This window comes from Chaetodon trifascialis, chromosome 14 (assembly GCF_039877785.1).
Source record: "Chaetodon trifascialis isolate fChaTrf1 chromosome 14, fChaTrf1.hap1, whole genome shotgun sequence".
Classification (NCBI taxonomy): Eukaryota; Metazoa; Chordata; class Actinopteri; order Chaetodontiformes; family Chaetodontidae; genus Chaetodon; species Chaetodon trifascialis.
In genome coordinates, this window is record NC_092069.1 from 5,708,803 (window position 1) to 5,997,160 (window position 288,358).

General features: G+C 41.0%; 4 protein-coding genes and 1 long non-coding RNA gene across 8 annotated transcripts; all 5 read right to left on the reverse strand.

Moving 5' to 3' along the window:
* Positions 1–14,755: 14,755 nt before the first annotated feature.
* Positions 14,756–53,767, reverse strand: dicer1 (dicer 1, ribonuclease type III). Its single transcript, XM_070979650.1, has 30 exons — positions 53,599–53,767; positions 39,484–39,531; positions 39,079–39,189; positions 35,923–36,123; positions 35,591–35,753; positions 35,371–35,501; positions 34,771–34,905; positions 34,521–34,681; positions 34,120–34,288; positions 32,828–33,300; positions 32,459–32,591; positions 32,114–32,356; positions 31,861–32,015; positions 31,610–31,742; positions 31,390–31,465; positions 31,145–31,284; positions 30,720–30,899; positions 30,362–30,575; positions 30,103–30,256; positions 29,760–29,942; positions 29,289–29,394; positions 28,387–28,562; positions 27,496–28,231; positions 27,155–27,307; positions 24,065–24,700; positions 21,777–22,032; positions 20,559–20,827; positions 18,763–18,925; positions 18,540–18,615; positions 14,756–15,379 (listed from the first exon to the last, which is right to left on the reverse strand). Exons 4-30 carry the CDS (start codon positions 36,034–36,036, stop codon positions 15,214–15,216), a joined length of 5,694 nt encoding a protein of 1,897 aa, XP_070835751.1. The 5' UTR covers positions 36,037–36,123; positions 39,079–39,189; positions 39,484–39,531; positions 53,599–53,767; the 3' UTR covers positions 14,756–15,213.
* A 3,664-nt stretch (positions 53,768–57,431) lies between these two features.
* Positions 57,432–57,975, reverse strand: LOC139342518 (uncharacterized). The gene is made up of 2 exons (XR_011603047.1): positions 57,898–57,975; positions 57,432–57,590 (listed from the first exon to the last, which is right to left on the reverse strand). It is a non-coding gene; the product is annotated as an uncharacterized lncRNA (long non-coding RNA).
* A 3,803-nt stretch (positions 57,976–61,778) lies between these two features.
* clmna (calmin a) lies at positions 61,779–107,125 on the reverse strand. 3 transcript variants are annotated; one of them, XM_070979653.1, is made up of 14 exons: positions 106,717–107,125; positions 80,288–80,349; positions 75,851–75,946; positions 75,641–75,724; positions 75,469–75,561; positions 70,943–71,139; positions 70,482–70,675; positions 68,736–68,818; positions 66,760–68,620; positions 66,443–66,669; positions 65,656–65,822; positions 64,522–64,612; positions 64,373–64,425; positions 61,779–63,694 (listed from the first exon to the last, which is right to left on the reverse strand). In XM_070979653.1, the coding sequence occupies exons 1-14, from the start codon at positions 106,799–106,801 to the stop codon at positions 63,571–63,573; spliced, it is 3,417 nt and encodes a 1,138-aa protein (XP_070835754.1). In that variant the 5' UTR covers positions 106,802–107,125; the 3' UTR covers positions 61,779–63,570. The 3 variants fall into 3 exon arrangements, with proteins under 3 accessions (XP_070835754.1, XP_070835753.1, XP_070835752.1); XM_070979652.1 differs by having other exon boundaries at positions 61,809–63,694; positions 65,656–65,832; positions 66,441–66,669; positions 106,717–107,088; XM_070979651.1 differs by having other exon boundaries at positions 61,809–63,694; positions 65,656–65,832; positions 66,441–68,620; positions 106,717–107,088.
* A 15,460-nt stretch (positions 107,126–122,585) lies between these two features.
* Positions 122,586–165,992, reverse strand: syne3 (spectrin repeat containing, nuclear envelope family member 3). Its single transcript, XM_070979654.1, has 18 exons — positions 165,897–165,992; positions 163,877–164,034; positions 162,672–162,844; positions 161,589–161,898; positions 157,620–157,775; positions 156,315–156,674; positions 150,374–150,510; positions 145,973–146,147; positions 144,252–144,434; positions 142,843–142,986; positions 142,124–142,258; positions 141,072–141,233; positions 138,742–138,914; positions 136,198–136,864; positions 135,311–135,454; positions 134,265–134,450; positions 133,109–133,159; positions 122,586–127,371 (listed from the first exon to the last, which is right to left on the reverse strand). The coding sequence occupies exons 2-18, from the start codon at positions 164,018–164,020 to the stop codon at positions 127,189–127,191; spliced, it is 3,483 nt and encodes a 1,160-aa protein (XP_070835755.1). The 5' UTR covers positions 164,021–164,034; positions 165,897–165,992; the 3' UTR covers positions 122,586–127,188.
* Positions 165,993–179,555: 13,563 nt separating this feature from the next.
* gabrr2a (gamma-aminobutyric acid type A receptor subunit rho2a) lies at positions 179,556–227,841 on the reverse strand. Of its 2 annotated transcripts, none has more exons than XM_070979820.1 (9): positions 227,484–227,841; positions 220,263–220,369; positions 206,680–206,747; positions 205,005–205,228; positions 200,169–200,251; positions 196,704–196,844; positions 191,842–191,994; positions 186,451–186,659; positions 179,556–182,423 (listed from the first exon to the last, which is right to left on the reverse strand). In XM_070979820.1, the coding sequence occupies exons 1-9, from the start codon at positions 227,603–227,605 to the stop codon at positions 182,088–182,090; spliced, it is 1,443 nt and encodes a 480-aa protein (XP_070835921.1). In that variant the 5' UTR covers positions 227,606–227,841; the 3' UTR covers positions 179,556–182,087. The 2 variants fall into 2 exon arrangements, with proteins under 2 accessions (XP_070835921.1, XP_070835922.1); XM_070979821.1 differs by lacking the exon at positions 227,484–227,841 and adding an exon at positions 226,125–226,134.
* Between the last annotated feature and the right edge of the window lie 60,517 nt (positions 227,842–288,358).

The window sequence follows — 288,358 nt, forward strand, 5'->3', positions numbered from 1 at the left end:
GGGTTTTACATAATAATAACAATAATAATAAAATAATAATTTGTGGTCTGCAACCAGGCTACCTAAAGATGATAAAGTTGAGAATTCTCATGACTGTCACATTAGACATAGTCATTTAATCCATTGCTACTGTAAAAAGTATTAATTAGCGCAGCTTTAATGTACAACATCTACAAATTTCCATGTAAAATTTGCTGTTACACTGACATAATGAAACAATTTAGAAATATACTGTGCAAAGGAGCATTAAAAGAAAAATGTTCCCACCTTGAATTCTGTTAGAACTTGCATGCCATCTGTCAGAGGCCTCATGCAAATGCACCACTGCAAATCAGCTCAATGCTATAGCTGTATGGGGCCAACACAGAGGTATTTACAGTGGGGGGAAAAAGCCACCCTAATAACACTGTAACATTATACTTATACTTACTCCTTATTTTTCTTTCAAAAAGTGCATGTGTCACATTGGGCTCCCTCCGACAAATAGGAATTGAGGGTATTGCACCGTGGCAGTTCTGTCTGGCTCATGAACAGACGATCCAAATGGAACCCAGGTCCCATCTCTCTGCCCCAAAATGGCACAGTTGTTAAGAAGGAAAATATATGAGATGAGAGGCTTGAAGATCAGATTATCATTAAGTAGCACCAGATCCCCTGGTATTTTGTCAAAGATTTTGGTATTAAATCTCCGCTTCAAAGTGGCTAATTACGCTAAGTCCTGATTTCATGGTCACAGCTGCACTGTATTACCAATCACAACAGCCCGCCGTAGACTGCTGCGGTTTGTCTGCACAAGGAGATGCCGTGGCTTATCTATGGTGGTATCGATGTCACTGAGATGCTCAGCAGAACCATCTGGGCTGATAACTCCATCTCATCTTCATCAGCCTCAGCAGTCACCACAGGCAAGACGCAGATTCCAAGGGTTTACCTTCAGTTTTTACATGTGAGGTAAAAGTTTAGCGAGACTTGTTCATCATTTCCCTCCATGCCTTTGCCTTCATGGTCCATTTCATGACTCACTCACACATAAAGCAACATGTCACACTTGATCAACAAGGCACTGGGAGTCCTGTTCTATCCTGCAGAGCTTAGTGACCGTGGGAGCTCAGCCAACGTGTGGATGGCCAAGAAAAGATGTCCACAGCTTAACTTTTTGCAGTCATCAGCTGTCAACAGGCAGTCGGATTTTCATGCTTCCCCGCGTGATTTAGTTTTATGAACAACAGTTCAGCCCATTGAGTATAAAATGGTAGGCTTTTAGAACCATGCTGTCCCTTTCATACTGCACTTTCATTACATTTCACAGTAGGAAGTTGTTGCACAAAAATATACAATATCACAAAGCTATGGGCTGATGTAAAGTTTGCGTTGAGGGGTAGTGGAGGAGGGGAGGTCATAGAGCAACACACAAGAGTCTCAGCCTGATCAGACATGAGCAGACATCTTCAAATACAATGTCATGGTCTGTGCACGTTTGAAATACATTCACCTATTATAAGATTAAGAGTACCGCTTTAAACAATCGTGTGCCCAGTTCGTGCCTTTGTCACATAAACATTCCCCGATTCCCACATGTACTCTTAGTGTTAACATGTAATCGGCCCTTTGCAAGTCCTGCTTATTTCCTCATAGTCTGACATTGAGCTAACCAAGATTCACTCACTGTTCAAAGGCACACACACACACACACACACAGACACACACACGGAATCAAATCCCTCAAATGTCACTCCCAATCTCTCTCTCTTTTGTTGCTGCATGAGTTCCAGTGTAAACATGATCCTCGGAAGAACCTGACGTGATCAGTGTCTAATTCAAACCGACGCAGCAATTGCTGTGGTCTAACGCTCAAAGCACACAACAATCATTCGACTTAGTTTCTCTTCTAATAATTCATGTCTGCTGCTAGCGTGATATGGCTTCAGAGTACCAGGCACAATCAAGCTAATATTTTCATCTGGAGTGACTATTGGCTAATCATCACAGGCTAACATCATGGAAATATGAAGCTCAGCTGGAATTAGACAGTTAGTGTAACCAAGTGCAGTTTCAGTGAAAAAAGCTCTCATAAATCCACTGTTCACTGGACAGCTGCTGAAGATGATGGAGCATTTAGCAACTAAGGAGTCAGATATTTTTCACAGGAGCTGGTAGAGACCAAACTAGAGCTAAAAGAGAGTGAAAATGACTAACAGTAATACTTATTAATTTCCCTCAATGGAGAGAGGTGTCTCCTTGCTATGTTGGTCCTTTTGAAAACCTTCATCAGTCCCTGCGGAGCCTGTCTGAAACTCCCTGCTTCCCTTTGCGTTCATCCAACCTTCAGTATATCCCAAGTCACTCAAAGCACCTGCTTCACCAACATGCTGCCTACATGGTCCTGCAGCTGATGGATCTACAGTACCTGGCCCGAGGAGTGTAGTTGAATTCTGCACAGCCAGATCTAGGACTCCTCCGTCATCTAGGATTTCCATCACGAGCATCCAAGCTACCCCAGATGTGTGCCAGGAGATGCCTGTAAGCATGGCTTCTGCTCAGTCAGACTGCATTTATAATATATAGTGTATCTGCTCATTGCCTGTGTACCTTCAACTAATCCTGTTTCTTCCCATCTTTCCTTTTGCTCGACACAACCAGCCACCAGCCCAGCCCCCACACTTCCAGCCATGCCTCCTGCCATCCCCGCAATGAATTGTCATCTTTTTGTGTCTCACACTTGGGTTCACTAGTAAGCCTTACCAGAGGCCTGGCAAAACTTTCCAAGCAAAACTGTGATTTATTTCAAATTCTAGGCCTACTTACTATTAAAGGATTGGAGCTTTGAACTCTTGTCAAAAACCAGTGCTCTTTGAAGAAAAAAACTTTTGATATCTTGAAGAAAATCTTTTGATATTATTGATGGATTTCTGGTTAATGGGTTTCTGGGAGGTTTGATATCAGAGAGTCCATAATGTCCTCTCAGATGGACACACTTCTCGTGGGAGGAGATCAAATCTTATTTTTCCTTGTGTTTGAATGAAGTGCACAATTAGCTGAAATGCAATGAGAGTGATACGCAGTGACAGCTTGTGGTCTACAAAAACGTTTTTCATATATTATTATCTGTATAATAAGGTTTTTTTTTCCAGGACAGTTGACTGATGACTGAAGTGATGACACACACACACACACCTCTGATGTTGTGAGTATCCCTTTCCATCAGCCAACCTAATATCATACTTTTACACTGTGATTCACCCCCTCTCGTTCAGCTGGGCTCATATCATATTTAAAGTTGCTATGATTGAGTCCCCCCTGTTGATGGCATATTTCTCATTTAGGTTAAATCAAAGAGACGTGGTGTTGGACCTAACCACCGCTCATTACTATCATCGCAGGAGTACAGGGAGCAATTTACCTGTGGAGACGTGGTAATACTGAAAGGAAATAGGCCAAGCAGGAGCTGAAATGATATTTTTAATTATGTGGCACCTCTCCCACCGTTCCCATGCTGTTACCCGAGCCTCCAATGCCCAAACCTCATTTCAATATTTGCGTCTCATCAGACAGAGGGGTAGGGGAAGAGTATTTGAAGGCTGAAGGAGGATCTGTTTGGGTGGAGGGTGGTGAACATGAACACAGCGATCTCCGCACAAACAAAACAGCGGCGGTCGCAGTGTCGGGAAAAGTTGACATCGCGTTGATTATCTGGCTAAGCAGGCGCCGTCAGCTCATTTTCCTATTCGCTAACACTCTCTAAGGCTTCAATCAGGGGCTTGATTCTCATTTATTTCTGGTTTGTGCTGGTTTTCATTATGGAGTGTGAAGCTGCCGTGAGATCAGGTAACAACAGCAACAGAAGCTGCAAACAAAAACAGTGTTCGGCTGCAGAAAGAGAAGAGAATTAAAAAAAGAAACTTAAACTAATAATCTTTAAAATGAAATACGCAGTATGAGGAAACAATGGGAGCAGGTCACAGTGAGGAGGTCACAGTTTGAATCAGAGCGGGAATGAAAATCAGCCTGGGAGCATCAGCAATAAGTGACATTAATGAGAAACACAGCTGTTGTTTACTGCAGTTCCATTTGAATTATATGATGCATGCATTTGTATTTTTCATGTTCCGCTGTCTGTGTACTAACTGCAGGTATAAGTGTAAGATGAGAATTCATCTGGTCAGTCCAGCAGTAAATAACATACCAAACATCATCTATTTCAGTGTTTTTTTTTCCTTCATTGAATATTTCTGTAATGAGGTTTGAGCAGATCGCACAGACAAAATTCACTGAGCTCTTTGGTATAAACCACGAGTCCAAAACAGGTGAAAAATGGAAATGAGAAAGAATGTGATCATTTGCTCATCCTTTCTGACATATACTCAATGAGTTGGCACAGAAGCAAGTAAAGACTGGGGAAGATGTGGAATGCTCCTAAAACTCCACAGGCTGTGGAATGACCATGTTGAACTGCATGAATCTGTGCCAAACGTCCGTCTGTGCCACAGTTTCTAATGCATGCATGGGTTCACCATGTTGACTGCAGTGGCCTTCAACCACAGGCAACATGACACACTATCCACAGCAGCTTGTCCTAGGTCAGTGCTTCCCTAACCACCTTAAACACCCCTTAAAGTGAACCAGTCTGCTACATCACAGGTTACGTTCCCCGTCTCGTGGGGTATGAGCAGTGATCTTTCCTTCATGAATTTGTCTCGTTTGAAGGATTTTCATAGGCCGAATGAGATGAAAGAGGTGAAAGTATCCTACGGAGCTCTGCCTGTACAGTATGCACAAGTTGTTATCTTGTTCCTTTTAGGGGCCCCGTCCCCAGGTTGGGAGCCACTGTCCTGTGTGTAAGTAGATAGTTTTTAAGGATCGGTCTGTGTGGCATTAACCAAGCAGAGTTTAATGTAGACCACATGACATATAAAGAAAAATCAGGCCAGGAAAAAAACATCTTACATTTCAGGATTTAGAATTATTGATAGTATGAACAAAAAAAATGTTGTACAAACACAACTGTCACACACCTGACGACAAGGTGGAGATGTGAAAGACTGCCGTGTTTACAGCATCCAAGTGTTCACCTCACTGTGCCAATCAAGATGGTCTATGATTGCACAGTTGGTCATGTGAAGGTTGAAAATCCTGTGACAGTGTTTGGGCAGGAATAATAATGTTGAGCTGAATTCAGCTTCTGTGTGCTGATCATTGCTCTTAAAACCAGCTCACAGGTGCAGTCACTGACCTTTCCACTCAGGATGTCTGGGGGAGGGATGGGGTTTCATAGCATTTTATCACATTTGAATCTAAGTCTGAATCTACTCATCAAATCTTAGTAGTTTTGTTTGGTAGGGAATAAAGACGTGACTCTTTTTATCTTTCTCTGTGTCATTTAAACCACAGATTCTGCCGTGCTGAAAGGGTTTTGTCCTGTTCTTACTCTAATGTGATGAGCAGTAGATCAACAGCCAAACAGGAACTGTTTAAATGTTGATCTGTGGAATTTATGCTGCATCAGCTAAACGACACAGACAGAGGAGGAACCTTTGCAGCAGCCTGCAGGTTTGATTTGCAAAACGATGACGATGATGAAATCACACAGATGGATGTGGTTTGGACTGAGGGTGCGCATGTCCATTAGTAACTCTCAGCACTAACAGTCCATCATTAGCCATCTCACCGGACCTTTTAGATTTTGATCTGAGAGGTGGAGGTGGAGGACAAACTGTCGGCTGAGCTGCGTGCGCTGAGTGACAGACACCTTAGCACCGAGCGGGAACATCGGCTCTGCGAGTTACAGTCCAGAACTTTGGATTTCAGGGGGGAACAATGCAGGCAGACCTCCCCCTGCCCCCATCCTTCAACTCCCATATTTATTCAGGGTCCCTTTTGTTTTTCCAGCGCAGAATAAATGGCTCACGTGACACAGCACTAGTCTGCACATTATCAACACAGGCAATAAGTCATCATTAAGCCTGCTCATTCCCACAAAGCAAACCCCTGAACCTCCACTGTTCACAAGCAGCTTCACTTTGTTTGCATTCACTTTACAGCATAACTGCATGAGTCAGATGTTCAATCAGTCCACTGTTCAATCTCTCTTCTAAACATTGACTGAAACACAGCTGAACTGTGTCAAAATTGTTAATCAGTGACGTTAGGAGTGCAGTTATAAATGTGTAGGTACATAGTATGAGTTGGCCTCTCTGACAGCTGCACTTCATAGGTTTTCCATGCAGAGCACCCGACGTGCTGCATGATGACCGCATGATGAACTGAAGTCCATTGTTGGCGTTTACACTGTCAGCGTGTTGGGACATATCATCCTGCTGCAGCAGCACAGTCACACTTCAGTCCTTCATTTTTGGAGGGATGTGTCATTGTCTGACTGCATGAACGTGCTATCTTTCCTTTTCACAGTAATTTGCTTTTTTTTTTGTTAAAGAAATAAATGAAACAGAATAACATCAGCTTTTTATGGAATCATTAGACCAGTTACAGTAATGAAAATATTTATTACAGATTGCATAAATGAGTTATACACAGTCCGCTGGGATCGTACAACAATGTGTGGGGCTGTTTATATGTATTTATAGTATTAATGTGGATTTAAATAAAGTCCTTCTGGCAGGAGTGCCAGTATGCAGTAAAACCCCTGCAAAATGTCCAAAATGTGGCAGCACGTCTGCTGTTCAACCAGCCAAAACAGCTCCTCTCACTCACTTTTCATTACACTCAAGTGACGCTCGATGGTCTACACTGAGGCCTCTTGCACAGCGCTGTTCCACCTCAGATTCACAGCTGTTACAGATCCTCATCAGGACCCACTGACAGAGACAGCAATTGTAAAAGTGAACTTCCTGCAACATGATCCACCTCTGTGCCATTGTTCTGCAGGTTCTTTGTGGTGGAATAACCCTTTAACACACGCTTTTTGACACAGTTATAGTGCCCCTTAATTATTTGAAAAGCATTAATTTTGTACTTCTTGACAGAAAAATGAAACCGTGCTGGTGTAAACAGATGCAGTCCATGTCATCTCAGTCTCTCAGGGGTGGCATCAGAAATATTCTCATCATCCTATACTTTAAATGATACAACTGATAAATAGGCTAAAAAAAACTACTTTTTGTGAGGCTGATGCTTCGAAGGATGTTTAACCCTGTCTTCAGTCAAGATGTGGTGATCATCACATCATCACTGTCATTAAAAGTGACAGTATGGCATAAAAAAGTGGAACATAGAAAAGACCATTATGACATAAAATCAGACTTCATTGCTGTGATTATTTCATTATTTCAGATTAGGAAACAGCTGCTGACCTCTGAATCAGAACTCAGACTCTTTCAATGGTGAAGCAGGAAGGTCAACCACAGGACCTATGACACCGTTTCCCCCCTCAACAACCCAGTTTTCATTTGACATCAAAATATGTCAGCCTTTTTAGAAATGAGCCTATCATGCATTTAAAGTGGGTGACACACTGAGGTGAAATAAGTCCACTTCCACTACATCTCTCTTTGAAATATGATCAATTTGATATTCAAACATGGAAATAATAATACAGAACTGTGGACAAATGCTAAATGAGCATCACTGGGTCGTTGGAGGATACTTTGGTTTGCCAGTTTAGTCCAGACTGAAATCTGATCCTCATGGTGAACCTGCTGTTTGGTCCCCAGGGGCCACTAAAGCCGCTGTCCTGCTCACACTGCTGCGGCGTGTACTCAGCAGGCACCTCAGACAGAGCCAATATAGTGGGGTGCTGCTGACGAAGCTCAGAGCCCGCAGACTGGAGGAGCTGAGCGCATGATGGGCAGGCTGAAGGAGTGAAAACAGGTCTCTCGACTCAGCACTACCACCTATCAGGACACCGATTTGAAGTGTCATGAGAGAGAATACACATAAAAAATTGACATCTCCTGTTCGTGTCCAGCCAGGGATTTATGTTCCATATCTTTTTGTCTCTCTACGTTCAGCCATTGAACTACATAAAAATGTCAAAAGCATTATTCCCAAACTGTATGTTAAACATCCATTACAGTTTACACGTGCATCAACCTTACTTACCATAGTTACGACTTCACAGCTGAAGCCTTGTCCCAGGTCTAAAGCAGGTATAAATGTCACTCTTGTGTAGCCAGAGAGCTGCTCTGTGTCTTTGTGGATGCACGGCACAAACAGCTACAGTACCTGAAGGTATTCATGAAATGCATCATGGTTCTGTTTTCATGACTGCACTCGGACAAAACTTTCGATCTTCGCTGCTAAAACCAAAGTTGTTATTATGTTTCTTCTACCCAGACTAAACAAATGACACTTGTTCCATCAGTAGCTTTATAGGTGTTGCTAGATGGATTTTTGAAGTTTGGACAGAGCCAGGCTACCTGTCCCCTCCTGCTGCCATTCTGCATGCTAAGCTACGCTAACCACCTCCTGACAGCAGGTGACTATTCCCTTCAGATTTTCATCCTTTCAGAGGAGAGGTGAAAATGTCCTCATGGTGGTGCTAGAGGAGAGACCTTGGACTCATTGGCTGAGGAACCTGCATTTCCAGATTTTAGCATATTAGCTGAAGCCATCATATCAGCAAAACACTCCATTAACCCCACAGGACTAAAAGTAAATGACCATAACATTACTTTTATTGTAGATAGACTGGGCTACAATTATAAAAAAAAAAAGAGAGAAGGAGAAATAAAAGAAAAAAAGAACCCAAACAAAAATTAAAGGTATTTGTGATCCAATAAGGTGCAGACCGCAAACCACTGCAGCACGGTATTACAGTATGAGTGAGGAGTTCAATTTCTATTCCAATGTCCCTTAAACATTTGCTGCAGTTGTGATGGCCCATAACTCCCCATACTGATAACAGTTTATCATTCGATCCGTTCAGCTCCACTCTGAGCCCCCCAACAAAGAAAAAAAACGAAGTCTCTGTCAGTGCTCTATGCTGGCTTTATAAGATCAATAGCTTGCTGCGCAGAGTCCTCTCCCCACCCCACGGTCACTGTTTATCAAAGGCATTTGACTTCTGTTGATATTGATCATGTTCCATGGACCTTAAAGGAAAAATCCACTGAAAACTAATACTGTTGGACAACATACTGGATATCAGGGTTCATTTTCTTGTTCGGTGGTACTACTGTGAACACCTCGCCACGCGTAGATGACACAACATCACACCCAGATGCAGTTCGGATAAAGGCACTCCAAGGACTTTAGAATCACTGTAGATGTAATCGGGATCACGTGACTGACAGGAAACATCAAATACAGTCAAACTGATTTAAATGAACAAATTCAAAGACGTCTAAAGCTGAAGTGTGCAGGCAGCCCACTGTTTTGAGAAGATGCCAGCACTGATGCAGAACAGGACTCAGTATCACAGTCCTGCATCACCATCTCCCAGACCTCAGACTCGGTCCCTGATGCGATGAAGCCTCTTTAGCAAAAGTAGGTGAGTGTAAAGGAAGAGAAAACATGAGGTGTCTAATTGAGAAAGGCCTCTTATGAGTCCGTACGAACTGGAAGATATATTAGTTTTGAATTACCACATAGACATCGTCTTTATATAGCTCCTGGCTACCTGCACGGTCTTTGATTTCATATGATTTGTATGAATTAACAGAGAAGATATTTCTTGATCTGCATCAGCCTCACGTTTTCTGCATTTTATAAGTAGCTAAGAGGACTGACTACCATCCAGCAGTGGAGCAAAGTAACCAAGTACAACACAAGTCACATTTTGAGGTACTTGTACTTGAGTATTTCCATTTTATGCTACAGGTGAAATTTTGTACCTTTGACTCCACTACATTTATTGGGCAGTTTTAGTTGCTAGTTACTTTCCAGATTAAGATTTTACATGAAGATGTGACAATCGTGTAATATACACTGCTGAGGTTAAAACCACTGGTTCCCAACATTTTTGGCTTAGGACTCGTGAATATAGATGGAAAGTAGTTAAAACTAGCTCCACCTCAGCCAGCTCCAACTGTCACATGCTGCTTACACATGGATGCATCAGTAATTCACTAATATATCAGTCACAGGGGACATGTTGCTGCTGAACAGTTTTTTTTTTTTTTTTACCTCAAGAGGGCTTCAATCCCCCCACCCTCCACCGCCAAAGTGACTTCACTCAGTGTCGAAGTTGTGGGAGACTGATGCTGGACTGTGATCTGTATTCTGGACCAAAGACTGAAGGCGTGGAAGCAGAACCTGAAGGCTCCTGTCCTCTCAACACTCAGTCAAACGACACGTCCACTGCAGCTGAAGCCCTTTGTACAGCCTTGGTTATCTGTTTTGTATGACCTATTTTTTGCCAAATTCTGGTCTAAAGAAACACAATTTAGGGCTGTCGCTACATAAAAAATCATGGTTAATTTGGTTAATTCATTAGTTATTCAAACTCAACCTAATCTTAAACTACCCTCCCTTGTGCCAACATTACTACAAAAAGCTAAATGTCCTACAGTGTTTTTATCAGTGGTGTCAAATCCAGAATTCTTACGCACATTATCTTTTAGGCCACCAGAAAGGTACCAGTTCTGCCTGCTGGAGGACAAGGCATGCCCTGTGACAGCCCCAGTTCACAGAAATTCACACGCTGGTGTATGAACAGACGAGGCGTGGTGAAGGCCAGCGCGAGCGCTGCTACAACAGGTGACGACGCATCACTGTGATCTACGATTGAGCCAAAAGCACCAGTTTGAGTGGATTTTTCCTTGAAGTTCCCAATAAAGGGCTGCGGGAGGTTTGTCTCATACTCCAAACTAACACACCGCACACACAGAAAGAGGCGGGCAGATCGGCTTGAATGACATGTCCACATCAAAGCAGTCAGTAGAGAATTAACCCGAGAGTGTCAGTTTATCATTCAAGTCATGATTGGGCGTGCTAGTTTGACTTACAATTCATTTCCAAACATCTGTTTAAGGCAGGACATCAGTGTACACGACGTCCAGACATTTTCGGCCCAAATTGCAGAGATTCTTTTTACAGTGTATCTGTCAGATGATGACTCGCAGGCACATTTTGTCTCCCCTCCCAAAGCCCGTTATTCTCTTTTTAAATAGGTTTGTATAATACCAGCAATTGAAACAGCAGCAAAGCCTGAACCACAAGTTAGTCCTCTTAACATTACGGCATCATATATACACTTCTTTTTTTTTTCCTCCATCTTTCACTCCCTTTCACACTCTGACATGAGGTAAAGTATGGCGCCCAAGTGCAATGCTCAATTGTGCTACATGTACAAAAAGAAAAGAAAAAAAAAACACAGAGTACAAGAAAACGTAGTCCGCTCTGAATAACACTGGACTACCTCGACTTCAGCACTCCCACACACACACCTCCCTCCTCAATTCAAAAAAAAAGGAAAAAAAAAAACCATACACGTTTGTTGGATATTGATGCCAGTTGTGGCTGACATGGTTATTTGTGATGCTTATCTTTATCAGTCACAGACAAAAACAGAGTGGGCATGGCACCGTTTGAGTGATTTCACATTCTTTTTTCTTAGATAATTAGTGTGTCGAGCCAGAGGAAAAGTCTAAATGGCTCTGCGTGTGTGTGTGTGTGTGTGTGTGTGTGTGTGTGTGTGTGTGTGTGTGTGTGTGTGTGTGTGTGTGTGTGTGTGTGTGTGTGTGTGTGTGTGTGTGTGTGTGTGTGCGTGCACTACAGACTGAGGTGTTGGAAGGTGTGTGACTGAGATACTACAAATCTTAAGTCTGACAATATCTCTAACGGGGAAATGAAAGAGCACAGCCCAGATTTAAGGGTCCACAGGGGCAGAGTGGAGGGTCAGACACCTGCTGGAGGAATGACAGATTGCACTCTTGTTTAGTGAGAGATTGGATTGAACAAAGATGTACTTTCACGGTGTGATGGCGTTCACATTTCACAAAGTCACACTTCAGTATTCACGTGGTTATCTCTGGGACCCAAACCATGAGAAGTATAACACCCAAAGAGCAGTCTGAGAGGGGTGCAGCTGTTGGTGGAGAATAAAGATCAGTCTGAGAACAGTCTCTAATGTTTTCATCATGTCTGTCGACAGTGTTGCAGTCCCAGTGATTTTCACTACAGGCCTTTAAAATATGTCTTCATGCTATTCATGAGCATCACCACCACTGTAATATCAACACTGCCAACACCGCGGTCAACTGGCCAATGGAAGTTTTCACGTAGCAGATAACCTATTTAGTCAAATGTTCTGGGTCTTGACGAGCTGACACAATGCTCAATGCCTGCTGCAAACAACCTGAAGGCACCAGCTAGGCCAGATCAAGCCTTCCACCTCTACCAGTAAAAATGCAGGTGCTTTGTTAAGGTGCATCAGAAACATTCACTGTAACTACTGTTTAGGACCCCGGGATCTATTCTGGGAGCTCAGTTGCTGTTGGGTCAGTTCTGGGCTCCCAAAGTGGCTGGATGGATTTCATGGGTTACTTGGGTGTATTATCATTTCTATGCTAAACGGTAAGGAAGGCTTTGATTGGAAACACATTTACTCATCAATTAATGTAGCTTCTGACTGCATTTCAATCCAGTCTCTGCTGACACTGACCTCCCAGAGAAGGCACTGACTTTTGTTTGTTTCCATTCAAGGCATGGGAAACATATCTGTGACGTAGACCGTTTAGTTAACACAGTAAAAAGACTACAGTCGCTGTTGTTGTCAGTGAGTTACTGAACAGAATTGGTCTTTTCCAGGTGTGAACGCTGAATGCACCGTCCTTGAGGTAGAAACACCTGTAGCTGGGATAACATGACTGAATTCAACTTCCGATAGCTGTACTCACAGTTTAGAAACCACAAGGGTTTATGTTTCCGCCAAGCCGCATTCATGAAGACAGCTTTGAAGAAATACGTAGTTTCCCTCTTCACATGTTTTAAAGTTAATGTCAGAAATCCAAAGTCTGAGAGTGCAATCTGATTCCCTCAACAAGCATTTACCCCTCTGATCAATCCATGCTCTGTTTTTACCATAGGCTGTAATTAAAGATGGGCGACACATCCCCACTTCCTCCCATTGTACAAATATCTCGGATACAGGCGCTGCCATCTTGCTCTGAGAGATGCCATCTGGAGCTGGACTCTGTGCTGTTGCATTCAGGGGATGGAGCCATGGTATTGGGGTTCCACCAAACATGAGCAGGGCTAAGCTGTCAATCTTAATATCATACCCCCTTTTTTATGTCGAATAACTAATCAAAATTAACACTTGAATGCACATGAGTGTGATGAGAACTACCTAAAACCAGAAAACATCTTTGGGAAAATGTATTTGACATGTTCAATAATTATTCAGTTTGGCCCACACCAAATCCACTAACATGGAGGGGGCAGGTATTTTGACCTATACTGTTGCCAGCCACCAGGGGGCGCTTGAGATGTTTCAACTGAACTGAGCTGTCATGTCGTCCATCTTTATACACAGTCGATGGATTTTACCCAGAATTTAAGAACAGATTCTCAACTGATGAAAATAATAGCTAATGAATGAGGGGAAAAAAACAGTTAGGCTTATGTGCAGAGAATACAACCCCCCCCCCCTCCTCCAAAATATCATCAAGTGTCAACCTCAAGTATGGGAGGGGGGAAAGATGACAACGCAGCTCTCCTCTACAGCTTGATGGCTGACGAACGGGACAACCAAATCAAACAGATTTCCAAAAATAATCAAAAAAAAAAAAAGGTCAAATAAAGAGGTATTATAGTTACAGTGCAAAAAAGATGAGAAATTCAAGCTTAATACAAAAACATAGCACCAAACAAAAAAGAAAAACAAAAAAAAGAAAAGAAAAATGCATGCAATTAACTGAGGTATTCAAGTGAAAAAGGGCTTACTGATGAGAAAAAAAAGAAAGACATTTCGCAAGAAGCAAAATTTGTCAGAACAGAAAGAAAGAAAGAAAAATAGGCTGGTATCCTTATCCCGAGGAATCGACTTCAACCTCATAGTGTCACATCTGTTATAGCTTTGGTAGGTAAGGGATGTGAGGAACACTAGTGTGTTGAAATGAATTGGCCTTTTTCACAAAGACTGTATTTGAAAAGATTCGCTGTGTCTCACACGAGTATCCAATTCGTAGAAAAGTCTGCAGCATACTGAATGTGTGATATGTCTTTCTCCTCTTTTATCAAAATTGGATGATACGCTCCACGGAAAGACATTTAGTGCGCAAGAATGACTCATTAAATTCCATCCATTCTTGGTATCAAAACACGTTAAACCAAATCGTCAAGATAATGCCATAAACATCTAATCTCGCGTTCACACACTCTAAATATATCCATAGATTTAGAACATTTATAGAAGCCATCCAGTTGTCATGGTTTATACATAAGCTACAAGAACATGCGACCTCAAATGCGGTTAAAAACTAGTTTAAATTACAGTAACTGGGAATGTTGAAATTCCTCTCCGTTTCGCAGGATATGAGGGTGAGCCTTAGCATCTAAGGCCAAGAATATCATTCATGTATTTTATCATTTTTATATATATTTATATTTTTTGCTACGTATATGATTTTGGTGTCAATGTGACCACACAATTCTCAAAGTAACAGACCCTAATGGAATAAGTGCAAAAATGATTAAGAATACCATTTCAAGACAGATTTCAGACAGAAGTGCCACCAGGTGTTTGCTCCAGTGGTATCTGTTAGCCATGTCTGCCGTTAGCGTTTTAAAAACCGCTTTAAAACTGACTGGCACTAGTGCACAGGCTGAGGAGTTTAGCGTTTTTTTTTTTTTTCTTCCTACTACATACTTTGATTTACACCTTTGATTGAACTATGTACAGTCTAATACTACACAATAAGCATAAGCCTCATCTCACTGACATGGAGGTTAACAAAAAAAAAATCAAAAACAGTGAGGAATAGACATTGCGACCTGACCTTTTTTTTTTTTTTAAACACTTTGCTAAACGTTAATAAAGCACTCATGTGATTACACAAAGCAGAGAGGGAAAGTAAAGATTGTGTTTGCGCAAAAAAAAAGAAGAAAAACAAAAAAGGTACAAAATCTGTGAAATGTGAAATCTGTTATGAGATCAGTCTGCTTCTTTTGTTGCGTCTCCACACAGTGTTCCCTGGCTGCCTTGGTTGTGCCGTCGCAGGCTGAAGATATAGGGCTAGCATTGCGCTATGTTGGGAAGCCACTGCTGCTGCTTTTTCTCCATTAGCGTCAATAGCTTAGGGGCTAATGCTGAGCTCAGTTGTTTTGGACCTGAGGTTGATTGGCTTTGAGGCTGCGCAGAGCTCGTCGCGCTGCCGCCGACTTGGCGATCCGGTAGCTGCGTCCAACTCCTTTAAACTTGCCCTTACCGACGACCTCCACCGTCACCCGGACCTTCCCGTCATATGTTCTCTCTGCAGGGCTGCACAGAGAGGAAAGGTAACAGGGTTTCAGAACGAACAGAAACCCAAAATTCTGAAACAGTGGCCTCAACTACAGAGAGACCAAGGCCTTTATTCTAACAGGCTGATATTAGAGACAGACGTGTAATTTCCCCATGTGATGAAACTCAACAACTCTTACCTGCTGTCTTGACACATTTCGCACAATTCACATTTCCACACCACTATTTCGAGCAGTACAATGGAATCATGACACAGAATTATTGACAGACCAAATAAATTGCTATTGGAAATTGTTTCCAGTCACTTGCACTTTGCAGGTCTTCAAACACATTTATGTTATTAACTCACTATGTGATTAACTTTAGATATTTTCATATTAAAAATCCTGCAGCGGCTCGAGGGGGAACACAGGTGGACATGTCTGTTTATGTGGTCATTAATTTGGGTTCTCGTGTGGACGGACCTCCAGGACCCAGATGATGACACTTACATCACACTCGGTGATCCACCCAATGTAATATTCACTGCAAAGGGCAAAATCGCTCCCTTTCAAGGAAGGTTTTTATTATGAAAAGTCTGCATGGAACTGCTGAATTTCATTAAGAGGTTAAAAATTATTGGAAAAACTAGCAAGCAACTGGAAAAAACTCAGAGCTCATGTGTAGCATTATAACACAAGCCATTTCACCTCCTTGACATTTGTCTGGGTACTATTTCACTCTAGTGACCTTTTTTATTTTTGAGAATTTACAGTATTCAGGTTTTGTCTAATGTGAGTGACTGATGTTGGACCAATAATGGCACATCTTGTTGTTTGTGCTGCTGTTAAAATTCTTTATAGGGCCATGTAACAAGGCTGACAATGTACATGTAAATACAAATGATCAGGTCATTCACCAGTGTCACATGATGAAACAAACACAAGCAACTTATATTACCAAAAAAAAAACAAAAAAAAAACCCAACACATATATACATATCATACACAGGAATATAGATAATACCATAATAATAAATAAATAAATAAATAAATAATAATAATAATCATCTGGTCCACAGCCATCACATCTTTAGTGCAGCTAAATCTGAAGTGGTGTGCAAAAATTTGTGCAGCTACTCAAAATTTCTGTTGCGAAAAGTGTGTACTGATGGACTGAGATGTAAGACGGACTGATCTCTCAAAGTGACAAAGTTAAAGATGAACCATCCTCTTCAATATTTTGAGTCATCAGAAGAAAACTTTCCGGCATCCTAACCACAATGTTCGGTGTCAGACGTTTGCAAAGGAACATCTAAACAAGCCTGATGCATTTTGGAAACAAGTCCTGTGGACTGATGAAGTTAAAATAGAACTTTTTGGCCGCATTGAGCAAAGTTATGGTTGGAGAAAAAGCATGCAGAATTTCATGAAAACCTCTCCAACTGTCAAGCATGGGGCTGGATCAATCATACTTTGGACTGATGTTGCTGCCTGTGGCACAGAGAACATTTCACTGGTTGAAGGAAGAATGGATTCAATGAAATACCAGTAAATCCTGTAATCAACCTTCACGCTGTCTGTAAAAAAGCTGAAGATGAAAAGAAAAGAAGTTTCTACAAGAGGATAATGATCCTAAACACACCTCAAAATCCACAATGGACTACCTCAAGAGGCACAAGCTGAAGGTTTTGCAGTGACCTTCAGTCCCCTCACCTAAACATCAGCCAAACTCAAAACCTCAACCTCAAAAGAGCAGTGCATGCAAGACAGCCCAAGGATCTCACCGACTGAACTAAAAGAAAGGAAAAAGGCAAAAAAAATCCAGCAAAAAAGAACTGAGAGACTCCTAGCTGCCAACAAAAAGCCTCTGCAAGCTGTGATACTTGCCAAAGGGGGTGTTAATAAGTACTGACCATGCAGGATGCCCAAACTTTTGCTTTTGGCCTTTTTCCTTTTGTGTTATATTCAAACTGAAAAATACTGAAATATAGAAGCAATCTTGCTCAAAATAATATCCTTAAATTCATGCTGTTGGGGAGCAGCACACCAGACTTGACTCATTCAATCAACTGATCTCACTCTTCAGACAGCTGATTGGTCAAACTGTGTGCTCTTGATTGGTTGGAAAGAAAACCTGCAGCCACAGCGGCCCTTTGTGGAACAGTTTGCCCACCCCTGACATAGAGGAATATACAATATCCAAGCCCCGGATATTCACAAAGGAGGGGAACAGCCTCTACATCCAAAACCAAGTACACAAATCATAATGAACGGCAGTCATTTCATGTTTAGAGAAAGACCACCATAACAATCACAGTGAGCTGTCCAGACAACCACACAACGGCCTCAACATCAACCAACCAGTTACAGTACCTGTTGTATTCAGTACTCACCAGCTGAAACAAACATTGAAGAGGTTTTAAAGATACACTGGTACATTTTATACAGAGACCCTTCACTTAAAGGATGTTCCAATAACCCTCCTCATGCTGTGAATAAGAGACGGTCTAATCTTTGCATCACACTGGTCAGAGCAGACCCTAGATTTGGCCATACTGAAGGTGTGACAGCAGTGGACCTCATGTTCTTCTGTATTGTGAGGATCTTATCTATACTCCTGTGTATTATATGTATATGTGTTTCTTAACATGTATTTGTAATGTTTTTATGTTTCACCAGCATCATGTGACCTATGATCTGAGCGATTGTACCATCTGTCCTGTTACAACATGCCATGTGTTTTTCCATTCTGTCGAATTCAAATGTAGATGCTATTCATACAGTTTTGGTTATTATGTTTGGTTATTATGGCTGCAATGACAATCTTGAATGTTTTGATAAATACTGAGACATGATTATTTATGACAATTATTTACACGTCTTTGAGAGCAGAAATGGTTTGTTGAATGTCAGAAATCACCTAAATACTGCGTTTATATTTACATTAAGTTTAACTTCAAAGATACATTCTTTTAATCAACATGCACGTACCAAATGTACACTAACACTTAAGTCCTGAACACCAATGGTAATTAGTCGAGTTGAGTCCAATATGACTACCCTGGCCTTTCTATCTGTGCATGGCTACAATGAATATTGTCCAACTTAGGAAACCAAACATCTGCCAATTCCACATGATAAATGTCATGACAGAGGCAGCCATCAAATATAGCTTTGTGTAAATGCTGATTTCCTACCTGAACTTGGCAGTTTCTGGTTCCATCTCGAGCAGCTCCCTCACAGGAGAGCGTGGCACATTGGCAGAGAACTTCTCTGTAGGTGGTGAGGCGATGGAGAGTTACACAACTGGCAAAAATGCTGAATGTGCAATCATTCATGTTCCCTGCATTCACTGCTCAACAATCATAGCTGGAAAAAACTTATACAGAAATAAACAAATGTGCTTTCCATCTTCCTCACCTATTAGTGGCCTCATCATTGGATAATACACTTGCCACACCGTCTCCAATGACATCCTGCTGTCCATGTAAATTGCTCCGGCTAGCGACTCAAAGATATCTCCCATAGCCTTTGGGACCTCGATGTCCTCCTCCTTCTCCTCGTCTTCTTCAGAGCGTCGCAGCTGGTAACAAAAGCACACAAAGTTGTCAGCTGATGTGATCGTAACACACACTTAGGACTGGGTGATATGGGTGAAACAAAAGGATAAAAAAAGGCTTTGCAAAAGGATTTTTTTAATCAGGACGATCATTTTCTGTAAAATAATCAGGTTCTGGCTAAATACAGTAGCCAAAATCATGAAAGCAAGTTGGCAATAATGAGATTGTGGTAAATTATGGATATCTGGGCATATTGTAATGAATCAATTTTGTCTGAAATCAACCCCATCAAATGCTGATCCTTCTCTCCTACAGAACTCATCTTTCCTTTATTGCTGCATATGCAAGTGAAAATGTGTAGTTCGTGTTGTCTATGTGAAAAATAATTTGGATGCACTGGTGAGTTCTGCCACCTGGAAGCAACGTTTCCACCTGCTTTGTTCGCCATTGTTGTTTAACACAACCACAGCACGCTTGTTAAGCTAATAGCAAATGTTACGAAGAAGCTAAATGAAAGCTGGTTGTACGGACTCTAACGGTATAGTTTAATTTGCCACCAATCTTAAAATCTGCAAACTTAGCTTAGCTTAACTTAGACACTGGCTTAGACAGCAGCGCCTTCTCTCTACAAGCAGCACCTGAAGGCAGTAAAACAGCAGCAACAGAAGGAGGACAGAGGGTAGGAGGAAAGACTGATACTGACTGATGTCTGTGTTTTAACACTGTGATCACTCAAAAAATATTAAGTATTACTTCATCAGTGACTTGGTTTCATTTTTTCTTGCTTATCTCTGATTGTAATGTGAAAAACTACAACCTGTGTGGATTTTTTTTAAATGTTGTAATGATAATAATATCACATTTTCCAAAGCACCCAAGCTCTACAGAAACCGAGGGAAAACCATGGTCTTGGCTCACACAACACAAACGCAAGCCGTTATTGGCTGCCGTAGGTGTTAAAACAAGAGTCATCAATGCAACTATGGTTCTACGAATTCTGAATAAGCACCAGATTTCTATCAAGGCGTTAACACGGCTGAAAGGCATACCATGTAAACAGTCTGGTTTTGAATGATTTTTTTAATATATGAGGGGAGCATTTCAAGTAAAAACAAGTTCTGTAAACCATTTTTTAAAAGTATCAAATGTGAACCTGTAGACGTTCTCAACTGCAAACATCCAAAATGACTGTTAATGTACTGACATGACAAGTAACAGTTAAAGCATGCTACATTAACAGCTTCATCATGTTATTGTTCCTCTTATTTGATGAATAGTGAGCAGTGGAGTGGTACCATATTACTGCGCCACATTTCTTCATTTCTTTCAGCTGTTTCCTCAGTACGCTTGTGTATGTGCCTGCTGTCCCAAGGCATAGAAGAACCTCTCAAGCAGAATGAGAGGAGATCTGGTGCCAAGATAGCCATTTCCAGGCAAATTAAATCCAACTGCATTTTCTCCTCAGTACTGAAATCATTGGAATATGAAACAGATTCATAGAAGCTGACAGCCTTGTTATTCAGGCAGATCTCTCTGAATGCTGACTATTATTTTAGGGGAAAAAAACTACAGCAGCAAAGATTAGGTTTCTAGCAACAGGACCTTTGTTGTTTCAGTTCTGATGCTGCTTGTGTTTTTGGTCGAAACGGGGCTCACCTCGGAGTCCATGCCTTGCATCTCGTTCTTCTCCAACTGAAACTGCACAAAGTCGTCGATGACGTGGAAAAGCTCCGGCGAGATGGCCTTGAAGTACTTGTGGTAGTCGTACTTGACGGCCAGAGAGGCAAAGATGGTGTTGTTGACGAGTGCTGAGCGCAAGTCGGTCAGCACACCGGGAGAGTGCTGCCGGGGGTCTTCATAAAGGTGCTTTGTTATGAGGTAGTCTAGAATTGCATCACCAAGGAACTCCAACCGCTGGTAACAATCTGAAGAGGAGGGGAAAAAAACAACAGTATGAAATATGGGTGGATGAAATAAACCAAGCAGACTGCATCCACTGACAACAGCTCTAAGGACCCTTACAGCTGATATACACGTGACACGGACACGACGCATCACGTTCGTGTGGTGGACTTTTTGACCGCTACACAAACACACTCTGAAGCGTGTGGTTGCGCGCCAGCTTCACTGTGTTCATATCGAGTTTTGCTAAGTGATGATACAGTTGGTTATGCAGGATCTGGAAGTGTCGGTTATATTAACTGGTACTAAATTTAATAACTGGATAGTAATTCCAGGTATCATGGATACACAATGATTTGATGGATTTCAATAATGTGAAATGTAAAAATAACCACTAGTGTCAAGGAGTTGCTATGAAACGTGCCGTGCCGTCTGACCCTGCTGATAATAACCTTCACTGCCATGAATGTAGGTCTGACTTTATCTATCTTTGCATACTGTTCATGGAGAAACGTGTGTTTCAGATTAGCTATTTTCATGCTAATCTCATGAATATTATTGGTTCATTTATTTTAACATCATTAGCATACAAGATACACGGTGTTATTTTGAGGAGTGTACTTGACAACATCCCCATTTAGATTATCATTGAACAACTTTTTGATTAAGTGTCAGATCAGATGTGTCGACCACATCACAAAACTACTTTCTGTGTTGTAACCTATTTTAATCTAATGTGAATCTCCACTTAGCGCGTTGTGTATGTTCTAACCAGGATGCAGGATGCAACCAGCTACAGGTGGCCAGAAACATGACCGTGATTGTTCCTAATGCTGCTCTGTTGAATGTGTAAACTGCTGCACTCTCCCCAAAGTAGGGGGATTCCCATTTCTATGCAGACACCTGTGTACCAGAGCTGAGCAGCTTAAAGGTGGGTCAAAAAGCTGTGATGCTGCTGGGAGGTGGTCTCACCTGTGATGGTGTTGTAATGGTAGGAAGCGTGAGTGAAGGCTTGCAGGAGGTAAGCCTTGTTCTGAAAGGTGTAGTTGATCTTTCTTTCAAAGTTCTCGAAGCCAGAGATGAGGTGGTTGAGAGTCCGCTCTGCGTCCGGATGGTCCAGCATGCAGCGGGGTGGGATCTTCAGCCAGCCGTAACACAGGTCAATAGCTGTGGTCTGACGGCTCTGCGCCGCTGTTCCTGTCAGGATGCCTCTCTCCAACGGTAACACCTGCGGTCATCAAAAACAACTCTTAATATCTTTTAACATTTGTTGTTTTGGAGCACTTTGCATGCTTTGGTTCCTCCAAACGTGTATCTGTAAGACCCAAAATCGTTGGACAGATGTTCTTTTTAGACTACTCCACATTTCAGATCATAAAACTGTCAAGAAAATATTATGTTAGATATTATTAGACAATTAGCGGTTACATTGTGCAATTTCTTTTATTATATTTATTTTGCAATTACCTAACTGTTGCAGCAGCTCAGTGCAACTATTCAATGACTAAGCCATTATTCAACGGTGCAATTACTCTGCTATTCATGCTGTGCATTTCTATTATGATCCATTTCAATAATATTCAATATTATATTCTGTTAAATATTATATTAATATTCAAATAATATTTTTTACATATTCTATGTTAGAATTTCTTTATGCTGTTATTTTTCTGTTCTAGAGTAACTATAATGTGACCCAATTTCCCCTCTACAAATAAAGCATTTTGACTCACTGATTGTGACATTTAAACCGACCATTACACAGTTAGTTGATCCAGTCAAACCCAGCTGTCAAGCTGCCTTTTCTTTCTCTGAGGGTTATGAATATGAACCTTTAGTCCATGTGATTATGTCTGGGAAAGATCTGGTACAACAGAGTTTGTCTAGATGGATAGTTTGATCCATTAATGTACACAGGTCATTTAGATCCGCATTGGATTACATGTAAGCTGCAGGTTTGTTTAACTTCCTATAGATGTCACCATAAACACAGTAAGGCTACTGAGTCAGCCAACAGCCAGCACAGCTGCTGGGGCAAACCAGTCAAAACTGAGCTTATTAATGATGGTGGAAAGGTGAGTAGAATGTCCAACTTGTGTACAAGCACTTTGCTGATATTCTACCAAATTAAAAGAACAAGTGTAAAAAAAAAAAAAACAGAGAACAATTACTCTTGTTTTTGCTGACTCACCATTCACTGTGAGCTGTCAGTTTACAATCATTCAGTTTCTGTTGCCAATGCCATAAAATGTTTACTCTGTAATGCATGCCACTTAAATGTAATGAGGGGCATTAATTTGCATGTAATTTCAAAATAGAACAAGGCTGCAGTAGTGAAACTCATGTCATCACAAAAAGTTTTAAGAAAGTTGAAAAAAAAGGTTGAACAAATCTTCACTCAAAGCACTTTCAAATATAATCCAAATTTGTGTCATCTGTGACATTGAATACTATGAGAATGTCAGTCTGCCACAGTAGAAATAACATAAAGAAAAGCTCTTTCCTCTGTCAGTGTTAACATGTTCATGTAAATCAAGGATTGTTTGACTGTGCAGTTTTTCAATCTTTGTTAATGAGATAATTTGAAGGATTTTAGTGGCATCACACAACTTTAACCTCCAGTCACTTTTGTGTGATGACATTAGTTTCAGTACTACACAAAAACATGGTTTGCTCTATTTCTCCAGTTGGTGGCAGTCACATGCCGCACTTGGCTCCAATCCTCACATAAAATCCAAAGAAGAAAAAGACCAGCCAAATCAGAAGTTAATCTAGCTAACCTCAGCATGCTATATATATATATATATATATATATATATATATATATATATATATATATATATATATATATATATACATATACATATACATATATATATATATATATATATATATATATATATATATATACACACACACACACACACACACACACACACACACACACACACACTGCAGAGCCCTCCCTTTGACAGGACCATGGCTGTTAACATGATGACCTACACTCTTCGTAGTTTTTTTTTTTTTTTAGAGATGGTAACAGATATTTTTATACGTTATACATTGTTTTATAAATGTTATATACCATTTTGCGGCCTGTGCTACAAAACATTAAACTTCTGTAGCACAAATGCTATGTGCAAAAAAAATATAGTGCTGCTACACAGCAGGACCTTTAGCAGCACCCATCACTAGAGCAGCCCAGCTGACTGTTGAATCATGCAACATTCAGACAGAGCAGCGTGGAGCTCCTCGCTCACCTTGAGGCCCAGTGAGCAAAGGAACATCTGAGCGGCTCTCTCTCCACAGCTGGTCAGGTAGCAGCCCAGCAGAGCCTCCACGCAGTCAGCGATGCTCTTGTCGGCGATGCACTGCTCTGTGTGCAGGTCGTAGGAGATGGACTGCTTGCCGAGCTCTGCGCCGCAGTTCTCCTCCGACGGATTCCAAAAACCCACCACAAAGTCGTCCTCCTCTCCGGCCTTGCTGGGATCCAGATAGCACATGGCGTCCCATGAGCTGTAGTCAAACTCCTCGGCGGAGGGCCCGCTGGACGCCGGCTCTGAGGGGTAGTGGGCTGCGGTGGGATGGAGGGGCTTCTTGGGGGCCTTCCACTCATATGGAGACTCCATGGCAGGAGAGGAGCCAGCGGTCGTGGTGAGAGAGGGAGGGAAGCTGCTCAGAGAGATCTTCTTCCCAAACGCACCAGATCCCAACAACATGTTGTCAATGAATTTGATGTGCTCGTTGTAATACTCCAGATCGTCCTCCATGTTGACTTCATCCTTTGGCTCATCCTTCAGCATCAACTCACCGTCCTCGTCCACCTCCTCACCCTCTTCATCATCCTCATCGTAGTCATTTCCAGACTGCCCGTTGGCCAGAAGCTCCTGTTTGGCCTGGATGACGGAAAAAACAGGAGGAAAGCAGAGTTCAAGCAAAAAGGAAGTAGAAAGAAGTACTCACCATTAAAATGAACCTTCCTGGTTTAAGAGTTCCAATGTGAGTTGCTAACATGTAAAAATGAGAAAAACTCAAGCAGATTACATGTTTCAACGGGCCTTCACAGTGTGTGAGGAGACGCTGCCAAACCGAACTCATGACTCAGACAAGTCACTCTCTTTAGTTGTGGTTAGGAATGTCCTTATAGTAATAAAGCTATAATGCAAAAGTTGTGACTTACTCATTTGTAGAAACACTGACATTGCCAATCATTCATAACTTCCAAAAACATTTATCTGTGGTCTGTTCTCTCTGGCATAGTCTGAACCAAGACAAGTGCAACACTCAAAAGTCTTTAAAGAGCGCTTGTGTTTTATTATTCTGTATGTGTCTGTACTTACAGCAGTGTTTCTTGCAGTCTGTTATAGCGCTCGTCAAAATAAATGATTTTTACGCATCAGGGAATACGATTAAAAGCACAAGGGCCTGAATCAGAGTTTTCCACAGTGACTCTAAGTTGCCAAATTAGGCTGAATATTTGAGCCGTTGAGCAGCACAGTGGGGCGGCGGCGTCCAGTTGTGCTGTGGTACCTACAGATAATCTACAGATTCTATTTAAAAATACTAGAACTGCCTCACAATGAACTCCTAAAACAGCCTATATGAATATCATTGCACCTGTAAGATTCACTTTGTTCATAATCTGTGATGTGAAAATAAAAGTTCGTCCCGGTCAAAGTTCAGCTCTACCTGTATATAACATATAATATGTGATGGAATCTAGGAAAATCCGTCGGATGTCACGCTGGCACTTTTCCAGGAAAACATGAAAATAAGTCGCAAGTCAAAATATTGGTGAAATTGGGTTTTCATTAAATTATTATTTTACAACATCTTGTCAATCATTCTTGAAAATATCTCATTATATTTCGCTTGTTTAATACGTTAAAAACATTATTTAAATTAGGCATGCTGTTTGCCGTTATCTCCTACGAATGAAAAACGATCAGCGCATCAAATCCACCCCTAACTTGTTAGTCTACATAGCCTGTGAAGACGGTTTATCTATCATAGTTGGTGTTAGCGACACTGTCAGTAACAATTCGCGACAGAGAAGGAGAGAGTTTGAGGTAGCTGGTCGTGTTCTGATTCAGAATCCTTGTTTTTAAACCTGTTTTTCTCAAAATTCTGCTCCCAAAAATCCTACTGATCAGCTGACTTTGAGTCATCATAACACCAGATATAAAAATATTGAAAACAGATTTGAAAAGAGCTTGAAATAAGCTTCTAGGTGATATTAAAATCTCCCAAAGGTGAAATTTCGACATGTGACTGGTTTTCCCAGATCCCATCACATATGTATATCATTGCAAAGCGTCTCTCTCCTAAATGGCTGCTGACACCAATGTCAGCTGAAGCGTCAGTCACACAGCAGTAGAGGAGGTTGTTCCAGTGTCTGGGGCTGCCCTCCATTTCCATCACTCTAGTTCCATTACATTCAGTTTTACAATTAGTCCTTTAAAGACTAGACTTGGTTTGTAAGAGTTGTACAGTCTGACATGCTATTATTCTGCACTGCATTGTGTACAGTGACCCGGGGAAAATGCACAGATGTAGAAATATCAAAAAGATAGCTGTGATAACATTGACTGCATGACGAAATCAGCTGATAAACTTGTATAATCCCATGGTATTGTATCATCTTATCACCTAGCACTGTAAAAGAGGTTCTTGTAACTGAGCCTTTTTTTGTGTGTGGGGGGGAAGACTTGTGCACTTCTTGAGGGTGACAATTAATGAATGTGTTGGCAGTAATTCATAATATGAAACAACTGTGATGAAACATTTTCAACTTTTACTGTTTTAGGTTGCCTCTTTACTACATTTGTCTTCATCATGCTATTTTTAATGACCCTTGAGCTGCTGTCTTGTCCCATGTGCTACATAAATATACCATTATCATCATCTCAGTGTAATAGAATTTCATTTTTTGGGGGTTTTTTACTCCCATTGTACTGTATGTAGGGGTAGAGTCTGGACTTAAACACTATGGGCAAAGGCAGTGTGCTGCCAGACAAGGTAGAAGCCTGCCCTCTAGTGACCTGATATCATCATAACAGTAACAACATCTCAGACAGCGATAAATGGATGGATGAATTAACCAAAAATACTGTATTGTGAATGACCTATCACTAAGCACAGTAATTCTCTAAATCCAAGAACTAACAAATACTTACTCTCAATTCTTATTTTAATCCCAAACTCTAATCCAGCTCTTAGAAAACATCAGGGCTGAGAAAAATGTTCTCACTTTGCAGTGTTCAATTCCAGTGCACATGCACAGAGCACAGTGAAAACAGTGTAAAAAGCAGTGCAGTGTAAAGTAAGAGCGCAGCAGGAAGTCCACTGACCTCCTCTGAATCCAGTTTGTCTGTGCTGCTCTTGTCCTGGTTGACCACATAGCCAGGAGGCAGCCAGTTAACAGGGGGGTCGAAGATGGACACTACCATCCTGCTGGGGAGCCCCTTCTTCTTCCCCAGGCGGTACAGGTTACAGTTGCTCACCTGGGCATGGGAAAACCACAGAAGAGCCGAGTCATGGCCACGCCTAGCAAAAATTTACTTCAACACAACAGTGAAGCATAATTGTGTTGTGGATACTAAATGAGACTAATAACAGGTGAGAGGGTTGTGCGGTTATTCATCAGAAGAGCTCAAGTGATATCTTGGTTGACAGAGCTGACCGATCTCACCTTCTTGCTGCGCATGTAGCTGAGTCGTCCCTCATGAGCGTCGGGGTAGGTACAGAACAGGTATGTGGTGATGGCATGCTTGAGGAAAGAGTCTCCAAGCATCTCCAGCCGCTCAAGGTTGAAGCCATCACTGGCGTTGGATAGGGTCAAGGCCTGCAGGATGAGGCCTGGGTTGGGCCCCAGGCTTTTGGGGGAGTCTCCTGCCTGGTTTCTGTGCTGGGGGACAGCGGCAAGATCAAGAGAAGGTGCTGTGGGAGCACTGGGACCCATGGCTGCCCTGCTGCAGACTGAGGTAGCTTTATTTGTGTGGTCTGAGGTCCTCCCTGGTGTACATTCATCACTAGGCTCTGGAGGACTGGAGCTGGGCATCTTCAAGCTGTGAGAGGGCTGCACAGGAACTGAGGTAGTGGTTTGTATTGATTCAGGGCTCTGCAGCCCAGAGGAGCTGGGCTGGGAGCGTTGGCAATTGTCATGTTGGTGAAGGTGCTCATCTTGGTGGCCGTGGTCGTCACAGTCGGCGACTAGGGCAGTGCCATTGATTAGGTTCCTCGTGCAGGTGGCTTGCTCAGGCAGGGAAGAGTGGTGACTGCTGGGATGTGTTAGGGAATTGGGGTCAGGGGTTACAGTCTCTTGGTGCTTACAGTGACCTTCACCATCCTCGCTGCAGGACTCAGGACAGGAGATGAACGTTTTGCTGTCGATAGATTTCTTCCAGCCAAAGTCCAGGTTTGGATACCTGTCGCATACACACAGACCATCTATACATTAGAATGAACCGTCTGGGTAAGGTCAAACACAAATGGTCAAAGAGACTATTCAAAATGAAGATCATATTATGATTTCCTCCTAAAATGCTGATCTCAAATGCTGTGAAGTGTGTGTGACGGAGACCTGAAGTCAGGCGGGAGGGTCTGGGTTCCCACTCCAGCTTCACTGGCTGTCTGGGCTCTGAGCTCCTCGGCGGTCAGGAGGCAGTGGAGGCGGTAGAGGATGCTGGGCAGACACACTGCTTTCCTCCAGAGGGAGGCAGGGATGGGGTGGATGGCACACAGCTCTGGAACCAGGATCTGAAAAACACAACACACTGTTGACTGGGACAGCTGCAGTACAGAACGTATATAAGGAGATGGAGCTGAAACTCATTTTTACAGAGAAGATTACACTCACACAGACAACATATCTAAATTTATACCAACAGCAGAGTTTTGTATATTAAAAACAGGACTTCATTGGCTTCTCTTCAAGTATTGAAGAAACTGGAACTTCACAGATGCAAACTGGTCACTGGAGCCTTCTCTGCAACCTTCTAATACACGAGAACAACACCTACATCCATGCAAACTGAACACAACAAAGATGGCAAAGCTGTATCCTCAGAAGGCTTAGAAGACATGGAAATCAAAAATGCACAATGGAAAAAGGACTAAATTGTCTTTGTTGACTAAAACAAACAATAGTCAAACTAATCCAAATTTCCATCCAAAGACTAATATCAAATTACAACCAGGCTCCACCATCAACACAGATCACTTAACACTGTCTAACCAGAGCTTCAGACTGGAAGGTTCAACTAACAAATCCATAGTCTGAAGGTGTATCAGACATCAAAATACTGCACATCTGTTTATTACCCCAGACACAGGATGTTACAACTCTGGACAGTAATCACATATCCATTCTCCACAATTACAAGGTCAATGCAGTGCGTTATTGGATGATGCTACATTGCCAACAAAGTGGTCTCACTGAAACAAATGAGGGGGGCTGTGTTTTTTCAGCACAGAGGCCGTTACCTGTTTGTTCTGCAGACTCTCCCACTTGGCCTTCCTCTTCTCTGCACTGCTGAGTGGCAGGGCTTTGCCCTTCTGGTTCAGGTGCCGAGGGGTTAACAGGTTCAATCTGAGAGGACAAGAAAACAAACCTTATCAAAACCAGGCGCCTTATTTACCCACAATGCAATTTCACTGCTGACAGTTCTGTCGTCTTTTGGGTGTCAGGGCTCCAACTATATTTTTCACCACTATCCCAAACCGTCCCGAAATACACTTATACCACCCTGAAGTATAAACTGGCCGTGCCAGTTAGGAACAGCTTCTTTTCTACAAGAAACTTATGGCATAAATAAAACATCATGAAAATAATTCTTCTTCAAATGAATTCGTAATTGTACATTTTTTACTTATTTATCCTCATCACATTCACTGAATTCATGAATTAACATTTTTTTTTGTATTATAACATACGGAACGTTTGCATTAACTGACCTGGAGGAAGTGTGATCTACATCCAGAAGCGGCTGGTTCAGGTTGGACAAGTCCAGGTTGTACTTGGTTTTGTAGTACTCAGCAAATGTCTCGTACTCTGGTGAGGGAAACTTACTGAGCGGCGTCAGGTCTGTATACACGTCGGCGACGTAGAAGCGATGAGGCTGGTCGAAGTTCCGATACCTGGGAGAGGAGCGGCGTGACAGTCACTATGCAGCTCAAACCAGCGTTCAGCTGTTTGGCACTTTGTTCCTCACACATCAAAAGCTTTTGTACTCAGTAAAAGGAAGACTATCCTTCTCAGTAAAAGTACCTCCAGTATGTTCATATGGAGCAGTGGTACCTTGGAATGATGACAGCATCCTGGTAGTCCTCGAGTTTGAAGGTGAACGGGTTCTGTTTGGTGTACTGAGTGGTAGGAATGCCAGTGCGGGCCTCAGACTTCTCAATGTCCTCCATGAACTTAAAGTCCATATCTAGTGTGTTCGAGTCCCCAACTGAAGGTGACAATGAAGCAGCAGAGTGAGAAAAATAGAAGGGATGAGCATCTGCACACATCTGGAAAAGTCATCCACCAAGCCTGACAGAGTGATCCTACTCACCAACATTCAGAGGTAGAACGCAATAAGCCGAGTCAGCCAGTGTGGGTTTGAACTCCAGGGCAGGTTTCTCCAGGCGGAGGATGTGGGAGAAGATGTACTGGTGGAGGCGGGTGATGAGGTCGAGCTGGGCGGCGGTGAGCGTGAAGCCAGATTTCTGCAGCTCGATGGAGATGGTCACCTCACCCGAGCGGGTGTACACTGGGAAATGGGGGATCTGGACAGAAGGAAAGCATCAGTTATTTAATGATGAGAAGACGATGCCATTTTTTTCAATTAGCAAATAGAAGAACAAAGTTCTTAGAAGTGAAAACATGTCTGTCCAGTCGGAGAATATAGGAAGGCGTTAACCAGGACGTACTCGAGGTATGGGTTTGGCAGTCAGGATGCCGAAGCACCTGCTGGTGTCCTCCGGTGGGTAGAGCTTCCTTCTGCGAAAGTTGAGTTCATCAGGAAGAGGGGTGGTGAGGACCATCCCGATCACATACAGGTAGTAAGTCTGCTCCGGTACAGCGTAGCTGTCCCGCAGACATTCTGGTATCTGGGCAAAGACAGAGAGAGACACAATTTAAAAATGCTTGATGATTCTGACACAATACAGTACATCTGTGGTGACACGCCCATTTCCCATAAACTCACCATCCAAAAGAAAAAGTATTTCAAGATTTGTACCAAGAGACAAAGCACACAAATACAGTCTCTGAATATTGGTTTTGCTTTGAGATGCTAATTCTCAGCATCCAATGAGAGTCATAGAACTCTAGCTGTATTAGGAAAAAACATTACGGCTTTAGGGTAGCACTGCCTCCTCTTGGTAGAACCGGGCCGGCCTGGTACGTTGGTCTCCTCCTCATCGTGAAGGTCCAGCTCCTCCTCATACTTCACTGTCTCCTTCCCTACCGGCATCAGGTGATCATCCAGCTCACCTGGGAGGCAAGATTAACAACGTTAAACAGATTCTGGGAAAAAGTCTACAGACAGTGAATATTTTTCAAAATCACGCATTTGCAAAGTATCAATGCTGGTTTTACCTATTTTGTGGAGTCTCTCACAGCATACAAGTGCAACTGCTTTCTCTGCCAGTCTGGTACAGTTCATTATGGGACCCTGCAAGGACAGTAATACATCAATGAAATGAATGAACCTGAGAGAAGTTGTAATATAATTCATTCTTACTAAATCCCAGATGAGAGTGTGGAAAAAGTCCTTTCTATTAGTGTATGCTCATGAAATGTACATGGTCTTCCTCACCTTAACAGGAACTCGCAGAGGGGAGTTGATGGGTAAGTAGAGTGTGGACTGGAAGCGTCCATCCTGCGTCTCCACAGTTTTACACTTTGGTGCTAAGTGGGTGAAGGGGTCACTGGGCAGCCGAGCACAATACCTGAGCACAAGAGTGAAAACGACACTAAGCAATGCTACTTTGAAGCCCATTAATGTTTGTTTGTGTCATTTTGTTTGGGACGTGAGGATTTAAACACTTTGCAGAAACAACACCTTACCTGTTAATGTGTCCGATGGCTGTGTTGATGGTGACCCGGGGACCTCCATCCTCAGATCGAAGCACATAGGGTGGGAGGATGTTGTCATCGTCCAGCACCTGCTCCACTTCAAATTCACTCACCTCCACGGACTTGGAGCACTTGTTTCTTAAGATCTGCCCAAAGTAACATAAAATCATCATCACTTCTCTTTCCAAATTGTTTAAATGTTCAACTATTAACTAAACCAAACAAGACAAAGGAGGAAGGTTACCTTCTCTATGGCCTTGTAGGTAGTGAGATCTTCCTCGAAGGCTTTGGTCCTCTCACTGTCAGCCAGCATGATGTAATTGGAGACAGGTGCCCGAGCTCTGCCTTTGGACTGGACATAGGACCTGTACTCTGTGGGCAGGTCAAACCGCACCACCAGGTTACACTTTGGAATATCCACACCTTCCTCCACGATGCTGGTGGCGATCAGCAGATTGGTTTCATGAGCCCGGAATTTGCGGAGGACCTGCGAGAGAAATAGGGCGGCCAAACAGATGTCAGGTGCTGTATGTATATTAAAACATTACATCAGCAGTAACAATCTAGGTCACATGATTTCTGTCTGTACCTCCTCTTGTTTCCTGAACTCCACCTCCATCTGCTTGTTCCGAGGCTGGTTCTTGCCGATGCTGTGGCCGGTGATGAAGTTGCTGCTGATGTAAGCCAGCTCTGGGTCCTGCTTCCCTGCCTCTTTGATCAGACTGAGGAAAACAAATAAAAAGACATTTCAAAATGTGAAATAATCATTCACATCTATGTGGCTTTTGTGTTAAAACAGGACAACAGACAAGAGCAATTTGCTGCACTTTAAAGGCCACCACCAACCATGTATGAAGGTCTGATAAATAGAAAATCAGGATTATTTTTAGTTTAAAAACTCTGTCTGAAGTACAGCTCTCACACCACAGAGCAAACAGCCATGACGACAGAGGCCTACCGATTGAGGACCACAGCTGTGTAACGCCTCTCCACAAAGATAATCCCACACAGGATGTTGGTGAACGGTGAGGGAAAGTTGGCTTCAGGCCTTTCTTTGGCCTCCACCTCCTCATCCTCATCTTCATCCTCAGAGTCGCTCCACGACACATAGTTGTCCTGGTTGCGGTTGTTGTACCACTCCACGCTTTCGAACTGCTGCCGCTCAAAGGGCTTGTATTCGTGCAGGATCTCAAGCAGCCGGAGGACCTTCGGGGTGACGAACTTGAGGTCCAGTGAGGCAGGGGAGAAGTGTTCCTCGCAGAGGGCGTGCACTTTGCGCAGGATGGTGTCGGTGAAGAGCAAAAACTTGCGGTTGAGCTCCTCCTGCTCGTGTTTGATGTACTTCTGGAGCTCTCGCACCATGATGCCCGCCGCCTTATCAGCACACCAGGGTCCCAGCACCTGCAGCACAGCCCAGCAGTCACTCAGGACCTGGACAGGAAAGAGACAGAGGGAACAGGAGATTTATTAAAGCTTTTTCACTGAAGACAGCTGCTTGCTGATGAGGGAAGAGATTCCCTTCTGGAAAATCAAAACAATGAGATAACCAGCTGATAAGCTCTGTTGAGCTGATAGAAACTCCGGGTTGGTGTGTCTGGTCTGCTGCCAGGGGTGCTGTCCTCAGGTCCCTTCAGCCCGGCTGGTTGGGGGGGAGGTTCCCTACCTTGCTGTGGAGGTCCGCTGGTCTGTCAGGGTCGGGGGAGCCCGGGTGCCGGCGCCCCCTGTGCTCACAGTCCATGATGACTCCTCTGGATGTGGACGGCCCCAAAGGTGGCATTCTCCTCAATCCTCAGTATCAGGCCATGCCTCGTTACTCTTGCTACTATTTGTGGTGAGAACGTCTGTGTGTACGCGCGCGTGTGTGTGTATGTGTGTGTGTGTGTGTGTGTGTGTGTGTGTGTGTGTGTGTGTGTGTGTGTGTATGCATGTAGTTCAGGGAGTGTGTTAGTACATACGGATGGTGGGAGGGATGGCTCTTCAATGTTGTTCTGTTTTTATGTATATTGTTTTTAACTCTTGTAAAACACTTTAAGCCGTATTTCATTGTGTATGAAAAGTGCTATATAAATAAAGTTTGATTGATTGATTGATTGATAATTCTCAGTGGGTTTGTAACTGCAAGTGACTCCTGACACATTATACATCCTTTCCTTACACACGTACATATACAAAGTTGAGTTTGAAAAAAGTGAAAATCACATAATCAAATAATGAAACAAATAAAATAAACTAGATCTTTCCAGCTCTGACCTGTTTGGAGATGAATGTGGGATCACGGTCTTCCCTGGCAACAGATATGTTGCAGTCATTCAGGAAGTGGAGAGCTTCATCCAGCTCCGCCTGCAGACGGGAGGAGAGGCCACTCTTATCCATGTAGGGGCCACAGTCCAGCACCACTTCTCTTGGCTGAGAGGCGTATCTGAAATATAACGCAGTGCACAGGTCAGTCTTCAGCATGCACAAGGCTTCTTACTGGCTTGTCAATCTAAGGCAGTCATGAGGTTTCTCATTCATCACCTGATTTTACAATGTTTTCTTTCTCTGAATGAACTGTAATCAGCTGTCACTAACAAAATTCTGAACACATTCAGCCATATAAGAGATATATTTGTTCACCTCTGCTATAGGTCATATATAATGGCTTAAAGTACCTGTCCAGGACTACAAGGTCAGTGGCAGTTTCAGCGTTGCTCTTGAGGATTCTCTCCAGATTCTGGATCTTCTGCTCCAGTTCTGATGGGTCACACTTTCCATTGAGAATGGAAGCTGTGAGTCCCAGGATACGAGGACTGGCTGAGCAGCCCTCAAACAGCTGCACAGGGAGGAGAGCCAGGTCATTCACAATTCCCCTGTTTACCAGTCTTGCAGAAACATGATTTTACTTTGCAACCATCATCTCACCTTCATTATCTCACAGTAGGGGTGGTCTGTGATAGCCAGGTGACAATCATCAAAAACCACCAGGTTGATTTTAGACAACTGTAAGATTTTATTCTTCAGAATGTGCAGGAATATGTGGCAAGTCATGACCAGCACCTGTATGAGAGACAGTTGAGAATGACAGGAGGGAAGAGGATATTGTTGACAGCAGTGATCATAGTGTGATTCAGTCTGCTCCACATTTTATTTCTTTACACACTTTATTTTAACACTGAACTAGGGTTAAAACACATACTTTGTATTTTTCTTAGCTAGAGATAAAGATGTAGATCATGAGACATTACTGTAACACGTGAGACTGAGAGGTATTTTAGGAGTTGGATGGTGCACACTTATGGTGCACTTGACTGTGCTGTAACTGGCTTGAGGCCATTAATGATGTATTTTTCTTAGGTGTGCAAGACCTGTATTGCACACCTGTATGAAAAGAACACCTACGCCTATTGTTAAACATGGACAAAACTCTGAAAGACAGACACAACCTGTAAGCATGGAACCAGTATTAAGTAAATATTAACCTATTACAAGTACTGTAAAAGGCAATGAGAATGAACAGCACACCTGATTCTCGATTATCTCTTGACTCCACTGTTGGTCAGTCCATGCTGAGGTCTCCTCCAAATCTGTGTACTCTCCCACCTGGAGGTCAGAGTGCGTCCTGACTGCAGCTGCTTGCTGAACTACAGACAAAGCTGGACAACGTAGACCAGAGACAAGGTCAGCTACATTTTCAAAATCTTTTTTTATAGTTTCCAAAAGTGAGAAAGTAAATCGCAGGTACCTGTGTTCACCAGAAAAACAGTCCTCTTTGCATTTTCTTGGTAATGTCCACGGATTTGGTGGGAGAGCTCTTTTGTTAGAAGTACTGCAATAAAGGTCTTCCCTGAGCCAGTATTCAAGCAGACGATAGTATTATGTTCAAGAGCTGCTTCAAGAAGTTCTACCTGTGGGGGAACATTCAGAGAGTGATAGAGAATGAGATGAAGCAAAGCGTCAACTAAAATAACTACTATAAAACTAAAAGAACAGCAATGAGTAACTCTTAATTTGTTTAATTATATACAATCATCAAGCAGCTCGTAAAAACATCCCAGTAGATGGCAACCTCCTGACCTGATATTTCCTAGGTGTATAGATGTTATCATGGATAGCCTCCTGCTGCCATGGCAGACCAAAGAACGGCCCCATGGGTGAAGTGGCAGGGGTGACGAGCTGCAGTCCTGCCATGCTTCAAAGAGGTGGAGGTGAGGGGGCTGGGCTCCTCCAGTCGTCCACTTTATCTCATTTCATCATCCTCTTCTTCTCAGAAGTTCACTGGTGGAAGAGATGAGGATACCATATTAATGTAGACAGCAGATGCAACAGTGACACTCTCCATTCAGAAAGTTGAAAAACCACATCAGCAAAGCCAGAGGTGAGAAGAGAGACCCAGCCACACACAGCAGCCTGCAGCTCCTCTCATCACAAAACATGTTTTGGATGATGCAGGAGCCTGTTTAGAAAGCTGGGGCAGCTTGTTTAGAGCTTAAGAACAGTTTGATCAGAGCTTGAAGTCAGATTGCTTGGAGCTTGTTTACTGTGTGAGAGCAGCTTGTTTACAGCTCAAGAATAGCCTCTTTAGAGCTTGTTTAGAATATGACAACGGCTTGTTTGAAGCCTCTTTAGAGATTGAGGACAGCTTATTTACAGTTTGATTAGGGCTCAAGAACGTCTTGTTTAGATCTTCCTGAAAAAATGACAGGAACTTATTTAGGGCTTGACAAAAGCTTGTTTAGAGTTTCTTTAAATTCTGACTTGTTTAGAGCTTCTTTAAACTCTGACTTCTTGACAAATCTTTACTGCCACAAGAGGTGTTGAGACTAGGGCTGGGCGATAAAACGATAATGATATGTCTCGTGATAGACATGTAATCAATAACAATAAAAAATGCATTCGATAAAACATTTGATAATTTTTTTTCTTCGTCAGAAGAAACCAGAAGTTGTGAAGCGAGGTTGGTAGCATGAACAAAGGCTCTCAGGTAACCGAGCAACGTAGGGAGTAATTACTGATCAGTGGGAGTGACACGCTAACACGCCAATCATGTAACAGTATCAAGTTCGGTTGCGCCATCTCATTTTCTCGTGTTTGATTCTTCACAAGGAGTGAGATGAGAAATAGAAAGTGAGCGCTGCAGCGAGCGAAGAAATTGTCGATAAAACAGGGAAAGTCAGCTCGCCAGTATGGCAGTTTTTTGGATTTTATAAGTCGGACCGTAATCAGACCAATGTGGTCTGTAAATTATGCAAGACTGTCGTCCCCACCAAGAGCGGTGATACCACAAACTTGTTTAACCACCTTAGCCACGCTCACCCTTTGGAGCGCAGCCGTATTCGCCAACGTCCAACAACATCTGCAACCGCAGCACCACCGCACAAGCAGCTGACTGCCATGCAGAGGTATCTGCTTCAGTGCCTGATGACAAATCATCTAAAAGGCACAAAGACATAATGGAGGCAGCGGCATATCATATAGCTAAAGAAATGCTTCACTGAGCACTGTGGAGAAGCCAGGTTATCATGTGTTTTTTTTTTTTTTTTTGACACACTTGCAATAAAGATATAATTGAATAGTTCATGTATGTTTAGAGTAAGTAGAGTGACTAAAGTTATTCACATGTCTAGGCTGGTTTTATAGTTCAATCAATCTTATTGTATTATCATGTTTGTTTACAGATATCAAGTCTATCTGTTTCTGTCTATCATGTTTGTTTGTTTTTTTATGTTACAGATGTCAAGTCTACCTCAGTTTCTGCTATGTTTACAAAACACCGCGCATATTTGAAAACATTTTATTCACCAGAAGGTGAATCAGCTTGTGAACTTTCTGCACTAAACCTGCTGAAAAAAAGTTCTCAGGTTTCTCTCTGTTTACATTTATTATTTGAGTGTTTTCCACGGTTGTGTTGACATTTCCTTTCCTTTCTGCCTTGATAACTGAGGAGACTATAATCAGAGGAAGGTTGAATTTAAAATGTTTAAATTGAATGTATTTTTCTCCTGGTCCTTATTTTAAATAGGTCATAAAAAATGCCAATAATTATCGATATCGACCGATATAAAACACTTATATTGTGATACAGTTTTCAGCCATATCGCCCAGCCCTAGGTGAGACACATCATGACACATGACCAAGTACCTTCAGAGGGTAAGAGGCTAAGGGGACGCTGCGGCTCAGGAGATAGAGCAGTCGGCCACCAATCAGGAGGTCGGTGGTTCGATTCTTGGCAGTCCACATGCCAAAGTATCCAATGCTGTGCAATCGGTTTGTGAATTCATATGTACGTCACTTTGGATGAAGCGTCTGCCAAATGACTAATTGTAATTGTATAAATCCGAAAAACCTGCAAAGACAGTGGTCCCCTCAGAGGCACATGATGATCTGAACTCTCTTCCTGCTCTATTTGAGGATCAAGTCTAAAGTGTTGTTCAGTCATGTTTCTTCCAGCTCTAGTTAATCTCTAAAAGTAGGTAACTTTTATCAATTGCTGATCTACAAAAAGTTGTATATGTTTTTATCTATTCAGGGCTTGATTACTGCAAAGCACTTTACTCAGGTATCAGCCAGGGCTCCCTTCACCTTCTCCAGTTGGTACAAAACACTGCTGCTCGTATGATTTTAAAATTGTTTTGATCACTTTTAAGGCCCTAAATGGTATTCTTCTGAATACACTTCTGATCTGTTGACCTGGTGTGTGCCTTCCTGACCACTGAGATCTTTGGATGGAGCCCTGCTGGTTCCTCCCAGGTCTCTGTCGATGACTAAGGGAGGTCGGGCTTTTGCTATAAGAATGCACTTGAACTCTGTGCCTACTGAACTCTGTGCCTACTGAACTCTGTGCCTACTGAACTCAGACCCACTAGGTCTCTAGCTTCATCTCCTCTGAAAACTTTTCTTTTCGTGAAAGCTTTTGGACATGTTTGATATGTTTTACTTATCTTCTTTTAAAAATATTTTGAAAATCGCTTGTTCAATGTTCCAAGAAGTTACTATATGTGGCGTGAGTTTTTTGTTTTGTGGAAGCTCACCAAAACAAAGTACTGACGATGTTGAAATGGAAATAAAGTATTGAATCTTGAATCTAGCTTATATAAAGCCTGTTTAGAACATGACCGCAATGTGGGATAGACATTGACAACAGCAGAGACCAAAAGTGCTGAATGGGAGATGACTTGGTGAAAAGGCAGGAACAGTGCTATCAGAATGAAGGTCTTAGGAAATATACTTACAGATAATAACTGAGACTTTCTGGATAAGCAGACAACGCTTAATCTGGGCTTCATGATAAAATATTTCTTAATCAACTCTTGATGTTCCCCCACATTTAGGTGGAAACAGACCTGGGAAACCAGAGAATATTGTGATAATCACACATTTCAGATACAGGACAGAAACAGCAGTCGATATGACATCTATATCACGGGGCAATAAATGACAATGGAGAAGTTATTCTGGCTGTTGAAAGCAGCATTTTGATTTAGGCCTCTGAATGAACAATAAATAAGGACCTACAGCAAAATCTCTTTATTCACTACAAAGAGGTAGAGGAAGCACTGAAGCTAGTTTGGCTTCCTCTGAGACTGCTTCTGTTACTGTTAATTGCCTGTTACTGTTAATTGCCAAAAACTTCTCACCTCTACACAAATGGAAAGTGGCAGGGCTTGTGAATAGGTCCTCCAACTCTGCAAAAACAAAAACAGAGAGTAAAATGAGAATGGCATGGTATTGCTGGGTGCGAGGTGCTGACGAAGATACATTGAGCAGAGGGAAGAAAGGTCCACCACTGGAGTAAACAACACATTTGACATAGCCCAAAGTCACAACAAGACCACACAACTCCACTGTGAAGACTGCTAAGCCCAACAGCTGTCACCAAGTCTAACAGGCAAAACTAAGTCATTATAGTAATGGCATGGCTTATATTTGTTGGTGATTAAAAATAATATATGACAATCAACGCTGGCATGTAGCCATTGGCAACCAGTGTTCATTTTATCAACAAAAATTTTGACTTTTTGTTTTGTTATTTGCTGATGTCTTTACATTTCATGACTAAACTATAACAACAACACAATGAAAAGAAAATCCTGAAAACAAAAATTATGGCAAAATCTCAAATCTCAAAGCATTGGTTGTTTTCTTTTTTTAACCAATCATTTATCTGAAAATGCAAAAAACTCCGTGGACACCTGATGACACCATACTGCAGTGCAAAGGTAAATAATGTTTATGTATGTTGCTTGACTTGATTTTAACATGCATATCAGTTCATTTACTTTCAGGACTAAATGTAGTGACACTTAAAGTTCTATGTGTATTCAGAGCGCTATGGCGATTAGCTTGCCTTGCTCCATTAAAAAATTGTTAAATTTAATGAGCCAAGCTAATTCTTAAAGATACATTTATGATGCTATTTTCTTATGACTCTTAAACAGACACTAACTCCTTGGGTGAAAATGTAACATTATTAGTTATTAATTTTAGCTCCATGTAAAGTGAATAAACATTTTGCTTCCCAGGACAACTTGTCAGTCTTAATGATGTGTGGCACCATGTGAAGATAAACCACTGTCCTATTTCTAAGAGTCAATGATTTCAGAAAAGCAACAAATGTAACGCATTTGCTCCCCTGATATCCACGGGACTTTTAAGAAAAAAATCATCACATCACAGTCACAGTCACAGTCATCACAAAAAAAAAAAAAAGTTCAATAGCACCCAAACCACTAAAAAATGGACAGGATGTTAAATTTCATATCTCAAATTTAATCTCAATAACACAAAAAAATCCAGTTGTGCCAAGGCTGAAAGGGGGCTGATGATTTGCCACTCTTGTTTTAGTGTATACAGATTCTGCATGGTATGTCACTGATTAGGGATGCACATTTTTAATTTTTTTTATGACCGTTAACCGACGCCCTTTAACGATTAATAACCGTTAACCGATAAGATTTAAATGCCCTTACATGCTGCCATTCCGACATTCCGTCATTCCGACATACCACCATTTAGACATATCACCATCCCGAAATACCGCTATTCCGACACACAAACGTCCCACCATTCCGACAAGGCTTTCCATGTAAGGAAAGGTTGGAATCAGAGAGTCACTGACTCGGCGCTGTTCGTTGCGAACTGCAGATTTACAATGACGGAAAATAGTTAGATTACTCATCTAAAATGTAAAAAAAAAAAAAAAAGCTACAAGATTTAGATAATTAACAGTACTGTAGGCTTCAATCGTCTCCTATTGCTTTTTAAATTATGTCGAGAGCGAGCGCGCTGTGATTTCTTTAATTGTGTGTTCTGATACACGCTTCTGAAATCAGATTTTTAAACGGTTCTGATGGAGCACGATGTTTATCTGGATGATGCAGCTTCATTCTGAACCATTTTACTGTAAACCTGGACGACCCGCGGCGTGTCTGGAGATGAAAAAAAATAATATTCAATGTAACGTGTGTTTTGTGCGTAATTGCGCACAATAAGCTGGTGCTTCGGAAGTTGCATTTGGTCCTGTTTGGCCTCCATTGCCTTGCATGCAGGTGTGCTGTGGTTGAAGTGCCTGACAAGCCGCCCCGCTGCAACAATAACACGATGCACAAACACATTAAATCCATCATTTACCGCCAGCTGCAGTGTATGTGCAAAACAGGGGATTGAGTCCCAGCTGACCCGTCCGGGAGAGTTGGCTGCCACGATGTTGCGTGCGTTGTCGTGGACGCATGCGAACACTTTCCCACTAAGTCCCCACGTCTCCACTGCATCAACCAGTTTAGCTGTGAGGTTATCAGCTGTGTGTCTACCTGGCATGCTCTGCGTTAACAGGACGGCAGAATTAACTTTCCAGTACTCATCGATATAGTGACATGTAATTGTCACGTAGCTCTCTGTTGTGAGCGCGGTCCAGCAGTCCATTGTAATAGCCACGAACTTACGAACTCGACACGCCCCCATGAGTTGATTGACTTACGTAGCTAAAAAACAAAATTGACCGTTAGTATTAATCGGTTAACATTCCTGTTATCGGTTAACGGTTAAACAGTTAACTGTGTGCATCCCTATCACTGATATTAATGCCACTGCTATTTTTAAGAAATGTCACTGCTGTTCTATGAGCATATGGCAAATAAAATGGTATGTCACAAGCACAAGCAACTCCAAACCAGCATGACAGTTCTTACTCACTGACTTGTCACTGCTATCTTTTGCTATGCTAATGCTTTGTGCCATATAAAAACATGTTACATATGTTCCAGTGGCAACTCCCTTGTAAATTAGTAGCTTATGCAGCTGTCACATATTTGATGCATGCCGTACTTGTCGGGGATCTAACCAAGTGGAGCCATGGATATATATTAACCCTGTATAGTGAGCATGTGGCAAGCATGGCCTTGGACAAAGTTTGACCTTTAATGCTAGGGGTATATACCATTGGAAAACCAGTAACAATGTATTCATGTGCCACATGCAAACCGATCAGTGACAGAAGCATATCGCTAAGCATTGGGAATTTGACATTTGCAGATGTGGATCTTCTGTGGTTCAATTGTGAAACTTAAAATTCGAATGTGGGGAAAAAAAAAACAAGCAGCGCTTCCATGGCTGCCAGCTGTCTGTCTCCTGAGTCGTCACAGGGGCTGGGCTGCTGCACTGCATGACGGACGGGAGGAGAGTGAGACACACACCATCACTTTCATTGATTAAAAATCTAATGTAGGACAAGCTGAAAGGAACGAACAATTCAACAACAACCACATGGAAATGATGGCAGAGAGCTCACACCCAGCTCTGCTGCAGAGATGGATTTGCACTCCAAGAAATATAAAAAGCCGCATTTGGAAATACTCAGACGACTGCTTTGTAAGCTACAGTTAGCTTTCTGTTCCACCACAAGCACCTTGAGGTCATATGGCCTGATGTCTGGAGGTCTTCCACCTAAACTCGCACATCTTGGGGTGCTCCTATAACTCGGTAGGGTGTGCACCCCATATATTGAGGTTGTCTGTCCTCTGCAGTGGCTGCAGGTTCAACTCCCACCTGCGGCTCATTTACTGTGTGTCCCCCTTTCCTGTTGTATCTTCAGCTAAAAAACACCCAAAAAAACCCCGCATATCTCAACCCATATTTTAGACCAGCTGCCACAAGCTCACTATCGGCAGCACAACAAGAGGCTTGTACAAAGAAACTTAGTTTGTTCATATGCAAGATCGTGAGATCAGAATAGCTGATGAAGAGGGCTTCAGAGACAAAGCTGTGGCCCTTAGTATGGATGGGTGGATATCCAGAGCGACGGCACACTGCATTTTAGATTGGGAAATGGGGATGCAACGATATATCTATATATGTAGAAAATTGTATTGTTTTTGTTAGAACAGCAGAAAGCGCAATCATAGTAGTCAAGAAGACAGACTACCATAATTATTTGCGTGCAAGCAAAGCACTCTTTAAAATAAACCCAACAACAAAATTGTGGATAAACGTGCTGATAATGAAAAAGAGATTGAAGAGCTGATATGTGGCAGCATTTCGGTTCTTATGACGGTCAACTACACTATGGGAAACAAATCAAATCAACTGCCACCCAGAAAAGCTCAAATCACACCAATAACAAAGCCTCAGCGATGCCAAAGGAGTACAAAAGAAGAAGAAAAACTGTTTTCAATGGAGCTAACCAAGAGTGAATGGTCCTTCTTGAAAAAGGTAAACACAGTGTAAATGCCTGCCTGTGGGCACTTAGTGCAGACAATGGGTCAACAGGTAGAATGTTTAAAGTTGTTTACTTAGGCCTACTTTTAATGGACAAATGCAAACCTGTCCTAATACTGACGCATTTCATGCATTTATTTACTACGGGTTATAAGAGGTTCTTAAAACTTTCAAAATGGCAACAGAAGTATTGTCAGCTGACAAATTTCCAACACTGGCGTCAGCTGTACTGCTTATAAAACACGTTCTGTTGTCTCAACTGCACAGGCAAATGTCATATACACCAGAACGACCTGCAATGACACACATGAAAACAAAGATCATCACTGTCTTGTTCATTTAAAAGAGGATCAAAAGCAGGACATGCAGGTGGCTGTACTGGAGGAAATGAAAAATGTGAGTGTGGCAGCTGCAGACGGCACAGGCAGTGATACAGAGCCCTGTGCCAGTACTGGACCATCCCCAGATTAGCAAACCGCTGAGAAAACTGCTTTAATGGCTATTAGAAATCTTTTTCAGAGACACATATTGTATGGACAGGCCAGACCAGAACAACACTCTGCTTGTAAGAACCAGAGTCTCCAATACTTGCTCAACAAAATCTTTTGATGTGTTGGAAAACCTTGTGATCTGGGAGATACCCTAACGTCACCGAGATGGCAAAGAAATGTCATTCCATCCTGGTGACGTTAGGGATCCTCAAAGCGTTCTGAGCACATCTTCTGCAGAAAATGTAATGAATAAAATGAGATTGGCACTGGCCTCTTCACATGTGAACTGCCGTGTGTTTTTGGGAAATAACCTGTAGGCCTTAAGGCCTGACGGTGACGGTGGATTAAAATGCTGAGCCTGTTAAATCAGTTTTGGATACTGCTTTGTTTTTATGCCAGCACATTGAGAGATGAAGCATCAAAAATGTAAGTAGTTTACTTTTCTGTTTTTAATGGCACTTTACACTGAAAATCATCCTTCAGGATAAAACTTCTCTGTTGCCGCATTATTCGAACTTGTGTCCCGTAAAATTCATTTAAACAAAAACGTAAGAGAAGTACAGGCTACTGAACAGATAATGATTCATGCATGCACAGCAGGTCCCACTGGTTTGATTATTATTTCCCACTTCATGTCAAGGTTGTTGTTCCATGCTGATCACAGCACAGCTTGTTCAGACCATTCTATACTGTTAATTTTCAATTAGCTTCGCCTAATAGCCAGGCACACATTTACTGTTTCAATTACTGAACACACCTGGTCTAAAGTGGGACAGAAGCCAGGACATTTAGTTCCCCTCCCTTCCACTCTTGCTCAGCAGAAAGGAAAAATACTATCTAATTGTTCAATTAAACCAGTATGAAAATTACCTAACCTGTATAAAAATCAGGCTATGGGATTGCATATCAATTAGAAATCATTCATTTTGATCATGTCACTGTGAGAGACAACATGTTCTCATCACCAACCACAGCACAGAGAGGTGAAGGGGTGTACGGTCTTTAAATTAAGTTTTATGGTACAGAACAAAGGACATTATTTGTCCATTTTTTAATGTGTGTAGGTATGTAAATCTTTTGAAAGACATTATATGTGTAAATAAATATACCTATATGACTATGAACATAACGCGCAAACACAGATACTGGTTTGAATCCGTGTGTTTTACAAAGATTATACTTTTGTTGGAGTAGCCTGCTGTCTACAAGTATTTATGTTGATGTAACTAACAAATTATTTCCATTTAAGAAATCTGATTCAATAAAAAAGACATTTAATCCAATGAATCACTACACAAATTGAGAAATTTGTTTGAGGATATTCTTCTTAGGGTAAAATAGAATGACATCTGAAACCTTGATAGAAGCTTCAGATGTAAAAATAAAGGCCGAGAAACATGACACATCAGCGGCATACATGCATCACTAAGAATCTGTATATGCCAGTGACATGATATGTGACAATGGAACAAGAAGTGACATACTGTTTATAAGTGGCATAAGATAGAACAGCAGCGACATAACAAGGAGGAACAGTGGCAACCATTCAGAATCAACACTTCAACAAGAGTGGAAAGCCACCAAACCCTTTTTGATCATGACATGACGACCTCTGTTCCATAACTTGGAATTTGCACATTTGTTCCAAACACTGTTTAGTCAAACAGATTGGCATAAAAACAGATCAGTTGGTCGTGAATACAACAAATATAACTCTACATGAATACAACTATAATCACACATCTGACAACGTTTACACAACATGATGGACTGTCTATGTTACGATATTTAGACCTTAACACTATGCATACCGTACCTGCTAATATGACTGTCCTGTATACAGTCTTAAGTCATACAGGAAGAGCTGCAGAAACCAGACTAAAGTGTGGCCTTGTCTTAAGTGGACTGCCAGAGCAACACAACGAAAATGGGACAAATTCAGTAACAAAAACATATGAAGAAGTAGGGGCTGAAGGGAGCTTAAGTAACTTCACTCCCACCGTCGGCTTCAAATTACTGAATCTTTCACACCTCATAATGACATTTACCATTCTTTCACAGTTTTGCACATGGGTTGAGAGGAAAGTGTCTGTCAGCTATGTCAAGCACAACATACATGCGGAACACAAGGTTCAAAACATTCAGCCAGTATGACACTAATTTCTACAATTCTCTGTATGCAGTCCATAGCATTAAAATGGTAATACATTTCCATCTCTCATTTCGACACCATATTAGCTGAATCTCTCAAAATGTAAGCAGGAAATCATTGGTTACTGTTAACCATTATATTACGATTCCTAGCAGAAACCATGCTGAGTAACAGGAAGGAGAGCACATATGAGAAACAATGAGACAAATCTGGAAGATGATCCTGGGAGAAAGGGATAGTTGGAGATTGGAAAACAGGAGAACTAACAAGAATGAAGAAACCCAATGAGTTGAAGAAAGCTGCAACTGAGAGGCCCAGCTACGTTGTGAATAGCTCACAGTGGGGAGATTCTGACATAGCTGATAGTGTGGAGATAAGCCAAGTTAGTGAGAGAATGAGGGAGAAAAAGACCAGTGCAAGGATGATCAGGAGCAGCGGTTGATTGTGTATGGTATTGAAGAGCAGAAATAGCATGTTGGCAGGATGAAAGAAATAGGGTGGTTTAAAGTGGTGAATGCACAATGGATTGAAAGAGGAGGTAAACAGAGTAAGGCGATGATTTGGGGGGTGCCAGTCGGCTTCTCGATGGAGGAAATTAAATCAAACCTAAAAGGGGGAATTCTGAAAGAGCTTGCCGCTTGCAGGTAAAGAGAGAGGGAGTGAGGAAAGACAGCGAGTATGTGCTGCTAGATTTTGAGGATGAGGTGCTCCCAAAGAAAGTGACTCTACGCTCCATGAGTGAGAGAGTAAATACTAGGGCAGGGTGGTATGATGGTATATAGCGTGCAACAGTAGAAATTTGGCAACACCGTTTCCCCTATGGGAGCTAACTCTTCACATCACCATTCACACTGTATGCACTGCTACCCTGTGACATTGCACAGTGTAGCTGTATGACATGTGGCTGCTTCGTATTCTTTTCCGCTTGTCCATAGGTTGCTTTCCACGCTTTCGTTGACATTGCGGACACGTCCTAATACATGTGGTATTGATATTAACACAAAAAACGGCATCATTACGGATGAGTCCTTCTCTTCATCCTGCACACTTTACCCGGGCAACACCCTCACCTGAACCACACAGAGTATTTCCAGTAAATGGGAATGCGTCTGATGAAGACAAATGTGCTACATGTGTGAAAGGGCAACTCTGGACAATGTCTGGACCTGATTCTGAAGACACTGACTGGAGCTCATCTAAGAAAATAGCTTTAGTGTCTCTGCTATATATCTTGGCAAGCAGCGCAATGTAGCAATTAAACTGCCTCTAAAGGTCACGTGATTTGTGCTTCCATCTTGAAAAAAAGTTAGTTTTATTTTATTGAGTCTTTTGATTTTAACTTAAGTGCTGTCTCACGGGAGGCAGTTGGTTTTTGTTTATAGAAGTTCCAAATAAAAGAAGAAAATTAAGAAATGTGATGAAGTATGGTACAGTATGGTTATACTGAAACTAGTACCGTCAATCAATTAAAATATTTAATCGCAATTAATCGCACAAATGTCATAGTTAACTCCCGATTAATCGCAAATTAATCGCACATTTTTATCTATTCTAAATGTCCCATTAATTATCATTTTAATACTGTTGTCAACATGGATAAGTGGACATGCTTGATTTGTGCAAATGTTTCTTATTGAAAACAATGTGTAGTGTTATATTTCACACTAACATTCTCACTGAGCAGTCATTCACATTTGAATGAATCAAATCTCACACATTTTAACACTGTCAATAAACAGATGACAAAAAAACAAATACTTGGTTACAAAAAAGCCCCTTCAACAACCCTTTCTAAGGGATCAAAACAGGGTGATACAAGATAAAGTTACAAAGGTCACATCATTGTAAACTAGGACTCAGGCTATAGTGCAGTTAAACCATGGCTTAAACTTTCCTTTCTTAAGTTTCCTCTGAACATACAAGCAGTCAGACTATGATGCTCTTCTATTTATTCACCAGAGGCTTATCATCCCAGCCTCTTATTTCTCTCCAGAAAGAATGAACATTACTTGGCTATGGCTGCAGTAAGCTTGTTTTTAGTTGCGGTATCCATATGCCTCGTCCAAACTTTGGTCTTGTCAGTCGACTGATCTTTCTATTCTTTCTATTCAGACCAAACTTTCTATTCAGAATCTTGTTTGCATCCATTTCGGCATTTCGCGCTTGACATCCGCCTACACTTTTACAGCTAGCGAGCAGGTGAGACCAAAACATGCGTGGGGCGTGTCTATTGTTTTGTTTCCCGTTTACAATCGGATCCTGTAGTTTTTGTAATGTTACTAGCAGTGGCCACAGCTTATAAAAAACTACAAGTTCATTAGGTCACAAAGAATGTTAATCGCGCAATAAAAAAATGACGCCGTTAAAATTGATTTGCGTTAACGCCTTAATAACGCGATATTTTTGACAGCACTAATTGAAACATTTTAAATTGACTTTATGTAACAATTACTATACCATGGTATGTATCCTTCCTATGACATAAAATTACATTCACTGTGATGGAAGGCTTTGGCCATACTGCCCACCCTTAGTACGTACCAAAGCCAATGTAGTACTACAGCTGTAAAAGGTTTGCTCATACAACCAAGACATGTAAAAGGCAGAAGAAGATGTGCCAGATGTGGAGAAGCTGATGAGTAACTGTGGTGGTAATCACAGTGTGGTTTATGGGGGATGTGAGGTGATGAAAAGGGGCATGGAAATACAGTAGGTAAAAGCTCAGTACAAAATCACATATACAGAGGCTGTAAAGATGGTGAGTCAGAGGGAGTGAACTGATGGAAGAAGCAGAGCAGGAAAGCAACCCACATGAAATAATGAGGGAAATGTAATGGTTGATTTAAAGATACTTGTCACTTTCATAGCAGGGGTGGTAAATGATACAGTGGAGGTAAAATCTAAAATGGAGAGAAAACAAATAACCATAAAGACAGCAGCTCATCGTCAAGATGGCTGACTTGGGAGGGGGTGAGGAATTATCTCTGTATTAAAGCAAGCCAGGAACAATCATGGGCTGGATCGTATGTTGGTTTACTGGCCGATGGACAGGGATTAAAAAAAGTATGTAGATGATGTCATTTGTGTTTCCAAAACTGGGATTTCAGAAGAGTTCTATATGCTTTGGTTAGATGTGATGGGGGATGGGGTAGGATGTGCAACATTTTTTGAGATATTTCATTTAAAGAGGCGAGTATAGGTGAGGTGAGGCAAATGAACAACTGCTTGAAGAAGACAGAAAGAGGTTTAAATGGTGCCTGAGAGACGAGATTAGAGGTGCACACAGGGAACACTTAGTATCTAGAAATTTAGCTGGCATGTGTGTCTTTGATATATCAGACGAAACATCAGTAGGTAATGATTATTTTCCAGTATTGTGTAAGGAACAAAGAAACATAAAAAAAGGAAATTTTGGGGAAGTGGGTATCAAACAGTGCAAAATAGGAAATGTTTACATAAATAAGAAAGATTGAAATGGACTTATATGAGGATATTGTGGATAAAAACTTCAAAACATTACTGGATGCTGCTTATCAATCAATTCCTAAAAGTAAAGTAGGAATGAAGAGAAGAATGGTTCCATTGTGGACAGATGAGCATGGTAAAGCAGTAAAAGAAAGGAGCAGAACTCATTTCAGAGTTAAATGAAATAAACAAGCACAATCAAAGGTTAGAAAAGTTACGAAGAAAAAAGGCAAAGCTGACAGGCATTTTGTAATAATATCAGTAGATCAACAACTGCAGGAGATGTTTTGAGCATGAGAGGAATCAGAAGGCAATGGCAGTATCCAGGACTGAAGATGGGGAGCAGCAGTGTCTGATGTTCTGATAACTTGACTGAGGAGGGTAAGAGAGAAACGATAATGACAACATCAGCTCATCCTGGAATTCTTGAAAGAGGGACAATTACTGTACAATGAATGTTCCATTTACTTTGGAAGACAGCAGCAATAAGAACTAGAGTCTGGGAAGGATGAAATCTGTTATGCAGTATTAAAGCATTTAGGCGTTTTAGCATCTATGAAGTTGCTACAGTTTCATAATACAGTGTGGGAAGTGGGAAAATTGTTAACTGGTGGGAAAGAGGCAGTGATTATTCCTATCAGTCAACGAGGGAAGGAGTCACCCAGTTCAATGAACTATAGGCCAATAGCACTGACATCACACATAGGAAAAATAACGGAAAGAATTATTACGGAAAGCTCTATCACCTCATCAGAGGGGGTGTAGGGATGGCAGAGGAAGCATGGACCCTGTTGTGATGTGATATGGTTTGGAAAGAGGGATTAATGATCATATTAAATATTATAGCAAGAAGAACATATTTCTTTAAAATATTTGAAACAACTGGATTAAGTACTTTTTATGTGATGGATTTCTACCATTTAGAACCGGCATAGCCTTAAAAGAAGGTTGTATGGTAGGTTATGGTACTACTCAGGGCAGTGTGATGAGCACAATTATCTTTTCTCATTTTGAGAAATAATGTTTTTTTTCTCAAGTTCAGTGCGATGGGATGGTCAAAACATTAATGTTCAGGTGTTCATACACAAATAAGGATTTATAGGCCAAGAATAGATCAAGTGAATGTCTTCAGACTTTTGGGTGCAAGTTTGATGCAAAGTTAACAAGGAAGGAATATAATCATCATACAAACTTCAAGCGTAAAAAGGCACTCAATATGATGCAATGTTTAACAGGGTCAGCCTGGGGAGTGTGCAGATCTGCAACAAAAATATTTATGTATCGCTGATTAGATCAGTGCTGGACCATGGGTGCATTGTTAATGGTTCAGCAGCAAAATCCTCCTGTACTCCTGTATCTGTGCTACGGGTTGAGGTGGGTGACGTGCTGCTGCGTATTCGACCGTTAATGACAAACTACTGGTTAAATCTTAAAGGGCATTCTGAAGATCGTGATCCAACAATAAAAGGAACTTCTCCCATTATGGGAGAAGGAAAGAACCAAATGAGAGTGTTTTGCATGGAGCAGTGAGAGAGCAGAGACATGACATTAAGTCAGAAAAGATATATCCTTAGTGTACCATTACCACTAACACCACCCTGGCTGTTTCCCTCGTTGTCAAAAGATTTCTATGTACTGGAAAAAATGCATATGTAGGTTTTACTTCTTCTTAAAAGAAAAACAAAGACCAGATCATTGGGCTATATGTGTGCACTAATCGTTTTACCTCAAAATACTTTGAGGGCCAATACAGAGCAGGATTCACTTCAAAACTGCTTTGCCATTTTTATGTTGCTTTACTGTTTATTCTGCTAGTTACCCTGTTGAATTTGGTGTTATGTTGCGCAGTTAATGTGACTAGAAGCATCAATAATAGACCCACGCGTTGGAGCAATATTGGCATATCTAATGTTTAGATCAAGATAAACTGTGCAAAAATTAAGCCTCATTTGAAGCCAATTAAATAACCACACTAATAGGTTAGGTGTTTTTTATACTTTGCTTTTTATGTTGTCACATCGCCAGAGCAAATGATGTCTCCACACTTCGTACTGCAACACATGCTCAACACAAAGCCCCCTCTGCTGCGTGCTGTGTTGGTATGTGTGTCTGTTGCTGCCATATGTAAATGTATTTGATAGACATGTCATGTGGTACACTGTTGAACTTACATAATGTAGGTTGGTGGTTCAACCGATACTGAACCCTGACTTACACTCAACAGCTGTTCCATCTGTGTTTCAGTGTGTGTGTGACTGGTTATAGGTCTGATGAGCAGGTAGCACTGTGCATGGTAGCCTCTGCCACCAGTGTATGAATGTGTGTGTGTAACAGTGAATGTTGACTTGTGCTGTAAAGTGCTTTGAGCGGTCAGTAAGACTAGAAAAGCACTATTTGTAGTCCATCTACCACAATATATTTTGGGTTTTCTGACAAATAAATGCTTCATCCTACCCATTGTCCAACTCATCACTGATCACACATATTTATACTGATATTATGATGATACATATTTGATCAAATTCAATTTACAAAGCACATCCTTCTCTATATACTATTATACTTATATATACTTATACTGTATATACTTATTTTTTATATATCTGTTTTATATTTTGTTGTATATTTTTATATATATATATATATCTTCTCTCCTTTCTTTTCTTTTCTAATTTTATTCTTATTCTATTCTTGTCAGGAGAACCTGCATACTTATTCTGATTTGATAACTAACCTACATAGTGGAGCAGGTTACTTCTTCCATGTGGATGTGGGCCCATACCTCATTTTCATTTCTACTGGGAACCAATGAACACATCCACTTCTCTAATCCTTTTTTTTTTTTTTTTTTTTTCTTAGCTCATTTTAGTCATTTTTCACTGCCAAATGTACTTTCAAGAGCAAGAAATATTAATGAGGGCAACCAGTAAGCCTGGAGTGTAAGAACTGAGACTAAAAAGTACATCTGAAATTGGGTTAGTCTGTCTATTCCGACATTTGAAAGAAACTGAACTCGACAAAAGAAGTAAGTGCCAAGTGAAACACAGGTTCTTTTCTTTTGTTTGTGTGTTTTTAAGGAGACAAATAACTCCACACTTCAGCAGAGCAGGCGGCGGTGATGCACCTTCACGCTGGTTGCCACCCGCCATAACACGGGGGAAAGAAGAAGACATGCTGAGTAACATTAGCTAGTTAGTTAGCAGCTACACAGCTCCATTTCTGCCAAGCATTTAGACACAACTACCGTTAGCCGAGTTAATACACGTGACTTTTACATTCCAGCAATTTTCTTAAATATGTGGGGATGCCTGTTTGAAACAATACACATATTAAAGTAAGCTCAAGGTCCTTGGCCTCATAATTGGTGGAAAAATGATGAACCGTGACGTTACCCAGCTTACATTAAAACTACTGAGTGCTAACGTTACGGTATGACAAATTAGCGTATTTACGCTACATTAGCTCAGCTGATACTATGTTATAGAAAAGACACAACTCAAATTAAGTCGCTAAACAGCGTCTCACTGAGCATATTTGCCGCTTACATGTCGTAACAGTGCAAAGACTCACATAACTGCAATGGAAACCCTCTTGCAGCGTTCAACAGGGTAACTTCACCTAGCATGGTTAGCAAATGTTAAATCATATGAATCGCGCCTGTCTGGAACCAGTTTTTGACCTCTGCAATTTAATGAGTGAAGGCAAGTATATCTTGGTGTGCTTGCCAGGCCCCGACTGTGTGATTTATAGATCTAAAGTGAAACATGGCTTCACCCAAAATTTACAGCGTGTAACGCAACACAACGTCTGGACAGTAACTGCAGCCACCATGCACCATCACCATGTCAGCCAGCTAGCTAGCTAACAGCTAGCAAGGCCAACACATGCAAAAGAGCAATGTTATTCCAGAAAGATGAATCATATAGTCTTACCTGGTGTATGTTTTTCAATTGATGGCCTCGGCTAAAAAGATTTCAAATCATTCGTTGGATATCCTAACTGCCATTCACTCTTGCTGTCTCGATTTGGTGGCTACTCGTCCACGGTGGGACCACTTCCTTTCACCTGGGCCTCTGCTACGTCAAAACATTCACGTAAACTGCGTAACTACCGCACTCTGGCACGCTATTCTACTAAAGGGAACGAAAACCAGTGCCTGTGCGGGGATCTGCGGTTCCACTGGCCTCATTTGAGGGAAGACGTAAAAAAAACGACTTCACTCGCAGACCTGAATTACTTTAGAGCACAAAAGCAAAATATAGCAGCTTCACTTGCAGATCTTGATCTATTATTATTATTATTATTATTATTATTATTATTATTATTATTATTAACATTGAAGTGCATGAACAGATTTAATAACAACTAGACATCAATAGAATATATCAAAATATAACATAGTAAATAAAATACTAAGATATAATCTCCAAAGGGAAATTCACAATGTCACAGAAATACAAGTGGCACTCAACTCATTTGTGCACAATGATTTGCGATTTGTGCAAAAAAGCAGTGAATAAGGTATGAACAGAGGTAATGAGTGCATCAGTGCAACTCCTGTAGGCCTTATAATCACTTTCTCTTCCTAATCCAGTGCAACTGCTCTGCCATAATGTCTACTTTTGTCATCCCTATACAATTCCAGATTATTTTTTTTATGAGTAGCAGTATTTTTGACTATGTAATAAAGAATGGTCTTGTCATACTTGATGGCATTATATGCAAAGTTATACTTTCTTTGCTGTAAAGCACTTTGAGCTGCATTTCCTGTAGGAAAGCTATACAAAAAGATCTTAATATTCGTATTTCTTTCTATCTCCTACTGCTTCCAGACTGTCCTGTTCAAGCCCGACCACAGATTTGGACTTTCTGATCAGGATAGGATGAGAATACATGACACTGAGAATTCATCTTTTCTAATGACATTCAAGATGTGGTGCCAGCTGTTTCCTGCAGAAATGATGTTATCTTGTAAAATATGCATTGCCAGTACACGGCCTTGTGCATCATACACAGAAAGAATTCCGAGTATTTGACTGAAGTTGTGCTAGTGTCTATGTGGATTCATTTTAAGGGATTTAATCTGAATCAAATCTAAGTAAAAGCTTTATAATCATTAACAAGCTATAAAGAAATTATTATAATTGTATTACAAAATAAAGAGAATCAGAATTAAATGTAATTATTTTTCAGTAAATCTTGCATTTACATTCACAATAAACTTTCCCAATCCAACACTCAGGACGTTGAACCAAAGTGCAGCAGCTGGAACACTTCACTGCCTTTGGGTGATGATTTAGCCCTCCAGAAGATGTTGACTCTCTTACATGATGTCTTTCACATGGAAGCATTACTACACACAGGCACAGCATTTCCCGATGCAGAGTGGCTGTTTCAGTGTATAGCTATTTTGCAACTTTCCCTCTCAAACACTTTGTATTAAACTCACGCATAAACAATCACTCCACCAGGTGTGAAGAAAAGAAAGACAAACTAGACATTTTGTGGTTAGATATACTTACCTAATAGCATTTCTTGGACAGTTTATACACATAGAACAAGAAAAAGAATAGGAAAATAATTATTTGGAGCAATAAGATCAATCTTTGTGTTAAAGAAAATATATGACATAAATATACAACAAAAAAGAAAAAAATGACCCTATTTTATGTTACTGCAATCAAACTGCTGTGACCATCTCAAAGACATACAAACCACGCATTCACCACCATCTAAACTGCCAGCTATGTTTCAATCAGAATCAGAATCCGAATCGGCTTTGCACACATCCACACTGACAGCAGGACAATTCTGATCAGCACAGAGACACACACTCGGGCGAGCTGCAGCCTCTCATGTGAGATCTGATGTCAGCAATGAGCTGCTTCAAAATAAATTCAAGTTTTGTAAGAGCTTAAAGTGACAGTTCATGTTGAGCATTGTTGTGGCTCTGTAATGAAGCACCATGTTATGAGCGGCAAGAAACCTTTGAACAGCCTGAAAGAGGGGACAGATTTACAAAATATCAGATGAGGTGTCCAGCAGACAGCAGCTTCAGAGCAGCACATTACTGACAGGTTATCATGCATTCATTTTCTTCTAATATTTATTGTAAAAACTGCCATATTGATAAAGTTTGTTTAAAACCAAACACCAAATTGTTTGATACATGTCATGTTAGGGAAGTAATTTAAGCTGATATATAAAGTATTAAGTCAACATTTTGTGCCGCATCTGAAGAGCCACTTCCTATTGATCAAAACGCAGATAAACAGGTACAGGAATCAACTTTTATTCTATTCAGCTGTTTATATCTCAAACTTGACATGAACCAGTAAGAAAATACCAGCAACAAAGCAGCTTGCTGAAAGAGTGTTCTACAAGTTTCAGCCACAAGAGGTCAGGAGTGCACAGTGTTCAAGCTCATAACAGGCAGCCTGTGCAGTTTTTGATCAGTGGAGGAACTATGGAGCAATGTTTTCATGAGCGGGTTCATGTTTTATTTGTGTTTTGGGTTCTACTAGTATGAGCATGAGCATGTGAGTGACATGCTACACATTCCTGCCAACACTAGTATCAGTATTCTACTGATTGAAAGGTGGCAGTAACACCAAAAACATTGCAATTACTGTTACTGACCCGTTACGTAAGCTCTGATATAGAAATGCACACTTCAAAATATATTTATATATTTATATTTTAAAAAATCGATTATTAATGAATGAATGAAATCACATGATTGTCACACAACAAAGAATAAAGAGGACCAGCTGAATCTACCGAAAACCTCTCCACAACATCGGAGTTGTCAGTAAATTATCTTGCTGCCAACATGCTGCAGTGTATTTTGCATGAGTTTTGATTAATAACTTTCTTGATGCAAAATAGATTTGTGCCATTAAAGACAACTTTTTACATACTGTTACAGTACTAGTACTTCCAGTGCAATGCCAACAGGTCTTTTGCATTAACTTGTCTTGTTTATAAATGCAGTGGATGATAGACTGGTAATAAGAATATCTCCAGATTGGTGATGTGCAAGTAATCATATTTATATCATCCTAAGACCCTTTTGATCAATTCTAACCCATAGACTGTGAAAAATAAGGTTGGACCCAATTTATCCTGCAGGTCTGGGAGGCCCATTATTGGTCAAAGGTCAATGATTACCCTGTTGAATACGCAGTGGGCACTGCAACTCAACACAGATTCACAGACATTCTGCAGGGCTGAGTGTCTCACTGAGTGTTGCCTGTACTCTGGAGATGGTACCGCTAACCTTCTGGGGAGTAGGTCACATTGGCCCTTGATTAGCTGAAAGTAGGCCTGGAATCAGGCTCCATCTAGCAGATAGCGTGGAGTGACCTTTTTTCACTGGAAATAGCTGCTGTCTGCTGCTGGAAACAAGGGTGAGGAGAGCGGAGGGAGTGAACCAAAACTATACATTTCCTTTAGGGTTGTTAAACCAAAACAAAGAACTAAACAAGGCTAGAAAAAAGTCACTAAAGCTGAGGGAAACTACAGAGTCAGATGATAATGCTCTGTGGGTTTATCATGATGAAACACCTCTCTCATATAAAACATGGTCATTTGACCCCTTGTTCATGAAAGACATTGATTCATGCAAGTAGAAAAAAAAAATTGAATAACATGGTAAAAACACTTTTTTAAGTTTTATGCTTAAAAAAATCTTTAAACTACTTGCAGACATCTAAATGGTCAGCCAAAAGAAGTGAAAACAAAACACACACACAACAAGAGACAATTGGTTTAAACCGTGTCATTTATTGCACTTGACTGGTGTTGTTGAAACAATTAGAAGGATTGAGGTTCCAATACAAAAGCTTATATGCTTTTACTAGGTCAGTCCTTTCAGTGTTGAGCGGTGGTGTTGGGGTGGGGGTGGCTGTTGTGGCCATGGTCACTGGAGACACAGACACAAACACACACGTTGTGTTTTTATCACTTGTGGGGACATTACATAGACTTACATTCATTTCCTGGAGCCTTACCCTAACCATAACCACTATTTGCTTATTCTTAAACCTAAACCTAACCTAACATGACCTAACCCGTACCCCTGTCCTCAGTCTGCACCCTAAAATTTAATGATTTACATTAAGGGGACCTGCATTTTGTGCCCATAAGGCAGGTGAGTCCCCACAATGTGACTGTGTTAACAGATTTTTGTCCCCACAACGTGATAAATACCTGGTCACACACACACACACACACACACACACACACACACACACACACACACACACACACACACACACACACACACACACGTATCCTTGTGAAGACCTCTTAAACTTCCTTCCCTCTTTTCCTAACTCCTATCTCCAACTCTGAAGGACAAGCACAGTATTTTGGGACCAGCTGGCACCCTTACTCAGTGTAGCTAAGGGAAATTGGGACTAAAATCATGTGATTATGATGATGCTTTGCCAAGACCCCAGTGAATCAATGTGTGGAGGACAGGATGTGGGAACGAGACTTTCAAAAAAAAAAAAAAAAAAAAAAAAATAGACATGCAGAATATATGTACACACACTACAGTGACTTCTGGAGTTGTTTTTTTTTTGGAGTATTTTTCTTCCACATCTAAAAAAGACAAGCTGGAAGTGAAGCAACATAAGGGAGAGCGGTAAAATTATGAGTCTGTAGGTGTCCAAGAGGACAGGAACAGGCAAGGATTAATAACAGAGATTGATTTGTGGTGTGAGGAGATTCAGTGGAGAGCTGTACCTCCCGGCGTGTGACTGGCATGCAGTATCTATGGCCATTAGCTAACAATAATTCAATGTTTTGTTCACATCACAACACTGTAAAGTCTGCCATCATGTTTGAGTGATCATGTTCAGGACAGAGAATTATTACTCTGTTGAATTGTCCTATTTTCTCTACAATTTCAGTAAAAGCCTTGTGGACCAAGTCATTATTATATCACCATATTTACATCACAACTACTTACTTCACACTGTTTGACGATGTTAACGATGAGATTATCAGTTTTAACTGGAGATATTGTGTCCCTCTCCATAGGCAGTACTGCTATACAGCTTACAGGCAGGTTGTCCGCTTGGCCAAAGGCATTGTGGGTAGGTGCCACAGACTGTATATAAAGATGGACATGTGTCTCCACTTCCTCCTGCTGTACAAAAATGAAACCAAAATATCCTGGGTCAAATTTATTCCTAGGATGGCAAAGGAATGGCCAGCCCTACACTGTGTCTGATTGGTTAGTGCTTTTTTCCCTCATTGGTTGGGTTGGTTAGGTTTGGGCATGATGATTCTTGTGTTGTGTGTATGAAGAAGGGGGTATTAATGAAGCTCGAATTGCTCAGTTTGGAATAATATTCAGTCTAAAATATGTAATTCAATTGTATGTTACTTATTGGTGTCACAGTGTTGAGTTGTACCAGACTGCATCATAATGTTTCTAATATTTTACCTTCATGTAAATGCTGTGAATTTGTTTCCTAAAGAATATGCACAGCTGGGTATCATAAGAGTAGAGATAATAAGAGTAAAGTTACACTATCTGATGAACTATAGAAAGGTTTGAGGTTACAATGAACTATGGTGGAGCACAGATGGTGGCTGAGGAGCCAGTGGAGAGACTGGCTGTAGATGCATCTGTCATGACTCCAGTATCTCCCACACCAACATTGCACCACATGAAAATACATGGCGAATGTATCAGCTGTGTAAACACAGTCACCAAGCTGTAACTAAACGTCAGGGTTCTGCTGTAAGCTAACATTAGCCATTAAGACTTAAAGATAGCTCCGCTATACTTGTGCAATCTGCACAAACACAACATTTTGCTATGATGTAAAATGGTGATGTAATGCAAAACTACTGGGAAAAGACAGACTCACTAAATTAAAGCCACTCGCACTCACTAGCGCCTACCACTGCACACTGAAGAGAGGCAGAGTCAAGGACATTAACTCGTGATGAAACATGATGCAAGGTTGGAGGAATAGAAAAGCTTTCTTCTGAGCTTTGCTCTAAATGTGCAAATTTCCCTCTGAATTTGTGCCTTAATGTCTTGTAAAACATCTAAAATCCTGCATTCACTTTTCAACTAGCTTGCCAGCTGCACTTTCTGCTATGAAGAGATAACATTTCTGCAATCCAACGGTACATCTAGTGCAAACCAATAGTTTCTCCATCCCTTAAACAACCGTGGAAGTGCATTCATGCTATGAACATGACCTCATTTTAAACTAAATGCCTAGAATTACTGAACAAAAAGAGAGAGCATTGGATGGTGCTGTCTGTTAGAAACACAATGATGAATTCCCTACACTTCTACCAACGATGACCAATGGATCAAACAGAAAAAACTAATTGAACTTGACTGAAATCTATAACAAAGTCTTTAAAAATACAACCTCAACTAAACCCGACATAAATCTAATCCTTATTCTACTCTTAAAGAGTTTCCACTTTAAATTTAAAGTTAGGCCTTGCTCTAACACAGACCTAATTCTAATCTAAATCCTAACTCTATTACTACATTAAAGGTTATTTAATGCTTACCCAATGTATGCCGATTCTAATCACAACTAAACTCTAAATGAGATGGGAAAGAGCATGGAAGCCTTTGTTTTTCTGGTTTGTTTACTGGATAACTGAATAATCGTCTAGTTTTTGTTCACCATCCAAATGATTACTTAATGACTGAGTGAACCCGACAACTACACTTGCCCTTGGCTGAAGTGACGACTGGAAACATTTGTTCTGTACAACTGAGCTCTGTCCCATTTCCATACTAAATCACGATTCTACGGTTTTGAGTGTGTAGTGCATTGAAGTCTATATGTACACTAAATCCACTTGATTTTTTTCCTGTTCTGTTATGTGCACTTACTAATTTGCAAAGCTATTAAATTTTGAAATATGACGCCACCTTATTTCTTTTGTTTTTATTTAATCAGCATAATGGGGAACTATTTCTCATGAAAAGATCTGAAATGCTGAAAAAGTTCTTACTGAAAGTACATTTACTAAAGGACTGCCCTTATGCACAAATCTGAGTAGTTGTACTCTGAGTTTTTCTATTACTTTGCTCTTCCACCCCACAACATTTGGACAAATGTGATGAATTTAAAGAATACAATGCATTAATGCAGTGTGTAGTTGGGCTGCTTGCATATCCACTGAAGACACATTTCCCTAATGTCGTGATTTAAGTCACTTTTTGAGGTCCACAAAGTCAAAATTGTCCAAGACTTCACAAAAAGGAAAGATGAGAAAAAAATGTCAACCAAAAAGGGAGATTTTTAGTAGCAGTCATAGTTAAAACTGCCTGCAACTGGACACATTTAAACAATGAAATGCTACTTGTGTATTGATGCATCAGTCACAAACCAATCATGTCATATATCACTCACAGAGTCCATTTTAGTGCCAAATATAAACTTTTATTTTTGATAAATGCATGCTTGCTGATAATACTTCTGTAGTTAAGTCGGCTTTTAAATGCAGGACTTTTACTTGACCTTTACCTGAGTACTTCTACCACTCACTATATCTGCCTGGGGCAAGTTAAAGCATGATAATGTTTTATGGCTCTGTTCAGCCAACCCAGAGAACACTGTTCAAGGGAACAAATGTGGATGCTTTGGAAGTTCTACTTTCACTGTGTGACAGTTGGCTTGTGGTTGTAATGAACTGGAAATTTGCAAAGAATTGTGGGAAAATTGTTTGGAGGTGCTCAGGAAACAGCTAGAAACTGGATCTGTATGCCTTTGGGAAAAATTATGGAATTGGGACACAGCTCTACTTCTCAAGGATAAAAGTACAAAAACACATCCACACACACACACACACACACACACACACACACACACACACACACACACACACACACACACACACACACACACACACACACACACACACACACACACACACACACACACACACACACACACACACACACACACACCAGATGTGACTGTGATGCACTGTACTATAGGGCTGAGCCAGTTGGTACTGAACTGGAATGAATGGCTTTTTTGCTGCCCCTCACTCAGTGGATGAAGGAGCTGTATTTATATTCAGAGTAAACAGAAACTTCACCCACAGGTCGGCTGGTGTGCAAGAACGATCAAATGACGGATATCCACTTTGTCATAGTGCTTCATTACAGACATTGTTCAAAAATAACATATAGAAAGATATTTCATTGTAAAACATTCTCTTTCCATTGGCAGGCCTGGACAAGCTCAAGCACAGCTCAGTCGCATAAAACATTTCTTTGTCATAAAACTTTTTAAAAATCCATTCATACATCTTATGAGCCATAAAATATTACAAATACATATTCTGCCTCAGCTATTATACATTATAGAGCCGGGGTGATGCTTTAGTACCAGAGTTATACTAGACTTTCTACGTGTTAAAAACAAGATTTCCATTATTGGGCTTGTGGTGAGCTGTGTACTTTCTGTATTAGCACTTTCAGCACTATCTTTGGCAGTTTTGTATTCTTTCTCAAAAGTGCAGCAGACCCAAAGTACCCCTTCATTCAGACTGTTAGTTCGCTTACTAATAGTACAGGTACATAACTCCAAAAAGCCTGGCTTCATCATATATATTCTTGATTTCTTTTTAGCGCCGCTATCTCCAGTTTTTATTATCAGCCTGCAGCGGTTTTAACATCTTCATCTGGGTTGAATGGCTGTTCACATAGGCAACTGTGCATCCATAATATATCCATAGTATATATGTCTATCTACAAATCAGAGTGTGCTGTACAGTCATATAGTCTTACAAGAGTAGCTCTGTTGGCTTTGCACAGCAATAAACCACAAACTTCTATAGTGTCTTTAAAACAGGAGCACATCTGCCACAGAATACCAGGGTCACTGTTCAGAGATTTCAGGAATGACACATGGCAATGTTAAGAGACTGAAATGGTCTTTTTGAGAAAAACTATAATGTTACACAAATAAAATGCACATTTTACTGAGGAAATAGCCAACAATGGGACAATAAAGTCGCAACTTCACAAGAAAAAAAGTCTTAATATTAAGAAATAAAGTTGCACTTTTAAAAGTCATAATGTGACAACAGATTTTGAAGGAAGGAAGTTAAGACTTATGTCATAATGTTGCTTATTATCATTGTTATGATATATTATTTCTCAGAATAACAAATTCATGAACATCACTTTTTTCCCCTCAAAATAGACCTTTCAACTAGTATGACCTTTACCCATAAAAATATAACCTAATTTGCAATATTATGATTTTTTTTCCTTTTAACATGACTTTTTCTGTAACCTTTCTCCCAAAATATTATTTCTCCATGTACAATTACAATTTTAGTCTTAAAATATTACTGTTTTCTTAAAATAATTTATTCTTGAAATATTCTGACTTCAAATCTTGTAAACTTGCAGTTTCATTCCCTTAACATTATGAGTTTTTCTCAACATTTTCACTTCATTTTCATCGGATTATGACCTTTTCTCAAAATATTGCGACGTTCTCAAAATCTCAGACTTCATTTTTCGCCAGCAGTGGTCCTGATACATGGTCATACAGATTACTTCAAGCCACATCAAAAGCTTAAAAGCAAAAACCTAAAAAAAAAAGCTTTAGTAGTTTGAAATACACATCTTTTAAATGCCTTCACTTGATCTGGAGAACAGTCAGTGTAATGGAAAGGAAAGGGGTGGCAGTTGAGCTGTGTGTGTGTCTGCTTGTGTATATGGTGTTTATATTGGTTTTAGTGATGGTGTTTATATAGTTGACAATATTCTCCTTTTCCTTTAATTATGTATATATGTGTGTGTGTGTGTGTGTGTGTGTGTGTGTGTGAGTGTGAGTGAGAGAGAGAGAGAGAGAGAGAGAGAGAGAGAGAGAGAGAGAGAGAGTGTTTCAGTGGTTGAGGTTCAGCAGCAGGCTGGGCAGTGTCTTCAGGTCCATCTGTGGCAGCAGCCAGAAACAGTAGAGCAGCAGCCACAGCAGCAGCAGCAGATACAGCTCGCAGCTCTCACTCCACCTACACACACACACACACACACACACACACACACACACACACACACACACACACACACACACACACACACACAAATAAATAAATAAAGAGATGATTACAAGCAGCATTGGAGCTCAAACAGTATGGATCGATTCTCATGTTTGTTACATTTTCAATCACATCACATTTTGGGTCTTAAGTGACGAATCCCATCAGCAGTCTGCATGTCAGCAGTAACTGTGTCATATCAAGCTGACGCAGTTATTTGATTCTCGAAAGGAGACAGCAACCAGTGCATCCTTTGCAGCCCTCAGTATCCAACAAGCATTGGAAGCTGATCATGTGTTTGATGGTGCATAAGCTGAGAAAGTTCGTAATGTGTGAATTCGACATATTTAACAGATGCTTTGCCTTAGCGTGATCGTCAAACACTGCTAACTGCTCACATACATTCAGTCAGTTTTCGTGTTGTGGTGATCCTCCGTACATAACAGTCCTTCACTGCAGTAAGCAATACATCGTTATTCATGTATCTGTAGATTTGGCAAATGTACAGTATCTTTTCACAAGACCAGTATTTTAACGTGAGAAGATGACTACTGGTCAACAACTACACTGGAAATCCTTGCAACTAGCACGAATGTGTAGTTGTGAAAGCCCTATGTAGTAAACAGATAGCAAGGAGGGAGACGTTCTTACCAAACCTCGGAGTCCGCATTGTCAGGTTTTCTGGTTGCTGCAGTCTGAGTGTCCTGTGAGTGACAAAAAATACTCAGTATATACAGAGACAATATTTATCCAAGGGTAGTAATATGTCCATAGAGAAGGAAATGGAATGTCAAACCAACCGTGAACTCAGTGAAGCGAGGTCCCTTTCTGTGACGGAGAACTGGAGGGATCTGGCTTTCGTCTTGTCTGCTGGAGCTATGAGTGTCGCTCCTGAAAAGACAAAATCCCTTAGTTTAGGTCTCAACAAGAGAGAGCAGGCCCAGGACATGCAGTGGTAGAAGCCAATATGACTACTCTCAGATCTTGCCCTTCTTCACCCCCATTTTAGTCCTTGTCGCCTTTTCTAGAACTTGTAACTTCAGGTTTAATCACTGCAGTTGCATCAATCTGTTTTGGCCACAGATCTGAAAGTCACAAGTGTAACATATTGTGGCCTTATACAGTGCATATAGCTAACGTGTTAGCATCCAATTTTAGCACTCATTTGGAGTACCTGATGAATGTAAATCCAATATTCACAAATTCACTCTCATTTTAGCTCTAGTTTGTTCTCCACCAGCTCCTGAGAAAAATATCTGGCTCTTAAAGATGTTCCACTATTTTCACCAGTTAATCACTAACTCAGTCTGTTCTTTGGTACTGAGCAGGTGGTGCAGTGAGGTCATCAGAGCTTTGTCAAATAAAACAGCTGCTGGAAACAAAGTTAATGAGAGCAGAGTAAAACCGTATGGTTCCAGGTGAGTCATACATTACAAATGCATATACTTACTGGGCATCTCTTTGTTAAGGAGACACTTTTTTTTGCACTGTCAAAATGTTCAACTACTGTATACTCCATATACAAATACAGAATGAAAATACATTGAATAGTAGTTACAAAATAAAATGCGGACCACAAATAGTGTGAAAAATGGGATATAATATACAATGAAGTCTGAAGGATTCAAACTTAAATTCCACTGTTGAACACGAATGGAATCAAGCTCTCTTGTATTAATGAATTCAACCACATAATGTCTGTAACCCCCGCCTCCTCTCCTCATGCCGCAGCCTCTCAACCCTCATAAGGCCTGTCTTAATTCGCATCACCAGCCTACATAGATAACTTTGTTCAGTACATTTAAGGCAATATCTGAGAAAACTGAGAGAGGCCAGGTCAGAGCAGTCCCATCCATTGCCACAACACTGGTATCCTCCAGGGTCCAGTGTGTTTCTCAGTGTACCAGGGAGCTGACTAAGAATAGAAAGCCTACCTCACAAGCTCTGCGTTTTCCATGGCATAGCCTGAGCTCTGTTGCTCAGCCTTGCCGAGATCACTGCTGTCTGCTGGAACATCACCACCCCAGAGTCCTCCTATCTTCTCCCCCGGCAACCAACGGTGTTCCTGGGATTTAGACGCTTTGTCAGTCTCCCGGTTAGTCTTAGTGATGACATAATAAGAGCGAGAAACAAAGAAAGAGAGATCTTTTAGCAGCTTTGCACTGTACAGGGGGGAGAGATGGAGTCAATGTCCAGTGCATCTTTGCATCTTTTTGTCCCTCTTACAGGGTTGTGCAAATATAGTGAGGGTGTGTGGATCATCGGTCGGTCACTTATGTCCAAAGCAAAGGATTTCAATAACTACTGGCCAACTGCCAGACAACAATAATTCATCTCTAAAACACATTGCAAGATGTTGATTAAACTTATTTTTACTTTAGTCATTGTCCCCAGGAGGATCAGTCCATTTTGGTGGACCTTTTCTCTAGCATCACCTTCAGGTTGTGTTTTGACAGCTGAGACTGATGAGAATGTAATTGTAGTTTTTCACACATTTGGTCACAAACCCAACTAGCGGACAAATTGATATTTAAACCTGATGATGGTACTAGATGAAAATTCAAGGGGATATAACATGATAGAAGATTTTGGCCATATTGTTCACACCCACCAAAAACTACACTGAATCTAAACTGAAATATTTCTAAGCATGTAAAGGCACTCATTTGAAAAGGACGTGGTGTGACAGTACTGTGGCACTGCTGAATAATCCACATATACCTTGTCATTCTCTTGTGAATCCACTCCTTCCCTGAAATCTTCACCCAGCAGGCTGAGCGGCTGGTCATCTGGAAGACTTTCTGAAGCTGGTGCTGGCTGGAGAGCAGACACACTCAAAACAGATGGCCAACTCTGCATTTCAGTATCAGGTGGCTCTGTAAACATGGGCTCCTCTTTGTCAGGGTAGAACAGATCCATGGGTTCGACAGGGTCACCGACTAGATCACCTGTGGGAGAATTTCGATCAAAGTTTGTATAAAACGAGCCCACGTCTCTGGATACACTACCTGTTTCACGACATGAACTCCCTATCGTACCATTGTATTTTGAGTTGACTGGATCCGATGCGTTCTGCTGTGTGGAGGCTGTTTCCATGTCAGAAAAGGTGTAACCCAGTTTGTCCTGGTGTTCTTCCAGTTGATCAGTTAAATCTATTTCCTGGTCAGTATTCACAGGTTGAGATTTAGCATCTGTAGAAGAGGTCTGAGCTATCAAGTCCTTCTCAGCGTCACCTGTCTGAGATTCATGCTCACATTCCTGTTTGGCTTCACGTCTTTCCACGTCGTCTGCTGTGTCTGGCCCACGTATAGCTGCATTTGATGATTTGCTCATGTCATGTTCATCTGTATCACCCAAAGGCCCACTTTCTGTGTCTCTTATTTGTACTGTTGTTGCTTTAACATTTTCTGATACCAGGCAGGAAGGAATCTCAACAGGGTTTTTGTCATTGTCACTGGAGTCACAGTACAATTCATCTGGATTTTGAGAGCTCTTGACATCTGTGTCACTTCCCTTGCTTGTAATTGCCTCTGCCTGATGTACTTCACCACACCCTGCATGATCTTGTCTTTCTGAATCACATCTTCCCTCTTCGTCCTGCTCTTCTGGCTCACTGGAAATGGAGATCACAGGGATGTTTATGTCCATGGTTGGGTCTAAACTTGTTTTTGAGGCTCTGTCTTGGTTGCTAACTGAGGTTAAGCTCTCTTGACGATCCAGGTGTTCTCTTAGAACTCCTTCACTTGCTTTGTCTTGTGTTTCTGCAACACCCTCGTCCCTTTCCTTTAAAATGCCTGACTTCTCCCTTGACTCTCCTCTTCTCTCCTCTGGAACAGAATCTGTTTTCTGACATTTAGTTTCCACTTCAAGCTCCTCAGAATCATTTCTTTCATTGTGACTTTCAGTTTGGTCATTTATTTGTCCTTCATGGTCCTGTCCAGTTTTTTCAGTTTCAAGGAGAACTTCAGCACCAGAGTCGACCAGTGCTTCTCCATCACACAGTCCAAAAGAAGATTCTGTCTCTCTTGGTGCTTCACCTTTTTGAATCAGGCTTGTATCCATCTGTTTAGAGCCTTCTTCTTTTGTTATCTCAGCTTCCCTATGATCAGGTACCTGTTCTAGTGCCAAGTCCTGGTTGTGCTTTTCAAGGCTGGCCTCTTTCTCCTTCACTACTTCCGCTTCCTTTTTCACTGAATGTCCTTGGATTCTCTCCTGGGTGCTCTCCAATGAACTCAGTGAGTAAATCCCTTCATCTATATATGACTCAGGAACTGACTGCTCATCAGGAGCTCTACCCTCTATGGATGGGACAAATCCTTCATCAAGAGTAGTGATCTCCACAGGGGTGGCACGGTACACATCCCAAGCTGTCCCACTGTCGCACAAAGAGCTGTCACTTCGGCTCTCACAAAACTTCTCTGGCATGACCCCAAACTCGCTATCCACCCATGAGTCAGGTGAGCTGATTGCTGAGTCGCCAATTACTGACTCAGTGGTAACAGATTCAGGTACTGATGAGCCAGTGGGCGACTGAGTGCAAGACAGTTGTAGGGAGTTAACGGTTGAGTTGACTGAGACCTCACTGGCAGTTTCCTTGGGCTCTTCAGTGACACTGCTGGAGATGTCCTCCATATGGGGGGAATCTGCTAAGAAGTCTTCACTGGACCATGAGCGTGATGCAGCCGGTCTGAAGGGTGGTGACAAAATGCTCCTGTCCTCTGACACGGAAGAAATTAAAATTTTGGGTGGGGGTTGGCCACAGTCCCTCTGAAACATATAGGACCTCTCCCTCACTCTGCCTCTGTGGCCGCAATTCCTTATGTAGTCAGAGTCACTCTCACGGAAGTTGAGTCGGCACATAGAGACGCTCCTTTCAATCACCTGGCAGGGCTCCTCTGGCTGAGAGAGAAACAAAGAAGTTGGTAGAAGTCTGTCAGTGCTCACATTCAGAAATTAGTGTTTTGTCAAAATCTTAGAGACATATCATCCATGAACTGTAAGAAGGGATTCTTACCTCCTCTATGCCAGGGAAGTGCTCCAGGAACTGCGACACATATGTCATGATTGATTGCTCATCTGGTGCATTGATAGTCACATCTAGGGAGATAAAGAGCGCGTTACCACAGTGGCATTTTACACGTACATATGGACTCCCAAGTCAATTAGGTTTCCTCCAGTTAACAGTTATGACTTGCACTTTATCATGTAATAGCACTGCCAGGTTTATATGTAGGTGTCACGTCTGAATAAAACCATGAAAGACAGAGAAAGATATTAAATGCACATCGTGTTTTGCCTCATGTCACATGAACCTACTTGAAAAATGGGTTTCACTTATTTGTTTCACTGCTTTTTGTGTACCACGTGCTAAATATTACATAAGCTATGCAGCTCTATCCATTATGGTCCTGTCATTAGATCAGTGATGAGCCATGTTACAGAGTCTAAAAGCAGCTATATATATCCAGTAAAGTCTCAACATTGCTCACACTTGGTAAGCAAACAGGAGAGAGGAAAGGTCATATTATAGTCATAAAATAGAAGTGAAAAATAGTTACTGGGGGATTTGCAACTTCTTACTGTGAATAGCAATGCTAAAACCACAGCATCTTCTGGCAGTTAGTTAAAAGCTTTCTTTTACATTTCAAACAAACACTGTAGGACGATTCAGGTAGCTACTATGTATGATACTTGTGTAAGTGGCCTAGCACTAGCTAATGATAGCCAATTCCAAATTTCCCTCTGCTTTTGGGTCGCTTATCAGATGATTCCCATGACTTGATCATTATGTCATCCTGATTTTACATGGAGGCACAACATGAGCTTTGAATAGGGACAACTATGAGGCTTTTTCCATGCATGGAGACTACCTGTCTTAGGTTACTTTCTCTGCAATCTAGATTTGTTTAAGCACATGTAAATGTTACAACTAAAGCTAAATGTTCTGGTTAAGATTGTTATCTAACAATGAGAAACCTGTTCAAGAGGTCTGGTTTACGGCTATGTCAAATAAGTAACACCTGGGAACACCTTTCACTTTTGGTTTTAATCCTAAACAAGTACTTCAACATTATGACAACATTTTGATGATCAACTGGTATGACTACTGGGATTGTTCTTGGTTTCCCTTTTTTTAGAAAGACATCCTTTATTCGTCACACTACACAACATGCACATACACGCCATGCTTAGTGAAATTCTTCTTCTGCATTTACTTTTTTTTTATGGAGGATACCCCAGGTGAACACGGGGAGAACATGCAAACTCTACACAGAAAGGCCCCTTTAGGTGGCATGATGGCACTGTGGTAACAATGTCGCCTCACAGCTAGATTCCCACCTGGGGCGCTGTGGGCGCTGGGGGGCGTGTCTTCCACCATGCCTTCGGTGCCTGCTGCTCAGAGAAAGGGGCCTTTCTGTGTGGAGTTTGCATGTTCTCCCCGTGTTCACCTGGGGTATCCTCCATAAAAAACCCCACTGAAAACATGCAAGAAGATCACCACCTGACCAATGGTGACAGGAAGGAACTGGTTCCCATGTCTCTCTCTCTCTCTCTCTCTCTCTCTCTCTCTCTCTTTCCTTGAGATAAGGGGCAGCAGGCAGGTACCGAAGGCATGGTGGAGGACACGCCCTCAGCACCCAGAAAATTTGTTAATTCATTACCACAAGGGAACTATAGTGTGAACTAGGTTAGCTATTGTATTACAGTTTCATGTGGGCAGCAACCAAATTATGCTGATATCTAAAAAATTTCTCATTACCCTCAGGCTCCAGTAGGCGTGGGATACCCAGGCTGTAGTGGGCTATTCTGAATGCATCCTCCAGATTCTCTCTGGCGGTCCTCAGCAGCGCCTTTCTCATGTCCACCAGGCTGGGGTCAATGGACTTAATGACAGCCAGAAAGGCCAGACCACTTGTCCAGCTCTTCCCAAAGTCCTTCACTGCCACACCGAACCTACAGGATGGCAGGGCATACTCGGTGGTGAGGGTCAGTCCAGAAAGACCGCCAGACAGACAGCTGTAAGAGGTGGACTAAAAGTAGACACCAATGGAGCCAGTAAATGACTGCTTGGCCCTTTTCACTGTTTTGGTGAGGCAGAGCATGCAGACTGTTGTTATGTACTGCACAGTCACAAGAAATAGACAACAGAACACTATGACATTGTTACATTTTTTTGACTTCTAAGAACAATCTTTATTGAAAATGGCAGTCCACACTTACTTGCGTGTTCGCTTCTGCACCCACTGCAGCAGCTTCTTGATGGCCTTGCTGTGGTCTCGCATGGCTGTGGACGCAGACTGTCTCTCGTCTGACGGCGTGCTGCAGAAGGATGTGTCTGAGTCGGAGCTGGTGGGGATGGACGACAGGCTGGAGGAGGAGGGGAACTGGCTCCTGATGTTCCCAGTCAGCTCCTTAATCTGCAAGGACAGTTGGATTACATTTCCCTTTAGCAGTCAGTTCTGATGTTGAGTATCAAATGCATCCATGTGTCTGCAGCACATTATCTACTCAGGTGTTTTATGCTGACACTTGAGCATAAAAGTGTGTGTGTGAGACTAACTTCGGACCAAAACTATCCCAGGTATAAAGTAAGATCTGATCTGTCTTAAAATTCTGTGAAAAGACTGTAAACAGATTTAAGGCTAAGTCAGCAACCATGACACATGATGTAAACATTTTAACAAATGATGAAGGCACCATATCCATATAGCATTTCTTTCTGTCAGAAAAGCACTGGCATGACATGAGGAAGCCCCTCTCCCTGGCACAGAGGAGCTGGGCCCCTTCCCCCATATTTTTGTGTCCGTTGAGGCCTTCCCTCTCAGGAGAGACATGCTGAGTCCCCTCACTGGGCAAACAGTGGGAGAGAAGCACGTCTTCAACTTTGGGCTTTCCCAGTTCTACGCTACAAGAATGGTTGAGTGCCCCTTTGGCATTATGATGCCCAGAGGATTGGAGGGTCCTTTGTGTGTCTCCAGAGGTTACAGAGAGAACTGTGAATGCAACCTGTATAGCCCACAACTTCATGAGGTGGGAAGATGGTGGATCTGTGCCAGTGCCAGCAGAGCCACTCCTTGGTGCCCAGGACATCAGAAGGGTTGAAAGCAGAAATGCCACCAGAGAGGTTATTGCTGTCAGGGAAACATTAACGGGCTACTTCACATCAACAGGACAAGTGCAATGGCAGAACAGAATCATCTGTTTGTATTATAGTATTATTGGAGTAAAAATGAATCACAGAGCACAAATTAATATATAAAGGGGTTTTTTTCCATCAGCCTGTAGTGGTTAGTCTGGCGTCGACTTTCCGCAGCAAAACCATACAGCTAAGCAACAGCAGCAGCAAGTATCTCAACACAGCCAGAAACTCAAACAGATGCAAGAGCCATGACGCAGGCTTCACTCAGGCTTCTTCACTCAGTTTTTTACACCTTCACCAACACTGTCAACGCTTCAACTGATGACCTTGTAAATAGTTTCAGTTCCAAAGTTATGACTATTATTGACTCCATCGCCCCAATTAAGACCAAAGTTTTGTCAGGAAGGAAAAAGGCACCTTGGATAAACACCACACTGGTCAAGTGCAGAAAAGAGTCTGCAGACAGGCAGAGCACAGGTGGCGAAAAACCAAACTCCAGGTTCATTATGAGATTTACAAAAACAGTCTCCAAACCTATAACCATGAACTAAAGAAGGCAAGGCAAGCATTCTTCTCAGAGATTATCAACAGAAACTGTAATGATGCCCGCACTTTGTTTTCTGTTGTGGATAGACTGACAAACCCCAAAGCATCAGTCCCTCCTGAACTGCAATCCAACAAGTCATGCAATGATTTTGCAGCCTTTTTTACAGATAAAATTTCAAGGATAAGACAAACAGTGTGCAGCTTCAGCTCAGGCAAAATGATAAGTTCATCTGTGCCTTCTTGTTCTCCCATTAATCTAACCCATTTTAACCTTCTGGATCATACAAGGCTGACAGAAACTGTATCACAGTTAACATCCACAACATGCTGCCTTGACTCTGCCAACAAACTTTTTTAAAAATGTTTTTCATTACATAGCTCCAGATGTGTTGCAGATAATAAATAATTCTCTTCAGTCCGGTCAGTTTCCCCAGGCCTTGAAAACTGCAGTAATAAAACCTCTCCTAAAAAAACTAATCTGGATGCTTCAGTAATTTGTAACTACAGGCCAATATCAAATCTTCCCTTTCTAGGAAGAAACGCATGCTTTCATGATGCAGAACACTCTTTTTAATGCATTTCAGTCTGGATTTCATCCACACCACAGCACTGAGACTGTACTAAGTTTTAAATGACATACATCTGAATAATGATGCTTCCAAAACCTCAGTCTTAGTATTATTAGATCTCAGTGCTGCCTTTGATACGGTTGATCATGACATACTTCTTGACAGACTGGAAAAGTGGGTGGGACTTAGTGGCACGGCACTACACTGGTTCAAATCCTATTTACAAGATAGAGACTACTTTGTGTCAATTGGTGAGCATGTGTCTGAACGAAAAAAGATGATGTGTGGGGTGCCACAAGGGTTCATTCTCGGACCACTTCTTTTCAATATTTACATGTTGCCCCTAGCTCAGATTATGGAGCATCATAATATTTCTTATCATACTTACGCAGATGATACACAACTTTATATTTCTGTGTCATCACATGACTACAGTCCCTTACTTTCACTGAGTGAGTGTATTCATCAAATCAATGAGTGAATGTGCCAGAATTTTCTTCAGCTTAATGCAGATAAGACAGAAGTGATTGTTTTTGGCCCTAAAAATGAAAGGTCAAAGATCAGTGCTCACCTTAACTCCATGTCACTGACAACAACAGTTAAAGCCAGAAATCTTGGTGTAATTATTGATTCTGACCTGAATTTTAACAACCATTTAAAGCTCATTACCAAATCAGCCTACTACCACCTGAAAAATATAACCAGATCAAGGGATGTCTGTCCAAAGAAGACCTGGAAAAACTCGTTCATGTATTCATTTTCAGTAGGTTGGACTATTGCAATGGAGTCTTTACTGGCCTAAACAAAAAAACAATTAGGCAACTACAGCTGATTCAAAATGCTGCTGCACGAGTCCTTACAAACACCAGAAAAATGGACCATATCACACCAGTCCTCAGATCACTACATTGGCTTCCTGTGAGTCAAAGAATAGACTTTAAAATCTTACTGTTGGTCTACAAACCATTAAATGGTCTAGGACCAAAATATTTTCTGGATTTATTAACTCCATATGAAGTATCCAGACCTCTCAAGTCATCAGGGACAGATCTATTGTGTGTTCCCAGAATGAGAACCAAACAAAGTGAAGCAGCTTTCAGTTATTATGCTCCTCACCTGTGGAACATTCTCCCTGCACACCTGAGGTCTGCACCAACTGTCAGCTCATTTAAATCAGGGTTGAAAACATTATTATTTGCTACAGCTTTTAATTATAGTAAATATATTTGCTCAATGATTTTAATCATTCTAAATGCTAAATTATTGTCTTTTACTGGTTTCTGTTTTTAATTTTCCTTTAAATGTATTTTATTTTTATATTCTCTTCTACTTTCTTTCTTTCTTTCTTTGAAATGTATGTTTTTAATGTATTTTTATGCTTATGTAAAGCACTTTGGATTGCCTGGTGTATGAATTGTGTTATACAAATAAATTTGACTTGCCTTGCCATGTGTAAGAGGACACATGACTACATATGACCATAGAGCAGATGGGTCAGTTGAATTTAAGGGTAGATTATTAGTTGTGTTGCACCATTCACTTTTATTTAACCTCCTGTGTTTGCACACTGTTATGAGACAGGAGTCAGCGGTGCATGTTTTGAATAAACTCTATGAACTTTTTGTCCCATTACTAACCAAGCTGTTCCTCGGCTCATTCCTGCGAAATAAATGGGGGGGGGCTGCTGCTTTAGTGAGGGTCAGTTTATTGTTAGATACTGACGGGAAACAGAATATACAAACAAGTGTCACTGAAAAATGTTTAAAATGATGAGAAAAAATGAAAAGCACTGTAAAAGAAAGCTAGAACAGTAGGTGGATAGTGACTACTTTGTAAAACTACTGCTCCCAAGGTACATCATTAGTAACTCTGCATTTTTTTGTGAACATAATCTCAGTATTTGCTATTAATGGACAAAACACACAATCATTTTTGAAGAGTAAATGGCAGAGTTGAAGTGAAATGTGGGGACCTGCTGAATCGCAGGGGTGAAATGATAGAGGCAAAGCTACAGTAGCTATTACTTATGGATTAGTTCTAACTGAGATGATTTCATGTTATCGGGATGCTCTGCTGAATTTTCCATCAGTTCTTCTGAGCAGTTTCAAGACAAAACCTCTGTGAAGGGCCATCAAAGAAGCTTAGTGTATCTCGCTCATTATGCCCATTCATCCCAGCTCATACCTGGCAGTGCACACTGCTTCATACAGTGGAATGCCTCCAGAGTGAGAGGACAGTGTGTGTGAACTGCAGAGATAATTGTTTCCTCATGGTGTCTGTCCAGGGCAATGAACCGCAGCGTGGCTTACATAAACTATCCTTTGTGAATGGAAAGTCCACAAGCTGTGAAGTAGACACTTTATTCTTACACTTGACGTCATTTTGAGTAAAAAGAAGGCACATGAAAGGGGGGAGATGGAAACTCAAAGTACAGATCAGATTGGATGAAGAGCTATTAAATGAGAGGATAGATACAAAGAAAAGCAGATTACCTGAAAGAAGAGAATGATGTTCCAAATGAGTCCCAAGATGATGGAGGAGTTTCCATCGGCAACATCAGCTGCATCGATACTGACCAGCTTCACCTGAGAGCATGTGTTTATGTTAACAGTTCAGCCAATCAACAATCAAATCAACAGTCAGTCTACCTGATGTGGTACTCACATTTCTCTCCTCCAGGAAAGACAGGACCTTGGCGATATTGTTGAGTCTGAAAATACGATGGGAGGACTTTTTGAATCCATGAAGCTGGAAAATCATTCAGAATGAGAGCAGCATTATTAGGTAGCATGTACACAGCCAACCGAAACAACTACTTTTACTACCAGTACTGCTAAAGGAGCTGATAATATGATTATTATGCACAATACTGACCAGCTTGCAGCCGGACAGCTCCTCCAGCAAGGCCATGAGGATGTGTCCATCCTGTATGTCCCGGAAAAGGTCATGAACCTCAATGGGTGGGTCACACTGACAGTGGAGAGAAGGAAAGAGAGAGAAACAGTCAATCAGAAAAAAAATCATCCACAGCTATTTTGATTTGATTTTCATTTAGTCTCTTTTAATCTTAGCAAAAATGTCAAGTATTTGCTCTTTCTAGCTCCTTAAATGGGAGGATTTGACTCATTTCTTTGTCATACATGATGACTAAACTAAATGTCTTTTGAGGTTTATTCAGCAGATTCATCTGTATGGATACCGTGATAGGTAGATTTTCTGCTGTTTAAGCAGACTGGATATCAAAAACACAACCTGAAAACTGTAAATTCAACCAAGAAGCATTCAAGATGTATGCAAATCTGATTGCATTCTACCTAGATTTTAATAAAGTGCATATGCATCCATCCCTGCATGATGCATACATGGCTAGCCGTTATCCCTGCAGGAAAAACATATCCACTTCAACAGCCAAACAGCACGTGCAGCATGTTTTTGTGGTGTACATCTAATCACAGATGAGCGCAACCACTAAATAACCTGTGTGCATGAGACAGCAGTGATCTGTATGGATGAGGGAGTTTTAATGAGAGCCTGTGAGGATGATGAAACATTGGTCTCGCTCATAGTTTATGAAGGCTGTCAGCTATCAAGATAAACTGTTATTGTAACTAAACAAGCTGGGCACATGCTAGCTCTAGTCAGTCACCAAGCCCTTTAGCTTGGTTGCTACAACAATTTAACAGAGTTCATTCAAATGATAAATACAATCGACTGCTTTCTTATATCTACCTGAATAATATACTTCATTTGTGGTACAGTGTATACTTTGAGAGAGGGGAACAGAGATACACAGCTAACAAAGCTGCAATAGTGTTTTCTTTTTTTGGACTTTAAGGTGCTAAGGTCTCTCAAAAGGTTAAAACTGCAAAGACAGCTTGCTACTGTTCAATAGGATGAATTTTGTGTGTCAAACCTCAGCAAAATCAAAAATCAGCGAGCGAACCCAATGATTACAAAATGCTCTAATGAACCATTTGTTCTACATCTGCTGTAGTCAGCAAATTATGGCAGGGGGGACCCAAGGTATGCAAATGATCTGTTACATGTTACAAACTGGGAAAATATGGAGATTACGTAACATTTCCAGTAATCTCTTTCAAAGAGAACATAAGAGGCCCCATCAGCATTAAAAATACACTGTGCCAACATTCCTCTCAAACACACCCTTCAGCTTTAATTCAACACATGAGATGGCACTCAACAGCTCTCCAATTAGCACTTGACTATTTCAAATAACCACCACTGAAAAATCAACACACACTCACTGCTGTACAGTTCAGTAACAATAACCCTGATTCCAAAAAGATGTGGAATGCTCCAAAAACACCTGTTTGGAACATTCCACAGGTAAACAGGTTCGTTGGTAACAGGTGATAGTGTCATTTAGTATCGCTTTGTGGACACACGATTGCACAAAGGATATTGCTACATGGGCTCAGGAACACTTGGCAAAACCGCTGTCAGTAAACATGGTTCCTTTGCAAATGCATTGTGTTTTCATGTCCCAACTTTTTTGGTATTGGGGTTGTACGTAGATTTATCATTAATAATCAGTCAGTAAGCAGCAGCATGCACTACCTGAGCCAACATTTAGCCCTGTCATCACAAGAAGTCATTACTAACTCTAACTCGCCTGAACATGATGAATGTGTGAAGGGGGGGGGGGGGGTAAACTGACGGGAACTTTGCAAGACAGAAAACAAATGACAAGAGACAAATGTAGGGATTGTCAATTAGTGGGTCAGAGATTTGATGCAGGGCCAAACAGTGAGTAAGAGAAGAGAGGCTCATTGTGTGAGAGAAAACAAAAGATTTGATCAGACGCTCAGACTCTCAGCTCACCCTGACTCACCCCTGTTTAGGAACTGAAACCACAAAGGAAAGAGTGAAACTAGAGTGTCTCAGTGTAAACAGTTCTGCTGGTCTCTGTGTTTAAATGCACAGGTATACTGTAAACTTGGCAGGCAGTGAGACCATTACTGTCTCACTGTCACTCAATATGAGGCTGCGATCCAGTTAACTGATACCAGAAATACTCTTCAAGCAGACCTTCAATCGATCGATTAGTCATCATCATTGATTAACTTTTATAGTAGCAAAATTTTCTCTACGTCCACCTGCTCCACTGTGAGAATTTGATCTCTCTTAACTACTTGGATGAACAAAATAGGACATCTGAAGACGTCCTATTGGACCCTACAACGGCAAACAAAAATGAGACAAACTGGCACCATTAAAGTATTAAAATTAGCATTTTTTTTGCTTGTAATGTACCCATAGATGTAGACATCTACCACTGGATGACACTGAAGAAAACTTAGAAATGTGATGATTTTCAAGCAAGTTCTGAAATGTTTTTCTCTGATTTCTAAGTGGATTAATGTCTTAAGTCATGATGATAAAAATACCTGTTATCACAGCACACTGTATCTTGCCCAAATCTGTAAATAAACGGGCAATGACTTAACATCATATTTTTGTGTGTTGTGTTTTTATTCCAACATTTATTTATTCATTTCTATTATACTATTGGATATTTGAGGCAGATATTGATATTTAAGTGTTTAAAAAGTCTGATAAAGACATATTGGGCAATATGCATTATTCTATATAAACACATGACATAAACAGATATTCCAATAATAATTACTTTTTGTGACCAATTGTCAATGCAACTGTGACTGTGAAAGTCAGAACTTTACATACATTCAAGTCACTAAAACTTCATGTTTAGCAAACTAATATCATTTTTATTTCACGTCATGGGAGCTTCATGTTGTAGTGGTATTTTGCTGCAAAAGGGACTGGTTCACTTCACAGAACAGATGGCATCACGAGGAAGGAACATTTCGTGGATTTATTGATGCAATATCTGAAAACATTGGCCATGATTAAAGTTTGGTCACAAGTGGTTCTTGCAAATAGACAATGACCCCAAGCACACTTCGCCAGTTGTGGCAACAAAATCAAGGTAATGGAGTGGCATCACAAAGCCCTGACCTCAATCCAAAAGAAAATTTTTGGCAGAACAGAAACAGTGTGTGAGAGCAAAGAGGCCTACAAATCTGACTCAGTTACAGCAGTTCTGTATTCCAACAACTTATTGTGAGAAACTTGTGGAAGGCTAGCCGAAATGTCTGACCCAGGTTAAACAATTTAAAGGCAATGATACCAAATACTATTTTTTTCTAAACTTCTGACCCACAGGGACCGAGATGAAAGAAGTGGAGATTATCATTATATTATATAATATTGTCAGACATTTCACATTCTTACAATAAAAAAGTGATTCTAACTGACCTAAGATAGGGAATGTTTGCTAGGATTAAATGCCAGGAATTGTGAAAAACTGAATTTAAATGTATGTAATGTAATGTATTTAAGACGTAAACTTCAACTGTATCTGGTTACGCAGACATTTAAAAATAAGTAAAAATCAGTTTGCTCTCTTATGGAAAAACTACATTATGCGACATTGTTTCTACACCTTTGCCATTCCTGTAGTGAAACTTCTTAATTAGGCCATATCTATGCTAATAGTCTACAGTTAACTAATACTGGCTGATACATAGGAGAGACTAACTAACTAACTTTATTTATTTCCCCTTTCTGATGAGGGCAGCTGTCGCAAATTACATCTGTTTATTTTAAAACAGTATATATATATGATGTTAATTTGTTTATTTATCAATCACATGTATTTATTTATGTGTCCACTATGGGCCTCCATACTTGCCTAGTTTCTAGTTCCATTCATTGACTGGATTCTCATTGGTTACCTCAGGCCATTTCTCCTGTGGTTAGCCCAAAGCGCCAAGGAGAAGAGGAGGGGGCCCTCTTCCACCCAGCCATTGTTCACAAACAGCAGCTATTTGGGTGGTGGGGCGAGCCAAACGACCACCTTGGGTTAGCTGCACTGGTAACATCGCCACTGTTCCCTCAGATTAACACTTTACAGCCGAATGAAACTTTAATGTTGCACACAGGCAGTTCCACACAACCACATGTATAATTCAGAGCGCGAGATGCAGAGACTGCAGCTGTTGTTTATGAGCAGCACGTGCCTCATCTGCAATGTAAAAGCCATACAGTGAGCATGGTCAGGTAATCTCAGCTTCATGAGACAGTCTGTGGTGAAGATGGAGCTACCCTGGGTTTTGGGGTGGAGTGGCAATAAAAGAAAGAAATCGTCCTGCTCCACCCAGGTAGTAAATGAGCAGCTCTGTAATAAGTGAGTTCTGAGACCATAATTACAGTTGCTGCTGTTGGTGTATTTTCTGCAGCCACTGTGTCATGAAGACATGAACAAACCTTCTCTAAATGCAGGTTCATCCATCGCGTGAAAGTCCTCTTCTGAACCACTTCTCTTTCAACTGCAAGACAGACAGAAGAGAAAAAAAGATTTCAGTCATCAGGAAACTGAAACCAGGGCTGTAGCATTCATCAGAGAGCCTGAAGAAGGTAGGTAGGTATGAATCACCTCTTGCTAAAGGAACATCACCATGGCAAAGAAACAGCATGGAGCCAGTCCACGCACGCACGCACGCACGCACGCACGCACGCACGCACGCACGCACGCACGCACGCACGCACGCACACACAAACTCTCTCATCATTATCTATCAGTCTTTCACACTCCTACATTAAACATGCTGACAGAAAAATCCATTTAGGACAATTAAAGAGACAAGACATCTCAACGCTGCATCTGGATATTTTTAACAAGGTGCACTGGAATTGTAGGAATCTTCATACTTTAAACCATTTGTGCTGAGCGTTTAATAGGTCTGCACACTCACACAGGTGTCTCCACCTAGCCATAAGAACAATAAACAACCACCACACAAAACTGACAAAGTCAACTGCACAATTTCACCAATCAGCTATTAATATAGGCATTTCAACAATACGTGAATGACAGAACATCACCAAGAACACCGAGGTAACCATCAAAGCTTTTTTTATTTACAACATCATTTCATAAATATACATTCATGAAACAGAGTTAGGCCAAAGCAATGGCAGAGAAGGCCAAACACTTCAAAACTACAAATGGTGACCTGACGAGACAAATCCATCCATCCATCCATCCATCCATCCATCCATCCATCCATCCATCCATTTTCTATACCGCCTATCCCTACCCCCCCCCCCCCCCCCCCCCCCCGGGGTTGCGGGGGAGCTGGAGCCTATCCCAGCTGTCAACGGGCAAGAGGCAGGGTACATACACCCTGAACCGATCGCCAGTCGATCACAGGGCACAAACACACTCACACCTAGGGGCAATTTTAGAGTCACCAGTTAAACCTAATGAGCATGTATTTGGTCTGTGGGAGGAAGCTGGAGTGCCTGGAGAGAACCCACACATGCACAGGAAGAACATGCAAACTTCACCCAGAAAGGCCCCGTCCGGGGATCGAACCAGCAACCTTCTTGCTGTGAGGCACGTGTACTACCTGCTGCATCACCGTACCGCCGAGACAACTTCAGTTATTGATTATTCATTCTTTTTTTTTTTGCACACAATGAATGCTTATGAGAACATTTTAAACCATGTGATGAAATTGTACTTGTCCCTCAAACACACTTTAAACAGACATTCAGCCAGGCGAGTTACCAGTCATCAGTCAGGGAGGTGCCCTGATGACATTTTAACTCGTGCATGATTGTGAAATAAGATGTGCTGTGATTGGTCTGGGTCATATGTCTACTCTTGCCAGTCACCTGACCAAGACACGGCAAGAGTTGTTAGCAGTAATTGTTAGATCTGACGCGGTGGCCATCGTCAAAGACAAAAATATTGTGTAGCATAAGATAACTTACGTAAAGTGCATAACTGAAGTTAACCTACGTAAGTAAGTTAATACAAGTTTACGTCCACAAACGTTTGTCTCCCAGGTGAAAGTCCTGTGTTTGATCCATCCATCCACCACGACGTGCAACAGCAATTCATTGCGATGTGTCTTCCAGTGGAGCAGCCAATCAATGATTTTGTGGTCGAGCAACTACCCCACTGAACGTGAGTAGAGCGAGGGTGGAGAGACTGTGGTATTAGCACTGTTAGTACTGTGCAGTTAACTATGCCTGTGTTGCAGTTCTACTAACGTCAGTCGATGATGGTTCGATATTTCTGCACCTTCAGCAATGAACAACTTATGACCTCTAAGGAGCAAACAGTGCTGCACAAATGTGACAATATGCTTGCATGTGTTGTCTTTTTCCGTGTGTGTGTGTGGGTGGTGGGGGTGGCTCACGGATTTTAATCACTGACCAAAGGTTTCAGTCATTTTAACTTGGGCATGCAGTGGTTTTTGTGAGTCATTATAATTACAGGTCTAAAGAACGGCATCATTTTTTATCTATTGGGAGTGGGAGGGGCACTGCAGCATGTTTACTGTTTGCCTTAGTCTGCTCAGTCCAGAGTGACTCTGCTGCACCAGAGGACAGAAAGCAGACATATCGAGTGAATGGCAACTATGGAGGATGGGAGGGTCTCTGGAGGGGTTACCATGGTAGCATAGTCAGTCGTTGTTCATCTTTATGTCCAGTATGGCTCACTGGAGGCACTGGGGCTAACTCTGCAATTATACACACCAAGGGTAATAAGAGCTTTGGTGGCTGGAATGATATTGATTGTTTCTTCCTCCAGTGGAGTCATGGCTGCCTCACTGAGGACTGATGGGGAAGACAGTCCTGCATCGCAGCAGACAAGAAGATATTGATCCTCATCATGGGGGGAGGTTAAGGTTGTAGTCCATATTGGCCTCTTGTTGTAGAGCAGTGGCATGTAGAGGGGCGAGCTACTGATCTGTTAATGTGCCCTATTAGCGGAGTGGTGGTCTGTCCTGTCGAGTGCTTCCTCACAGACAACGCCTCAAATGCAGAGAATTTCCCCCAGTGTTCTCAGAGAATGCAGGAGTTGGGTTGGTATTCAAGAGGCGTAGCGGAGGCTTCAATGCATGAATCTTTGTCAGGGCAGACACAGGGAGGTGGCAGAGGAGGGAGGGAGGGTGGGAGCTGAGAGGAGAAAGACGATGACAAGAAGAGGAGATGACGGGGTAAGGAGTGAGAGACAGAGCCTGAAGGAAGCTGAGCAAGATGAGAGATTGTGTGAAAAACACTGATGGAACAACCAGTGCTACAAACACACCCTATGAGGGATGGGTTCTGATCCCATTCCATTTTGGATCATATTCCCCATTTGGCAAAATACCTACATTTGCTGAGCTCAAACACTAATCACTAATTGAACCTTTCCCTGCTATTTCCAAAAGATAAAAGAGTAATGTAGAAAACATTTGGTCAGTGCTGGCTGTCACTTACGCCAAATAAATGACAAACTGGTGTCTGCACTTGGCCACAGACTGTCTGTGAAAGAACTGCGATAGATGGTAGAGGTGGGAAAGAGTCCCATATTTACAACTCATAAGCATTAATGTCATCAGACGTGTTAAGACGGTTGATCGCGTGAGGGGTCAAACTACTGTGCATTGACAACTGAACAGCATATCTATTAAATTATGGTTAAATTATCTTGATTAGCACTTTGGCTGGTATGGGGCATCCACGCTTGTTTGGCTTTCAGACAGTTCTGTACTATTCAGCACAAAGTCAGAGATGTTAGAGCTTTCAGAAAAATCTGAGTTTGTAGATAGAACACTATTTACAAGTCAGAAACTGGCAAATACAGTTAGTCCTATATGACAAGAACGTGGCATCCGACAACACCAACAGATGACTGAATTAGGACTCCCGGTTTTTGGATGATTAACTTCATCACTTAGCTCGTTAAGTTAGGGACAGACTTTCATGTTTGGCAGGCTTTGGTGCAGTCCACCCATCCATCCATTTTCTATACCAACTATCCCTTTCGGGGTTGCGGGGGGGCTGGAGCCTATACCAGCTGTCAACAGGTGAAAGGCGGGGTACACTCTGAACCGGTCACCAGTCGACTGCAGGGCGCAGTCCAGCCAATAGAGTAATTTACAGATGAACTCAACTCCCGTTTATTTGAGCAGCTTTGTGAGGAGATGGACAGAGAGCACAAACGCCTTCTCTTATACACAGAAACAAGATGGCTATCGAGAGGGAGGTTGCCACTGCAGAGATGGCTCTCAGAAAAAAAGTCACCACTGGCAGCTCATTTCAGTGACAAGGAGTGGGTCACAAAACTCGCTTACTTGTGCGACATATTCAGTCTGCTAAATGAACTCAATCTGTCACTTCAGGGGAAAATGACAACTGTCTTCATATTGGCAGTTAAAGTAGCTGCACTCAAAGCCAAACTGGAAATGTGGGGATGGAGTGGACAGAGGGACATTTGACATGTTTCAAACATTAGCAGGGATTTTGGAAGAGACTGAGCCTGGGCCTTCAGTTTCCCAGCTGGTAAAGGATCACCTGTCTTTGCTTTCACAGGAGTTCGAGCGTTCCTTGCCAACCAGTAAAGACCTGCGAACTGCAAAGGAATGGATCCGCGACCCATTTCTGAATAAACCGAGTGAATCGAGCCCGTCCGTGCGAGAGGAAGATCAGCTGCTGGAGATAACAAACGACGGTGGACTTAAAAGTATGTTTGACACAACAACAATGCTGGTGTTTTGGATAAAAATCAAGGCGGAATATCCTGAGATCACAACAAAATCACTGAAAACCCAGCTTCCATTTCCAACATCCTATCTTTGTGAAGCGGGATTTTCTGCCATGACAGCAATCAGGACAAAATCACAGAATAAACTGGACATAAGGAACACACTTCAGGTGTCACTGTCTCCCATTACCCCCAGATGGGACCATTTGGTTGCACAGAAACAAGCGCAGGGCTCCCACTGATACAGCGTTAAAGTAAATTGTAGTTTTTGTGCATTTTATAATTGTTTTCATACTATATATATTATTAAATACTAGCTTTCATGCTGGTCCTATAATTTTATTTCGTCATGTTTATCTGCCGCACTGTGAAGACCGGCCCGTGAAAAAGATGTCTTTTATGAAACCAGTCCCTGGCGCAAAAAAGATGGGGACTGCTGATTTAGAGCAATGAAAAGTCAAATTATTTTTTAACTGAACATACTTGTCCAATAATGCTAATTCTGAGTCATAGGGACGACTAACTTGAAGTACTGTATGCTGCATTCTCGGCTGGGAAGTAAACAGAACCATCAGCATGGTGCGTTATAACTGGCTAGGACAGCATGACCTCTGTGAGAGCAGAACAGCCAACCAACAGTGGAGTGACTGCGTAGAATGACTACTCTCTTGGCCACTTAAATAAAATAAATCACTAGAATTTACAATGAGGCACATTCATAAGGATACACTGTTATGTATCCGAGTGAGTCCGGATACTGTGACCTCATCTTTCATAAAAGTGTCACACACTCTGAAGCCACTACTTGCTTAAGACGCCGTGCACTCAGCATTCCTTCCCGAACACAAACCAGAGCTCCACTTTGGATGATATACCTGGAAAATGACATCAGCTGACAACATAACTTTTATTGCACATAATGGGCTTCTTGTAATGTTATGGCGAGTTTTATTTTACACGTCTGACTCTGTGTGCTTCCCCATGGTGACTAATTACATCTCACTCACAAATTAGGTGTCACAAAGTGCTTACTGTGGGTGTGTGATCATCAGTTTTTCAGCTTGACATACAGTAGAAAAGACCGTAAAGGGGTGTTGGCGTTACCTTTTGATCAGTTATTCTGAGGCCCAGTGCTAATGAGACCTTTGATACCAGCCTGATCATTTGGTGCTTTGTACAAATGTATGAGTAAGCATGTATGTAGCACGACTGCATGCTAACTCTGATCTATTATGAATGCTAAGGGAAATTCAAACATTCATCACTTTTCTAGTAATTAAGAACATTCTTACATGAAAGCAAACAGCACCAGTGAACACAGGTAATGACTGTTGACTTATTTAATTTTATTTTCCATATACGGTGGAAGGGAGACAGTAAAAATGGACTTCAATTGTCTAATTAAAGTGTTGCTCCAACATTCTGCAACTGTGTGGAACTGGAGGGATAAACCATGATGGAACGTAACCAAGCCAATCATGACTCAAGTCCTGTACTTTTGTCAGATTTTGATGTACTTTACTTGAGATTTTTTTTTTGTGTGTGTTACATGTTACTTTGTATTTCCACTTCTCAACATAGAGTAGAATATTGTGCTTTTAACTCCACTACATTTATGTGAGTCGTAGTTACAGGTTAGAAAGGTTTTCCCAGCCTATCTAACTCAATGCTGCTTTGTGTCGTGTCACCTCTGTTGAAAATACCAACGGAATTGAGGAATCTGCCATTTGTTAATGGTGTTAGAGCATGTGTGGTATCTTTGTTTGTTTTTGACATTTTATTTTATTTGTTTCCTGATCTTTCTGCTTGGCTTACATTACATTTTTTGGTCTTACTGATAACAGCGCACCGCCCAGGAAGACTAGCAACCACTTTGCGGAAGCTCTTCAGATCCATCAGAGAATAAAGATTGATGTTCTGATCCTGTGGAGGGATAAGCCATTATTTGGGAACCGTTTGAGTCAACTGCTGAATATAAGCGTATGTATAAAACGTAGGTAAATCTAGCTCCACCTCAACCAGCTACAACTGTGAAGTGCTGCTGGCACATTGACTCTGATTCAGAGCATTTTTGTTTCTGAAAATGAGCCATCACTTACAAGAAGAGCCGAACTCACTAGTTTCATTTCACTCCACATTATTCATGATTCATCATTTGTATGATTTTTTTTGATACTGCACAAATATGTGCAAATATGTGTTACTCAGTGTTGAACTTGAGAATATACCTCCCATCTCATTTGGTGAGGCAGGCTGACGCACTTGTAACAAAGTGGAAACAAATGATAATTTCCTCATGATAACGATGAGTTTGACAGTGAGAACTTAAAGTGAGAGCCGGAGGTTGAGTTCAGCGAGGATATGTTACTGAGACGTGAGGGTTGTGTCAAACAGTGATTTAGTGATTAGATTTTGAAACCAACAGGCTCTACAGTCTGGTTTGGCTTTTAGCCATGCAGTGACTCTGGAAACACAACAAGACACAGCACAACACACAAGCCTGTTTCATCCATTCAGCATTCACTTTTCATAGCTGGGAACAAGCCAAGACCTGACACTGTGAGGAGGGGTGGGGCCTGGGAACAGTGCCCATCCTTCTCTTATTACGGATAACAGTTTCGTTTTTCTGGAAACGGGACGTTTATATCGTCAAAAGCAGATCCAGTTTTACTGCATAGTTACTCAATAGTTACTGTTACACATGCTGCACACCACCATGAGACAAAACCAAAAAGATGCTTAAATTCTGACATCCATTGATCAGAATAGATGGCTGGAAGAGAAGCAAACCATATGGTTTGGTCTGAATTGCATTCCTATGCTGGATAAACAGGAGACACCATTTTTTATTAGATTTTTCAGTCAATAGCTTTCGTGCCTTGTAACCCTCCTGTTGGTATTTGTTCACTGGTCACACTGGAAAGGTCTTTTCCTTCATCGTTCTTTTCTTGACTTTTTCTATAAGGCTCTGAGCCCTTTTGCCCTTTCCTGCCCTGTTTCCTTGCCTGCTCTCAAGTTGGTAAGAAAAAAGTGAAATTGTTATTTCCAAATGACAACTGCACATGCCATACACATTCTTGTCTCAAAAATCCAGAAAAAACACTCATATTATTCTGTTATTTCTGCACATTTGCTGCAAATATTTCTAATATACAGTATGAATATGTCTGAGTCAAGTTAGCCTAAGATAAGGCCTCTTAGACTTCGAGACCAGTGATTAATTTATTTGCCATGCAAACAGAGGAGGCTCAGCTGGGTATACTGTGTCCACACGGCTGCAGCAGCCTTTTGACTGCTACATGAATGATGCATTTAACATGACAACTCTTTATTACATTTCTGGGTGCCACAGAGGTGGAGGGGTGGGAACAGAGGGAGCAAGCAAATACAATTAAATAGCTATCAGCTCCTGGGAGGCTATAAATGAACAAACATCTATGAAAAACAGTCTATTGTGGGGTTTTGTGGCTCTTTGCTTTCTGAATCCCACCCAAAGAACACAAGTTAACTGCCCTGTATTCCCTCAGAGGGACGATTAATGGATATGGAGACACACAGCATGCATTTTATCCACTGTGGCTCTTTATTCACACACACAAACTTTCCTAAAAAGCAAGAAGTTGGATCTGGCATATCTTCATATGATAAACTTAATTTGATCAGGTAGTCCAATTGAGATCTCCTTTAAGACAGAAAAGAAGAGAAACATTCATAAAAAATATAACCACCTGCATACAAACACACGCATCAGGCCACACAACCACAATCAGCAAAGAACTTCTAAGAATGAGAGTGAACATCAGATGACAAAGCTTTAAAATCTCCAAAGGGAATGACTGAATCTAGCTTGAGGGCAGTCTGCGGTCCATTCCACTTTAAAGGTTTAGAATACCTCAAACTAGTTATGCCAAGAGTACGAGCATGTAGTGATTCACCTTTATTCACTCTGTTCATTAATATCATTTTAGTCCCTTCACACACACACACACACACACACACACACACACACACACACACACACACACACACACACACACACACACACACACACACACACACACACACACACACACACACACACACAAAGCAGAGCAGAGCAGAGCAGAGGAGCGACAGGGGAGGTGAAGATAATGCTGTCAGTCGTGGTTACAAACAGGCGCAGTGGCGAACGACACGCTAACGTACTGACGGATTCAGTGTCTTTGTATTTTAAGTTAAACAAGGACAAAACTGAAGTTATAAGTCTCAGTGTTATCCTAGATTCAGATCTAAAGTTCAAGTCCCACATCAACAAGGTGATGAAAACTTCATTTTCCCACCTTAAAAACATAGCTCCAGCATGACAAAGAACTGATTCACGTCTTTATTTCAAGCCGACTCCATTACTGTAATGCACTATTTACTGGCCTCCTGCAAAAAACATGAAGAGACTTCAGCTCATTCAGAACTCTGCAGCTCTGGTACTAACCAGACCCAAGAGGAGAGAACAAACCAGGATGCTGATCAATGACTGTCGTTTTGTTTCTGTCAGGGTTTAAACTGACCTAACACTAAGTTTTTGCAAAGTCTTTTTTTATTTTTAGCTGCTTCCCATGCCATTTCATTTCTTCTCAGGTGCCAGTTAGAGCAAAAAGACGACTTCCTGTGATTAAACAGTTAAAAGAAATGTCTGCAGATCTTCTGGAACCACCAACGCAAATCCCAAATTCACTTTGAACACAGACAGGAGATGACGAGGGGGGCGATAGATGCTCCTGACTCTTTGATTTTTGAGGTCCTTTGTGTCACTGCACATCATAATCAGACTGGGAGCATTATTGGAAGTCTGTGTCTGAATGGAGCCAAAGGTACTGTAACAGTTCTGAAGAACACAGGAGAGCTCTGTGTTGAAATATTCATCCAGCAGCTCCGACAGGGACATCCCGCTGCATCGTGCAGAGCTGTTACATAACTGCAGAGTTCACAGAAAGGCTCAGTCTCCTCCTGCCTCTGGGGCTCAATCATCATCTTACCTGTTGTCATCAGTATCTCAGATCTGTCTGAGGATGTAGGAAGATGCAAATTAGCAAATTTTGTTAAAAAAAAATAAACATATTCATGTAATAATTTATGTTTAATGAAGTATCTTCTTATTGCTTGCTCCTTGCTCTACATTTGGTATTCCCCCCTCTGGTCTTTAGCCACAGACATTATGGATTATCCCGAGTGGACCGAGTTGTGACTGTGACTGATGACTTTGCATCACGCTTGGAATGACAATAAATTGCAGTTCCATAGTTTGTCCTCCTACTGTCAAGTTAATCATTACTAAAAGCAGTGATAACTAGCTTGGTATTTATGCTAGCTATTGGAAGTTGATGGAAACAAGAAGAAGAAGAAGAAGAAGAAGAAGAAGAAGAAGAAGAAGAAGAAGAAGAATTCCATTTTATACCATCCATTTATCACAATTTTATACACACAACATGCAGAGTTGAGGGGGAAACTGCACACGCCATGCATTTTGTGAAATTCTTTCCCGCTTTTTTGACCCATCTAGGCAGACCAGGAGCCAAAATCATCTTTTCTTATGCAGGAAGTTTGGATTTGTCATAATAGGAAAGGCACAGGTGGAACTAGGGCTTACGTTTATTGTTGCTGCATGTGTGAAATGAAAATCGGTGTGCAGATTTCACTGTGTTCAGTCTGTCTCTTCCATGTAGCCGGGTAGCTAATGCTAGCCAGCCAGCTTTCTGCAGACATCAGACTGTTGTCTTTACAACACACAAACAGTAGGAGCAGACGGATTAATGCATCAATGGAAGAATTATCGTGGCAATATCATGAGAGCAGCACACAGCTGAATGAAGCAGGGTAAGCCTGTATAAAAATAGTCACATGTAAAGCCACACAGGACTGTTACATCCACCCATATTTGCTCTCTCCCAGTGCTTATCAAAAATGATTGTTTCCTGATAAAAAAAGCCTACTGAATTAAAGCCAGGATCAGTTTCACCAGCAACGCTCTCTTCTCCGATGAATTCTTCAGTTGTTTCCCTATGAAACAAATAACAATCGATGCTAATTAGAGAAAGGAAATTGGTTAATTTCCATCAGAAGAACTCTTTGCAATGAGAAGATTCTGTTCATCAGAATCAATCCAGAAATCATCTGACTGAGATGTTTTACAGTGAGTAGCTTTTCTGCATACACTGAAAATGCTTTTAATATGCCAGTGGCAGTGCATATATTATTGGATTTGAGGTGACTTCGTAGAAAAACCAAACCTGAAACTCAAACTGAGAAGGTATTTCCTTGAATTTCTCGATTTTGGGATGAAAACAAAAATACTAGTAAAAAGTAAAAGTATTTAGAAAGTAGTTTTAAGAAGAATATGAAAAGTCACTGTTCCTAAAAGAACTGTCAGGAGTTACGACCCAGCCCTGCAAAGCATGATTACATAACCTGCCTCCATAAGAGGAAAAGGCTCTGGCTCTAGATGGTTAATCAATCATTTACAGGAGAGTCATCCACTCTGTTTCCTGCCTTTCTCATTCACCAATGTTGATTCACAGCGACAGGAATATCAAGCAAATGAATAAATACCCACATACAGCTCAACTGCGTCACTCACTTGTCAGATCTAACAGTAAGAAAAAAAGATAAGACATCTGTGCAGCTGAGGTGACCATCAAGATGTGTTATGGGACAAGAGCAGAAAACCAAACATGAGGTATGTTTGAAACACAGAATGAGGAGGTTTCACACATCTCAAGAAACATTTGCTTTCTATATACAAAGAGCCTAAATGTGACTTCACCACTTGGATAAACTGTCCAAACTGTCCCAGTGCAGATCAAACTGGGCTTTTGGAATGCGACAGGATTTCTGCTTTTACATTCACTCTCCTGGACTGTGCAACAGCTGGCTCATCGTTTAAGATCAATCAAATGGGTTCAGACAATCTAAAGTGAATCTCACTCAGCTCATTTTTCTTGCCCCATCTGACTTCATCTTTAGCAATCTTGCCACTTTTCCAGATCTCAGCTTTAAATATGGTGAATATGAGCTTTTGCATGTATATGAGGGCCAAAACAACATAAGCAAGGCCAACGTTAAATTCAGCATGAAAACCAGAATTTCCCTTCAAGGCCATGTTCCCTTCAGACTGACATTAGCATTGGCTACATAAAGTCAAATACAGTTTTAATCTCCAACGTGAAGGATGGATTTAGTAGCATTTAAAGGTGAGGTTGCAGATTGCATCAACTGAATACCCCTCGCCTCACCCTGCCCTATGGTGGACAATACAAAAGGCTCTCGAGAGAGTCAGTGTTTGGTTTGTCCATTTTGGGCTCCTGTAGAAACATGGTGGTGCAATATGGCGGCTCCATGGAAAAAGACCAGCTCATTGTAAGGAAACATCAACACAGCAACGATCTTCATTTTCCCATGATTCAACACTAATGAAAACATATATTCCATTTCTCCAAGTACCAGATCTGTCACACACACTGGACCTTTAATCCGGGAAACAGGATACCTGGAAATACCCATCCAAACCATTTCCTGTTACAGAGACATATAACAATGGGCAAACAGGAAAAAAAATATTTAGAACAAACTGAAATATATTTTGAGAATATGTAAGCCTAAAATGTTTTTTTGTACTTTTTCTATTCTCAATAATAAACACATTCAACAGTGCGGTGAAGGGAAAACAAGCACACATTCCTTGTAGATTTCGTCGTCAGGTTAACAGAGTATTTCTACTGTTTACCTCACCGTCGTCACGGCAGAGAACAAAACGATCTGGACAGATTCATATCAGATATGTTGGTTGTCCTACAGCCAAGACAGAAACTGCACTCGTTCTTCCTCTGAATCATCTCTTGATAGTTGAACAACAGAAACATGACATTTCCCTATAATCTAATCGGCATGTTTGTGTAATCACCCGTCAGTGGCAGGATGCAAGTGCTGGTCCTCGTGTCATTGCCCCTGGACCACATGCTGTCTGCTTAGCACAGTCACCACTGGGTGACTAAGCTGCATGTATAAACAGCAGCACTATAAACCCTGTTCACCAGTCCTTGAACAGGAGGGTAAATACCTGCGTTTAAGCGAAACAGACTAAGTGCTTCTTTGCACACAGAAACAGAACCTCTTTATTGTTTGAGAAGGTCAACAGATACAAGAGCTTGGCTGAATGATGAAAGAGTTTTGCACAAATAAGCTAAGGGTTCAACTGAAGGTAAAAGCATCAGCTCCAGCAGACAAATATAGCTATGATGAGAGAATAAGGTAAAGCTTAATTACATCAGTGTGAGTGAAGTGAAACTCCATCAGAATATCTAATGCTTTAGTTTTGCTTTGGAACACAATGAAGGCAACATTCTGCAAGAGCTGGTATTTTTTGCAATTTGGCACCCCAATATTTTCTGAATGAAATGTACTTATACACCAGTCTCAGATCAGTCTCAGGGACTCACAAATGTATTTCAGGACTTAGATATGGCCCTGCCTGACATCCACTGCAACTGCTACTGCTGTTATTACATCCACTGTCACTGTTACTGTGACTGCATGTCTGTCTCTCTGTCTCTGTCTCTCTCTCTCTCTCTCTCTGACTGCATTTCTGTCTGTCTGTCTGTCTGTCTGTCTGTCTGTCTCACTCTCCCTCTCTTGCTCTTCCTCTCTCACCCAACCGGTCAAGGCAGATGGCCGCCCACCCAGAGTCTGGTTCTGCTCGAGGTTTCTGCCTGTTAAAAGGAAGTTTTTCCTCGCCACTGTCGCCAAGTGCTTGCTCATGGGGGAATTGTTGGGTTCTCTGTAGATAAAAGAGCTTGGTCTGTACCAGCTCTATATGGAAAGTGTCCTGAGACAACTTCTGTTGTGATTTGGCGCTATACAAATAAAATTGAATTGAATTGAATTGAATTGAATTGAATTGAATAGATATAAATACCACTTCTGCACATGAACTTTTTTCAATGCACACAAAAAGTTAGCATTGTATGTGTAAAACAAATGCATTTAAACACATGCAGGAAATCTATTCCATTTATTTCGATCAAGACGTATTTGTGTGTGCATCAGAAACATTTGTGAAGCTTCTTTGTCATATGCGGATTTGTCTTCATACATAAATCCAGAAAGACACTTGTGAATTCTTTTGTGTGCATTCATTAATACAGACACATAAAAAACAAACTACTCGACGACTTCGCTAACACAGACAAACATCAAGCAAGCGCAACACAAGAAACACTCATCAAACAATATCAGTGACATAGTTGGTGGTGTGTGACGTAGTGTCGTGAAGCATTACACACTTCTTGTGGAAGATCGTAACCAGCAACCCAAGCTCCATAGTGGAGCAGGCGTTCAGGGCGCAGAGTAGGAATGAATCCCTTTTACCAATCAGTGTTCCACTGACGTGATTCTGATGCTGTTATTTTAAGGTAAAATAGCCACATAATTATGTTTTAAGAACATCTCCATTGTAGCATCTAAGACATGTTTACATATCAGGTAATACTGCATGAGGAAGACCAGAGGCCATCAGTCATTTTCTATTTCCACTCTTCTCTTGTATGTTGACAGTCAGGGTGTATTTACACAGCATATACGTACAAAGGCTGCTGAATGTGTGCATATCTTATTCCAAGGTGTGGCTCATGAGGAGTTAGGATGTAATCGAAAGCGACAATAGGACATGATCGCAAAAAGAGATGATTTATGGGTTAACGCTAATATCAGTTAGACATGAAATGCGGCACCGAGCACTTTCCACAATGGTTTTTACCAAGCAGCAATGGCCAAGGTTGAAAATGAGCCGATTACAAAGTGCCTCAGGCTGCAGTTTTATAGTGGCTTCAAATAACTCAACCTCTCGACCTCTCTCTGAAAATACGAAGCCACTACTTTTCCACAAAACACTGAGCGCTCAGCAGCCACTTTCACAAATGAAAGTACAACTGAAATTAACATTCAAACTTAATCAAACGTCTGCATATTGTCTAGTTATGTATAACAGCACTGAGTGCTCAGGAGCTGCCAATGACTCCACAAAAACGTCGAGTGGGAAAAACTTCTAATGCCAACAAGCTAGGCTAACTAGCTTCCACTTCCTGAGTGGAATACAACCTTAACAGGACAATGGGTCCTCCCACATGTTGACTGTTATGATGGGACAAACACCATCACCAAAGGCTGATTTCTTTATTAAGTGACATCTAGGATTGCATGGAAGAGGACCCTCTGTAGATATAAAGGCCTCAAGCTAACAAAAATGCAACAATTCTTATTTTCAGGTGATTATATGCTGATTAAAACATAATTAGGAATATTATAATCTATTTCTGTCATTAGATCCTGATTTCTGATGAGGTCACACAACGCACTTTTACCCGACCCTTAGACACTATTTTTACAAATATGCCCTTAATGTAAAAATATGCACAATAGAATAATAAAAGTCCATGAGTTTGTACACAAAAAGGTGTGTCAGAATCAGCATTCAGTTTTTTCCTGAAACATTGTAATTCTTAAAAAAAGAGACGTAATATGTAGGAGTTCAGGTGGAGGCCACCTCCTCGTCTGTTCAGCTGCTCCACTCTCCTCAGCAAAGGATGGATTTGCTGGCCTCAGGACAGCAGAAAGGTGTAGTTCCAAACTCAGTTAGCTCTTCATCCATGTGTTTCATCTATGACTCAGGGTACAGAAAATAAACTAAGCATTATGCATCCTCAGAAGGATGACAAAACCCTGATGAACATGATGGTGTGTGTTTACAGTGAGGGGGGAAAACAAAGATCTTCTGAGCTCCTTCGACTTAACTGCAGACATATTTAACAGACAGCACAAACTGATAATGGCTTTTTGATCCCTTGGATTCAATCAGACAGACTGCCTTTGTGCGAGTCTCAGTTGTTCAAGTGACTGAAGTGAGCGCTCAACAATATGCACGGGCTGATGTCATCCTGCATCAAACATCTTCCACATTCCAGCAGATTACTCCAACCAGCAGCTTCTCAGAGAACACGATTTAAGCGATAAGCTCACACAACACCTGAGGATCAGGAGACACTGCAGTTTCGTGAGCAAAAACCAAAGCAAGGAGGATGGATTAGGTTCAAAAATAAATGAGCTTTCAACAGGTGCGTAAAGGTAAGCTCAAACCTCTGCTTTGCCTTTGAATAAGAGAAAAACAAAAGCAATGATGGCCTAAACCCTTCTATGACTGCCAGGGGAAAACAAAGTGAAACATCAGCAGAGAGAGGAGCAGCAGCTCAGGTTGAATCGGTGGAAAATTGAAAAGCAATCCCTGGTGAGTGTGTGTTTTTCTGCAGCGCTTATACCTGCTCAGTGAACGCCGTGGGTCAACCCGAGAGCAGCGCCTCTTAGAAACACTGCGTGGTGAGGCACAGCGCGCTCTTTCATCATTGCCGTTAACCCTTTGAGGGCAGCTCTGCTTCGGTCTTGAGTTGAGTGCAATCTCTCTGGCAGGGGAACCACCTGCATCTCATAAAAACCAGCCTTCCAGCCCAATCATAGACTGGAGACAAAGAGTGCGCTAAGCCAGGCTTACATAACCCACCGGTGGAGGTTTATCTCACAATATAACGACTGACCTCTTAAAAAGAGGCATGGTATTTTTAGAAGGGGGGACGGGCCTGGCTTTATAACAGGAGCACTGGTCACACTTGTTGAGGAGTACATCCCAGTAATGGTTTTACAGGTAATGGCTTGGTAAAGACAGTGGGAGTGAGTTAAAGCTGCACTAGGCAACAGGAATTTATGTCAGAATGCACCTAAATAGCTGGGCAACAAGGGAAGAAACACAGTCTACCATTCAACTCTTTGTCCACATGGATGGTAACAGCATGTGTACTCGAGACGTTCAGATGTCCCATCCCATGTTGAATTATTTTGTCTTAATGGTCTAAAAAAAACAAGCTGCTCTAATCAGAGAATGTTTGACATTTTGGCTTGAAAAAAATGAAACAACTGATCACTTATCATCACTCGTTACTGAGTAACTTCCTGCCCTAACTAATCAATCAATTCCCCAGCCAATTAAGGTTGAACCGCATTTTCACATGTGTGCTTACTCCTCCAGGGGATGCACTCACACCCCCACCAGCTTTTAACTTGACGGTACGATCTCCGCCTGTCATCATGTGCCCTTGGTCTCTCGCACATATGCATCATCATAACATTCAGTCAGTGAGTGGAGCTGACGTGGCTGAGCACTGTGGAGAAGAAAAAAGCATACAGGAGAAAAAGAAATGCTGCATAATTAGCACAAACAAGCATTATATATCAGTGTTATATGACACCTGGTGGTTAGTGTTTAATGATGCTCGCTCTCAGTAAGCTCCCTGAGTTGGTTCTGTTTGTAAAAACTAATAATTGGCGTCATCATCCTACGAAAGAAAAGCAGGTGATGCAGATGCATGACGTGCTGATCAACACGAGTGAGAGCTCTGAGAAACGCCAGGTGCAAAACAAATGCATGAACTCATGGACTAACTAAGACTGATCTAATGTTAGACTCCCAGCATGAACTGTTATGCCTGCCCGAATGGACAGCTGGGCTCTACAGTGAAGCATTGCACTGCACGAGTGTGAAAATAAGAGTGTGTGAGTGTGAAAAATCTTTTTTAGCAAAATTTGCTGTTGGTGATGACTGATGCTTTGACACCCAGATTGGCAAAATATATGGATCTGCTCAGATGTTAACACATCTGTTACTGAACCTTTAATCTCTTTTCTTTCATATTCACAAAGAGCAAAATTCTCAGCTCCTCACTCACTCATTCAGACCTTCACGTTTGCAGGTTATTTCAAAAACAGGCAGGAGGTCCTATCAGCTGTCACTGCGAGTGACTTGATGACAGAGTGAAATGAAAGGTGGCTGTTGGCAGGTTTGTGTGTCGCCTCGATGTCCTCTCTCGTAAAACGATCAGCTGATCATGTCAGTTTCAGGAGTTGCATTCAGCCTTTAACTGAATTTTATTCATAGCATGCATAGTTCTTAAAAAGAGAGGCTTAATTCAGCAACTGAAGCACATCAGACTAGTTAAATTGAAGCAGAGCAGAACCTTCAGTATTGGAGCTCTTACAGTATTCAGCGCATCAGATATTGTAGATATTTAATCAACATTTCATGTATCTTCTGCTGCTACTCATTTTAATCAGTCTGTATACTGACCATCTTTGGCACAAAAACATATTTTTGAACATAACTGGCTGTGTCATTGAGGTAAATATGAGTCTGGTATTGGAGACGTTAAAGGGCTCGCATCGGGATCAGAGCCAAAGAAACTCGATTTCAGCATCCCTCACAGTGACATATGCTTTATATGAAATGTTTAAACGGTAGGCATTTTTCAGTGAGAACTGTAATATCTACTAACAGCATTTAATCCCACTCAATGTTTGCCTTTAATAGCTTTAGTCCAGTCTGTCTGACCTTCCTACAGCTAACTGTGTGTTTGCTGTCCTGGCACTGACTGCCCTCTTGTCGGTTTGCTGATAGCTAACATTAGCTCACAGTAGGACCAACGACATGAACGTTACGGTCAGCCCAGCTGTTGTAGTGTTTGACTTGGATCTTCTCCAGCTGTGCTCAGCTCTCTGTGATGTTCAAAGATAATTTAGGTCTATGTGTATATAGAGTGGCCCACTTTGTTTTCCTCTGCCTTCAATTACCCACCATGACATAAATCAAATACAGACACTGTGGAGCTCGATGACAGCAGGTAAGAGCTTGCAGGTGTTTGCCAAAGTTATGCAAGCTGACAGATCTGCTCCCTGCTTTGCATTATTTGAGAGGCAGCATACCTTCACAACACTTGGCTTCTGTCTCCCTTTTTAACCTTTTATTAGCACAATGCTCTCAATTATCTCCAAAGATTCTCCTGAGGGATGTGTCAGTGCACATTCAAACCATCATTCAGCCATTAAATAACCGCAGGAAAGAGGCGAGGCATGTCTCCGAGTCCTCAGCCAAAGTGAAGAGAAGACTTTCTGAAATGAGGATGCCTTCAGGAGGATCTCTGCGGCACAGTTCCCCTCGGTGCCTTATTGTTTCATCACCTCCTCCACAGAGACCAGGTGCTTATTCATCACCTGCTTGTTCATCATGTGGCCTGTCAGCCCACACTTCAACACGCCTACGCCGAGCACAGACTTTCTATCTCGCTCTTCAGCTTGAGTTCATCACCTGCTGTGAGAGAAAGGATGTTACAGGATCTGGATATAGTATTTAAAGGTTTCCAAAGCATGCAGCGCAGAAGACACGCGGCCAGAAGACAAAACACAAGCAAATGAAGACAACAGCGCATGCACAGCATTTAGAAAACGTGCTGCACCTTCAGACAAGACAAACAAATCAGAAAGACGCTGCATGTAGCATCGATGACAACGGAAAAGGTTGCAGAGGGCATGGCTGCTGTTGCCTTTGTTTACACTAAATCTCCTCAGAAATCATCCATATGACAGAATTGCTGTTACTTTCAGTACATGTACAGCATGATTAAAAAAATCAAGGCAATGCACAACGTGATGTGATACATGGTGGCGTGATACCAAGCTGGACAGTGAGGAGAATGTCTCATCAGTTATTCATTAAACATTATCAGCTCTGTGGGACGTACTTAACCACAGCAAGGCTTTCCACGAACTGCTGACATCATCATTTCTACCATAATGTTTTCCATGCCCACGCTCATGTTCACCAGCATTTTAGCATGTCAACATTTGGCAGATGGCACGTGACACAAAGCGCAGCCGAGGGCGATGGGGACGGATCGGTTTTACAGATATTTGTTATTCAAAATGTGTTGACATTAGAGCCCAGTCTGTGGAGAGGAGGGAGTGACTGCGCGATCGTGAGTCAGTCGCTTTGTTGTGAATGCTGGGTGACTGAAAGTGTGCGTGAGTGCGACAGCTGATGGACGAGTGAATCGCTCTTTCAGAATGAATGGACACAGTGGACAGAGTCTAAGAAAAAAGAATTCATCTTGATAAAATTATGCAGGATTACACTGTCGCTTTCAGCCATCACAAGAACAGAGGGTGGAAATGTGTCATCAACGGAGCATGACGAATTAAAAACTGGATTTGACTTATTTGTAGGAGTTTCCCAACTCCACCTTGTTATTAAATTAGTCCACTGAGCTCTTCTATTGTTTCAAGCTCAGCCTGTGAAGTCAATCCTCTGCTAATTGGCCAAAAAGGGAGCTGGAACAAAGGCGGAGAGAACTCCTGTCAGACTTCTGTCACTTTGCGCTGAAACATCAGCGGAGAGGAGCAACAGCTACTTTGTCTAAGCAAATGAATACTGCATGCCCTGCTGCAGCACTCCTGACATAAACTCCACGGCGGAGACTGTTTGTACAGCTTTGTCCCAACTGATCTTTTAATGACACCTGTTACCATCGGAAATGACAACACATTTTCTCTTGAACTGGTTGTGGAAGTCTTAAGAGATGCGGGTGGTAGCATCAAAGTCTGAAGAAGAACAGGCCTGAACACAGCAGTGTGTGTGTCATCCCAGTTTTATTGCCATTTTTCATCCGTTAGGACTTTCGCTGAGCTTTAAGGATTTCCAGGTGACTATTCTCCCTCTGAAAGACGAACATCTGAGCTGATTTCTCTTCAGTCATCTGCACGTTGATGCTGTGATTTATCTCCCTCCAGTTCACTTCACTTTCATCCTTTGATTGGCAAATTCTACCTGTACTGCTAGTACACTCCATATGAGTGATGATTTAATGAACTGGTGAACAAAGTGGGATCTGAAGAGCATTTTTGGTTTGTTCCAAATGAGCTGGAGTTATGTAATTATCTAGATTTGTTGGTCAGCTGACTGGATGCTTATTAACCAGTCACTGCAGTGCTCTTTTAAAAGTTTATTTGTGTTGCATTTTCCCACAACACTGACAAATGAGGTGCACAACCTGCAGCCTCGGTGACTCGGGGGTCCACTGTACTGCCTCTAACTTCTCTCAGGAGCTAGTTTGACCACTAAAATGCTTTGTGAATTAAACTAATACATGTGAGGACTGACAGCCCCCTTCTGGGCCAGTTAGGAGCTTCTTTAATCATGAACAATGTTGTGTGAATACAGGCCTGCGGCTGGAGTTGCAGCATGTATACTAGCATCTGCCCACAATACTACACTTGAAAGCAATCTGGGAGCATGCAAAATCTTATTTAACTTGCAGCACATTGAGGTGTCAGCGCACAGTCGAGTGTCATGGTGTGTGTGCAACATGTGCTAGCCTCATCACAAGTCTACTGTTACTTATCAGAGTGTTTGTGCAGAGGAAGCAAGAGAATCAAGCAGACTTCTGAAACAGTTGATAAAAGCACTGCTGAACGACTGGAAGAGAAAATTCAAGAAGAACAAAGGGGGAAACTAAAGAGAGGGGACCTTTGTTGCCTCCGCCCCCTCTAACCTCCACAAAACTCATAGCAGAGCTTGAGAAGGCCGAGGCTCTTTGCCATCCACCCTGCTCCTGGATGTGGGGGGACTGGGCACACGTTCAAGAACGTCACATTCTGCCCAGTGCGAGGAGCAGAGGCCGGGCTGTCGCTGCTGTCTGCAGACAGTCTCGTCCAGACGGCGGACAGTCAGCAGAGCACAATGGGAGAAGCCCCTCCGTTTGGCTCGGCTGAACTCTCCTCAGCACGCTGCAGTTTGTTGTTCAGCACGGGGGTTCACGGGGAATCCTTTACACGTCGTTCTGCCTGAGTAGATACAGAGACACCTTCCCAAACTTTGCAAGTGACTGAGAGGTAAAACTGAAGCCAAATTAAAACACTCCAGCTTTCTGTGCATTACTTATTTCTTACAACGGCTGAAAACATGGGAACACAGATCAGGGAGGGAGACAGAGGGCAGAGGCTATGACCACAAAAAGCCCTAAATATGCATTTTAGATGACTTACACCATGTTCACTGGAGGCATCTGAAGCAAAGGGTCAAGTCCAGGACAGAACACCATGAGCCACACTCTTATCAAAAATGAACACCTGTCACTGCTTTCCAGAGATTAAACGTGTTCTGCCCCATATTTTGAGGCAGAACATTCTTTGAACACAAACTGTGTGCTGGCACGGTCTTTCTCAACCCTGCCATAAATGTTACCTTACTACTCAAACAAGGGGGAGAAGCAGTAGCCTAGTAACGGCCAAAACAGAACCAGGTCCTGTGAGGTTTCATGTTTATCCTGTTCTATTTTGGTCAGTTCCTCTTCTATCAGATTTGCTTTTACAAGGATTCTTCATTCCTTTGCCATCTACAACTTTTCCTCCTCATCCACCGTATTACATGTTTCCAGAAAGGTCGAATTTAAAAAGGGCACACAAGCGAGTTAGCATTGCACTTTTATAAAGCACAATATGGTGACTTTTAGTACACAGGATAAGGCAAGCGTCTGGAAAACACTGGATCCCCCTTTTCCCATAGTGCATATGAGATAGCCTCCTGATCTAGACCCCATCTATAATATGAAGCCTCCAAACACAAGCCAAGAACCCTGATGGTCAGAGTCGCACAGTCCTCTGAAAATACGGCACAGTCTCCAGTTTTATGCCATACTTGCAATATTAACAGCAGCGCACAGTACCAGCAAAGTGCTTGATCTCACACCAGCAATGTTCACAGTGCTTAGAGAGAAACCTGCACCCTGATCAGGTGGGAGGCAGTGGTGTGTGTGTGTGTGTGTGTGTGTGTGTGTGTGTGTGTGTGTGTGTGTGTGTGTGTGTGTGTGTGTGTGTGTGTGTGTGTGTGAGAGAGAGAGAGAGAGAGAGAGAGAGAGAGAGAGAGAGAGAGAGAGAGAGAGAGAGAGAGAGAGAGAGAGAGAGAGAGAGAGAGAGAGAGAGAGAGAGAGAGAGAGAGAGAGAGAGAGAGCTGTGTGGGATGTGTGATGTGGGAACGTTCAGCTCAGGGACTCCAGCACAGTAATGCAGAGGGAGCTGCCTCCCTCTCTCCTCGTCTCATCATGGGTTATGTAACAGCCTCCAGGCCATTGTTTTAAAGCGCTCGCCGCTCTTCCAGCTTTCATGCAGAGGATCACAGCCACTCACCAGACGGCTCTGGCTCATCTGCGAATGTTGCAGAGAATATGGACAAAAGCATTAAACTTCTGCATCTTTTCAAGAGGCGGGGGAAAAAAGAATCCAAGTTCACAGTAAAAGCTCAGTTTAGTGCCAGGAGGGAAGAACTGAAGCCCTCATGCAGCTAACATCTGCAACCTAGTCATTAGTGCACAAGGTTGTGCTCCTGCTGCAGACAGTTTATCACATTCTTATGGGCCTGACACACTGGCCCACACTGCCTCTGGCCAACCCAATGCATCCTGTGCAAAAATGTTCCTTGCATGTCCGCTGGCTGCAAAGTGACACACAATGCCCAAACTGTACGCTTTGTTGCTGGTGCACTTTCATGTGAACATGCGAGAGTGGCTGTCCCCTGAAGCTGGGAATGTGGCAGAACTTTAAGGACAAACCAACAGGATATTCACTCAGTGTGTGCACTGCATGAAAGAGGACCTCGAAAAAGTACAAGGGCAACAACATCATCTCTATTGGTTATGACAATATTATGTTAACTGGGAGATCTGGGAGCAACATCACTTCAACAAGTCCAACAGGGCACAAAACACGAGCAGTTATTCATACTACTAGTAATAACAGAAAATATAACAAAAGCTCTAATAAACCAGAATTATCCTATACTTTGGACTAATTCTGACTTTCTCTTATAAACCTAGAAATCCATCTCAGCTCCACCTAAAAAACAGCCCTTCACCCGACCCTTTTTCTATTTGTTACACGAACATATGAAAAAAATCTAATAAATCTAATCTGTTATTAGTAGCACATTCCAATACATTTTTATCCTGTCGTCTCTGATGTCTGAGCCAGGACTGTGTTGCAACTCACAGTTGTGTGTTTCCAGGACAACAGTGGCTCACCAGGTGTAATAAGAGACACAGTTGACTGTAATCCACTTGTGTGTGTTGTTTCTGGCTTGGGGCGGACCACTTTATCCACCTTCATCCAGTGCCTATCGTGTACCAAACCCCTGAGGGCGAAGCAAACCTTTATCACCTACATGTGCAGTCTGTGTGGTGAGAAGAGTCACGCGGATCATCCTTCTAAGGTTTGTTTACTCAAAATGAGACTGGGACTTTTGAAATAAGAAATAACACATTTATCCTGCATTCATTTAAAGCGCCTTGGTTTGCTGCTACCATTGTACTTGGTCTGGTATGACCAGTATCTTAAAGGGGCTCATTTTAGCTGATGTTAGCCTTTTCTTACTTATCTTTGATAAATACTGAAATTAGCACTTGTTGAATACTTAAAGTTGCACTAATTGAGGAGTTGCTCGCAGAGATAAATCACCCAACTCTGCAGTTTCCCTCAGCTCTATGGAGCTTTTCAGCTTCTTTTAGCCTACCATTTTGCTTCATGCAAATACACTGGTTTGTTGCTCTCATAAAGCTGGTTTCCAACAGCAGCAGCAGGCAGTTGTTTTGAATGAATAGGCTCTGCTAAACCCACTGTACACTAGCAGCATCACACTGCGGTGACGAGTTAGTGAACATGGTGGAAATAATTTTCTCAGGAGTTGGTCGAGGCCAGACAAAAAACAGGACTCAGATTCACTGGGTGAACACAGTTTTCTTAAAGTATTTATGATGTTTGGTTTTTATTAGTGGGTGGTGGTGAGTCTTATGATCATTGACTAACAGGCCTTCATGCATCTCAGCATGCTGCTGCACTATTCTTGTCGTATTCTGTGCATAATATGCAGTGATGGTTCACATGTATTAGGAGACCGCGGTGTTCGAGGCTTTGGGATGAACTGAGTGGCGAACAAAGCTTTCATTCTTACCACACTCATTACATCAATTACTTCCACTTTAAAGAGCAATTGTTGTTAGTCTGCTCCTCTAATCTTTGCAAAGCCCTGTTTGGCAAACTGGCAACTCTTACAGGATATTCGATTTTCCCACATGATTCACAGGTTCACTCCAATCCAGCAGAGTAATTCATATAGTGTAAGTGAAACCTGTTGCACGTTACTGAAGTGTTGGCCTTCATGTCTGTGTCCCAGCATGTCCCCAATGTGTGCAACAATACTTCTGCAGCAGAAATGCTTTCAATTATACTGCTGTCCTCTGACTTTATCTGTCTGTGGTGCATTTACAGTGAATTTCTATCAGACCCATTTCCCATTATGAAAGAAAGGAAAACTCCCAGTAACAAAACTGACATTGTTGATGGTGAGAGCAGAACAGTGATGTGAAAACACCTGAGAGAGATCCATTTCCTTTAAAGAAGCCCATGAGACACAGTTCAGGGCTCACAAAAAAGCCAATAAGCAAACCTTAAATTTAGAATATTTTATCACAGATGTGTGTTTTCATTTCTAAAAAAAGGGTACAGAGTTCATCTCCCTGTTAAAGTGATGTAACTAGCTTTTCTGGGGTCATTTTAATGTTTTTTGGCTCCAGTTTGTGTGAATAACTGGCTAAAGGTACAAAGTGTGACATCATCCCAGAACTTTCCAGTGGCCACAGCACATCAACTGTGAACACCAGGTTCCCGTGTCGGTCCAGCTAACAGCAACGACTTGGGCCTCTTTCAACTTGTACCTATACTCACACAGGAACAAATCCACTGCAGAAGAGGCAGGAAGAGCAACGTCTAGACCAGGGGAGGGGGACGTCCCGCCTCTGGCCCAATGCCTCTCACAAGACTGTTTGATGAGGCCAGTGACGCATTCAGAACTACACAAAAAAGCAACTCAGGAATACAAAAGACAGCAATTACATTTTCCATGCAATAAAAACCGCAGTTGAGCTGCAAAGCAACGACCTATGACTGTGAGCAGCTCATTTCAAGACTCGGGTCCTCCCAAAACTGACCCCCCAAACCTGGAAAACCAACTGTGAGTAGCATCATCATCATCACTGTCATCTGGCGTCAGACACCTCACCAAAGAGAAGCAGTTCCAGCCAACACAAGTGAGCCCCCTCCACCCCCCCATCGCTTTGTGTACGCAGAAACGTCATTGTGTATATTGTTTGTTGCCTCATTGTTCTTTGTGCAGATTGTTTGTTTTATATTTTTGCACTACTTAACTTTGATTTTTGTCTTTTTTATCTCATTCAGCTGTATGTCCTTTTTCCTATGCAAGTACACGAAAGCAGTGTTTAAACTGGAGTCAGACTTCTTGTATGTGCACTTGGCCATTAAATCTGATTCTAATCAGCTTCTCAGGTGTAGACCAAACACTGGTCCAAAGCTCTGCGACCATCTGATCGGCGCTTCAGAGTATCGTCCAGCTGCCTTAAGTCACTTTGTTATGCCAAATGAATGGAATTGTAATGACCACGGCTCTTTCACTCTGCTGCTGGTTTGACAGTGTGCGCCAGACATACACCTACAACACACACATGCACACAATGCCAATTCCATTATCTGACAAATATAAAGAATAAAAAGTCTGAATTTCTGAAATACTACAGGATGTACAAAATGAGCTGTATGATTAACAGCACTTTAGAAATTGTTCAAATTGCTCATTTCATCAGACCAACTGTCCGAAACCCAAACACGAGGTCTGAAATGACATTAAATGATGAATCAGTTATCAAAGCTGTTGATCATTAGGTGAAATGTATGTTACCCAATCAATGAAACGACTCATCATTTCAGCTTTTAGCTGAATTCTGCAGCAGGCTAGAGCCTCTAAATTCACTGTAAGTTAGTATTTTGATGAGCAGTGAGGCAGAGAGTGACTTCCAGGGACCAAACACATTAACACGCACCTAATGAATGAAATGCCTCCACACACCAGCACGGTTATGACGGCTGTTTGATCGCAGCGTGCACCGTCCTCTGTCACCACCACAGGTAGACCCAGAGCTCTGTTTGAAAAGTTTGGGACTCCGAGAGCTGCTGTGGACGCTGAAAAGCAACCAAACACGACGCAAAGTTCCCAAAATCAGAGCGAAGCGTCCTAAAGTCGCTCGCACAGAGCGCAGTGTGGAGAGGTTGTGCCTGCGTGGCCAGGCCACTCAGCGGAGCTCACTGTTACCAAACAGCAGAAGGATCGCAGCAGAAGCCGGGATGCTCTTACCTTGCAGGTTCTGCACCCGCATGTCGCTGATCTGTCCGATAAATTCCTCCCGCTCGAACCAGTCGTCCCACTCGTGTCCAGCCATCTGGAGCCGCGGAGGGTGCTGCGGGGACCCTGCGCAGGAGCACTCAGAAAGCTCCCCCGGGTGGAGGAGGTGGAGAAGCTGCTGCTGCTGCTGCTGCAGCGGCCAGGCGGGCTGTCTATTGTCCGGCCGGACGACCGGGAGCCATGCAGAGAGGGTACACAGGCGGAGATAAGCGGAGGGATTCCCTCACTGCGCGGACATCGCTGCTGTTTACTGAGTGTTTGTTCCCGTCACAGCGCAGCGGAGGGAGGGATGGAGCTGTGCAGGAAAAGCCCGTGGAGAGGAGTGAAGGAGGGAGGGAAGGAGCTCAGGCACCTGGTTGGTATTTCCGAGGTGGGATGGAGCTAATCCAGGGCCCGCCCACCTCGCTGTCCCCCTCTGGCTCTCTCTCTCACACACGCCCGCGCGCACACACACACACACACACACACACACACACACAGAGGACAGAGAATTAATCAGTAACTACTCTGATGTTCGATTAATCATTTAAGTAAGTAAATAAGTAAAACTGGGTGTGTAGAGCACTTCTCAAAATCAGTGTTTTGCAGCCACAAACAGATGATAACGTGAATGAATAAATACAGAATACTTGTAGCTTGTACCCATGTGAACGTTTGCTTATCTTCCCTGCTGTGCATTGCTGGATGTTTTTGTGTTTCGGTTGGAAAAAAAAACAAGCAATTTGAATCAGCAGAAGTCCAGCCTGGGGGCCAATCATGGCACAAAACCAGATTTTCAATGGCCCACAGGATCCTTCTGAAATGTTTTATTTATAACCTCCCAGCACTGTCAAACAGAGTTAAAGCACAGCGTGTAGGACTTAGTGGCATCGAGTGGCGAGGTTGCAGATTATGAAAAACTGGACAGTCATCGTCTCACCCTCCCCTGCGATTGGGCTATTCTTATTTTCAGGTTATTATGCGCAGATGAAAATGTAACTGTGAATGTTATATGACATGTCTGCCAATAGATCCCACTAAATCCTACACACTGGACCTTTAATAAATCATTAATGATTAAATTTCTCTCTTGGTGGCAGCACCATTCTGTAGCTCTGTGTGGCTAAGCTGATGCACCCTTCAGGTGTCAGATTTTCAGAAGTCTCTAGCTTCATCTTCTTCTTAAGTTCTTCTAACTTTTCTTTTTGTGAAAGCTTTCGGCAAAGTTTGTTTACCAATAGCATGGCTGCTATGGCCGGTGGACGAAATGGACTGATAGTACACTGACATGTGATAAAGTCACTGAACACTTTAAACTCAACTGTATAATTCACCAACAAATTCTCTGCACCAAACACTGAAATGGGATCATGTTATGAAACCAGTGGAAAAGACTATTAACTTAATTCACTCCAAAGCTCTGTACCGCCATCGCCAATTTCAGCAGTGCCTGTTTGACATTGAGGTGGAATATGGAGAGATTATCAGCTGAGGGTCAGAGAGGAAATTGGGCAATCAGATTTTGGCTGAAAAGGGACAATCAATGCAAGAAGTGTCGGATCCTGTCTGAGTGGCAGATTTGGAATATTTTGTTGACACAGTAAAGCTTTTGAATGCAGGTGTGAGCCAGCAGTATGCTCAAGCCAAGGCCTTTGGAGGCAAGCTCCAACTTTTCCAAGACAGTTGTCACAGTCAGATCTCAGCACCTCACATTTCCCTTCACTGCATGAGGACATGGACAGTTTTCCACAGGATGATATTGGTGTGTAAAGGAGGAGCTTTGCAGCCACCATCACATCTCTCTCTACAGAGTTCAGTGCTGCTCCTGAAAAGAATATCCTCCTGTTTTTCTCCCCTCCCTTGTCCATGGACCCTGATAATACCCCACATCAGCTGCAGTTGGAGCTCATTGAGCGGCAGTGCGATGGTGAGTTTCACAGCAGAAATCAGCAGCATTCACCTGTGAACTGGATGTTCAGCTGGATGAGGGCAGATTCCCAGAGCATTTTGAAAAAAAGTGCTGGGCTCGGTTGGCTGCACATATTTGGGTGAGCAGACATCTGTTATGAACTTGAACAAGAACTGCTTGAGGTCCAGACGAACAGATCCCCACCTACGGGACATTTTACACATCTCAACCACTGCTGTCAAAGCAAAACCTGGCCTGTGCACCACAATCCAGATCTTAGGATCACCCTTCTCATCAGTGTCAGTAAGTTGCCTCTCTCTCTGAGTAGAATTAAACTCATTAAACTTATACAAACTTATACATTTCCCTGCTTCATAGAACTTTTAAGGAGTCCTCACTGCTTGTTTCTTGTATCATCTGACACTCAAGATGTGAATTTTTTGTTTCAAACCCAAGATAAAGTTAGCTGATAAAGCGGTCTGATGATACTGTGTCTTAATAGTGCACATTCCCGTATTCTCAAACAAAGATACAGTTCATCAGATTACATCAAAAAAATGTCCCACTGCCAGCCTGAAAGTTTCAGGGCTCTGTGCCAGTGGCCTGCTTTGTATGGAACCAGGACAGTGACTTTAAATACTGGCATTGAAAATAAAATCTGACAATGAAAACAAAGCCTGAGCTGAAAAAGGAAACATTGGCATTGAAACGCTTGGATGGGAAAAAGTTACATTGGCAGTGAAATAAGCATTGGCACTGAAAACGGTTGCATTGAAAGACAAAACAAAGGCATTAAAATGATTTTATGATGTATTTTGGTATATTCTGATTTTTGGATTTTTTTCTTCATGTCAGTCTTTTCTCAGTGACAGTTTTTTTCTATGACAGTTTTCACTTTTAGTCAATGTTTTTACATGTCAGGGAAGGGTTTGTGGGGAGGCGGCAATGAGCAATTTATTCAGCACGCTAAGGAAGAAGAGTCACTCCTCCTGAAGGCAACATCCACTCTGAAGTCTTTGACATGACTACACACCTAGCATAAGGCATGTACACCAGGTCTGTTTCCCACTGCCGTTGTTTGTTCTTGTCCAACCAGGCTAGCTTAAATAGAATTTTTAAGTAAAGTTATGCTGGTCTGCGAGAACAAGGCTAACATGTGGCAGCTAGCTAATGACCTATTATTATGTGCAGTTATTAAGATATATCAGTGTAACAACATATCAAGTCTTTTTAATAAAAAAAAGAAAATCAGCTTTTCACTGTCACCAGTCACTGACATGGTATAGGTGAGGATTTTAGTTGCTTTGAATGGTGTTTAATCTGGGCTAATGTCATAATATCTTACTGAACTTTTGTCATTTTCAGTCTAGTGGACAAACATCTGCACGAAATCTAAGCTGTTGTCCCCTTCAGGCCAAAAAATAGTATTGGTTGTCCAGGAACTACAAAAAAAACTCCACTTCATTAGCCAAGACCTCCTAATATTTTGTGTGTTGCTGTATGTAAGATAAAAAATAAATTGGATTATGAAAAAAAAAAAAAAAAAAAAAGAGCCATTCCTTCCTGTAGAGGACTGTTTTAGTATTTTGCTTATTTCAGTTGTGCATAAACAGCAGCTGACACAATCCTCAAAGTGAATGTGCAGTTGCATAATTGCAATGTGTCTCTTCCTGTGCTGTAGTCATTAAGTCCAGACTGAAGCTGTGTCTGGTCTCTGTACACTGTCACCACACAGGAAATAAGGATCATATTAGAAAAGCGTGTTTATACACTTCAGACAGACAGCAATCTTTCAGTTTACAGTGGAGCTACAAGGTGGGTGTTGACACAAAGGCACCAAACTGAAAAAAAAGTTTTAATTGGTGTCTTTCTTTGGTTTGAGCCTTTGGGATGCTTGAAGGATAATACGGAACAGTTCAGGTCAAAGTCTACAAGCAGTCAAGGACAGGACTAAACTGTTATTCATTAAGTATGTCAGAGGTGTATAAAATCCACTTATCAAGAACATATTTTTCAGATTGTAGGCAGCAAGGTCTACTGTTGATAGGTCACTTCGGCCCAGGGCAAGATATCTAGACAAGCACTGCCAAGCTACTATAATATTTCTTCAGAGTCTTCAGTGGATTCCTGGAAACTAATGGCCACTCAGTGCTCCCTAGACAATGAACTCTCCATGAGCCTTAGCATGCCACCAGATAATTGATATGTTGTTCATTCCTTCCAACACATTGGACAGTAGGTTTTAGATGTTTGTATTTGTTCATTGTTTTCCTTCTTTTAATTCTTTTATCTCCACATTCAGTGCCTTTGTCTCCAACTTCAATCTCTAACATTGGTATCAGCTAATTTGAAAGGCTGTTGCTGTTACTCCCAGTGGGGTTCCTGAGCTCTCACAGGAGCTGTGCATGGAGCTGTTTTTCTTTCTATCTAACGGTTTATCTTGTACACAATAACACCATGCACACGGGTGACGCAATGCACAGTCTGACCAATTGTATCATACTGTTCCATTGACCAGCAGGTGGTGGTAATGTGTCGAGATATAACTGCAATGCAACAACAAAGGCAGAGAAGAAGAAGACTGCAAGCTGGTCAACATGGATGTCCACAAAGCTAGATACTGGCTTTGCAAATGTCTTTGCGAATCAACACATTTGGGTGATGCCATTGTAAACAACATGTTTGAAGTGTTTCCACAGACATACCCGAGTTCAGCTGAACAACGTCAGCACAAATTTTCCATTCTTGCTGCACCTCACCAGGAAACCATACAATGGAAGTAAATGTCATGGGAGGATCCTGCAGGTCTGGTCTCTTATTTGTGTTTGCCATTCAGCAATATTACTTGTGCATGAGCTAACCTAGCTAATTGGGCTAACATGCTGCAACTGATAGACAACAGCTGCTGTACTAAGACTTTACGGGTAAAGGGTGCACCAAACAGAGGACGTTATACTGAACCGAAACGACTAGTACCAAATGGTTCAGAATAAATACAACTGTTTCATCCCTGCTAAGAACTGTATATCCAACCACTCTGTATGATAACATCATTTATTTCAAAACTTTTCAAGGACTCTGTTTAACCCACCTCTAGACACCCACACAAGCTGACACCACTGGCAACATAAACTGGGATTTCTATAAATAAATATAGATGAGAGAGAGCACATTTGCATGCTGACCCACATTACTGCAGTGTAACAGTTAGGAGGTTATTTTCACCCTCTCTGATGCTATCTTGTATACAGAGGAGTCAGTGCACCTCAGTCCTCACAATACAAAGCAGAGGCAGATGTTATGTAACCACTTCAATGATCATCCTCCTACTGACAAAAATGTGATGTTTTTGAGGCAAAGACACTGAAGTGAATCCTTAAAGTTGATCCTAATCTTTGGTGAGCTAAAATCAGCAACCCGCTGGACGATATCATCGGGAGTAATCTGTTTAAAAGCCATCTGGCACATTTCCCTGCACCCAGCTGTGCTCAACAAATAATCAAATCACTCCACAATACTTCCACCAGAACAATGTATTTCTTTTGATTACTGTCATGCAATCCGCACAAAACATAACTCATGCACTTAACTCAGTCACAGTGCTAAAAATGGTTCTGCATGTTATTCCACTGTTGTCCTCTCTCTGATGTGGATTTTTATGTGGCTCAATCTCATATGTAATCACATACTTGTGTTGGTCTCATTGACCCTGCTGCCGTGTGTGGATTCTATCTGAAGTGCATCAGCCTTGTAATTGTTCATGGGGAATGCAGAGAATGCCACAGATGAGAGGAAGCCATGTACACAGACTTCAGTCTTATTTTGTGTGTTAGAATGCTTAAGAAGCTGTTATGAAAGTATGACTGGCTGCAGTACAATAACAATAGAGTGAGAGCTGCAAGTTGCTTAACAGTTTGCAGGAGCCAATAAGTTTTTGACCAGGGAGTTTAATGCAGATTGTCATGTTTCTCAAAATGAAAATACACATTTGTGACCCATTTAGTGAGTGTGTTCTCATTCTTTTACTGTGCAAAAACTGAACTTATGCAAGACTAAGAATCTGTATCTCCACTAAAAACTCTGTGAAGTTGTACTTAGTGGTGCTTTGAGCTAAATGCTAAAAACAGCATGCTAACATGCTTACTGTGACACTATGCAACATGTTGTTGATTAGCAAGTATACTGTTTATCATGTTCACCATCTTGCTCTAGAGTGTTAGCATGCTAACTTTTGCTAATTAGTAGTAAAGGCCAAATACAGTTGAGGCTGATGGGACTCTCATTAGTTTTGTAGGTAGGCTATTTGGTCATAACCCATTGGAAAAAGTGAAATTTGACCTGGTCATGGTGCTCTATGGAAAGTCAGACCATTAACAAATTTAGTAGGATACATTACATTATCCATAAATGAATGATGAATGTCTGTGCAGAAGTTTCTGTCTATACTAGCCCATCTAATAAATGTCACATCAGTGAATAAGTGAAAACTGACCTGCTGATGGCACTGAATGAAAATCACCAAGTTCATTAGTGTTCATCCTCTGGGGACTTTGAATATCTGTTCCAATGTTCATGGCAATAAATGTTGTTGAGAACCAAAAATCACTTACTAAAAAATAACTTTTTTTTTTTTAAATACTGATGCATATATTACTGACAGAAATACACTCACTCATCAGCATCAGAAAAGGAAGAGCAAGGATTGGATGGAAGAGCAGCAGACCTTGAGATGATCACCTCTGACACGTCCAGCCAAACCAGTCAGACCAAATGCCATTGCAAGTGGTATGACCACCCCAGGAAGATAGGAGAGAAGCTATGATAAGAGCTATTATGATCTCTAAAACTACTCCACTACTCAACCTAAATGTCCATTTGTCCGTTTGTTCAGACTCAGCAACAGGAAATCTAGAGATTGTGTGCCCACATCTTTACATAGACGTGACTCCATCACAGCATCCCTGACCAAGCTATCACACTCGACAGGTGGATTGTGTTTGTACATAAATGATGCCTGCTGCTCAAATGCATTCAAAGTGGATGGGTTTCCCAGAGTTTTTAATATTAAGATGTCAACCACATTATCTGCCCGGGGAACTTATCTGGGTTTTGGTAGCTGCTTTTCACATTCCTCCTGATGCAAGCTCAAAAAATGCACTGTAGGAACTATACAAGTTCATCAGCAGTAACATAACAAAACAATCAGATGGTGGTTTTATTGTAGGTGGTGATCTTAATCAAACAGACCTCAGAACTGTCTGGCCTGCTAACATCCCTGAACATGCATGAAAAATATGTGCCTGCGGCCTATCCATCTGTGTCACTCCTGAAATCAAAGTCAGTGAAAGCAACTTTCGTGCTCTGGAGGTACTGTGATTGGGTCCTAAACCAACGTGTTACAGTTATGGTTCAGTCAAATTTAGGCCTGTCCTTTTGGAATACAGTAGGCCAAATGCTAATGTGAGCATGCTAACATGCTCATAATGACAATGTTAAAATGTTTGTGTTCATATATACAGTAAGGTACAATAACTACCAGTTTCCAACATGTAAATACATATACATCCAAGTCAATTTTAATAGGAAAACTCCTTTCTGAAAATGAAAGTATTCAGCTTCAGTTTAAACAACTGAAGGCATTTAAACCCAAATTAAGGAGATATACAACTGTATTGTAAATGCACAGTGCTTTTAACCTTCAAGTTGTGAAAATGGCAAGTTTTCTACCATCCGACATGGCAGGAATGCAGCTTTAGAAGCCAGTGTTTACCAACGTTACCATCTTTGTTTAGCATGTTAACATGCTGTCATTTGCAGGTTAGCACTAAACACAAAGTACAGCTCAGGCTGAAGTATGCAACTAAAAGTGCTGAACCAATTGAAATTTTGACACGTTGATGGTGCTAGAGGAAAAGTCAACAACTGAAACTATTTAAAAATAATCCTGAGAGGACCATGGCTTTTATCTACAGCAAATTTCAAGACAATCCATCCAATAAATGTTGAGATATTTCAGTCTGGATCAAAGTGGCAACCGATCGACCGGATGACTGACATTATTATTCCCTGCTCCACCACTAGTGTTGTTAAAAACAGAGATTATGGACATAATTTACAATTGTGTCAGTGCCTTGTATGCTATTTTTATCAAGCACAAACATTTGAACCCATTGTGTGATATGTAGGTCATCAAACTTATCCTTCCAGGACAAAGTTTTGAAGCCACAAATTTTTCAGTGTAAAGAACTCCAAACTGATGTGAGCACATGCATTATTTATAGTAACTAACATGCTTATGAGTCACAGTTCTGAATACACTTCTCAACATATCACATTCTTCTAGTATTGAGTGAATGATTAACCATTTGTGCAGTTTTGTCGGGAACATCATGTCATGTATTGCAGAACACTTGGCTGTGACAGAGTTGGTAGTGAAGACATAAACAGGAAGTGAGCCACAACTCAATTCTGTCTATAATTATAATTTCAACTCAGTGAGTAGCCAACTGGTGTGTAATATAGTGTGCTAATGCCCTCTGTCCCAACGAATATGAGAATCCACTCGCTGCAGAGCCTGGCCTAGTCCCTCATTGACTTGTTTGGAACATTCAACAGGTAAACAGGTTCATTGGTAACAGGTGATGGTATCATGATTGGGCATGAAAAGGGCATCCCCGAAAGGCTCAGTCGTTCACAAGCAATGATTGAGCGAGGTTCACCAACCCCTTCTCACTGCAAATTCATCACATACATAGACTACAAGTGGTCAGGACCCCTTGGTGTCACCGGCACTGGTAATACCTTTAGTGTAATATGCTGCTATAGACAGCCAGTTGTCACTCCCAACATGTCAAATGATTTAGTATAAAGAGCAGGAAAAGTCTGTATTTGGAGGAAAGTGGTTTTGTTGGATGGGTCAGGCACTGGGATTCGTGTCCTGTGTGAAACCAGAAGTGAAGTTTGACTTCTTTCATATTCATGAAATAATGAAACGTTTACAACTTTAAGTATGTAAATGTGCTAATTTTAAGCTAGACCAAGAGCTTTTCCTAACCCTAACCAAAGTGCAGCGTTGACCACATGTTCATTATTCTCTGCAAACTTTATCTTGAAAGTGTACCTGGACAGTGCAAACTGGACGTTTTATATTCATTATTGCTATCCTAACTGAGGAACCCTGCACGTTGAAAAATGATGCTGAAGTGGTACTCAGTGCCTTAAAAACTGACACCAAGGGGTCCCAACAAAGCATGCATATATGACGAGTATGGGCTCACCACTCTGTGAAGCACATGACTGTATAAAGGATATTACTACTTGAGCACAGGAACACTTAATACAACAACCGTTGGCAATAAACATAGTTCATTTGCAAACGAATGGGTTCTGGGGGGGTTTTTTTTGGTTTTTTTTTTGGCTTGGCTTGGGTTTTGTGTGTGTGTGTGTGTGTGTGTGTGTGTGTGTGTGTGTGTGTGTGTGTGTGTGTGTGTGTGTGTGTGTGTGTGTGTATATATATCCTTTAGACAAAAAAACAAAACAAGTAATTATTATCCCAAAATAATTTATTTGAAATAAACTACACACATAACAGACCTTGTTGACACTCACTGTGTAGAATACTAACTGTATGTATATTTTTTAACCGCATATGAAATGTGTCATGTCTCCTAGCACGGAAAATAAATTCTTTACTGGACACACACGCAATGTCCTAGTAAACACATATTAGATAATAAAGAACAAACAGCCAAAGCACAGAAACAGTTTCATCCAGTGACAGACACTTCCTTATCATCTCCATAACACACACATGCAAACACACTGTCACAAATTCCACCGCTTCCTATGACAAACATGATGTCCAGCTCACTGTCCATCTGTTGTGTGACTGCCTGAATACTGAAGGCGGAAAACACATGCACGCACGCACGCACGCACGCATGCATGCACACACAGCCATCATCCCATCCCCATACACTGAGACTTCATGCAGTCAGAGGAAGGGCAAGTCAACACTTGGCTGCACAAACACAAAGCTGATTCAGTTTGTCTTATCATGCAGATGACCACAGTAAAATCTCAATAAGCCTTACTGTATGCTCAGTGAGTGTCCACATCTGAATTCGGAACAGGGTGAAAACTTGTGCTGTATGTAGATGGCAGCATGCGTAGGATTAGTTTAACAATATCAATCATAGGAAAATATTGTTATAGTGTGTATTTACTTATTGACAACTAGCAGGACCAGCAAGACCATGATCAAATATCATACTGTAACGCAGAATGTTTTTGTTGTCCTCTCTTTTCTGTTTAATTTTGTTTACTGGAGATGACCTTATCTCAGGTTGCTCATTTCACTACCAAATTGGCATCAGCTCGGACTGTGTGGCCTATATTAGCTTTAGAGCCTTACATCACCAGAGAGACAAGAGATGTTTAATACACGCAAATATGTGCTAGTGTCAAAAGGAGTAATCAATATAGTCTGGATTTTGTTCCCTTTAGAGTTTTTGATGTGAAATCTGTTACATCATGCAATATCTCGTGGTCGTCGGAATTCTGGTGAGAAAAAAGGAGGAAGTCAGGTGATACTGTTATAGCGCTGATGGACCAACAATGGTTTTTTAACACCGGAGATTTGTTTCCTACTGACAGGCCATGTGTTCTGTCAGCATGGCCACGATCATTCTCCAACCTTAACCAGGTGGTTTTTATAGTAAACCTAACAATGACGCGTCCCTAACCTTACCAAAGTAGTCTTTTTAACTCAACCCTGTGTCCTCACTTTATGTGACCAAGTTTCATCTTCCTGCTACACAGATCTGTTCCCTTTAAATAATCTGGCTATATTAGTGAAAATGAAAACACAATGTATTAATCTCCTTTTATCATGAAGGCATTTGCTTGTAATGCAACTTGTAACACTGCAGTAGGCATTTTTTCTCCATGAGTTAACAGTAGTGTTCTGTCATCCTTAATAATGTAGTGACTGTGGTTTGTCGAGCGTTGACCCGCTGTCTGCAGCAGTGAGGGTTCTCAAAGCTATGTGACTAACAATGTCACTCCAACAGGCTTCTGTCCAATACAAATCAATCTGAATGCTAAGCCTAGCCACAGCTCCTCACCCAGCACTCTCTCCTGCTCAGATAATCACTGCCATCCCTGCCTGCCTCTGTCAGACACAAAATGCTGCCCTCACAGTGATGGCTGCCTTTTTGTGGTGCCTGCACTTAGCTGCCAGTTTGTGGATGATAACAATAATTGAAAGGGCAAGTTACAGGAATATACCAAGTATTCAGCTCCACAGTAACATTTTATCACTAGAGAGGGTTGTCGTGGGCTCAATGGCAACATTTTAGACAATTATACTGGGTAGCACCAACATTTAAAGATACAATTTGGCACATGACATGGTAATTGCACCTGCAGATGAATCGACTTACAGGGAGTACGTGGTATATGTTCAGGACTGCTTTGAAAAAGTTTAAGCAATCTTTGAGTAAATTAGCAAGATCTCTTAAGAAGTTCCCGGGGTCTTGAAGAGGAATCTTCCAGGATTTAGGGAGGGGAAAAGACAGAATTAGCTGAGTGTCACCTGCATAGCTGTTGTAGGAAAAGCCATGTAAGTGAATCAAAGAGCCAAGAAGCTAAGAACCAAGACGGTTTCAGGAGTCCCACAGACTGTATATCTGAGCAGGTTCCCATGGCCCATCAAAAGTTCTGAACATCGTCAAACCTTAATTTTCCCAATCCTGAATTGTGATCCTCTTCATTGTTAACTCCAATGTGGTTCTTTTTAAGTTTGTAGACAACCTCCATGATGCCTAGCTCACATTTTCAAACACTGGAGAGGCTGCAGGGTGTCATTCATTGTTCACTGAATCTTGATACATGCTGGTGCTGCCCACCACTACTCAAAGACTCATCTTCTTCTGACAACCAGGAGACATCCACTCACTCCTGTTTTGATGAAACAGATCATTTCATGAAACACAGGACCACAACTGTGTTCTACTCCACTCAGCTACAACTCTGATTCCCCAAAAGTTGAGACACTGTGTAAAATCTGAATTAAACATGATGTGACAAATGACAATCAGTCCTTTTCGACATATTCTGTTGAAAACAGTGCAAAGAAAATATATTTAATGTTTCACCTCATGCTGCACGGTGGAGCAGCAGGGAGTGCGCGTGCCTGACAGCAAGAAGGTTGCAGGTTCAATTCCCGGGTCGGGCCTTTCTGTGTGAAGTTTGCATGTTCTTCCCGTGCATGCGTGGGTTCTCTCCGGGTACTCCGGCTTCCTCCCACTGGCCAAAAACATGCTCATTAGGTTGATTGGTGACTCTAAATTGCCCCTAGGTGTGAGTGTGAATGGTGTGTGTTTGTGCCCTGCGATCGGCTGGCGACCGGTCCAGGGTGTACCCCGCCTCTCGCCCGTTGACAGCCGAGATAGGCTCCGGCCCCCCGCAACCCCGAAAGGGATAAGCGGCATAGAAAATGGATGGATGGATGGGTTTCACCTCATCAACTTGTTCCACAGGTAAACAGGTTCATTGGTAACAGGTGATAGTATCATGATTGGGTATGAAAGGGGCATTTTTGAATGGCTCAGCCATTCATACAAGAGAGGATGGAGCAAGGTTCAACACTTTGTGAACACATGATTGTATAAAGAATATTACTACATGGGCTCAAGAAGACTTTGTAAAGCCATTGTAGGTAAATTCAGTCCTTTTGCAAATGACTGACTGGAAAAGTGGGTTTGTGCGAGCATGAGCATAGGAATTGCATGGATACATAAGTGAGGGTGATAAGAAAAAAGGTGAAAGGAGGGTTTAATAGGGTTGGAAGATAAGAGATTATACTGTAAATAAAGGTGTGTGTCTCACACAGTTGGCATAACAACTTCAAAAACGTGTCCCATCTGTGACCTGCTAATCCTAAAGGATTTTCTCAGATTGTGCGTAAATGTCTAAATGTTTCAGAGACATTTTCACCTTGAAAAAAGAGAGAGAGACAGGAGAGATGGGAGTAAGACAGAGGGATCTAACAAATCTGGACTTTAGCCCATAATGCTATGGCATTAGCTTTAAGTGTGTACAGGCCAAACACACATAGTACTGCAACCTCCTCTCCAGGTCTGTATTTATTTTGAAGCCACTCGGGTACTCCAGTAATTTAGTTTTGTATTTCCATAAAGCTGAGCAGCTCACAAGAGACAGATCTGTGCATCAGGGGCCAAGATATCCTGAGTCTAAGCCCTTAGTATGGCTCCTGGATCCCACACTTCCTGTAATCTATCTCAATAATGTCTTTCATTATTATCCTAAATGCCCACTTCAAGCCCCAATATAATGCAGGCTTTCTGGCAAACATATGAAGTCTCAAGTCCAAATTGAAATAACCCTGATAACATCAGAGAAATTTTTCAAACTCTGCTCCACAGCCACAAAAGAAATTATACAGCTGTCATCTATCACAGGCAGAACTTATGTGTACAACTGGCGGAGTGCCCTTTAGTACACAACAGTACTGAATGTTAATCAAACATAAGGCAGCATAGCATCGAGCTGTTTAAGTAGAAATGCAAATAAAACATCATCCATCATTGTTTGTGTGTGTGTGTGTGTGTGTGTGTGGGTGTGTGGGTGTGTGTGGGTGGGTGTGGGTGTGCATATGCACATACGGAGAGTTTGAGGGATGGGTCATCTCTGTTTTTATGTTTTCCTTTATAATGTTTTTAACTCTTGTAAAGCACTTTGTGTTGCATCTTATCATGTATGAAAATAAAGTTTGAATCAATTTGAAAACAAAAACAAACAAACAAACAAACAAAAACGGTCGAACACTTTGAGAAATGCTTTGCTCTCTTTTGGAGATTGAGGTGGTCAGATTGAGTGTTTAGACAGCAAGAGACAGGACATTGTTAGCCTAGCTTAGCATAAAGACTGGAGGCAGTGGGAAACAGCTAGCATGCCTCTTTCCAAAGTCAAAAATGTAGCCAGCCACATTTCTTAAGATCACTGACCAGCATGTTACATTTCTTTAATCCATGCACACACAGAAAGGATGAAACAAACAAACACAAACTGCAGCAACACATACACAAACTGCCCCTCTTCAACAGAAAGCAAACAAGTGTTTTTTCTCAGATGTTGAACTATTCCTTTAAGTACCTATGAATGAAAATAAATGTAATTACAGTAAGTACACATTGTGCATTATTGTAACATATTTGCACTGACTGACCCAAAGGTGGATTGATCAGTCAAAAATAAAAGAAGGAAAAAATGCTACAGCAGTGTAAAAATTGAAAATTCAAATTTCAGATAAATGATTATAAAAGAAAACAATAATTTATGTTGATCCTTCCGTGAAAGTGCCCTGATCCTGCTTCATCACCAGTGGACAGTGTGGCCCCCACTCCCACCCCATGACTTATTATTCTTATTTTTATTATTAGTCGTAGTAGTAGCTGCTAAACTAGGAGTAGCATCAGTTTACTTTTTTCTCTCAATTGTTATTTTTCCCCCCTCAATTTAATCTCTCTCTCTCTTTTTTTTTTAACCTCCTTCCTATACTTACCTTTCCCTTTTTTCAACCATCTGCTCACACACAGTCATATTTCCATCATCTGTGGGGACATTACTGTGACTCACACTTATTTCCTGGAGACTTACCCTAAGTCTTACGTTCACCTCAACCCAAGCCTTCACCCGGAAATGTAATGATTTACATTACAGGGACTTGTGTTTGTCCCCACAATGTGACAGTGTAAACAGATTTATGTCCCCACAACATGAGTAATAAATATCCACACACCCACATGCACATACACCAACATCAAACCCACAACTGCTGAGATGTTGCTCTTTCTTTCATTGGATTTTTTTGTCTTTATATATATATATATATATATATATATATATATATATATATATATAAAAGCACTGTTAGATTTATAGATTTAGCATTGACATATTATATAGCCATATTTATCATACAGTAACTTTACTTTGTAGTGTTATCTAATTAGAAAAAAGGGTCTTGGTCATCCCCGCAACCCCGAAAGGGATAGGCGGTATAGATAATGGATGGATGGATGGTCTTGGTCATATTGTTTACTTCTGATCAGGCTGTTTGTCGTCTTTTATTAGCTGCTCATCATTGAAAAGCCCTGTGCTTCGGTGAGCTTTTTTCTGTATTTTTCTGTAAAAATGCTGCAGGTCGGTGAGGACTGGAAGCTTCTTCGGGGGAGAGGCTGCTCTGGTATTTGTGCTCCATGTATTTGGCTGAGTGTGAGCTCCAGATTGCAGCACAGCTCGGTGGGCCTGGCTGGGATAGCGAGGTGAGAGCGGCGTGGGAGGCTGCACACACACAGTGTGGAAGCACAAACACACGCAGTGAGAACACAGGCATGCAGATTAGACGATGAAAACTAATGATGTCTCTGGAGAAAGTGGACTAATAGTAGCAGGAGGTAGTAACAGGATACCTCAAATAACACAGAAAGGAAGCAAAGGCTTTATACAGCAAACTGGGGTCAGACTGACATCAGCCTCCTGATTTAAATCAGGGTAATAAATTTTGGCCATCCGACTCAAGCAGGTGCTAGTTGTTCTGAAACAATGTTTTAAATTAGTCTTCAGTAGAGAATTTAAGTCCCAGGGGAGTTTAAATGCTGTTTGAAAGCTTTTCCTGCTCCACCATAATAGAAGCACCAGTGAGTGTACATCAGCAGAGATATAACAAATAGATTTAATGGGTCCCATCACACACACACACAGCACACACACACTCAGTCACTCACTAACGCTTTGTGTAATTGTACAATAAGTCTGCTTCTGTGTCCACTTTCACAGTCTACTGTGTACTTTAATGTCAAAGGACAAGGCTTACCCAACACACACAATCGACTGCAAAATGGATTTTCTGAATTGTATTTTTATTTCATCAGAATAAAAAAACATTGGTTAAATTCATGCTTTGTTGGATAATATGAAGCTTTCTACTCTGTTTCAAAACCTTAATAAAATAGAAGTGTACCCTTTTACAAAAACAGAGCTCTCAGCTGTCGATCACTGTCTGTGCATTTTCATAACGTGCACCTCGATCTGAGCGCCGTCACTGGCATGGAGGACATTTTGAAGGACCAGTTGTGCTCAGGAGATTCAAGTCATTTCATATGTTGCATAAAGTATCAATGGACACAATAATGTAGGCATTGCATAGGCTTCTCTAAAGGGACACATGCATAATAGAAGAGCAGTACAATAAGCAGCTATACCATGGCGTCTAATTAGTGATTCAGTATGAACACACAACACACTAAACCTTATATTTAACTTGGTTACATAACAGTTAAACAGTACATTGGCTGAAAGTTCTCTACAAAGCTGCACACTAACTAAATACATGTGGTTATGGCACTGAGTACAGCTGACGAACTGGGTTGTATCGTAAAGCTTTAAGGCCATGGAACTGTATGTCTTCAATAATATGTGATGCTACATGAAGCATATTTACACATAGAAGTCATCGTCAAAAAAACTGTTTGACCATACACACCGAAGGGGGGAACTGGTAGTCAAAGCGAGTGCAAAATTAACTCCATGGTTTCCAGAAATGTGAGATTTTATTAGATTCCCAACTCAAAATGTCTGTAAGGCGTCGGAGATCAGTCAGCAAGCTCACCGTTGTCTTCTTCACCTCTGCCTTGTCCAATATCTTTGCTTCAAGGAACATCACAAACCACAGAGTTGACCAGAACTCTGTTTAAGATCCCTGATATAAAGCTCATGAAGCAGCTTTCATGAAGCAGTGCTCCGTGATATGAGTAGAGTGACATGACACGGCACTAAGGGCCAATCAGAGGCAGATCGGACAGTTCAGCTCCTGCTCTTTCCCAGATGCTGTCAGTCTTTAAACACATCAGGGTTCGACTACATAACGGTGTGTTCAATTAGAGCGTAAACACCAGACTCCTGAGCTGCACACAAGGCTCTGCGGAGCGAGTGGGGGCGTCTGTAAGAGCTAACTCATTAGCAAGAAGCAATTTGCAAGTTTTCCAACTGATAACCTGTTCTAAACACTACGTGGGACCAGCCCAGTGACGGACTGCACTCTTACACTCAGACTCGTTATTTTCTTTGGTCAAGGGACATAATTCATGAAACGGTTCACAAAAGAGAGAAGCTGCTAATTTGCCACGTTTGGAAAGAGTGAAGTGATGGTGGCTGGACTACTGCGGAGGTTCGTCGAGCCGGATCACGTGGTTTATCTTACACAGATACCAAGCAGATATAAGGCAGCCTGTCTGCTTAATGGTGCCTCAAGTCAGGGCTACAGGATGGTGGAGTCTGTTAGAGGGCTCGGTAGATTTATGACAGCACAGTCTGACACCCACTGAAGTGCCTAATGATAGGTCAGAACATCATCTAACGACAGCACAGGGATGACATCATCACCTTTTTGAACATTTCACTGTCTACTGATATGTGTATTTCTAACAAACGTGTACTGACTTGTCAAAGCTCAATATTGACGTTCCTAAAGTACAGCTAAGTGTGTCTTGTACTTCAGAGGGTGATGTTACTCAGACGTACTGTCCCTCTGACCTGTTGACTGCTCCTCTGCCTTCCTCTCTCAGTAACTTTGACAGCTGTCCTCTTCATTATCATGACGTGAATGACAGTAAGTGAGCCCTGCTGACCAGACAGCGGCACTCAGTCATGTGAGGAAGCATTTTGGATATGATCAGGTCAGGCTGCTTGCCTGCTTCGTACAGCATATCAGTGACCACCCTAGTATAGAGGTAACATATCTTGCAGCTGAATATAAAGCTCTATGCTCTCCAAACAAAAAGAAAGATTTTTTTTTTGTAATGAATATGCTGGAACACTTGAACGTTGCCTCAAACAAAGTCTGTTACTGTGTAAGACGACGTAACCGATTAACTTAATTTGGTCACTGCTGCTATGGCAACATGTTGAGTCAACAATACAAACTCAGCCAAAAAGGGGAAAGTAACTGTATGTGGGGGTGTGTGGAGGTGTTTGGGTATTTTTAGGGGTGTGCGTGGTGTGAAAGAGAGAGAAAGCAGGATAAAAAAAAAAAAAAGTTATTCTGTGTTTGGACAAAAAAAAGTGATGGCCAAGTTTACGGCTCAGGCACTGGCATCAAAGCACGCTGTGGTCCAAGACAATGCCAGGGGCCACGGCAGACAGCTTTCTAATTGTTTTCACAGGTGGTTTAGGCTGTGAAAAAGACAGATCGCAGGGTTTCAGCCAAAATAGCACCTCTCATGAGACGCTTGTACACTTAAAAACACGTACACACACAGAGCTGCTTTAACTCTGCTGACACGAACGTTTGAATCGAGCGTGTCCTTCAAATATTAACCGTTCTTCTCTATTGTGATTCAGAGCAGAGGATGCCGTTTCCAAGAGGTAACGCGTCAAACTACGAGCAGGAAAAGAGAGTGAGGGAGGAGAGCGACACACAAAGACGCTTTGCAAGTAGGAACAATTTCAATGGCTGCATCTGAACATCAGAACACGCATGCACACACACAGGCGTGCGCCATCTGATTACTAATTGATTGCTTGCTATGTTGACACGTTACTTCTGGCTTACAATGAAAATACATGATTCCAAGGATTAGCATTAGCCATGTTGCTCTCAGTATGAACATCCGGTGACTGTCCTGCTTGATTTTATACTGTAATAGTAACAACACACAACTTCAAGTTTTGGCCTCAAACTCTTTAAAAAGATTAAAAGTAATTTAAAATATAAAGCTGCACTTTGCAATTCTTTGCAAACTGGCTATTTGACATTGCTACATATCATTAGCACAACAGCAGAAGCAGCGTTAGCTCAGGCAGAGACGATGGAACTGTTCAGATCCTGGTCTTTCCAGGTGGACCATCGGGACACATGGAGGACATAATCAATGCTATCAGTCATTGTTTAGAAGGTGTGAGTCTCATGTCCAGCTCTGTGCCGTGGTGTCAGCCCTCGCCTCTCACCACATGCACAGTATGGTACCTGCTAAACTTCTCATTCTAATGACTTCATATCAAGAAACTTGCTATGACATATTTTTCTCACTTCATTTGTTTTTGTTATTTCTACATACCAACACAAAACTCTTCTTGCCGTTTGAACAGAATTTAGTCTTCATTAGAGAAAAGCTTACAACCATAATTAAAGGGAAACTTTGGTATTTTTCAACCTGGGCCCTTTTTCCTCCATATTTTATGTCTAAGTGACTAATGGGGTGCAGGATGGAGTGAGAGCGCTACAGCCGGCAGCCATGAAATGCTGCAATGCAAAACCTGTGTGGCAATTACGCACCGTCAGTGTACGTCCAATAAGAGAGCCTCAGATTGTTATTCTAAGAGTCTGACAACATTATGGAAAGGATCCCAAAAGAGAAACAAAATGCTGTCTTTACCTTTTGCTTGATCTGGTCTGTCGTCTAACCACGTCTCGCTCCAGGAGACGCTCTTCTGAAGTCTCATGACAGATGACTTGTTGCTTACATTCAGCCATGACATTAAACATCTTTTAGCTAACACTAAGCTACTTTCTTCAGTGAAGACATCAATGGAAAAGCAACAACTCCACTATCGAGAGGTTTCACACAGAGACTTCTCCTTGAGTGAGACTTTGTGATACAGCACACCAAATCAAGCAAAAGGGAAAGAGAAAACATTTCTCTGTAGGATCCCGCTTAAAATAACAACCCACCTGTCACTGGCAAAAACAAGCGCTTTTGGTGGATGTGCACTGACGACCACGAAGGATCACACTGCAGCCTGTTCACAGCTGCTGTCTCTCTTGCTCAATACTGGACCAGTTACAAAACTTGTTGTCCCCATTCGTCACTTAGTCAGAAAAACATTGGAAAACGGGGTCTGTGTTAGGAAGACATGCCACTCAAGGTGACAAAAAATGGCTTTGGTTTACAGATGGTACAGCCTCTATGGTCCAGTTAGAACACGTTGAAATTCTTAGAATGAGCACAGGACTTGTGGTCCTGTTGGAGTGTTGCTGATCCTCTGTGACAGACAGGCAGGTGACACAACAGATCATGATTTTAAGCTGCAAAGGTGTACAGTATGGGATGTGAGGGTCTGTAGAGCTGACACTTGATGTCTTTGCCCAGAATGTGTAGAAGGGTCAGGATAATGTGGGATTTGTCATTTGCAGATGTGCGTGCTACTTCAGGTGGCGGCTTCCTTCATAGACTGTGGTGCATCCTAGAGGAGATGATGTGTCACTGATTCACTGTTGTTTGCAAAGACTAGTCGTTAAAATAAGTAGAGGATTTGCCGCAAAAGAAACAGTTTGAAGCTGCAAGGCCTTGTGGTCCTGTTTGCGCTCTGTTACAGTCACGTATGAGGATCAAAGGGTGGGGCAAGGTGGGACCTTAAGTCGTCAAATCAACATTTCCTACATAAGTCCGCAAGTTGCTTCAGAGGGAGATCAGATATGACTCTGATATCTTGTGCCATCCAGAGGAGGTTTCCTATGTGGGTGGCGGTCCGTCGTAACGGAGCATGATGTTGAAGGATCGGGCGAAGTTGTTGGAGAGGGAGCAACTGTTGCCTTCGTCCATGAGGGGCAGCAGGAAGGCCAGGAGCAGCAGAGCCAGCAGGAGCAGCCACAGAGGAAGAGCCAGCCGACAGACCCGCTGCAACAGCCCGGGCTTCTACACAGGGAAAACACATGAATGTACATATGTATATTTAATCACTGAAAAACAGTGGAAATGACTGAGCTGCTGAAAAATGTCCAGGCGAGGTCACAGAATGAGCGAGCCTTTCAAATCTCATTCATGTTGTCATACAGTCTTTAGCAATCCAGCCAGATGCAGAGGTCCATACAACTGACTGTTAAAAGACATACAGCAGATGCCCCCTGATGGAACGCAGCTCTTGGATGACAAAATAAAGACAAGTGAATGCCATTATCACAAGCAAATAACGCATGGACCATGGGAACGAGCTGTATTTTAGGCAAATCAAGTTGAAATCTGGGAGATAGGGGATGAATGAACACAAGGATGTGCTAATTCTTTAGCTCAGCAAACTAAAAACTGACTAAATGTGAACTAGGATAAGATGCCAGCAGAAGCAGCACACCCACACAGCCAGGAACATCATGTACACTCGGACACTCTCTCTCTCTCTCTCAGACAGTTACTCTGTGAATCATGTTTACTGCCCACGTTCATCTTTCGCTTGCTGAACACTGCCTTACCCCGGCCTCACTGGAAATAATCGAATGTAAAACAGTTGCCTGCAAAGGTCAATTTCACCGAGGCCCAGCATCAAACGTGGATACAGCAGGCAACAGATGGGGAAAGCCTGAAGGTGTTTTTGTGTGGGATTGTTGTGTGAATATCATTGGCTAAAATTCATTACACTGACACAGAGTCCTGTGACACTATCTCATGGTAGAGTGCTAAGTTTGCACATTACTAATAACAGTTAGCAGTTGTGGAATAAATCTAATGAAATCTGCTGATATAACAACTTGAACTATCATGTATTTGGCATTATTTACTATCTGAAATGATGAACATAATGCCCGATGAGCTGCTCTCATGTGTCACAGTGTAATAGCCGATGATGGTTGTTAATGTCCTGTAAACACCTTTTAAAATGTCATATGATGGTTTGATGTTGCAAAGTGGAAGTGAAGCATTTTTCCTCTCATACACTACAATACCCATTAACCTCAACCACTGTTTCTGTGGTGAAGAAGACTTCTGCAGGCTTCACATAATAGGGAATGGATGGTTGAGAGGGGAACTAGTCACAAGCTCCCAACTTGCTTACAACTACAGTTTACGTTATCTGATAACTCAAGGTGGCTGTACGATCGAGGTTTGAGGATTAAAATACGGTGCTTTCATAACGTAGAACTAGACATATGAAATTGGTTTGGCTGACATGAGGCATCCCGATTTTTTTTTGCACAATTAAATGCCTCTGCAAATATATGGGAGCTTTCAGGAAAATCCAAGTCTCCTGGTCTTAATTATGACTTCGACATTAGCTTTGTGGGGGTCTGTAAAATACTTAATGTTGGGTGCAGAGATTAATAAATAAAAAACAGCCTAAAGGGTGTGCTGTGCCTACTTTCACGCAGAGTAGTCTGTTTTCAGGAGGCTGTGGTTGTGGTCCTGGAACCAATGATGCTTAAGTCTGATGTCCTTTCTTTTTCCAAGATTGGACGAATGGGACAGGGTCAGATTTGTTGATAGGAGGCCTGTTTAGGTCCATTCACATCAATCCAAAATACAAAAACAGCTTCGTAAGTAACAGACTCTTAAACTCTGCCGTAGAATGTTTCTTCCAAAATACTCTAGAAGGGACTTAAAGGAAAATTACAACTTATTACACCTTGTGTTTTATTTTCACAGCTCTGGAGATATCGGTTCTAATAACATTGTACTTGTTAAACCAAAGCAATTAACAGCAATGTGGCCAAGAAAAGGTGCGACATGGCATGAAAAACAAACTGTCACATGATGAGACGTTTTGTAAACGGACCAGATTATCTAAACCACTTTAGCTGAATGCTGCTAATAATCCCTCATTGCACAGGACAACAGTGTATGCACGACCACAGCAAGAACACGAGGTCAAAGCCAAAACAGGTCCGTAAACTGTGACGGACCTTTAGAATAATTTTACTATTTGTGTTTGTTTACTCTTTCAAATATGTCTGACTGAACTTGGGATTTGTTTACAACCCTGTTTTTCCTGCCTCGTCTGACCTATTTGCAGTGATGCTGCGAATGTGAGTGAATGGTGGGCTGGGGGTTGTTCCAATATCATCACTGATAGAGCTGATGGCAATTCTACAAAAATAAGTTGTGAGTAGCAATCTAGTTGTAAGAGTGCAAGTCACCTAATATTGTCCATACAGAAAATGAACAGGGCTTTTATTTGTGGAATGCTGGATGCCCAAAACTAACCCTCCCACTTCATCAATGCATGTACAGTATGAGTTCCTGCTTCTGCCGCTTTACCATCATTCATGCAATGAATTACTGTTCCTTTTATGACAAAATAGCTTCAAAATTAGCTTCTCTTTCTTTGAGTGTTGATTTTTCACTGAATGTTTGGTGTAAGTGTGTGTTCCAGATCTTGATATGTGCCATTCACTTACACCAAAGCCTTTCTATCTGCAGCCATTTCAGTGGCAACTGTCAGAGGAAACTGGAAGCTACAGGAGAGAAACATGAACACAACTGAAGGCCAAATATTTGCGATGGAAGTCTGTCTGCTCTGTTGGGGACGGGGGACGGGGGGGAGGCAGAGTGTGTTGGACTGTGTGTGTAAAGGTTAATGACTGATGGAAGAGGAAGTGAAACTAGCTAAACATACCTCCATATGACAAACACTCACTGGGCAAAGGTATGTGTATGCCAACACAGCATGTGAGCTTAGTGTGAATGAGTGAATGCAAATCATAGATAACGATCAAACATAAAAACAGAATTCAAAGATTGTGGAATTTAAGGTGTCTTCTTTTTGTACCTACTTTAAAAAGCTTTTGTGTTTGAGCTAATAATTTTGTGCTGATAGTCACAGTAACAATTGCTGTTAAGTATGAATGAAACTCAACATTTCCTACAGATGTTTCGCAGCAAAAGCCTTGCATGGAAAGGCAGGCTTATACTCGGGGCAGTATACTGCCCACAAGATTGTTTGATCTTTTGATCTGGCCTGCAAAGCAATTCATAAATAAAAAATCTAAAAATAACACAACACAGCAGACTAACATGTTCTTCCAAGCAGTCCTTTAACGCAACACACACAGAGTAGCTGTGGCGTGGCATTGCATCATGCTGCCTGTCAACAAAATGTAAGAGGATGCGGATCGTGCTTGTTTGTGGGGGATGTGCTCTCAGTGATGAAAAAGGCAGACCTTGAGCGTCATTACAACTACAAACATGCAAAGCTGGATTCATGGTGGACATTACCATTACTCTCAGACCCTAACCTCAAGCTCCAGCCAGCCTCTCAGCTTTCAAATGTGAAATTAAAGCTGAGAAAGAGGGAACACTGCATGTTCTGACTCTGTCAGAACAAAAACCTGCTATGACATGCTGCGGAGTGGGTAAACTCCTTCAGGCGAAGAAAGAAAAGAAAAGAAAAGAAAAGCAACTGAACATATTTGCTGTTGTTCCTGACGACCTACAACATGAAATCACTGAGCTGCAAAGCAACAACCTGCTACAGCTCTTTTCAAAACTCACTCTGCTAAGACTCCGTTCTAGTCAAGACTGACTGACTGACCCAAACCTGGAAAACAAGCTGCAGCATCAGCACCATCGTCATAATCACCGTGTGACGTCAGACGCCTCGCCAAAGAGAAGCAGTTCCAGCCAATGGTTAGTGTGATGTATGTGTTCAGTAATTTAGTTTGCCTAGGGGCACCGACAAGGGGATTCCTGTGAACTCCCCCCCCATCAGATATGCGTAATAAGCTTGTCAGGTGCTGTTTCAAAAACTGAAATGGCCCTTGATAGGAAAAAGGTTCAATTTGAAACGACTATTCAGCACTTTTTACATTGCACACTTTGTTACGTAATTCATTTCTCATGTGTACAGTACCTATATGTTCTCATGAATAAATCAGCTCAGGGTTATGTGACTGGTGGCACTAATGATTGCTGAAAGGCTTCAAAAAAATTGCTTGTCTAGGTCCTCTTAATAACTGTAAACCTAATGTATAAGTACTCTGCTGGTCAAACTCATAGCATTAGCAAAGCGTCCAGACTCATTATGTGCTGCAAACTGAGGACTCATGTCCTGGTGGACTATAAAACCTGCTCGGTGTAGGTAGCAGCCACATTTATTTAGTTTGTATTACAAACTGCTGCTGTTTTTTTCCTGGTGAAGCAGACGATTAAAAAAGCACAGCTGGTCGGTTCATCAGTTTGGTCCAGACTAATATAACACTTCTATAGTGTGCAAGTACTTGGTGAAAAAAAAAAAAACAGTGTGACACATTTGCCTACTTCTGACTACATACTGTATCTATTAGAGTGACAGCTTAGAGACACAGAGCCCAACAATAGCTAATCAGACAGGATGTATACTGTTCTGCACACCATGCTTTAAATCAAGAGCTGATATGCAGACAAAGATGCCTGTCAGTCCAAAATGAATCAACATTATGTCTCGATTTAGATGAATGCGCTAATAAAGACTAGATTTTCCAGCACATCAATTATTCTGGTTTGTCATAAATAGCTGCTAAATGGTGGGTGTTTTTGCTTCTTGGCACTAGAGAAGAAAAACACATTACGTGACTCAACAAAGCATGTAGTCAATAAAGCAAACAGCCCCCCTCCCCCAAAGATAAAGGCTGATAAAAGCAAGCAGGAGCAGAGCGCTCACTCTGTAAAAACCGTGTGAAAAGACTCTGAAGAAGAATGTTTGGAGGGCTGTTTCAGCTGGGGCGTCTGAGGGGTCAACACGGTGGTCGAGGGGGGGCATTCTTTAATCTGCTCACCACCCACTGCTTACTAAATGAATGGTGGGCTGGGGGGTTGGTTCTTTATGCTTGATTTGATGCCAGTCCTGGGTGGTCAGGTCAGGTGTTTGGCTCTCTACAGCCCAAAGACTGCTGGGAAATCTCAATATGTCAATACAGGAGAGCAAAACCAAACATTTTTAATGTGACCAGGTACTTTTCCTCCATTAATCCTCCACTATCTAATACATGCTATGTGTCTAGTTCCTTTGGAATCAATAGAAGAAATGGGTGCTATGAACATATAAAAACTGCTTTTCTCACTTTAATATCATTGCAAACTGAATATTTCTCTGTTTTGAGCTGTTGGTTGGCTTTAGTGTGACATTTGAAGACATCAGCTCGGGTTCTGGGAGAATGGCATTTTTAATACTTTACTACGACCTATATGTCCTCTTGATATTAAAGTCTTCTGAATATTTGGAACACAGGAGGCAGTAGACACACCTATATATGAACACACAAGCCACATAAGTACTCGCTATCTAAGGTTTTTTAAAGTAATCTAAAGTAATCTGGAATTGTGTGTTCTAAGAATCATCATTACTTTTTATTTAAAAAAAAAAGAAAAAAACAGCTTGACTTGGCATCTACAGTTTATTAACTTAGTTAGACTATAAATTAGTAAGTGAAATATCTCAGTATACCAAAATCAAGAACTCTTAATTTACAAGTGAACTGTGTAATCAAATATTTAATTTAATGCTATAAATATATTGTTTTCATGTAAGGCAAGATTGGCGATAGCTTCCAAACAATTTCATACTTTCCAGCCCTCACTCCCACACACAACAAAATGTTAGATAATTAATCAGGGTAATCTTAATCTCAGTACTGACCAAATGAATACTGATAATTATCTCAGCCATAATTTTACAGCTTGGTGTTACCTTTTGCACCTTTGCTGCAATGGCCGGCTCCTCTTCTTTGGCTTGAACTCTCTGTAGACAGAGTGAGAAAAGATTTGAATCAATTCACAATGTTGACTGTGTTCAAAACGTCTGCAAGAGTAATACACACTAACCTTTTGCACTAAATTCAAATCACAATCTTACACACTACTGACTCATGTAGGCCCATGCTGCCGGACTGACTGTTTAGTGCCTAAAAATAGCCAAACGGTTCAGTTTGTGTAAAAATCTGCTTCCACCACATCTGGAAATGACTGCACAACTCGCACTCAGTCTACTTTAAGTACTGAGTCTAATGAACAGCAGCTTCTTTACAGATGTGTGACAAGGAATCTTAACTGTGCAATCAGTGCCATAAATTGTGTTACACTGCCACCCTGTGGTGAAAGAGAGCAGTGCACTTAGGGGGAATACCATGACAAGACATCACAGTGGACACAGCAGTTAATGTAGTACTTTTGCATAAACCAGCAATTAAAGACAGTTTCCCAACTCAAGTACGTTGAATTAGTGCCTTTTTTTTGTGTGTGTATTACTGTTTACATGCAAACAGCAATCTGTGTCTTATTACCTACACCAGGGATTCATACCTCTTTTATTTTGGACCCCAAAAAATCTGTGTCCCAGGGACCCAAGCTCACAAATGTATCATCATTCGCTACAATCTCTACATCTGTCCAAGGTTAATGAGGTCAGAACAATTAATAAAATGTCAAGAATTCAATAAATCATCTCACATGTCACAAACTTTCCATTTTTCACTAACAAAAACATCATACATTATTAAACAAAAACTACACACGTTCAACAAGTCAGTGTGGTGGTGGCTCGGCTTAGTGGGAGAAATGGCACTGTTCACTGGTAAATAGAGCCTCCAGAAAGAGTCAGTGATCAAGTGTTGATCAAGCCGCTCCGGTATGAGCACACAGGTTGAGAGCTGGACTGCAGCAAAGTAAATGCCTGTTTTCCTCGCAGATTTCTTTGAGCTCCACGATATGTTCTTTCAACTTTTCAAACTTTGCTCTGTTTTGTTTTGTGTCAGAATTGGTATGGGGAGAAAAAGTTTGATTGGTGCATCCCTAATGATAATGACATATGTCTCTTGTTGATCCCCATTTAGGATTGCTCCTCTCACCTTGGCACTGGTTCTGACGCGTAAGTCTCCCACATCCTTCAGTTTGGACTTGTGGAGCATCCACCGGTAGCGAAGGTCCTCCAGACACGCATCTTCTACTGCTCCAGAACCAGCCTCACTGCCCTGACTCTCCTGGAGCACCAGCTGGAACTGCTCCTGACCCCAGGCCACTCCTGCCCTCAGAGCCTGCACCACGACACAGCAGAGAGCTTGAGGTCTACTGAACTAGTACAGAAAGTTTTTTCCCCCAGTTCGGAAATGACAAGCAAAATAAGGCGCAACACAATTGAATCTTTTAACAATAAAAGGTCAACACAACAGTGCTTTTTATCCTGATATAATGTTAGCATGAATAGGTCTAACATTAAATCAATAGACATTCGTACGTTTCACAGGAGTCACCCTCTCTCAGGAAGCACAGTTAAGTGACTAACAATGAGACTTCGAACTGCCTACAAACACTTGTGAATGAATGTAAATATTGGCTAACCATAATACGTTCCCAGAATACCCTGGCAGCCCAGCATGTACCTATTCTTCCTGTGCTAGTAGTGAGTGAGTAAATGAAGTTATGCTATTTACTGTGGTGAACTACCTAACTCAAACAAGTGTCATGTCTCAAGTTAATTGTCGTCATGCACTGATATGACTGGACACCAACGGCTGCGCTGTAGGTGAGAAAATGCAGGCATAAATCTGACAAATGACGGTCAGCAATAATGTCAGTGCCATTAGGAACAAATGGGCAACGACATGCAAAAATTTCAGTTCTGTCCTGTGATCAATTTTCAACAAACCACCAAAAAATGTAACCAGTCATCTCCCAAACTTCAGCAGACTTCAGTAAGAGCAGCTTGTGATCCATCAGCTGGTACATGAAGGTTACATCCATTTTGCATTCCATTTTAAACATACTTAGCACTTAACAAAGAGCCAGTTAACACTGTACAGTCTTAACACCCACCTCCACGAATAAGAAGTGGTGTCATACTAGAACTACAGGCTGAGCTGTAAGAAAACCATCCTGAATGTTTTCAGGAACTCACCTTGAGTGTGTCCTGTCGGCTCTTGAGTTGTTTGGCACTGAGCGTTTCTCCCTTGGTTTTGAGGATCCCTGAGAGGAGTTCACTCTCTCTGGACAGCCAGGCCTCAAACTCCCTCCTCCTTGATATGTACTGTCCTGTGCCTCCCTGTGAAACCCCAAACATGTCATAAAACTCTTACACAGCACACCTGAACATTGCCAACAAGTCAGCAGTCATTCTGTGGCCTTTTTGTTGTTTGGAGTACAGACAAATGGCTGATGACTTGACAGTTAACAAGTCCATCAGTGGGAGAGGTTGGTCACAGCAGTCATCTGTCACCAGACGTCTGTGCTTCTTTGTTTACTTATCGATATGGTTTCATTTCAACAACAATTTATCTGCCAGACAAGTGCACAAAAGCTGTGAAGGTGAATGCAGCTTTTCAAAACTCACCAATGCTCTGTGATTAAATTCTGAAAGATGACAAAAGAAGCAGCTCAAGACCTATGCTTAGACAGCTGCATCCATCACTGGAACCAACCGGAGCTCTGAAATAACTTTCTTCTGTTGCTTTTTTCACTAATAAATTAACTAGCATTAGCATTTTCGAGGAATTAAGCAGCTGCAAAAGACTACAGTAAAGAGATGGCTCTCAAAACTACCAACAACCCCCAGAAGAGAGCAGAAACATGTGCAGAGCCGTGGGGAGAAATGGTGAGCCATAGGGAAAAAGGGAGCTGTGGTCCCGGACTTCTCTTCACACCCTCTTGCCATTGGCTGAGTTTTGCCTTGTAGTACCCTTTAAATACAGTTCACCACCAAGGTCACATGGGAACTTGCAGAAAGGTGAGTTTTTAGGTACAAAGAAATATGAACGCTTGTTGAAAGTAAACTCTGCACAACAATACCATTGTGTGTTGCATTGGTGTTGTTGATGGCTGCTTGGCTGGGTCCCTTCTGAACAGCATGAATGCTCCTCCTGCTGGGCTCAGGCCTTCCCCTGCCTCCATGCTGCCTTCTCCAGAGCTTGTCCTTCTTTCATCACCACCGCTGACTTTTGTGGTAAATGCTGTTGCCCCCCTGTCTCCGAACAAGATGCTGCCGTCACCCCCTGTTGATTTATCCCTGTCAGGGCTTCCACTGGTGATGGAGTCTTTGGAAACTTTGTGACCTGCTCTGCTGCGAATGCTCCAAGCAGAGGAATCTACTTCATCTCCTTTAAAGGCATCGTTCTTGCCCGTCCTTGATGAGCTGAGATGTTCATTGTCCTGTCCAGCCAGAATGAGGTGACCTTCACCTTGGCCCTGCAGCCATGGACCATGCCCCATCATCACCGCCTCTCCTGCCTCCCCCTCTAAGCTTCCTCCTCTTCCTGGGCCCGAGCTGGCCAAGGCTCCATACGCCTCTACTGGCTTGTCTTGCTGCTGACCTCTCTGGTTCTTGGAGCTTGCTGTCCTCACCTGACTGCCCCCCTCCCCCAGACTGAGCTCTGTTGTTAGGGATGTGCTGTCTGCAGTCAGGCCACTGACTCTCCATAAGTCAGACTCTGTTTGCTCTGTGGAGCTGTTCAGCAGCCTGGTAGAGAAAGAAAGAGACAGGTTAAGTGTTTTCATAACTCAGCTAACAATTGCCATTATGAGACGAAAACCTGCCTTAATATGTTCTGCTACCTCACAATTAAGGATGATCTTTTGTTATTCATGATCTTTTGCTATTCATAAAAGTGTTTTGGTATCCTTCAGCAGCTGAAAAGGCTCAGCTTTTAAACACGGAGGACATCAAATTGTGAGAAGCATCATTTATTCTTTCGGAAAGAAACTGGATAAAAGGAAAAAAAAAGAAATAATTAGAAACATACAGATCTAGAGGGAGGAGAGGTGAAGTTCCCCCCTCTCTCCCAAATACTAAAGCTGGAATCAAGCAACAGGTGAAACATTACTTCTCCTGTGATGCTGAGGTGATACCATCGATTAATATTAATAGCAAGGAGCATTAGATCTAAAATGAGGATCTCCCATCAATAAAGTTATATCTAATTACTTCAGATAATATCTCAGCGGCTGAACGGTGCCTTAAGCCTTGTTTTAATGTTTAGTCTAAAAGATTTCATCCACTTGTTTTGTGTTTCCACTTATTGATGCATCTGATTGAGATATCAGGCTTGATCTGGTGTGATGATCCTCATTCACAAATCTGGTACGTTGCTGCATTCACGACTTCAGTCATTCAATCGTTTATTCGTTCATTGTTCATTGCTGTAGTCTTTGTATTTATTCATGGTAGCATTTAGCCTATTCATGATCACATTCATTTCTTCATTTATTCATAAGTGTTGTACGTATTAGCTGTGTGTGTGTGTGTGTGTGTGTGTGTGTGTGTGTGTGTGTGTGTGTGTGAGTGTGTAGTTAGTGGTTATTGTGTGTAGTTAATAATAATTTATTTATTTAATAATTCAATATCCCTCAAGGTAAAACACATAACTTTAAATTGAAATCAGTAACAAATGCTCAAGGACAAAGTTAAGTCTATTGTAAAGTCTAATCTGAATGAGATGAACGTGCTGGGGGGCGCAGCGAAAGGCATAACTGCAGATGCTGCTGGTGTGTTTCCAGTGTTAGGTCAGAGTACTGGTTTGTCATTTGAACAACAGAAGGAGTCGCTGCTGTTGCAAATGGAACATGAAAAGTTAAAGCATCAGGTTGAAGATGATAAGGAACTGGCTTTGGTAAATATGTAGCAGAACACAGAGCAGGTGAGGATCATTTTGGAGTGTGAAAAATTAAGTTTGATCAGAGAAGATAGGTTGAGCCTGCAAGATGGTCAAAGGCGAGGAAAACTCTTCAGGTGACTGCTTCTCTTCACATTTTGATGTGGTGGCTAATTTGTGGATTGTTCATAAGTTCAATGAGAGGAACCCTGAAACATCTTTTTTTCTCTGTTTGAAAGACTGGTTGACACAGGGGCTGGCCTGATGCCAATCGCACAACCAATCACGACCAGGGAGCCCGGGAGACGTAGGGTACTATCCAGCTCTGGAACGCTTTCCTCGCCTGTGTCTCCAGCGTCTCCCACAGAGAGCTACTGCTCCTCCAACTAAAAGCTCTGTAAAACTTCCTGGTTGAGTCTGACAAGTCAACTGTTGAAAGTACCTCACTGGTGAATATAATCAGAGTCAGTGAGCTGAAAACTGAATAAACAAAACAGAAAAAGTACCAGGCAGCGTAACATTGCCATCTGTGGCACCATCATGAGTAATTGATTCCATTTTTCAAGTAGAAGCCGAAGCAGAAAACTGCTGGTGTTGGTGAGCCGTTTCCACTACGTGGTGGGTGTAGACAGTGTGGGAGTCAGAGAGATCAGAGAGACCAAGCTAAGAGTAGTTCTCTTACAGTCTTGCCTACCATTGCCACACACAACACACCCATAAAAACCCACTCATTATCCACAGGTACCTGTGAAGATTGAGACTCATGTTGTACAGCGCCAACCAGGACTCTCGCAGGCGCTTCATGTCTCGCAGAATGTGGACCTGTCCCTCCGCTGAAGTCTTCTCCAAAACCCCCTGACCCTGGACCTCCATCTGCTGTAGCTGAAGCTCTTTCTCTGGAAACTCTCCCAGTGCTTTCTGTGGACAAGGACAACATTTTAACATACACGGTGGTCAGAGAGGGATGAGGCCGACCATGATACATGTTAGCATCAACTTCAGAACCACCACGAAGTTACCTTTTGTTAATGAGCTTCACAAAGTGCAAAACTGCCGCAACAGACGACATAAGCAATGTCCAAGGTTCAGGTACTATAAAGAAAATCTAAGGTGTAATTAATCACAGCTATAAAGAGCCCTTGACTGTTACAGCTTGGTCACTACATGTCTAAGCTACACATGAATATGTTGTTTTCAGAATATGCAAGTCTGCTGAGAGTATCATCATTTAGCATGTCATTGGTATCAGACACGTTCTATAACACGTTTAATGTCTCTGTGTTCTGGTTTAACTGGCCAATGACTATGGGGAAAAGGGCAAAGGGATAAGAAAGTGTTTGAATTTTTCTTTTCTAAACTGTACCGGCTGCTTATGGTTTTATTTTTTGGAACGGATCGCTCCTGGTGTCTGTTTCAGGCTGATACTCTTGAAGCTCTTCAGCACACTGGTACATTTATTTGATGTCCACTTCATAGTTTGACAGAGCAGAGCTCCTGAACAGTTCATCCTGCAGTCCAGGTGGACGTTTGTGCCTAATTTGAGAAAATTCTCTCAAAGTGTTCCTGAGATATCGCATCCACAAGAATGGGACGTAACCGAAAACATAATGTCCATGACGATCACCGCCACAGAGGTATAAAAATGCTCTGAATTAATGAAATGCACAGGTGAAGAATTTCAACCCATGGTGGTGATGAAATTGGCAGGTAGGTCAGTGTAACAACGAACAATGTAATTATTGAGAGACTCCGTGGTATTGCCATTAAAATTCATGACTAGGGTCATCATGTAAGGTCACCGAGCTGTCGTCAGTTCTTTTATAGAGCTAGTTGTCAGAACAATACATGTAAATGATATGAAATCTAGAGCAGGGGAAATGGATTTTAATGAAGTGAGGAGTATATCCATCATGAGCCCAGACACCTGCAGGTCGTGACTTCCAAACTATAAGCAAAACAAAAATGTTCCCAGGGCTCCTAATTAAGAATAAAGCAAACATGCTGATCGTAGAGAGAAACAGGATGGAAAATGCCATCTATCTGTCATGATGAAATAACAGTCAGAATCATGTTTGGATCACTTATAGGAAGACTGCTTCAAGGACCAGTATATCCTATGTGCTTTACAGCCCACTGGTTTCAGTTCATTTCAGTACATTATCAAAATCAGGTCATAGGAGCCTTAAATAATGCAACAATTCAAGAAGAGTGCAGGCAGATGAAAATACACACTTAAAAATAATTAGAAATTAGCATTTAAAAGGTTTTTTTCCAAAAAAAGAAAAAAAAAAGAAAAAAAAGAAGACGAGACAAGGTAGGTTTTCTCTACTCACAAAAGTTACAGAAAGTTACAGATGCAATTTCATTGGACGCTCAGGGCTGGAAGATCTCCATACTAGCTAGTAAACAAAAAGCAGTGATCAAAGAATTACCTCTGCTAAGAGGTAACTGAATGAACGTACATGTGTCACAAGCCATCCTGATTTGCTCTCTTGTAGCTTCCCAGTAAAGCCGACAAAGTTCAGCTAAAGATGTTTTAATCAGAAACACTACACCCGTCCCACTGACCAATCCAACACAAATAAGGAATGTATATCTCTTACGCATATTTCCTCCATGGGAATTAGTACCGGGAAAATTGTTTTAGGAGAAAAATCCTAATTACAGTGGCTGAATGTTGAAGTGGGTGCATCACCTGAAACTGATGCAAATGATGCAGAAGTATCCAGTGCTGTACTAGCAGACTACAGAGCAGCTCCTTTCCTTGGGCTGTGAGACTCCTGAGCTCATCCTCCACACTCCACCATAAAAAATAGCAAATTCTCATGACTTATAATATTAGCCATCCTTCTACAGAATTTATTTAACCCGTAACATACATTAAAGGGACTACAATTGCATTTTGTTAAACAACCTTGTGTTGTAGAATGATATTTAAATGAACCATGTACTGAACTGAGACCATGACGTGCACTCAAATGATTGTCTGAGTGCTGATAAGGAGGATGGAGGGTTGGCTCTGCCAGATTATGTCTTGCTGAGCAGCCAATATATAACACACACACACACACACACCTCAGCTTCATGCTGGCGACCTTCTATGCTCCACTCTCCTGAGGGGTTGTGGAAGGACTCCAGCTTCTGCTTCATGATCATCAGCCACTTCTCTATGTTCAGCAGACTGTCATGGAAGCTCTCATGTTCTGCGATACTCTCATCACTCTCATGCACCTTCACCTGCAAAGAAAAGGAAAAGAAAGTCAGCGGCAGTGAAAAAAATCATGCAATGTAATGGCAACATCTGCAAAGGCCTCCATTATACAATAGTAACTTAAGATTCCAATGACGTAACAGATGCTGCACTACCAGTTCTACAGTGGGCAGTTCAGGTTTGCTGTGTTAAAGTCCACAAGAACAATAAGTCCAAATGTTTGGACTCTGAACAAGTCACCTGGAATTGGTTATGTAGGCACCAAGTTTTGGATAAGGTGGAAGAACATGTAAAATAATAAAGGCAACATCTCTTGTTCCGCTGCCTTGACAGTTTATACACAAAAAATAAAAAACATCAGTTTTAAGAATTGTTGAGAGCTGGCACAGAATAGATGTCTAATCAGTAATTAGAAGCCTTTGTTTGGCTACTCTCTAAATTATTCCAGATTTTGTTTTGGCTAAAAAGAAATACCTGCATGTTGTGTAGCCTACAGATTGCAGAACATTGCATGGATTATGTTTGCACCTACCTAAGATCCAAACACATTGTGAGCCAGACTATCACCACATGTGGGCGGGCAGATCATTGCGATGATGATGCCTTTACACGTTGCATTAATATGCTTTTTCCTTATCTAAGTAACATTGTAATACAAGTAAACTTAAATGGGGTCAAAAAGACAGTACAAAACTCTGAAGAGCTGAGAGGAACTGCAGTGTTGGTGATAAATTATGTGTCTTTTATCACAATGAGCAACCCCTTACCCCTATTACACACACTCATTTAATTCATTGTTAATATAAAGAAAATGACTGGTGCAGATGTAACTATGGGGAGAGGCTTCATCAGATATCAAGGACTAGTTTTAGCCAGAAAGAAATGATTCAGAACTTAAACCCCTCTCATTTCTTACCCTTACTGCTTTGTGCAGATGCTTCCAGTCAGCATAGAGCCTCTCAAACTGAGTCCTGTTGTTCTGACTGGATGAGACTAGAGTCTCCAGTGCTATAATGTGGGCTTCACAGTCCTCCAGGTCCTTCTGGATCACCTGTGGACTCAGAAGACACAAAGTGTAATAGCATGCCATGGGAAATAACACAACACACAACTGTTGTTTCAGTGTAAACTTTCAGTTCAGGCAATGCATGCTGGCAGGCAGTGAACTTCAAGCTAGTTTATAACATCATTCACACATATCTAGACTTTAGGTACTGGATACTGCAATATTCAGTGCGATGCTGCAGCACAATCTTTCATAAGGAATTTCAAGGCATAGCAGTGTCATTCTCATTGTGAACTGAAATGAAGTGAAACCAATGGCTGGCTGAAGGTGACAAAACACAAGACATCACTACAGCACGCTTTAATAAATTACTTGTCTAAAGTGTGTAATAAATGTAAATTGTGGTGTAGTAAATTAAAACACAGCATTATTCTTATTGTTGGTAATGGATCAACACCATTCCATCAAGCTCTGGTGTCTTTCTTGAATCTGATAAAGCCTGCACTGCAAAAACTTCACCTTCTGAAGTTTGCAGTGTGGAGACGTTCCATGACACTTGATCTGAATTTATCTACTTAATCTGCTGGAGGCATCAAGCATCTTGGCCTTGGTTTGACCTGGGAACTCACCCTGAACTGGTCAGATTGGCTTTTTTTAGCCAGGATGTCAGGCTGGGGGCCATCAGCTGCCACCAGTCGGTCCCGGAGAACTGTCAGCTTTAAGCGAATCAACTCGTAGGCGTCACCAAAGTCCTTGGTTCTTGAGATTAAGCCCTATAAGTGGGAAAAATGTCATTCAGGGTGTTGTTATTCAGCCAGTCGTGTCTGGATTGTGTGTTGAAACCAGAGCATCTCCTTTCTGTTTTCAACTACTCCATAATGAAATGAGGTCTGCACAATGAGCTGCTGCCTTCTAAATTACAGTGCTTTATCACATCTTTCAAAGTATAACAATATGCAGGAAGCAATTAAGAGTTTGTGTGCATATGTGTCACCTCACACCAATGGAGATAACACCGACAAATGAAAAATGAGAGTGGGTGTGGTGTTATTTTTAGATCCCACTTGCAGCTAGTCTGGCAGCCTAAAACTCTGCTGCCATTCATTTACTCGCATCTTTGACTGTTGCCTCCAGAGAAACATTGACCTCACACTGTGTGGCGAGAGGCAGCTGCTGAAAAACAGATTCTGAAACAATTAATAATGACAGTTAAGTTTCATAACCCTAACCCTAACTTCTACAGTTACGGCCATTCTTTACATTTCTAGTATGGGGATCAGGTTTCATGACATATCACAATCAAATGGATTTTGAGTTGTTTGCTGAGGTTTATGACAGAGTTTGCAAGTTGGTTAAATCAGGCAATAGTTTAAAATATTACAATTATGGTGGAAATTCTTGTGAGCTGAAGGAAGGAGTTCACCAGGAGACTTCAGATGTCTTATGCTGAAGTATTTATCGCAGGCTTGATGCTTCAAGGAGATGATGAGCAATACAATGTCCACAAGTGAACCAAGGTAGTGCCACACCAAATCCTGAAGATGTCCTTTCTAAAGGGGTGTACTCTTTGAATTATTCCTTCTATGGATATTCTATACCTATCTTCTACATTTGTGGTACTCTATTGGATAGTCAAAACCAAATATTACTCCTACTGTACCTACATATGCCCTGACCCCCACCCCTGTTAATGTGTGACTATCTGAGGTCTCTGTGTTGTCCAACCTTGAGACCTTAGGGCTGCTAACCGTAGAGGTCTGTGATAGAAAAAAGTCAAAATCAAACATTCAGGTTACAGTTTTAATAGACTCCATACTGCTTTTCAATACACTGACTCCTAATTGTTGATTGTGTACTGTTCTGTCTCATACAATGTAATTATGAGCACCACTGGTTTTGGTCTTGGTGCCCTACATTGCCCTAAAAATGACTTAATTTCAGGCCTGATATGTTCCCACTTTTCTAAATGGTTTTGATAGTTCACATTAAAAATGTAAGATGCAGTTAAGCCAAATGAATGCCAGTAACACTCTGTTACCTGAAGTCTACTCTTCCTCTGCAGCAGCTGAGTGTGCAGCAGCTCTCTGTTCCTGACAGCGGCGCTCAGCTCGTCCTGCAGGCTGTCAGACCTCTCAGGACCAAATACGGAGACCAGCAGGTCCCCCTTCACCTGCAGCAGACTTAAACGCTCCTGCAGCTGGACACTGTCCTTCAGCAGATGCTACCACGAAGGACAGAAATGGAGGACACATGAAGTCAGCTGTTTTCAAACTTGTATTCAGGCAACCCCTGTTTAAATGCTCCACAAAATATCTCCACACAGAATTTTTTTTTACCAAATTTCACACTGAATTTTTATGACTATACAGTTTTACCACAGTGATGTAACTCTTAGAAGCACGACGTAAAATTATGGGCTTTAGCAGTTTTTTTTTTCTTCATTTTGGTGACCCTTGGATACACTAACCCAGATCCCAACAATATGTGAAGTAACACTGTTTGTCTTCACTATTTTGTGCGATATTAGTTAAACAGTGGAGTGAGACAGGAAGCCTTTGGAAAAAGGTGAGGCTGACTTCCAACACAAGCACCAAATGAACATTTTTCTGACTTGTCAGAATTTCCACTGCGTCTCTGATGTAAAAAGAAAAAAGAAAAAAAAAAGTCAGAGCAAGCTGAGGTTTCTGCGATTTGGCTGAAGACCAATTAAAAGAACTTTGTGAGAGGGGGAAATAATATATTTAAGCTGTGACAGTGACACATTTGTAAAATTCTGTGACATTACAGATATGATCAGATTATTTATCAGATCCATTAGCTTTCACTGTCTGGGAGATAACACACAGTTTCATGAAATACTGTCTATATCTGACAGAAAATCAGAGATGTTCTGACATTCTGTAGTCTGTAGTTCTGTAGCACAGTTCAAATATGTTTGATTTGTAATGAGGATCACAGTTCAAACAGACTTCAGGTCTATTTCGTACTATAGAAGTTAGTGAACGTTTTCTATGGCCAGTTTCACAGCTAACCTGCTTGGTTTGTTCAAACAAACTCTGGTGTGATTGCCTGTTTGATCCCTTCATTTAGGCCGGTAAGAAAGCTTTCAATCAAGCTCAAACAATGTTATGAAAGCAAAGCAGAACAATCACAGAATCTATGAGCTCTTAATGACACCAGAGAAGATAGACACAGGAGCAGCATCAGTAAATAGCAGCAGTACCTAGAATTCGTCTTTCACCCACAGGTCCATGTACGCTAATGACGCAGGATGTGCAATGAATGAGTCACCTGCCTGTCGATATGACTTCACGTTTACTCCTCTTAGATCATTTGTAATAAGTCAGTGTGAACACAAACAGACAAAACCTAAAAGGTGACAATGGATCTTTTATTTTTCCCCATTTTTTCTTCGTCTTATTTCAACCAAAACTACAGGTGTGAAAGCACCCTAGTTAATGTGTTTAACCACTTGGAGGCAGAGGAAATCAGCTTTGAAGACAACATTGAAATATCATCACCTTTTAAGTTTATGTGGCAACCAGTTGCTATTTACACATCCAGCAGTTACAGAGTAACATTAACATGAATGTTTTTGGTCTCTACCAACTCCTGAGAAAAATATATGCCTCTTTAGCTGCTAAATGCTTCACAACATTCACCAGCCAGTCGCTAACTGTTTGGAGCTGAGCAGGTAGTGTACATTGTTAGTGTGACAAACTGGATTGTAACCACTTTAAGGAATTATGTGTGTTTTACCTCTATGTTCTGGACCAACATGGCAATGTGGGAGAAGTCAGTAACCTCAGCAGAAGCCTCCAGAACCTGAGAGACCATGTGGCTCCACTGGGCGTAGACCAGCAGTGGGTCCTGGAGAATGTTTCTCAGCCCTGACTCGGACTCTGAACACAGCCTTGACGCTCTGCATTTGACACTGCAATACAAGAACACAGGGCAATTTCAAGCAGAGAACTTGGTATAAAAAGAGATTTCCACACACACGCACACACACACAGACACAGACACACACATGCACACACACACACGCGTGCGCGCGCCCACACACACACGCGCGTGCGCGCGCGCACACACACACAGATTGTAGTGGGTTTGTTATGCTGGTTGTGTTTGTTAATCAGTGTATTTTGGGGTTTATTGTGTGGGGAGTGGTGTTGTGCTTGTGAAGATGATGCACTGATCTCTGTTTTTGCCCTCCTCTTCCCTTGTGATGTGCTGTGGAGGCTTGGTTGTTTTATCCTTTATTGTTTACTTAAAAAGTTTAAACGCACAAAGCCTCCCTTGATGCTGCTGAGTTGGAGGAAACTTCAAAATTCCATACCAAACACTCAAAAGCAAATGGTTTACACGAAGTAGTGCACAGAAGGAGGCAGCACAAAGTGGTTAGGATGCTATGGACTACAATGAAATGTAGATAACAACAGTCTCAATTTTTAAATCTAGCATCCTTGTTTTCTCTTTTTGCTTTAACTAAAGTTCCAATGGGATCAGAGAGCAGAGTTACAGAAGTGGTCTGAGTGTAGCCACTCTGCATTGCTCCACTCTAAATACACTAAAATAACATATCTGAAGCTCTAAATGTGTCTTCATTTCCCCTTCAATTACCACTGACACACATAATTCTTTCCAGGAAACTCAGGAAATTATTAGGAAGCTATCAGGAAATAATGGGCCCATTTAAAAAAGTGTTACCACCATTTGTTGGTGCACCAAGGGCAAATAGGGTTAGTGCACATAATTAGGGTTTTAAAGCTGCAAAATTCATACATGGGATGCTTAATGGTTTGTTGTACGTCACAGCGCACATTGTGAAGCTGTCTCATTTGTTTTGATGTTGCTTTATTTTGGGCTTTTTAACCAAAATACTACTTAAATCATCATTACCTCCCATCTACAGGGATGCAAAGCCCATGTCTGAGTTTTAAATATCCAAAACTGGGGCACTCCATTAAGCCCCACAAATCTCTGAGAGTAGCACTAAAAGCTAAGTAGGACAACCTGCTGCAGGGACATAGAATTCAGACAAGTGATATATTTACTTATCATTTTGAGTAGTTTATACTGTTAAAAGGCAAAGAGAAGCACATTTAACTATGACCTGATTCTGTTGACACATTTTGACTGGATTTTCCCCAAGCATTCGTTATGATCATTATCAGGGAGAATTTAGGGAAAATGCAGTTTGAAGCTGATTTAAGTTACATTTCCTAACTCCTAAAATATTTGCAAAACCTTTTTTTAAGACACGAAACAAAAAAAACTACTTTGTTTGCATTGGCCTGTGGCATTCTCCTGCTTTATTGTTGAATAACTACATTTCAGGTGCATTACTGCCACTTACTGTTAATATGCAGTTAGCGGAAGGCTGAATTACCAGCGGGACAAAGTGGGCAACTTCCCTTTAGCCTCAAAGCCCCAAGTTCCACTGTGGCACTTCATCTGCAGTAATGTGACTGTCAGTGAATAATAAGCAGCACTGAAGAACAATATCAACTGACAAGATCAGAGACTTCGCACGGGTCCTGCTTTAACTGACCTTGAAGAACATCTGAGGGTAATAATTTTGTTTTAAGATGAAACTGATAGCGTGTTCACACAATGTATATTCCTGAACTAATTTGCATTTCATTACATTACCACACAGCAAACCTGGAGCCAGGTGTTATTCCAGCATAGGAACAGGAGGAACAGGGGCTGAGCAGCACTGTTGGCCCACGGCAAAGTAGCTGGATAATTAGGTCATGTTTACTATCCAGTCTACAGTCTGTAATAATGTGTATCCCATCAACCCTCTGTCCGTGCCCTGCATTTTCATTCTTATGCAAGTGTTGGCAAAGCATGTAATACACAAACAATATCAGGACCTGCAAAATATTACTCTGCACTTGTCAAAAACTTTTTCATCCAAGGTGATTAGAAAATCAAAGGAAGGAAAGGCAATTTTTTATGACCTTGTATGTAAGACTATTTAAAACCTTTTAAATGTGAATTACATCAACATTAACGCCAAAAACGACAACATATACTTGCTTTTACCAGGGTGCATGCAAGTGGCAGCTACACGTATGTCACTGTTGCTACACTTGACTGAGTTCTTTGTGTGCAATTAAGGAGTATATCACTAGGTGGCAGATGAGGACCAAATCACCCCTGGCTGACTGTGTTCCTGGAATTCCTTCAAATTTTGCATAAGGTAAATATAATTAAACATGCCAACATTCAAGGAGTTTACTGTGTTTTGATGGCAGAAAAAGCAGGAGCGGTGACAAGCTGTATTAGTCTTTTCAGAACTTTTAACTGTTTTTGTCATGGGTTGTTCAGAGTCTGCCACTGACCACTGCCCTAACTGTTCATGGGCTTAATTGAATCTTAAAAGGTGCACTGCATCAATTTCTGAGGACACACGAAAAGTGTTCAAAGTGGGTATATCAGTCCTGTCAAAGTGCACACTAATCCCTTGGGCCATGTTAGTATTTGAAACTATCTTCTTTAATTGCTACTGTTGTCGACGCTGACAAGTACTCTTCTGTTTCATGCACTAAATCAGGTACATCCCTGAATCCCTCACTGACAAAATTCACAAAAACAAACAAGCTGTCTGTTGCTCCATATCGGATGCAGGGTCTGTATTGTTCTTGAATCCACTTAAAACCAGGTCAATTGGCATGACACAATTTCATTCTGTTACTCATATAACCTGAGAGGAAATTGTGCAATCCTCTTCCCACTGCCTACGGTTAAAATTTTGGATGCTCAACACAGTCGACCACAACACAGGACAGACTGAACAACTGTAAGACTTTCTGCCACTGGCAAAAAAGACATCTGGAGTCCCTCTAAGCTTGATTCTTGGGCCTCTTCTGTTCAACATCTACATGCTCCAACTAGCAAAGATTATAGAGAACACAACAAAATAGCTTACATTTATCCAGATTTTATAACACCAGTTGACTATGGTCCCATACAAGCACTGAGTGAGCATCGAACAAATCAGTGATTGGATGTGCCAAAGCTGAACACAGACAATATTTCAGTCAAGCAAAGATAAACCACAGAGGAATGATTAAAAGTCAGTGCTCAGCTTCAGTCACTAATGTTAAAGATAACAAACCAAGCCAGAAATCTCAGCGTAGTCATGGACTCGGACCTAAATTTTAACAGCCACATTAAGTCAATTCGAAAAAAATCAGGCTATCACCTCACAAGAATTGAAGAACTAATATCTCAGCAGGATTTAGAAAAACATGTCCATATTTTATTTTAGAGCACCGCGGCTCCTCACTCAGACTGGGGACACCATCACCCCATTTCTCAGATCTTTACACTGGCTCCATGTGTGTCAAAAATTGACTTTAAAATATGATTCTTGGTTTATGAAGCAATGGTATACAGCCAAAATAATTTCTGATCTGTTGTTCCGTTATGAACCATCTGGACTACTCAGATGGTCTGGGACAGGTCTTCTTTATGTCCCCAGAGCCCATATTAAGCACAGAAGTAGTGTTCAGATTTTTGCTCCACATATCAGCCCAGAACACTAAGTCTACTCCAACTCTCAGGCCTTTTAAATCAGAGATTAAGATTTTTCTGTCTGCCACAGCATTTTATTCAATTACATTTTGGAGCACTAATTCATATATTGCACTGCACTGCATTTGCTTTCTTATTCTTACCTTATTTATAGTTCAATCTTCTATATTACTTTGTTTTAATCCTTTAATCCTATTCAAAAGTGATATCTGATATTTTGATATCTGGTCTGCATTTCTGTCTTTGCGACTAAGGGCTTTTGTTATTAGAGTACTAACACTATGGTACTGTGCCTACTGAACTCAAAATATTTGATATGTTTTATTGACAGTGTTTATTCCTATTTATTTGATCTTCTTAAAGGAAGTAGGAAAGGAAGGAAGTGTCCTTCCTTCCTTTCCTACTTCCTTAATACAGAGTCAATTATTAACCATTATCATTAAATGTGAACCCAGTGAAAGGAATGGCAACTGTTCTGAGGCCAATCCAAAAATCTGGTACTGCAAGCAAATCTGAACAAGAATTACATGCAGGTATTACACCACCAACATGTGACGGACAATGTTTTGACTTTAACAGCTTTTTAACAGTGGTAGGCTTCCTGTCACATACCTCTGATGTTCTTTGACAATAGCCAGAACATCGTCAGAAAGGTGGCGTGAGTCCTCTGAGAACCTGAATAGCTCCTTGAGTTGAGCCTTGAGCAGTTCCACTTGGGACTCCTCCCCTGCCAAAGTATTCCTCACACCCTGCAAGACATAAATACAGAACATAAGTGAAATAAGCTCAGCTATAACAGCAGCAAATCAATGAGCATGATCTTTACCACAGACATGTCTATACTGTTTAATGCCATGTTCATGTCACATTATTCAGAACATAGATACAACCTACTGTAGTTGGCTCAAAGAAAGACAGTAATGTTATAAAGCCTGTGGCAAGAGGACTGTGGAGTGAGTCACAAACTAAAATCCAATATTAGAACTAATTCACTCTTTCAGTTAAATAGAAATGACATATAGACTGATAAATTCGTCCCATCAACCTCTAAAAACATGTCACACAACAAGAATAGCTAATTTAGTTTGTTTATGTGGTATGACTACACAGTTGGAAGTGGGCATAACCATCTTGGTATAATGCAGAAACGATGCCAAGTTCAAATAACAGGTTTTCTGGTTCCTCCAGCCTCCAGTGGTATGTAGCCTGTGAGACTGTCTGATCCAGCCAGTGAGGTAGTTCATAAATACAAAACAGCAACTCAGAAAAACAAAAAAAATCTCTAGATGACAATTACTTTTTCTGCGATAAAATAAAAAAAAAAAGTGAAATGATTATGTCAATGCATCATGGCAACTGTGAAGAAAAGCAGGTGCAGAATGTCACCCTTTCCAGATTATTAGGTTTTTGTTGATGTGAAGGCAAGCCAGTGTGCCTAAGTTAACCTGTGGAGACGCATTTGCAGTGATGAAAAAGCCAATCTTGAGAGTCATTACATCTCGAAACACGTTAAACTGGGTGAGCTGCAAGGAAAAAGATGCTTGGATGCATTTAATACTCTTCAGATCTGGGTGCCAAACAAGCAGCTTTCACAACACCACATTCTGACAGGGACAGTGTTATAAAGTCAAGTTTTTGAGGTGAGTGAGCTAATAACTAAGAAGGTGAAACCTCATTCAGAAGGAGAACTTATGAAGGAGTGCCTTGTTGCTGCAAAGCAACCGTAGGTAGGTCCTGAGAATTTTCCCATTCTGAGGAGACATGCACTAAGTTGGCATCACTGTTTGGCTCAATCATGAGCAATTCTTTCAAAACTGACTCTTGCAAACACTTCCTCTCAAGACTGACTGATCCAAACCTGGAAAACCAGCTTCAAGCAGCATCGTCATCACTACCATCTGCCATTAGACGCCTCCCCAAGGAGAAGCAGTTCCAGTTATTGCATTAAATTTTAGTGATACATGTGCTCAATAATTCAGCATGGCCCTGATGGATATTTAAAAAATTCAAATGGCCCTTGATAAGGAAAAAAGTTGCCCACACCTGCAATAGACCCTTTTCAAAACTTTTGTCATGTCTCTAAGCCACACTAATACTATAAATTATTGGCTACTCATGTTAACAGCACACACTCTTTCATCATTTTAATATTAATATAAATCAAGCCTTGTGGTGGAAATGAAAAAATATGATACACACAGGGCGTGTAAGAATTAATGTGACTTGTGAACACTTTCACAAATGAAAACTTTAAAATTAAGGTTTTAAAAAGCGTTCTTTGAGACTTTGTGAGTATATATCCATGTTTTGTGATCTGTCTGGAGCCATGGCACCACTGTCCACAGTCTTTTCCACTTTGCTTTTTAGGTTTAAGTGGATGTTTGCTGTATTTTGCATTTGAGGCAATAGACTGTTCTCAAAGTGGATATTTTTGACTCGTCAAAGCAAAAACAGCACAGGTGCAACTAATAACATTGATGGCTCTGTTCCATTTAGATGTGCCAGCATACACAATAACAAAGCCATGAAAAGTGGTTCATGTAAATATACTTCAGCTGTTTTTAATGTCATGATGGACTAAATGACACAGCTGCAGACAATAATCAATGAGTAACCAACAGTGTTATTAGTATTATTGTGAGGGGCTGCTAATTGAACAAATAAATGAAATGTACCCATAATGACTTTTAGCAGCTCTGGCAGTGATTACCCTGCTATGATGTGTAAAAAGAGTTGACTGAAAAGCAGAGTTGCAGAGTTGCAGTGTGAAAACCCGTCACATCAGACTTCATCGACACATCTAACTAAAAGATCAAATTGAATGTTTATTCGGGAGTGGAGTGGCCATCTGGCTCTACCTACTGAGCCACGGCCACCTAAACAACACTTATTCATACAGCTAGATATGGAAACTTTAATGTTTATTTTTGTGACTTTTACAAAAATTGTAAACTTTTACCCACTATGTTGGTAATGAACAATCACCGATTGAAGAAAATGCTTTCCAACTGTCTTCAGAGAAATCTGACAATAGATCAATCTTAGCTCAGTGACTCCTCATCAGTGTTACTGTTCATTGAAGCAATAACCTAGTGAGTGTCCAAAATCAATTCACTGTATTAGACTCACTACCTACTGAACTAGTGAGCGATTTGAGAAGCACCCAAATTTCCTTCACAAGAGCTGATTCAGAGGCAGAAAACGGAAATTATTCCAGACTTGTAATGCTTTCAACTGACACAAGGCTATCACGTCACCATCTTGTTAAATTTCAGCTATTAGTAGCCACAGTTAGCAAAATTGTTGCCAGGTGTAGGCGGTGACACTGCTGAAATTTGGTAAGTTGACTTGTTGGTAGTTGATTATTTGAGTACCCTAAGTATCTATCCAGTATTCAACACAGAGATGTGAAATTCTCTACTAAATACTGAGGCTAAAAAGTTTGGGATGTCTTCTTTTCAAAAACTGAAATGTGCTCTCATCAATTATTAAATGCTTGCATTTATTCAGGCCACACAACTGCATTTTCTTTAAGGTTAGGGCCATTAGTGGAGCATGGTCTATAATTGTTTGGCATTTCTTTTCTGAGTGGTAAAGTATTTCAACCATTATGGCATATTTGTTGTTTACAATCCATTTCACGTCTTAAACTAAAAGTTATAACAGACTGTGTCAGATCGCTGCAGATGACAGACAGAGGAGTCCACCACGTCATTTAGCATTACAGTCACACCCTGCAGAAGCAGTAACACAGGTCCACAGGTACAGAACTATTCCTCTGTAAGATTCTCTGTCTCTTGCCGATTCTGCCCTGTTGCAAACATGTACAGAAAACTAGACCATCTTGCCAGACATGGTGCAAAAAAATATGGTGCAATGGAACACATGAATTGTGCCAGATTTATTCAACACGCCTAACTGGGATACAGTAATCTGCAACTTCAAATGAATGTGGGCCAGGGAAGTAAAGTGGGGCTGCTTCAAGTTTCATGACTGCATCTTAAATGGTTGTGAGGCTATGGCACTGACAAAATCAACAGGTGTCTCCAGAACATGCATAAACACACACACAATACCAAATACAAGCCGCACTGTCATGGCTGGTAAACATACGGAAGCTAAATTCTGTAGAGGCAAAACTTGTCATGTTTATTCCCAATTCTCTGCTACACAATAGCAAGGGACTGCTTATTAATCCACAGCCAGTAGTGACTTTCCAGACAGAGAGGTGGATGAATCTTGTATATGTCACAGCATGAGGCACGCAGATAGAAATGATAACCGGACTGTGACTCGCGGCTCTCAGCCACTCAGTGAATCCACTTAAGTGATAAAGCAGCTTCACTCACAGGGCTGCTGGAGTCTGTTTCGTGTGTCAGGCATGTGAGACAGCTTGTAAAATATACTCTGATGGAGATAAAGAATCCAGTGAAGAGTCATCATGTCAGGGCACGTAGATTTTATCACCTCCATGAGGGACTAGAGGAGGAATGATGTTTGCGTAACGCAGAAAGCCATCAAGAGAGGGCATCAAAATGACAAAAAGAAATAAAATGAAGGTGTGCAAGAAAACAGCACGGAAAACAGACAACACGGGGGGAGAGATGGAGTGCAATATATTTTGGTATGCTGGGAAGGCGTGGAGTGAAATTGGCAATGCTGAAGTAAAAAACTTAAACAAATGGCTGGGTGTCAAACCTCAATCTTTTTTTCCTACAAACCGAAATGTGTCCACAGCACTGAAAAATCAAACACTGTCAAGCACTGAATTTAGCATAAAACGTCTGGCCAGATGTTATCTTAAAAAACATTGAAGATTACAAATGCTACATATAGCCTTTTAAATAAACATAAGGTTTGAAAAGCTATTAAAAACATTATTGTTTTAGCATTAGTAGTGACATGCAAAGATCATATCAACAATAAGAACAGTTTGAAATTCACAATATCAACTAGTGTTAATGAATAAAATCAACAGTGGCATGTCTGTTTATGAATACTCATAGAAAATCCTCCAATTTTGCAGTAATTGTACATTTACCATACTGTAACCACAACAGTTGGATTTCAGCTGCTGCCATGTGTTGCTTGTCATACTGTACCCCATCTCTACAGTCTGCTATCTGTCCACTGAAAGGCCCTGAAAACAATGTCCTTAATTAGCTTATAAATATGAGCAATGGGGTCCTTCATGAGCGCAAGATTTCCTGCTTTCACAGTTACAGTTTTGTTTTTCGTCTTTGTCTGAGCTCTTCTCACTGGTTTCAGCTGGCAGAAATTCTGATGAGAGTCAAGCTGCTTTTTCACACTTTGCTTTCATAGCTGGCTTTCTCCAGTAAGCTCATTTCATTAATGACATGTAGAAACCTGGTTTCTCTAATTGGGATTTGGGAAATGAGGAAGTTGTGTTTCCATAGATAAACGTCTCCTGGAGTATGCAGATGTCTTGTTTGTGTATATGGATAACCAGCACACATGCAGCAACACATTTCAAACAAGTTGCGACAGGAACAAAAGACTGAGGAGTAGTGGAATGCTAAAAAGCACCTGTTTGGAATATTCCACAGGTAAACAGTTTGCCTGACCATACAACAAAGACATCTTTAAGTACTTTATCGTGGTCCAGAAAAGTTATATGTATGGCACACGGGACAAGACGACTATTTGCACTTCCAGTGCATTATTGCACTGCAAATTCCTATCTTTTTTTTTCCCAGTGAGACTAGTGGTCCCCAACCACCGCTTCGTAACTTCAGGTTTCTTCCGACGAAGAAAAAAAATATTATCGAATGTTCTATCGAAAGCATTTTTTATTGATATTGTTGACGTGTCTATCGCGAGACATACCGTTATCGTTTTATCGCCCAGCCCTACATTGAAGAGAAACAAGCGCAGGGCTCCCACTAATTACAACAACTACATTCAGCATAATGGAGAGTTGTATTTTTTATAATTTGCTTTTATTTGTTTCTATGCCGCCCATCAAAATATTGCTTTAAGTGAAACCGGTCCATGGCGCAAAAAAGGTTGGGGACCGCTGAGTTAGACCACAGAAATACACATGCATCCAAGAACATGGACCAGCTTGCATTCATAAATACATGATGTATCAGAGGGTCGTCGGTATCCTTGGACAACACACTGAACCCTGAATTGCTCCTGATGCTGTGCCACTGGTGCGTGTGTGCGTGAATAGTTAACGGCCTAGCCGCCATCGTATGAATGTGTATGTGAATGGGTGAATGTAGATTTGTGTTATGAAAAGTGCTTTGAGTGGTGGTCATACTAGTAGAGCATCATATAAATATAGTCCATTTACCACTCACAAGTGAGGATGAGGGGAGGTACCACTGTTGGTAAAGACAGCTTGTTTGCCAATGATTGCAGTTTTGTTCTGTTATGCTGGACAGTCAACAGCTCTGTCTACACAACTTTGACAGAATCAGAAAACAGTCAGCGGCATCAAATTCTAACAAAACCAGTGTCAGGAAGAGTTGAAGCACACTTGTTTGAATTAAATAATATCAGTAATGACATGCTAAAAAAAACCTACCGTATATTTCTTCCACTGGCCCACCATCTGCTCTTCAGTGCTGTCAATATGGTCCCCAGCCTCGCGACTCTCCTCCAGTTCCTGGTCCAGCCTGTGCATCATCACCCTGAGGCGGCTGATGTCTTCACCCAGCCGCTGGCACCTGGCCATGTACTGACTGTGGGAGTCCAGGCTGGAGCGCAGACCCTCCTCAGCCTCACACAGACCCTGCCTCAGCCTCTGCCATCCGAGTCTCAACTCCTCGGCCTCCTCCACCACCACCTCCGCCCCTGCAGGAGAAGTGTTGCCCCTCACCGCCTCTGCAAGGCCCTCAACATGCTGCAGGGTCTTCTCCTCGCCGGCCACGCTGTCGTCCAGAGCCTGAGGCAGGGGCAGAAGAAGCGTGAAATATGTTTGGATTACAAAGGTAGAGTTGGAAAAATGATATTACAACTTACTTCAAAATCATACGTTTTTATATATTTTACATGAAATATTTGGGACAACTGAATTTCTTGCAATGAAATACAGGCCAGCGGCTGATATAAATGGAATTACCTGTTGTATAATAGCTCACACTAGAAATAATGTATTTATGTATATTGAATATGTTCAATAATTTAATTAATTTAGCAAAAATGGATGAAACTTTTTGTAAATGTAAAAATGTTAGCTTTAAGCTAACTCTAGACATAATACATTAAATGATTGGACTTAGATTCTTGTCCTAGAGGGAGATGTGTTTTCACGGTCACTCCAAATACAGACATTTATAGTTCCCAGTAGGTCCTCTTTCCTGTATGAGCACTGTGCCATTTGTTTTCCATTTTTAATTATATTTTTTTAATTTCTGATATTTTTTGAAGTGGTCAATCTATTCATGATTTTAATTAAACACTGCAAAACTAGTTATAAAAGTTAGTTTTTTTGGTAGCACACTCCAGACTGCATAAATGTTTGTAAAATCACACTCAAACATAGACATAGATCATCTGAGAAACTCAATTTTCAGTGGGCTTAGAGAGAATTACTGTCTTTGTGTTCTGCCCTCAACACTAATGCTGCAGACCACACTTATTGTATTGTGACCATCCATTTATGCTCTTTTGATGTTTTGCTGCAGTGACCATGAGGATAACTTGCTTTTCCTTTGGTTGGTACCTTTAGAGTACAAAAGTACTTGTTACACAGCTGAGAACATTTATTCAAACTCCAAATAGAATATTCTCGCCTTTCCATGGCTGAAAATAACAATGACAGGTTTCAAGACCAAGAATATGGCGACATCAAACAGCAGCTACCTAATTCACTGTCAGTGACTCTCACTTGTAAGGCTTTGAGCTTGTTCTCGGCTGTATCCTCCCTCTCCATCAGATCAGTTAGCTCCTTGGTTTTTGACAGCAGCCAGGACTGGAACCTCTGAACGCAGCCTTGGTACGTCTGGTGCTCCTCAGCAATCTTCTGAAGCAGCGACAGACGCTCCTAGCACAGCAAGAGACACACCTTGTGGTAATTTTTAGCATCACACTGTTCAAAATGAATGAACATCTTTTAGCACACATCACAGGCTCCACACTCAGGTATCTGAGAGAGGAGCCTGAATAGCAATGTGAATTTGTATTCTCCTGTGAGAGGCTCTGTTTTCTGATACTTCAAGCGCATGATTCTTGAGAGTGTGATGAAATTTTAAACAAGAAGACAAAGACTACCAAAAAGAGCAAGGTCACAGGTAGGAGGTGCCTCAAAGAAACATTAGCCCATGAAACACAACATTATTTAAATCACAACTTTCCCACTGGGAGTTAAAAATACAGCTTTACAAGCTAACTGGAGTGTTCAACTGGATATGTGATGCAGGTTAACACTGATGTGGGCGTGTGGTTAAATCTGACTGACATATGAAAGAGCTGTCTGCAAAGGGAAGAGCAGCTCATTGTGTGCTCACACGAGGAGAAAAGCAGCCAGCATGCATCTGTTAATGTTGACTAATTCAACAGTATCTTTACTCTGAATAGAAATTATTCCCATCTAGAATTCAGCAAACAGTTGTCTCCATTTGCAGCATCTAGATCTGATTAGAAATGCACATAATAAAGACGAACATGCCTTTCCTTAATCTCAAATTTGTGTACAGTCATGTCGCTGAGGGATTCACTCAAACAAAGAGTGGAATTTAAGTTTGAAATCCTCGCTGTTAATGTAAATTACAGGCTCACTGATTTGTGTGCTGACTTCGATTCAAAATGTCGCTGGACATCGAAAACTATGCAAATCCCACAAACACATACAGCCACCCCCACAACAACTTCCCAAAACTTAATCTTAACTCAAACTTCATCAACAACACACACTGTGTGTATGTTTACATGTGTCTTTGCATGTATGCATGCATGTGAGTGTGTGTGTGTGTGTGTGTGTGTGTGTGTGTGTGTGTGTGTGTGTGTGTGTGTGTGTGTGTGTGTGGTGGTTGTTAGGACGCAAAGAATGAGAGCATAACAAAATGACAGTCTCCGTTTCAAGGCACTGCTATTGCAACTGCAAGTGTTTCTCAAGGTCTGTGTTTCCTGTTACAAAGAGGCTGTTCCTTATTCCAACAAAGGAACTCGCTTTTGTTTTCCTCAAAAGGATTAACATGCTTTCATTTCGCGGTTTAATTTCATTTTCTTTCTCTGAGTGTTTTTTTTCTTTTTTCTAACTTCTGACAATCTGTGTGCACTTTTACATAAACCACAAGCCCATGCACCAGCTCTCGTTTGCATTAGCATAAGCAGAGCTGTCACACTCTTGTCTGCTCTGTACATGTGTCGTAACTACCCCACTTCCAGTTGCATGGCATATTATACCAAAGCAGTGTGAAGGGGCACACGTGATAAAGCATAGAAACAAAAAGAATAAACTGCATAAACGTCTGTTGTTGGTAGTGTTTTGGGGGGTTTTTTAGCTTTCAAACACCTACTGTGTGCATCCGCTACAAAAGCATATGCAACACAACCACTGCCCTGGCACCCAGGGGGCCTGTATGCACCAGGCTCACAGCATGTCAATTAATTGAACAGAAGTTAATTAACTGCAAATTTGTGTAAGAATTTGAAATGAACCGAATTTTAACCAGCAAACAGAAACCTGGGACCAGGTAGTATTTCAGCACAGGAGTAGTGGTTGGTCTGAACAAAGCTGCAGTGTGTAGTCTAGTGTGCTCTGTGCGCTGTATTGGATTGGAACTTGATTGGGATAGGACACAGTACACACTGTATGCAATGCACAGAGTTGTGTCAACAGCAAAGTCTTCTTTCTTTAGCAGTAAACTTAGGAATGATTAGTCAATTAATCGATTCCCGGATTTGCTGATCAAGAGACAATTATTCAACAACAATTTTGTTAATCAATCTGTTGTTTAAATCATTTATCAAGCAGAAATCTTTCTCTGGTTCCAGCTTCCAGTGTGAAGATTTTGAGCATCTTTGGTTTTTAACTCAACTCAACTCAACTCAACTTTATTTGTAAAGCACTTTAAAAAACAACCACAGCTGTGACAAAGTGCTGCACATAGGAACATAAATAAATAGATAAAATGAATAAACCTAAAAATATAAGACAAACAATAAAAACAATAGACACAATAAAACAGGAGCAAGGTCTAAAGCTTGGTCGAAAGCCAAGGAATAAAAATGTGTTTTAAGACGAGTTTTAAAAATGGACAATGAGGGGGCCTGTCTGATGCACAAAGGTAGGTCGTTCCATAATCTTGGGGCAGCGACAGAAAAGGCACGATCCCCTCTGAGCTTCAACTTTGACCTCGGTACCTCCAGGAGCAGCTGATCAGCCGACCTGAGGCACCGAGCAGGAATGTAAAGATGAAGCAGCTCAGAGAGGTAAGACGGGGCGAGACCATTTAAAGATTTAAAAACGAATAAAAGAATCTTAAAGTGAACTCTAAAATGCACAGGCAGCCAGTAGAGGGAGGCCAGGACAGGCGTTATGTGTTCCCTCTTACGTGTTCCAGTCAGGAGACGAGCAGCAGCGTTCTGGACCAACTGGAGACGTGAGAGGGAAGACTGGCTGACTCCAAAATAAAGGGCGTTACAGTAATCCAGCCGAGAAGTAATAAAGGCATGAATCACTGTTTCAAAGTGCTGACTTTGGAGAATAGGCTTCACCTTTGCCAATTGCCTGAGATGGAAGAAGCTCGATTTGACCACTGCACTTATCTGACGGTCCAATTTAAAATCACCGTCCATCTTAAAACCCAGGTTTGAGACTGTTGGCTTCACATATAGAGCCAAGGGGCCCAAATCAACAGGGGGGGTTTCACAGGGGATTTTAGACTGTTGGATAAAACAAGCAATTTGAAAACATTGCAGTGATGTTGTGATGGGCATTTTTCACTACTCTCTGACACTTTAGAGACTGCATTATTTATCAGTGAATCAAATAAACACAAGATTAACCAATAAGAAAAAAAAATATTGTTACTCTTTTTAAACTAGTTTCAGCTTATGTTTTCCTGCTTTTCTCAAACTCCTGCGTGAGCAAGCAGTTCTATTTTTGCTGGCTGATGCTTAACCCAGGGAGCACAAAAACACATGACCTCGATTATGAATAATGAAGTCTACTGAGCAGAAATGTTTTTTTGAACATGTTGGGTTACGACTGAAAAACAAAACTACAGGATTGTGAGCCCCCCCTAAAGGCATGATGCTGTGCAGCCACATCGCCCACACACCTATTTTAATGGCTCGGAGCAGATGCATACCTTCTATGCACAAAAAAGTTGGGACATTGTGTAAAACGTAAAGAAAAACTGAATGCAGTGTTCCTGAGCCCATGCAGTAATATCTTTTATACGATTACATTTTCGCAAAGTGTTGAACCTCGCTCCATCCTCACAAGTAAACAACTGAGCCTTTCCAGGATTGCCCTTTCATACCCAATCATGACACTATCACCTGTTACCAATGAACCTGTTCACCTGTGGAATCTTCCAAACAGGTGTTTTTGGAGCATTCCACAACTTTCCCAGTCTTTAGTTGCTCCTGTCCAAACTTGTTTGAAACTTGTTGCTGCATCAAATTCAGAATAGACATATAGCTGCAAATATCAATGAAGCTGATGAGGTCCAACATTAAATATATTAACTTTATTTTCAATTGAGAATGTCAAAAAGGATCAGCAAATTATCACATAGCCTCATTTATGTTTTGCGCAACGTCCCAACTTTTTGGAATCAGAGTCCTCAGTATGTAATAGGCTCTAGATGAACAGTGAAGAGCCTGACAACATAAATAAGCACCTCACCTCAGCTCTGTCTCTGACATTGTTGTAGGCCTCCTGCAGCCTCTCCTGGGCCTGGGGCTCCACACTGGGGTCCTGGGTTCTGTTGTGCAGCGCAGCAGCCTCATCCAGCAGCCTCTCCAGTAACGTGGCCTGGCTGTGGATGTCGCTCACCACCACTCTCTGCTGGTCCACCTGCCAAAGCTTCTCCTTCACTCCCAGCTGAAGCTCCACCCTGACATCAAGACCGCACTGCTGCTTCGTCAGCCACAGCTCAAACTCCTCATAAGCCTTCAGGTATTCGCTCCAGTGGAGCCACACCCACTCGATCCGACTAAGATGTGAGGTGTAACACATGAAGAAGAGTTAGGTTTAGCAGTCTGGTTGGGATAACCACAGACTACATATTGTATGTATATGTTATTACTGTGTTCACGTGAGTATGTTTTTAGTACAAATCTATAGTGACATAAGGTGAATCGATTTTAAAAGTTGCTAGTGGGACACAGTGATATAGCTTGTCATTAAGATCATTTGAGTTCTTAGAAAACTGTCTCTTATTTCCCTTCCTACTTATCTACCTATATAACTTAACAGTAAACTATCTGCTGAGCAAAGCAACGACCACAACTATTTGTCATTTAACCTCAGATATTGTGCAAACCAGAGGTGTCAACAACAACAGAGCGATAACTGCCTGATGACATACTCAGCCCATTTAGCAAGCTCACATGCTGTTGTTTCAGAGTATATCTGCTGATAAAACTCTCAGACAAACAAAGTAAAAATTAAGCACCTCTATGTACTGTGGTACCATGATCTGGATAATATTACTGTTTTAATATTACCAATACAGTTTTTAAAGGCATCTGAAACTTTTAATGCAGTATGTGTACATGGCTTGTCAGCATCTTTGATGGTTCAGGTATAAAACATTAGCTGAAAACACACTTCCACAGATATTCAGAACAGAGCATTAACAGCTGAACTGTGATGAACATAACCAAAGCTGACAGGGCAAACTAACCAGGAGGAGTGTCAAATACCTACAATTTACAATGCACACCTGAAGGGACATAACTGAGTGTGCAGTGAATAGAGCAGCACCTGTGACAGTGGATGATATAGGTGCAGGTCTCCTCCCACTGGCTTTTCAGGTCTTTGAGCTTGGCATGAGTGTGGTTCCTCAGCTCTTCATCTCCACTCTGCAAAAGGCTCTCTGCAGCCACCAGCGCCATGTCCATCTTCATACGACCTTCATGCTCCGACTGATGGATTTTCTACACATTCAGCAGGGTTACAGGGAGAAGAACTTTAGTCCATACAAAATGTAAATTAAATCTAAAAAAAAAAAAATAATAATAACAATAATAATAATAATAATACTGTCAAATATTACAATTACTGTTCACGTATTAGAATTGGACTTAGATGATTGTTAGCAGCTTTTTCACACAACATGTATCATTAGTGCCAATACTTCACAAAATTAAGACCACATTTCCCATTAACTCCTTTCATTTTCTGTCCCTCTTCCTGCCAAGCATCTTTGCCAGAAGAGGAAAAGGCTGGGAGTTACTGGATTCTCAGTTCTCCTTAGTACTAATTTTTACCACGATTGCCATGCCAGTGACCCCACATTCCCCAAAGAAATTAATTAAAATATCATTATATTATGAACAAAAAAATCCCACTTCTTAAACACTTTTTGAAAACTTACATTTAAGATTTGCATTTAAAAGGCCAAAAACAAAAATAAAGAAGCAAATAAAGATCAAATGCTCAAGGGAGCACTAGAAATACTATACAACAACCAATCAAAAGATCATTATTTTCCTCATTAGACTTCATTTCATTCATTATGCTTTACAAATTATCCTCACTAAATATTATTCAATGATGGACATACATCATCATACATCAAAAATTAAGACTTGAATGTGCTATATCCAGACACTATAATACTTTCGATTTCTAAAATTCATTTATTTATTTAAAATGTCAGACTCTCTAAGGATCTTTAGACACTTGGTTTCTGTATTGTATGAAGACTGAATGTGTCTTATTTAGTGCATGAGACATACCTCATGTAGGTTTTTTAACTGCTTCTTGTCTGTGTCCATGATTTCTTGATTTGTTTGTATATCTAATGAAATGTCATTAAAAATTGGTCACAAAAAAGATCCTCAAATACTGTGTCCTGCTCAAAGACCAGACACTGCAGCTGTCTCCATTCTGGAGTCTAATTACAGAGCACTAAAGCAGCAGCGGGGTCAGAGATGAAGGGTCAAACAGTAAGTGAAGTATCTCACCTCTGTCTCTTTGAGTCTGGCCTCCAGTGCATCACGGGGCCCCTGGGTGTTGTCGTTGGCCCTCAGCCTCTCCTGGATGGCACGCATCCAGGAGAGGGCCACTTCTAGGCTCTCCATGAATTCCTGCTGCTCCTGCTGCGTCATGACCAATCCTGGGCCTGAGAAGAGGAGCAGCAGTCAGCCTCTATATAAGCAGGCACTTAATGTTAAGAATTTTACAAACTGGTTTGTACGATGAAAACCAGAAGACACACTTTTCGCGACTGGCTGTTGCTGTCGTGCCATAGACACCGCCTTTCCTGACTCCTTTCCTGGCTGTCTACCTAAGCAAGTGGTTCCCCACCAGGGAGTCAGGACCCCCACAACATTTGTGAGATGACTCTCAGGGATCATGAGAGGATTAAAGGGACAGGAAATAATAATAAAAAAAAATCCTGCTGCTCAGACTTTTTGTCATTTTTGAAACTTTTCTCTAACACAGTGTGTTATGACACAAGCAGAGACTGCTTTAGTTGTCCATATCCTGCATAAATATATACTTCATACTTTTGGGATAAATGTAAACAATGAACTTATGTGCATTTTCAAAAACACGGTAAGGGCAAGACTCCAGGAATTCTGCCAGCTGTATTGAGGCTGGAGGGCACTGTGCAGAAACTCAGTGTGCCCTCAGGAGATGCAACTAACAGGAAAAACCTTGAGCGAACATAACTGACAGAGGCAATGAAGACTGCAGTAAAATGTATGAGGAGGAGGAGGAGTCCTGGCACAAGAGGAGCACAATGAGGCACCACATCATTCGTAGAGGGAGAATAACATGCAGAGGGTATGGGCCATTTCCCTGAATGACTCAATTCTCCCCACCACAACATTCCTTCCACCCAATATCTGCTTGTTGGTCTCAGACTCTCCAGCTCAGTAATTTTAGAACTCTCTGTACCCAGTGAAAACTAACAAAGACCTTTCTTTACACTTAGCAAAAACAAAATTTCTCATGCTAATACTCATGAGCCCTCAGCCATGGACATTTTATTAACGTAATACCTTATTACTTATTAAGGGCCTCATTACTGACAGACATTTGTCATTATTAATAGCATTTTATATGGCAACTACATTCAATGGAATAGAATTGACATGTTTTGTTCTTATCATATCTATCTAAAGGGGACAATGCACATGTATCGACAATGACATTTTAAAAACATTAATCCAAACGTGCTTGAGTTAGCTCAGCTAATTTGCATCTGTAGCAATTAAGCTAATGCCAAACAAACCTGTACTTCCCTGTGTCTCTGTCACTATAGCATTTTATTCTTCTTTATCTTTAGATTTAGCAAACACACAACATATACAACACGCTATGGGTTACTTTTTGTAATTTATAGCTGGCAGTTTAAACGAAAAGAGGAGTAAAAATGTTGCGTCCACCTGTTCATCGTGAAGTCAGTTTATGGTTCAACCGCCTCCGTGTGTTATGAACAGCGAGGCCCCTCCTCCTTCACTTTGACAGCTCGTGCAGTAACGTTAAACTCGCATTAACTAACTCGCATTAACTAATCCACTTCAATCACACGTGCCGGTGACAGCGGTAAAATTCACTGTTTTGTGTGCTTGCCATGCTAACTGCGGCTACTGTACTCGTTCTTTGGTTCGAAGAAGCTAATAACTATTTACAGAGTCTAAATTAGCATATTCTAACCTACAGGTAACTTCTGCCCAGTGTTAACTACCTACATGCTATGCTAATTTTGAGGTAACGATTCAGCGTTAGGCTCGTACTGGTTTACTGTAATCTTCCTGGCCATAAAAGACAACAAACCCATATGTAAGACGTAGACATCCGCGGCTCATTATAGTACACTAATCTAATGTAGAGCTGGCCTAAGCACAAGAAGCTACAGGGAGTTAACGCTACCGTGTTTGTAGATAGAGGTAATGTTAGGCTTTTTATCGTTAAGCTAGCTGAGCAACCGTGTAGCTTTATTGGGCAAGGCTTTATACGAATAAAAACACTTACAGCTTTGTGTTCATCAGGTGTATGGAGCAGCTAGCGAAAACGCTGTCCCGCTGTGTTGCATACAGTGAAGTTATGGCAGGCAGGAAGTTGAGCCGAGGCCACGGGGGGAGTCAACATACTGCCCGTCATGCTGCCTTCAATGACTCCACGTAAACTACACCACGACCCGACGGGACGACAGAAACGCTACTTTCCACAATACGTTCCATTCATAGAGTGTGACAGTGAACTCATCAGCAGACCAGATTCAACCAGAAGAAGGAATAAACCGGAGCAGCTGCCGTCCCAGAGCCTATTAATTCAAACTGCTGGGCGCGTCTCTCAAGTGTGTTCTGACTGGTAGAAAGGACAGCAAGAATTCCCACGTAGTTTCCGGTAAATCTTTCAGAATTTATCCTGTGTTAAATAATATAGTAAACACTGAATGAAAAGGAACTTTGAATCAACACAAACATGCTACAATTACCTATCAATTAGCTGCCTGCCTGCCTGTCTGTCTGTCTGTCTGTCTGTCTGTCTGTCTGTCTGTCTGTCTGTCTGTCTGTCTGTCTGTCTGTCTGTAAATGCAACAAACTCAATTGCTGGCATTTATTATTATGCTAAAGTAATTGAATTCACAGAATGATTAACATGCCAAGAATGGAATCCCACACACAAATCTTAGTGCTCAAGCCAGTTACAGTTACAGCAAGATAATGTTTGATTTCTTATCTACCAGTTGTAGTCTAAAGGTTAATTCACACAATATATTTTCTCTCTTGCCTCTGGTAGCATCTAGCAACAGAGATAGTCTGTTTAGATTTTTCTCTCTGTTATTTCTGCATCCATCCCAATGCAAAGGAGTGGGGTGGAATTTAGTTTACGGTGCATTGAAAGATGACATTGAAAAACAGCATCATCTCTTTTCAAAGTCAGTGTTGCTGTTGTTCTGGATAATCCAATGAACACCCTGCCAAACGCTTTCAGAGGGACTATTTCTGCAACAGAAAAACAGCAATGAAGATGACAGAAATGTATTACCCAGTCATTTACTCATCATATGCTTATATCATTACATCTGTACACCTGTGCAGTATATACACACTACTCACAGAAAGTTAGGGATATTTGGCTTTTGGGTGAAATTTATGGAAAATGTAAAAAGTTCAAGCTACAGTGACATTATATCATGAAAGTAGAGCATTTAAGTAGAATCATGCAATGGTGATTTCCTCATCTACGACAATTTCTTGAAACAAAAGCCAACAACAGTGGTGGGTATACCACAACAAAAAATGTCAATGTCTCAATAAGTTGTCGTGTGCCCTTGAGCATCAATTACAGCTTGACAACGACGTCTCATGCTCTTCACATGTCAATTTATTGCTGAGGTGTGGCATTCCCTAATGACATGGCCTCGGTGAGCTGGAGCGTTTTCGTCCATGAAGATGAAATTAGGCCTGTGTTATTCATGCAGGGGCACAATGACTGGATTGATGATGTTATTCAGATAGTGCAGGCTTATCACTGCACCATTCACAAAGTGTAGGGCAGTTCTGTATTGATTAGACACACCTGTCCACACTCTAACACCAACACAACCAAAGCCTGGAGTTGAGTGGCATTCATTGTCCGGTTCCGCAGGGTACTGTTCACAATGAAGCGGTTATCAGTGTGGGATGTGGCCAAAGGACGTCTACTTCTTTGCCTTTCTGTGACTCTTCCAGTCTCTCCGTTGCAACCTGCTGATGACACTCTGTGACTCTCTAAGCTCAGTGACCACTTCCCTCTGAGAACATCCTGTTTGAAGCCTCACAATGGCGAGGTACTGTTGATCAGTTGTTAGGTGTTGTGTTGGTCTCATGATGTCAAAATGTGAACAGCATGATGAAGAGGACTGTTTAAATACCGATTCTAATTGAACCGGGAAATTTATTGGTCGATCCATGGATCAAACACCTGCTGTCAATTTTGCAGTTCAGCTCTTTGTTTAAGAACAGCAAGTTGTGCAAAAAGTACTGAAACATTGAACAGTTGGACATGTGCATTCAAAGTTTAGAGACAGTCAAATTAAGTTCACCTGTAAAGGTTATAGTGCATTTTAGGTTCATCCTGAAATTTCACCAGAAAGCCGAATATCCCTAACTTTTTCTAAGTAGTGTATATGTACATGGTGGCTCTGGGAGACCAAGGTCAGCACGATGACACTGACTTGCAAATCCCAGCTGCCACACATGGCCTCTCAGAGAGACTGGGTGGAGTTGAGACCCAGCATCCTGCTACAAGAACCTCATCAGTGCCTGGACGCATGAAGGGATCCTCCTCTGATGGGTGATCTTCTCCAGAAGGAAATCTTGAGGTTCTCTCTTTCGTTGCTCGACACTCCCCTTTTGGAAGTGATGAGCAATCTGATAGTGTTGCTGGGTCAGAACAGCTCAAATCCTTGCAATTTGAGGGGACACCCGACATTGGCAACACAGGTGACAGTGAGGTGAGATGTCAACCTGAACATCTCTGGTTCCAGACCAGACTGCTATTCCACACTGTCCTCTGAAGGTGTGCGATAAGACTGACTGACTAACGTGTAGGACTTACAATGCAGCCACATGAGCAGCCCAGTCAGGCATTGCACTCTCCATCTTATTTCCAGCTCTCCTGAGAGCTGCCAATAAGATGACAGTCATATCTGCCAGAACATATTGGAAAGAGCTTACCAACATGCCAATTGTGCCAACACAAGTGTTTCACCCTCACTCCCAGGGTGTGTTGGGTAAGGCTGAACAATCTCTGAGTACAAGAGATTGTATTCAGTACACACTCAGCAGGGCCATGGTTGCCAGGTTTAAACCAAGATTCTTCCAGCATCTTAATCCTCTTGGGCTTGTCAGGGGCTGTGGGTGTCTGTTAGGCGACAGATGGTTCTCAGCCTTCTATGGAGTGCTTCTCTTCTATAGATTTGCAAGATGCGTACTTCTACATGCCCAACTGCCCAGACCACAGACCTTTTCTTCATTCTGCCTTCCAAGGACAAACCTGTTGGTTCAAGTTCCTGCCACTGAGCCTTTCCCTCTCAGCAAGGATGTTTTTCATGGTGGTTGGGGGCTGCCTTGTCTCCTCTCCAGATGTTGGGGACAAAAATCCTTCTGTATTTGGATAACTCGCCGAGTTTGTGTTCAATCTCTCAGCCAAGCCATAGAGGTCACAAGGGAAGTGATCTCACATATACAGTCCTTGGGTTTCAACGTGAATGTAAAGGAAAGCAACATAAAACCAAGGAAGCTGAGTTTTTCATGGGACTCTGCCTGAATAATTTCACAATGTCAGCATCCAGCATCAGGTTTGAGGGCAGTTTGGAAAGGCAGGGTGGTGCACAGTATGTGGAAATCTCTTAATAATAATAATAATAATAATAATGATGCTTTAGTGGTTTCAAGATTTATTGTTCGAATTAGTTATTTATTCATTTCATAAGTAAGTATGATGCATTTAATTATATGTGTTTATCATATTAATATATGAATAATGCCATGGTGAAAAAGACAACAAAAGTAGCTTAGAATAATAATTTCCTGCAAAATGTGTCCACAACATTTTTAAAACTTATAAGACAACTCACAGATCCACAACAGTAAAATGCATTGGGTCATGTGACCCTCTTTATTGTATATATTTTATGTTTATGTGTATGTTTAACTTGCTGCTGCAACAAAAGAATTTCCCACATTGGGATCAATAAAGTAAAGTCTAAGTCTGAAACCCTCACCTTGCAGGTTGGAGCAGTCCCTTGAGAGTTTTCTGCAGACACAGGCTGTAAAAGCTGCCACAGTCTTCTTTTCTATCCTCAAAGGACAGATTTAATGTAGTTTTTCTTTATCTGTATGTTTATTTACATTGACAATGTGTAGGCTAATTACAATCATAATATTCTTTAAAAAGCACATTGCATATAATTATCAGGCCTTTGTCAGTGAGATTAAATGTGATGTTAAATAGGGTTAGTACATAATTCATTTTATGCAACTGATAATTAAGTATAATCATGATAATTTGCGGAGCATTTCTGATTGTTTTGTTAGATTGCTTTGGTGAAAGAAGTCATCATTTCATTGTACTGCAGGCAGGAAGGATGTCACTGTGAAGACTAAATGACACGTCGATGTGTGAACAGGTCGGGATTTTTCAGCTCAGTTACAAATTTCTTTTTTGCCTTTAGAATGTACTCAAGTCTTTTCTCTTTTTTCTTTTCTCTTTAATTTTCTCTTTGTTACTGCAGTTCCCAAGTTCCACAGTGCCAAACTGAAATGAAAGGAAACTAGACTAAGTGCTTTGAAATTGTATGAAATAAAAACTGAAACCAACTCTATCTATCTGTTTACAAATTAGTCCACTGCACTATGTGTAGGGTTGAAAAAAAATTACAAAATTATCCCAGTGTCAAAGTCATTGAGGATGAATTAGTACTAAATGGAAAAGCATGCACAAGAGACACTCTTCACATAACACCATTTGTAAAGTAAATGAATACCTCATTTAAAAGCTAAACTGACAATAGAAGGCTTTTCTCTTCTTTTCCATCTTGATCTTACATAAACTTCAGTTTGGCTGCATGCCAGCTATTATTTGAATAAGTTGTCCGTTAGGACGGTTTGTGATTTCAACAGATACACTGTAAAAGAAAAGAGACTGATGAGACTGCTAAGAGGAGAGCAGTCATGTACTGGGAGGCACAAAGGTGTCAAATTACATGCTGTTCAACAGTATAGATGTCACTATAAGTTAAGATAAGATGAGGTAAGACTTTTTTTGATCCCAAGCTGGAGAAGTTCACTTGTTCCAAGAGCAGAATAAAAAGGAGAGGTAGAAAACGAGACAAGAAAGATAGAAAATAAAATCAACTACAGAAGGCTATGTACATATTATACAGTATAAAGATAAGAAATATTGCCTATGTCCTCAAGGATAGGCAGATGATGGCATCATTCAAGATAAAGACCGCAGTGAAAGTGTGAGAGAGATCAAAATAGATATAAAAGAGTGAACACATGTTTCAGTGTGGCAGGCGTAGGCTTTGTGTTTTTTTCTTCATTACAGAGTTTTATTGGTCCATTAAACCTTTGCTGACACTGATAGAAGTGTGAATTTTAGTTATGTTCCATGCTTGCCTTGTGCTACTGGAGCACCAGTAAGTTTCTATGGACTGAATGATAGGATGTATGTCTTGCTATTTGTATTATCAACTGGTTGCTTTGTAAACTAAATCTTTTACATTCATCCAGTCAGTTCAGCAGAGAGGTTTGCTGTCAACCTCTGCTTTCTAGCAACAGGCATCTGCTACCATCCCCACAGGCTCCTGCACTGCTCACCGTTCATGTGCACACTGCATCTCACGTATACGTGCCGTTCATTTCTGAGGACGTGCAACCAGTGCTTCAAACAGATGTGGAATGCGTGAGGCAGCCAAGTATTCTCCAGCCTTAATGAATACAAGCAACACAGATTCACCAGGAGGCACAATAAACCCTGCAGGGCTACAGATAACACACCCAATGCAACTTCTCTTCATGTCTCAGCAGTAATAGGTTAGGATGAGTCCACAGACTGGTTTGATCTTTAATGAACAAATATCAAATATCAAGATCAGAACTAACAATGAATGAATCTTGCCTGATACATCTTTTTCTTATGTGCTCTAGAGTTCCATTGTTGTCCAGAAATTATTAGAAACGCATCGAGTCACACTGTTGCACTGTTACCATGAACACACACTGTAGTTTATTTTGAATCCATCCCACATGCTGCCCCAAATATTCACTAGAGCGCCAAATGTGGATTAATCTGCTGCTGAAAATAGTCCCCAACAAATGCACAATTTGGTCCTGTTTGAGTAAAGTTTCAAAACTACAGCGACCAGCTGTTCTAGCAAATTACTGTACTCTTTTTAAAAAGTGAAAGAAATAATTGTGAGGTGTTGTTGGATTTATTCCTTCAGCAGGAACCAATGGGGTTGGAGAGCCACAGTCACACCCTGCTTCTAAAATAGATAATAAATCATTCTAACCTAGCTGGCAACATAGCAGACTCCAATATGGAGTGAAAATCATCATCCAAACAACATAGAAATGGAGATGTTTTATCATATAATGGGCCTATATGATATACTTTTCTAATACTGTAACTAGTCCTTATATTTAGTATAAATTAGTTACAGTTTGAATCACAAGAAAGGATCTATTGTTTCTTCTTTGCTTTGGAATACACTCAATCAAAATACAAAAGTCAGATCTGATGGTAAGATCGTGTTTCCATTTATGGTTATTAGGAAGATACATACAGTATCCCAACAACTACTGGCAGTTTGCCATTACATTTGGTATTGATATTAATGGTGTAATTCTTAATAATATATCTGACATAATGTAGAACTACTTCAGTTACACAGTTTGCACTGAGAAGTTTGTTAGTCATGCTAGTAGTATAGGGATGGTTGCCTGTTCACCACTTTGGTTCAGATTGACATAATCTCAACAATGATCATATATGATGGACTGTCATTACATTTTATACAGACCTGCATGGTCACTAGAGGATGAATCCTACTGACTTTGGTCATCCCCTCTAGCACCACCATGAGCTTTGGGATTTGTGATTTTGAGTGAAATGTCTTAACAGCTATTAGATGGATTAAATATCAACTCAGAGCTGTGTGAAACAAAGCAGATACACTTCAATCAGTAGCACACTCTCCCAAATGAACGGTGAATATGTTCTCAAAAGATTCTAAACTGAGTCTGAAGATGACTGTTGTTACTGATTTAAAAGTCAGAAAGTGAACAGCTTCTCCTTTTTGCATTCAGCTCACCCACATGCACTTCTATTGCCAAGACGTGTGTATTCAGGTGATACATATTCATGAGTACCTGTTTATGTCTTTCGGCAGATCCACTTTTAGGGTGCTGTCAGAAGCCCCACAGTTTCATAATGTAAAGCAACACCACACTTTCACACAGCTTGGAATTGTGTCTCATTGGCTCTGAAAGTGATGACATCTTCACACGCTGAACAATTTTGCAGCTCTCTTTCCTTGTACTCTTTATACAAATAGTTCGCCTCTAATAACTCTATGAATTGTCTGCCTTCACCAGCAGGACTCCATTTGCCTGTTATTAGCCACCACTCACACTATGGATCCAAGCGACCAAGCCTCAGGACCATGTGTTCCAGAGGATCTTGAACAGTGGTGGAAAGTCACTAAATACATTCAGTCAACTTCTGTACTTGAGTACAATTGAGATATAAGGTTACAGCTTCCACAGCATAGGTCACAGACAGATGACCTGACACATCATACTTTGTTTATTTAAGGAGTTATCCTTAATGCATTTCTTTCTTAATAAAATTGTTAATTTGGTCTGAATGAACCAAGAATAACAGAAGTGGATGTGGCTAACATGTTAGCCACCAATTGCACGTTTACACATCCAGCTCACACTGCAACATTAGCATTAAAGAGAACCTACGTACCAAATTCTTAGAAAGGTTTATTAAAATCACTGGACAATTAAAAGAACAGTCGCCAGGAGGAGGATTGGTCATCCAAAAACCATGAGATGTAAAAGTCACATGACTATTGAATAGTCACTGAAGTGTGCTTGCCAGAGGAGATGGTATACGTATCAGCACCCAATGGTAGCACCCCTCCTCTGCCCAGTGAGGTGGAGCGATCTGGTTCATCCATAAAGCACAGGGGTATATTTTTTAACACAGCAAGTTTTTCTTGATTTGTGTTTGATCTTCTTGTGTTTTCTGTGTGTTTTAATGAATACCCACTCTGGATAACCAAAATGTTTCCGTGCTTGTTCAGTGTTATCCCTCTTACCTCAGTGAACCTGTTTTTATCCGCTGAGTTAATGTGATCTGTGAAAGAGCCTTTCTCATGGCTCTTGATTTTCACCCAGACATCATTCACATTCCTGAACCAGAGGCTTGTGGCATCATCCTTGCAGGTGTCCAATGCTTTCCTCTCCACTTACATCCACTTACATACATACTTATACTTAAAATATGCGGTGCTCAAAAACAGTCTGGCAACTAGCATACCTGATCTGGTTTATGTTGTGTTCTTTCATTCAGTGTGTGGTCATATCTCAGTCTCTTCCTCACGATCTTAACTGCCAGTGCTGTTGGCACATGTACACAATGACGTAACATCACATGACACCATTGTCTGTGTCTGTCTGTTTCCAGGGAGAGTCCCTGATTTTGTCAACAAGTCCTTGGTGTTCTGTATCTTGGATTCCATCTTGCCAACTAAGGGTGTTAAGATAGTAGCCAAGTATTTTGTAATATTGTATGTCACTACTGGTGTAAGTTGGACCCCATCTTTGTGTGTTTTAGGCAATCCATATATACACAGTGTAGTTTCCTCAGGGTACAGTCGGTAATATAATCTGCGATTCATAATTTGTTGTTCCAGTGATTGTAAATAACTAACTACCTGTTTCTTGTACTTACTGGTGGGATCATGCCTCAGCAGTTCATAGTGTTATTGTCACTTAGAAAGGTCGTCCTCAGCATTCAACCCCACCGTACACCTCCCTTTATCAACTGGCAGGATTGCAATGCTTTGATCTTTGCTCGGGGAGGTTAAGGCTGTTTTCTGTATGCTGAGATTAAAGGGTGGGTGCTTAGCATTGAGTAGAGTGATAGAAATATGAACTAAAGCTATTCAGCTTCATCTTCAGGAATGTTATTGTTCTGCAGATTCTGCAGTAATTAAATCCACTCCCAGAATACAGTTAGGTGCTGCTGCAAAGCCCTTTTCAGCCCTTTTGCTACAACAGCCCTCTCTGGTTTTGTACGTTCACTTTATAACAAATTTTTCACCGATTTGCTGCTGGTATTTGCAAAAACCTCATGGCAGCCCAGGTCGTGCTCGACCAATGAACTCTGCCACCTGGAAACTTGTACATTTGAAGCCAGAGAAACTTCTTCATTTGCCTTCCCTTGCTCTTGATGTGTTGAGGAAACTTTGCATGTTGAACAAACTCTTTAATATTTCATCTGGTACTTTCGAAGCCAGCTTTTGATGTAATGGCTGGTCTTTCACTGTCAAAACATCCAGAGTGAAATGACCTGTAACTCTTTGTCCTTTTAAGGAACTTAGGTGTATGCTTGTGGATACAATTCCATGACATTGGTGTCTCAGGTTGAGTGTGTGGTTCCTGCAGTCAGCCACTTTCCTTGCTGTTTGCTCATATTCCAGCACCTCATATTTCAGCTAAAATGCTCCTCAATATGTGCCTTCCTGTGTGTGTATTTCATGCCAGAGTTACCTTATGTCACTTTACAACTGGTGTTTGAATAAACACTGAAACATCTTGGTGACTATTCTTGTAGTCATCCTGTGGTATTAATAAAGGTTTTTAACAGATTACAACCTGGATGTCTCAGGAAACGAATCATGCATACAACATTTGTATTGTGAGTGATTTTTTCCAACAATATACCTTTATGTGTGTTTAGATTTGATCTCTCTCTAACTGGGACGAACTATGCAAGACTCCAAGGTCATAACACACATAAGATGACCCCCTGTCAGCAGCTTGGCAGCTTGATGAGCCAACCTGACACTGCTGAATTTGAAAGGCACTTCCACTTCAGCGTTGAAGCAGCAATTTGCCAGAACCCTACAGAAATGATGGGATATATCTATTAAGAATCCCAATGTTAGGTAGCTGAGTACAGTGAATGGCAGAGGGTACCTTGTGCATACAAAACAGTTTCAAAATCAAAGTCATGTTTAATTAATCATAACTCCATTTAATATCCCCTGATGAATAGACTGTAATACTCTTTCAGCAAAACTCATGAATGCTTAACTACATTTCAACTTCATGTTCAATGAAATAGGAACAGCTTAGTTCAATAAATTTACATACTGTGACAATGCATATGAATAAAACTTAACTGGACATCAAATATTATCAATCAAATGTTATGAAATTTTCTGCTGAGCAATTTCCCAGTTGTCTATAAATGCATCATCAGATGCTGTCATATGATAGAACCAGTCAAATGGCTGTATAAATTGCAGTTTAGTTGACATAGCTACAAAAAATATACAAAGTGAATAGATTTTTTAAAAAGCTTATAAATACTTCATTGTTACAATAGCTTCTTCAACTTGAAACACCAATGATTCTTTTTACTTAATGCATTATTCCAGAAAAACTATGGTTCTCTACAATTTACAGGTGCAGTTTCACAGTCTGCACCATCTCATGAAAATATTAAGATTTACATGTCACTTTCCCGGCTTTGACTGGTTTTTGGCACTTTGGTAGAGCTTCAGCGGCCCTGGGGTGCAAAACAAAATGTTAGAAAACATGGCAGCGCACTCGGGGCAGTACAGTTGCTCAGTGCTTTACACTGTTGTCTTGTAACAATGAGGTCCTCAGTTTGAATGCACATGCCTGCCGGGGCCCACCTTTACCCTGCAGGAGGAAGAAGTTATAGAAAATTGATGGATAGAAATAAATTAAACAAAGGTCATTCTTGACAAAACAACATTACAGAAAACATGACGCTTTAGAAACCATGAGAGGGAGGTAGCTGCTATTGTCTTCATTCTTAATGCTGCTTGACTTTGTTTTCATATTATTTTATTCATCCTCATCAAAAAGGCTACTCTAAGCACTGTCAATGTCAATGACAGTGCCTTGTCAAAGGGAATAAATGAATAAACGTGCAAGTATGGCAGTCAGTAAATCTTTAAATACACACTCTCAATAGCAACCACTCATTGAGGTATATGGAATGCAAAACAATTTCTCTCTGCTGGTAGCTACATAGTCAGGTTGAGCTTGTTGTCCTTCCTCTGTACAACCCTCACAGGTGACCACGCATCTGCAGCAATGGGCTACTGTAGGTGTTATTACAAAATGTGGACAGACTGGTCCATGTGTCATCAAGAGTTTTACTGAGTTTCAGAAAATCAAGTCGAACCATAGTATAGACTGTAAATTCAGTCTGGCAGCCCATGTGAGTTACACAAAACAAAAGCAAGAAATGAACGCATCTTGTCTTAATTCCTGCGTCTTGTATCATCACAGACTGCGCCTAACATCTGATGTAAAAATGACAAAAATATAAGGAAGAAGTTTTGTGTTTTCTGCAAAGCTGATATGTTTTACCAGGTTTTGTGTCTTCTAAGTTTATTACTTCAGATATGTCTAATGTGCTTTCTGACGTCATGTTTTCTGAACTGCAATTTTTTTTTTTTGGATTTTGTGCATTTTCTGAAATCTTGTGTTTTGCACCTTTTGCCAAAGCTCTACCCCCATTTGAAGACCAGCTTTGTCCAGACGATGTATTTTCTTACGGATAGTTTTTGTCTTCTAGAAAGCTGCAATGTGATTTCTGTCCATGATGTAGCCTAAATGTATCACTGTGCTGTTTAGTCAGACTTGACTGCCTCATCCTTTAACACGGTCAGTTAGAACACTGATTAGCTTGTTAGGTTTCTATCAATGCTATCAAAGCCTCAAGGAAGTAAAAGTTGAATGCCAACAAAATAACTGTCTCTGATCTTTGTTGAAATGATGAGATCAAATGTTACTAATCAATACAGTTTCAGTAATAATGATGCAAAAAGTCATAAATAAGGAATGAAATTTAGTGGAACACAATCTTACCATGTGCAATTTTAAAACATGTCCATCCATCCATCCATTATCTATACCGCCTATCCCTTTCGGGGTTGCGGGGGGCTGGAGCCTATCCCAGCTACAATGGGCGAGAGGCGGGGTACACCCTGAACCGGTCGCCAGCCGATTGCAGGGCCACATGCAAGGACAAACAACCATTCACACTCACACTCACACCTACGGACAATTTAGAGTCATCAATTAACCTAATGAGCATGTTTTTGGTCTGTGGGAGGAAGCCGGAGTACCCGGAGAGAACCCACGCATGCACGGGAAGAACATGCAAACTTCACACAGAAAGGCCCCGCCTGACCTGGGGATCGAACCGGCAACCTTCGTGCTGTGAGGCACGCGCACTACCTGCTGCGCCACCGTGCAGCCCTTAAAACATGTCCATTGGCAATATTATTTTTATGCTCCTTTTGTATATAATATACTGTATACATTTGATTTTTTAATTTTGTATCCCTTCTGTTTGTTCTTTGCTACATCTCCTTCTAATTCCTGCTATTATTGCCTGCCGTCTGTAACACCTTAATTTTCCCGGTGTGGGATTAATAAAGTTCTTATCTCATTGTATAAGCTAACTGTGAGGTGGGCAGGGACAGTGGTTCCTTATATAGTAGAACATTTTTACAAGCACACACCAGTATGCATTCAGAAAAAAGAACAATCATAGTTTGGTGGTCCAGGAAACTGTGTTTGTTACCACTTACTTTGTTTCACTTCAATAAACCAAGCAAAAAAGCTGACCTGTTGATTCTCCCGTTTTCCCATAAATCTCCTGTATTTTTAATCTTTCTAAACAAAAAGAAGTTGTCGACGGAAGCCGCCTGAGGTTTATCTGATGTTGTCATATTGTTCTTGTTCCTACAACATAATTAATGTTGCTCCAAAACCATTCCAAGAGACAAAAAGTGAGCAAACAGCTACTTAGCTCACATGAACAGTGGTGGATGAAAGGGTCAAGCATAGGACCTTCACCCACGAGACTGGGGTTTATATCACTTCTTATCAGGCTCAGTTCACTCTTTTAATATATGTATATATATTTTTTATCTTCATGTTTTTGTTGCAGTGGTTATGTTTAGGCAAGAAAACTACTTTGCTAAGTTTCGGACAAGCTCATGGTTTGGGTTGACCTACACCCTTTCACAACATTATCCATGTGTTAGAAAGACTTCTTCTCCAGAGTTGTAAAGCATGACTGATCAGTTGCAATTATGGCCCTGGAACAACTTAATTATGATGTTGTAGGAACAACACAAATATGGCCAAATCAGATCATGTCTCCCCCATGCATTTTCTTAATCACCCCCTCCTACCAGTTGACTGTCTTGCCAGTAGCCTCTTTCAGAATCACAGCAGAAGCATAATGTGTCTGTGATGTGTACATATCCTTGAAGTAAAACAAAAGCAAACTAAGTACTGAATTTATTTGCATTTTTTGGGTTTTAATTTCTATAATGCAGGGGTGTTCACATCATTTCCAGGTTGATTCTGACCACCTAACTGCAGTCACTTAATGCAGGAGCTAGTTAACTAGTTATTGCTCTGATATTTTAAAGATAGTGCTTGCCTAGTGGTGATTTTAGGATTCACAGTTTGTGCTCTTGTCTACATAAGGTCTATGTGGACTGTGCTAAGGGTAATGGGACAGCTCAGGGTGGGGTGCCGGAAAATCTCCTGTATTTTCAGATCCCAGTGTTGACAGGTATGCCACATGCAAGTCACATGCACTCTCAGTATCACAATGGATCACATTACCAGAATGCAGTTAGAAGCTTTGGAGAGGATTTGAAGTAGCTCTTGAAGTGGAGCTCTGTGTGCATAAGAGTAACTGTGTGTGATCAAAGGGAATTAAAAACAGCTACTTCAAGTGAATAAGCATGTTTTGCACATTATGAGAAGTGCAATAAACTCGATGAAATGAATCCCTCTGAAATCAAAATGAATGAATGGCTGCATTCATCAGTGGGGTTGCTGGTAAGTTCTGAAGTCGTTTTATTAGCTTCTGTTACAACACCTAGCAACCAGCCAGGACAGTTTCTTGAAAAGTCATTGTAGTCTTAACACATCAGAACAGTTTGACAATATCAAAACTGGTACCAAATCAGTGAAAATGACATTGCAAGTACTGCTGAAGTCAAGATTAGCCATGGCTGCTAATATATCTTTAAGCCTGTTTTCTCAAGATTTTTACTTCCATATCAAATTTCCTCTGTTAGCTCACCTGGTAGAGCATGCGTCCTAATGGTGTGTCCTTAACTGCAGTGGCCTTGGTTCGATTCCAGCATATCATCCTCACTCTCTTCCCCCTTTCCTGTCTCTTGCCAGTTGTACTATCAAATAAAGCCAAAAAAATCTTTAAGATTTGTGCCACATTTGGAGGGAGACCTGACTCATATGTCAAGGCTGAGTTAAGTCACTCAGTGATGAAATCCACTCTGACAAACCATGAAGTATGGAAGCCTATTATCCTCAGATAAAGATGCATAAAAGTCATCACTAGAAAACTGTTAGTAGTGAGGCTCTAGGGTGGTTCAGGGATAGCTGCTTTGGTACAGACTGACATATCTTCACAAATATTTTCCTCAAAGGACGACTTGTACTGACTTTAGTGATCCTTGGCTTGAGATGTCTCTAGCACCATCATGTAGTTGATACTTTTGGTTTTGAATGAATAATCCCAACAACTGGGGAACTGATTGCCATCAAATTTAGCTCAAACATTCAAGGTCTCTAGAGGATGAACCGTAATGTTGATCCCCTGATTTCTCATTTAGCGCCACCAGCAGGGTGAAATTTTTGGTTCAATTAAATATTAATAATACTATCAGATGGATAGCTGTCACCTTTGCTATACTGTAGACATTCATGTTCTCCACAGAATGAATTGTAATCACTTTGGCAAGTTTTCATCTGATGCTGTCATCAGGTTCCAGGACTGTGGTTTGTGACTTGCCTGGAATCCGGATGAATCTGTGAGCTCAAGTTTAATTTGGTCTGGGAGATGCATCTGGAATCCCTTACTGTACATTCAGACAGATTTCCCTCCATCTTGGTCAATCACAACCTTTTATCTAATATGGGCTGTGTTTGATGCCTTGACTTTGTGGTTTGATACTGCACTCTGTGAACTATTGGGTTTTGAACATAGTAGTACTCATATAAGATCCACAAGGCTTAATTTAAAGCTTAAATTCTGACTTCCATAAGACAATGAAAGCAATGTACTGCTGATGTTTTGAGTTTAACAAGTGAGTGTGTTAACTGGTGAGTATTGGCCGTGGTTACCATGGATGGAAAGACAGGCCGCAATTCATGCTGCTCAACATTAGTAGTAGTTTGCTAGTTTCCCTAAACTACAATTCAGAAAAGCTTGCATTTAATCTATACTCTGAGTTGTGCATATTCCACTGTCGCGTTAACTTATTTATGTACTACATCACAAGTTTCATTGTTCTGATTGGTTGTCAGTCTGTCCAGTTATGCCCAGAATTAGTTTGGTCTATGCCTGTTAATAACACCCCTTGGAAATCAAAAATCTACTGAGAGGTTTCAGACTAATTTGCAAGTGGTCTGGCGATTCCAGGTTAGTTTATGACCAAACATCAGCAAATGCTTGCATGCTTGGTATGCATGCTTGGTATGAACATGGTAAACATTACCTGCTAAGCATAGCAGGTAAACATGTTAGCATGCTGGCATTGGCCTTTAGCTCAATGCACTACTAAATATAACCTCAAATAGTTGGTAACACGGCTGCACACGCTTAGTATTGTTGATTCGTCAAAATAAAGCTATAATTTATATATTTTTTTGAGATAACAGGCTTAAAAATATGGTCAAAGTTTGACTAAATATCTCAACACATTAGAAATTAAGTCATCGCTGTTTGTAAGTGATGACTAATAGATAACTGGCTTAAAAACTTTTGAATCACAAATGAACAGGCCCATAAATACTGTACATAGCCCCATCAACAGAGTAGCTAATAGCATGAACACAAGCAAAGCATACCTTATCTCCATCCACCAATGCTGAGTTAAATACAAGAAATGATTCCTTCTCTCACCAAACTGCTGTTCACCTCAGCAACAGCAGTACTGAGGACAAAGCTTTTTAACAGAAGCTGACAGTTGATGAAGCTAAAAAAAGACTGAGAGAATTCGCATCAGGAATTTAAAAACACCATTCAAGTGATTATTTTCTTTGTTGTAGTTTAGAGACTTAATGAACATTCAAATTGCTGCATGAGGAAAAAAGGAGTACTCTGATCAGTCCCGAAGTCTCAATGCTGACCTTTTGTAGAATGTTTCAAGACAATTCATCTTTTCAGGCTCTGTTACTGCCCAAGGCCTTAAACCTCATGGTCAGTCGTCACCAGACATACAGTACAACAACCCTCTTAGAATTAGCCCAGAAATGTCCCATTTTGATGCAGCATTCATACTGTCTGTGTGTAATTCTCCCCCTGGCCTCAGTCCTGACTCAGGAGCTTCCTTCAGCAGTAGACAGACCAGTAGATAAGGTTGAAAAAGATATATGAACCAGGGAAAATCATCCGGGAGTATTTGTCAATTGCATGCGTGTTTTGGATGATGTTGAGAGCACGCAGGCTCTTCTTCTTCTTGGTGGTGGTGGACTCGCTGCTCACTGACAAATGGACCACCATGTGTTCAGGTTTCTCTGGAACCTCGTGCAGATCTTCCTGTTCCTCCTCTGGCACCATAGGTTCCTCAGTGTAGCCGGCCAGGCTGTTGGTGTCAGCCTCGCTGTAGGTACCGTCCAACATGGTCATGGTTCGTGTCTGGGAGATGCCACAGGTGCAGGGCAGGGACTGGCAGGAAAGCAGCATACAATATAATCATTATTACATTTGGGATTTTTAAGGAACACACCAAAGTTTAAGGAGATTTTTAGGCCTGTACTTGAACCCATTACTGTCCTTCGTAGATGGTTGACCTTGGTATTTCATGTAAATACCTTTTTGGTCACTCCAACACTTTGGTTCAGGGCGAGAATTCTCAGCTACAGTACAGCTGACCGTAGAGGATAATATGATTGAAGTGTGGTGACATGGCTTTCATAAGGTCACCATTTCCTCTTGACTAACACTTTTGTCCATGATATCTCAAACACTGTAACTGAATGACCATGAAACTGCTACGGATATTCTTGTCCACAGAGGATGGATCCCAGTGTTACAGTTGATTCCTCTGACCTTTCCTGTAATGCACTTTCATCAGCTTTAGCCTGAGACATCATCGCTGTTTATATGTCTATGAGTTGTGACCAGGTCAGCCAGAGTAATATTTTTACCTTTTCTTTCTGAATAATATTTAGAGGTAACATTATCCAGTAATTCACAAGTCAAAAGGCTGAAATTTAGATAATTTTGGAATTGGAATTTGTAGACTCTAAGAATAATATAGAACATCACCAGGCTTATCTTTTAAAATGGTTTACAAGCTCTCCTTCACTTCAGTTTTATTAGCATTGGTATGTGTGTTCATTCAACACAAAATGCTGTATATGTATTTAAAGTTAATTTTGCTGCTCAGTTCCTAGCGTCTTACCATGACTTTTTAGAGTTAGTTGAGGGAGTAAAATTAATGATAAAGACAGACAAACCATTTCAGAGTGTTTAATGTGCAGTAAATGTAAGTCTTTTCATGCCCTAAAGTACAGACATCAAAGAGTGAATCAGCAAGTGTAGAAAGAGCAGTGGGCATTGATTCGCTAGTAGTGCCAGACCTCCTATCATGTGTAATAGTGAACAGCCTGGACTCATAAAAAATTAACACTGAACCTTATATTTGAAGAAAGTTTTAAATGAGGCTGGTATATACAAAGTAAGTTTGCTATTTTCAATCCTAGTGTGACCCCAAAATGAGGTGAAAAGAACAATAATCTGCATGTTTCTCTCGTTATCATTATTAAGTAGACAGTATATACACATGTATTACCCTGATACACTGAATCAGTTTACTGGGCACTTGAGTCCACTTGTAAAATTCCCCAAACTGCATTGGTGGCTATGCATATTTGTACAGTTTCTCCTTTACATTGACTGCACTCCCTGCTGAATGCTGTGGATGCCATGCCTACTGTGGAGACATGAAAACTCTATATTAGTCTCTATCTCTGAATCCTTCCTAATTCAAGGTCTGCAAATTTGCAATCTTATGAAATAGGGAACCGTATGGGATGCTTGCAAACTGAATGATATATTTAGTCTCAGTTTTGCTCCTTTTTTAGCTTGTGACCCCTTAAAATGAAGCAATTTCTACTTATAACTTCTCATCAAAGGTCATGGTATTAGTGAGACCATGGGTTGTGAGCAGTGATATGCAAGCTCCTTCTCTTTCTCTTGCTTGTACATACACACTTTCAATTTTATTCACCTCTCTTTTCTATGGGTGTCATTTAAATGATGTGAAATTAAATGAATACTGACATCTCCAAACTTGAGCTCAACCTCTGCAGGGGATATATTTTACAATAAAGTGGTGTTGCCAAACCACTACATCTTAATGAAATATGGCCTATTTTATGAAAGGGCCTACAAGTGATTACTGCACAGCAGTGGTAAAGATAGATGTATTGTCTAATTACATAGTACTAACTGGCTAGAGTAAATCTGGCTCTCCTGATTAGGGATTGACCTGATGAGATGATCAGTGGTTCCTCTCGGGTTATTTTGATTCGGTGACGCTTGAAAACTTTCTGATGATACAGATGACAAAGATGTGTCATATCAACTGCACAATTCTGAAGGGAACTGGGAAAGAAGTTAAAGTTATACCAACTGAATGAATTGTCTGCAGACTTGGTGTTTTCTCTTCAATGTTGAACGTCTGTCTTCCCTTTGTCAAACAGATGGGAAATCCTTTGAGTTGCAGAGTTTGTGATTAGCAATTCTGTTTAGCAGAAGCAGATACAGCTGCAATAATCAGGGTCCAGGCGGATTGTGAAAAATTCCATCAGACGACCACATGCAGATGACTTGAAAGATTAGAATGATGTAATTATTTTGACTCTAGGTCAAGCTGTTCTTGAGATAATTGCAAAAAATTTTAACTTGATCATTCCAGCCTTGAGGTTGAGCCTCACCTTAAGGTCAGTGAGTGTCATTATACCTGCCTGAGTAGTGGGTTTAATATGCATCCAACCTCACAATTTTTGATTTTTCTAGGTCTTTTCGTTTTTGCTGCATAAACACTTATAACAGAGAGAAATGCTAAAAAAAAAAAAAGAAAAGAAAAATTCTGGCACATTGGTCACAAAAAGAATATAATATGACGTCAATAAGCACTTGACCTTCTCACAACTTGAGCGAATGAAATGCAATTTGTTTCCATGGATTTGTGACCAAGATAAATTTGTTTTATTTTCTCTCAGTCTGGGCAGCTGAAACCAAACGTATCTTATTTTACTGTAACACAGTGAAGGCGCCTGGCTTATTCCTGTAATATAAGCTCTCAAGTTTATTCTAACCCTGTTATGATGTTTATCTGCATCATTACAAATCTGTAATCAGTAAGAAAAGAGAGAAGGGAATTCCCCATTCATGTAAACAATAAATACCAACAGTCCTGAATGACCTGTCTGTTAGGAGTCTCTGTTCAGGCCAGTGGCCCAGTGGAACAGGCTGCAATCAGCAGGGAACATGATGCAGAGGATCTTGTCAATGCTGTTAAAGTCTTTGTTATTCTGCTTCATTGGTGCATCTTTAAAGTTAAATATTGAAAGTGTTATTTCAGTCAAGATGACTAGAAAATGTGCATGGATGTCGCATCAATATCTAATTATCTGTTGAGAGAAAAGCATCAGAGAAATTTTGAACGTATGAAATACGAATGCAACCTTCAAATATAGTATCTGTTATCTTAGTTTCTTGAATTAAATAAAAGGGGCACAGTCTACACCGCAAGAATGATATATCTAAGTCTTGATATAAAGAGAATTCTATTCATATTTAACTTTTGTTTGAAAAACCAGGGAAAATATTAAAAAGGGCTAAAAGCACTGAGGGCAGATATACCATAGCAGGTTTCACTTGCTGCATGTAAACCAGATGTTTTCTGTTCTGACTATATTTTTTGTCATAACTCTGGGTTTTGTGAGCTTTAGATGAGTGACAGGATTGAGATCAATATCACAACATTAGTATGATTTTTTTTTTCCATTACTAATAAATATCATGTTAAGGCATATGCATGAAAAATGACAAAAAGATAATGTTGAATTGAATTATTGGCTTGTTTATACAACAATGTACTTTGTGGTGTTAATTGTGTTTTAACACATTAGAATTACTTTTCACATCATCACAGATTGTATGTATGTAAAGGTATTGGAAAAGTTTCGTGGAAACACATTGTTCAAAATGTGTGTGCCCTGGTGTTTGTGCTATCTTTTTTCTTTTTTTGGCTTTGCTATTCTATTTGTTTATATTCAGAGACTTAAGCGGTGTCTGTTGTGAGTTTTTTTTTATTCATCCAAAACCAGATCCAGTTATTCTAGTCCAACAAGCTGTTTCAAATGTTCAACATATTTCAGGCTTGAGATGTTGAACATTCCCAACTTTCCCATACGACGCTGTTAACTGTTGAACACAAACACTCATTGTTCTTGCTCTTTTGTTTCTCTCTTTCCACTACTGCTCTTGTGTTTTTGATTTTTTTTTTTTTGTATCTTGACAGTCTGACAGATGCGCTTGTAAGTGAAATTGTTAAAAGTCAGAGAGCTCGTGAAGAGCTAGGGGCTGGTCTGGCTCATGAGCTTGAGAGAGACAGCGATTGGGATGTCTTTTTTGCTGATTTCTTTCTCACTGTACCAAGCAGCTTACAATAGAAACAAACCTGAGATCGTGCCCGCTCTCTCATCTTGCGCTCCCGGCGGTCCTGGACAGTGGACAGGTAGTTGACGGCTGCGTACTCCAACACAGATAAGAAGACAAAGACGAAGCTGACCCAAAGGTAAATGTCCACTGCCTTGATGTAGGACACCCGGGGCATAGATGCATTCACTCCAGTAATGATGGTGGACATAGTCAGCACTGTGGTGATGCCTGGACATGACAGATAGGCAACATTCCAGTTCAAGTACAGCAAAATGCAGATTGAAAATGTGTTTGATTCTGAGTTTGTCTATTTTCACTTTCACAGGGTAGAGACAGTATAATGGGCTTCCCAGGGACATGAAACCGGCCGAGTGTTGGGTGCTAAAGGATAGGCAGTGAAAGCAATAACATGACTGCTTATACAATATGATGCAATGTGGTCCAATAGCCCTGCAATAAATACTACCATGTGTAGCTCCCAGTCGGCATGGTTTCAAAGATTTGCAGGTGCAAAGGCATCAGTGGTACAAGAAGTAGCCAGAGCTTTCACTTGAGTAAAGGTAGTAACACCACAATGTAGACATTCTCTGTTACAAGTAAAAGCCATCCTTCAAAAAATGTACTTAAGTAAAAGTACAGGTATTAGCGTCAAAATATACTTGAAGTACAAAAAGTGTACCATGTGGCCCATTTCAGAATAATATCGAGAAAATAATCCTTTCTTAATCCCACAGTGGGGAAATTACAAATGGGGGATTGTGCATAATAAGATGTATTAGAAAAAAGCAGGAAATGATGAGTAAGTAAACAATATAACTAAAACAGACAATGGTTGAGTTCACATTATTCCATATTCCGTATTCACTGATTCTCACAACTGTCAATTTCAGTTTGACTGGTCTATTGGGAGCAGTATTGATCGTGAAGTTTGACAATAGCAGGTGAAGCAGCCTGTCACTGAAGGAGCTGCCCTGTGCTGAGTGTCCTGCATGGGGTGAGACATGTTCTCCACCAAGGAAGATATCTTAGCAATCTCCTTTCTCCCACCACGTCCACCAGGTGGAGGGGGAGCAGTTCTGCTAGCAGCAATCCACAAATGCCTGGGTCAACTCCCTGTACTCGCTGTTGTCCATATTTGTGATGAGGCCAATGACTGCAGAGTCGTCAGAGAACTTTTGCAGCTGGCAGTTAGCACATTTGAGCCTGAATTCTGCATTCCTGTATCCTCACATGCTGTGGTCAGTTGGTGAGGTGTTCCATGATCCATGCTGTGAGGTGGTGGTCCACCCTAATGCCCTCCAACTTGTCCCTCTGAAGCGTGGGCTGTATGGTATTGAAGGCACTGGAGAAATCAAAAAACATGGTTTTCACAGTGCTCCCAGCCTTTTCTCGGTGACGGAGGGATCTATGTAGGATGTAGATGACAGCATCATCCACCCCAATGCCAGGTTGATAGGCAAAGTGCTGCTGGTCACCTACCGGTACCACTGTAGATGTTGAAGTCATTGGGGTGCGGAGTCTTTGGCACTGGTACCATGACAGGATATTTTCCACAGCTGTTGCACTCCCCCAGCTTCAGGCTCAGGTTGAAAATGTGCTCAACTATCCCACACAACTGGTCTGCAAAGGACTTGGGAAGCCTTGAGCTGATGGCATCCAGCCTATCTTGTCTTAATCTTTTCCCCTCCAGACTCAGATGTTATTCTGCTCCAACCGATCCTCCATCTTTCTCCTGTAGATGTTGTTTCCCTCCCTGATTCTTTCTTTTCAGCTTGCTCTGCACATTCTTAAGATCCTCTTCCTGTCGTTGAGGACAGTGTTTATGTCAGAAGTGACCCAGGGTTTGTTTGCAGAGAAGTTGACATAGTCTGTTATACAGTGTATGAGACTGTCCTCACCATTAGCATCACAAAGTACTTTTCACGCAGTTGTAACAAAATAGTCCTTCAAAGCCTCATCAGCCTCATTAGACCATCTTTTCAACACAGCTGGCTGCCATTTTTGTACCCAGGCAGGAGGTGCACCCTGTGGTCAGAGCTTCCCAGAGGAGGGATAAAATAAATCCAGTATTTTAATGTCCCTGGTGTAGCATTTAACATATGAGTGAATTTGGGCAGAGTGGGGGACAGAAAAGCATGATTAAAGTCACCAAAAATAAAATGAAGGGCGTGTTGTGTCTGCAACCTGTTTGTAACTAAGTGGATAACATCACAGGCTGCTTCAGCATTTACAGAGGGGGGAATATACACTGCTATTGCGATAACATGCGACAAGGTAGTAATAAGTAGATAGTATGGCCTCATGCTAACATCTGACACCTCAATGATCGTATTGACTTTCATCACCAGGTGGAGTTGTCATGTTGTCATGGAACTGTATATGTTCAAATTTTCATCTTTTCAAGCACTTGAAGAGCTTTCTTTAAAGATCACCTGCAATTCCACAACAATTGGACAACTGCATCAACCGAGGAATGTCATGTGGCATGATTGAAAGCACACTTCAACTACTAAATAGACCTTGTAGTGAAATTGTACTACCATTCTGTACTGGCTCACGTCATCACAGTAGGAGGATGTTGTGTGACAATTTCTTTGTCAAATTACTGTCAAGAATTAACTCTCACACTCAAACACTAGAGCCCAGTTTTAGCTCAGACATTTTCCATCCATCCATTTTCTATACCGACTTTCCCTTTTGGGGCTGCCGGGGGGCTGGAGCCTATCCCAGCTGTCAACGGGCGAGAGGCGGGGTACACCCTGGACTGGTCACCAGTCGATTGCAGGGCAACACACAAGACAAACAACCATTCACACTCACACTCACACCTAGGGGCAATTTTAGAGTCCAATTAACCTAATGAGCATGTTTGTGGGAGGAAGCCGGAGTACCTGGAGAGAACCCACACATGCACGGGAAGAACACGCAAGCTTCACGCAGAAAGGCCCCGCCCGGGGATCGAACCGGCGACCTTCTTGCTGTGAGGCACGCGCACTACCTGCTGCTCCACCGTGCCACCCCTCAGACATCTTTTCACTAGCAAATCATTAAATGCATGCATACAGTCGTTCATATTTCTTGACAATATGTAAGAAAGATGTTGATTCAACAATAAAACTTTTGAAACTTACTTTTGTGGTGTGGTTGTCTGGGATTGCATTATACTGTGGTACCTAGGGTTGTAAGAGCGGTTTAGATGACAGAGTGAGCCCTCAAAAATGGTTCCCAAGATCATAAAATACTATAGTGGAAACTAAGAGAGTGCACTCAGGAAAATGCAGGTGTGTCTAGGTGTATGTGGGTGGGGAACAGGGAGTGCCGGCTAGGCTGTGTGTCCAGAATGTATGGATGAGGGGAATGGAATTATGCAGGTTCTGAAACACCAGTAATGTCAAATGTTGATTTCTAAGTGAAAATGCCAACAAAAGAATCCACCAACTCTAATGTGACTACTACACCTATGTTGTCCCTAGTGGAAACAAGACTCCAAACTGAAGCAGCTGTTGATCTCTTGAGGAGTGAGGAGCTAGCAGTCAATGGTGGTAGAAAAACAGCAGTTAATAAAACAGGTTTTTCAATACCCTACACCCATCACATAGACACACAGACACACACGATTGCTTCTAAGAAAGACTGTAATTATGTAGGGAAATGTTTGTTTTTAACGAACTTTACTCAGGCAGGAGGAAATAGTTCATTGGTGGGGCATTTTTAAACAGTGGATTAATCCACATTCAGTCCTCTAGTGAGTATTTGGTGCAGAAGGACATGCATACTTGTTAAGAGGATAAATTGATTGTTGTTCTGGGTCTGTGCATGGATTGTTTTGATAGTAGCAATAAAGAGTTTCACCACATGTATCCTTTAAAGGCTGCAAATCAGTCAGCGTGCTCCAGTCTTTTCTGGCTACGAAATCCCTTTCACTTTTTAGATAATTCTGTCACTCACACCCATCAGTGGCAGTATATGAGCAACATAAGGACATGAGATGTTCTTGAAAGATGAACCATGAACAAGAGCATTGACTGGCTGTGTTTCTATAGACTGACACTATATGGGAACTTGAAGGAAAGGGATATCACCCTTCATAGAGAGTTGAAAAGTTTGAACTACAGTAATGCCTTCATTAACAGTCAATAAAACATTCACTAATGTTTCACACATCACTTAGAAGATATATTAACAAGAATAACTTTAATAAGATGTGAGGTTGTGAAAAATCTCTTTTGCCGTAGTTTCACCTCCTCGTTATTGAAGGTTACTGGGTCTGACTTTTTTAATAAAGTCACACAGTTCACAAGTTATAAATGCACATGAAGTCGCTAATAAAAGACCATAGTTTCTCACTTTCTAATATCCAAGGAGTCTGAAGTTCTAGTTACTGAGCCATTATTGAGACATTCAAGAACATCTGATCAAGTCAGCAGCTGTAAATATTAATAAATTATCAAACTGATGCCTGGAAGCTCCTTTCCAGGTCAGAGTTTCATTGGAGTAGTCTACCTGAGGAATCAAAGGGCTGAAAACACAATGTAAGTGTCCTGCCAGAGGAGGATAGCAACATTCCGCAACCTAGCAACTGCATAGTCATAGTTATTTATTACTTGTTTTTAATTATAAATTAATTATGAATAATACATAAATGAAGAGTGCCGATGCTGCCGGGAGATGACTCTGCGGTGAGAATCCACCCTTACAGCACAAATGTGTCAATGTTCAGCAGACTTGTTGAGCTGACGGGGGTTACTTTGTGTCAGTTCAGTTTTAAGGATGGCTCTCTAGGTGGAATGATCTGTCCTTTCATGCACTGATGTAGTTCTGTAGCCTTTGCAATGTATATGTGCATGTATGAAAACAAATGGATCCACTTGTGTATATATGAGGAAAAAAACTCTCCTCCTGCAGGAGAAATTTTGCTCAGGTAATGAGATTTCTGTAATCCCCTACCTCTTGTTGTGTTATTTATACATGACGCTCAGTGGCCCAGTCACTTTATCATATATCAATGCATTGAATGAAAGCAGTGGATTGATATTAGGATTTTGCAATGCACACACCACAAATTCTTCTGGAGGGAGATAGATATAAAAGTCGTGTAAGGGACTTGTAAAAACATCCCATCCTAACAGCTGAATTTAATAAGAGGGATGGATGAGCCATAAAAGGATCTTAGCGAGAGGGAAAAGACGCCTGTCTGACAAGTACAGCAACAGCCCCAATACAGAAAATAATTCAAAAGAAAAGTGAGAGTTGTAGAGCGTGGGAGGTTTGTGTATTCACACATGCATGTGTGTGTTCCCAATTGGTGGAGCCATGTCACAGCCAGCTTTCATCATTTCACACAGACAGATTTCCCTCAGGCGTGCACAATCTCTTCAAAGGACATTTGACAAGAGTTTTTTATTTTTACCCAGGGAAACTCTGGCCGGCACAGCCCGACGGTCGATCCAGAACGACACCCATGACAGCATAACCATCAGAGTGGCTGGAAAGTATGTCTGCAGCAGGAAGAAGAAGATGTGGCGTCGCAATGTGAAGTTGATGTAAAGACGATTGTACCAGCCTGCAAACACAGTGAGAGACATCAGTGTAATGGTAGAGTAGTAGTAACAGAGTCCTTGTAAGATACTGGAGCAAAACCTGTGACCTTTGATCTGTAATGTCAAAGGATTCACGAAGATTTTTGTCTGAATTCTTCCATACACATTCAGAAACTTGTGGAATCTATTGTATTTTTTTTTTTTTTTGCCTGGGGATCAATTATAGAAACACTGATATGTCTGCATGCATAAACCCAATTGCACACACAGACACACCATTGTGTCCCCCACCTATACTTTCTCCCTCCACTAAGTACAGTCAAATCATACACAGACATTTGTATAATAATAATAATAAAAATAATAAAATAATTCCATTATTCATTCTAATTACTGTTGTTTGAATTTGTTAAAAACCATGACAGTACACCATCCTTACAAAGCTAAGGAGTAAGCGCTACAAAGCTGAGGAGTAAGTGCTGTGGCCAAGTGTACCAGTGCTCAACAGAAGGAAGCAGCTCAATGGGCCAAAATTAAAGCCATTGTCCATTAAATAATGAGGTACACGTTTTTAGTATTTGTGAAGTCCCCTATAGGTCGGTTAAAAATGCTTTCGTAGGCCTATTCCCAGTCATGGCCTGAAGGCATGTACCCAAATTTCTAGTGATTGGACAAATCATAAATGAGTCATGGCCATTTCATGGCGCTATGTTTTTTGACTAATCTTGCTTAAGTATCATGGAATCTCAGTCCTGCAATGATGTGTACCCATTTTTGTGTTGATCGTAATCCAACAAGTTCTATTTGTACTACAATTTCAGCAAATTGAGCCGTTTTCGGCAGACAGATAATAACAATAATAATAAACCAACACTAACACAACCTGTGGAGCTTGAACCAAAAATATACCTGGATTTAGGGTGTGAGGGGCCTGAACTTTCTGAAAAAGAAATTTTGGGCCTTGACTACAGCATCACCATCTGGCCAAATAGACTCATACTTCTTGAGAAGTTATGGGGCCAAGTTTCATGTGTCAAGCTCATTCCACCTCACAGCAATTTGAGCCAGGAAGAAAGAAATCAATAAATAAATGGATACAAATATAATAGGGTTCTCCGTGAATACAGATACTTCATAAGAGAGCTACAGGATAGTCTGTCGAGGAGAGAGAAAGAGGATTGACTGAGTGAGCACCAGAGGTCTCGCTTCACGATAACATTTATGATAGCATTACGATTATCTTATCATCATCATCATTCATTGAATCCATCAGCATTCATTATCATCATGACGGCATGGCATACTAATTACTGTGGCCTCCCTGAGAGTCCCTGCTTCCCTGCATGCTACTCCCTGCCGACTGCTTCACCTACACTCTCCTCCTCCCTCTGATTCCCATTCACACGCCTGCTCCCCTCCCTGCTCCTCAGCCTGGCAGTAGCCATTGCCAACCACCTCTCCTCTTCCCCCCTGTTGCTGCGTAATGTGGGGTACTGCTGTCATTTTTGCACATTTGGCGACATCCTGCATCGTGATTCTTCACTTTTTTTGGCCTGCAACTTCTCAGCAACCCCCCTCTTTCGTGTTTGCTTATCCACCTTGACAATTGAGAAAGACACGCTCCTTCCTCCACAGATGGTTGGCTCTGAGTCACGGCATTAAACACAAGTAATAGAGAGGACAGAGGGGGCCAGCCCAGTAAGAGATGTGATTGGGTCAGCCTTGCAGTATTATGGAAAATGAACCAATGCCTCTAATTTTGGGTAGGGCTCTTTAGCAATACACACGTATTAAAACTAGATGGACTCTCCAGTGCGTTGGCTGTTCCCTTACATTCTTGGAATCAGTGTTTTCACAAATCATAGCAAAGCACATACAAGGCCTTCTCTTTTTCTTTCCTTTCTTTCTTTCCCTATTTCTTTATTTTTATCATTGTCGTTGATTTTCTCGTTTCCTTTCTTTGTGTTTTTTCATTTACCTCTCGGTTATATTTTGGACTTTGGGAGGACTTTAATGAATCACACTGTGATGACGGTGACATGGCTGAAGGCTACATCTCAATAACAGAAAAATGAGAATGCAAAGAAAAATAAGTCATCAATGGACTGGCTGAGGACCCTAACTATCAAATAAATAATTTGTATGTACAATGATTTGTCCTTGAGTTAAAGAACAGTTTTCCTCTCACAATTAGTTCATCTATTTTAAGCGACACGTCAATCCACTTGCCTTCCCTTTGTTGCCATCCTGCCTATTTCATATTGCCATCTTTGAGTGTGTAGAACTTTTGTTTGAATTTTTGTTCAAAAAATTACGATGTATATAAATCTTTACTTACATTGCAGCATGGATTAATTGTGTGTGTCCCTTTAAATACCAGGTAACATAATCTTACTACTGATCTACTGGGTTTAATTACATTTGCAGGAATTACTGCAAATGATAACGATGTCATTGGTAAAAAGAAAACTGAAATGAAAAAAACTGAAAGCCCAGCTAGTGGCCCAAAGACTGATGATTTTACTGTTCATAGGGGAAGATTAACTAAGCCCTTTATCAAGCAATTAACTATCAGGTGTGCAAAGGTTTGTGTCACTGTATTTTCCTCTTTAGCTGGGTATTTGCTCAGATGTAAATTTGCACAGCTTCAGTTATCTGGTTAGAAGCATAAAATACTGCCAAAAGATCTGGTGATCTGATCTGATCTGGCTGTTTAAGACACATTCTAGATTTTTTCCTGCTGCTGACCTCGGAACATTGGTTGAAGAGACGACACTGAAAAACAGCAAGTGATATAAAAGATCTAAGACTTCTTCTATGCGCAAAAAATGCTTATTTCTCTCCAAAATTTTCTTTCTTCTTTTATTTCAAATCCGTGTTAGTGAGCACTTCTCCTTTGCCAAGATAATCCATCCGCCTGCCAGGTGTGGCAGATCAAGATGCTGATAAACAGAGTGATGATTGCACAGGTGCACCTTGGCCAGTCACAATAAAATGCCTTTCCAAAATGTGCAAGTTTATCATGAAAAAAGACATTTGTTAGTCATTTTTGGGGTAGTTGCAGATTGTGGCCTGTGGGATATTGGTCCACTCCTTTTCAATGGCTGGGTGTAATTGCTGGATATTGTCAGGAATTTGAAGTCATTGTTGCTGTTGATCCAGATCATCCCAAACATGGTCAGTGTGTGACATATATGATGCAGACCACGTAAGACACAGGGGCTGCATTATCATGCTGCAACATGAGGTGCAGGTGGTGGATGAATGAATGACAGTGGACCGCAGGATCTCGTCAGTGTGCCTCTGAGCATTTAGACTGCCATCAATAAAATGCATCTCTGTTTGCAACACTGAGATTAACTGCTCACCCACACAATGCCCTGCAACCTGTCTGCTATCTGTCTGGCACAGTGAAAACCAGGATTTATTCGTGAACACTTATCCAAACTGGCAAACTCAATCGAAGGTGAGCATCTGCCCAGTCAAGTCAGTCACACTGATGAACTGCAGTCAGGGCAAGATTCTGGTGAGGACAACGCAGATGAGCATCCCTGAGATGGTTTCTGACAGAAATTCTTTGGTTGTGCAGATCTCAGACGATCTTTCAAGAGAAGAAGCTGGATGTGGAGGTCCTGGGCTGACGTGGTTACACGTAGTCTGAGGTTGTGACTTGGATGTGCTGCAAGAAATGACCGTGGAAACTTATGGTAGTGAAATGAACATTCACTTCACGCTCTGGTGGATATTCCTGCAGTCTGCACGGCAATTATGTGCTCCTTGAAAACTGTTGTGTGATAAAACTGCACATTTTAGAGTGGCCTTTAATTGTGATAAGCCCAAGGTACACCATAATCATGCTGTTTGTCAGCATCTTGATCTGCCACACCTGTCAGGTGGATGGATTTTCTTGGCAAAGGAGAAGCACTCACTAACACAGATTAAAACAAAATGGTCAACACTCTTTGAAAGAAATAAGGCTGTGTGTCTCAAGAAAAATGGAGACAAAACAAATATTTTTGTTATTATATGTAATGTTGTTGATGTTGATGTTGTCTCTTGGGCATTTGGAAAAATCAGTGTGGTAGATTTTTGGTGGTTTCAGCCCCATTAAACTCACCTGATAATATTACTGCATTAATGTTGTCAAATAAGATAAAAACAAATGCTTTACAGGCCTACTTAAAAAAAAATATTTGATTGGCTGTTGCACTGGATTGGACCTGCTGTGAGCCATGAAAAGAAATGAAAGTACACATTCAGGCAGCAGAGAAAACGTAAAATCATTGTTTGTCATTTGTTGTTGTGGTGCTTCTGTAAATGGACATACTATAATATACATGAATTGAATTGCAATATTTTTTAATGTGGTCACTAATCGACAGTTAATTTAAGATAAGATAAGATAAGATAAGATAAGATAAGATAAGACTTTATTGATCCTTACACCTGTTTTACCAAGATGTTAAATTTCAGATGCAACTTTCTCTTTCACTGTGGTCAGCCGGCAGTAATAAATAATAAATGATAAATAAAGGTGCAGCAAATATTAATATAAATTCCCATTCCTTTACAAATACTGAGGTGCCTTGATGTTAAATCCTATAAAGGTGCCCATATGAACAAAAAGTCCACCAAATTAAAAGACAAACAGAATGACACATAGACATGACAGCAGACATTATCCAAATACATATGAGCTCTTGTTGCCTCCATTAATTCTGTGTGTGTGTACCTGTGCTGCTGTAGAAGGCCAAGCGAGATGTGGTGTGGAACTTCTGGATGAGGAACTGTGATAAGGAGATGCGATCATCAGTGCTGAGAGACTCATCACCACTCTTCCAATACAGCATCAGATCTTCATCTGTGTAGGCATCTGCAAAAACATAACACAACACAGTCCAGTCAAGTCTAATCATGGACTGCAAAACTTTAAATCAGTGGCTCATCAATAATTATCATCACACTCCAGAATAATGGTGGGTAAAGATCATAACTTCAGGGCAATATTGATTTTAAAATTTTCAGGAAACTGACCTGAATATCAAGAGGTATAGATTTCTTTCATTTGACCCCGCTCACGCTTTCCACAGTTATTATTAATTCATGAGTGAACATAAACGCTGACGGGAGGTAATGACCCAAAACTTCTGTCCAGTGAGAAAAAATAACCTAAGTACAGCTACAGTCGAACAATTCTCACAGTGATCACTGGTTATGCTGACCAATATAATCTGAATGGGTTGCCACATGGGTCCATCCTTGTACAGAAATAACCTAATTCTTCCCAATTAATACTTCAATGTACATTTTTTGCTGATGATACCATTTTATATTCCCCAGGCTCCACCTCAACCCACTCCCTGACTGTCTTCACTCTGAACACTCCTTAATCACACACTAGTTCTAAATACAGCAAAGATCAAGAACATGGTATTCTCCACCTCCACCAGTGTCTCTGATTTTCCTGCCATTAAAACTTTAAATTGCCCTAAGATTACTCTTGTTGTTAATTTGGCTTGACTGCAGACAATCTTTCAAGATTTATGTACAACATTTGACACAAAAATTAAAAAATGATGCTTCTACAGAATTTAGTGATGTCTGTCTTCTTCCAACAATAAAACTATTGCACCACCGATCAGCATGTCTGTTCTTGACTATAGGGACATTCTTTTATAGAATAGGTCTTCAAATGACCTTTGACCTGCAAACTCTCTTCAAACTAGAGTCCTATATTCCCCTTTATAAGTCTTGTGAAAGTTTCATTAATTCTTTGTTCATTGTTTGTGTTCTTTCTGTTTGCTCATTGCGTTCTGGTGAGTTTATCTTGTTCTCTTAATCTCAATGAGATTTTTTTTTTTTTTTAAAGATGAAATAAAAACCTAAAAATAATTGGGACATTTCGCTGTGAGCCACAGATGTCAGCCTCATGGAGGTGCTAAAGTTGAACTCAGACAACAGCAACTTTCAATCCCAACTGATTTCGTATCACACATCACATCTCAAACTGGGCTTTTCCTTATGGTATTTTTCCCAATTTGCGCACTCTTCTAATTGATATTGCTACCACCCTGTTATCAGACAGACAGACAGACAGACAGACAGACAGACAGACAGACAGACAGACAGACAGACACTTTGAACTATTCAGGAGCAGGTTAATTTGGTTGTTTACCAAGGTTCAGCAGCTGTTAATGCAGATGTGTTTCACATAACAGAACCCTGTGTCCATTAATTTTGTCTGTGCTCATGCAGTGTGTATGTCCAGTGGAAATGAAATAAACTGAGGCTGTAAAACCGGCTTAATGGTGTAACAGTGATTTTTGTTTGTGATTAACATCACAAACAAAGATTCTGTTCTTGCACTTCCAGCAGCCATCTTCTTCTCTCCTTAAGATGCCCATAAAACTTTCTAAAAGTCCAGCACCCTACTGGGAGCAGCTCTTTACCTTAGGAGCTGGAAGAAGCTCTGTGAATAGCTTTTATCTTTACACTCTGTAATTACTGAATAGTGCCCCACAGCTGCTTCAAATCCCTGAATGTCTTCCCAGCTAACTGTTAATGTTTGAAGATGCACACAGTTCACAGTTGAGTTTTATAACACTGGAGGGTGTGCGTTTAATCTCAAATGTGTGGGGACTCTTTGTGATATGGCCCATAGCATGTGCAGGGTCTTTGCTGAATATTTCCTGAATATCTTTGGTGTCTCAAAGAGAAAGAATTTAAAAAGCAACTGTCACTGTCAGTGAATACCTTACCTGTTATTCCTAGGGATAGGACTGATGGCTAAAACCACATAAATCAGGCCCAAACTGTAATTGTTACGAACAATAACCCACAGGATGATCAATTCCCTCAGCATCCTCCTGCAGCAGTACCGTCACCTACTTAGGGAGACAGGTGGGCCAGGGCCAGGTGCGCCCTGTCGATGCAAAAATTGTCACCATAACAGAACGTCCAGTTCTGTCTACTAGAAGAGCCCTTTGCAGATTCTTAGGTTTCTGCCGGAACTTCTCCACTATAGTCCACCCATTGACGAGTTTAACCAGTCCCAAGGTAGACTTTGTGTGGACTTCCCTTCTTAGCCACGCTCCTGTGCTTGCCGCTCCTGATCCCTCGCGGCCATTCAAACTTGAGGTTGATGCGAGCGCTGTGGGCGCGGGTGCAGTACTGCTGCAGGCGGATGCTGAGGGAATTGATCATCCCCTGGGTTATTTTTCGAGAAAGTTCCACAAGCACCAGCTCCATTATTCCAGTATTGAGGAAGAGACTCTAGCTTTGTTGCTAGCACTCCAACACTTTGAAGTTTATGTCAGCTCGTGGTCTTCTCCAGTTGTTGTTCTGACCGATCATAACCTACTTGTGTTTCTATCCCACATGTACAACCACAACCAACGTCTCATGCGGTGGGTGCTGATTGCGCAGGTCTACAATCTGGAAATTCAGCATAAAAAAGGGTCAGATAATGTGTTGGCAGATGCTTTGTCCAGGTTGTGGTAGGTAACTATTTTGATTATGAGGTTACAAAACCTAACAGTTTGTATTTTAAGGGGAGGGGTGTTACAGCCACCGACGCCCCCCCCCCCCCCCCCATTTAACCTGCCATGCATCAGAGGAGTGTGTATGGAGCAGGTGGAGAGGACCTCAGTGTGGGATTGGCTCGTCATGGAGGTGTGGTCTCCCTCCGCCTCCCAACTCCCACCTTTGGCTGTCCACTCACTGGATTGGTGCAGTATTGGAGCCTCTTCACCAATCCCCAGGCGCCAATCGAGGACTGGATGCAGAAAGGCTCAGGTGGACCGGCAGTCGGCGGCTGTAGAGCAGCGCGCCAGACGTGTCTTTTGTGTGTGTGGCTGTACTGTTAGTGTGAGAGGCATTTCGAATTATCAGAAGGACTGGACCAGGGCCAGTTTCTACACTGAAGCTGATAGTTTACATGGAGGTAGTGACAACCCTGTTTAGTCACAGTAGGAATAAGGGGTGCTGATTTGTTGTATATGTTAAATTCTAGAAAATCAGAGAGGGTTTTGTTTTGGATTGTTTCTTGTTAATTAGCTGTTGTTTCAGAGAGTCCTCTTTTGGCATCATATGAGCTTTGATAATTCAACACATCTTCTCCCACATCATTTTGTTCTGGACTTGCCAGGAACATGGCCACGTCACGATTTTAAGAACGGCAAATGAAAGATCTACTCACAGCTCTCCAGCTCCAGTGAGCAGGTCTGAGAGTCTAGAGGAAAGCGGCTGAAGTCCATGTTACAGGCTGCTGTCACTGTCACCCTGTCCAACAACAGAAACAAGAACAGACATAGATGGTGAGAACAGCCCTGGTTCCAGTTCACTGATGTCACTTTGAATCTAATTTCAACAGATAAAGGCATAAAAATCCTGTAGTTTAATTTGAAACAATGAAAACAATGTTTACCTCAGACTGAAGGCCCTGTTTCATAGATCAAGTGCAGGGATGCTGTGCCTACAGAGCGGTAACTTTATGGGGCATGAGCACACTTTTAACCACCTAGAATAGCACCTGGTAATTTAGTGGCTCACTGAGACATCGTTTGTAACACTACAGGAGAACGTCAATACAGATCAAGCAGTCCAGAGCAATTTTGGTTTCCAAAGATGTGTTGGCTACACCTCAGCTGAGTGAGGCGTGAACAGGCATTTATCTATTCATTTTTTTTGGTACAAGCAGACGTTATTGTTGTTATGTTATATTTGATTCATTATCCTGCAAACGTTAGCAGGCTCTTTGGTTTATATAGTATAAAATAATACACCACTCCTGAGGGAAACATCTGTCTCTGCTCAATGTATCTTTCACTGTGTTCATCAACTCTAACAGTGCCTGTTGGCTGTTTGGTGCTGGGCAGGTAGTGTGCAGTGCTGCTGCTGGCCATGTGGTTAATGGGAGCAGTGAGATTGCACCAATGAAGTAAAGTTGTGGGAGCCTTTTGGCAATAAAACCGAAACAATGAGCTGAAAGAGGCTAAAAAGCTCTGTAGAGGTGATGTATAATGCAGAGTTGGTGATAATTCTTGGTGTAACTACTATAAATGACACATTTCACAGTACACAGTTATTTGACCAACTGTTAGTATTAAGAGATACAAATTTAGCACTGTACTCCTATAACTTTGTCAGACTCATGATGGACAGTTTCTGAAGAAAAAAAAAAAAAAATCAATGCAGCAGAACCAGGTATTATAGATTCTGTTTTTTATTACACACATTTTTCTTCCCTGTCAAACTCTGGCATCTACATTAACTGCAAAGTAACTTGGCCGTCAGCAGTTTGGTCTGAGATTCTGGTGTGTGATGCTCGAATCTGCTAATATAGAAAGGAGCCTCTAGCCTTAAGTAGAGATGAGGAGCGGGCTACAGAGTTCTGATAAGCTCTCCTTCTAACTCCACACCAGCAGATTTTCTTCGTCCAGTCCTGTGTTCTTGTGTTGCATTTACCTAAACTCATTTGTGTTTAAACAAAGTACCAGGCAACAAACTCAAAGCTAAATAAATAATTTCCAACATAGAGAAAGCTGCACACAGAGCGGATGGAATAGGGATTCATAGCAGACTGGCATCTTATTTTTGTCGCCGGGTTTCCTGGCATCTCAATCCAGCCTGGTTTCAAAAGTCTCCCAGCTTTACATTTATTCATTCAGCTGTTCAATAAGTGCTAAAGTACACGGAACACTAGATGTAATGCAACAAATAGAGGCTGCCAGCCGGCCTCACTCGTGGCTACAGTGAGGCCTGAATAACTTTCATTACACCAGTTAACAAATCAATGTGTAGTTATATCTGTATGTTCTGCTACTGTTCAACCTGCAGAGAAATCAATGTGCAAACTCACCTACTGTTGCTGAAACATCTAATTTAATTGCTTTCTTTTTCCTCATCTTGTCAAACAACTCTTAATTTTTGCGTGATGCAGCAGGGGACACAATAAGGAGAATAGAGAGTCTTCTGGCAACATTTGAAGTTCTGTTTGTAGTTAGGCTCAACTCCACATCTCCAGATGCATTACATGGAAACTCATGAATTATTTTTAGATTTCCTGAGTCACATTTCAGTCTGACAGCTCACTTTAATGAGCACCTCCCCACAGTACATACGAACCTGCAGGCGTACTTGGATCAGGAAAATTAGGTTTAGAGATTAAATGATATTCTAGTGCAGAAAAAAGAGCAGGAAGATGTGGGAACTATGAGATGGAGAAGGAGGAAATGATGACACTGTAAGAAAGCCAGCAGAATAAGATGACTAATTCAAACATTGTGTGAATTTAAAAAAGTCAGCAGCATATTTTTGGCATCAATATCAGATCTCAGATTCATTGACAAGAAATGACAAGCACTGAGTGTTTTTCTTCAAATGATTATTTCCTTGAGGAAGTGTAAGAAGTAGTATTTGAGCACTTGTTCAGTGACACGTGAAAACTCTCCAGGCTAATGATATCCTTTCAGGGTGAAGTTTGTTCAGGCAGTTTCATCCACCTCATTATTTAACAGTAGGAAATAATAAGGCTTAAAAAAAGGCTTTGGACTTTCACAAAAAACAAAAAAACCCTACCATCATATCATGTCATGGCATTGTATCACAGTGGAAATTTAGACACTTTTGAAATTTGATGTATGGTATCATACAGTGTCAGCATCTGTTCATTACACTACCAGTGGTTTGGCATGTTTAACCACACACACACACACACACACACACACACACACACACACACACACACACACACACACACACACACACACAAGGTTCTTTCTTACATTCTAGGCAACCGTTGGTTATATATCATGTTCCTGTTTTAACTTCTGCAGAATTTTCTTTGACTTTGATCTCTCTGACTTTTATTGATTCTCTTTTTCTCACTTGTTATTTTTGGTGATCACTTGTGTGATTTTCTTTTGTACATATTGTATGAGCATTGTTGAAGGGAGCCTGAGAGCAAGAATTTCACTGCCAGTGATTGCTTCACTGCAATCAACGGGCAAATGAGAAATACAGAACTTAACTAATGTATGAAAATCATTAGTGGATTCCTGAAACCTGCTGGAGTTTGGTAATCTGTTTTAGTGAATATCGAGTCAATTACTTTTTGTCAAAGGATGTTGTTGTAAGGTAATGCAGTACAGACCATATCAATCTGCAGTTATACTCCATTACCATGCAGTGAAGTAACCGTGACAGTTAAATAATGCACATAGCTACAGTATGTCTGTGAAGATCCTCATTCATGCAGGTCATGATACTTTTAAGTGGTGTGTGTGGTATGTGCCTAAGAAATGCACATAGATGATTGGAAACCAATCGCTGCCTGAAGCTGTAGAATAAATACATCAGAAAAGATTTAAAACTGGATGGCATTGGATCAAAATGGTCAAAAAATATGAATACTGTCACACAGTCTGTGGATTGTTACTGCAGCAGCCATGACTCTGTCTCTTGTGCTCCCCTGTCAGTAATAAATCTCTGCCAGGGATCAAGGAGTATGGCTGATATTTCTGTGGAGTTTAGGACGCTGGCAGTAGACTCTGGTGCAGAAGACACTTTTCTACATAGTAATTTGGCCCTTCGGTCTGGAATCTGGGTCACCTTTGGTTGAAACAACATCTATATTGATTGGTCTGCCGGGAAAATAGTCAGCTGAACTTGATCTTCTTTCTTCATGCCAGCAAACTGCTGGCATGACCAGCAGTGGTTGCCACTTCTCCCAGTCATGATGCCACAGTCCTCACAAAACTGGATCTCTGGAATGCATACATCTGGTCAACTGCTTTGGGTTTGTGTACCTTCATCAGAAACCAAGGCAGGGTGGCACCACCCTTAACCAAACTCACCGCTTCTGTCATCCCGTTGTCCTGGACCCTGGAAGCTGAGCAAGCTTCATCCGAGTTAAGGAGTCTCTTCATCACTGCCCTAATCCTAGTCAAACCTGATCCCTCACACCAGTTCATTGTTCAGTTCAGTTCATTGGACTCTGTATACTAGTGTGGGGGTAGTCCTCTCAGTGCTCCAGGACTGATCAAAAATTCCACCCCTGTGCTCTTTTCTCATGTCTCTTCTCTCCAGCTGAACACACCTACAGCAAAGGGAACAATGTATGGACTGACCACAAGAACTTCATATGGCTAAATGACATAACTCTGATCAAGCCCGCTGGGAATTATTTTTTTGGTTTGTTTAACCTCACTGACACCGACCAACCCTTTTCCATAATTATTAAACCCAATATTCTCTTCTGCTGGCATGTCTCTGAAGAGTCTCCCTCCAGTCTGGATACCTTCAAACGGTGTGGTGGCAGCAGTTTCTTGAGAGGTGGAATCTGTAGTGATTTAGCCTGTTTATGTCCGATTCTGTTGTTCCAAGGATCTCCAGTTCATTATGTATAGCAATAAGCCACACTGTGTCCCTCATCAAACGACATTTCTAGTAGGATGGCCACTCCAGCCTGCTTCCTTCAGCTAACCACAACCAACTGGACCCCTGCTCCCAACAATCAACCAGGTCCAAAAATTTGGCTTTGTTCAAAGGACATCATTTAAAAACAGATTCAAGAAAACTCTTCCTTCATTACATTGGCTCTTATGAGATGAGCCTGGTGGGCCACCAGGAGGTGCCTGTTGATGGGGTGGTACTGATGAAATTAGCCACCTGACGAAATTCACAACACTGATCTTAATAGACCCTTGGTTATTCACTACTGGCTACGATGTCTCAGTGAGTTTTAAACAAAGATATTCCTTTTGGCAGCTAAACTCTTGGGCTTAGAATCATTTGAACATTTGAACATGATATTTAAATAGAAAGGACAATACTATTGGTATTGGCTGGGTGGATTGGCTTATTATAAGCGATTATTAATGTTAAAAATTCCACCTGTGCCTCTTGAAAACGACTGCCATGAAAAGGTATACTGAAAGCCTACTGCAAAGTTCTATTGAACAATAGAGATCCTGTGAGGCATACACGTGGACCTGAAATATGTCAAGTAGTCAGATACTGAAATGCTACAGACCTCAAGCTGTAGAGGACATGTCCATCAGGAAAGACACGCAGCATGATGTTGTCAGTGGTTGTGTCGTGGATGAAGGACCTCTTAGAGTGCACAAAGAAGACATCGGGGACCCAGATTTTCTTCACCAAGCGACCATCAAACGTCATGCTCTTGTTGGTGCTGCTGGTAAATGACAAGCGTTCATCCTTCCAGTAGTGCCTCAGGTACAGAGTCATAGTAAAGTCCTGGTGGAATTGAAGGAAGAGTGCGTGAGACAGAGTGTACTGGAGAGTCACCACCAAACAATACACATCTAAATTGACCTTCAAAGACCTGATGAAATAAAAAACCTACAGTATAATAATCTAAATGTAGCTAATGTTAGCCACTGCAAGTCATATCAGACAAAGTAAGACTGTAGCAACAAAACTCCAGAGTGTATATAATTTAGTTGATTTAATTGATTATGTTGTATTGGTTGTAAATTGAACTTTCCAAATGCTAAAGGACAAATGTGTTATTTCATATTACATACCTATATAGTCTCACTTTAAACGACCATAGCAGTATTCATGTCCAACTGACATGATCGATGAATACCTTACATTGACATTTTTTGTGTTTATGTGTTTTTCCTCCCTCTCTCCTCTGCTTAATGGTCCCCCAAATCAGCAACTGTTTTCAAAGCTATTCAAAGCTTCAAACTCTGTATATCTTTGGGATTAAAATTGCCTGAGAACCATTCCATACACTTATGTTTTCTCACTGAAAAGGTCTTTTAATGGCCATTCATTGAGAAAACAGTTCACAGACCCCTAACTGTACAGAATGCAGCAGCTAAGTCCTTTAAAAAAAAGGAAAAAAAAAAGAAGAAAAACAATGAAAACTTCCTTATCAACCTGCTAACAGAGATCCTGAGGTAGGATCCTGCCTGCTGTCCCATGGCTAGGTCTAACATAATGTCCACAAAGCATGTGTGGTGAAAGTGGCACATTATCAGAACTGCATTGGCAACAGCTTCAGCGCTCCGAATGCAAAATCACTGTAATTACACGTAAAAGGAAAAAAGATGAAAATAGAATTGAAGTGTAAAAAATGCTTATTTTGTATTATATTTTATGTGCTTAAATAAATAGCTTTGTCATTTTATTCTGACTCACTGATGTGTGCATGTGTGTATATGTGTGGATGTGCGATTGGTTGACTAATCGATTAAACATTGCCACGCTTGCTAGTCAGCTTTGGGGATACTAGTTAGTTAAACCTGTTATCATTGTTTTATTAATGGGCACATTGAAATTATAGGACAATGTGTTCATGATGCAGGGCAGGGTTTCTGCCATATGGTAATTACTGTAACCCCATTTACCAGGAGAATCAGTTGAAGTCAGACATATAAAGCTCTCTGGTCATAATGTAAGGTGAAAAGAATTGCCAATTTAGATTTTGTTGTAAAGCATGTTTAACTGTTGTATAAAATCACAAAAGAAAATCAAAATTTACATTTCTTCTACAGTACCTGTTGTTACACCACTACTACTACTACACTATTTCTATTTTTTCCAGTGTGCAGCAATAATAAGCAATAAAATAAACCAAGATGTTAGAGATAAAGATGTCTCTATACTTTGATATTCATCATCTGTAATAATCTGTCACACTGAATACAACTGTGGATGAACACAGGTTTTCTTACCATATCAACCTCAGAGATGCTGTCCAAGCTCTCCACCTGAACATCCACTCCAACAGGGATTGCAGGACCTGCCAAACAAAAGTATATCTTGAGCAAACGGATGTGAAAGTACACTATTATGTAACAGCAGGCAGTCTTGCCCAGCTGATTTATGAGAGAACTATCTGAGTTGGCTGCCTTCCTCTGCTCAGTGTGAGCTCAGTGTGTTTCCTTCTACCATGAGCTGACTGCAGCTAACAGGTGGCACTTTCCAAATTGGATAAAATAGTTTTTACTTTTTTAGAATGGATAGTTCAGTATGTTCAGTATGTATGGTCTACTGAGTTGCACATTTGTATTGTCCACACTGAATTTGTATGAATCTATCCTTCTGCATCTTCACCTACAGTAGGTAATTATTTTTACATGGGAAGCTGATTAAGTCGTGTTCCTAATATTCTGTACAATAATAATGCACAGTTACAATTATTGATTCAGTATCATAGATCTATGGATAGAACAACCATCAGTTCCCCTTAATCAGCCCATGTTGCCTTAGGCATAAGGAGCACAGTCAAACGATTCATTATAAACAGTAGTGGCTATGTGTCCTTTAATGTACTGCCAATGTCCTGATTCTGAGGCAAGTTCTGAACACTACTTAATCAAAATCACTTATTGCCTTTCCTTTCCCAACAGCCATTTTTTTGATGACTGTGTCTGACACTTCCTTCTTGTCCGAGCCTAAGCTTAAGTAATTCAAAGTCTCTGAATATCATTCCCAAAACAAATAAAACTGCTAATATTGTGCCATACTGTTGACCAGGTAGAAACCCAAACCTTAACTATCATTCTTATAAGTCTATACTACAAGTCCGTTACTGCCCTGATAAGTACAGGTGCTATGTCTGTCCATCCATTCAACACCTCAGGACAAGAAATTGAGGGTGGCAGCAAATTTGTACATGTTCCATATCTCTTTACCATATATGCCATGACCTCTGACTTCTTCATACTGATAACAGCATTATATGTGATCCTCTCACATGTCACCAGTCAGCATACACACACTGCATAGACAGAGCTAAAGTGGTGGGAAGATTTACAGGCGATTTGAACCACTTTGCATCACTTATCTATACAGTCTGTAATCCAAAGAGATTAGCAGAGACGCTAAATGCTAGATTAGAGTCACCAAAGCTCTTCAAATGAGGGGCTGTGGCGGGATCTCTGTGTTTGGGATTATTCCTCACTTACTGGAACAATGACATCAAGTGTGTTGCACTTCTTGCCACATTAGGCATAAATAGTTTTCTGCTCTCACAGTGACCTCATCGACCAATGTTCAACTAATTCAATATAAAGTCATCCATTCAGGGAGGTCAGAGCAGAACAGGGTCAGTTCTTCTGATCTGAGATACAAACTAGGAAACAAATGAAACTTCTTTCATCTTAAGAAAGAGCAAAATGTCACCTTTTCGCCCTTGTTTGACTGGTTTGTTGAAAACAGCAAAATCAGCAATTTCCACCTATAGCGGCAAACTGGTTGGCACTCAGAGTATCAAGTATAGCATTTAGAATTTCACATCTTCGTTTGCAATGCGGAAGAGCAACAAGCAAATCACTAGTGCTTTTGTCAGTATGCACGCTCAGTGACCAGCACTGTCCAACCTTTTCGGATAAATCACAATGTCTTTCTGTGCATTTATCTGTCCACTTGGGTGTAGAGTTCATATCATACTGTGCCATCCAACAGACCCTCCTGCTCAGTATAGCTTGCCATTACCACAGCTCAGAAACATACGTTGAAATGAGTTATAGGTCATGAATTTCAGTCTTCAGTCAGCTCATTTCATACTGTCATTGTCCTGCACCCATGCAGGCATAACATGATGAAGGTGAACACTTGGATTTGGCCTTTTAAACAGGTAAGTCAGGCCAGGTGCACATACTTACATAAAAGCCTGTCATAGAAATAGACAGAGATTATAGAGAAGGTTTCAAAGACTACACAGAATATTTTAAAAATGACAAAAATACTAATAAAAGATAACATAAAAAAAATAAAATCATAAATTAGAGCTATATCTTTAAATAGTAATGACCTGAAAAAACACACAAATCATTCAACCACTTCTAATGCTTCATTTCTAACTTTCAAATAGGGATGTACCATTATCATATTATCCATGACACCAGTATAGATGTCAATGAGATAACAACTGTATGCATCATGTTAATTATATTGTGACATACTGACATATGCAGGCACATCAGGATTATGTACAGCAGCAACACACATGGCTGAAAGTGAGAATAATGCTGCCGTTGACTCTGCTGTGGAGGAGTTGCTTGCAAGCAACTTGGTAGTGAAGAGATGGTTTGATGTCAGTAAGTTTCAGAGAAAAAGAGCAGAGGCTCTAGATTGAACATATTCCATCATCTCAAGACTAATCAAAAGACGAGGCGCCTTGGGATCACTGGGATTCAGCACAGCAGGCAACAGTAATTGATTGATCATATCATACGCTTACTCAGAGCAGTGCGTTGCATAGCTTTGACAAAAGAAAAAACTTCCTCTGTTTTTACATGTTGGGAAAATAAATTCTTAATCCCAGTCAGGAGGGGATGTCTGAGGCAATAGCAGGGATGTTTTAGACATTGCGTCAGAGTGACGTATGGGTATAAATAACTAAGTAGTTTCTTATATTCCATGCAAACACCATATTATATGATCAAAATTAGGATTAAACACATAAATAAATCTGATACTTCGCATATATTTGCTCCATGCACCCTCAACTCAAGTAGTTAGACAGTTAAACAAACGAAATATTATAATATTCTACATCCAGTAAATTTAGTGAAAGTAAGGATGTCCAGATGATCTCAGATGTTTGCTCCTGACATTACTTCGCCATGTATGTCCACTTGTGCTGTAACTGAATGAACCACACACACACACACACACACACACACACACACACACACACACACACACACACACACACACACACACACACACACACACACACACACACACACAAAACAAAAAACCTACAGCCCATAGTTTCAAACAGTCTGTCCAAGCATCCCTGCCTCAACAGATCCACAATAACATCCTCTATGTATACTATGCAAACTACAATGAGACACCATCAAAGGAAAGCTGTGATGCATGGTTATATTTTCTGAATGCAGAATTGCTTTACTAATTTTATGCAACCATGTTGTAGGCTGAGTGTGCACTGAAAGCTGTGTGATGTTCAGAATTTAAATAAACATTAGCTCATGAAATATTTACTAGTGAACAGCACTGAAATAACAGACTGTGATGTCTGGGATGTTAAGGTGTTTATAGGCCTACTGATGCACAGAGGATCAGTCACCTTACAATGTTTACATCATGAAGGATATGAATAACATGGTTTCCTGTGTTATATATGTTATTATAAACATGGTTAAAACCAACATTAGTCATGACATGACAAGAATAACGTACTGTTGATGACATGGCAAAGACCAGACATTGAGTGAAGTGAATGTGAACGATAAAATACTATTAACTCATTTGGCAATAAGAATGCCAATCTCCACAGGGGTGCCAAGGGATGTCTGGACCAGGGCACCAAAATGGTTAGAAAAGGCCCTGGGAAAAAAAATCACCACAGCGGCCACATTAGGCTGAAGTGAATTTGATTTCCAATTGGACATGTTTTACCAATTGCAGTCTGCATCAGGTTGAAGTTAGTTTGATGTGAATGTAAATATCAAGCAGCTGGGCTCCTTCAAATGTATTTCATTGTAAGTACGTAGTCTGTAGTAGCTGACTGCATCAAAGACTGCGATTGCACTTATTTCACTTACCTTGCAGTATCATGTCAGAAAGATGAGGAATATTTTAAGACCACATCGCCTACCCTTATTCCCAAGTCAAGTCCTGAAAGCCTCTCTTTGGAGTAGCTCCCTGTGTAATGTTTTTTTTTTTACACCGGTTTAAAGGAGGTTGGACTGTGAGAATCACTGGGACTACAGACTGAGGGAGGAAAATAAATGGTACTTAGATGGAAGAGACCAACCCCAAACAACAAAGGTACATTTAGGAACTCACTCAAAGTTTGCACCAATATATATGCAAACTATAGATCACTCAACAAATGCAACACAACAGTGGAGGTCTATGGCTGCTAATAATCAATTGGATAATAGATTGCAATTAAAAAAACAAGGCTATAAAGGTAAGGCTTCCACATTTGCAAATTGAAAATGAAATGTCCATTTTACATTCAGTTTCATTATCATTGTGTCTGTTTTATGCTTTGGAGAACACTGAATATTCATTGTCAATGTACATCATGTACACAAAAGTCTATACAATGAAATTTTAATATGATTCAATTATTTCAGTTTAATATTGGCTGCCACGGACAACAAATACATAGCTGCTGTGTGATGACACGCACACACAGTCATACAGAATACACTGTCGCCATCTCTTTCAGTGAGAGGGGCTGAACACCTCAACAGTCTGGAAGAGATCTGAAAATAATGTTGAGCAGCTCAACAAGTTTCTGTGTGCTAAGGTTTGTCATCACTGTGTGTCAGTCTCCCATGGCCATCATCCCAAAATATATTTATGGGGCTTGATAATCAACATGAGATTACGATGCCTTCAAGTTATTTCAGGAGGTAATTCATCATCGATCTGAAGATAGGGGTGACATATTGGAATAAACTGACAAATACTGCCAGCAATTGACAGCAATCAAACACCTGTAGCAGATGGTGGCAAATAGTAACAATGAAGATGATTTTTTCTCTAAATTACAGAAACTTGATTTATTACTTGTATGTCTAATTTTGCAGGAGACAATAACCGTTAAGGACAGATTGTGTTTTATTGGCTATACACAGTGTATTATGTTTTCCTGAAGCAAGGGAAATTAAAGTGCCACCTTTTTCAAATGGTGTTTTGTGGCCCCAAAGCTTCATTGTTACTGATTAAGTGTTTGAGTGTTTACAAGTTGTTGACGCCACTAAAAAACTGTATGAACTGATGCCCATTTGACTTCATTTTGGCTGCACTCACAAACAACTATTTCTGTTTCCTCCAACTCTGTGATTTTGTGTTTTTAGCACAGCCAATCAAGATCTATATAAAAGATCATCTATAAAAAGTGCTTGTTCAAGGCTCATAAATACTGACAGCCCTGCCACTTAGCCTTGGTTTATTAGAGCCAGCACAGTCATGGCAACAGCCAAACCTGCACTGTTCACTGTGAATGCATGTCAGCAACATTTGTTACTGTCTTAATGCCAACCAAAAAACATTTTGGATAAGAGTCATATAGACATGAATAATTGTGTACTCTTAATTGATCATAATGGAGATTGCAGGACGTCATACATACATGTTCAAACATGTTACTGATGTAAACAAACAATCTAATTTGTGGAAAAAACAAAAACAAAAAAAACACTACTGACTTAGATTTAGTTCTCTAAATATTAGAGGACCAATCAGTCACTTAATTAATCTCAGAGTGATAGCAGGTACTGGTCTTGTGTTTTTAATTTCGTTGGTCTAGCTACAGTTAGTTCTATTTCCAGCTGATTTTGAACTGTTCCTTTAAATATGGCCTAATATAAACTGTTCAGATGTACTTGCATAGGCTACAGGGTGAAAATACTGGCAAAGTTTCAGGAAAGAGTTCCCTAACACATGAAAGTCAAGCATTGAGTGATTTTAGCTCTGTTTCAGAGGGGGCTCTGACAGGCTGAGAGGAAATGCTCTCTGTGAGTCTGCTTTACAGCAGAATCATAGAATTTCTCAGTCTGGCTGGTTATTGTCATGGTATTGGTCTGGTAGTGAGTACTGGTCATGACAATAGTACCCATCTACTTTGCAGAGATTTGGGAGAGTACGGCAGGAACATCAACCAAATTTTAAAAAAACTTGAATTTGCCAGAAATCACAAAAGCAAATGTTGAGATCAGCGCAGTACACAAGGATACACAGTGAATAATCATGATGACCAACTGTCATAATAAAAAAAATATGAGGATCACACCTAAATTGATAAATATTGGCATTTTCTTTTAATACAGAATGTCAAAGTACCATCACCAACACTGGATGCACTTTTACAGCCAGTTTTGGATCTCCTCTCGTGTCTGTTCTTCAGTTGGGACAAAGTGTCATTTGCAGGGTAACAGCTGTCTGATGGCGTAACAGATTGATGCCTGTGCTAATCTAAGCTGTAAGCAGGAGGAACCGCTGCCAGCTTAATCTGCTCATCACTGCTGGAGTGGGGTCTGCTGTGCAGCAAGGCAGAGTTAGACTAGGCTAACACTGCAGGCAAGATGAATTACATTGGGTTAAGCTAGCAGCTAAAGCTATACTCCAGTCACCTAAAATTAAACTGACATCTCCAGATGGTATCTGGGTTCTACTGACCCATCCATCAGTGAGCACTGCTTAAAGCTTTAGCAACAAAAATGAGGAAAAAAAACTGTTGCGCGTATTGTTATGTTCCCTGATCCCTCATAGATGACACACAGGGATAGCATGTCACTCTGGTAGTTGGGGATAAAGCAAATGACACATTTCTGCTGTTCATGACATCTAATGCGATGAACCTCTTCTTGTGCCAATACACACATCATTCAATAATGTATACATTTAAAAGTGACAACATTTGGTTTGAAAAAGAAAGCAGCAATGAGCAAATTCAATGGATTATTACAGTTTCCTTTGATGTAGCAATCTTGATGCAATCTACTAATTGAATTTCCACAGTTTTGACATCAAACTATGGCAACAGCAGTCACAGCCCTGATTTTTGGTGGATACCATGCCACGTTATTTTAAGACTTCCGGGGGATGATATTCAGTCACTTAATTTACAACATCAGTTTTTAAGAGCCTCTAAATAGAACATAAAATTGCTTTGGCTTTCTGTGAATTTCAGTCATGCATCAATGGCTCTTTAACCTTTTCATCAAGACTAAAAGATTAGAAAATGCTCAGTGGCAAAACTCCCAGAATGAGGGTGCAGCAGGGAGTCACTGAAAAATACCCAGAACTCTTTTTACTTTCCCTCGATGAATAGAGACCAAAAGAACACTTGGCTTTTCTGTAGTAGTTTTACCTTTTTTTTAAAGCCAGTGTTCTTCAAGGTCAAGTTTGTTGCCAGTTATTTTCACAATACGCTCTACTGTCCTTTGGCCTTTAATCATACAATAGTTAAAGCTGCATTCATGGATTTTTTGGACACTTGGTGGTACAGAACAAGCTGAAAGAATAGCCTTTTGGGTCCTAGCTTGGAAAAAAACATCATAACATATTAAACATCTGACAATTCAGCTTAGGAGTCTTTAGTCTCATGGTTAATGGTTATACAGGGATTTGGGCTCATGGTTGCACTTACTGTCGTGGCTCTGCTCGATGCCTACTGCTACTCTTATTTTTATTAGTCATATTCCTACATAGGGCTGGGCGATATGGCTGAAAACTGTATCACAATCTAAGTGTTTTATATCGGTTGATATTGATAATTATTGATATTTCTTATGACCTATTCAAAATAAAGACCAGGAGAAAAATACCTTAAATTTAAACATTTTTATTTTAAATTTACCTTTACCTGTTCTATGTGGAAAGCGTCATGAGATAACTTTTAATGTGCTTTGGCACTATATAAATATAACTTAATTGAAAATTTTGATTGAATGAATGGTTTTGTTGTTGGCAACCTTTAACAAACATCACTTCCCACAAGGTCAAGAGGGCCAGGTCTCTGAGTGAGGCCTTCTTTCATTGGTCATTCTGAAAAGTGAAACATGTTCCTGGAGTTACCACTTGCAGCCAAGGACTTGTCTCCTCTGGTGAGCTGTGGCACTTAGCCAGTGACAGTCTAGGGGTAGTGGGAAATGCTATTTTGTCAAAGATCTACCATCCTTACCTGGACATGTGGAATGAAGCACACAACATACTGCTGAGTGTGTTTAAGTTTTTGGTAATTTGCATTATGACAAATGTCAATGTGATTTTAAATAAGGTTTTCCCACTTCTGGAACTGAACCCAGAAGTTCTGGTTTTTGTTCAGCTCTCTATGAGCATTGAATTACAGAAGCTAGTGGAACAGTTGCTAGCCATGAGGTGACATCTATCTATGACAAGCTTCAACAGTTACTTTAAATGTTTACATGTCCTTCAGACATGAAGCAGAATTAGTTTTCATTGTTTCTGGCTATGCGGCAAATATAAGTTTAATATTCAGTCTTCTTTTTGGCTCTGGTCAGGTTTCCAGTGTTGTCTCTGTAGCTGCTAAATGATGCCCACAACTAGCTGCTAACTTTCTCTGCTGTTTTATGCTGGGCAGATAGCAACAGTAGATTTATCTGGCCTTTGTTAAAAACATAAGCGCTGTTAAACAATGGGTTTAAAGAGACTAAAAAGCTTTGCACAGCACAACAGAACTGTAGAGCTGACATGTAGGGAACTATTTTCGTGTCAGTGCAAAGACCAGTGCAAGCAGCGCTCCCGACAGTTGAGGGAATTTTCCTGACCTTGAAATTCACTTGTCTTCCCATCTGCTCACCTGTGCTGTCAGTACTTTTCCACACTCAGCCATGTCCACCTGATCACACACCTGAGTAACCTCACTCAGTGCCAGATTGTTCTTTGCATCATGCAAGACTCTTCAGCGTTGTCTATTGGATGGATTTCTCATTACCGGATCTGCCTGTCTGTGACTTCACCTGATCTTCTGGCGCCTGGCAAATACCTCAGCCTTCTGTACCTGACTTCGTTTGTTGCCCTGCCCTTCCTGGATTTCATACTGAGTGTGGCAGTCAAGTGTTTGGTTCACCAAACATTTCCCGAGATTCTCAATCGCTCCGCTTCAGGTAGTGCTTCAAGTGGGTCCTAAATTAACTTGTTAGAGCTGCTCAGTGCAAAGTACACAATGCACAGGCAGGAGGTTCATTCAAATGAAGCAGGGCAAAGAGAGTTGTTGGTATTTTAATGGAAAATGTTTTTGGACAGTGCGCTGTCTGTTTCTAGGTCAAAGCCACTTTTGTCATTTTATACACAACAACAAAATAAATTGCAAAAAAACAAAGCAATACTGAAATAATATTTAAAATGTTATTAGCTATTTCAATAAAACATTCTCCAACCAGCAATGAAAAAGGAAATCTAATATTTAATAAGCAAAATGGTTGGTAAATCAGTCTGTACTGATCTATAAATTAACACAAGCAATTCGTCCAGTCTGGAGAGGCCTGAAAACAGTCTGTTGTCCTCAGCAGCTTTTCCTGCTGCTCATTAAATCCCTGCAGCCATCTGAAGACAGATACATTGATAAATCTGCAGCCTCTGACTGGAGACGTGCTGCGTCAGAGTACAGTGATATTTTGCACAGACGTCGACTGTGTTAACCTTCATTAAATCATGTTCAGACGACACCAGACTGCTACAAATAACCACGCACATTAGATGGGTCTGTTATCACTCAGTATTCTGTCTTTTTATGCAGGAGATGTTGGATTACCTCAATCCTGTGCGTCACAACCACCTTTCCAAATTTTTTGCAAAATTAGTGTTTCATATTTAGAGGTCTGGCATCTCTGCTGTTCAGCTGGCACTGAGTGCTAATGGCTCTGATGGCGGTGCTAAAAGTAACCGTCTAAAGATTAAAACTTTGATGCACTGTGAATCTTCAAACTGTTTCACTATAAACAGATACTGCAAATTCTTGTTAAATAAATCTCCAATGTCCACAAAACAAAGGACAAAATACTGATGTGGGAAATTTCAGAATTGTGCCTCAACACAGAATTTTCGACAGTATCTGTAATTCTTTCCTTATGGAAACTACTGCAGTCAATGGAAATGGAGCATCTTTGAACACCAGCTTGTCACTTACACAGCAATCAATCTTTGTAAAAAATAAATTACAAACATCACAATGTTGTCGAGAGACTAGTTTGAAATCTGTCATTACATGCAACCCAGGTGATTGCCTCGGTCATAGCGTGAAGCCATCTGTGGTTTTTCATCTGGACCTGCCAAGTCCTGATCATCAACAACTAGCAAAATCCATGACTACTCAGCTTTCTGATGTGTTTTATGTAGTTTCTAGGAACTCTGTTTTTTCCGGTCTGTACCTAGCAAACGTTAATTGGAAAAGACAAAAAGGCTAAAAAAAAAACAGCACCAGCATTCATCATTCACTCGTCTAACGGTTTCTTTCGTCTAACATTCCAAAGCCAGGTGGTCAAGATTTTTTACCAAGTTGGTGTGTCTCTTTGCATTTATTTGTTACATTTTGTTTAAATGAAGCCTGATGTTGCCTCACACATTAAAGCACAGTGAGGCATACAGCTTATTAATCACACTTGTTATCATTAAACACTGGTGATGGATTGGTACTCTGTATCAGCAGATGTCCAAATTAAGGAATTGGAATTGGACTGGAATTGAAAAAAGTGCATTGGTGCAGCTGTTGTTGTCGTGCATCACTATGATTGGCTAACTGGAGCTGTGTCAGAGCTGTCAGTGTCTGTATTTAATAATCACAACATCCTCTGATCTATATTCTAGCCCATCACCCACCAGTGTGAACTTGTTGTTGTCCATCCATTGTTTAAATGAAAATATTGATTACTACAGTTCCATACATTCTGTTATTTTCTGGATTTATCAGGACAGATTTACTTTCAGTAAATATAGCAGTGTGCCTTTAAGGGCTGGGTGGAGGATATTTTAAAGTAATAGGCTGCATGAAACAACCCCACCTCTGACCTTGTGACCTCTGGTAAATCCGCAACACTGCTAAGCCAGCACATTTTCTAAAAAGCACACAGTGGCTTTGGTATACAATTAACAGATCATAACATGACTTGCTCCGAGCCCATACATCAAATGATCTGGCTGCCGGCTTTCTCTCTTGCCCTTCAGTATGGATTAACAACAAGCTTAATGTGTTATCTTTCCAAGGATTAAGAGCAATAATACACCCCACACGTTAGCCACACTCATCCCCCTCTGTCCACTCAGATGCAGCATCTAACTTGATCCAAATCTTTTTGAATCTGTATGCGCACAACCATGTACATATCTAATAGTTTTACAGTGCATATGCTATGTACTCAACAGTATCACTGATGGTGAGATAAGGGGTTATTTTGGCTTGAGCTTGTATTACACACTCTGGGTGAGAGCTCTGAAACTCAACAGGTGTTTTTACCAGGACCTAATGAAAAGGTGCTATTGCTCTGTATTAAGGGAAATGTTGGCAATTTGACCCATACTGAAAAGGGCATGACCATGCTTGAGATTATTAGAGTGCCAATTTAATTGAGATTCTGTTATTTCTTTTACTGTGGTCCAATGTATAACTCTTGAAACTGGAGACGTTCATCATCCAGTGTCTAACATTTTAATCCAGAACAAGATGTCTTGATACAACCACTGGGCAGTTTGTTGGTTTCTTGGGGGCATTTTCAATTTTCAGTCTCTTTCATTCTAATGCAGCTAAGCCAGTAGCTTACTGATTTATCATAGTAGAAAACCCAGGTTAACGCATTATTCAAAATAAAAAAAGCTCAGGGTTTAAACCCATCTGGAGGGGGCAACCCCTTGTAGGGAAACAGGATGGAGTATGAGACACTAATGCAACTAGAGCCATGTATCCTCTGCTGGGACTTTGTGCCAGAACCCAGGCTATATTTAGTTCCATTTCCACTGTGACCTCCTGCCACATGCTCTGCCTTTCTCTGAAGTAACAATCATACTAGCAGGGGAGAAGTGACCTCGCTTAATGACGCTTTCATCATCTGCTCCAACAAGGTGCAACTTCAGATGAAGAGTCAGAAAAAGATTAGTTCCTTTCCCAACTTTCTTCTAAGCAGAGATGTAAATCTATCTTAGCTGCGAAATATCTTTATGAAAGCCCAGTTGAGTTATAAGCCTATGAATTTCATTTGAGATACATGAGGCAAACACTTCTAAGCATATCAACAAAGATCTAGCCTTGAGCTAGTTTCTGAAGTATTTCAGTGACAAAAGACCAGTATCTTTACATTCAACCAATGCATTGAAAAGATGTTAAGACATGCAGCTTGAATACAAGTGTATGAAACATCTTGTGAACTGCAGTCTTTAGATCACACAAAGAACAACACCAGTGGGGTGTTTTAAAAGCTTCTTAACTTGGGAACAACTTCTAAATGCTTGAGCATGTGCCATGCTGAGAAATTCATCTTAAAAAAACCCAGAAGGGGAGATTAATGACATTGTCAGCCAAAAGAAAAAGCTTTAGATCTAGTTATTCTTGTGATCCAGCAGAACAGAACAAATGCCTGATAATTGTAGTCACAACCTGGTGACAAAGCAGGATTCATGTGGAGGGGTGCAAGCTAGAGATGCTTCATGCCTTGAGATGATTCCAGGAGAGGGATGGATACTTTAAATTACTATAACATCAAAGAGCCTTACATATCAGAGGTTGGGGACACCAAAGACCAATCAGTTTTGAGACATGAGGGCAGACGGATGGCTGACATGTAATTGGTTTTTCAAGCTTGAGGGAGAACAGGTGAAACACAATCATGCTTTCCTCTTTCCTCTATTCCTGCCATCATGCAGGCCAATGCATCATGTCCAATACAAGGCTAAAGGAACACTCCACCAACATTACACAGTATGTTCACTTGTCATGAGGAGCACTACTCAGCTGTATAATATCTTCTGTGGCATTGGAGGAGTTTTGTTAAGTATGAGAAAATAATGTTGTACTGATGTCATCAGGACAGAGACATTGAGAGAACTGAGAAAAGATATATTATGCTGATGATGTAGGGTTGGTGTGGACAATTCCAAATGCTTTTACTCCACAGACCAAGTTATATGATGTTGAAGTGGATTTGTTCATTTGTACCTTGTTGTTTATCATTGTTAAGTCTGCAGGAGCCCAAACTGAACTATTATTATTAGGTCAAAAGCCGAAAACATGTCTGTTTGGAATTTGACTCCCTGTGGAGTTCTCACTGGGTTCTCCATTAGTTGGGGTCGATGCAAGTCTTATGGGAGGAGGTTGTTTGGTATCCAGCCTGCTCCTTTTCATCCTCTCCCTCTGAAAAGGGCTGATTGTCAGGCTCTATGTTCATTCTCTGTTTTTTTTATGAACTAAATGAATTTTGAATAGTGTGGAAACACCTCTAAAAAGAGCAGAAACTGATTCTTATTGTCAAACTGACATTGTTTTCTTACGTGCCATATTTGAAACTAGAAATATTGAATGAATAACCATTTAAAATTTCAATAATTCTGCTTTTCAGACAAATGCTGATGAATGATGAATTCAGACATCGGTGAGCGGAGGCTTGCTGTATCAGTTTTGACAGTGCTGACAAAAAAACTGAAATCAACTCTGCAACTAAGAAGATGAAATACGTTTCACAGTGCTTGAAAAAGCCAGTAAGTGGACCTTGAATATATGTCAATGTGTTTGTGATGGTGAATATGTGCCTATATATGTACATGAGGAAAATAATAAAGATAATGCATACAAGTGTCCAAAACACTCCACACCTACCTCCGAATGCTGGTCTCATTGTAAAGTCATGATCTTCTACTTTGAGCAGATGCTCTGTCTTTACTTTGCGAGACTTGGTCACATCTGGAGGCTTCTTTGCCAAAGATCTAGAGGAAGATGATATTAACTGTCAGGAGGCAGTCCACTGAAAGATTGGATTTTGGTTTTGAAAGTTAAAAAGCACAGCACAATGATTGAATCTGCCATGACAACTGAGAGCAAGAACTTCAACTTGATCGTTTACATAAAACCTCTTCTTTATCAGAGTCTTCTTCTTGTCTCATCACATCTGCATTCCAAATGTCCAAAAGACCACAAATAAAATGTCAGCAGCTGAACAATCGCACAGAGATCTTATCATAGGAGAGAAAATGCTAATGTATTTCGGAACTGTTGAGCTCAACCCTGTGTTCAAGCAAAACAATCACCCTGACTGCAGACACGTCACTCTTAAAATTGTATTTGTGTCCTTGGTTGAATGGAATGTCGTGCTGTGATAATTGTTGGTGGTATAGTGTCGGTCTAACTGTGTGGACCACATGCTGGGTTAAATCACCTCTCAGGACAGACAGGCACATATACTTTTGTGTGCAGTAAAGAAGAGATAAATGTGTTGCCCTCCCTACCCTCTCTCTCCCTCTCTGGGGAAACTCTTTGACTTAATGTCTAGATGATGATGATGATGATGATGATGATGATGATGATGATGATGATGATGATGAAGATTATTGTTCTTACTGTTCTTGTTCTTCTTATTTATCTTATACTAAAATGACAATTAAAAAAAAAAGCATTATAAAAAGAGCATAACACGGCAAGGAATTAATGGGATAACACACACACACACACACACACACACACACACACACACACACACACACACACATATCTATATATATATAATACATATATATATATATATATATATATATATATGGCCCTCAAAGGCCTGGTCGCCCATGGTCTTCACTCTAGATCTTGGAATCTCTAAATAGGACCCACCATCTCGGGCTGCACTTCCCCTGGGAATTCACCAGACACAGCTGCATCGCCTTCCGGCTGCAACGCAGTTTTGTTTCATCCTCTTAATGGCTTCGTACCCCACCAAGAGTGTTTCAGATGTGGAGGACTTTGCCTGTCTGACTTGTGCACAGATTTTGCTGATTTGATCATTTTCCCTTGATGTCTGTGCTGCTACAATGGGTAAGTAGGCTATCTAGTTTAATGTTTTTAATTGTGTTTTTTGTTAATATACAATCTGGAGTCTGCACCTGGCATAGGGTTTTGAATTTTGAAAATTGACTGGATTCTCTATACTATGCCTTTTTTTCTAACATAGCGTTAGAAAAACATGTGATATTCAATTTCCCTTGTAGTCTTCTTATGAAATTTTATTGAACGTGGACCACGATAAGGCTTCATGCTGTGGGCTACTGTCCCATCTAATGGTTAAACAGCCATCTTCACCAACATTTAAGGCTTTTCCAATGCAGCTCACTACATTCCTGTCCCCAAATTCCCATCTTCCAGAGAGGGAGTGCAGACCTGCTTGTCCACCACGTGTTCCGCCTGCATGGCATCCCTACTGACATAGTCCTCAAAAAAGGACCCCATTTCACATCCCAGGTGTGGCAATCTTTTTACTCAGCTATTGATGTTATAGTCAGTCTCTCTTCTGAGTATCATCCACAGTCTAATGTCCAGACCGAGCAGGTTAACCAGGAGATGGAGACCGTTCTGCAAGGTGTGACCTCTGCCAACCAATTCTCATGGAGCACCCAGTTTTGTCAACTTTTAAATGCTTACTTTGTTATCGACCTCTCTTGTTTTCTTCTCATGAGCTAAAGGTTGCCGTTTTCTCTGTCCAGGATCAGATGTGCTGCTGCCGGCAGTTTGGAAAGCTTGAGCTGCCCTTCTTTGGGTTTCCACCTCATCCCAGTCCCAGGCCAACTGTTGCTGTGCCACTGACCTGGCTTACACCCCTGGCCAAAGGTTTGCCTCTCTTCTAAAGACCATCTGGGTGTGTGATTGCCCGAGTGGCAACAGGCATGCTGGAGAGAGCAGAGCCTCTCCAGCTGCATCTTATCCGGTAATCAAGAGTCCGAAAAAACTTCGCTCTGCCACATGTACCCTATCAGATCATGGCTGCTGCTCAGTAAGTCTCCATTTCCAGACCTTTTTCTAGTTTAGATTTGCTCCTTGCATGTTATCTACGACTAAACCTATTTCTTATTCCGTCTGTTCTGCTTCCCTGTCTCAGACTCCTGTTCAGCCCAGCATCTTCCCGGATTCCATTTTGGACTTGCTCAGCTTTGCCACCCACTCCTTACTCTCTCTGCTTACACTGTGTCTTTGTCTGCAGCTGGTATAGTATAGTATATAGTATATAGTATATACTACTTATATACTAATTTGCAACAACACATACAGTATGCTTTGAAGGAAATGTAATGCTGACCATTTGCTGACATTTTGTGTTAAGATAATGAAATGTTTTTGAATGACCTTGACAAGTCGTAAAAAACATTTTTGGGACTGAAGTAATCAGTAAAATGTTCACTGACAAATTGTTTTTCTCTTAAATATCTCAGTGAATATCTGTAGTGACAACAGCATTTCTAAACTTTTGATGATTATGCTAAGGGATCCTTTGAAGATTTTCAATCTTATCTCTTATTTTATTAAATCCGAATTAAGGATATCGTTTTCTTTCTTTTTTATGAGGCCTAGTCAAGACCATCTTAGCACATACACACCCCAGTTTGTTACGCCAGTTTGGGGTTCAGAGTTTAACCTAATCTTAGTACCTCTGAGTGGCTAGCTAAAGGAGTTGGCAACTTTATATTTCAGCAAGCACAGCCTAAATTTTCATCTGAAATAGTTGTATGCTTGCAAAACATATAGTTATATCCTTGTCCTACAAAACTAATGAACAAAAATGCATTAACTTTGTGAAAAGTGGGTGCTATGTTCCCAATTTTTTTAAACTTTTTTTTTGACATTTAAAAGGGACATGCAGTGATATATTTGCTAGATACGCTATATTCATCAAATGTTAGCATTCTCATGCATCATGTTGCTTTGGTATGAAACATACTGTAAGGCTTGCCTGCTAATATTTTGTTAATTTTTGGCAGACAATGTTGCCTGACAGCCTATTTCCATTTCTTGTAACAGATTCCACAGGGCAAGAAACTTGGGAGACACAATCATTTGTTCTGTTACTGCATGCCAATTTCATTAATGAGGTCATCCAACTGAGTTATCAAAGCAGCAGCACTATAAGGTTAATGCTTCTTGCTGTAGATTTTCTTTGCACGCAGCTATTACTGACATTGATTCAATCTGCACCTGCATCAAGTGTTTATGGTATTTATGCCATTATATTGCCGTAATTAAAAAATAAATTAGTATTCCTAATTCAGAAGTTAGCATCCCAAAAGTATTTGGTTTTGTAATGGAAGTGTGTCAATGAGCACATTTTAATATCTCACAGCAAATCAATAGTTACTGGAAATTAGTTCACAGTCCACCCTCTCAACCAGAAGTCTGTCTGCTTCAGAACTGGCAGAATTGGGTTACTGAAGCTCCCTTACAGAATTTGGGCATCAGTGAAATGTTGGCTGGCAGTGTAGGCTGTGACAAGGCAAGTGAAGCTGGTGGTGTGGTCTGGAAGCTCTGGTCAAGCATATTCAATAGAAGCGGCCTGGGAGTAGCCTTGGAAGGCAACAAGCACAGTGCATTCTGGTTGTTGTACCTTTTGAGCAAACGGTATCCCACAGCTTTTTTTTTCTGTTTCTTCTGGTCATGCAGCACCGATTTCAAAAATACTTGTGTCTTTCTACTGGATAGACAGACCAGTTATATGACAAAACCATCTTGCAAAGGGTGAAATACCCCTTTAAAAACAACATTAGCATCTAACCAAAACCACAGTCTTTCTAACATCTTAACTAAGGTGAATTTGTTGCCCGACCCCAACCACAGAGAGGACTCTTGAACCCTTTTCCACTTGCTGAAACAATGATATGAATTGGGAGGTCAGTCTCTCTGATCCTCCTAATGAGTCCGTCAAGCTGGAGATCTTCAACAGTAAAACTAAAAACAAAAACTAGTACCCAACCCAGAAATATAGTACTTGGAACTGAACTGGACACATCTATTATTTGAAAGCTGGGACCCACACCCATGCAGAACTGAGAAATGTCAGACCTGGACCCTACCGAGAGACACAGACCTGATCACAATCAGTTTCAGAGCTGATTGGGCGCAACCTAAGAAGACTTCTCTCCTGTGCCTGGGCGTGATGCACAGTCCATCCTTCTGGCCAGGAAAGTTGGTAAAATGCAAACATACATTGAGGCTTTCTGTTATTCGTCTCCAGTCGTTATTTCAGTTTAAAAGTCTACTTGCTGTCATGGTAAAGAAACACAGCTCATTTAGAAGCAGATTTGCAGTTTTGTTGGATCACCTAGCATAATAAAGATAACTGCTTGTCATTTTGAACTCTAATAATGATCGCTCGTTTGTTGCCATGGCTGCTAAAGTTAGCATTGCTAATTTGCAGTCATTTGCACTCTCCAAGACTAGAGACTCTTGAGGGTTTTTTCACCTAAATTCCTAGCCGCATCTATCGATTATTTGGGTAGTTGTAAATCATGAAGTTAATTGCCAACTATTTTGATAACCGATTAATCAGTCTGAGTGATTTTCTAAAAAAAATAAAAAATAAAAGAAATAATTCAAAAATGATTCCAGCTTCTAAAATTTTTGCTTTCTTCGCTCCTCTATGATAGTAAACTGAATATCTTTGGGTTGTGGACAAAACAAGATATTTGAGGACATAATCTGTGGTTTTGGGAAACTGATCAATGTGTTTCACAATTTCCTGTCATTTTATAGGCTATACAACTAACAAATAATCTGCAGATTAATCGACCATGAAAATCGTTGCAGTCCTAGAGTAAAAGCATAATGGCTATATTATGTGAAACTGGTTGTATCCGTATTTCTTCCAGTTGGTTTGTAAAACAAACAGCCAGCAACAATGCTGATAACAGCGTAGCAGAGCTGTACAGAGCTGTAGTTTCCCCAGTAAACACACACACTCCTCTGGCTGTAACAGTCCCTCCTGCTCAGCCTGCTGCTGCTCATCTCTGGGGGTCGGAGGATGAGTGACCCGCCTGAGGGCAGTTTCCTCGGGAACGCACCTGTCAAGTCGTTTGTCAAACATAAATGGCCGTAGTTTCATCTAAACTGGATTGGAAAAAAAGATCTAAAGCAGACTCGGACTGGCTATCGGGAGCACTGGGAGAATTCCTGGTGGCCTGACAAGCTCATTGACCTGGAGTGTCAGAGTCAAAAATACTAAATGAAATGGATAACTCAAGGAGAAATTTACACAGGACAACTAACTGCATTGTATTGTTGACTATCAGCTGCCTATCTGGTTTTAACCTGATCGTTTCATCCCTGTCTGTCATTACAAATGATTGGTCACGTAGACACACACATGAACACAACGTTCAGTCAGTGCATGGTGTGTGTGTGGCTGAAAAACAAAAAAAAAAACAAAACAGAAAGCACAGGAGAAAGAGAGAATGAGAGACAGAGGAAATGCAGAGCTGAGAGGGAGCGCTTTAAAAGGAGAAAAGCCTGGGAGGAAAGTGCTGCTAAATACTGTAAGATATCACAGCATTTAGCAGCACTTCTGAGCAAGGTTTGTGGTTGGTGTTTTAAAAAGCAAAAACATAAAAGCAAGGCTGCCCTCAGCACGTCATATGACAACTACCTCTCCAAAAGTAAAAGGTATGTTAGTGGTATAAACATTAACAGAGAAAAATATTTCAACACAGCTCATACAGTATATGCAGTCTGTTGTGAATAGAGTGAAGAGATGGTTGATGATGTGAGTTGTAGTTTGGTTAGACTCCCAGCCTAAATTATTATCCCAGTCCGTCCCCGTAAGAGAACGGGACCCGACCCTGACACCACTGACTGCATAAAACATGGATCCAAACCTGAGTGGGTCCCTGGTCAGGTTCTGGGTCCTTGAGCTCAGGTGGACCGGTGAAGACCTCTACCCCAAACCAAGCTGCAGAATCGGTCGTGAGCCACTGCCCTCCAGAAGGACTCTGCTGAAGCTGAACAATATCAGTGCTCTGCAACATGTGCAGTAAGCAACAGCTTTGTCAACCAATTTGTCCACCCTGGCTTCCATCCTTCAAGGCTTTGAGGTCCTATGTCAGCGTCATGTTACTATCACCTTTGCTTCAGACAAACACCAGTCATAATCCACACAGCCACTAGAGACCTTTGTCTGGTGGACATAATTACTGGTTGTTCGGCGGGCATTTGAATGATGGCTGCCGTCCTTTTCTGGAGAGGACAGTCTCAGACAGCATGTCAGAGTCCTTCTGAACCACAGCTCCTCCTGATGGGCAGGTCAGTGTCTTGCAGGCAGCTTCACCACCTTCTATGTGTGTGTGTGTGTGTGTGTGTGTAAATGTTTGACAGAGCACTTTACGCTGTTATTACTGCGGTCCATTTCCCATTGAGCTACGGTCCATGCAATTTTAATTTCGCCTTGTTTTAACCTTTTTTTTTTCTTTAATTTTATTTTTGCCATTTCCTCTCCTTCTGTGAGATAAACGTGTTAATAATCGTGTTTAAAGTGTTATCACAAACTGTCACTCGGTTTTCAGCAGGACATCACTATTCTGCGATAAAGCCAGAGATCCACTCACCACACCTCATTTATGCAGCGCACAAAGTTCAGACTTCAACTGTTGCTTTTTACCACACCAAAAAATAAAAGCATCATTTTAAGTCTATAACAATACTGAGAAAAAATGAAAAGAAGGTGTCAAGACAGATGCCTTTCAAACTGATCCCATGGCTTTAGACCATGCATTTTCACTCAACATGTAGTCTCCATAATACACCTCTAACTATTTGCAGGTGGAGCGGCTGTGATTTACCTCACTGTTAGCCTTCTATCCACTTCTCTTTCTTCTGCTAATCCATTCTTTATTATATTACTAATTTGGGAAGTGTAAATCTCAATAACCTTTCAAGTGGGATGAGCATCTTAAAGCTTTCCATTCCACATTAACTCGCAGTTCCACTGTCTTATGTGATGACACATCTTGCGAGGATGACAATTCAACTAAAAGTATTGTACCGGTCTCCTGTATGTATTTCCTTCTATCTTCCACTTACGTGCCATGCTTTTGGGTCTCCACGGTGCCGGTCCATCTCCGCACCCGATGGCCGTGTCTACGGCATTCACCGGTAACGACCAGACATAGAAGTAAAATCAGAGGTTTGGTCATATAAGGCATCTTGACGGCGCAAATCCACAGGTGAGTCCCTTGAAAGCCCCTTTCACACGGTTCATTCCAGCAGGGCTCAGCCGGCAGCGCATGTTTCTCAGCAGAGGAGGGATGTGTCCTCGGTCATGGCATCAGACGCTCTCCCACTGCAGGAGAGGAACGTGTATGCGCGATCCCATACACTGTCCGCACTTATCCTCACGAGACACACACACACACACACACACACACACACACACACACACACACACAGGGAGAGAGAGAGAGAGAGAGAGAGAGAGAGAGAGAGAGAGAGAGAGAGAGAGAGAGAGAGAGAGAGAGAGAGAGAACATCTGTAGCCTACATGCACTAAGGGGGGAGAAAAACACACGCAAACACACACACACACACACACACACACACACACACACACACACACACACACACACACACACACACACACACACACACAACGGATTATTTGCCGCCTGGCATGACACAACAAGAGAGGCAGATTATTCCTCCCTCTTGTAAATAAAAAATCCTCATCACAGGAACCATGTTTCACTCAACTCAGGGACATGGTGGAGCAGTTTAAATGCAACCCTCATTTTCACTTATTCACTTAGTGCAGTGCTGCAGCAAGCATTTTGGGGCCATGGGCACAATCATTCACCATTCACCGTCATCAGCGCTGTAGCTGCTCATCCTTTTTGGAAGGTCGCTGGGGGGTTGGGGGGGGGGGCACCCTGGTCAGGTCGCCAGTTTGATGCGAGATCCCACATGATATTTTCTGATGGCTGCTGCTGGATTGATTTCCTGTTGCCGCTCTTAACAGGGTGTCAAAGTGTCACTTAGCAAGACTCTGAAGCCCATTTGCGCCACACAGGGCAGCTTCATCACTATCACTGCATAAATGTCTGTGGGTGGATGTTTGGCATTGCAGACGCAATGCACCCCTGTCACACTGAAGTCAACATGTGCCATTTAAAAAGCAATCAAAGGCACTGTCTACTGACTTGCAGGGTTTTCAAACTGTCAATATATTTGTGAATAATTATGTCGTTAAAAGTCAATGCCGGCCATATTCTTCATTTTTATTACCGTCAGCAAATACAATGTGCTAGTCTGTCTCTCAATACTTTGACGTCTGGGTAAAGTGTATGTGTTTCTTAAGGTCCAACAACTCCAGTAGATGCATCTTCTCTCCATCAGTTTCATGAGTGTCATTCTCCAGTTTCATTCATATCCTCAATTATCTAAGATTAACATTATGAATTGAATATTTCTGGGGCAAGACCTCTGGTATTATTAAGTAGCTCATGAAAGATAAGGTGTGTTAGATTAAGTAGGCTGCAGCTTTTATTTCAAGGTGTCATATATTTAGTCGACATTTAAATAAATAAAAGCATCAGATAGGACTGGCAGACACCCAACACTAAATGACTCTGATCGGGATCAGGGCCAGAAAAAGTTATTGGGACATCCCCTCTAGCAGGACTGCGTATGTGGCACTGAGTCAAAATAAACATTAACACGGTGGCTTGCTGATGTGTTTTATGGCACAGAGGAATAAGATACAAGCACACAGTTCTTCTTCATGGGCACATTCACTGTTGGTTTGGGTCTGCACATAGAACTAGTTAAGATACATTCAGAATATGTTCACACTCCCTTCAGCTTTTTCATACAAACTGCTGCATGGCTTTCAACAACATCAGGTCATAGGTCAACCTGAAAAAAAAAAAAAAAAGCCAGAGATTCTACTTCTGATCATTGATTCAGGGCTCAATGGTGAAAGTTGGCTGTTGCTTTTTACTAAACCACTGCGCAAAAGTATCCTTTCCAGCTTATTGTGATCCAGTTAAAATTAGCTGAGAACAAAAAGGCTGAAAGTCATGTTAATTGGGGTGTACTGAAACATCCTTTAGTCCACCCTTATTAAATTGTGGAAACCTGGATCTCCAGTTCAAGGGTAACTATGTGCATTCATTGTTCAGGACATGGATGGGGTCAGAGGTGATGTTTTTGGCAAGCCTTACTGTGTTATTATGGTGGGCTGATTCACGGAGTTTCTGTGAAGTTTAGTCTACAATCACAGCGCAGATTTTCATTTAGTGGAGTGGTTTTGACTTTTTGGTAGTGGACAAACACTTGGACCATGTCGTACCTCAATACTGTCATATACAATCAAAATCACAGAAGTAGAAAACAGAAGAAGAATTTGTCTACTCGCTCTACTTCACTCGCAGTGAAGAAAATAAATTCTTTGTCTTTAGCAGACAAATTCAATGCGGTCGTTCCAGGATAACAGATGGTCTACCATTACACCAAAGTATTTACATGAAAATACTTGATTGATTTTTTTCATAATGGATAACAACAGGAACTGTATGAGGGTCAGACAGTAAACCAAATACAATCTGTGAGAGCTGCCAGTGATGAATACAAACTGTATACAGCCCAATAATGTATTCTACATGCTGTTATGTGGAGCATTTACAATTTTGATACAAATGATGCATAAAATGGTAACAAGGTTTAAGATAAGCCTTTATTAATGAAAATGACATTTTCCAAATCATAAAGATCATAGTAAAAGCTTTATACATTACCAGACAGCAGACCAGTGTTTCCGAACCTTTCGTCTAAAACTGAAGCAGTGTTTGCTCGCGACCCCTCATCACAGCCTCTACCCCGGGAGCAGTTCAACCAGACAGTAACTCAGACTGTTTTATGGGAAGGATTTCAAAAGGCCTGAGGTTTCCACTATTTCACAAGAAAAAGCAGAAACGGAAGAAAAGAGTAAACAATGTTTTGTAGGAGATTTTTTAGTTCTTTATTTTGTCCTATAGCTTTGATCATTGCCCTGCAATTGGCTGGTGACCGGTTCAGGGTGTACCCCACCTCTTGCCCGTCAAAGCTGGGATAGGCTCCAGCCCCGCCGCAACCCCGAAAGGGATAGGTGCTATAGAAAATGGATGGATGGATAGTTTTGATCATCGGGTGACTTCTCAGATTTATTTTGAGACCCATTAGGACGTCTCATCCCCCAGGTTGAGAGCTATTGTCCAGACTACGTAAATTAATATTTGTGCAAAAGAAATAATAAGAAATGCAACTCTGGACCCTTATTGAGGTTAACTTTGAGGTCAATAAATATTAGTCATCTGAACTCTGAGTAAATAAATAGTGATGAAATACATAAAGAAAAAAAGAAACACTGCACAAATGGCTTTAATAATTTCAAAATATTAACTTTCTCTTTTGCTCAATTTGCATTAACACAGTTAACTTTAAGTCCTACACAAAGCTGCACCATCACAGCTAAACTACTAGCTGATGCATCATCATGTAATTCCTGTTTATCATCCACAGCGATTGTTTAATTCATGGTTTAGATAAATACTTTAAAAGACAAACTGAGTGATAGTTTCTATATATATACATATACATATATGTGTGTGTGTGTGTGTGTGTGTGTGTGTGTGTGCGTGTGTGTGTGTGCGTGTGTGAATATTTTTAGGCCAAAGCAAAAATGAATATATCCTACCAAACAAGCATTATCCAGAGCCTGATACATCTCCTTCTTCTGTGCCACAGAGCTCTGTTGTTGTCTAGATATTACTGAAGCTGCACTAACTACCCTTTTCTTTATTGAGAATGGATTAAATGAGTGTGTGTGAGGTGAAAGGTGGTGCTCATAATAACAAACCCACAGACAACGATCAACAACTCTCTAGATCCCCTCAGCTCTGCTGAGTGCTTTCAGCTGGTTTTACAACCCACAACATCACTGTTTTGGTTCAGTCTCACTCCCTTTTGAGTAATGTTTACGAAAAACTACATTTCCCAGCTGTTTTAAGAAATTACTGAGACTTCTTTTTTTAATTTTTTTTAATGAGACTAGCTGTTGATGAAGATGTACATCTTCAGTAAGGAACCAAATGGACGTAGAGCTGAGAGTCCCAGACAGGACAGGGAGGTCAGAAAGTATTGACAGATGGACTAATGCTTTTTTTCTCATGGAATTTGTGGACGTTAAGAAAAATCCAGGCTAACACCAGACAAAAAAACAAAACAAAACAGAAAAACAATGTTCAAGTTCAGATCATTTAAAGTATATATACAATGGAGACTTATACAAGGAGGTGTTGGCGCACATCACTGAAGGTCATTCTTCATCCTAGATATAAACAATGGCTCAAGTCAAAGCAAGCTAATCTGCTGCTGATCGTGTGTAGACAGCTTAAGGCTAGAATTTGTCTCTGCTTTGACCGGCTCATGGACCACAGCAGAGAAGGGAGACACGTGCAAAACTTGCCAATAATAAACTAACAATCTATTAAAGTAGATTATAAGAATAAGTGTGGTGAGGTGTCAGAGTCTGTTCCAGTGATGTATGAAAGTGCGTGAATGCATTGGATAATATGACGTGCATGTTGTAAGTCTGAAACAATAAAGGACAACTCACAGAAGTGATCAGGGCTTGGTGAGTGGTGAGGGGATGGGCACACTGGCATCTGGGCAATGCTCTTGGTTTAAATAACTTAGGAACACTGGCCAGGTGTTCCAAAATACCACAGTTATTTTATTGTTATTATTATTTCTTATGTTATATATTATGTTTTATAACACACATTTAATCCCTTATCTGTTTCAAATATTGCCTATGCAACACAAACTCAAACTCTTCTCAAAGTTGAAGATTCACCAAACAATCACTGACCAACATTCTCTTCATTAGCCACTCAGCCAGCACTACACAGCCTCAGAAATGCAGCTTATCCTGGATGTCCCTGCCGATCACCAGGCTCCTTCTCAATCAGCCTGCATGATCGGGCTTGCTGCCAACGCTGCCATGGGATGGGATGAATTATGTAAAAACTTTGGTCTGACATCACTCTATTAAATGGGATGAACCCCTCTGGTTAATTTAGCTGCAAAGCTCCCAGTGTCTGCCACAGCCGCTCTTAGGTTCATAGGTTTTGTCATGGGTGACCATACAGCTGCACATGTGACTCTGTACTGTAGTATTCACATTCATATATGATTCATGTGAGACAGGATATGTATCAGTCTTTGAAAGTCTTTGCTGTAATCCAACATTTAAACAAAAAACCAAACTAAGATCACACTGTATTTCCAATCTCAAATGATCACAACATAGCGTTGTGGACAAATACCCAACAGTGCTGAGTCAGCTTTTCTAAGGCTAACGAGTGACTTATTGCTGTCTTTAGACTCTGGGGGCTCTATTTTCAATTCCGCCGCCAGCGTGGCACAGCACAGCGCAAAGTCAGGTCCTCTTCCCGATGGTCCCACCCAGCGGCGCAACTCGGAAGGAGGGAGGGGAGACACCCCTGTTTCACCTGTACATTCGGTCAGAGTGGCCATTACGCGTGCCGAACACGCTTGCGATGTGGTCAGATGAGATACTGATCAAAATATATAAATTCAGGTCTGACTGTATGTGCTGACTCAGATAGTTGCATTGAATCGTGGCTGTTGCTAATTATTGATCGTAGTGAAATGCCAGACACTGTGGAAACCTGCCTGTGAGGATGGAACGAAAATCCAAATCCGCCAGCTGATTATGCCAACTCCTCCCCCGACTGTGCCGCAACGCCCATCCTGGCGTACCTCTGTGCACCTCGGTTTACCAAAATACCAAGTGCGCTGTGCGCCTGCCTGCGCTGCACGAAAATACCACTGTGTGGGGTGCCCGGGGCTCTATTTTCGATTCCGCTGCCGCACAGGCGCGGCGCAAAGTCAGGTCCGCTTCGCCAATGGGGCATGGCGGCGCAGACTTTGGTATTTTTGTGCACTGCACTGCTGGCGCATCTACTCCCCCTTCTCATCTCAGTCCCACCCAGCGGTGCAACTTGGAAGGAGGGAGGGGAGAAGGTGTGGAGTGGGTTTGACACAGCTGAGTCAAATCTTCACCAATCACAGCAGCTCCTCGCCTCACCTTTAAGGACGCTGCTGGCGAGGCACATGGTAAATTTCAAGGATGACTGAGCCCACGCAGAAAAGTGTCCGACGCCCGAACTTCTCCCAGGAGGAGACTGACATCACTCATGTCTAAATATGAGGCTCTAGATGGTAAATCCTCAGCCTCCTCCTCCTCCTCCTCAAGGCAATGATGTACTCCATCTTTGTAGATAACATTAAGCATTACTATGATTACATTTGTGTTTGGAATGAAATGACGTGGGTAGCAAATACAAAATGAAAAATACCTAAAGCATACACAAGTATGATGCGCACAGTAAGTGGTGCAAAAATGAAAACCATACATAAGCATGGTCAAAGGCTTCATAGCTTCAACTTAATCATCTAACAAGCACAAGGAAGCATGTGAATCAATCAGCAACAGTTGACTACAGTAATTTCCCATCCAGTTAAGCACTACAAACACTACAATGAAACTATGGAACTGCTTATCTTTAACAAATCCAATACAGTAAAATCTAATTTATCTGCAATGATTTTAACTGTGTCAATGGTTTGAACATTGGGAAAGTTGTGGAATGCTCCAAAAACACCTGTTTGGAACACTCCACAGGTAAACAGGTTGTTTTCTGCCTCTCTATTGTTGACTCTGTCTCTCTGTGGTCCTTTTGTGTCTCTCTGTGGTCCTTTTGTGTTTCTTTAATGTCATTTTGCTGGGTTCTCCTTTTAACAGTCCATTCAACAAGACGCTGGTGCAAAAGGTGTGATATTCCTCCAAATCTTTGGTCTATTATATCAAGCAGATAATCACAATGCAAGCATATCTAACTAGCAGCATGCTGCAAACCTTCTTATGCTAGCACGTGTGAATGTGTATCAGACTGTGTGTGGAATTGTCAAATGTAGCAGTCATGCAGTATCTATGGATGAACTGGCAGTGTCGGACAAAGCTTGTTAGCCCACTTGACCCCATTCCAGACTTTCTCACCTGAGAAAGTTTAAGGCCATTGCTCACCTTCCTACCAGCATTTGCACGTGTTAAGAACAAGTTGAATAGCCAAAATTCAGATGACACCACTGTATAATCATAATGGGGGTTTACCTCTATTTGACATTTCTGTTGAATTGCTAATAACCTGCTTATTCCTCTGAAAATTAAAGTGAGCCTACTTTATTATAAATGATAATGTTTACTCTACTAGAAATTAATCTTGTTATTGGCTAACTTTTGGGGAAAACATTTAATAAATACCGGTATAAAGCCTGCAACCCAGAAATATTCACATTTTTCAAGGATTCATAAAGTTCTTCTGACTTGTCCAACACAGATCTTATTAATAATAATATTAATACTAGTATTCCATTAAGGCCCCAGTGCCAGGATTCGGTCATGTCCTTCTCCACAACAACTTCACAAGAACGGAGACTAGCTGACATCAGTATTTGAATGCTGCAATGCTGATTTTTACAGAAGTAGCTGGGGACCACTTCTGCACTAATTCTGTATCCAACCATCTATTTTCCTGCAGAAAACATCTAAAAAAAAATCAAGACAAAGTACATTGCTACTTCAAGACTATGACTGTCTTGTTTTGGTGAAAGAAGTGCAAATGAATCCAGGAAACAAGAAAGGGCTGTCTTTAAGCCACTGGTACAAATTTCAATGGGCCCTGTCACTGCCGTGAATAGAGCTGGGACCACAGCCAATTACTGACCAATTGCAGATAAAGTTGATGAGACAGTGTGTTAGCACCAACATTACAAAGAAAAGATAGTGTTGCTTCAAATTTAATAAGAAAGTGATAACACAATACAAATGTGACAGGAGGGACTGTCAGAAACCACAATCCTGCATAATAAGATTAAGGGCATTACCACTGGAGTGATTAGGTTCATGCACACAATGTAACAAAAAGTATAAGAAGTTCTAAAATGGCTTTATTTCAAGACGTGAAGGCCTTATTGAGGTGAATGCTGGAATCACCAGAAATTAAAATCTTGTCAGAATGAGAGGATTCTTCTAAAATTGGGAAAAAGGACCAGGTGGTCTACAGAGTGCCCCAAGGAGGGATGATCTGAGTCCCCCCCCCCCTTCTTTTTATTTCAAAAGTCACCGGCATTTCCTCCTCCTCCTAGGAAAGCCTTTCCCTCCTCAGATGGTCACATGACCAGGCTGGTCCAATCACAAACACCTTGTGGGTGACCCACCCCAAACATTTCTTTCAAATGATGGAGGCTCTAGCCGGTGACTCCCTATACTCCTCCTGAAAAAAAAAGGCCCTTATCTAAACCTAACCCTGCCAGCGCCTCGGGGGGCTTTTAACTGTCTTCTAATTGGCTTTTTGCCCCTTTTCTGTTAACTGGCACTAATTTTATCCTTTTCTTTTGCAGCAGGACGCTGTGCCGCCTCCCAAGCCGAGCACCCACCTCAGCCACTATTTTACGCCCTTATCTAAACCTAACCCTCTTTAAGATGTATTAATATAATTTGCTTTAGTTTGAGATGCTGTGCTGCTGGTCTGGGAGATCTGTTAAAGAACTACACCTGCGCCTAGAAAGACCTTTGCCAGTACAGGTCATCTGTGCAAGTAGGTTATTATGGCCCATATTTAAGTATATTGTTATAAGTTGTGGCCTCCATTGGCTGTCATAATTATGATGGGAGCAAAGGAAGAGGTCAGCTGACAATATCAAATCAAACCATGATCTTTCCTGAAACTTAACCGAGTAGTTTTGGTGCCTAAACCTAAAGAAAGAGTGATCATTTCACATTAACCATATAACAGTGAAAGTCTGGTACAGTGACGATAAAGTGCAACCAACCTCTTCAGTCTTTTGGGTGTTCTTTTTAGGTTGACTGTTGCAGTTAATTCTGTAAATTTAAGTATACAACTCCCTTAACATCTGTAAAATATTTTTTATTTAGATTTTGAGATAATGTTTATTCTAATAATTGGCAAGCACATGTGTCATACTCATTGCATTTGGGACATAAACTGAGTTTCCTGCTGCATCAGGTATATAACAGGTATAATCTTGTCACTGTGATGGTGCAGATCAAATCTGTCCAGAGATCTTTGAAAGTCACAGATAACTCTATATACAGCGTGATTCATCACATGAAAGTAGTGTGTGCACACTTTTTCCTGACCATACATGAGTTTAGGCTAGGCTGCAGAAGTGGGGAGATTGAACAAGGTAATGTGTACTTGCCGCCTTTTCAAGTTGCCCACCATCAAAGTGGGATTGGGGTGGAGGATGCCATCCTCTTTGCTTACGAGCAGTGCTGTGTTTCCTCTCAGCGAATGCTGCAAGCTCACTCATATTCTTCATCAAATGCATTCTACACGAACTGCAGCAGACTGTGCTCGCCCAGTCCTGAAAACTTTCATGATGAGAAACTAGGCTTATAATTATCTGTGTTGCAGACCACAGTATGCACTGCTGAATGATGCATCTAACAATGTTAATTATACACTGAATGATCAATGAGTGTGTTATGTTATAATAACAGCCTCTAATCATATCATCCCAGGACACTGTTGGACTCATCTTTGATAGAAGCTTATGAATTACCTCACCCTGTGCACATCATTTACATCATTATTGTGTGTGGAACGATGAATCACTCAATGATAGCAAGTAGCTCTGTTATTAAGAAAATGATGATAGGGGCGTAGCACTTCACGTTAGATTATTGCTTTCATCATCTGGGGCCCAATTTGTGTTGTAGACCACCTTGCATGTCATATCTTATCATAATCTATTTGAACTTGCTTAAGCAGGATTGATCACATAGTGTGTCTTAAGTAAGTGGCAGTATATGATGAGGTGTTATGTTACAGGAAAGTGATGGTGGAGGACTGCTTGGGCACAGAGCAGAGACATGTCCCTCGCTGAGGCTGTTGTTTTTGCTCTCGTTTCTAATGTCATCCATGTTTTTTTGTAATTTTTAGTCAGTGCTAGGGAAATGAAACTAATGTTTGAAGTAACAAACATGAACCTGTGACCATTGTTTGCTGCATGTGGGCAAATCCATTCAAAGGTGTGTAACCACACACACTGCAGAGGCCTGCAGACTTTGTGCTTGCAGTGTTCTTTGCCATCTAAGGCTATCGCCACTCAAGACTGTTGACGATGGGACATGTGGGGAAATTGCCAGATTACACTCGATGACATTTGTTAAAAGTCTCGCTTCCTGGCATATCTGTGCATAGCAGCTGTACTATGGTTTAAGTCCAACTGAAATCACATTAATGATCCCATTTTAAAATAAATAACGTCACCGTGTTTTTTCACTTTTATCAGTAATAGTTATTTATTATGGAAAGGAAACATCAGAAATGCTCCTTGTCCTCTCAGCGGTTCAGGGGGCGTGTCTGAATGTCTGGAAGGGAAATGATTGAAAGGGTAAACAAACTTGTGCTGTAGTGTTCAAGTCTGCATGGGCAGACAGTGTGTTGTCAGGACTGCCCAAGTGTAAGGACAAAGGGACCCGAGTGACATTTGCAGGTACTTCTCTATGCTGTTTAATGTCCTGCAGCTGACCAGCTTATTTGCTAGGCTGCGGTACACTTTTCCCTGCTGAATGTTTGGTGGCATGTTCAAGAAGCTATGGAGCAGGACAAGATGTGTTCCTGATTTTAAGTTGTTAGTTTACTTAATCATTTTATCACTGTTTAAAGCACTTTGAAATGTATTTGTGAGATTATAAATAACTATAAATAAGTATAAACTTGAATTTAATGAGATATGCTGCTGTCTTTAGCTATGATGTTCTATTTTTGAACACCAATATGACTCATACGTGTGAATTAGTAATTTATAGGTAAACACTGGATTAATAATTTTAAGATCGTTTTTTCTTCCACACTTCGAAGACATGCATGCCGGGTGAATTGAAAATTCTGAATTACCCGTGAATTACCTTGATGATTTCAAATAACCAAGGTAATTGTATTTCTTCCATTTGTCCAATACATAAGATAGACTCACCTCTTTAAAACTGACATATAGAAACTTTCCGCTACTAGACTACTAGACTACTAGACTTCTAGTGTCACACTTCATTCTGCACAGTGAAGCTCAGACATTCAACTGTAGGGACAAGTAGAAAAACACATTTCTGAGTGGAGAGGGACTTTTGGATGTCAGAGTCAAAACACATCAGTGGCATGGTCTCAAGTGTTATGCACTTGGACACTGCTTATTTGCTTGAAGACCGAACGAGAGCTAAAATGAGCCAAAATTGGACTTTTATAGTGTGGTCTGGGAGAATACTCAGTTCTGATTGGCTGGAGGGTGTACATTAATTCCTGATAATGGACACCTACTGAGTAGCTCAGAGAAACTGTTCACTGTTCTGAATTGTAGCCTGGATCTAAAAAGGGTAACCATAGAAACAAGGACACAGCCAAAGCCTCTGATTTACAATTCAGTGCAACACATTAACAACCTAACATGTATTTACAACAATGAATGACTTCTGCATTTCATTTAACCTGTTTGGAAAACCTGACAACTTTGATGGCTGGGCTGCAGCTGAAGAAAGATTGAAAAGAAAAGGGAGAACTGGCACAGGGAGTTAAGAATTAAATCTAATAGAAGATGAAAAGACAGCTGGCTGCAGACACCTTGACATTAGAAATGAATTAAAGGAAAAAATATGAAAAAATATCCTTTTTAAAATTGAGTGTTGCCCTTCAGTGCCTCATCCTCTGAACACCACAAAATGGCATCTGTAACAGACAAGCTGCAGGATGTACACTGCCCCCCTGAGCTTACTGATACTGTGTATCACATAAGTGATCATCTCACATCCCATTCTCTATTCAACTCACTACATGCAGCTGACAGTACACATCGCCTGTCATATGTGGGTGAAAATCTTGATCTTGATTTGGGGACAGTCAAATGGCTGGATAGCTCGCTAGTCTTAATGTTAAACATACTGTCATATTAAATTTAGTGTTAGGCAGCTGTACGCAGTGTTACTGATTGTGAATCTTGCTGGTATAAGGTTAACTTGCGTTACCATGGAAACTGAGTTATGGCTGGTGAAAAACTTTAAAATTAGATTGAAAAATGCATAAAAATGTAAATTAATGGTCTTGAGTGTTTTTCTTTTCATCAATGGACTCTGTAGAGGCAACCATCCGCTGTTGTGCATTAGATGGTTCTGGCCTCCCTGTCATTGAATATCCTGCTAATGGACACCTCGTTGGGCATTATTCCTTTATACATATTCATCAGGTGGACACAAACTCAACTCAACTCAGAGTTAATATTGCTCTGTGTCTGCTGGATGTGCAAACAAGAAACTGTTTTCCATGTCAATTTTATATCTCAACATTGTGTTTTAATTAGTATTGATATAGTATAGTGAGCAAGTAAATTTGTATGATGGTGGTAATTCTAACCCTATATCTACTTTTGATTTGACTCCCTGTAATGATGGGAATAATCTCCAAAGGTAGCCCTGGCCTCACCTAACAACAGGGCCCCAGAACGTGACTGTTCCTGAAGACAGCGCAACTACATTTTATTGCAAGGAACCCCAGTGAAAATATGCGAATATGTCCCATCTTTGTATCTGCGGGTAATTTTGCCATGGAGAGTCAACACAGCAGTAAAAGAGAGAAAACAAAACATTCCACGATCAATTGTCTGATCCACATCCTCAGTGTATGCAGTTGTTGCTCATGCACTACTTGTTTGAACACCGCAAGGACTACGGAACAGGATAACGGACAAAATGAAGATGACTGAGAAGTTAGTGGAGGCTATACCTTGCCGAAGCCAGCTACTGCTCTCAGACATAATCAGCTGGACTACACATTCTTCATATCTCACAGAGAAGGAAAAGGCAAGTTGACAGCTGGATTTGTGTAGGTTTAAAGGTAATGTCTGATTATCTATGTGTGAATAGTTGCACAGACCTGTTGCAACAGCTGAATAATTGCAAAATAAATAAAATCATTGCAATTGCAATGTAATGGCTAATGGTCTAAACTATTTTCTTGGCAGTTGTATGATCTGAAATGTAGAGCAGACTACAATTCATCATATTTTGTCGTCAAGGTATTTTTGTGCAAAGGTGCCTTCAAAGCAGCAATGATGCATGTCAATTGTTCAAAAAAAGACAACAATATACTGTAATATAATATTGTAGAATTTCATGTAATAAATATAATACTTGAAATATTCTAGATCAATGGTGGTGGTGGTACCGTGCCACAGTTGCCTCCCATCTGCCAATAAAAGTCAGAAGAGGAAAATAACCAGCCAAATCAGTAGCTAATCAGGCTAGCCTTGGCATGCTGGTTACCAGCACGTCCACAAGCTGATACAGTGGGTTGATGAGTTAGTCGCATTAGTTACTTAGTTACCACCTTAGTCATTGAACAGTTACCAATGTTGGTTTATCATTGGCCAGATCAGTAGATGGCTTTGGCAAAGATATTGCCCATTATCCTGTGCCATACGAGCAGAGGATGAGAGAAGTGACACCGTGCCTGCATGTGGGCAAGAGAGGCGACCCGCGGTTTATGAAAATGCAGCAAAGTGAAGATATTGATATTTCATTAAGGAGACATATAACATTGATCTACCAAAGCGAATTCAACCTGCATCGGAGCGCTCATGAGTCAGCCTTCGCTACATTCGGCCGTTCGTCGTAACCAGATAATAGTGACATTTTATGATATCTGGTTTTCAGAGGTGCTGCAGTCCCACTTTAAAAAGTAATGGAAAAGGATTACCTCACTTTGCGGCTTTTCCATTTAAAATAAAACAACACATTGTTATTTCTGCACGTTATTTCTCTATTACCAAAGCATTCAGCAGTAACACAGCTGAAACAGAAGAAAACTGTGTTGCCTTGCATGCTGATTTAAGTGGTGCTCTCAAACTTTGTGCTGGTGCTTCTAAAATTTTCAGTGTGGAGCACCAGTGCTGCTAGTGGAAAAAGTTAGTCCAGAGCCCTGGACCAGATAATTTGATCCCCAAGATAAGATTCTGTTTAACTGCTTGACTGGTTGAGTCACAAATGTAAGCTCTGTATTCACATACAGTACACTCTGATACAACACACATTTTTTATCTGGGGTTCTGTTCAAAGCCAAATGTATAAAGTGATGCACTGTAACGGTGTTACAAACAGCATTGCATTAGAATTATATAACATAATGGCACAGAGAGGCTGCATGAACAGCTGCTGCTTATGCTTGCATTCTGCCTTGAAACACTTACATGGATTGAGTTGCTACAGTGCATTTCTTCCAGTTCACATTAAGCATGATCAAGCCAGACTGATCAGCTTTGCCTTCAACTCAAATGGCTCATATGTTCCATTTAGCTCCATAATGTAATACATCAGTCAGGCTGACCTTGTGTATATTGCACACTAAAGGACTCAAAAGCCAATGTGTGCTAAAATGTTTTATATTATAGATCAGTGTTACAAAACAGGTTTAAGAATAAGCACTTAAAACACAAGAGCTAAATACACCAAAAGCATGAAAGTACATGTGAGGCAGAAGCTGGAACTCTAAAGTGACTTTATAGATCGAGGTGGCAGCTTGGCTACAGCAGTGTATCAAACTGAAGGAATATAACAGAAGCCTGACAAATGTGTTTTTTGTTTCCTATTGGGAATAGCCTTTGAGGAGGATTTGTTTCTTCCATCATTAAGTTGTCATGCCCAAGACGTTTGAAGAGAAGAACTCAAACTCCAGCACAATTAGTGTTTTAATTTCATTTCATTTCATTTCATTTTCTGAAAAAACAGAATGTGCTTCTGGAAAAACAAACAAACAAAAAAAAAAAAAAAACAGACGTGTATATATATTTATATTGTTATATATTTTTTTTAACTTTTTTAATAGCTTCTTTTTAATAGATGTGTCATGCACCAACCTCACCAAAGCAAATTCCTCGTATGTATGAAATCGTACTTGGCAATAAAGCTTTTTCTGATTCTGATTCTGAACATTGTCTGTTGATACAAGCCTTCCAATCCATGTACAACCAGACTGAAAGCTGTGTCCATATGACTCATAACTCACAATGGCCTATCATCATTTAAATTAAACATGTTACACAACTGGGGATCAAGACTAACCCAATACACATTGGGCAAGAGGTAGACCCAGGATAGGTTGGCAGTGTATAGCAGGGTTGGCAATTAATGTAACTCCCATGTCTTTTAGAATGTGGGAGAAAACTGGAGCGCCCAGCTGAAAGGTAAATTTTAACCCAGGATTTTCTTGCAATTTTTACCACAGGACCCCTGTTTCTCCCCACAAAAACGCTGGCATACCCAAAAGGAGAAGCAGCCCAGTATCCCCAGGAATTACAATCATCTTGGATGATTCCTCAGCTCACGAGATACATTCAGTGCCAGTGCGGGACGTAGTGTGTCCTTTATGTGGCAAGGCAGAAAACAACTCTTTGCTCACACATATGGATTCAAACATTAGAGCCACGGCTGCCAGTCATTGCAAAAGAAACATTCAAATGACATCCTGGTGCAGCTCGAGACTCCAAAGTCACCCTGTGGTGTGACATGAAGAAGCTGACAAATGTTTAAGCTTATGCAAATTTCTCCTGATGATCATTGCAGTTACTCAGGAAATGAACCACTTTGTTGTGTATGAGTGGAATAAAACTGCTCGTGAGAGGCAAGGGGGAGCCTGCTACTTTGACTCCATATGTAAAGGTCTGGAGATTTGGGTGGTGCTTTCATGTGAGAGATCCCGTTCTCACAGACCAAATGGCAAACTCCATTCATATAGAGCTTTTATCCAAAGCACTTTACATTATGTCTCATTCACTGGTTCAACTCACACACACGCACGCACGCACGCACGCACGCACGCACGCACGCACGCACGCACGCACGCACGCACGCACGCACGCACACTGATGGCAGTGAGCTATGATGCAAAGTGCTAGCCTTTCTCTTACCCAGGGACACCCTTACATGTGGGCAGGAGGAGCCAATCCTGTGATTAGTGGGTGACCCACTGTACCAGTGGACCCCAAACCAACAATTTATGTTCGCCTTTAATTTTAACAGCAACTGTGTTTTCCTGACCACAGTTTATTAACCCTAGCTATAAACCCTCCCATAACCTGGACCAAAATGTAGTTGCAAAGCACAGATAAATACTTATAATTGAACGTGATACCCTGTATTACGTTTTGCAGAATCATCCAATATCAACACTCTGTCTGGGGGTGTTGAGATGAATACAGGTTAGTAACAGAGGTAAGTGAGGCACTGTCAGTACTAGCTGTGGAAAATTAGTATTACATTAAATACAAAGACTTTCGTCAAAAACCCTTTGTCTGACAAAAGCCTTTGAAGATAAGTTTTTCAGAAATGATTGACTGTGTGTAAGTTTTTAGGCTATAGAGACAACGATACATAATATACAGTAAATGGACACTGAAAACTATCAGCTAGAATACAACTGATTGGAAACTGTAAACATGACATGACTCATTGCATCTTCAAATGCACCAAAAATCTTGACTTCAACATGGCATATAAATATTCTAATAAAAGAGAGAAGCTCATTTTCTCACTGACCTATTTTTTGTTTTTAAAAGATCATTAACACGGGTTGTCTGTACTATAGAGAATATCGACATAGCTTAAAATACAAAATACATACGGGTCAAATAAATAAGATATGCAGCCATATCTCCTCTGGATGAGACAATATTTAGTTGCTATAGTTGATTTACTGTGGTAATAGCAGTTCACAATCTGCAGTGAGCAAGAAATGACTGTCCTCAAGCTGTCTCTGTTGAGTCAAATTCTTTTCATTATGCTCAGTCAAAGAGTCACTTAGCTGAAAAACAAAGCTGATTTAGTATGCACATTATCTGCCATATGTTCTGAAACTGCAGTCAACCACAGCGGCGCTTGGATGGAGTTTTGAGAGAGTTAATTAGTTTAATTTTATCTTTGCGGTAATAGAGCTACTTATCTCCTATTGTTTAAAATAAAACACATGATTAATTATGAAGCAGAAACACATCCCTAAAACCTCAGAGACAGATACTTTTCAAGCTAATGTCTTCCCTTTGTGCACATGGGTTTTAGAATATATATTAAATTAAGGGATTACAACCAAACTTCAATAAGTAAAGCTTAACAGAAACAAGCAAAATAAGTTTTCTTGATCTAAAAAGGTACACTGAATGGCATAGAATAAGTCCATGAATGTTTCACTGCAGTTCAGCACTATAACGGACTCAATTTATTTTCAAATGCAATCTGCCATTTACATGTCAGCTGTGATTTCATAACTGTATTTTTGGATTATGAATTCTTTTTTTTCTGTGAATTTCATTTTTCATTTATCCTCCGGTGAAGAAGAGATGAAAGTCATGGGTCCTGCGTTTTTAATGCAGCCTACAGTGTACATGTATAGTCTTGACATTTTGAAGATGTTTGCACTAATCCATAAAGCTATTGTTGGCTTTAAAAAAAAAAAAATAAATAAATAAATAAAAGAAAAACACAAAAAAAACCCACATTAATCAAGAAAGTTCAGCAAAGTCAGTTTCTGCTGCTACTTGTGTTTTTGATAAAGCAGTCATAATCCATGTTCCATCATCACAGGCACACACATCTTTTTTATTTTTATTTTTTGCTCAGGTGAGTACCAGCAGGTGGTGTTTGGTAACTCATACATCATCTACAGTTAATAATCAACATCAATCAATCAATGCATCTTTATTGTCTACTCACATGGAACTTCATCTTTGGCTTCAAAGCAAAGCAAATGGTGCGATGCAATAAAAATAAAACAAAGGGACATGACAAAAACACACATTACACTTGCCATGGGTGAGAATAAACACAATACAAGAAGAAATGAATGGGCCTGAAATGAAGGGTCCTCATCTATTGATATTACTATCCTCCTTGTTTGTATTCTGTATAACTATTTTTGGGATCTTACTTTTGCTCCTGGCCCCCACACATCATGTAATGCAGGAGATTACACGAGAATGCTGCACATCATCCTTTGGACTATTAATTTCCTTCCAAGAAACAATCCTCACATTGCCGTCTTAAAAGTGTAGTCTGAGAGTTCATTAAATTTAAGTTACTGTCTAAAATCATTCCTGAATATTTCAAACTACCTGCCATCTCTGTAGCTTGGTTGCTACACATTGGTTGCCCACTCCTGTTGTTAACAACAGGAGTGGGCATCCTTGGTCTTGCTCGAATTTAAGAGCAAAGCACTCTCTTGACACCATTGTAATAGACTGGTGATATGATTAGTGTATGAGCTCTCTAGTTCATCATTGCCCTTGAAGATTGAAGCCATAATTGTCATGCCATCTGTATACTTCAAAAGATTAAAGTTGTAGTCAAAAATCTGCACTGCATTTATATACATAGAAAAGAGTGCAGAAGTTAAAACGCAACCTTGGTCCACCCCAGTAGTCAAAATGATTTCATCAGACAGGGATACTTGTACAGAGATGCTTTGGGGGCGGTCAGACAAAATTCTACTTTTAAATTTAAAGTCAATATAATGAAATGTCACTCCTAATCGTATTAAACGGTGCACTAAAATCAAATAAAACTGATTTTATTTATGGATGTTGGATGGTTATCATGTGCAGCAATGCTACACAAGATTATTATAACGATATTTCCCTTTCACATTTATAGGTGCTCTTTGAGCCATGGGCCATATCAGATATGGTACATTTGTGAAAAGATATACTTTTGGCAGATTCATCAACACTACATTTCAGAATGAGCTGAAATCCTCCCATTTCCAACTAATGTTATGATCTTTTTTAAAGGTTATTGATGCACTGCTGGCTCTGAAATGTAAGGTGTGACTCTTAATTTTTGTGGACAAATGAATTTGTCGTGCCTTAATGGTGGTGTTTTTCTGTCTTCTCAAAGAACAGCCCCAGTGTGGTTACAATTTGTCACCAGTCTTTGACAGACTCTGGGTCAAAGAGGGAAAAATGTGCCAGAAAATGTTCTGTTACATACTTAATGGTTTACTAATATGTTCCATTTGATATGTTGGAACATAATGCACCTTACAAAAATGCCTAAGTTAAGAGTTAAATCCCATACTTTGAGCAGTGGATTAATCACTTTATGTGAAATATTACAGTGTTTCCTAAGACCATTGTAGTAACTGTGTCTGCCCAACGCCCCTAAACTAATGTGTACGCTTGTCAACAAGCTGTCACGCCTTAATTTACTACTCATGATTTTTACGTTTTGTTACGTCAGCAGAATCAGTTTGAACAGACTGCACTTGCATTTACACTGTGACACTCTTTTATCTTTAGGTCCAGTGTCCAGCTGCAGTGGCCACTGCCTTTGAGCCATCTGTCTACTCTGAAAAAGTAAGTACTATTTCAACCAAGGACGTGCTTAATGTTCAAATGAATTTGAAATCCTTTGAAACATGTAACTTTGTTTGGTATTTTATTCTTATTTTTGCTTTTTCACTTTTGGCCCGAACTCTTCCTCTGACTCTGCTTGTGTAATGCCACCTGTTTTGATAAGTGACAGTTTCCCTCTGTTGTTGCTGTGTTTTGCTCCGTGCGGGAAGATGGGCTGTATTTTTCCTGATGTTTCATTAAATCTCAACAAAAGAAGACTATTATCCTTTTGACAATTGTTAACATGCAGAACATCAATTGGCTTTTTAATCTTTTCTGGAACTTGCTGCCATGTTTCCCCCATATTGACAATATCCTAAAGTTTCTGCAGTATTTTTGAGTCACATAAAAAAGCTTGTGCAATCTTTCTAATTTTCCATGATATAGTGGTTGAAATCAATTTTACTGTCCGTCCTTATAATTGCAGAGCATTAATGGAGACCTGTGTGTTATACTTCACAATTTCCTGTGGTTGGTGGTGAGCCGTCCTTCAGTAAAATGAAACCCATTAAAAACTGCTTGGCTCAACAGTTTGGCATTGCTTTTTATTAAGCGTCCAGAAACTGGACTTAGAAGACAACATAAATGATTTTGCTATAAGGAGAGTTTGGCGCTTGACATTAACACTCAACATGCCGCATCAACAGTAGTCTATGAGGGACTGGAACTAATGACATAATTTGGACATGGTTTTCCTGTGTGGTTAGGGTTAAAAACAAGTTTGTAAAGTGATGCCAAACCATGCCTTTTTGCTCAATTACAATTAGAAAAGTCATTTGGCAGACACTTTTATCGAAAGCGATGTACATATGAATTCACACAACGATGGTGCAGCATCAGGGGCAGTTTTGAGGTTCAGTATCTTGCCCAAGGATACTTGACATGTGGACTGCCAAGGAAAGGAATTGAACCACCAACCTCCTGATTGGCAGACAAAAGCTCTACCACCTGAGCTACAGCCAACCCATATCAATAATAAGACTGTGCATGAGAAGCCTGTGGGCATATATATAATGCAGCAGAAATTATCGTATTTCCTGTGAGAAACGTTTCTATAAAAGATTATTGTATTATTTAATAATAAATATAAAGCATATATATACATATTTACAGAGCTATCAGGTTTACAACCAAGTTTCAGCTGAAAGGACAGAACTCATACACCAGAATTTGATATTGGAGGTCTGACCCTGAACAGGATTCAAGACTGTTATTTTATCCTGTCTTGTATGAATGCTAATTTCAGTTTGTCATAACACCACACAGTTGGGAGGAAACTTCACCCAAGGTTGAATAATATGAAGACAGAAGGCCTCCTCTGATATGAAACACTTGATCAGATTAAGCAGGAATGAATAATAGATAACACACAAAGTTAATCGGTCATTTCAGGTCACACATTTAGTGAAAATATGGTTATATGATAAACTGACATTGGCTTCGACTCTCCCTTTGGCCATAAAAAGGCCACATTAAAGTATACAAATTAAGTATGTACAAATTTATCATAACATCAGTTAAGTCCTTTATCTTTTAAGTTAACACATCATTAACTGATAAATTGAGGTTTGCATTAGTTGTTTGTGTAGGACTTAGTTATCCTGAACTGATTCAGAAAGCTAGCAAAAGAGCAAATACTTAATAATAGTTACAATAAGACTGTACCTTTCTATAAAAGATGATGAGACAGACTTGTGTGGACGCTCTGAGAGGGACAGAAAAACACTGAATAAACTGGTCAGGAGAACACCATAGGGAGGTGGGTAAGAGGAGGATGTTAGTCAAGCTGACATCAATCATGGACAAACCCTCTTAACCCCTGCATGAGACAGTGGGGGCCTTAAGTAGCTCCTTCTACAACAGACTGCTGCATCCACTGTCTAAGAAGGAATGCTACTGCAGAGCCTTCATTCCAACGGCTGTCAGACTGCTCAACTCCAGTGTTGTTTAACGTAGCGCTGAGTTGATTTTGTTTGACATCACAAACCTATTGTTTGCACTACTGTGTTGCTATCCATGACATCTGTGCAAAAATCTGCGCAATATTATGCATTTATTTATACTTATCTTCTCTTGTCTTGTCTTGTCCTTGAGTAAATCCAGAAAAGCTAAATGTTTGCATCCATGATCCCTCACTCCCACAGAGTAACTGCAGAAGCACTCTGCAGGGCATCTTTTGTAGGAGGATGCTGGGTTCTGCTCTGTGATGGCACATTGTAAATGTATGTTTGAGATGATGTTAATGTTACTTTGTGGATCCAACCCTTGCCCAACAGTCCCACTACTTTACATGTTTCTTTCAATATATATATATATAAATATACGAATATATATATGACAAATATTGTGTGTGTGTGTGTGTGTGTGTGTGTGTGTGTGTGTGTGTGTGTGTGTACTTATATTGGTACAGGCTACATAGTAACAAATGTCTTTTGAACCAACAGAGTGCAGACATTTTTGGAAAGTGAGGACAATTTGGCCTGTCCTCATAACTTCAAAGGAGTGCTTGAGGATTCAGACTTGGCTTCAGTGAGGGTGCTCACATGCTTTTGTGTGTATGAAAATTATATATATATATATATATATATATATATATATATATATATATATATATATATATATATATATATATATATATATATATATATATATATATATATATATATATATATTGTGTGTGTGTGTGTGTGTCAAAAAGAAAAAAGTTATTTGAGAGCCCATTACAATTAAAAGGATTAAAGCTTGACATAACAGGAAGCAGAAAAAGCAGTGAACTAAGGAACATCATTTCAACCAATTAAAAGACAGGTCATTTACAGTTGCTTCGAAGTAACTGCAAAAAATATTCCCATATTTTAAGGCCAAAATTTTGCTGAAGAAGCTGTCTTTTTGGTGCATTTGTAGCTTAGCGGAAAATGTTCACACTAAGCCACTAGGCACTAGACTTGGGTATGGAAAATAAGGTGAGAACAAACAAACATGTTAGGTGGGCGGGTCAATGATCCTGCAAGAGGATAAATGCCTGAGATGCCCCAACAGTCAGTGAGAACTCAAGAAGCCTCTTGGATGACAGGCAAAACATCTTCTTAAACCACAAGCAAGTCGAGTTGCCTTTGGAAGCACTTAGCAGCTAAAGAGCTAGATATTATTCTCAGAAGTTGGCAAAGACAAAAATAGACCTGAAAGAGATATTGAACTTACATTCAGCAGGTGGACAAAAGCACGACTCCAAGTAAATCAGTGTTTCTCAATTCCGGTCCTCGGGCCCCACTGCCCTGCATGTTTTAGATGTTTCCCTCCTCCACCACACCTGATTCGAATGATCAGCTCATCATCAAGCTCTGCAGTGGCCTGAACGAGCCACTCATTTGAATCAGGTGTGTTGGAGCAGGAAACATCTAAAACATGCAGAGCAGTGGAGCCCGAAGACCAGAATTGAGAAACACTGAAATAAATGATAATGTTTTGTAACCTCTGGATATGTTAACTGTCATATATGGGAGTCTAAGTCACTTGCACACATATTGTGTGTTATATAATAGGAAGCTATGTGACCAGGCAAGTGTATGTAAAACTAGACCAAAATGCTGAACTCAGATGCGGAAGCAGGACTGAAACAATTATTTAATGAATGCTCAAAATGTCCAAGAGAAGAGCCCAGATGATCCAACACTATTTCAGGTGAACAGGCTGAAAGCAAACGGGCTGATAATGAATCCAAATCCAGATTACTCACAACAAACAAATTTGCAGGGCCCAGCTGGAGCAGATGGAAGGTATGAATCACAGGCGCATAAAAGACAGGAGTCAGGACTACAGGCAAGCAGACAAAAACACAAGCAAAAATACAAAAAGGCAGGGACAGGAGGCACAAGTGGATTAATGGACAATTCAATCAATACAGGGGCAGCAGGTGGGTCTTGATTGCATGGTTAGCACCAGGTGTGATCAGGAGAGAAGGAGGCAGGGCAAGCAGAGTGAGCAGACCTGCCAGCCACACCCTGCAGTTGTACACACACACACACACACACACACACACACACACACACACACACACACACACACACACACACACACACACAGTCACAGACAGGGGAGAGTCAGACAGGGGACACAGGGTAAGGGGAACGTAATACAGAAGGAAAGGAGGGAGGAGAATTGCTGATCTCAACAGTAGATTGTTGTTGTAGGTTGTTGTGCTGCAGACTACAGACTCAAATAAAAACCAATAAAGCTAAATGCTAACAGAAGTCTCTGTCGTTGGAATACTTGACAAAGATGTCTCAGCTTATGAGGGGCCTGATGCTTGAAATGGTTCGCATTACAAAGAAGCATGCAAGGAAAGCAAATGGGGGTGATACATGAAGTCCCTTACAAGCACAGCAAATACACCAAACAACACAGTGAGCCCAGAGAGGGAAATTATGCACAATGTGGGGGTAATGATGGCCAATGTAGAAAGTGTGGGAAATCATAGAACTAGAAAAACCACATACAATATGAGCAACAAAGTAGGACAGTGGAGTAGTGTGTAGGAACAGGAAAGCATTGAGCACGGTTTCAGGGCAAACTGCAGCTGCATTCATACTTTCTTAGGGCTGTGAGTAAAACAGATGAATCATTAAAGTCACGGGCTGCAGAGTTGCTGGTGGGCTCTACAGCGGTGCATGCAAGAAGTATGACAGATACCTCAATGACCTGAGCCAGTAGTGCTTCTCATTAACAGCAGCAGCCTGGACAGTGTACTTCTACACAGTCAGTGTCTTCTCATGAAGCTCATGAGATTTAATCCAGTAGTAGACTGTGTTCCAGAGATAACTCTGAGTCCTCTGTGTCAGACACCTAGTCACACAGTCTCCTGGCCAGCGCATGGACAGAGACTAACACACACAGTGAGGTGGCATGCTCTGTGGCTAGTGTGGTGGAGGGGATCGCTGCGTCTACAAGCGACAGCAGCTGATGCAGAATTGCTGTCTGTAATGAAGCTCATAAGGAGAGGATGGCCTGAACATTTAAGCAGTGTGCCCATGGACGTGAGAGAGCTTGTCCCAGTGAAATCTGGACTTGTCTTGTCTCGTACTTGAGTACGCAGGACCATAGTGCTGCAATCAATGACAGGTGAGATCCTTCAAAACATTCACAAAGGGCACCAGGGCCTAGTCACTTTCCGCGTATGAGGTGGTGAGTGATAATGATCTCGAGTGCAGAGTTCCAGGAGCTTGAGAGGCAGCTTGATTTCAAGCACTGTACATCCAGCCCTCACCACCCACATTGGCATTCACAGAGAGCCAAGCAGACGGCAAAGAGAATTCTCAAGCAAGAAGATCCTGTGATGGCTCTAATGAGCTTCAGGTCCACTCCATGTTCCACCACAGGCTTCAGCCCAGCTGAGCTGTTGATGTGGAGAAAAATCAGAGCATCTCTTTCTGTCTCTCTTTTTCTTTCTTTCTTTCTTGTTTCCATATTTATTAAAATATTTATTTCAGATTACTGTTGTAAACGGTATGCATTCCAACTCTCACTGACCTGCATTCCAGTGTCAAAACTGTTCTAACTCACATTGGAATGAATGATGAATGAATGAATGTTGTCACATCACACACAGACCTTGAGTCCCCATGCTACACAACTGGGAGTGTTGGAAAACATTGTCTTACGGCTGGCCCAGTTCCAAGTCTGTCCAAAACTGACTCTTCAGTCTCCACCACCGGTAAAAAAAAAATTTTGTTTGGCGGCAGGATATGACAACATATAAGACTTTGATTACCTTTGGGCTAATTGTGACAGACTGGAAAAGTGGTGGGACTTACTGGCACTGTACTACACTGGTTCAAATCCTATTTACAAGATATAGACTACTTTGTGTCAATTGGTGAGCATGTGTCTGAACGAAAAAAGATGATGTGTGGGGTGCCACAAGGGTTCATTCTCGGACCATTTCGTTTCAATATTTACATGTTGCCCCTAGCTCAGATTATGGAGCATCATAATATTTCTTATCATACGTACGCAGATGATACACAACTTTATATTTCTGTGTCATCACATGACTACAGTCCCTTACTTTCACTGAATGAGTGTATTCATCAAATCAATGAGTGAATGTGCCAGAATTTTCTTCAGCTTAATGCAGATAAGACAGAAGTGATTGTTTTTGGCCCCAAAAATGAAAGGTCAAAGATCAGTGCTCACCTTAACTCCATGTCACTGACAACAACAGTTAAAGCCAGAAATCTTGGTGTAATTATTGATTCTGACCTGAATTTTAACAACCATTTAAAGCTGATTACCAAATCAGCCTACTACCACCTGAAAAATATAACCAGAATCAAGGGATGTCTGTCCAAAGAAGACATGGAAAAACTGGTTCATGCATTCATTTTCAGTAGGTTTGACTATTGCAATGGAGTCTTTACTGGCCTAAACAAAAAATCAATTAGGCAACTACAGCTGATCCAAAATGCTGCTGCACGAGTCCTTACAAACACCAGAAAAATGGACCATATCACACCAGTCCTCAGATCACTACATTGGCTTCCTGTGAGTCAAAGGATAGACTTTAAAATCTTACTGTTGGTTGCAAAGCATTAAATGGTCTAGGACCAAAATATATTCGAGATTTATTAACTCCATATGAAGTATCCAGACCTCTCAGGTCATCAGGGACAGGTCTATTGTGTGTTCCCAGAATCAGAACCAAACAATGTGAAGCAGCTTTCAGTTATTATGCTCCTCACCTGTGGAACATTCTCCCTGCACACCTGAGGTCTGCACCAAGTGTCAGCTCATTTAAATCAGGGTTGAAAACATTATTATTTGCTAAAGCTTTTACTTAAAGTAAATGTATTTGCTCAATGGTTTTAATAATTCTAAATGCTAAATTATTGTCTTTTACTGGCTACTGTTTTAAATTTTCCTTTAATTGTATTTTATTTTTATTTTTCTATTCTCTTCTACTCTCTTTCTTTCTTTCTTTCTTTCTTTCTTTCTTTCTTTCTTTCTTTCTTTCTTTCTATGATTTTAATGTATTTTTATGCTTATGTAAAGCACTTTGAATTGCCTAGTGTATGAATTGTGCTATACAAATGAATTTGATTTGCCTTGCCTTGCCTAATTCAAGCCTCTACAGAGCAGATGGTGTGCACCCAAACAAAGAAGGTGACTACAAATGTTACCAGTTTGTAGCTTTAACTCTGTCTGACATACACCACAGCCAGACTCAAACCAGACCTTTGTACGTCCCACTATCACATCCAAAAAATACAGAAAAGGCGGCACTCTTAGATATGATCTTAACTAACAGACCACAGCATGATAAATCTAGTGGTGTTTTTCCTCTTTACTTCAGTGGCCACTGCCCAATAACATGCATCTGCGACACAAAATTACAAAGGTCCAAGCCACATATCACATATGTTAAAAGGCATTTGAAACACTTTTCTCAAAAATAAGCATTTCTGTCTGATTTGTACTATAGTGATATTTGGTTCAGCCAAACTTGGCTTGAGACTTTTTTTAGAAATACATTTAATTCCATTTCAGAAAAACACCTTTTAAGAAATCCAGAGTCATAAACAAGAACAATTATTGGCTCTTGTGGAAATGTTACATCTAGGGATGCTGCCAGGTGCAAGTGTAACCTAGTCACCTGCTGATTGGCAATATTTTTGCTAACAGCGTAATAGATGTGTGACTGTTATTCAAAATGCCAAATCATTATTTTATGTCTCTGCACTTTCTGAAAGTAAAGCTCTGGAAAATAGTTACATCATTATCATATAATTCTACTTCATCCTTACCCAGTAAAATTGTTCACTGGCTCCACCACTGTCTCAACTGGAAAGAATATGTCAGATGCATTTAATGCACATTTTATTTCTCCAGGTTATGTACTTGAAAATGCCAGATCTCCTCTATCTGCTGCACCTTGCCGGGCAAACAAACTTTGCTCTCTTCATTGAAGCATTTAATGAATCTTCAGGTGTTTAAAGCTCTTAGTTCTATTGATCCTAAAAAGTCCACAGGAGGAGTCAAGGCTGTTATTTTTAGCAGCTTCATTTTTGGTTAAATAGCCCTTTTTATTGACTTATCTAAGGCTTTTGATACTGCCAGTCATCAGATTATTTTGATTCCCATTGGATTTGATAAAACATCATGTATTACTCACAGTTTTTATAAATGAATTAGATGAAAAAGTTAAAACAGTTTAATTTATCTACACATGACACTTTCATTCCTCTGTCTTAAACCTCTAGAGGCAGTCTATCATTCTGCCCGTAGGTTCATAACTGAAGATGGTTTTAGAAGACATTTACTATGTGAGAGAGTTGTGTGGCAATTGTCAGTAGTCAGGAGAGACTGCTGCACTCTATTTATCTAAAAAGCACTTCTTGGCGGACTACCTAATTATCTCTAATGTCTTCTTAACTACAAATCAAGTTTGTGCTGCACTAAGTCCCAAGACTTGGACCTGGAGGATCACCATGCCAACACTGAGATACTGAGGAGATTGGTTCTAAAATACTATGTAGCACACAGATCGAACAACCTGCAGAAAAGTGTTAAAACTAGACAAATTGATCTCTTTTAATCAATTCAAATCTCTTTTGATGCACATAGAGAAGTGTGAATGTGGGTGTGTGATTTGAATTGATGTTATCTCTCATGTTGTTGTCCTTGGCCTGTTTGTTGTAAACTTGTGTATTTCATTTATTATTTATTTAGTAGTGCACAATACATGTATTGTACAAGATATATTATCTTGATACAGCATTCTTTCAACCTGTGAGGTTAATGGTTTACTCCCTTCCTTCATCCTCCGGTGCGGCCTTCATACTGTACCTGTTCTCATGTCATGTGTTGTATGTAATTAATTGCATCATTCTCTCTTACAATCTCTCATCTCTTCTCCCTCTCTTTTAATTCCTTTTGCCTCATTTACCTCTACATTTTTTGTATGTTTGCAGCCACATATGGCTTCAATCTAATCTAATCTAATCTAATCTAATCTAATCTAATCTAATCTAATCTAATCTAATCTAATCTAATCTAAACCTGCAGCACATAGACTGAAGCAAGTAGCTCATTCTCACTGGGATTCAAAGGCAGACCTTAAATCGTGAGCTCAGTGTCATCCATTATTTCAGTGTGTCACATAATGTATGTATAACCAGTGTGAGGTTGCGGCATAGTTGCTAACTTCTTGTTTAAACAGACTGTTTCCTATGTTCAGATGAGATCAGCTAATGTTGGACGTGTTGTTATACATTTCATATCAGTGTTCCCCAAAGTGACAATAAGCTACTCAGTAGTCTGACTGAGTGTTCTGGTTCTGAGAGCTTTGTTCAGGCCTGGAGCCCTGCAGCAGTGTACATGAGCCGGCCATAAATACGCTGAACACAACCTAATGTGGCTTTATTTGTTTCCAAAGCAGAAAACTATGACTAAAACCTCTCCACATGTCACAGCTGGAAGTCACTTCTCTGGCTCTGCTCTCTGTGCTTGGACTGAATTCTGTGGAAGCTAGACATGTTGTGTTAGACATCACTACTCTGTAAGGTTAAATGAAGTCCAAGAATTGTGATGAAGGGCTGTCATTTCCCTTTTCATTTTATCCACTTTCCCTCAACCTCCCTTATCTATTTCGACTTCAGTTGGAGATTTCCTGCTTTTCCCAGAATATCTCTCCACATGCCCTAGAAATGGTTCTTTGTGTATTTCAGCAGGGAGAAAGTGAGAGTAAAGATAGAACTTTGCCATTGTTTGGTTTTGTTTTAATTTATAAAACACCCCCTGAAGCAGCCACTGGAATCCACACACTACCCACAACATATCTGCCAAGATACAATCTGTAACTGCATGGCATTTTCATGTGATATTGATATTACTGCAGAAATTTCTATTGGTATTGGATTCTGTCCCTTCTACTATGGATTTCCCTCTGTGTGATATTTGCACCATCGTCATGGGGTGCTGTGCATCTGCCATAAAATTGGCTTTAGAGATGAATGACAGCATAAAGAACTATCCAACAAGGTTTAAAGAAAAATGCTGGTGTTCTTTTTATCTGGAACATTTAGTGGATTAGTGGGTAGTTTCTGATGCGTACTGTGTCAATGAAAGAACATTACCATATTCCCTCTGGTGCTGATTGAATGTGCCGTACCAGGCTGATCTCCATAACCCCAGGTTATTTTCTCAGATGTTTCCCCAACTGCAGATGAAAGAATTTGGATTCATTCATTCAAATTCAGATGATGCCATGCTGAACATCACAAACCTAGGAGTGTACCTCAAGTTCTGCCATAACAATTTGAAATCAGTGCATATAAGGGGAAACACCTTCGCATTTTCTAGTCTTGGCTAGTATGACCAACGTCAGTCTTGAGAAGCAGAATAGATGACTGAACTTTATGTCTCCAGATAGTAAGCCACTTTTGTCCATCCAACAGGGGCCCCCATTTTCAATAAATTCTAAATCAGTTGACATATATTGTTAATTTCATATATCAAACGAAAGCTGAACTACATTAAAATCAAATAACTTAAGCCTATAATGTTATGCGAGTTCAGAATCATACATTGCCAATCTGTCCCCCACCATACCCCAATAATTTTTAAACAGTCCCAACAATGAGAAATAAGGATCTGAATCAGAATCAGAAAAATGCTTTATTGCCAAATATGATTTTACACATACAAGGAATTTGTTTTGGTGGTGTTGGTGCATGACAATCTTCCAAAAATACACTATTAAATTTTTTTTTAATATAAATATAATATTAATATTTTTTTCTGGAATGTTCACAATGTGCAAATCCAAGAAGGAGAAAGACTAGCAAACTGACATATCAATAATCTGAACTATTTCCCTTTTTTCTCACTCTTACACTCAGGTGTTATTTAGAAATGGTCATGGTCATGTTCATTGTTTGGCTTAATGATCACCTTTTGTACACTGCTATTTCTTATTCATTGTCTTCTTCTTCTGTTTTGTTTTTCACTGTATTTGCTGTGTTAATGATCCAATTTCATCTGAGCGGATCAAACAGGTTTCATTTGAGGGGAATATGAAAAATTATGCTTCATCTATTTTAAAATGACCTTGAGAAAATGTCTTCTGTGTATTACATTCATTTCATTTAAAGTAAATATATTGAAACAATATGTGTGTTTGTGTGTGTGTGTGTGTGTGTGTGTGTGTGTGTGTGTGTGTGTGTGTGTGTGCATACATATATATATATATATATATATATATATATACATATTCTTCACATAGCAGAAGGCTGGAATGTCTCTTTTAGGGAAGGCAACCCCTTTTGCTTTGCCTCTGCTTCTCTTCACATAAGATATAATAACACTGATGGAGAGCAGATATACTTACATCCATTTCTAAGTGAAGAGAAGATTTGGTGCTACAGCAGGGTTTGTGACAGCGCAATGTTTTTTCTATAGTCAAAAAGTAGGACAAGAAATAGAGCAACAACCTTGGCATCCACATCCTCGTATCTCCAGCTTTCAGAAAACAACATTCCTTTGAAAGACCTTTTTCAATGTTACACTGAATTGGCTGTGATGCTTTTCTAACAGCCAACAGAGAGAAATAGGTGCAAGGATCAGAACAGCTGTATCTGAACATAGTTTAGCGGATGCCTGTTATGAAACTGTAAAGGAGCAGAAAGCGTTTATGTGCAATGTATACAAAAAGTGTCAGCAATGTGAAGCTGAATAACAGAAAAGATGTATTTTCTGCCCGAAATCCCATTCTATATCTCTTGTCATTGCAATATGGAAAAATATGACTTCCCTAAGCTTTGAGAGCGCTTTATTTTGCAACAATACTGTATATGTGACAATTGGCAGGCAGAGAGTGAACAAAGTGTGGCAAGTCACAACCCAAATGCTAAAAGACTAACAGTAAGTTGTCTTTTAACACTCCTGTTATGCTTGTCTCACGCATGTGTAATTAGTAATGTGTGAGGAAATCGTAGTGCACCAACAAAGGCAGAGAATAGCTAGTGCATAAATATGGGCGTTAACAATGCAAGATTTCAATTATTTAAAAAATCAATTTTACAAGTATTTTATAACTCTTTTTTATTTTTAAATATCTTAATATCTTATGTTTAATTTTCTTTAAATTATTTAACTCCGGCATCATGTGATGTAGCACTGTGTGGACACTGTCCTTCTTTCTTAAGCTCTACATCATAAACCTGTTTCTGATTTTGCACTACAGGTCAAGGCTAATATATGCTCTATTGCTAATATCTCCTCACATTTATCCATTTCACCTGGTGCAGTCTCTAAATTTCTAAAGTTGGATACTTGTGTGGTGGACTAGTGCAGGAGAGGGAGCAATTGCAGCCTGGGCCTGACTCCTCCTATGTTCCCACCTCCTAATCAGGGCCTGACAATATAAGCCACCTGTAGCTCTTCCCTCTTCCCTCTTTCCTGCCTCATGCTCTGTCCCTGCTGTGGCTGCTTGTTGCTTGCTCCAGGTATGTGCTGAAAAATAGCTTCGGCATGCGCAATGGTACCTGCCTTATTTTTATTTAGCATGTGCAATCTTCTGGTTGGCTAGGTACCGAGCTGATTTCCCTCCTGCCTTGCTGCATCCCTTAGATTAGATACCTTGAGGTGGTGAGTAGGGTACTTCATCATAATTTTAAAATGAAGTATCACGAGCTGGGCTAACTGTGTTTCTTCCCTTTTTTTCTTTAGGCCCTCCTGCCCCTTTACCACTGCTGCTTTGTCCCTTTATTTTGCCTGTTTTGCCCTAAGTTATTAATTTGTTCCTTTGTTACTTATTACTTCAGTTATTGTATTATTGATTTGTGATTTAGCTGATTTTGTTTAGTTTTGCCTATTTTGTTATTATCTTGAGTTCTCCTAGTTGAGTTGTGAGTTAGTTCATATTGTTTACTAAACTGGGATACATGCATTTTTGTTTGTTTATTATCTCTGAGTTTTTTTCTTTAGTTCAGGAGCGGAGAGTCATTTTGGTGAGAGGCTAGGCACCCGTGGCGAGGTCCACGGTTGTGTGTGAGTAGTTGCACTGGGACACCATAGACTGCACCATTTTGTTTTAAGGATTGCTGTGTTTGTTGCTGTGCCCACCTGTGGTGGTTAGTGGTAGCACCCCTAGACACTCCTCTCCCAAGTGGCTTCAGCTCCATTTATTTTCTTTAGTTTGGTTACTTTGGGCTGAGTTTTTAACTATTATATCATTCATTTTTAGAATTGCTATCAAGGCCTTTTTTTAGTATAAATTGTAATAAACTATTTTTATCTACCTTGATCCTTGGTTGTTTCTTGTTTATTAATATTATTCATCTCCTTTTCAGCAGCTCCAGCCCCTGCCATTTGCTTTGATTATTTTGTTTATCAATAAAAACATTTTTGCCTTGATTGCTTACACGTCCTCGCCTCTGTCAGTAACGAACCTGTGGGCCTTAGTAATTATTCTACATACCATTCAAGGTATTTCAAGTATTTCCTGGGGTGAAATTCCCCAGGTGGCGTTGTTGGTTCACCCTCCATTGTCCTTTGTGTTTAAATCCCAATCTATACCTACCTACCCTACCTCTTCCTCGCCACAATCTTGGCGTTGTCGGCAGGATACTGTAAAGGCAGGACGTGTAGTTTATTTTTGTTTTGTATCCCAGTTGGTTCATTGTGTTTATCGTTTATAAGTTTGTTGGTGGGCAAAGCAGCAGTTGGTCCTGGACGGATCCCTGAGTTGCAAGCCAGCACCCTGCTAATCTCTTCTTCTTTGTTTCATCATGGAGGAGGAATTCGCCCAGCTAAAAGACTTGGTCACCCAGTTACAAGCTGAAAATCTACGGCTACGCCAAGAACGGCAGGACAACCAGTCGGGGACCAGCGCCGCATCGACCAGCTCCTCTGCTCCTGGACACCCTTCAGTTCATGTCCCAATAACCGAGAGACTGATTTATCTTCCCAGAGACAGGAAGTGTCCAATGTTTAGAGGTAGGACTGGTGTAAGCATTATCGAGTGGGTTGAAGAAGTCCAGGCTTGTATACATAGTCGTCATTTGTCATCAGCCGAAAAGGCACTTTTTATTTATGATCACCTTGAGGGGGAGGCCAGGGAAGAAATCAAATATCGGTCCCAGGAGGAAAGGGAGAATCCAGAAAGGATTCTAGGTATATTGCAGGAACTGTATGGGTGCACTAGGTCATATGTATCTCTGCAGGAAGATTTTTACTCAAGAAAGCAACAAGAGGGGGAAACACTTCAAGAATTTTCTCATGCGTTAATGTGCTTAATGGAGAAAGTTGTCAAGAAGGCTCCAAATGGCCTTTTAAATAAGGATGTGTTACTCCGTGATCAATTTGTTGAACATGTGTCTGATTGTTCTCTACGCAGAGAACTTAAACAGTTTGTCCGGGCTCACCCTACTACCACCTTGATAGATGTCCACCGTGAGGCCATTAGGTGGGAACAAGAAGGGATGCCAGGAGGTGGGAGGGGTAGAAGTCACTCGGTCCCCTCAGTATTGGGTTTCCAACACGCTGTTCAGGGAAGCCATCACAGCCACAGCAGGCCAGGCAGCTCTTCCTTTAGCTCTGAATTAGGTGAGTTAAAAGAAATTCTCAGGAATCAGCAAGAGCAGCTGAATCAGCTCAGTAGAAGTCTTGCAGCCCTTAACCATGTCCCTAAAGCTAATTTGGACCAGTGCAAGAAAACTGTCATTTGTAGAAGGTGCCAACAGCCTGGGCACTTTGCTAGGGAGTGTACTGGTGGGGATGTGGCTCCACAGGCTCAGCCACCCCCTAGAACTGTGCCCAATAGCTCTAATCATAGGCAGTGCCCTCCAAATCAGGGAAACTTTCACCCCCTGAACTGTTGAGCCACAGTTCAGGTGGGGGCTCCTCAGGCTCAGACTCTGCTAATGCTAGTCCTGAAAATTTGGTTGCTGCTTGCCCACAAATTAATGTAGTGATGGGTGGGGTTGAGGTTCCATGTCTGGTTGACACAGGGTCAATGGTGTCCACCATAACCGAGAGTTTCTTTGTACAGCATTTTGAACCTTGGGGCCCAGAAAAACTCCGTTCTTGTCACTGGTTGAGGCTAAATGCTGCTAATGGGTTAGCGATACCATATGTGGGCTATTTTGAGTTGGATGTGCAGCTTTGCAGTAGAGTCGTTGCAAAACGAGGGGTTTTGGTGGTCAAGGACCCCCCACACAATGTGCCCTCAGTCCCTGGTGTTCTAGGAATGAACATTATCAAGGAATGTTACTGGGAGTTGTTTGTACAGCATGGATCTGCTCTGTTTAACCTACCCTCTGTGTTGCAGGCCCCTACCCCAATTCAGCAGGCTCTTCAGCAGTGTCACCAAGTTCAAACCACTGCCCCAGCTGATCGTTCAGGCCGTGTCAAGGTGAAGGGGGAAGGGTCTGTAGAGTTCCTGGGGGTACCATGAAAATTGTAGCAGCCACCTGTTCCCAACATCTAGCAGATGATGCCTTGTTTGAGCCCCTGAGCACCGGTTTGCCCGCAGGTCTACTAGCATCTCCAGCACTGGTTCGTGTTACTAGAGGTACTGTTTACATCCCAATTGTCAACGTAGGGACCCAGGATGTTGTGTTGTACCCTCGCACTGTGCTAGGTACCTTGAGTCATGCCCATCTTGTTGGCTTACCCCAGGGTCTTGAGGAGAGGGAGGTATCAGCCACAGTGTCTTCCCAGTCTGTAACTAGTTCAGTGCAGGACAAGATTGCTGCAGTTGACCTAACACCACTTGCAGAACAGGAGCAGTGTCAGGTCAGGTCCCTACTGCAGAAGTACAGTGGTGTCTTTTCTGCTCATGAGGGAGACATAGGGTGCACTAATCTTATTTCCCATGATATTCCTCTAGTGGATGAGGTACCTGTACGTCAGAGATACAGACGCATTCCCCCATCAGAGTACGAGGCAGCTAAAGCCCACATCCGCCAGCTCTTAGAGGCACAGGTTATCAGGGAAAGTAGTAGCCCCTTTGCATACCCAATTGTGCTGGTAAAGAAGAAAGATGGCAGCCTTCGGTTGTGTGTGGACTACAGGTTTTTGAACAGTAAGACCCGCAAGGATGCGTTTCCCTTGCCCCGCATTGAGGAGTCTCTCGATGCCCTGTCGGGAGCCCGCTGGTTCTCGACCCTGGATTTGGCGGCTGGATATAACCAAGTACCAGTCACAGAAAAAGACAAAATGAAGACTGCATTCTGCACCCCCTTTGGTCTGTTTGAATGGAACCGAATGCCCTTTGGACTCTGTAATGCTCCAAGCACTTTCCAGAGATTAATGGAGAGAATCTTTGGAGACCAGCATTGTCAGTCGTTACTGTACCTTGATGATGTTGTTGTCTTCTCATCCACTGTAGAGGAACACATCGGTCGATTGGATGCTGTGCTGAGCCGCCTGCAGCAAGGCAGGAGGGAAATCAGCTCGGTACCTAGCCAACCAGAACATTGCACATGCTAAATAAAAATAAGGCAGGTACCATTGCGCATGCCGAAGCTATTTTTCAGCACATACCTGGAGCAAGCAACAAGCAGCCACAGCAGGGACAGAGCATGAGGCAGGAAAGAGGGAAGAGCTACAGGTGGCTTATATTGTCAGGCCCTGATTAGGAGGTGGGAACATAGGAGGAGTCAGGCCCAGGCTGCATTCACTCCCTCTCCTGCACTAGTCCACCACAATCTACCCCCTGGTTTTGAAATCGTCGGCCCGACGATTGGCACTCACTGCCATGGCCTGAAAACATTAGGCACGGGTACCTGAGAGTTCGTAGCCCCTATTGCCCTGCTCCCTACAGCCTGGGGTAGGTGATGAAGGTTTGGGTGCCTCCCAGCTGTGGTACGGGTGGTCCTTCTCAGGGATGCGTCACTGCTGGCTGGGAAAACATCAGCTGTACCTGGTGGTTGGCTTGCTCCAGGTATGTGCTGAAAAATAGCTTCGGCATGCGCAATGGTACCTGCCTTATTTTTATTTAGCATGTGCAATCTTCTGGTTGGCTAGGTACCGAGCTGATTTCCCTCCTGCCTTGCTGCATCCCTTAGATTAGATACCTTGAGGTGGTGAGTAGGGTGCTTCATCATAATTTTAAAATGAAGTATCACGAGCTGGGCTAACTGTGTTTCTTCCCTTTTTTTTCTTTAGGCCCTCCTGCCCCTTTACCACTGCTGCTTTGCCCTACTTGGTTTTATCTGCTTTGTCCCTTTATTTTGCCTGTTTTGCCCTAAGTTATTAATTTGTTCCTTTGTTACTTATTACTTCAGTTATTGTATTATTGATTTGTGATTTAGCTGATTTTGTTTAGTTTTGCCTATTTTGTTATTATCTTGAGTTCTCCTAGTTTGAGTTTTGGAGTTAGTTCATATTGTTTACCAAACTGGGATACATGCATTTTTGTTTGTGTTAATTATCTCTGAGTTTTTTTTCTTTAGTTCAGGAGCGGAGAGTCATTTTGGTGAGAGGCTAGCACCTGTGGCGAGGTCCCTTCACGGTTGTGTGTGAGTAGTTGCACTGGGACACCATAGTGTTGGTTGCTGTGCCCACCTGTGGTGGTTAGTGGTAGCACCCCTAGACACTCCTCTGTGTAGTCTGCCTCTCCCAAGTGGCTTCAGCTCCATTTATTTTCTTTAGTTTGGTTACTTTGGGCTGAGTTTTTAACTATTATATCATTCATTTTTAGAATTGCTATCAAGGCCTTTTTTAGTATAAATTGTAATAAACTATTTTTATCTACCTTGATCCTTGGTTGTTTCTTGTTTATTAATATTATTCATCTCCATTTCAGCAGCTCCAGCCCCTGCCATTTGCTTTGATTATTTTGTTTATCACTAAAAACATTTTTGCCTTGATTGCTTACACGTCCTCGCCTCTGTCAGTAACGAACCTGTGGGCCTTAGTAATTATTCTACATACCATTCAAGGTATTTCAAGTATTTCCTGGGGTGAAATTCCCCAGGTGGCGTTGTTGGTTCACCCTCCATTGTCCCTTGTGTTTAAATCCCAATCTATACCTACCTACCCTACCTCTCCCTCGCCACAATCTTGCATGCTGATGTTAGCATTTAGCTCAAAGCACCTCATGTGCTTTACAATGACAGTGGTAACTGTCTTCCCCCCTGCCCCCAGTAGTGGCTAACTTTTTTTCCCCAAAATTAGACATTTTCAGAAGAACACTATCCTACAACTGTGCTGGTGTCATGGTCCAGCTGCACCTCTCCTTCATTCCTCATGTTTCTGTTGTTTATCCCTCCCTTGTGATCTTTTTGGTCCCCTGTTTGTTCTCTCTGTCGTTATGTGTGTTTGTCCTGCCTGCTGCCAATCAACCTGCAGCCCATCCGCTCATTGCGCTCCTGCAGTATGTATACCCCAGCTCCACACGCCAGTCTTCACCACATTCAGTTTGCCAACATGGTAGTAACGTTACAGGCAAGTTTAAGTCTAGTCAGTCAATATTTCCTCTGTGCTTGCTTGAATCTTGTTTAAGTCTGTGTTTACCTGCGCTCCAGGTTTCCTCTGTGGTTTCTGTCTGCCTGCTTCTCCCAGCCCTCTAACCAGCTACTCAGCTCTGTCTGCCTGCCTAGCTTCACTGTAATTCTGGCTCTGCTCTCCAAACCTCCATCTAAACACCTTTTCAATAAATTATCATTTGAACTATTCCAGGCTGTATGTCCTGCTTTTGGGCCCAAAAGTAGTTCAACATTACAGAGCCATCTGGCCAGTATGGACTGGGCAGACTCAGACAAGGAAACAGCAAACATTGAGAAAGCAATCTCCAGCCAAGGAGTATTAGTAGGACATGGCAAACTCCTTCGAATCCTGTCTGACAGCAACCAGGCAATGGTAAAGCAAGCCACTCAGTTTTCTAATCAAGTGGCTATGGCATGATGTTAACTCTGCTCTCCAGTCTCTGTAACACAAGCCATTCATCATGTTCCTCCAGCTCCCCCACTCCAACAGGGAGCTCTAATGTCGGGATTTCCTCCTTCAGTGCTCCTCTGGTGTTCAATCAGCCACTGCTGACTCTCCCCTCTGATCAATCTAAGATACATTACGTTGTGGAACTTTTGAGAGGAAGGGCTTTGGCTTGGACAGAGGCAGTTAATGAGACCACCCTGTTGTCACTGTCTTTTACTACCTGCTTCCAATCAACTGCCATTACATCAACTTCAGCTACAGTCAAAACACATTGGTCATAATTCCAGAAAATCTAAATACAACAAGGAAAAAAAAAGCATATGGGTCCCCAACCTATCCACTTTCGTGGATTATTTTGTGGTAACTATAATTAATAATTATTAAGGCAAACAACTGCCATTTATGTTGATCAACATTAGAATAAACAGAATACAAACAGCGGCTTGAAATTTGCTCTAGCTGTTAAGAACAGTCTCATAGACCTAATATTTGACATATCAGAGAAATTCTGATCAAACCATTTTTTTCTAAGTGAGAAACAGGGCCCAATTTTTTTTAATTGGTCCAGTATATTGCGCAAGTGCAACAGTCGCGAAACAGGCTGCAAGGTAATCCCTGCAAAGTACGTTCATGATAAGTGTTTGTTTTTGCCACTGACAGGCTCTATTACGCTATTCTAAGTATCTGAAAACATGATGAACAGCATCCCTACAGAGACAGACCTTCTTGGTAAAGAGTAATATCCTTTTTGTTTCACCAGAAACAGCTGTTATATCACACTCACCAAAGCCAGCAGACTCTATTTACTGAAACTACTTTTACCATCACAAAAAGCACCTCATTCAAACACAACAGAAACTAAATCAAACTCACTAAAACCTTCTTGTCTTTCTACAGTCAAACAATCATCACCAACTCTGGTTTGGTCAAAATAATGTTATGTTTGGTGCGATATATGTGTTTTTTAGTTTCCTTTATAGTTGTGTGAGGCTTGTCTTTTCATTTTGTCCTCTATCGGCTGAGGTTGGGCGGAGTTTTGGGAGCTGGCACTGACACAGCTGGGTCTCATCTCAATCCCAGACGGGATAAAGACAGCGAACAGCGGAGGGCTCCTTGCCAGATTATTTCCGCCTCTCAGTGGTATAGTCGGCCCTACAGTTTAAGTGTTCTCTAGTGAACTTAAGAAAATACTCTTGAGAAAGACAGATCGTGTATTCCTTGTGATTTCTCACCAGCTGTGATTACCTGAGGAACAAACCAGCCTCACACAGTCTTGAACTTAATGAGACCACACGTGGTCACAGAGGGAGCAGTGAAGACTTTGTCTTCACCTGCATGAAAAGTAGCTGCTAGGAAAGTGGACCTCAGGACCTGCTATTGGCAACAAAAAAGTAAATACTAACTTTTTCACTCCTAATTTTTGCCTTTATATCTCATTAAATTAATAAAATCATACATGATCCTTTCAAAGGATAACTTTCAAGGTGAATTGAATGAACTGTGAATCCAGGAAAAAATTCAACCTGCAAGTTGTTCATTTGCAACACAGGAACAGGAGACTGCTGTGACTGTCAGGTGTGGGTGTCGTTTGGATGGCCAACTAGGAACCAGGAACAGATGTGGTGTTAGCTGACCCAGGGCTTGAAGATACATTAGCCAACACAGAATCAGGAATGGGAGAGCTGTCAGCTGGGGACCTACAAGGCAATGGGCAGTGGTGAGGACGAAAAGCAGCACAACTGTGGAGGCTGTCAGGCTCTAATGCAGTGGGTGCATCCTAATGATTTTGGGAATCACCTGAGTTTTCATTTGACTTGATTTGATCTATTAGTCTAACACCTGCAAAACAAATTATCAGCCTCAGATTTATTTTGTGTTTAGTGGCAATTAGAAAAAAAAAAGAAAAAGAAAACCTATGGTACATGGAACATGGTAAACATTATACTTTTTTACAGCAACATGTTTTCATTTTCACTGTGACCATGTTAACACGTTGATGTTAGCATTTAACTCAAAGCACCACTATGCCTAAATGTAACTGTAATGTACACTGCCCGGCCAAAAAAAAAAGGTCACACTCTAATATTTTGTTGGAACAGCTCTAGCTTTGATCACGGTACACATTCCCTGTGGCATCGTTTCGATAAGCTTCTGCAATGTCACAAGTTTTATTTCTGTCCAGTGTTGCATTAATTTTTCATTAAGATCTTGTATTGATGATGGGAGAGTCAGATCACTGCGCAAAGCCTTTGCCAGCACATCCCAAATATTCTCAATAGGTTAAGGTCTGGACTCTGCGGTGGCCAATCCATGTGTGAAAATGACGTCTCATGCTCCCTGAACCACTCTTTCACAATGTGAGCCCTATGAATCCTGGCATTGTCATCTTGGAATATGCCTGTGCCATCAGGGAAGAAAAAAATCCATTGATGGGATCACCTGGTCATTGACCAGGGCTGACCTCATTTTTTGGGCACATAAAGATGCTGAACCTAGACCTGACCAACTGCAGCAACCCCACATCACAGCACTGCCCCCACAGGCTTGTACAGTAGGCACTAAGCATGATGGGTGCATCACTTCATCTGTGAAATCCAGCTGTTGACTTTTTTTTTTTGGACAGGCAGTGTATAAGGACTCCCTCAAAGTGCCAAACCAACTTCACAAGACATTGCACTGATGCCCTAAACCAAAACATTACACCGATTTTTTTACAACATGATGCCACACATCAAAGTATTGCACTGATGCCCAGCACCAAGGCAGTGCTCCTTCCCCCAAATAAGGGCTGTAACTTTGTTGAACACTCAGTGTATGTAACAGGGTAGTGTGTATCAGTACCTGTATTCTACCTGACCTGTGCGTGTGTGTGTGCAGGGGCACTGATTGGATGTGCAGTGGTGTGTGGGTGGAGGGACCTCACTGCTGTGAGCCAATGGCTATGGTGTAATTGTACTTGAGGACAGGTGTGAATAAGGTGCCTCACTCCCTGGGGGTATTTAAGCTGCAGGCTGCAACCACTGCTTCCTCTATCTCTGTGTGTTCTCCAACCTGCAGGTATGTGTAGCTAGGGAAAGGAACTATATTGGTTGTCTTATTTGTAAAATTAACCATGTGAATCGCTCTAACTCTGTGTGTTCTCCAACCTGCAGGCCGAGGTCCCCCCATATGCCGCAGCCTGAAGGCTGAGTTTGGCTTCTGTAAAGGCTGAAGATCGATGCCAGCCTAGTTTGTGGCAACAGCCTGAAACCAGCCATCAAGTAAGGGCTATGTGTGACAACAAACTACAGTCATAGAAGCAACCAGTGTGCGGCTAGAGTGGACCTTGGCCCGCTCTCCTCCCCCTGACTCGGCAAGTAAAGGATAGACATTCCCCCTCAAGACCATTAGGCCATCAATCTGTTTTTTTTAACTTAGGTGTAAATAAATTGTGCTTTTTAACCCATTTTAATGTTGTGATTGCCTTTTCTCTCCACAGTTCTGGTGGTCAAAGTGCTAACCTGCAGACCCACTGCAAGTATCGCAGTGGGTTGTTATATGTACACCAGATTTAATTCCTGCATGGAGCTGTGTGAGTGTGACACACGCACATACACTTGTCACATATGCAGGAATATACAGTATTTATGAGGGTGAGATTATTTCTTACATGAAGATACTTAAATAAATCTCTGAAAGCTGGATCCTGATTGACAGACTGTACAGACTGTCTAATTCCCACATCAGCTGATACAAGCGTGCCTGGTGTTCAGTCTGCATGGCTTTAACTAACATACGGCCTGCCTGCACATGGTGACGACAAGAGGATCAATATGCAGTTCATGCATGTGGGATTATGCTTGTGACTTCGTTGAAGGGAGTTTTTGTATGTTATAAATAACTTTTTGATCAAAATAACCTCTGTGTGGAACCAGCAGTGATCTTACAGTATGTCCCAAAAAGATTTGCCTTTTACTGCAGGTTATGTTAATTGCCCTTTGTCATCTAAATAAAATCACAAATCATCGTTTTTTGTTACATACTGTAAGAGTATGAGTGGAAGGGTCATACCTAACATGCTACATACATTCTCAGTCCATTCTCAGCTTCAGTAGTGGAATCACTAGAAGGGGACCTTTTCCATTCTAGGGCCATTTTAATTTTCATAAGATCCTTCAAGGGCCAAATTAAAGTTTAAGAATTAAAGAGGAGCAAAAATGAAAATTGTCATATTATTTTGCTGGTTTTCTTCAATTTGTTTTATGAAAGCAAATTATTGAAACAGCCATTTTACATGGTTGCATAAACTGATGATTCACCATAATAATCTTGTCAAGACACTATCAAGTCAGTTTTTTTTAAATGAAATAACTTGTTTCTTCAGACTAAGCCATATGAAATGTGATGGGAAACAAATCTGACAATGATTCAGCTGTGCCACATATTCATTATATGGGTTATGGATTAATCACAACTATGTGTCTAATATCAAGGTTTAAAGCAGGGCTATTCAACTTCAATAGCAAGTGGGCCGAATATGAAAATCACTGGGGGTTTATGGGCCACACAGAATATTTGTCAACTAATGGCTAAAAAACGACTCTTGATGATAATAGATATTATATTAGTATGAACGAATGACACATATCCATTTTCTTTCACTTTAATACTTTCAAATAAGGAGCTTTTTAACCAAGGTCCATATTTATATTTTGCTACATTCAAGATGAACAAAACAAAGCCATCAGACCAACAATAAATGGACTGTTCACAACATAACGTGACATAAACAATTCCAAACATAGCAGGTCCATACCCAGAGTTAAATATATTAGAGCTGAACAGTAAAACAGACAAACAAAATAATTAACATAAAACATAACTGATGTCACAGAGACAGCATCACATTCCTCATGTGATGTAAAGTAGCATACATCACACTGCTGTCACTTTGAGCCTGTTCAAGTTAATGGGAAAAATTACACTGCCTTGACTTTGCTATTTCAACATAGTTTGGCTCATAGTTAGTAAGGGCATTCCTGAGACACTCATACAACTTCTCATTGGTCATGGAGCAACGTGCCTTTGTTTTGATGGCATTCATGTGAGAAAAGCTAGACTCACACGTATAAGTGGACCCAAACATTGCCAGTATTGGCAAGGCCACTTTCCTTGTCGTGGGGTACTGATATTGGTTAACATGGTTAGACCAAAGGTTCTCTGCACCCTCAGACTGCAAGTGCTGTTGTAAAGCAAAGGAGGATTGCATATCAACCACTTCCATCTGAAAGATGCTCTCATCAATAGAAGACATTACCTCTTTTGCATTTGCACAGAAGTCTGCTTCAGGTTTGATAGAAAAGGGGTCACAAGCAAAGTGCAATACTTCAGTGGAAACGTTGAACCCTTGGAATCTCTCTGTAAAGTTCTCAGTCAGTTTTGTCATGAAATCTGTCATGACGGGTGTTATCTGTGCCTCTGGTGCTGTGTTCATGAATGCACGCAGTCGTGGAAAGTGCAGCAATCCTGTTGCAGTTAGGGTCTGTTGTGGAAATTGTTAGCTTTGTCTTGAAAGCACAAAGCTTTTCAACCAAATCAGCAATAGACTTTTCTCATCCTTGCAGTGTCTAAAAATGTCACACAGAAAGTACACTTCTGCCATCCAGCATGCGCTCCAGGAGGTTTGCTGCCCATTTGTGTTTACACACACGAAGGAAAAACACAATCTCCTGGTGAAGCTCGCAGAAACGGTCCAGATCATTTCCCTTTGTTGTGGTCTCGATTTTGTGCATTGTTTTGTCTCTTGCCTTGCCTGTGTTTTTCCTCCTCCCTCTGTTTCTCCCTTCTCCTCTCGCTCTCCTTCTCTGCAGCGCTGGAGCGTGGAAGGAGGCGGGGTCGATCTCCTGGCCACTTTGGAGACACACCTGAGCGGCATCAGCTCATCAGCTGCTGGCTACTTCAGCCAGCTCTTCCACCTGCGCAGTGCCGGAAGATTTTCCTTGGTCTGCTCTCACGTGTCTCGCCACGCTGTTTGCCTTGCCTCCTTCCTCGCTTCCAGCTCCAGTGATTCTCGAGTTTATTAGTTATTGTTTATTGTACCGTTTTTTCCCTGCTAAGGTGATTTTTTGTTCCTAGAGAATTTCTCGTTTTTCCCATATTGGTGATTTTGTGTTTTTTCTATAGTTGCTCCTTAGGCTTGCAGCATTGCATTTTTTAGTTTAGTCTTTTGCAGCCTACATTGCCTTTTCCCACATTGTGGAGATTTTTGTTGCTCTTTTGTTTGCACTTTGCTTTTTGCTTTCGATAATAAACTTTGTTACTCTGTCTCTGCAACCTGGGTCCTGGCCGTGCTTTTTGCCACATGAACCATAACACCCTTGCTTAGCCACCTGACATCGTCCATGTCCATGTGTTCCGCAAACATCTCAGTAAGCATCATATGGAAAAGGTGGTGTTGTAGGCTGCAGGTTGAGCGGATGAAATTCACAATGTTCATGACGGTGTCCATGGTGTTTTTCAGATCACTGCTCAGCTTTGCACACAACACAGACTAATGAATGATGCAGTGTAAAAACTGCATATGTGGGGCCAGCCCTCGTAATCTATCGATTATGGCTGGAGCGCCATCGGTAACCAAAAGGCAAACTTTGTGTAAATCCAGCTCAGGCTTATTAAAAAATGCGACAATCTTTTGAAACATCATCTCAACTGTGGTGTGTCCCTCTAACAGAATAAGCCCCAAAAGTTCTTCTCTAAGGCGCACTCCATCATGAATTCTGACATAGATATTTGAGCCATGTCAGTGCAGTCAGTTGATTCATCCACAGCGATAGACATGACCAGCTTTTTTGAGGTTTTCCAAAAGCTTCTTTGAGACATCCTTTGCGAGTAATTCCACTCTGTGAAAAGTTGATGTGTCCTTCACTTTTTCATCAACAACCACTTCATCAGTGACAGCAAGCATACCATCTCCGCCTCAGTAAAAGGCCTCTTCTGTCTGGTGAGTGTCCAGGCTACACGAAGGGATGCTATTATAGCACCCTCTTGTTCCGTGCAAAAGCGACTGTGGAAAAGACGCTAGCAGACGCTGTATTTTGCCTCTCCGTTCCTCCAAGCCCTCTGGAAAACTGGCAGAAAACAAGCTGTGATTTAACTTGTAGTGCCTCTTCACATTGTATTCTTTCATGACAGATATGCATTCGTTGCAGAGTAAACAGACCAGTTTATTACTCGTTGTGGCAGGCAAAACAAATAAATATTTGTCCATCCATTCGCTCTGGAACTGGCAGTTTTCCAAATCAATTTTTGGTTTTTTGAGAGTGACATGTTTTCAAGCGGTGCTAGCTTAGCTGACCTCTTTACCTCTCACCGGCGAACTGAGTGCAAGTGCAGTGAGTGTAGCAACCAATCACAGCGCATGCCTGTCCGGCACATAGGTGCGTAGTATAGCGTGACGGATCAGAACCATTGTTGAAGTAGATCAGAGCTACCGGCATACCATAATTATATTATATCACACGAATCACACCGTGTGATTTACTGGCAGTCTTGCAGGCCATAAAAAATTTCAAAAGGGCCGTATCCGGCCTGCGGGCCACTAGTTGAATAGGCCTGGTTTAAAGGATGATTTATTATTAGGGATGTGGTAACAACGTATGAACGTTATTGTGACGTTACATGGTTATTTTCTCTGTCTTCATCAAAAATAAAATTGCTTTTGTTTGAACAGCAGAGGGCACAATCATAGACCCCCATCATCCTTTGTGCACAAACCCAACTAGAAAATTACAGATGAACATGCCAATAACCAAAAAGAGACTGAAGATGCTGCCTTGACATTTAGAGCTGAAATGTGGTACCATTTCAGTTTTCCCATTTCAGGAAGCTGACAAACGCAAAACAACTTGCAAATATTGCCGGACGATGGTCAATTACACTACGGGAAGCAAATCAAACGTGAGAAGCCATTTGGCGCTTTGCCACTCAGAAAAGCTCAAATCACAACAACAACAAAACTTCAGTGAGGCGAAAGGAGCCTGAAAGAAGTATTTGGAGGCCCGCTTCTGCATAACAGTGTGACAGCTGAAAAAATAACACGATGCATCAATGAATGAATAGCCAAAGATCTGAGGTCATTCAACATAAACTGATCCTGGATGTGATCAAAGGACTGCTAATGACTGTTGCATTGTTTTTGTTTTGAAAACATACATGGTTCAATCATTCATTGCCAAAGCCAATTCATGCCAATTTGTTGCTCATGCTTAGGTCATCACTGGCTACTTTTATTTTATGATAGAATGAAAGTAGAATCACTTTAAGTGAAAAACAAATTTTATATCAATGACTTAGTGATAGTCATTGATATAAAATTTGTTTGTTATTAATCAAGGGCATTATTTCAAGTGATTTTTCTTTCTTTTTTAAAAAATATCGCAATAAATATTGTATCATGGCCTTAATATCGAGGTGTTATCATACCTAGAGGTTTTGGTAATTTTACATGCCTGTTCATTAGAGAAGAATAAAATTAAAGAAAAATTAAATAAAACCATATAAAGTTACCACACACACATACGCACACACAAAGTATGCATAGTATGTGCAATGGCTTATGGTGGAGTGCCGAGGAGTGAGCACTGAAGGACCACCTACTCACCTAATGTCCTGTGTAGGTAGGCTTAAGCACAAAAATTGTGAAATTTTGAGAGTTGTTGTGTGAGGAAGCTTAATAAACTTATTAACTTATACATTTTGGCATTGAATGTTACTTGAAGTAGTTTTAGTTTAGTAGTAGTAGTTTTCCTTGTAAAAAACATTATGTCAGTTTGTCACGACATTGCTGTATCAGTCTGTCAGCTACTCTGTGTCTATAGTGTGTCTTACCTGCTAACATTTAGCAGCTGTTTGAACACACAGTTTCAACTTATTTCACAATTTACACAAAAGATATGAAACTGGATATCATTTTATTATTTTACAAATACATGGTATGCAATAGATATGGCACTCCCAGAACGTAGGCTTACTTATGATTCCAAAGTTTCCAAAGTAGACTTTGGTAACTAGACTTTAAACTTTAACTGTATAGATACAGTATTGTATATTAGTATATACATATATTAGCATGCACATACCATATATTACTATACTATCATACATGCAGTTACAAATTCCTTGTTTGTGAAAACCTACACCGACCAAAATCTGATCCTGATTCTAATTTTAGTTCCAGTTGGTCTTTCACAACTCCTGAAATATCTGATTCTGGAGCTGCTAAATACTCCACTATGTTCCCAAGCTGCTCTCTCACTTTGTCAGTCTGCTATTTGGTGATAGGCAGGTTGTGTACAGTGGGTTTATCAAAGCGTTTTCACTGCTGTTATCTGCTGCTGACTGAGATATCCAGGCCAATGAGAGCACTGAGATGGAAACAAAGCAGTAAAGTTGTGGGCCGTAAAGCCAAAACAATGAACTGAAAAATGCTAAAATGTTCCATAGATCTTATGGGGAGGGCATATCCTTTCACATTACTTAAAATTCCAAAGAAAGCTGCAAGACCGACAGACTTTTCTAGTCTGTGAAAGTGCAGAAGATGGCTTGTAGTAATTGGTGCACTGCCCAGGGGTGAAGTGAGAGGTAAAAATTCATCTTTGCCTTCTGGACTTTCTTGAGGCGGCTGTTAATAGATGCTGAAGTCAACTGTGGTAGGACCCCACCAGCAAGGATGAAATTAAACACCTGCAATGATAGAGGGGTTGTCATTTTAAGTATATAAAAACTTCAAAAGCATAAAGGATGAAGCATAAAATCAATCACTGCAGAGACAAAAGATTTTAAAGGTGACATATCATGCTCATTTTCAGGCTCATACTTTTATGAAGGGGGTCTACTAGAATAGCTGTACATACTGGTAATCACTAAAAGGGTGTGTAGATGCACTTGTACCGTCAATACTACCACAATAACCACTTCTAAATCAAAAACTTCACCACTGCACATGTTCGACCAGGAATCTGATCCATATTAGCCAAACAAATTAAACACACAAAAAGCAACATGAACAACAATGATCAACATCCAATGTACTTCAAATGCGGCTGATCAATCACACAGCTTCTCTTAACTGTCCCTCAATATTACATTAGTCGATAATAACCACGTTAACCGAGCAACATGCTAGCACTACGATCAAGAGTCTCACCTACCAAATAAACATAAAATTGTAGAATAACATGTCTTTCTGAGTAGTCCTTGAACGCAACACTCAGCAGTTGATGTAACATCAATGCATCATGGAGACTGTCAAAAAAACAAAAGAAGATGTGGAGAGTGATGCGTTTTCCGTGAGAAATGTTGAAGTAAAAGGCAAGCCAGTGCACCTAAGTTAGTTTGTGGGGACGTGCTCACACTGATGAAAAAAAAAACGATCTCTTTAATGTAGTTTTTGCAAGACTGTATTCTCACAAACACAATGTAATGCAGGCTAGTTTTGCAATAAGCAAGCTAATAGCTAAGAAGCTGAAACCTCATTCAAAAGGGGAAATTGTGAAGGAGTGCCTTTTTGCCACTGTGAAGCTGCTAGAACCAGACAGGGTAAAACTGTTCCAAAGATTGGCCTTCATGGTGGCATGGTTGCTTTCAAATGTAAAAAAGTTTGAAACTAAATTAAACTGTGGCAAGTGCAACTGGAAAGAGCTAACACATTTTCCTAAAGAACAAACGTCTGCTATGACTTCTGAATATGCTGGTGAGTATGAACACACACACACACACACACACACACACACACACACACACACACACACACACACACACACACACACACACACACACACACACACACACACACACACACACACACACACAAGAAAATCAAAACAATATTTAAAACTGACTCTTAAACTCAACCTGGAAAATCAGCTGCTAGTAGCATCATCATCACTACTATCTGACATCTGATGCCTCTCCGGAGAGAAGCAGTTCCAGCCTTCACAGAGGTTATGTGTTAATTCAGTATGGCCCTTGAAAGCTAAAAAGGGAAATGGACCTTGATCGGGAAAAGTTCCTTACCCCCTTTTAAAACATGTTATCTTCTCTTCTACAGGTAAAATAAATCAAATTTAAAACTTCAGTTCAAAATCTGTCAGGGGGTAGTAGTAGCCTAGCCTTTGGAAAATTAATATCCACCGAGTGCATAATTGGTTAAATTTCTCCATCTCTCACACACACACACACACACACACACACACACACACACACGCTCATCAGATGAAAGAGCAGGTCCGCTTACATCCTCTGAGTGTAACGTTTTAAACCAAGTGGACTCAAATGTGCACAGACTCGGGGAGTAGTTTTAAAACATTTCATGCAAAGTTCTTATTTAATGGTTGAATAATGGCAGAAGGAGGACTGGGAGAGAGGACTGGGAGAGATGGCCACAAGGCGAGATGATGGCTGGGTGGGCAAAGTGCAGTCCTTGGGGTGAAGATGAGGAGAATGATCAGAAGGCTAGCTGGCAAGGGAGTGGGGAGATGCGAGACGGTGATCACTATGAGTGACCAAACGATCTGGCGAAGACGGAGGAGGAAAAGCCGCTGTAGGTATAACCAGCATAAGCATAAGAACGGCCACAGACACAACAACCACAGTGAGACATACCGAGAAGAGACAGGAGACAAGAGGGTAGAGAAAACAACAGAGAAAGACAGAGAGAGCACACGGGCAGTAGCATGGCCCATGACACAGCTATCATTTTGTTTATCTAGGAGAATGGCACGGTATAGCTAACTATCCCATAATGACGTATGATGTAAATGCTGTACGATTGAATAACATTTCACACATTAAGCGAAACACCTTACACATTGAGCGATTCCATTCTGTGTCCTCTGCTCTTGCCCTGCTCACACCTGGCAGTCCCTGCTGAATGTGCTGCTGAAAGGTCGGACAGTCCACCATGGGCGACAGAAAACACTCTATAGCAAACTGTACAGCCTGGCACTCATTGGACAAGACTGATCCACCCATGGTCTGTCTGCTATTCACATGTGTATTTGGACAACATGTTTTTTTTTGTTCTGTTTTGTTTTTTACATTTGAGCTGGAGGTATTCGCCCAGCCACCCCCTTCATACCCAATCATGATACTATCACCTGTTACCAATCAACCTGTTCACCTGTGGAGTTCCAAACAGGTGTTTTTGGAGCATTCCACATCTTTCCCAGTCTTTAGTTGCTCCTGACCCAACTTGTTAGAAACGTGTTGCTGGAATCAAATTCAGAATAAGCAGATATTTACAAAATCAATGAAGCTGATGAGACAAATCATTAACCACATTGTGTTTTCATTTGAGTCAGAAAGGATAAGCAAACTGTCACAGTCTGTGTTATATAGATTTTACAGAGCATCGTAGTGAAAGTATTGTCACTATCTGCAAGCAAGGAGCCTCTGATTGTCTTTGGGTTGTTTTGGATAATTTAACTACAACTAATCTGAATGTTATCTGCCTGTCCAGGCAAGGAAAATGTACATTTCTATGTCCTGACACATACAATTTCCTGCAGCGTTTTCATATCCTTAAAGACTTAGCAGCTATTTTCTTTCACAATAGAAGCACTTTGCCTTTTCAGTTGATGGGAGATGCACCTGCTGACACATGCTGTCGCTGCAGTGAAAGAAAAACAGCCTCAGCTGCTTTTAGTGCTAATATCTGTCATGGCTGACCTTATCCTGTTTGTACCTTATTTACTCTGTAAAAAAAAAAGCTGCGAAATATAAAAAAGCACTTGTGTTATTGAAACTAAAGCCGTATTGACTTCACACTTTGATGAACCTACAGCTGCTGAAGAAAAACCTCCTCTTCTGTGACTGAGAATGTCTTTGGACATTGAAAGTACAAGTTAAACAGACCACAGTCTCAAAGCAGCAGAGCAATAATGAAGGTGAAAACCAATCACACAGTCTATACCTGAGAGCCTCCAGGTTTGGAAAACTGACATTACTGCAAAATAACAGGATTTCATTCCAACATAAATCTGATCAGCCTCTCAGGACATCTCTTTCCAACAAAAACACTTGTTCCTCCATCTGTCTAAAAATGATAAGATAATAAGAAAACTTCTTTGCTGCCTTTCTTTTTCTTTTCTTTTCTTTTCTTTTCTTTTCTTTTCTTTTCTTTTCTTTTCTTTTCTTTTCTTTTTAGCACATAGAGATTAATTCAGCCTTGAGCTGCAGGCATGGATTCATTACACTGAGTGGAAATGAAAGACACAGCTCAACATTACAAAGACAAATAAAGAACAAAAAGTCTGATGGGTGACAGAAGAAACAAGACAAACAAGAGATTACAACTAATGTCAAAACCAGCCTGTCAAATGTAATTAAAACTGCACTCATCATTTTTTTTTCCTCAACAAGGTATCACATTACTTTGCATATGTGTATGAAAGAGGTCGCTTGTAGTGATGAACCCCACAGAGAATAATCAGGAAATCTTCAGTTCCCTCAGCTCTACAGAGCATTTTAGCCTCTTTCAGTTCATTGAGCTCTTGTTTTGGTGCAAGCATACATTTAAACCACTTCAACAAAATATTAATTGATTTCAGCTGTTTAAGTGGTTTAGATCTATTCTAATCTATATGAATGGTGTGTTTACAACATGCCAGATCATCGGCCTGCTCGCCTTTCTTGCCCTAATGGATGTATTGGATTAATAATGATGGCCAAAACTGTGGAAACGAGCCCCAAGTGGTGGTGAACCACAAGTATGCTTTGTGTTCCTTTTAAAGTGTATGAGGGTTTGTTTGAAACATACTGCATTTTCGGATTATGTTGAACAAGATTGAATGAATGCTGGTTTATTTAGTGACAGTCACAGTGTAATCCTGGCTAACCAGAAGTGTCTGTAGACGCAGACTCGGGATATCCAGCGTAACTTACTAGACTTCCAAGGTGCATGGAGACGGGAGAAGCTCTGGAACCAGAAGCGTCAGATGATATTCTTTATCATTCCCTGAAGAGATCAAAATCAACAACAGGTATATAACCCGTTTCCAACTGCATAGTATATGTTAATATCTGTGGAGCTGCATACAGCTCATATAGAATTCAGTTAACGTAACTGATAAATATATAACCCTGTTCATCCCAGCTACACCAACCGGTCCAAACCTTCTCTTTCAGATAAAAACAAAAGCAACACAAGGTTCAGCCTTATATTAAAGTACATCGGCAGGCATCTTTTGTCCCAAGCGTCACAGAATATGTCTCTACCTTGATTTAACCCTTTTAGGAATCTGAGTGATCCTTTCTGACAACATAACTCATCTACCCTCCATTATAAATAAATAAATAAATGGGTCCCATGTTTCTTCAATATATTTTGTTTATTTCACAATAAGTATGTGAGCAGTGGCATGGCTTCAGGGATAGCAATGTAAGTTGATCGGATGGTCAGCCACTTTGGTCCAAACTGAAATATCTCAGAAACGGGATGAACTGTAATGACTCTGATGATATTGTAACCTTTCACCTTGTGCCATCAAAAGAACAAAATATCAGTTTTTTTAAAACTTGGTTACTTGATTTATGCCAAAAACTGACCCTCCCAGCAGCCTCAGTTGCTTTAGTGCTAGTTGGTAAATGTTAGCACGTTAAGACACTAAACTTGGATGGTGAACATGGTAAACACTACTCCTGCCACACATGGACATGTTAGCATTGCCATTGTGGACATGTTAGCATGCTATGTTAGCATTTAGCTCAAAGCACTGCTGTGCCTCAGTACAGCCTTACAGAGCTGTTAGAATGGCTGTCGATTCTTCGTCTTGTTTTCTAAAGCCATGCATGGCACCACCTCCTTAATCCACTTCCCTATAGATTTTTTATTATACCTGTTTTCACTAATTAGGAATTATCAGTCTCTTTCTTGCAAGATACACCTATTGATCAATACAAATAGGTTTCAATTTATGTTCAGATCCTTAGGGCATAAATTCTTAATAAGCAACATCATCAATGCATTTAATTCAACTGAGATTGCACTGGTATAAAGGGAGTGATTGCTTTTAGTAGAAACAAAAGGAGAACTTAGCATGACGAGCAGAAACTCAAAAAACCACAGCCCATTAGTTTCCTCAGCTCTGTGAGAGCTGCAGTGTAAAACCATTGCAGCAGTGAGCACTTGGCCGGACAAACGCAACAAAAAGACAAGAAACTCCTCGAATACTAATTCACGCACCTGCTGAAAGTCCATTTTATTATCTTGCTTAAAGTTTCTCTACTGGCATTGACTAAACCCCTTAAACCGCATCTGTGCAATGAAGTAGTTTGATGTAACTCTGACTCTAGGATAGGTATCATCTAATTCAGCAGCTTAGCTATCTAAGTGTTTTGTGTAATGTTTGCAAAAAAAAATCATTAAAAACACTGACTTGTGTCGTGCTTAAACTCTGGCTAAGCATTTTCTCACTAAGAAGAACAGTTTGGATTGCTTTGGGTGAAGGATAAATGTTCCTTTCACGCTGCTGTGTTGCTGTACTGTTTTCATGTTGGGCGTCCTGCACTGAGCCATGATATGACCACCTGCAGTCAGAGCTTGTGGTGCAAAAAAAGGTTTTGAATACATCAGGAACGCATGATGAAAGGTGCTGTTTACCTTGATGACATATGGAAAGTTTGGTGGTTCACACAAACTGTGATGAGTGATGGTCACATGGTGCTCTTCATCCAGACCGTCTTCCCACAACTGCTTATCTGTCCCATTTGTCTCTTTTGTCCTTTTTCTGTATGAGTGACACCATCTCTCTATGGTCAGTTACATCTCAATACCTGACCATGTAAATTCTACTCTGTGAGGATGGACAGCGCTCATTCAAAGACCAGAGGATGAGGAGAGGATTGTGAAATGTAGAAGACGGTTTTCTTTTGTAGGATATCCAGTATATTGTTTCAGAGTAATGCACAAATTCAATAGACCATCTGCTGTGGTTCCTTCCATTTGGTGTCTTCAATTTTTGCCGACATCAGAAAGTAAATGGGGTAATTCATAGTCGTTCATATTTTCATCTGCAGTGACAATACAAAGCAAAAAATGTCCTCGACTGAGTATGTGCGAGTGCATGATGGATCAAGAGGTTGAAGTGTCAGAGGCTGTGGCGTGTTTTATAAAATTCATTTTGCTGTCCTTAAACACCCCTCTCCATGAAAATCATGTTTTAACCTTGTTAACATGTCCATGTTGAAATAAGCAGTCAACACCATGCCTGACCATTTCCACCTTGAACCTGAGGTGCACCAATGACAGTCTCAGGAACACAAATTTAGACAGCCAAAATTTTGTACGTCACATACCTGAGGGACCCTGTACACTTGAGGGGTGGGGCTTTCTGAGAGGTATCAGAGAAGAAGTGAGGTGGAGCTACTCATCTGTATTTTGCATGCAAACTTTCACTATTTCTGTGACAGAGAAAGCTCAGACTTGCAGTTTGACAAAACATGTTATTAGGCTTCAGGCTGCTAAGAAAACTGTGTGCTCTCCAAGAAAAGAGCCAGTCCAACCATTAAACCACTGAAAAACATGAACAAGACACAGGATGTCTGTGGGCAGTTCATGTAATACTCACAAACTGTAACCTATAGCTTTGTGTACATGGACACAAATGTTCCATTTTGTGACCATAAATGTTTCTCAGCCAGCTTTTCTTTGAATGTGTAACCAGACACTTACCATTGCTAACTTGACTTAGAATGAGACGTTGGCAAGATGGATGTTTTGCAGGCATGAAAGATACTCTCATGTTCATAGGACTGTTTCACCCCATCAGCAACTGGTTTGTAGCTGTGAGTAGCTCCATCTCCTTTTTGTGCTGTTTTGAGAATATTTTGGGGGCACCTTTCCAGTATGAACACACTACAGACTTAAAACCTGCTTTAAATCTGAATGGAAAATGGAACTGGGACACATCTTAAGAGTACGACCATGTTAGTAGCTCTGTGAGGCTGTGCACACACACAAATAGTAGACAGTGTCTGTCTCTGGTCTCTCATGCAGCTGTACTGTAACTCTTTGAGAGTGTTGCATTGAGCGTGTACTTTACATATCCCACTCCAAATGAACAGTTATTTTCTAACATACCCGAGGCACTACACTTGAGGAACTTTTCCTGAGTACAGCATAGATTAGTTTTCAGCACTTGTTTACCTTGTTGAAGCAATAATGATGCCCAAGTGGGCAAGTTTAATTAGCATGCGCTAGAAGCGATCCCGATACAACTGGTGGAGCTGAGTAGTAAACAACTGTCCCTTGCAATGCCTTCATCCTGAGGGGAACATTAATGTCTATACACAATGTTTTGCCAGTCTATGTTATTGTGGAGATATTTCACTTGACCGAGGATTCATCCTGTGGGACCATGACTATCTGTACTGAATTCCACAGCAATCCATCTGGATCAAAGTTGTTACCATCCCTAGAGCCATGTCACTAACCCTAATCCAGAGATCTATCATAGTTAAGTCAGGAGAGAAAAGGTTTATGTGGAATTCAGTTACAACCTTTTTACTGATTGGACCTAACAAAGAACAAACATTCCTTGTTTATGCACCATCATATTTCAGTTAATCCCCTGATCAACACATACAGTGCAATGAGCTGAACCATGTTTTTGCATGTCAGCCATGACTGACCACTCACAACATGTTGTTCTTGACCCTTGGCCTGTGCTTGATGTTTTCTAACATCTGTTGATTGGAGCTGTTGATGACTTCAGCAGAGCAAAGGCTTTTTAATCCATGGTAAAATGATGCATGCTGGGAGCCAAGCCGGCACAGCAGGAGGCTGGAAGGCACTAAAAATGACAAACTAAGGAGCTTTGGACTCTGAATGGAGTCTGTGTTGGAAATCTGTGAAGAGATGATCAATACTGCAGCTTATGTTGTATTTAGTAGTACAAAATGATAAATAAACTCTGGTTTATTTATTTATGCCTCTAAAAAGACATCTATACTTATTTCCCTTGAAGGTGGTTGCCTCAATATATTAAAACATTGTCTTTTAATTACCACAAACTGTAGTTTGATTTATCCTGAAAAATTACTTATTTCATTTGATCGATGCAAGGTAAACTTGAGTATTGAGTGCATATTCATAATCCCTCAATTCTTCATATGATTCTGTTCTTGTTTTATTGCTTTAAAGAGACTATAATCAATATTTTTTTATAACAGTGTATCAAAGGATAATGTGAAAATAGATAACGATAAGTCAGTGTTGTGTTCACAACTTGTTTCTTCTGCCTGCAAGTGGCCAAAAAAAAATCAATCGTTGCAAAGTTTAAGTATGTATACAGTTTAATGTTCTGAGCAGAAGCTGTTTTATTTATATAGCATAAATATCTGTGGATTCAGTGATTAGTCCTGAGTGAACTGAGTGTCTGACGTGTCCATCACTGAAATGACTCAGTGTAATATAAACAGCTTACAGCATGCAACATGTGCAAGAGGTGCCTGCAGTATTATGACTGATGCATACTCCAGATGTGCTCTATCCACTGTTTCAATGAAGAGATGGGTTGTAACAACCAACGTGACTGAGAATTTCCTCACTCAGACACAACTGAGGGTCAGGCCATGGGGCTGTATGCTCTAATCCTGCTGCTCTATTTTGATATTCTACTCAATATTACACATATTACATAAATTATTTCTATAGATATTTCTGCAGATTTCACAGTTTTCCTCCATTATATAACGTACAAATATGGGGGAAATGATTATATTTGAGTTGCGTCGGTTTATATTTATCAGTTTGTTTAATCAGAGGTATTTATGTAAGAAAGATAACAGGGAGAGGTCCTCAGTTGGACTTGATCTGGTAATATTGCAGTAATGTTAATTCCTAAGCTACAGGGGCTGCCCAGAGGCTGCAACTTTTTATGCAGCGCAAATAACACACTGATGAGTTTCTGTTCTCAGAGTCTTGGCAGCAATGGAGCAACAAATGTAAAGGCTGTCCTGCGGGCAGTCCCTGTGTCAATGAGATCATAAAATAGCATGACAGTTCTTGTTTTAGAGACTCAATGTGATGATCATTAATGACCCAGATTGATATGGAAAGGGGAATTTCACCAGTAGTACACATAAAGGTCAGTTTTAGTCATGAGGAGTGTTATTTAGTTTGTCTATAACGGTTGTAAGATTGCAATTATTCCTGGCCTTGAAAACGGAATTTGATAAAACATTCTCACCAGTCCAGGAGCTGTCATAATTCACTCGACCCCTTGATTTCCTTTTGCGGAAAGCATAAACATACATTGTTGTTGCTGACCTAGAGCAACATGTTAGTCCTTCTCTCGTTGCTTTCGTACTTCTTTACTCTGCCTGTGGCTCTCTCCTGCTGAAGACCTAAATCTTTCAAATTACTCAGAAATGTTCGCTTTCATTTTTAAATGAGGGCTCCATAATTTTCAAATTTATGTCTCCAACACAATTTGATTCAATTTTATGTTAAGTTGATGCAACATGTGCGAAAGGAAGCGCCACACGAATGGATGAGCACATTTGCAAAAAATTCTGTCTCAGAGTGAATATCAGTCAAAGCGGAGGAACATGTGCATTTTGGGAGGGACTTTTGTGTGGCATCAATTTTTGTGAATACCTTTTCACTGGAGCAGCCCTCCCGTGAGTGGAAATTACACACGAAGTCTGTATAATAATTTAAAAAATACCCCCCTTTTTTTTTTTTTTTTTAAAATAAAAGTAGAACTGATTTCTGGATTTTAAATGAGCCCTTTGAGACAAACACACATCCAAGGACTTTGTTTATATGCAGTGATGCAGCCTGTGGCCTGAATAAAGGTCTCACTCAGCATGCAGAGCTGCACACGTGTGTGTGTGTGTGTGTGTGTGTGTGTGTGTGTGTGTGTGTGTGTATGTGTGTGTGTGTGTGTGTGTGTGTGCGTGTGTGTGTGTGTGTGTGTGTGTGTGTGTACATTTATACAGCTATCTTTGTGAGAACCAGTTTGAGTTTTAGACCTTGGAAGTAAGGACGTTTTTGCTGGTCCTCTCTATTTCGGACAGAAATTCAAAGGCCTGTGTTAAAGTTAAGTCATAGTTTTAAGGGTAAGGTCAGAAAAAGGTTTAGGTCAGGCTTAGGGTCAGAGTCAGGCATTTAGTTGTGATGGTTGAGGTTGGGGTAAGGGTTACAGAAGGCATTATGTGTCCTCACAAGGACAGAAGTACAAATGTGTGTGTGTGTGTGTGTGTGTGTGTGTGTGTGTGTGTGTGTGTGTGTGTGTGTGTGTGTGTGTGTGTGTGTGTGTGTGTGCATGTGCTCTCACATATGTATATGTGAGAGCTAGGCTTCAAAACACCTTCATCTTTTCTGTCAGCAACCTAAACACCCTGGTGAGTTCAATGGCTGCAGGTGACGTAAATATACACACACACACACCTCCCACGATGTTCAGCAGCAGGCTGGGTGATTGTCAGAAGTGATGCTTCAGATGCTGTTGGTGGATATTCACTCTGGCATCCTCTTCATCTCTCACATCACAGAAACCCTCCCAGGAGACACCTGCAGTATATTTAGGGTTTATTTTTATTGGGCTCATTTTACCTGCTGGGACTTTTGGGTTTGTCACTCCAACTCTATACTACGCTTATACAGGATTATGCTAACACATTCCCTTCCTGACTGGACCGTCACAGTTGTCAAGAGGGCTGCTGGAGGATCATGTTGTTCATCTTACAATGGAAATACCAAGCTGAATTCACTAAAAACTGAACTATGTTTCCCAACAAGGCAAAGATGGAGGACACACATATACAAACACATGTAATGCCATCAGTGGTGGTGGGTGGTACAGGCAATATAGAGAATTGCTTTGTGGGCAAATTGACATCTCTGTCAAAAATAATATTAAGTAAATACATTTTGTATATATTTCACACTGCTGTGCCAAATGCACCGTCACTGTATTTATACATACAGGGAAAACAGATCGTATCCATGTCAATCAGCTCACAGAGCTGAGGCCAAACCTACATATAACCCTCAGGATTGTTGTTACCTTTCTAAGTGGTCCAGTAGCTTGCTGCCAGAGACAAGCGAAATATAAATCAGTTTAGGTAAAAGTGCAAAAAAAGAATATAAGAACACCAAGTTGACCGTAAGTCTGTATGTAGGCACAACAGTGCCACAAACATTTCACTGTGAAATACAACTGTCAACCTCATTATGGTGCTTGATGAAAAGTCAAGAGATCACCAGCATCATGAGGACTTATCGTTGACTTAAATATTCTCAAAAAAAAAGTTTGCAGGATAAAACTTTGACCTGCTGTGGGGGTTAAAAAAATATGAGGCTGCATCCTGTTTTGTATTTCATTCTGACCACAACATCTCATCAGCGTTGCAGGCTATGCTCTCCCTGGCCGAGCAGCAAGGGAGATTGGCCTAGCGTGGTGAATCCAGCCCTGAAAAGATTCTACGGCTGTATCTGCACATGCATCTTCCAAGCTTGTAGAAGAGGTACACACATTATGGGCACCCCATTCGCAAACTTTCCATCTCGAGTCAGAAAAGAACTCCCCGGTCACGCCGAGAAATGGAGAATACTGTACAGTGAGAGATAAACTACTGGAAAGCAAGGATAGTCGGTGAACCAGCCGGGCCAATGATCTGCTGTGATGTATTGAGTATGTTGTGTCATGTGTCCAGGAATCTGATGAGACTGGCAGTGCTGTAGGGGTCAAGGGTGGCATGGTGATGGACAGTGCTATAGTGGTTTATGGCTGTGGCAGTCATGTTCCTTCCTTGTTAGTCAGGGACTTCAACAATAGCTTTCTTGCTGATGACATTCCTTCACCTTCCTTATTTTCACAAGGCTGAAATCAACATCAACGATGTAGAGGCACTCACGCTCCACTGCAGCGGCATCTAGCTCAATCGCTCTCTGAAACAGATATGATAATATCATAAATGGACCTAGAGCAGTCAGTATTGTGTACAAAAAGTACAAAACCTTGGGATTACTGTACTGTGATGTGTCTACACAGTGCTGATAGTATGCATCAGTTGCTGGAGTGTTTAGGCTCTGTATAGACACAGAGCAATCCTTTGACTCTGTGTTGTGTGCTTTTTCATCGTCAACTGTTTCTTTCTTTTAGATAAGTCTGAAGACAACATACAATAATCATTTCTGTAAATGTGCCAGTGTTAGCCAGCTGCCTTATTTTCAACTACAACTACTTCAACATCTTTGGCAAGACATTTTCAAACCTATGAAGTCATAAAATGTACCTTATGAAGAGATAAGGACCCCATAAAGACAGCAACAAGACAAAACAAGATAGAACACAAGCCATGCAGGACAACAATGAACGCTAAAACATCAGTACAACAGTGCAGCAACAACAAACTCCATTTTAACACATATCAGCATGCAAGCAACATGAACATTCAGCTAAGCAA

Bases quoted from the DNA above. Each gene is read 5' to 3' on its own strand.
- dicer1 (XM_070979650.1), bottom strand. From the start codon at position 36,036: ATGGCAGGACTGCAGCTCGTCACCCCTGCCACTTCACCCATGGGGCCG. The intron at 34,682-34,770 runs GTGAGATGATGG...CTCCCTGTGCAG, and splicing joins CCTACTGTGAGATAATGAAG to CTGTTTGAGGGCTGCTCAGC. The intron at 18,616-18,762 runs GTGAGGAAGATG...CACCACCTACAG, and splicing joins AATGATGAGGCCACTAATAG to AGAAGTTCTCTGCCAATGTG.
- clmna (XM_070979651.1), bottom strand. From the start codon at position 106,801: ATGGCTGGACACGAGTGGGACGACTGGTTCGAGCGGGAGGAATTTATC. The intron at 68,819-70,481 runs GTAATGAGAAAT...TTATCTCCCTAG, and splicing joins ACGCCTACTGGAGCCTGAGG to ATGTGACTATCAATGCACCA. The intron at 64,613-65,655 runs GTAGGCTTTCTA...TTGTCTTTTCAG, and splicing joins GAAAACGCAGAGCTTGTGAG to GAGCGACACTCATAGCTCCA.
- syne3 (XM_070979654.1), bottom strand. From the start codon at position 164,020: ATGACGCAGCAGGAGCAGCAGGAATTCATGGAGAGCCTAGAAGTGGCC. The intron at 161,899-162,671 runs GTGCTGCTCTAT...CTCACATCTTAG, and splicing joins TATATCATCCACTGTCACAG to TCGGATCGAGTGGGTGTGGC. The intron at 142,259-142,842 runs GTGAGTTCCCAG...CTGAGTCCACAG, and splicing joins GCCAATCTGACCAGTTCAGG to GTGATCCAGAAGGACCTGGA.
- gabrr2a (XM_070979820.1), bottom strand. From the start codon at position 227,605: ATGCCTTATATGACCAAACCTCTGATTTTACTTCTATGTCTGGTCGTT. The intron at 206,748-220,262 runs GTAGGTGTGGAG...TTTGTTTGGCAG, and splicing joins AATGAGACCAGCATTCGGAG to GTCCTGCAATCCCTGTTGGA. The intron at 196,845-200,168 runs GTGAGTAGATCT...ATGTTTTTGCAG, and splicing joins CTCACTGGAGCTGGAGAGCT to ATGCCTACACAGATGAAGAT.